General features: G+C 43.0%; 5 protein-coding genes across 14 annotated transcripts in view; 2 read left to right on the forward strand and 3 right to left on the reverse strand.

The window, feature by feature from the left end:
* Window positions 1-5,323, forward strand: part of LOC117368373 (zinc finger protein 271-like) — an 18,029-nt gene extending 12,706 nt beyond the window's left edge. The window contains exons 6-9 of the mRNA XM_033961965.1: window positions 68-194; window positions 465-575; window positions 673-786; window positions 3,142-5,323. Of these exons, the coding sequence (XP_033817856.1) occupies window positions 68-194; window positions 465-575; window positions 673-786; window positions 3,142-5,093 (2,304 nt within the window). The 3' untranslated portion in view covers window positions 5,094-5,323. The remainder of the gene's footprint in view (window positions 1-67; window positions 195-464; window positions 576-672; window positions 787-3,141) is intronic.
* A 15,547-nt stretch (window positions 5,324-20,870) lies between these two features.
* On the reverse strand, window positions 20,871-45,968 carry LOC117368489 (zinc finger protein 2 homolog). The gene is made up of 6 exons (XM_033962196.1): window positions 45,737-45,968; window positions 39,101-39,227; window positions 37,719-37,832; window positions 30,042-30,167; window positions 23,017-23,124; window positions 20,871-22,780 (listed from the first exon to the last, which is right to left on the reverse strand). The coding sequence occupies exons 1-6, from the start codon at window positions 45,758-45,760 to the stop codon at window positions 21,228-21,230; spliced, it is 2,052 nt and encodes a 683-aa protein (XP_033818087.1). The 5' UTR covers window positions 45,761-45,968; the 3' UTR covers window positions 20,871-21,227.
* A 12,404-nt stretch (window positions 45,969-58,372) lies between these two features.
* LOC117367630 (gastrula zinc finger protein XlCGF57.1-like) lies at window positions 58,373-217,171 on the forward strand. 6 transcript variants are annotated; one of them, XM_033960383.1, is made up of 12 exons: window positions 123,203-123,449; window positions 125,246-125,372; window positions 127,769-127,882; window positions 128,019-128,138; window positions 129,214-129,374; window positions 138,345-138,471; window positions 142,102-142,212; window positions 142,310-142,423; window positions 147,475-147,582; window positions 149,178-151,020; window positions 207,967-207,978; window positions 214,678-217,171. In XM_033960383.1, exons 1-12 carry the CDS (start codon window positions 123,426-123,428, stop codon window positions 215,477-215,479), a joined length of 3,663 nt encoding a protein of 1,220 aa, XP_033816274.1. In that variant the 5' UTR covers window positions 123,203-123,425; the 3' UTR covers window positions 215,480-217,171. The 6 variants fall into 6 exon arrangements, with proteins under 6 accessions (XP_033816269.1, XP_033816272.1, XP_033816274.1 ...); XM_033960378.1 differs by lacking the exons at window positions 123,203-123,449; window positions 207,967-207,978; window positions 214,678-217,171 and adding an exon at window positions 58,373-58,546 and having other exon boundaries at window positions 149,178-154,028; XM_033960381.1 differs by lacking the exons at window positions 123,203-123,449; window positions 125,246-125,372; window positions 207,967-207,978; window positions 214,678-217,171 and adding an exon at window positions 58,373-58,546 and having other exon boundaries at window positions 149,178-154,028.
* LOC117367623 (zinc finger protein 84-like) lies at window positions 62,019-123,032 on the reverse strand. 3 transcript variants are annotated; one of them, XM_033960363.1, is made up of 15 exons: window positions 122,866-123,032; window positions 115,345-115,456; window positions 113,710-113,817; window positions 91,056-91,147; window positions 86,588-86,714; window positions 85,681-85,794; window positions 79,795-79,908; window positions 77,294-77,454; window positions 72,967-73,099; window positions 72,308-72,421; window positions 71,478-71,591; window positions 69,784-69,891; window positions 67,798-67,884; window positions 65,771-65,899; window positions 62,019-64,684 (listed from the first exon to the last, which is right to left on the reverse strand). In XM_033960363.1, exons 1-15 carry the CDS (start codon window positions 122,887-122,889, stop codon window positions 62,787-62,789), a joined length of 3,435 nt encoding a protein of 1,144 aa, XP_033816254.1. In that variant the 5' UTR covers window positions 122,890-123,032; the 3' UTR covers window positions 62,019-62,786. The 3 variants fall into 3 exon arrangements, with proteins under 3 accessions (XP_033816254.1, XP_033816255.1, XP_033816256.1); XM_033960364.1 differs by lacking the exon at window positions 122,866-123,032 and adding an exon at window positions 115,833-115,978; XM_033960365.1 differs by lacking the exon at window positions 79,795-79,908.
* On the reverse strand, window positions 163,663-192,666 carry LOC117367653 (zinc finger protein 391-like). 3 transcript variants are annotated; one of them, XM_033960432.1, is made up of 8 exons: window positions 192,618-192,666; window positions 190,756-190,957; window positions 179,936-180,062; window positions 177,970-178,048; window positions 177,086-177,199; window positions 174,176-174,304; window positions 173,269-173,376; window positions 163,663-165,028 (listed from the first exon to the last, which is right to left on the reverse strand). In XM_033960432.1, exons 3-8 carry the CDS (start codon window positions 179,954-179,956, stop codon window positions 163,959-163,961), a joined length of 1,521 nt encoding a protein of 506 aa, XP_033816323.1. In that variant the 5' UTR covers window positions 179,957-180,062; window positions 190,756-190,957; window positions 192,618-192,666; the 3' UTR covers window positions 163,663-163,958. The 3 variants fall into 3 exon arrangements, with proteins under 3 accessions (XP_033816323.1, XP_033816322.1, XP_033816321.1); XM_033960431.1 differs by lacking the exons at window positions 190,756-190,957; window positions 192,618-192,666 and adding an exon at window positions 185,663-185,944; XM_033960430.1 differs by lacking the exons at window positions 190,756-190,957; window positions 192,618-192,666 and adding an exon at window positions 185,663-185,944 and having other exon boundaries at window positions 177,970-178,083.
* Window positions 217,172-219,920: the final 2,749 nt, after the last annotated feature.

Raw genomic sequence — 219,920 nt, forward strand, 5'->3', positions numbered from 1 at the left:
TAAGTTTTAGTTTGGTTGGAAATGAATTATGAACCTTTGACTAAGGCTGTCCTGTTTGTTGTTCCAGGCAATGGTCGCTTTCAAGGATGTTGCTGCATATTTTTTGGAAGCGGAGTGGGGCATTCTGGGGGAATGGAAGAAGGCGCTTTACAAGAAAGTTATCAAAGAGGTTCATGACCTCCTCATGTCACGAGGTAATTATGGCAAGAAAACTTCAAGTCCCCTTTCAAAATCAACCTGGCACTCAATCAAAAAGTCATTATTAAAAGGACAAATCAGAACGGGCCCAAAAGATTAAATAATAAATACTTAATACTTTTTTCAGCCCCAGGCAGGAAACCCTATGAGCAAATTGCTTGATTGTTATGTTTATAATTAAAAAAAAAGAACAGGCAGGAAATAGAATCTTCCCAGGAATTCAACAAGTACAATTTAAATCTAATCTTCCTCCTTCTTGTTGACAGGTTATTCAATTGTTAATCCTGATGTTATATTCAAGATCGAAAAGGAAGATAAATCTTTTAACCAACATTTTGAGTGGGAAGGAAAAGAAAACCCAAATGACTCCAGTAAGAGTAAGTAAATGTTTGCCTTTTCAGACTTAAAATCCATTTCCTAATTTAGTATCATCAGATCCTTGGTGAATCTTCTAGACGTGTTTTCTCATCACAGGCCTTCCAGTTGTAACGTCTGTGTTCTCACTGAGTGTTAAACAAGAGGAAGATCTCCCCTCTACGGATCATCCTGAATTGGAGACACCTCAACAGACTCGCTCTTCTCTAACAAGTAAGCACGATGTATTTCAAAAGAGGCCTAAATAGAAATAAAACAAAAACACAAAGGGGGAAAAAAACCCATTTTTTATTGGACTAACTTAATGTAGTTTATGAATAGCTTTCAAAGGTAACCCCTTTTTCCTCAGATCAGAAATCTGAGGTCTAAGAATGAGAAATGGTTAAACAAGGAAATTGCAAAGAATAAGTTTTTTAAAAATCCTGTTCTGTTTTAAAAAATCTGGGGTTCTCCCCAGTTACCCCTCCATGATTCTGAGCATAAAAATTTTTGTAGACCTAATTATACCATCTCCATTGCATAATTTATAAGCATTATCTAGAGTGGTTTTCTCGCTATAATACTTCCCGTATCACTCTTCTTGCTGAATTGTTTCAAATTTACCCCGTTTCTTATATTTGATCTGAATGGAGTGGGCATTCCCCAACATCCAGGGTAAGGCAGATACTGTTGAGGCGTCTGATTGAGCATCAGTCTTTGGCCACCTGGATTGGCCACCGTGAGAGCGTGCTACTAGGCTTGATGGACTAATGGTCTGACCCGGTAAAGCTATTCTTATGTTCCCTCTAAGTGGAGTGCGGGAGCAATCGCTCATACATTCTAGGAGAGTCGCTCACAGTCGCTCGCAAAAAGACTTTCAAATCTGGAAAATTGTCGGTTTTTAGAAAATGTTGCTCACTCACAAATTTGCACGTACTCAGCCAATCCTTAGATGGAGTGTGGGTGTACATCCTGGCATGCACGTTGGGTGTGTAACCCCGGTGTTCTACAAAGCTGTGCCCAAATGTTTGGAATGCACCTGACCCACCCACGCCCCTCTCATGGCCACAGCTCCTATAGGGTTTTACACGTGACACTTTGGGTGTGCAGTGTTATAGAATGGTATGTAGGCAGATGCGGGTCTGATTCCAAAGTGGTACCATTCGCTTCGATGAATATCAATAATTGGTTGTTCTGTTGAAAGGTCACTTGGACACACAAAGTCAGAGGCATGAAGAAAGTACAAGAGTTTTATTTACAGGTACGTTAGATCGATTGTGAGCCCACCGGGACAAAGAGGGAAAATGCTTGAGTACCTGATTGTAAAAAAACAACCGCTTAGATAACCTTGATAGGCGGTATATAAAATCCTAATAAACTTGAAACTTGTACAGCATGCTGGACTCTTGCGCAGTGAGCAGCCTGCTTACAAGAGTGTCAGAAACAGGAAATGCACGGACTTTTATGCCCTTTTCACTAAACATATGCAAACTAATATATGCAAAATTCAGAACTTCTCATTTGTTACTTCTATAACTTTTCTACAATTATTATTGGTCCTAAGCCAGCACTTGCGATAGGTTCAGGGGTACGACTTATAGTCCTATAGGAAGCTAGTTCATTTATCTGTTTATCTAAGCCTTGCAGTTCTAACTGTTACATGTTCAGGAAGGCAGGGTACATCATAGCTCAAATAAAGCTATTCTTATGTTCTTATGCCTGCACTTATTATGAAACAAAAAACTAAATTCCATTTAGAGGTTAGTCCTGTAACTTTTTCCCAACCAAGTTCATGGACACCCTGAATTTTTTCATGACCCCAGTTTAAGAATTCTTGGCGCAGATAAATCTTTTATGACAACTCTGGAGCTTCCTGGTGAAAGAGGGCAGGGGGTGTAAAGGCTTCATATTTTTATTATCTTGTTTTATTTTATTGTATTTTTTGTCATTTTTTTAAATTGTGTTTGTATTTTTATATTAGTTTATTTTGTACCATACTTTGATATTTCTTTAAAAGGTGTATAATTAGGTGGAATAAATGAAATCAAATGCATGTGTTTCTCTGTTTTCAGGCCCTGGGCCCTCCTGGGGCCTGGGAACAGAGGAATGTGCATTGATTGAGTCTTCATGCTTGGCTGTTCCGATAACAGCACAGGGATTGGACCTTGGACTGACTGCAGACTCGGAGCTTTCTTTGCAGCATCCAGAGCTCACTGACTCATAAAGGAAATGGATGTCTGGCTTCCCTCTTCCTGCAAGCTGGTCTCTGGCTTTTCTTCTTAATTACCCTCCCCCTCCGATCTCTGAAATAAAACAAAATTCATTGTAACAGAGGCCACTTTCAGAGACCATGGAAGCTACCATTGGCTTTCATAAATGAATAAGGCCCCTTCTCCCCTGTACAGGGGGATTTAAAGGGCTTCAGGGCTTTTCCCGCACAGCACTTGCTAGTGCCACTTTGTAAAAGGGGGCCTCAGTAAATGATATGGAGATTTAGCGAAGCAGATATCTTTAAAGATTCCTTTGGGAATATTTGCCAATGTCAATAGCTGTATAATTTATTTAAATACTCTCATTTTTATCCAACAGATGATGGATATGGGAACAACAGTAAGAGAATGAGAGAGGGTGATGGGCAGCAGATAGAGGAATGGAAACATAAAGACCCCTCCAGAGACAGCACAGATCCTTTAGCTGATTGTGTGGGAGGTATGAGCAAAATTACACAACACATTAAAGAAAAACTTCAGAATGGCGCCAGACCCAATACATGTATTGAACAAGAGAGAAATTCCAACAATGTCTCAAATTTTGCACAAAATCAGAGCCTCAATGGCGAAAGATCGTCTCGGAGCACTGCAAGTGAGGAAAGATTCTCTGAGAATTCAAACTTGACAGGAGAAAAAATAACTCCCAGACACAAGTCATTCCAATGCACTGAATGTGAAAAATGTTCTACATATAAATCACAGCTTAAAACATCAAAATGTGTGTGTGATAAAAACTTCAGCCAAACATCTGAACTCGAAAGACATGAAGTAGCCAACACTAGAATGAAACGAGTACATAAAATGAACCTCCAGGAAGCAAAACTCTTTGAATGTCCACTTTGTGATAAAAGCTTCAGTAAAAAACAACAACTCAGAATTCATGAAGGAATCCATACAGGAGAAAAACCATATAAATGTTCTGAATGTGATAAAAGCTTCTATCATACCAGTAGCCTCAGTATTCATAAAAGAATCCACACCGGAGAAAAATTATATAAATGTTCTCAATGTGGTAAGAGCTTTAACCAAAAAAGTTACTTTATAGTTCATCAAAGAATTCATACTGGAGAGAAACCATATAAATGTTTTGAATGTGATAAAAGTTTCAAGGATAAAAGTCATCTTGCAAGTCATAAAAGAATCCACACTGGAGAAAGACCGTATAAATGTTCTCAATGTGACAAAAGGTTCAACCGAAAAAGTTACATTAGAATTCATGAAAGAATCCATACTGGAGAGAAACCGTATCACTGTTCTGAATGTAATAAAAGCTACAATAATACAGGTCAACTTAGACGTCATAAACGAATCCATACTGGAGAAAAACCGTATCACTGTTCTGAATGTGATAAAAGCTTCAATGCATTAAGTAGCCTCAGAACTCATGAGAGAATCCACACTGGAGAAAAACCATATCAGTGTTCTGAATGTGAAAAAAGCTTCACTCGCACAACTAGTCTCAGTATTCATAAAAGAATACACAGTGGCGAAAAACCATATAAATGTTTTCAATGTAATAAAAGATTCAATGATAGAAGTAGTTTCAGAACTCATGAAAGAATCCACACTGGAGAAAAACCATATCGGTGTTCTAAGTGTGATAAAAGCTTCCATCAAAAAGGTAATCTCAGAGCTCATGAAAGATTCCACACTGGAGAAAAAATGCATCATTGCTCTGAATGCGATAAAACCTTCCATCAAAAAGGTAGCCTCAGAATTCATGAAAGAATCCACACTGGGGAAAAACCATATCAGTGTTCTGAATGTGATAAAAGCTTTCATCAAAAAGGTGGCCTCAGAATTCATCACAGAATCCACACTGGAGAAAAACCATATCAATGTTCTAAATGTGATAAAAGCTTCCATCAAAAAGCTAGCCTCAGAATTCATGAAACAATCCACACTGGAAAAAAACCATATCAGTGTTCTAAATGTGATAAAGGCTTTCATCAAAAAGGTAGCCTCAGAATTCATGAAAGAATCCACACTGGAGAAAAACCATATCAATGTTCCAAATGTGATAAAAGTTTCCATCAAAAAGGCAACCTCAGAGCTCATGAAAGACTCCACACTGGAGAAAAAACATATCAGTGCTCCGAATGTGATAAAAGTTTCCGTCAAAAAGGCAACCTCAGAGCTCATGAAAGACTCCACACTGGAGAAAAACATATCAGTGCTCTGAATGTAATAAAAACTTCCATCAAAAAGGTAGCCTCAGAACTCATGAAAGAATCCACTCTGAGGAAAGACCATATAAATGTTTTAATGTGATAAAAACTTCCATCCACTAAGTAACTTCAGAATTCATAAAGAAATCCGTACTGCAGTGAAATCATATAAATGTTCTGAATGTGATCTCTTCAATAATAAAAAGACCTTAAGAATAGAGAATGACACGGTGACAAAATTCATCACCGTTCCCGTCCCCGCGGATAACCGCGGGAAACGATCTTCATGTCATTCTTTAAGGAGAGAGGGAAGAATCAGAGTATAATTGGGCACAACCACTGACCCTCAAGCCTTGCATTGAAGAATGCTGGTGTAGAAGGACCGAGGTTGAGATAGACACTAGAAAATGACATGGGATTATTTCCCGCGATTATCCGCGGGGACGGGAACGGTGATAAATTTTGTCACCGTGTCATTCTCTACTTAAGAACTCATGAAAGAATTCAGACTGACTAGAATCCATGATGACCAAGTAAAAAAAAAAAAAAGTAGAAAGTTCAGTGTTGCATGGGTTGATTATAATTAATTCCCTTAATGTACAAAATTAAATGTTTAAATTGAGCAATCATATTAACTTCATCATGAAAATATGATTAAAAAGAAAAAAAACAACCCATACACTATATATATACACTATATATATATATAGTATGTCATTCCATACACTATATATATATATAGTATGTCATTCCATACACTATATATATATATATATATATATATATATTATGTCATTCCTAATCTCAGGATTCATTGAAGAATATTTTAAGGAGTCTGTCTCACCATGCTTTGTTCTGTATGGCACTTAATCTTTGAGTAAACCTTTTAACTCTTTTGATTAATTATAGAACTGGCAATGACTCTATATCATTTACCACCTTTCCAAAATCTATCCTTCAGAATTATATACAGACTGAAATTATGTGGTATAGAACTACAGATTCCATCAAAAAATCATTTTAAGCAATGCAGACTGAGGCTGAAGCAGCATGTTATTGCGGACCCACAAAGAGGCAAAGCAGAAAGCAGCAGGCACATGGGGGCAAATTCTATAAATGGCGTCCCGATTGTAGGCGGCAGTAGGCATCCTACCGATGTCTAACCAATCAGGACGCACATTTTTACATTGTAGGCATCTTTGCGAGCAAGGGGAGGTGCCTAGGCTCAGCCAAGGCTAGGTGTGAGCATGGTTTTGCCCGGAAGTGGCCTTAGGCGGCCCTAGGCGTCTGAAATGTACAAACCAAATAGTTACAGGAGGCTACATAGAAAATTCATACTAACAGAATATCTCGGTCACATATCTAGAATAAAAATGCCAAACAAATGACTACAAACTATAAATAAATTTAACTAAAACCCTAAGAAGCCAAACCTTGCATACACTATACCACCAGAGAAACAGAAAGAGACGTATTTCTGCTTTTATAAAATATAAATATAGCATATGCCAGGAATGGTGTTGTGGAGAAGGTATAGCTACAGCAAATTGCCCTTGGCCTTCTAGTCCGAGAGAGCCACAAGCCTGTCAGAAGCTGAACATGATGCAGCTTGGTAATGGGCCTTGGGGTCCCCTTCCAAATTTATGTCCTGGGCTCTAGCCATGAATAACACCAGCTCTGGCAAGATCTACATTCTAAATTTGACACAGTCTAATCACAAAATAGAAAATAATTTATTTTTTTTTAATCTACCTTTTGGTGTCTGGTCATTTTATTTTTCAAATCAAGATGGTCCAAGACTCTGGTTTCTGCTTCCCTCAGTATTTTTCACATATTCAAATGTCATTTTGCTGACTTCACCGCATTATGGAATTCTCTATTTGGAAAGGTAAGAAGAATGTTGTGAGTGATGTTTCAGCCAGAGCCTCAGCATGTCTGAATTTTTGCTTTAGAAGCTGAAGACCTGAGCTCTAAGGAGAGGCTTAAACAAAGCCCTCCCTCCCTCCCTCCGACGTCAGCGCTGACGTCGGGAAGACTTCCGTTCGGCTCTGTGCTGCAGGCAGGGCAGGAAAGGAGAAGGAGAGTAGCCTTGCGGCTCGAGTGGTGTACCAAGGGAGGGGGCGGTCTGCCCCAGGTGCAGCACAGCCGACCAGGTCCCCTTACTTTTGTGGCACTTCCCCGACCGACAACAGCCCCGGTCCAACAAACCTCCCTGCCCTGTAGCCGCGAATCTAAATTACCTTCTTACAGCAGCTGTAAGAAGGTAATTTAGATCCGCGGTTACAGGGCAGGGAGGTTTGTCGGACCGGGCCTGTTCTGTTGTCGGTTGGGTGGGGAAGCGCCACAAAGGTAAGGGGTAGGGAGGGAGAAAGGGAGGAAAGGTGGCGTGGAGAAGAAAAGACGCTTAAGAGAAATGGGTAAAACTGAGGGGGGAGAAGGACGCTGAAAGCACTGGGGAAGACAAAGGGGTGGAGAAGGACGCTGAAAGGCCATGGGGAAGATGGGGGGGGAAAGGACGCTGAAAGGCCATGGGGAAGACGGGGTGGGTGGGAGAAGGATACTGAAAGGCCCTGGGGAAGACGGGGGGGTGGGAGAAGGATGCTGAAAGGACATGGGGAAGACAGAGGGGGGAGAAGGACACTGAAAGCACATGTGGAAGACAGAGGGGGGAGAAGGACACTGACAGGACATGGGGAAGATGGGGGGGTAGAAGGACGCTGAAAGGAAATGGGGAAGAGAGAGTGGGGAGAAGACGCTGGCAGGGAAGAAGACAGAGATGCCAGTCTATGGGGGGCGCGGAGGGAAGAAGATGGGTGCCAGACCAATTTGGAAGGGGGGAGAAAGGGAGAGGCACAGTAACAGAGCAAATGGAAGACGCAGAGGGAAGAGAGACAGTGGATGGAAGGAATTGAATGAGAACATGAGGAAAGCAGAAACCAGGCAACAAAGGTAGGAAAAGAATTCTATTTCTTTTTTTTTTTTTTTTTTTTTGCTTCAGGATAAAGTAGTATATTAGTTGTGTTGATAAAAATTTATAAACATTAGAGGCTCTGGTAGAAACCCGTTTACAAAGTATTTATTCTTCCCAATTAATATTTCCAAATTAATAAAGTCTTTTTGCTTATTTGTAAATGGGTTTCTACCAAAGCCTTTAATTCAGTAGCATAATTAAATGAAATAACTATTTCTAAAGTTTATAGGGACGGGCGGGGACGGAGGGGATTCCTCACGAGGATGGGTGGGGACGGAGGGGATTCCTCGTGGGGACGGAGGAATTCCTGGGGACGGGTGGGATTCCTCACGGGGACGGGTGGGATTTCTGTCCCCGTGCAACTCTTTAGTGTGAACTGCTTCCTGTGCTTCCCCCCCAAGTTTCGCTGAAAGCAGAAGAAGCGAGTGGAGCTTGAACAAGTAAGGGGATATGATCTGGAACAAAGGGAGAAAGGAGGGGGGAAGGAGCGTGTTGGGACATGGGAGGGGCATGACTTTGGGATAAAGGCTGGAAGGCAGGGAAGGGGAGGAGGGCATGAACTCAAATTGGAAGGGAGGGGGCATGAACATGGGAAACAGGAGGAAGGGGCACTAACTTGGGACATAGGAGGGAGGGAATAGAAAGGGAGAATTGTTGGGGATGAGTGTGTGAGTGAGAGGAAAAGAGATGGTGCACATGGGGAAAGGAAAATTAGGCATAGAGAGGAGTGAGGCAGAGATGCATGGAGAATAGAAGACTGAGAGGGAGAAATGTTGGATATGGTGGTGGAGGGAGAAATGTAGCATTGTGCTGGAAAAGGGTGATAAAAGGAAAAATGGGCATGGGGCTGGTGGGCAGTGGTGAAAAATGCTGCACATGATCTGGGGGATGAGAGAGGGAAAAATGTTGGATGTGGCAGCAGAAGGGGTGGGAGAGATTCCTGGAGCTCTCAAGACAGATGGACAGTGAGAGAGAGAGGGGGTGGAGGAGAGTGGAAGTGAGAGAGTGACATATTGGGGATGGACAGTGAGAGAGAGACATATTGCCAATAGGGGGTGGAGGAGAGAGGAAGAAAAGTGGACTCATGGAGGGACAGAGAGAGAGATGTTAGATGGGGAAGAGAATGGGGTCTGGAGGAGAGGAAGTAGAGAATGACACGGGGAAAAAATCTGTCCCCGTCACCGGCCCACCATCCTCTGCACCGCCCCGTCACCGCCGTTCCCTTCACCGCCCCGTCACCGTCACCGCCATCCCTTTCACCGCCCCGTCACCGCCACTGCCATCCCATTCACCGCCCCGTCACCGTCCCCGCTGCATCCATATAAGCCTTAGTACTGTAATATTTAGCTTATTCCTTTCTTATAAATCAAAGTTCCTGCTGCTGAACTAGAGAAAGAGATGTTCAGCTGGCAGGGCTTTGTTTATAAATTTTTATCAACACAACTAATATACTATTTTATCCTAAAGCAAAAAATAAATAAATAAATATAATTTTTTTTCTACCTTTGTTGTCTGGTTTCTGCTTTCCACATCTTCTCATTGAATTCCTTCCATCCACTGTGTGTCTTCTCTCTGCGTCTTCCATTTGCTGTTACTGTGCCTCTCCCTTAACCCCCCCCCCCCCAATTGGTCTAGCACCCATCTTCTTCCTTCCGCTCCCGCATAGTCTGGCATCTGTCTTCTTCCCACTCTGTCTTCCACATTTCCCTTGGGGGTCTGTTCCTCTCCACCCTCCTTCAATGTCTGTTCTATTCCTTTCCACCACCACCCTTCCCTCCCTCCTTTACCATCTGTTCCTTTCTACTACCCTTCAGCTCCTCTCGCGTGGCCTATCTACCTTCCTTCCTCTTATTTTCATGGCACGTTACAATGTAATTTGTGCAAGCCACTGGAGCCTGCAAGCTCGGTCCCTGTCCCATCCCCACAAACCATCTCGCTTCTGTGCTCCTATTTTCTCCATTTCTAATATCTCCCCTATGTATCTGTCATTGCCCCCCCTGTGTCCATATACCATCCCCATGGCATGTCCCCTTTATGTCTCTGTCCCTATGCCCCATGCACATAATTTCCCCTCTTTCTGTTACCTTCCTGTGTCCAGATTTCCCCTATCTTCCTCTTCCATACCAGTGTGTCTCTTCTTTTCAACCCCATCTAGCTTTTTTCCCTCTTTCTTCCCCCCCCCCTGCTTCTAGCATCTGGCTCACCTGCCAGTCCTTCCCTTTCTTTCCTGCTGTGGGTTTTTCTTTCCGACTTCATCCCCTTGGCCCAGAATCCTTTTCCCTTTCACTCCCTCCTTCCAATTTGAGCCGGGAACACTAGCGATCGCACGGTCCCCGCAGCCACTACCCGCCTGCCCAATCGATCCTAGTGTTTAGCCAGCTCTCTCCCTTCTCCTCACCTTAGTTTATAGGTTTTCTTTTTCGGCGACCTGCACGCTTTCCCAAAGAGCCGCGCACGCGCGGCTGCTCAGTGTTCAATCTTCTGCTCTGCTGCAACTTCCTGTTTCCGGTTGCGTCAGAGCAGAAGATCGAAACTGAGCAGCAGCGGGTGCGCGGCTCTCTGATAGCGTGCGGGTCACCGAAAAAGAAAATCTACAAACTAAGGTGAGGAGAAGGGAGAGAGCTGGCTAAACACTAGAATCGATTGGGCAGGCGGGTGTGAGCTGCGGGGATCGCGCGATCCTTCATGCCTCACTGCGGGGACAAGACCATTCACCGCCCCGCGGGCGGTGAATGGCCTTGTCCCCGTCGCCGCAGCGACTGCTAGTTTTCTTCCTCGTTTTCGGCGGGTGACCCGCGGCTAAAATGCGGTGGCCGCGGGTAAACCGCCACCGTGTCATTCTCTATTTGGAACCTCCCTCTGAGCATGTGCTAATGGACCATATATATCCCTTGCTAATAATACCTTTCTGCCTCAGATTACTTTTTTCATCCTGCCCAATGGACGGTATTTCTACCTGCTCTCCCAACTACTGCAAAAAAAGAAAAAAAAAAGATGACAAACATGTCTGAACAGCAAAAAGATCCCAGCACAGCTGCAAAACTGGGTTTTTAAAATAAAAATGCACAATCTGCAATAGGAAGATAGCTCCACAGACATCCATGAGGTCTGCGTTCAATGCTTGGCTGAGACCTACCTCATGGATGCCTGTCCCTGAGGTCCTGCAAGCTTCATATACTAAAGGACCTGCTCTCAGAATAACTGGTGCCTCTGAAGAAAGGGAAGAAGCCCAAATCAGCTCCAGAATTTAGGGCATCTCCTTGGCTCGGTGGTCACCCACCCTGCTAACTGTGGAGATTGAAGCCTTCCTGATGAGAGAAAACCCCTCCCATACAGCTCCAATGCACTTGGAGACCGACGGAGTCCTAGCTCCCTCGAGGCTCCTTCATCGGCTGCTGGCCGCCAGGGCCGCTCTTTGAATTTAGCAGCTGTATCAATCTCCAGCCACAACCTCAGCGCAGCATTCACCGGCGCTGATTACAACAGACTCCAGCTGCCTCCCTCAGTGTCGACGCCTTCTGGAACGCCCAGATCTCATCACCCAGGACTAGCGCTTTTTTGCTGTCCCCGGCTTTCGCCTGATGTCATGGCGTTAGTGGCGGGCTGGCTTGGTGAAGAGTGACCCCTGGCGCAGCTTTGGCGAAACAAGGACTGTTCCTATCGGGTCCTGCGGTTATTCCTGCCGCTATTGTGGGAGTGCGCCGTGTGGCCTCGTGTGTCCAGTGCGTGGCTGAGGCGCTAGTTCAGTAATTACGGCAGCTAAGTACTGTTTTTCTTTACCTAATTTAGTCGCTGCTGGTGGAACTAAACTAAACTAAACCTTAGGCTTATATACCACACTTTCTCAATAAAAATATAGCTTGGCACAGTTTACAAAAAATATAAAAAAAAATTTAAAAAAAAGACACTTGTTGGAGCACGCATATTGTTGGCTTTGTATTTCATCTTTTATAAAATCAATAAAACTTTTTGAACTAAAAAATAAATAAATAAATAATAAGAATAAAAAATAGGGAGACGTAAAGTTTACAATTTTGAGAATAGCCAGGTTTTCAGATGTTTTCAAAATACAGTAATTGGAAAAAGCCCAGATTACACAGCTGAAGAGGAAAATTGTTCCAAAGCTCAATAATTTTGAAATATAAAGACTTCCCTAATTTGCCAATATAAGTACACTTCTCCCTCCGTACTTGCGGTTTCAGCATTCACGGTTTCAACTATTCACGTTTTTAGCTTGCTGGCTCCTCCCCCCCAAATTACATCAGCTTGCATAGAGAAAATCGCCGATTCCCAGCACTTTCTTCACCGTGTTTTTTTTCTCTCCTTCAGGAACAGGCCAGGTCTCCCACCATGTTGTTCGCGGTTTCACCATATTCACGATGGTTTTTAATGGAAAACAGCGAATAACATATGAAAAAGTTATTTGCGGTTTTTCTGTATTTGCGGTTCTGTTAATCCCCTATCACAGCAAATACGGAGGGAGAAGTGTACACTTCTCCCTCTGTATTCGCGGTTTCGATTATTCACGTTTTTAGCTTGCTGGCTCCTCCCCCCCAAATTACATCAGCTTGCATAGAGAAAATCGCCGATTCCCAGCACTTTCTTCACCGTGTTTTTTTTCTCTCCTTCAGGAACAGGCCAGGTCTCCCACCATGTTGTTCGCGGTTTCACCATATTCACGATGGTTTTTAATGGAAAACAGCGAATAACATATGAAAAAGTTATTTGCGGTTTTTCTGTATTTGCGGTTCTGTTAATCCCCTATCACAGCAAATACGGAGGGAGAAGTGTAACGCCTTCCGACGTGGGGAAAGACAATTTAAGTTTTTGAGACGATCTGCTAATGTTGGGTCTTGCAGAATTCCAAGATGGAGGAATTAAAGGAGGAGAGACGCCATGGAAGATCTTAAATGTTAAGCAGGCGCATTTGAAGTAGACCCTAGAAATTATCGGGAGCCAATGAAGTTTTAATAGAAGCGGAGAAACATGGTCCCAAATTTACTTTTTTCCAAAGATCAGCCTAGCCGCAGTATTCTGGATCAACTGGAGACTTTTCTCGGTCAAACTTAAATCGAGCGAATCACGAGAATCCAACCTCGAAAGAATGATTGTACAGGAACAGCAAAATGTTGTCAATGGAAACAAGATCTCACATTCCTCAGCATATGAAGGTTAAAGAAATTTTTTTTTTTTTTTTACCAAGGAGTTAAGATGGTCATTGAATGAAAGCGTTGAACTGTGTCTTTAGTGCCCCTGTCCGGGGTTGCAGAACCTCTCTCTGGATATACAGCACTTTTTGTGCATTATTCGGAAGCACTGAAATATTGAGCTTTGAAAAAGTGTATGAAAATAAGTGGAGCTTTTTTAACCAATGAAGCCCAACTGAGGTATTTCGAGATGCTTTCATCTGCTCTTAAAGCATTTCCTTCTTACTCAACCAACCGCTTCTATGAAGCGATCCCATCCTACATGTTTTATCTTCTCCCTCCACTCTTCCTTCAATCTCCATTTTTTTTTCTCTCTCCTTTCTTTCTTTCTTCTCCTAATTATGTAACTTTATCCCTCCCTTCCCCTCTTACCATCACTCTCAAGTTTGTCCAGTTCATGTCCTTAAACTCCTTTTATAAATATAATTTTCTATCTCTATTTTTAACATTTTATTGTAAACCAGCTAGATACCAGTTGATGGTCGGTATATTAAAAGTTAATAAACTTGAAACTTGATTCTTTCCCTTTTGGGGGGTGGTTGCTTTCTTTGCTCCGTGTGCTTAGTTTGTGCGCGTGGACGGACGGATGGTTCCCTATAGTGTACATTTAGGACTCCTTTTACAAAGGTGTGCTGGCTGCTACCGCCTCCTTTGAAGCAGGTGGTAGTTTTTCTGCTAGCATGCACTAATCTTGTGCGAGTGCTAAAAACGCTAGCGTACTAAACTAAACTAAACCTTAGGTTTGTATACCGCATCATCTCAACATTCGCAGAGCTCGACAAGAATTAGGGTGGAAAGGAACTCCAGTGGAGGGAAAGATGAAGAGGAAATTTAGAGGACTAGAAAATCAGAGAGGGAGGAAGAGTTACATTTTTGAGAATAACCAGGTTTTCAGATGTTTACGGAAGAGTTGGAGGGAGCTCAGATTCCTAATGAGGGAGAGAAAGACAGCAATTGGATAAGAAGACCATGGAAACACAGTTAAGAGCACAGAGAAGGAAGTGCAACCACAGACTGGGAAAAGATGAGTAGAAAAATAAAATCACCAAACAAAGATAGGAAAAGTGATTTTATTTTCAATTTGGTGATTGAAATGTGTCAGTTTTCAGAATTTACATCGGTTGTCTATATCTTGCACTGTTCAGGAAGAAATATATTTCTTTCTATTTCTCTTGGAGAAGTGGGCAGATAAATCGCAGATGAATTTTAATGTGGAAAAATGCAAAGTGATGCATTTAGGCAGAAAAAAATAAAGATCACAAGTATAGTATGTCAGGTGTAACTCTGGGAAAGACTGAACAGGAAAAGGATCTGGGTGTACTGATAGATAGGACCCTGAAACCGTCGGTGTAATGTGCGGCGGCGGCGAAGAAAGCAAATAGAATGCTAGGCATGATAAAGAAGGGAATTACGAGTAGATCAGAGAAAGTTATAATAACGCTCTACAGAGCCATGGTCAGACCGCACCTGGAATACTGCATCCAGCATTGGTCTCCATACCTAAAGAAGGATATAAAACTGCTAGAGGGGTAACAGAAGGAGAAATGGGCATGAGGCTGGTGGGCCGTGGTGAAAAATGCTGCACATGATCTCTGCGAGATGAGAGAGGAAGAAAAGTTGTACTCCTGGAGGGACAGAGAGAGATGTTGGTTGCGGAATGGAATGAGGTCCAGAGGGGAGGAAGCATGCAAGAGGCAGAAAGAAAGAAAGAAATATTGGATGCACAGTCAGAAGGAAGTGCAGCCAGAGACTCATGAAATCACCAGACCACAAAGGTAGAAAAATGATTTTATTTTCAATTTAGTGATCAAAATGTGTCAGTTTTGAGAATTTATATCTGCTGTCTATATTTTGCACTATATTTGTCTGTTTTTCTATAGTTACTGAGGTGACATTGCATATTTTAAAGTCATCTGCCTTGACCTCTGTGAAAAAAACCCGAATATAAATTATAACATTTTCTCTGCGTACAGTGTGCTTTGTGTTTTTTTTAATATTGTGGTTCCCAGGCAGAGAATCCCCAAGTATGGGGTCTCGGGCACCACATCCTCAGGAAAATGAACTTAAACCAAGAAAAAGAAAGAAAAACTAAGCAGAGCAGATCAGAAACACCTCTGCACAGTTTGCTTGCAGAAAGAAAACTGGAGGGGGCACTGTGCTCCGCCTATATGTGGGAGGTGCTCAAAAACTGTTAAGTATTCTCACTTCTGCATGTCCAGTCCGCGAGAATGGATTGATCACCGTATGTACGGACTCCTCAGTAGATGTAACAGAAATTCCTTTAGCTACCGACTAGCAAAAATGTGGAACACACTACCAGCAGAAATCTGCACCTCCCCCACATATATTCTGTTCTGCAAATCCCTAAAAACATGGCTCTTCCAAAAATCTTGGCCAAGAGCCTAGCCCAAACAAATTCTTGATTGACATCTTCTTGAGAACACTCCACAGACCAATTCACCGCATCAGAAATATATTGTAAGAACTTGATTCCCAAAAGGTACACATACCAATCGACACTGTACTACCCATAACACACTGGTAGCTGTTCCTGTAACTCTGATACAAAATATTGCTTCACTTATCTGATTGTATTGCTACACTGTTTAATTTACTGTTATTACTATAAAAAAATTTTGTTACTGTTCTGATCAATGTTGTAACCTTTCTTCAACGCCACTTAAAATGATTTGGCGGGATATATATTTTATTTATTTTCGGTAAGTATATACCACTTATCAAAGTTATCTAAGCAGTTTACAATAGGGTATGCAAGCATGTTTCCATATCTGTCCCGGTGGGCTCACTGTCTGTCTAACGTACCAGGGGCAATGGAGGATTGAGTGACTTGCCAAGGAGCAGCTCCGGATTTGAACCCACAACCTCAGGGTGCTAAGGCTATAGTTCTAACCACTAGGCCACTCCTTCTGCAAATAAGATGACATTAGATGAGACGACTTTAGGGACGGCCCTGGGTTCCAAAGAAACTATGCAGGCTGGCTAACAGATACCCACTGGGCACTGGGTCAACTACAGACAGAAGTCTGGGCTCCTTTTAATGCATCAAGCACAAGAATCCCCCCCCAAAAGGATTAAAAGCACTGAATAAAATAATAAAATGTGGAGAGCATAAAGAACACACTCCAGCAGGAACGCATGCAGAAGAGCTAAACTGTAGGTGGAGCTTACTAAGAAGCTCAGTGAAGTGCAGAAGAGGCACAGAGAAAAATCCAAACTGGATTCCTTCTTCCGATGGCACGCAGCCATGGGGACACTCCCCACTTGTCTAGAATGTCTCACCTATTGCACTGGAATATACATCATTCTGTTCTAATATAATTTATTCTCCCCCCCCCCCCACCCCCACCCCCAAAAAAATATATGGAGATCAAAGAACAGATAACTTCCAGGTCCAACCCGTCTTCACCTCTGGACCACCCTGGCAATAATCAGAGAATTTCACAATAGAATTTTGCCAAGAAATTTTTTTAAAAAAAAATCGGAAAGGGGGGGTCGGGCCACTCCTTTTACAAAGATGCGCTAGAGTTTTTAACGCAGGCACCGGATTAGCGCGCGCTACCTGAAAATCTACCGCCTGCTCAAGAGGAGGCGGTAGCGGCGGGCGGGCGGGGCATTTTAGCCCACAGTATTGCTCGGAAACAAAGAAAACTCCAAATTCCAAAGGAAATAAAACCAATCGTTATTTTAAAAAAAAATAAACAAACAACGCCCCAAAACAATCAGGAGAAAAACCAACTGCTCTAAAAATCTGGGAACTGGTCGTCAATGTTTAATAATTATGTAGCATGAGGCTGTCTTGACCAGGAAATATAAAAAAATATTTGCTTATCTCAACTACAGCAATACTCGTGAGCAGTTTCAAAAAAATCTGTCCATTCGGACCACAGTCAGCTTTAGCCAAATTCCAACTTGTTTCGCTTGACTCTGCATCAGAAAAAAGGAACATATCTCTTATTGCCATGTAGCAAGATGGCGAAGGGAACTAAAAAGATACCAATTATCTCTCTGACCAATGATGAAAAACCTAAAAGTACACCTGCAAGTATGTTTGGAAGTTCTTTTTGATCGGCACCCGACATGATGGGAAATATCTCTTCAACTTTCTGCCACATTTTCTTGGTCTCGGACTGCATCTCTTGGTACCTGAGGATCTTCCCTCTCTCACTGAGTAATCTCTTGGGACCAACATCTCTATAATCAATGTCATTCTGGTGCTTTTCTCTTTTATCACTATATCCAGTTTTCTTGCATCCAGTTTTTTATCAGTCAGGATGGGGATGTCCCAGATGATCATAACCTCTTCATTGTCTACAATTCTCTTAGGGTCATAATCCCAATGCTTTTCTGGTATACTGATATTATAATAATTACAGAGTTTGCAGTGCCTTTTATATAAAGTTTTCTGCCATTAAGACTCTGCAGCCAACCGTAAGTTCAGTAACTGTTTCTAGCTCTTTCTTAGAAAATCTACATCTGTTGCATCAGTTTTTTCAATGCTTGCTGTAAACTAGCCCATCTGTAATCCACTGCTCTAGGCTGCAACTATCAGTTTCTCATCTTTAGCTTTCAGTTTACCTCTCCATAACCATTCATGTATCTGATGTTGATCCAAGAATGGTTCTTGGAGTAACAAATTATTTCACACATGTGCTGATCCAATTCCTTAAACAGCGTTTTCTCTTACCTTGCTAATATCTTTTCTAGTAGATAGTATGTCATTCTGGACAGTAGGTATTCTCCCCATGCTTGTGAGCCAAGCAGAAGGAATCCATTCCAGGTTTTCAATTCCTCCAGAGGGCTCTGCTGCCCCCTTCAGTTTGTACCAAAGCAGGCGATAGCTCTATATATAGGAATACATAAAAAGGAGGAGTACGGGGTGACTCCCCAATCTACAAATCTGTTCTGCTCTGAAAGCATAATAAAAATGTTAAAAATTTTAATTCAAAAATCAAAACACTGAAATAACCATACCAAACAGAAACATTTATGGAGATCAAACATTTTCCCAATGTGTTTGCAATAGAGTATTCTTCATTCCCTTACCCCTGGATTCTCTATAACCAGTGCCCATTTCAATGGCTGCCTTAAAAGTGGCCACTGATCATGTGTGAATCAAGTGGCAGCACCGATTAGAAAATCACACCTCAAGCACCTACGTAGAAGCAATCCTGATAATAGTCCACAGCTTGCCATCAGCTGATTGCAGCAGAGGAATCCCTGATCAGCTGAGCTGGCAGGACTCCATAAAACTTCAGCTTTGGGAGTCCTACCAGCTCAGCTGATCAGGGATTCCTCTGCTGCGATTAACTGAACCGGCATAGAGATCCCTGATTTCTCTCTCTCTCCCTCCCTTCCCATCTGCTGATTCCCCCCAGTACCCCTCCAAAGAGAGACCCCTCTTGCCAAGCCTGCATCTCCAGACCCCCTCTCCACACACCCCTTGTACCTTTAATGGAAAGTTGGCAGGAGGGATGCTCACTCCCTCCTGCCAGCAGGCTCGCTTCTTCAAAATGGCAGGCCTTCCTCTTCCTAGTACACCCTGTGATGCTCTGGAAGGTGCCTAAGACTCTGATTGGCCCATGCACCTAAGGCCCCTCCCATAGGAGGGGCTTTAGATACCTGAACCAATCAGGGTCTTAGGCCCCTTCCCAGTGCCATCAACTGAACATGCAGAGGAATCCCCAATCAGCTGAGCTGGCAGGACTCCCCAAAGTCACAGTTTTGAAGAAGCCTGCCGGCTCAGCTGATCAGGGATTCCTCTGCCGTGATCAACTAATGGCAAGCTGTGGACTATTGTCAGGATCCCCCAGAAAAGATAAATACCAGAAATGTGGGTAGGGCTTTCGGGGTAGCTAGAGAATGACGCGGTGACAAAATTCATCACCGTTCCCGTCCCCACGGATAACCGTGGGAAACCATCTTCATGTCATTCTTAAGGAGAGAGGGAAGAATCAGAGTATGAATGGCCACAACCACTGACCCGCAAGCTTTGCTTTGAAGAATGCTGAGATTGAGCAGCAACATTCCAGAGCAGAGATTATGATGTCATAATGCCTCATTCCACCAGTGCCTAAGAGCCAATCACAATGTCTTCATTATCCTTGGCTCACATAAGAATCAGAGTATGAATGGCCACAACCACTGACCCTCAAGCTTTGCTTTGAAGAATGCTGGTGTAGAAGGACTGAGGTTGAAATAGACACTAGAAAATGACATGGGATTATTTCCCGCGGTTATTTTGTCACCGTGTCATTCTCTAATGGTAGCCTTAGACGCAGGTCTACCGCATCTAGCCTGACCGGTGAGCACAAATAGATGGACCGACAGTCGGAACTCATTGGTGATCTCTAGATAATGTAGGAAGACTCTCCTCACATCCAGCTGACCCTGTGGTTTGGAATACTGGTAATCTTACCTCTTGATTGACATGACACGTCAAAATGACCTTCAACAAATTTTTCCAAATTAAAATCAATGCTCAAAACCTAGACCTAGACTTTGAGCTTGACTTAAACTCCGTATTATGCCCGTTTGTCTTTTCCTGCTCTACCACCTTTTCATTTCCTAGCAATGTAACCCTACCCTTCCCTTTTGTATCAGGTATAATTGTGTACTAGATTTGTCTATCTATGTACAGTATATGTGTTTGTAACTCCCAGAATTCTACTGTTTTTAGCTTTTTAACATTGTAATGTTGTAAACCGCTTTGGAAATGAAAGGCGGTATATCAAGTCATAATAAACTTGAAACTACCACATCCACTATGCGATCCTGTGTATCCTTTGATATTATGCTTCCATCACTTGACAGGGACGTGCGTTTGGTTACTTGAGCTACCAAGGAATCCACCTTGCTCGTACACCACTCACAATATAACACTGAGTGGAAGGGGCTTACTGGGAGTCTAACTGTAATTCCCGCAGAGAGTCAGTAATGAACTCTAATAATGTCAAACAGCTTGAACAGTAAGCATACTGTGGGATCTTCCCCTTGCTCGAGAGCGACCATTGTTTCCTGTATATTTGCTCCTGTTTGTGACCCTGTATCTCCCAGCAGGGAAGTCCCACTATAAGAACTCTAGGGGTTATTTTAGATCAAAATCTCAAATACAGATGCTTGAATAAGGAAAAGTTTCTATATGATGTGGAAATTACGGACCATTAGACCCTATTTTGATGTTGGTACAGTCATTAATTCTAAGTATTTTGGATTACTGTAATATAGTTTACTTAGCAGGTTATCAGAAAAATCTTCATAAATTATAATTTGTACTTGATTAGTCCCACTATAAGAACCCCTAGAGTTCTTATAGTGGGACTAATCAAGTACAAAATTCCAATGGATTCAGGAAGTTTTCTTTTATATTTCAACACCTTTTATGCTTTGAGATCTGATGATGCCATTAAGTAAACCTGGAGGCCTATGATAGTTGCTCGATAGATGTAATCTATTTCAGTGAGACCCATCCCTCCCTTAGCTCTAGGAATATAGACTCTTGGCATACACTGGTTCTTACAGATCACCTTGTGGGCATGGAGAGTTTTTTCTTTTGCACATCTAGCTTCTAAATGTTTTTAAGAGGCCAGTCTCCAAAACCAAAGCTATATGAGCATGCAGGAAGTACCAGTTGATTAACAGCCAGTATCATAGTCTATAATATTAATGTACTCTTCAGTATCAGTTATCGTCTCCTATATTCTTTACTGATTTTTTTTTCTCTTAGCAATTTCTGCTTGATAATTACTCCTTTCTCCATTCCTAGATATTTATATATACCTTCCTCTTCAATTTATTTTATCTCACAGTCATTAATCAGAGAGAGGTTTTCAGTTTCTTAGACTTCCCCCTATGTAAAATCAACTTAGACAATTTGTCCACATTTTTCTCCAGGTTGGATTCTTTCATGCTTTATTAGATCAGATTTGCTGTGAAAACTTCTATCACATTCAGAACATTTCTACGGGTTTTCTCCAGTATGATTCTTTCATGATTTCTGAGTTCATTTTTTTCATTGAAGGTTTTATCACACTCAGAACATTTATACAGTTTTTCTCATGTGGATTCTTTTATGAGTTATGAGGTTACCTTTTTGATTGAAGATTTTACCACATTCAGAACACTCATATGGTTTTTCTCCAGTGTGGATTCTTCCATGTTGTCTTAGGTTACCATTTCGATTGAAGCTTTTACCACATTCAGAACACTGATATGGTTTTTCTCCAGTGTGGATTCTTTCATGATTTCTGAGATCATTTCTATGACTGAAGCTTTTACCACATTCAGAGCACTTATATGGTTTTTCTCCAGTGTGGATTCTTTTATGAGTAATGAGGTTATCTTTTCGATTGAAACTTTTATCACATTCAGTACACCTATATGGTTTTTCTCCAGTGTGGATTCTTCTATGAGTTATGAGGTTATATTTTCGATTGAAGCCCTTACCACATTCAGAACAATTATACAATTTTTCTCCAGTATGCATTCTTTCATGTTTTCTGAGGCTACTATTTTGATTGAAGCTTTTACCACATTCAGAACATTTGTATGGTTTTTCTCCAGTGTGGATCCTTTCATGTTGTCTGAGGATAGTTTTTCCTGTGCAGCTTCTACCACATTCAGAACATTTATATAGTTTCACTCCAGTGTGGATTCTTCTATGAGTTATGAGGTTATATTTTCGATTGAAATTTTTACCACATTCAGAACAATTATACAATTTTTCTCCAGTGTGGATTCTTTCATGAATTATAAGGTTACCTTTTTGTTTGAATCTTTTACCACATTCAGAACATTTGTATGGTTTTTCTCCAGTGTGGATTCTTTCATGATTTCTCAATTCTGTGTTTCCATTGAAGCTTTTACCACATTCAGAGCATTTGTATGGTTTTACTCCAGTGTAAACTTTTTCATCAATTCTAAGTTGATCTTTTCGATTGAAGCTTTTATTACATTCGGAATGTTCATATAGTTTGCTTTCTGTATGGATTGTTTCATGAATTCTGAGGTTAATTTTTTGAGTGAAGCCTTTATCATATACTGAATATTTAAATAGCTTTGCTCCCTTGAGATTCGTCCGATGCCCTTGTTTCTTGTTAATGCTGGTTGATTCATGTCTTCTCGGTTCATGTAACTGACCAAAGTTTTTATCATGTGCAAAACATTCTGATGGTTTTCTTTCTTTGGGAACATTTTGATGAATTGTAAGTTGTGATTTAGTATACATAAATGACCTTTCACAAGCCATATACTGGAACAGCTTGTCTTGTCTCTGAGATTTTTTTTCACCTGTCAGGTCTGACTTCCCAATACACATTTCCTTACATGTTTTGCGCTGATGAATTTTCTGCCTGCTGATTCTCTCATTTTGTCTGAGATTTTGGCAGTTGGTGGAATTTCTTTCTTGTTCACTACGTACATCTGAGCTTTCTCCTTTTGGGGCATTATCTTTCATGTTTGGTGTTCTTAAACTACTCATATCTCTCACACTATCGGCTAAAGGATCTGGGCTGTCTCTGGAGGGGTCTCTGTGTTTCCATTCCCCCTTCTGCTTCCCATCATACACTCTCATTCTCTTATTCCAAAATCCATCATCTGTTGGATAAAAATGAAAATATGCACTTAAATTGTGTAGCTACTGAGTAAGACATATAGAAGCTAATATCCCCACAGAAGTCTTTAAAGTCATTTGCTGGTAGACAGGTGCAAGTTCTGGACATCTCATCCTCCCCTTAAGCCTCTGCAATGATTCCCTTTCTTAAGATTATTCTCTTAACAAAAATCTCTATGTGAAAATGTAGAAATACTCCACAGCACAATTGTCAGCTCACCGCTCTTGGGATCAGTATCCTCCTCTCCTCTCTCTAGTTGGTCACTCACGGGATCCTCTTCCATTTTCAGGATCTCTATTGTGGGCTCAGCAGTAGAACTTTGGCTGTCTGTATGAAGAATGGAAAAATAGCTTCAGGTTCCATAGGATAGTTTTAGACCTATGAAAAGCCAAACTTGCTTAAAACCGAGTTGATGAGAATTTTGTGACCTCTGAAAATGTAAATACCCTGATGGAAAGAAAGAGAGGATCCTGAGTAATTCTGAAAATGGACCATGTCCTCATAATACACTGCATTCTCGCTATTTGCTGTTCTCAGTTTCCTAGAAAACCCTGTGAAATACCAAAACTGTGAATATGGAACTGGTGACCCTATTGGGAAAAGGGGGTTAGGTTCCTGGGCGACTGTTTACTATACAATTTTGCTACCTAACACCACAAATTCATCATTTCGTAAACTCTTCTTGTAAAGAACAGCTTGCTTATTATATTCTGTATTTTATAAATGTAATTTGTACCTTTTTTTTTTTGGTAAAAACAATCTTTGGGTCTAACAGTACTCATGCACAGCTCTTTGAGTATCCTCATGGACATGACCATGAATAAGTGAAAATGTCCATGAATAATGAGAATGGACGATTAGATTCTTACCTTTGGTAGTCTTTCTGTTAATCCACAGAGGAGTCTGAATGCTAGGTGTTCAATCTATACCCGTGTACCTGGTCTTGCAGAAAACCACACACACTGTTTTGCACATTGAGAAGAATAACCCAAATCACAGTTACAGGATGCTAGGGGCCATTTTGGGGGTTAGCGCCCAAGAAAAAGATCTGGGTATCATTGTAGACAATACGATGAAACCTTCTGCCCAACGTGCGGCAGAAGCCAAAAAAGCAAACATGATGCTAGGAATTATTTAAAAAGGGATGGTCAACAAGACTAAGAATGTTATAATGCCCCTGTATCGCTCCATGGTGTGACCTCATTCAATTCTAGCCTCATTATCTCAAGAAAGATATGGCGGCACTAGAAAAGGTTCAAAGAGCGGCCAAGATGGTAAAGGGGATGGAACTCCTCTCGTATGAGGAAAGACTAGAAGGGTTAGGGCTCTTCAGCTTGGAAAAGAGACGACCGAGGGAAGATAGGATTGAAGTCTACAAAATCCTGGGTGGAGTAGAACGGGTACAAGTGGATCGATTTTTCACTCCGTCAAAAATTACAAAGACTAGGGGGACACTCGATGAAGTTACAGGGAAATACTTTTAAAACCAATAGAAGGAAATATTTTTTCACTCAGAGAATAGTTAAATTTTGGAATGCACTGACAGAGGTTATTGTAAAAGCGGATAGCGTAGCTGGTTTTAAAAAAGGTTTTGACAATTTCCTTGAGGAATAGTCCATGGTCTGTTATTGTGAAAGACATGGGAGAAGCCACTGTTTGCTCTGGATCAGTGGCATGGAATGTTACTACTCTTTGGATTTTAGCCAGGTACTAGGCACCTGGATTGGCTACCATGAGAACAGGCTACTGGGCTTGATGGACCATTTGGTCTGACCCAGTAAGGCTATTCTTATGTTTTTATAGAGGGGTTTTGAGGCAGAAAAAATAAGTTGAAAAAAAGATCGATAAAAATCCTCTGAACAGGTCAAAAGGCAAGCTTATTCCAAGGGGAACGGACCCCGAGCTCTGAGGTGGCACATAGCAGGCTGGCTCCACAGGTCCACCCAGAGTTTGCCCTGTGAAGCTGCAGTCCAGCTCTGCGGGAACTGCTTCCTTTCCCGGGCAGAAAATCCCTAAATAAGGGGTCTCAAGGCACCGAAACCACCGAAAGAGCAAACAAACAGCAAAAATAAGAAAAAAAAATAGCAGAACAGATCAGAAACAGTTTTGCATGGTTTGCTTGCAGAAAGAAAAACCTCTAGGGAGCTCTGTATTCCTCTGTTATATGGGAGGAGTCAAAAAAAATGTACGGTTTTCTGCACGACCATGTTTGTGGGTACAGACTGAATACGTGTACAGACTTGTTATGCCTATGGCCAGGGGGTAACTGGAACTCAGCATACTACGTGACTTGTCTCCTCAAGTCTGCTTATTTGCTATCATCCTGACCAATGTGAACTTTGTTACCAAGAGCATACTGAGGGTGCTGTTTCCAGTCTGCCCTTGACCTGGCTAAACCCATAAGCCAGGCGCACCCATCTGCTGGACCGCTGTCCTCAACCTTGTTTACCCTGAGACAACTTACTTCAGCATCTTGGTGTGTGTACTGTGATAAGAGCCCACCTGTGTGTGACAACTTAAGCATCAGGAATAAAGGTCAAACAGCGATTAACCTCCCAGCTGGAAGATAAGAGGGAGACGTGTTGTTTTTTGCAGAGACAGCAATGAGACAGGGCAAAGGTAGTGTGGGAAAAAGGTATATAAGAAACACTGGGACAGTACCAAAATGGATCTTGCTGCAGCCGTGGGAGCTGTGTCCTTTCCCTTGATCGCCTAGATTCCCCGATCAGTATTGGAGAGGAACCTGGCAGGCATGGTGTAGTATTCTATTTGGTGTATATAGATATTTTCTGCTTCTATCTTGTATATGCTCTGATGTTTATCTGCATTATTAGGGGGTGGGTCATTAGAGTGGGCAGACTTGATGGGCCATGGCCCTTTTCTGCCATCATTTTCTATGTTTCTATGTTTATGCAATAAAAACCATATTACTCTGAAGCTTTGTTGGAAGTGACTTCTACATATCCTTGTTAGATAAATACGTGGCAGTACAAGACTCCTGAGTGGATGTAATAATAATAATAACTTTATTCATTTATGCCGCCATAACCAAAAGTTCTAGGCGGTTTACACTAAAAAGAGCTGGACAATCAGCGAAATACAATAAAACAGTAAAAAATGCAAATATTTGTAAAATAGAATTTCAATAATAAAACTCACTATGTAATAAACTTATTGAACAATGTGGTCTTAATTAATTTCCGATAACATAGCTTGCTGAATACATTTGCCTAAACCAAGATTGTTGCCTACCAGCTTGAAATGCTAGGGTTCTATGTAAGAAGGTCTTATATCTACACCCTTTAATTTTTGGATAAGCAAATAAGCAGAAGTTTCTAGTTTCTCTTGATAGTCTATGCAACACAAAATGCGGAAAAAGGTAAGCTGGAGACAATCCTGATATTAGCTTAAAGCAGATACAGGAAAATTTGAATAATACTCTTGCCTCCAAAGGCAGCCAATGAAGTAAACGATAATATGGACTAATATGGTCGTTCTTTTTTAAACCAAAAATCAATCGAACAGCTGTATTCTGAATTATCCTTAATGTTCTTAGAATTTTTTTGGGTGCTCCTAAATAGATGATGTTACAATAGTCTAAAATCGATAAAACTAATGCCTGCACCAATAGTCTGAACGATAAAGGATAAAAATATGTTTTTATGGTTCTTAATTTCCACAATGAAAAAAAGCATTTTTGTACCACTAAGTTCGTGTGTTTAGCTAGGGTTAAATGTCAGTCTAGTGTGACTCCCAGAATTTTGATAGATTTAATAATCGGGTAGTCATGACCATTAAGATGAAGCAATGAGTTTGTTATTTTGTCGTTGGGACTAGCCAAGAAAAGTTTGGTCTTTTCCGTATTGAGTTTCAGTTTGAAATTAATTGTCCACTGTTCTATCTGAGTCATAATAGAAGATATCTGGTTTAAAATTTCAGTGATAAAATTATTTAGAGGGATTAAAATAGAAATGTCATCTGCGTATATATAAAATTTTACAATTCAACTCTGTAATAAATGTCCTAAAGGGGAAATGTAGATGTTGAATACGGTAGGCGATAGCGGAGAACCTTGGGGCACACCAGATGGGTTGCTCCATGAATGAGAATAGTTACCGTCACAAATCATTTGATAAGATCTTTTCTTCAAAAAACCCTTGAAACAGAATGGGTTATTCTATTTTGTGTGAATAAGTGAAAATGACCACGAATAGCGAAAATGGGTCACACTTTATTTTGCATGAATAAGCAAATCCGTGAACACGGAACACATGGATAATGAGACCGCACTGTACTGACATAATGAAAACTGCTGTAAATATGACCTTTGTTATGGGAATCCCACCTCTTTTCACCTTGGTGCTATCAATGAGGGTCTTCCCCCTGCTACTGTCAAGACATCAAAGAACACTTTGAATAAAGGTAAAGAACATTACAGGTAAACGAGATTTAGAAAGGTCTATGCAGCAGCGTACAGTTTAAGATTCTTTCAATCATACATCAGGGGGATTGCGAAGATCTGCAACGTGACATAATCAGGCTCGAGGAATGGGCATCAACATGGCAGATGAGCTTCAACGTGGATAAGTGTAAAGTGATGCATGTCGGTAACAAAAATCTCATGCACGAATACAGGATGTCCGGGGCGGTACTTGGAGAGGCCTCCCAGGAAAGGGACTTGGGAGTTCTGATCGACAAGTCGATGAAGCCGCCCACGCAATGTGCAGTGGCAGTGAAAAGGGCAAACAGAATGCTAGGAATGATAAAGAAGGGGATCACAAACAGATCGGAGAAGGTTATCATGCCGCTGTACCGGGCCATGGTGCACCCTCACCTGGAGTACTGCGTCCAGCACTGGTCGCCGTACATGAAGAAGGACACGGTACTACTCGAAAGGGTCCAGAGAAGAGTGACTAAGATGGTTAAGGGGCTAGAGGAGACGCCTTACAGCGAGAGATTAGAGAAATTGGGCCTCTTCGCCCTTGAAAAGAGGAGATTGAGAGGGGACATGATCGAAACATTCAAAGTACTGAAGGGAATAGACTTAGTAGATAAGGACAGGTTGCTCAGCCTCTCCAAGGTAGGGAGAACGAGAGGGCCCTCTCTAAAATTGAAAGGGGATAGATTCCGTACGAACGTACGGAAGTTCTTCTTCACCCAGAGAGTGGTAGAAAACTGGAACGCTCTTCCGGAGGCCATTAGAGGGGAAAACACCCTCCAGGGATTCAAGACAAAGTTAGACAAGTTCCTGCTGAACCAGAACGTACACAGGTAAGGCTAGTCTCAGTTAGGGTGCTGGTCTTTGACCTAAGGGCCACTGTGGGAACGGACTGCTAGGCACGATGGACCAAGGGTCTGACTCAGCACCGGCAATTCTTATGTTCTTATATCAAATCTTATATCACGTTTCTCCAATGGCACTAAAGGAGTCTTTTGAAATCTGTCCAACTCAGAAAATGTTTGAGATCTGAAAATAGTATGAAGTTGAGTTTGTAGCGTAAGGTGTTAGTCTCTCATGTCAAGATTGGGGCAACAATGCTGTCGGTAGAAGGTGCCAAGCTCTGGAATGCGCTGGCGGTATTCTGCGATTCTGTGTTGGGAGACTGAACTTTGAGAAAAGGTTGAAAACGCAATTATTTGTCAGTGCCTTCGGGTGCTAATGCTATTTCCTGTTAATGCCTTCCCGTCCTGTAAATGTTTTTATAAGATTTTGTCTTTCCATCTTGTAGGATGAATTTATAAGAAGGTTTTAATAATGATATCGTTAGTTCATGTTTTATTGTGTTTGTCTTGTTTAAACATGTTTAGCATTTTTAATATGTATGCGTGTAATTTTGTAAAACACCTCTGTAATAAACTTTGTGAATCTCACTACCCAATCACGTAATTGCGCTGTCGCACAAATCTTATGCACTAACACAGGTTGGTTTAGAGATTAACAGGGGTCTCAAGTGCCCACACCTGAATTGCATGGAATGGGAACATAACAGCAAGAAAACGATACAAAAAAAGCTAAGTAATTCTGAAGTATTTGGAATGGTGAAGCATTAAATAATATAGATTTTAGGATTAATTTATAAAGAAAATAAGTCAATATTAATATATTTAAAATGCACAAATCATAGGCATAGAGATAAGATACGGGACCGATGATAGCTCACGGTATCAGCCAGTGGCTTTGACAAATGACTCAGGCTTCTGGTGTGGGCACTTGAGACCCCTGTTAATCTCTAAACCAACCTGTGTTAGTGCATAAGATTTGTGCGACAGCGCAATTACGTGATTGGATTTTGTAAAACACCGCATAGTTTTTATGCGGTATATAAATTTTTAAATAAATAAAATAAAATTAATTAATTAACTAACTAGCAAACAAAAGCCTCACTCTTCCACCTTCTACTGCCCATGAGCAGTGAAAACAGGTCACATTATTTTGCGTGAATACGCAAATCCATGAATATGGAACACGTGGATAACGAGAACGCACTGTACTAAGGTAAATAATAACGTCTGCAAATAGGGCCTTTGTTAGAGGATCCCACCTCTCTTCCCTCTGCTACTGTCAAGTAGGTAGATTAACCAATCTTGCTTTATTTCCATACAATTCGTCATAGAATACTTTAAATAAAGATAAAGAGCCATTGAAATAGATTTAGAAAACAAAGTATTAACTCTGTCTATTCCAGTAATAGGCAAGAATTCCATAACACCCAAGGAAGAAGGTCTTAACGAACAAACAAAAGCCTCACTCTTCCACCTTCTACTGCTATCTGTGTGGTCCTTCCTATATCCTGGAATCTCTCGTTTGATCATCCTTCCTCGTTCTTCTTGTTGATCCCAGTTGGGGCTGTCTTTTCTCCACCCTCTTAAGACCATTCAGCCTCCCTCTTTCCAACTGGCAAAACAGAGGACAAACCCCACAAGCTGCTGGGTAGGTGGGAGGAAGGTTTAGCATCTTGGAGCAGCATAGAGGCGAGAAGCAATGAGAGATACAAAACCTGATAATGGATGAGAGACAGTACAAGTTGTTGAAAGAAAATGAAGGGAAGGACCAGACAGACATGGGAAAATGGTGAGGGAGAGTAAGGGAAAGAGAAAGAAAGAAAGGCAAATCAGATAATGTAAGGAGAAAAGCAGAAATAAGGGAAACACAACCAACACATTATCCAGAAAACAAAGGTCAAAAGCGGATTCGAAGCTGTCTTTCTTGGACGACATGTTTTGATCAGTTCAAACTACATTACCTGTTTGCAGTTCCTCAAATGCGCCCGCTGTGGTCAGATTTCCTCTTTCCTCGGATTCCTGAGGCTCAGTTTTGAATCTCTCTTGCTCAATTCGGATTAAAATGTCAGGCTTGACATTATGGGAGCCTATTAAAGGACAAAGACAGTAAAATATGTAAAAAAAAAAAGTTACCACACTACTTGAAATTATGCTCTTTTCATTTGCACTGCCACTAGTACCGAGGGGTGCTGCTGTCCTGATCATCATCAGAAATGTATTCTAACAATATCCTGATCATTTTCATATTGAGGTGGGCAAGTCTTTTCCTCAAGAGCTACCAACACGTCTGTTGTAGATTCTGCTACTGCATAAACCTAACGAAAAGCTCTGCTATTAGGAGTGTTTTGTTCTTCATTTAGTTGTGGAGAGTGTGTGGTGCAGTGGTTAGAGCTACAGCCGCAGAACCCTGAGGTTGTGGGTTCAAATCCCTCACTGCTCCTTGTGATCCTCGGCAAGTCACTTAATCCCCTCATTGCCCCAGGTACACTAGATAGAGTTTGAGCCCGCCGGGACAGATAGGGAAATATGATAAAGTGCCTGAATGTAAACACTCAGGATATAAGTGGTATATAAATAATACATTTAATTAATTAAAAAATCAATATTCAGTTGCACTAATTGGTTATCATCCTTAACTGGCCTTTTCATAACCAGTTAAGATTAGGGGTGGGGTGGGGACAGAATGTGGGCAGATCCCCTACTTAGCTTGTTCACCCTGATTTTCAGTCAGCTAAGCAGCTAAATAACCACACAAAGGTAGGATAGCAGAAAGGCTGGCCTAACTAAATGAACCAAATTTAACCGGGCACTGTCTGAATATCTAGGGTCAGTTCAGCCCACGGCTTTGAGCAGCTCAGATGCCGCCTACTGCCGCAGCTGCATATCGGGAGAAGGGGTTCTTAGAAAAAGGATGGAGACAGAAGCGATGGCACAAAATGCCCTCTCCCCAACGGTAAGAGCATTCAGGGTACAAGTAACACATAGGACTATCAGCATAGGCGCCAAATCTGCAGGTGCTGTTCTAGGACTCCTGATGAAGGCGGTTTAGCCGAAACACGTTGCGTGTCGAGTCCATGACTTACCAGATGGTTTTATGAGTGATCGAGGCCAGTAGCGTGCCAGATTTTAAGAGCAGATGGGGTGCTCATGTCGGATTTCTAAGAGGGGATGGGTCATCAGAGTGCGATCTCTCAAAGGGTAGCTAGGGGGGTGGGTCAACAGAGTGGGCAGACTTGATGGGCCTTGGCCCTTTTCTGCTGTCACTTTCTATGTTTCTATGATTGTTTTATCTTTGTACTGTACTGTCGGTTGCTATTAAAGTTGGATTTGAAGACCAGGCTCATTCTGCTCTCTTCCATTGGATCCGGCTGTTCCTTGTGTGTTGGTGTGGATGCTAGAGCACTCCCAATGCTTTTAGAAGCACTGCTCAGACATCATAGCTGGAGAAGAGGAGAGGGCCCAAGACGGAGCCTTGAGATACACCAATAGACATTGGGATGGCAGCGGAGGAGGATCCACCATAACATGTTTTAGAAAAACCCTGAAGACATATCTGGTCAATAAATTTTTAGATGACAAATAAGAGATGGTAATAGATGAACTTTCTTGTCCAACTATTGTTCCCTAATATTACTTTGAGTAAACGTTTGTTAACCGGTTCAAATCCCTCTGGAGGAATGACCCAGTATATAAGACTAAGGATTGGATTGGATTGGATTGGAAGTTCAATGGGAGAGTTAGGAAGAAAACCAGGAGCGAACAGAATCCTGGAATCCCGGCAAGGACAGCGTGTCGAGGAGGAGGTGATAATCAGCAGTGTCGAGGGCAGCAGACAGATCGAGAAGGATGAGGATCGAATAGAGGCCACTGGATTTGGTCAGGAACAGGTCCTTAGAGACTTTAGCAAGAGCAGTTGCCATAGAATGGAGAGGGTGAAAGCCCGATTGAAGTGGGTCAAGAATATCATGAGAAGAAAGGACATGCAGGCAACGGCGATGAACAGCACGTTCGAGCAGTTTGTTTAGGAAGGGGAGGAAGGAGATAGGGCGATAGTTGGAGGGGAATGCAGGGCCTAGTGAGGATTTTTTTGAGGAGGGGTGTAACTACGGCATGTTTGAAGACATCAGGAACTGTAGTAGTGGACAGCGAAAGGTTGAGAATGTGACAGATGGGATGACAATGGGAGCGATGGCTCAGAGTAGGCGGGTAGGGAATTGGATCAGAGGAACAGGTGATGGATTTGGAGGAGGAGAGAAGGTAAGAAGTTTCCTCTTCCGCAACTTCAGAAAAGGAGGAAAAGGTGTTAGGGGTTGTGGAAGGAAGAATGGCAGAGTGGGCAGCTGGAAGGGGTGGTGGGGGAGGTGACATGGTTGAGAATCTTGTCATGGATCTTGTGAATCTTGTCATGGAAGAACTCTGCAATCGTCTGGGGGTAAAGTGAATAGAGGATAGGAGGTGAACAGAGCAGTCAGAGTGTGGCAAAGAGACAGCGAGGGTTGGCACTAAGAGAGTTAGTTAAATGGTTGTAGTATTCTTGTTTGACAAGCGAATTCCTTCCTGCAAAAAGTGTAAGACTACTTAAATTGCAGCTTGGAAGAGCTCTACATCCTCTACAGTGCACTAGCGTTGAAAAGACTGTCAGGCCTTAGCACAGGCTGCTACCATCGACGGCTTCTTAACTCTGAGCAAAGTGGTGACAACCACGTCCAAATAACCCTTGCTCATCAGGGCCACCTGGATTCTCAATAGGAACAGGTCTTTGAGTGAGAAGGCATACTTGGACCGGCACAGTCTGAAGCTTCTGTCCCTCTGGGGATGGACTAGGTCTGTGGGGGTCAATTGGGCACCACTAAGACTACCAACCCCAGATGACTCGCAATCCTGTGAATGACTCGACCGAACATGGGCCATAGGGGAAACATATATAAGAGCTCTTTCTCTGGCCACGTTGGACAACCAAGTCCAACCCCTTGCTTCCAGGCTCGTATCTTTGGCTGTAAAAATGAGTTGTCCTTGTGTTTACTGCTGAGACCATTTGTGGAAGCCCCCACCACCAAACTATGGTGTTGAATGCCACCGGGGGACAGAGAACATTCCTCCGGGTTGAGAATCTGCTGACTGAGAAAGTCAGCCTGCACATTTTTCACTCCCGCTACATGCACAGTCGAGAAAGCATGCAAATGAGCTTTTGTCCACTGAAAGATTAGTTGAGTTTCTAGGCACAACAGAGTGCTTCTGGTGCCTCTTTGCCTGTTGACATAGGCCACTGCCTGCCAGAGACTTTTCCAGTGCCTGAAGCACCAGCTGAATGGCTCCGATTTCCAGAAGATTTATGGACCACTTCTGCTAAGCCAGTGTTCAACGACCCTAAATTGGGTGTCCATTGCAATGCTCTCTTCCCCACCGTAAAGGCTGGCATCGGTCGTTAGTATTATCCAGGAGGAAATGTGAAGAGGCATGCCACCCACAGTCACCACCGCAGGCTGCTCTTCGCTCTCAGTAACTGCAGTTGCGAGTCTGTCTGAGGAGACCTGCGAGAGAGAAGAGAATCTTGGAAGGCCTCGAGTCTGCTTTTGCCCAAGGGACTGCCTTTATGACTGCTGTCATCGACCCCAGGACCTGTAGGTAGTGCCACACTGTGAGAACAGAGAGATCTCTGGAGCAGATCCGAAATCTACTTCTGAAGTTTGTCGATACGGCTCTGGAAGAAAAATCTGGCCCAACGCCATGTCAAACCAAACTCCCAGGTACTCCAGGCACTGGGTTGGCTCTAGCTGACTCTTCTTGAAGTTGACAATCCATCCCAAGTCCTGAAGGAGCTGCACCACTCTTGAAATTGCCAGTTCACCTTCCTCCTTGGACGGAGCTGTCATGAACCAGGTGTCCAAAAATGGGTGCACTTGGATCCTAGCCTTGCAGAGGTGCGCTGCCACTATCACCATTACCTTGGTAAAGGTGCAATGTACTGTTGCTAGGCTGAAAGGGAGTACCGAGAACTGAAAATGCTGTTCCAGCAAATGAAACTGCAAGTATCTCCTGTGGGCCGGAACAATGGAAATGTGAAGATAGGCCTCCATCAAAATCGAGGGGTGCAAGAAATTCTTCTGGCACCCCTGTTCTATAGCCAACCGAACAGTCTCCATGCAGAAGTGCTGCATTTTCAGGGCCGCATTGACCAACCTGAGGTCCAGAATTGGCGTCCGGTCCTCTGAGCCTTTCTTTGACATGATGAGTATATGAAGTATCTGCCTGAGCCCGATTCTTCATCCGTGACCAGCTCTGTGGCACCATTGCCCAGACTCCAACGGCTCTCTCTGGTCAGCCGGTTGGAGAATCTACAAAGCAGTCTGGAAGAGGGGCATAGAACTTGATTTTGTAACTGTCCCGAACAACTTCTAGGACACAACAGTTTGTGCCAATCTGAGCCCAGACCAACCAAAAGGCCAACAACCTGCCTCCTATCTGGGGCAGGGGGGGAGGGTGTGCTTGGCACCTGGTGTCATTGTGATTTCTTATAGGTTGGGAAGGAGAAAGAGTCTGAGGCTTGCCATCTCCTGTTTCTGTTGGACCTCTGCATCGCTTAGCTACAAAAGGATGGAATCTTTGAGAGCCTCAAAAAGTGTACCTTCCTGGATCCCGAGTCATCCAATGCCTGCTGCCTGGTAAGGCCTTGGGACAAAGGTCCCTAACACTTACCATCAAGTCATCCAGACCCTTGCCAAATAGCATCTGTCCCTGAAAGGGGAGCCTGCTCAGTGTGGCTTTAGAGGCAGAATCTCCTGCCCACTGTCTAATCCAGATCATGAGCTGAGATTGCAAAGGCTGACACCTTGTTTATAACTGATAATATCATACAGAGCGTCCACTATATAATTCACCCCAAATAGGAGCATTTGGGGATCCTCATCGTCTTCTGGGTCAAAGCCGCGGGACAGACTGGTGGGGCAAGCATGTGGCACAAAGGAAGTTGCGGATGTCGTCTTAATCCCCAGAGCCACACCCAGGGGCAAAAAATGACACACACACCCCCCGACAGACCCAGACGAGGCTTTCAAGAGGTCACCGGTACCTGTGTGATTGTGTTTTGCACCATCACCAAAATCAGGTACCAAGCAGGATTTTCTGCCCAATTTCCAGACCCTTATCAGTTCCCCAGCCCTAGAGAACCCCGGATGGTGTGAAGCCCGAAGCTCCCGCTCCCTCCTTACATGTGCCACGGCACACAGTACACAGACGCTCCTCCGCTGGCAATCCAGCGCCAAATGACACAAGAATTCAGGAGATCAGATGCTGAGGAATCCATCTCTATCGATTTTTTACAATATCAAGGGGTTTTGAGGCAGAAAAAAGAAGTTGACAAAAAGATCAACAGAAATCTAAGATGGCCGCCGCTAGAAAAATAGCACCAAAAACGGTCTATGGAGACTATTTGAAAAATAAAAGTCACTGAAATAAAGGTTTTAGAGGTGGTAGACCTGACTGAATCCTACTCCCAGAAACCCTCAGAAATGACTATTTTAGGAACCCCCCACCACCCAATATTCTCATAGGAAATAACGGAGCTGTACTCACAGTCTCTGCAGTGCCTGCCTGTCAGCTCTCTTTGTGCAGCTGAAGTGAAGGGAAAGAAATTTCTGCCTCAGGATCACACCAAATAGTCCAAACTTCAGAATCTTCAGGCTGCCAGTCGGATGGACCCTGACCGAAACATCCGCCCCCTCGGAACCTCAATATGTGAACAGGGGCAGGAAAATGCAGCCTGCTCCCTGATACCCCAAGGGTTCTTACTCAGGGCACATGCAGGCTGCGCTTAAGCCTCTGAAAAGTTCAGAAGGCAAGCTTGCTCCTAGGAGGACGGACCCTGAGCTCTAAGGCGGTACATAGCAGGCTGGCTCCACAGATCCACCTTAAGCTTGCCCTGTGAAGCTGCAGTCTGGCTCCGTGGGAACTGCTTCCTTTCCCAGGCAGAGAATCCCTGAATAAAGCATCTCAGGGCACCACAGCCACCAAAAAGGCCGAACTTGCGTCGAAAATAAGAAAAAATAAGCAGAGCAGATCAGAAACACTTCTGCAGGGTTCACTAGCAAAAAGAAAATCTGTAGAGGGCTCTGTGTTCCTCTGCTATATGGGAGGAGCCAAAAAAAATATGTGTGGTTTTCTGCAGCAGCCAGTTCGTGGGTACAGATTTAACATCTATCGTACAGACTCCAGAGTGGATGTAACAGAATGGAGGATTAAGTGACATGCCCAGATGTTACCGCTGGAAGACCTGCTATAAGAAAACAGGTCAAGAAGGTTTCACCAAGGATCTTACAAGAATTTTTTCAGCTCTATAAACCGAGAAGAGAGTTTAGAGATGTAAATGGGATGAAATTAAGTTTGGAGGGTATAATATCGACTTTGCATGCTAGGATCGGAGCATCAAAGATATCTGTGGCTGGCGTACAATTATGGGATCCTTGCCTGGTATCCTGCGGTTTTGTATGGGGAGGATGAATTTGAAGAAAATGCTGAAAACTCGTTTGCCAATGCCTTCTTATGCTAAGATGTATTTCAGTTGATAATCGCCTTCTAGAATTTTTCTGACATCGAATTATGATTTAAAGCTTGTTTGTACTTCTGAACTGATCAAATTTATGCTCTATCTCTATTATAACAGGGATGATTAATAATGTTGCCTTGATATGTCTGTTATACGTGACAATCGGAGGGAAACAAGATTCTATGTATGTCATTTGGAAACCACGTAGTTGTATGCAGTATATTACATTCCATTGCATTAGTGATTTTTATTCCGTCATTACCTTGCGGTTCGAGGCGGATTACAGCAGAGGATTTCTGGACATGTCCAGAGGTGTTACAGAGTAGAGCGGGTTACTTCAGAGGAATGAAATGTTTCATACGGTGTTAGTTAGTCTTCATGGATTTCTTGAATAGCAGGGTTTTTATTTCTTTTCTGAAAGTTTTGTAGTCTGGGGTCGCGATTAGTAGATTGGAGAGTTGGTGGTCTAGTTTTGCTGCCTGTTTGGCTAGAAGGCCATCGTACAGTTTCTTCCGTTTGATGTCTCTGATTGGAGGGTATGTGAATAGTGTCTGGGTTCTCCTGTGTCTGGTTGTGGTAGTTTGGATTAGGCGGTTCTTCAAGTAGGCTGGGTTGTCACCATTTATGGATTTAAATAATAGACAGTAGAATTGAAATAGTATTCTTGCTGAATTAGCAGCCAGTGTGAGTCGAGGTAAGCCTCGGTGATGTGGTCGTGTTTTCTTAGTGAGTAGATTAGGCTCAGGGCTGTCTTTTGTACTGTTTGTAGTTGTTTTATCATTGTTGCAGGGCAGGGGAGGTATAGGATGTTGCAGTAATCAAGGAGACCTAGGACTAGGGACGGGACCATGAGCTGGAATTGTTTTCTGTCGAAGAATTTTCAAACTTGCCTTAGGTTTTCATGACCGCGAATGATTTCTGTATTGTTTTGTTGATTTGTTGCATGGTGCAGCATCTGTCTATTGTCATTCCCAGAAGTTTTAGAGTGGGTTGAATGGGGCATGTGATTGAGTTTATTACTAGGTTTGTTATGGTTATGACCCATCTCCTGAGAGCTGAAAACAGACGGCCCTCTAAATCCAAAATATCTACTTACCCTTGATGGGATCATTCAGGTCTTCTTCCTCCTTCCACTCAAACTGTTGAGTGAAATATTTGTCATCTTCCCTTCTAATCTTGAATATAACATCAGGATTAATAATTGAATAACCTGCCAATAAGAAGTAGGAAAATAGCATTTAAATGATAATCTTCTCTACGGTATCTGGCTACCATCAAAAGAGGCTTAAACATTGCACAGTATAGTTGACTAATGTGAAGCTTCGTGTGAAGGAAGTAATGAAAAACTGAGCAAGGTGGTGGTCACAAAGGTTTTTAATTTATTTTTTTTAATAGAGATCCAATTTATTAAATCCAGCAAGCGGTAACATCTACAATGAGACCTGACATAGCTTTTGTTTTGGAATACAATTACCTGCCTCAGGGGTCACAGAGGATCCTGGTGGGGACGGGCGGGGATGGGTGGGATTTCTGTCCCGTGCAACTCTCTAATTCGGAGAGCTTAATGTGAAAAGATGGGCTCCTCCTTAACCAGGGTGAAACTAGAATGTTGGCGGTAATGTTTAAAAGGGGAACAAAGCAGCCAACATTCACCCAGCAGTGCATGGTCCACAGTGAAGGATACTCTTAAAATAAAGATTAGGGCATCCTGACAGAGGCACAGGTAAGTCAAGAGCCTTCAGTAGAACCACAAGGAAGCTGTAGTTCTCAAATAAGAAAGCTAGAAGGCAAGTTCTCCCTCTGGTCTTCTGAGTCACTGCAGCTGGTCTTGTATGAAGCTTTCAGTTTAGGGTTACCAGATTTTCCCGAAGGAAAATCCAGACCCAGAGCCATGCCCCCAGGACCATCCTGTCACGCCCCCAGCCCCACCCCATTAACCTGATTGTGCGTCAGAATGGCATCCGCACCCGCGCGGATGCGTGACGTCAGCACGTTGCAACCGCGTGTTCGTGGATGCGGTCCCGACGTCGGAAGCTTTTCAAAACCCAGACAAAGTGCTGGGTTTTGAAAAGCCGCCCAGACATTACATTACATTACATTAGGGACTTCTATTCCGCCTATACCTTGCAGGTCAAGGCGGATTACAAAAGAGCTAACTGGACATTTCCAGTGAAGTTACAACAGTTTTGGTTTTGGTTTTTTTTTGGTTACAAGGGAGGAGAGGTAGCTGGATTAATTCCGGAAGACATGTCCGCAAAAGGAAGACACGTCTGGTAACCCTACTTCAGCTTAAGCACAGAACAACGTCTTCTGCAGAGCCTGTAGTATTGAGCTTTTCACTCGCTCCTGTTAGATCTAGGATGACATCAGTATTCAGGTTCTAAATTTCAGGGGCCCATGGGACATGGTACCTGGGATTTTTCCACTACTGATTGCACACTGTGTCTGTGCAGTAGATGATAAAGAAGGTGTAGTTACCTCGTGAGATGAGGATGTCATGAATCTCCTTGATGAACTTCTTATACAGCTGTTTCTGCCATTCTCCCAGAATGTTCCACTCCACTTCCAAGAAATAAGCGGCGACATCCTTGAAAGTGATCGACGCCTGGAATAGCAGAGGATGCAGTCACAGTTTCATTATGATGCTTACATAAGAGACTTTGCTATGACCTCAGGCAATGAGATCAGATTTCCAGTATATTATATATGAAGAGAGCTCTGTTCCCTTAAACCAGCATATTTTGAGCAGATTTCCTGGTCCTTAGAGAACACTGGAAATCTCTCATGTTGGGCTGATATAGTGGTTAGAAGAAAGAGAAGGCAGCAGAGGTGAGAGGAAGAGAAGAAAGTTGGTTGGTGTCTGAAGGCAGGAAAGTGTTGAGGTAAGGCCTGAGGAGAGAGAAAATGTATATGCATATTATTGCTATTACTATGCTTCAATCTATTTAGAAAGCACAGAGCTGGCAAGGACATTATTTAAACCATCATGGAAGCCCAGACCAAATATATTCCACATATTAACAATGGTGGAAAGAGAAAACAAGAGCCAGCATGGTTAAAAGATGAAGTGAAAGAGGCCAAACAATACAAACAACCTTTAAAGAATGGAAAAAGGATCCAAATGAAGAAAATAAGAAGAGATAAAAACTCATAGTGACAACCTTTTTTAGTTGCATCAAAGGCAGAAAACCTGTGAGGGAACCCATGGGTCCTTTGGATGATCAAGGAGCAAAAGGGGCAGTCAGGGAGGATAAGGCCATCTGGACCGGATGGTAAACAACCCAGGGTAGTGAAAGAATGGAAACATAAAATTGCCGATCTGCTGTTAGCAATCTGTAAACTGTCACTAAATCGTCTGCAGTACCTGAGGATTGGAGGGTGGCCACAGTTACCCTGATTTTTAAAAGGGCTCCAGGGGAGATCTGGGAAATTTACAGACAAGTAAGCCTGACTTCAGCGCTGAGCAAAATAACGGAAACTATTACAAAAAAAATAAAATTGTGGAACACGTAGACAAACATGATTTCATGGGACAGAGTCAGCATGGGTTCAGCTAAGGGAGGTCTTGCCTCACCAATTTGATTGACTTCTTTGAAGGTGTGAATAAACATGTAGATAAAGTTGAGCTAGCTAGATTTTTAGAAAGCTTTTGACAAATGAGAGACACCTGAGAAAATTAAAGAGTCAAAGGATAGGAGACAATGTTCAGCTGTGGATTAGGAATTGGTTATCAGACAGAAAATTGCCATTTTTCTCAATGGAGAAGGGTAAATAGTGGAGTGCCGCAGGGCTCTGTACCGAGACCAGTGCTATTTAACTTATTTATAAATGATCTGGAAATTGGAACGATGAGTGAGCTGACTAAGTTTGCAGATGGCCCCACCTGGAATACTGTGTGCAATTCTGGAGGCCGCATTATCGCAAGGATGTGCTGAGACTGGAGTCGGTGCAGAGAATGGCCCCCTGGATGGTCTCGGGACTCAAGGATCTACCATACGAAAAACGGCTTGACAAATTACAGCTATACTCGCTCGAGGAGCGCAGAGAGAGGGGGGACATGATCGAGACGTTCAAGTATCTTACGGGCCGCATCGAGGCGGAGGAAGATATCTTCTTTTTCAAGGGTCCCACGACAACAAGAGGGCATCCGTTGAAAATCAGGGGCGGGAAACTACGAGGTGACACCAGGAAATTCTTTTTCACTGAAAGAGTGGTTGATCGCTGGAATAGTCTTCCACTACAGGTGATTGAGGCCAGCAGCGTGCCTGATTTTAAGGCCAAATGGGATCGGCACATGGGATCTATTCACAGGGCAAAGGTAGGGGAGGGACATTAAGGTGGGCAGACTAGATGGGCCGTGGGCCCTTATCTGCCGTCTATTTCTATGTTTCTATGTTTCTATGGCACTAAACTGATCAAAGTGTTAAAATGCATGCAGACTGTGAAAAATTGCAGGCAGGCTTTAATAGGGAATTGGAAGACTGGGCGTCCAAGTGGCAGATGAAATTTAATGTGGACAAATGCAAAGTGATGCGGTTTGGGAAGAATAACCTAAATCATACTTATCAGGTGCTAGGGGCCACCTTGGGGATCAGCATCCAAGAAAAAGATCAGGGTGTCATTGTAGACAATACGCCAAAATCTTCCACCCAAAACAAAGAAGATGCTCGGAATTGTATTAGAAAATGTTATAATGCCTCTGTATTGCAACATGGTGCAATCTCACCTTGAATACTGCGTTCAATTCTGGTCGCCGTATCTTAAAAAAAGATATAGCGGAATTAGAAAAGGTTCAAAGAAGAGCGGCCAAGATGATAAAGGGAATGGAACTCCTCTCATATGAGGAAAGGCTAAGAGATTAGGGATTTTCAGCTTAGAAAAGAGGTGGTGTAGAATGGGTAAAAGTGGATCGATTTTTTATGTAATATCAAAGTGGCTGAAAGGCAAAGGGCATGGGGAAAGGAGGAGATGCACTGGGCTCTCTAGGAAAAACTGGGGAGATTTGACTGAAGACACAAAAAGATGAGCGAGAAGGGAAAATCACTGCTAGGAGTCTTAACCTGCTGGATGTGGATTGCAGTATCCTGTCTGCAAGTTAGGAAATCCTTTAGTAGTTTTGAAGTGTTAATGCAGCCAGAAACACCACACATTCCTGGCTGCATAATTGGACAATAGTGGGCCTCAGTCCTGAGCCTGTAGCGTATCAAACAGGATATTGCATCAAACAGGATATTGCATCAAACAGGATATTGTAGAAGGACTTCCTGGCAAAGTTTGGTTTTTTTTACAAGTGATACCAAGCTCTGTAATAGAGTAGACACCCCGGAGGGTGTAGATAACATGAGGTGGGATCTGGCGAAGCTTGAAGAATGGTCTGGTAATTGGCAACCAAGATTGAATGCTAAAAACTGTAGGGTCATGAACTTGGGCTGCAAAAATCCAAATACTGTGCAAGGAAGAAGATTGTGTCTGATGATCTCAGGGTGGCAAACAGGTAGAAAAGGCAACGGTCAAAGCCAGGAAGATGCTTGGGTGCATAAGGAGGAGAACGGCCAGTAGGAAAAGGGAAGTGATAATGCCTTTGTATATGGCTCTGGTATGCAATTCAAGACCGCACCTTCAAAAAGATATAAATAGGATGGAGTCGGTCCAGAGGTCTGTTATAAAATTGGTTAGTAGTCTTTGTCATAAGACATATGAGGACAGAGTTAAAGACCTTAATATGTATACTCTGAAAGAAAAATGGACGAGCGGGGATAAAATAGAGACATTTTAACATCTCCGTCTTTTTAAAATGAAGGAAAACTCAGGAAGGACAGGGCATAGGATGAAACGGTGATATGTTCAATAGTAAAGTAAGAAAATACTTCTTTACAGAAAGGGTGGTAGATGCATGGAATAGTCTCCTGGTGGAGGTGATAGAGATGAAGACTGTATCTGAAATCAAGGCATGTGGAATCTCTTAGTGAGAGGAGGAGATAGTGGATACTGTGGAGGGGCAGAATGGATGGGCCATTTGGCCTTTATCTGCCATCATGTTTCTCTGTTTCTCTCCTTCCCTCCTCCTATTTTCATGAATCCCTGGAGCCAGGTCCAGTCAGGATACCTCAGGTTACCACTTCACTCCAAATCAGGTAGATAAAGGAACGAGAAGGGAAGGCTGGAAGAGGTATAGATAGGAGAAATAATTTCTTGCCTGATCTGAAACCTAGGCAGACATGTCCCTCCTAAACTAAACTAAACCTTAAGTTGATATACCGCATCCTCTCCACGGAAGTGGAGCTCGGCACGGTTTACAAGAACTTAAAATATAAGAAGAGAAAGGAAAAGGTTTACATGAGCTTATATATAGAATGGAAGAGTAAGGGGGAAAATAGAATACATGTTAGAGAAGAGCCAAGTTTTCAGTTGCTTGCGGAATAGTTGGAGAGAGCCCAGGTTCCGCAACGGGATAGTAAGGTCGTTCCAGAGACCTGTGATTTTGAAGAGAAGAGATTTTCCCAGTTTACCTGCATAGAGAATACCGCGTAGAGAGGGGAAGGATAGTTTATATCTTTGGGCGGGTCTGGTGGAATCAGGACTCGAGGAGTTAAAGGATAGTGGGATTAGGGAGGAAGGATGCCGTGAATGATCTTAAAAGCCAGGCAGGAGCATTTGAAATGGATTCTGGAAATCACTGGGAACCAGTGAAGATTGGACAGGAGTGGGGAGACATGGTCAGATTTGCGTTTTGCAAAGATCAACTTGGCTGCAGTATTCTGGATAAGCTGGAGTCTTTGAAGACTGTTTTTCCTCTGAATTCTGCAGCTGCCGGGATGGATTCGGGCTGGAGATTTCTCTGTTCCTGGAAAGATGAGGATGGACTGATCGTTGCAAGTCTCTGATAAGTTCCCTCCTCTCCCCTCTACAGGCACTAATAAAAATGAGTTGGTGAAAAAAGTGAGAGAGAGAGAGAGAAAGACAGATGTACAGAAAGAAAGGGGGCATGGAGAGAGAAAAAAAGAAGGGGGCAGGATGAAATAAAGAAAAAGTTGGGGGAGGGAATGAGGTCTGGAGGAGAGGAAGCAAACAGGAGGCTGAATGAAGGGAAGAAATATTGGATGCACAATCAGAAGAATAAAGTGTAACCAGAGACTGATGAAATTACCAAAGGTAGGAAAAATGATTTTATTTTCAATTTAGTGATCAAAATGTGTCCGTTTTGAGAATTTATATATGCTGTCTATATTTTACACTATGGCTCCCTTTAGCGGTTTTTAGCGCAGGGAGCCTATGAGCATCGAGAGCAGCGTGGGGCATTCAGCGCAGCTCCCTGCGCTAAAAACCACTATCGCCGTTTAGTAAAAAGGGAGGGGGTATATTTGTCTATTTTTGTATAGTTGTTACTGAGGTGACATTGCATAAAGTCATCTGCTTTGACCTCTTTGAAAACCCGCGGAATATAAATGATAATTAACATTTTCTCTGCGTACAGTGTGCTTTGTGTTTTTAAAATTTTATTGTTGGTAGATCATTTTGACTTGGCCATGAAGGTAAGGGGGAAGGAAGGAGGGGAGCTGCTGAAAGACATCTAGTAATCCTTGCAGGCTTGACTGTGCAGGGAATTATTTTTGTAAAATCATGTTTTGTTATGTGACTGGCATTATTTAGACTTTAATTTCTATGAATGAATAGAATGAAAATGATATAAAATTACTTGCTTGTTTTTATGTGCGTGCGCTGAAGGAAAGTGGAGAGAGAGTGGGCTGAGGATGCTGAAGGGAAATGGGGAAGAGAGAGTGGGGAGAAGACGCTGATTTATAAATTGACAATTGTACAGAATATTGTTTCTTTTTATACTTTAATATAATAAATTCAATATAAAACAATTCAAGGCTTGTGTGGATGGAATCAGGTGGTTTGTGGGGATGGGGACCGAGCTTACGGGGATTAGTCCAATAAAATGGTATTTTCTTATTTCTCATTATTTGTTTTATTTTTATTTGTTAATTTGTAAAGTGGTGATTGTTAATTATCAGTTTATTCAAATTTACATCTACTGTCTTTATATGTTGCACAGTATTAGAGTAATACTTTGCTAGGGAAATCAAAAATAATAATCTGTGAGGATCGTTATAAATTAAATTCACTACTCACAGCTCTAATAATATTCAATAAATAATTAATAAATAAATATAAAGTGCTCAGACCCAAACCATAGAGATGTTTGTGATAACTACAAACTTATGGATGGCTGTCTTATGGGACCATCATTGCGCTTTATTGTCCCATACCACTCACATCATTTACTATTGACAACATGGCATAAAAAGCAATGATATAATAATCACTTATCACTTAAGTGAATATTATATCATTGCTTTTTATGGCATGTTGTCAACAGTAAATGATGTGAGTGGTATGGGACAATAAAGCGCAATGATGGTCCCATAAGACAGCCATAAGTTTGTAGTTATCACAAACATCTCTATGGTTTGGGTCTGAGCACTTTATATTTATTTATTAATTATTTATTGAATAGTATTAGAGCTGTGAGTAGTGAATTTAATACACAGTATTAGAGGACATGTGTTACAGTTTTTGTGGTGTTGTGATGTTGCATTGTATGCAGAGTCTGGTTTCTTGACGGTTCAGTTTAACTTTTGTCTACATATTTCTATTTTTAGTTTGTGATTATTCCATATTGGGCGAGGGTGTATCTCTGTTCTATGTTCTTGGCGGTTCAGTTTAACTTTTGTCTACATATTTCTATTTTTAGTTTGTGATTATTCCATATTGGGCGAGGGTGTATCTCTGTTCCATAGCATCCAAGAGAACCCATGTGCCCATGGCTGGTGTTTACCAGCTACTGGAGGCAAGCAAAGATACCCCAAAGGGTCATAAGAAATCCCCCAGGAGTGGCAGCGGCTGCTTCAAAAACTGTGCACAGACAAAGGAAGAGGCAAAGGCAGCTGCAAAGAAAGAGTGCTTACCAAACTGCAGTGAGGCTGGGCAGCAAAGCAGAGCAGCCAGATCCTGCGGTTCTGGCTGTACAAAAGCACAGGCTTGCTGCTTTGTTTTGTGGCCACAAGCCACCTTGTATGTGTGCATGAGATAGAAAGAACAATTTCTTGCCTGATCAGAACCCAGGGCAGCCATTTCCCTCCTGTTTCCCTCTGAGTTCAATTCAGGCTGAGGAAGCAGGATCGGATTCCTGAAGACTCAGATAAGGTCCCTCCTCTCTCCCTGTGCAGCTCTAGGACTGGACCTTGCAGGATTTCTAGCCATTTTCTGCTTTTCTTTTGAGCCTTTGTAGCCCTGCAGACACTAAAGGCAGAGGAAGCATCTGAGCATGCTCAGAGCTGAGGAATCCTTTAAGGTGGTTCGGTACAGATGCCAGATAGTTGCAGTGTGTCAGGTCAATGGCTTAGAAAACAACAGAAAAAGAGGCAAAACTTCTGCAAATTCCAAGATTAACTCCAAGGCAGCAATAATAATGCTGAATCAAAGATATTTCATATTGTTAACACCATAGGCGTTGGAACGGGGGGGGGGGAGGGGCAAATGAGCCATGTCCTATCCAAAAATTGTGGTAATACTGTAACAGAGCCGATAGGAATCTCTACCGTCTACCCCTCCCCTGAATCTGAAATGTCTCGGGTGGGGCCTTATTTCTAGGCGGCACTCTGATGGAAGCAGCATCTTGCTGCTGGCCAGCGTACCTGCTGGTTGGCTCTCTCTGACGCATCCCTCCCCTGACATCTACTACTCCCCCCCTCCCTCCCCGCGTGTCTACCTTAAATGTCTTATAAACGCTCCGCCCTGCCACTAGCCCTGGTTTCTTCTCTCCACTTCGGCCTGCCCCAGCGGAAACAGGAATTTGCAGAGAGTGTGGACCGCAGTGGAGAGAAGATGCCGGGGCTGGTGCTGCATTCTGATCAGAAATTTAAGGAGTAAATGTCAGGGAAAGGACACAGCATAGAGAGCCGACCCGCAGGTACACTGGCCGGTAGCAAAGTGCTGCTTCCACCGGAGTGCTGCCTAAAAATAAGGCCCTACCTGAGACATTTCAGATTCGGGGGAGGGGTAGAAGGTAGAGAGGGAGCGATATAGGACCTGGGGAGAGAGAGCGGGGGAAGGGAGATATGCTGGATTCAAATGAGGGAAGGAGGCAGAGATGTGAGACTCAGAAATGGGGTAAGGGAGGGAGGGAAAGATGTCAGGTTTTTGAGGGGTAAGGAGAGATGGACTTGGGTACGGCAGAGGGGATAGAAGGAGGCAGTGAGAGATGGATTTGGAAGAGGACAGGGGGAGCAAGAGAGGAAGAAGGCATGGGGGAAGGGAGAGGAGGTCAGGGAGAGATGGGCGTTGGAATGGGGGGGAGGGGGGCAAATGAGCCATGGCACAAAATACAAAATTGTCGTGAAAGGGGCCTGTTTAGAAAATTGCTAAAGACACAATTATTTGTAGACGCCTTTTTCTAGTCAGTAATTTTCTCTGATTTAGCTAAAGAATTATTCATGATCTCTTTAGTTAAGCTTTTGCTGCTATTTTGCAGATATGTTTTAAAGACTGTTTGTTTTATTATGTTCTTTTATAATTTATGTATATAATTCATGTAAACCGTTTAGTTTTAAACGGTATGGAAATTTTAAAATAAACAAATAAGTAAAGGCTGCGATGGAAATAAGCATGTGTTAACTTAAAATGGCTAAATTGTATGCTAAATTTGACTCTGTATATATAAGTTACTGCACACATGTAAATTCATAATTTGTTTGTCTATGCATTACGTATGTCAGCCTTGTTATCTGTTCTGAGGTTGTTCGGGGAGGACAGAATATAAAATGAACCAAATAAATAAAATTTTCTTTTTTTTTTTTTTTTTAAACTTTTTATAAGACCTTTATGTAAACTGTAACTTTTTAATAGACTATAGATACATCTCTCTATTAGTTTGCAATAGAATTTGACAACTAAGTACTTATCTTAAACGTTGTCATTGTTAGTTCAGGAGTTGCCTGTAAGTTGCCAAAAATTGCCGACGTGGCCAGCGTTTCGTGGACTTATCACTCGGTCCACTGTTTCAGGGCCATAGGCAAAAACATGCAGGCATCTTTAAAGATGTTGGCTCCAGTTCCACTCCTCATCAGAAGGCCTCGGAAGTACATCTTCTTTCCAGCTCTCTATCTAAGCATATTCATTTTTTCTCTTCCTAACTGATATAAGCCATCAACTGAGTCTCCTTGGATACCAGACATTACTTGTCCTTCATTTTCTAAACATCTTTTCCCAGGCTTTTAACTCTGTTTCCAGCGTCACCTTATCCATTTGCTGTTTTTCTCTTCTTTACTTTCTGCCGTACATCCATATTTAGCCAAAAATAAACCCTTGTACCCGTCTTCAGCGTCTTCTCCTCTCCATCCCCCCCCCCCACCCCCAGCACCCTACACGCGGTCCAGCAGCTCCCCCCCGTCTGCCAGCCGTGCATTTCCCTCCCTCCCTCCTTTTCCCTTACCTTTTCTTCTTAAAACTGGCGATTTCTATAAGGCTACGAGCTGTATTACAGCCGGAGCCTTGAAGTCGCGTCAGGTTGCCTGCTAGACGTCTCCTCCGGTGCGACCGGAAACAGGGAGTTGCGTCAGAGGAGACTTTTACCAGCAGGCGACGCGACGCGACTTCAAGGCTCCGGCTGTAATACAGCTCGTAGCCTTATAGAAATCGCCAGTTTTAAGAAGAAAAGGTAAGGGAAAAGGAGGGAGGGAGATGCATGGACAGCCGGCAGGAGAGAGTGGGCTGCCGGTTCAAACGCTCGTTCACCTCGCGTTCACTCCTTGTTCACTGTCTCGTGCAACCATTCACCGCTCCATGGGGCGGTGAATGGCCTCGTCCCCGAACTCGCGGTGACCATTTTTTTTTGGTCACCGTTTTGGCGGGTTACCCGCGGCTAACCGCGGGTAACCACCACCATGTCACTCTCTAACATGGGTGCCATTTAGTTACTGTGGTTACATATGCTCTTTTTATACATACTGAGAACGGCACGCCCTTCTTTCTCTGCATGACTTTGTCTGCTGCAGGTATTGTTGATGGTGAGAATGCTACCACATCGGCATTTCTACATTTCCAGGTATATTCATCTAATCTAATCTAATCCTTAGGTTTGTATACCGCATCATCTCCACGTTCGTAGAGCTCGACGCGGTTTACAGTAGGAGAAATAGGAAGGAACTACAACAGAGGGTTAGAGGTAGAAGTGGGAAGAAAATTTAGAGGACTTGGGATGCCAAGATAGAAGAGTTTCCTTGATTCCTAAGTTGGAGGGAGACTTACATTTTTTGAGAAAAGCCAGGTTTTCAGATGTTTGCGGAAAACTTGGAGAGAGCTCAAGTTCCGAAGAGGGGAGGTAAGGTTGTTCCAGAGCTCAGTGATTTTGAAGTGGAGGGAGGTCCCTAGCTTTCCTGTGTGGGAAATGCCTTTTAGCGAGGGGAAGGATAGTTTTAATTTGTGGGAGGATCTGGTGGTATTAGGGTTTGAGGAATTCCAAGAAAGAGGGATAAAGGGAGGGAGGATACCATATAGGATTTTGAAAGTTAATATTATAATATCCTTAATTTATCATCTCCATATTAGTATGGTTGTCCAGCGACGTTTGCACCGGCTAAGAATGAATCCATTCCCTTGTTATTTCCTGTATAGATTACTGCAACGCCCTCTTTAAAGGAATAACCAAAAAAGAACTTAGGCGACTTCAGATTGTGCAGAATACCGCAGTAAAAATCATTTATAATGCAAAGAAATATGATCACGTCTTCCCCCCCCCCCCTTCTGCATAAAGCACATTGGCTACCCATCGAGCATCGAATTAGTTACGAAATCCTCCTCTTAACCTTCAAAACCTGATTAAATAACCCGCCAGAATTTATCGATAAACTTCTTATTCCATCCAGCCCATCCAGATCTCTCCGTTCTGCAGCCCAAAATCTCCTTAACATTCCATCCTTAAAATATATTAACACGTTAAGATCCAGTCGTTTTGCAGTGACCGCACCTTCCCTTTGGAATTCCATTCCTAATTACACAAGGGAAGAAACTTCCTTAGGCCCTTTTAAGGGCACTCTCTAAAATTAAAAGGGGATAGATTCCGTACAAACGTAAGGAAGTTCCTCTTCACCCAGAGAGTGGTGGAAAACTGGAAAGCTCTTCTGGAGGCTGTTATAGGGGGAAAACACCCTCCAGGGATTCAAGACAAAGTTGGACAAGTTCCTGCTGAACCAGAACGTACGCAGGTAAGACTAGACTCAGTTAGGACACTGGTCTTTTGACCTAAGGGCCGCCGCTGCTGGGCACGATGGACCACTAGTCTGGCCCAGCAGTGGCAATTCTTACGTCCTTATAAAATTGAAAACTTTCCTATTCTTAGACGCTTTTGATACATAACTGCCCTCGTAAGGGCAATAATCTCATTGATGTTTTTCAGGTTAACCTTCTCCTTATTGTTTTTTCCTCATTTGTTCTTTACTTATTGTAGTTCCTCCCTTTCCCCTCTTGTTTTACTTTTGTAGTTTTGTTTTTACTGACCAATCCCCAGTAATGATATGTTTTGTTTTTAATCTTCTGTTTTCGTGCTATTGTATGTTGATAATAGATTTTATTGTACACCACTTTGAATTTTAGATTAAGCAGTGTAACAAATTTTTAATGAAACCTTGAATGTATAGCTTCTGTTGACAGAGGGGCTTACTGATGTATCACTAAATAAGCACAAGATAAACGTGCTCAGGTACATAGAGGGGCTTGCTGGGTTAAAGCTCTATACCAGGGGTGCCCAAATGTTGATCGCGTTTCCTTTGCGATCTGTTCTCCCTGCTTCCCATATGCCAGGCCTGGCACGTACAAGCAACGGGCCCAAAAGCCTTCTCCACACACCCGCTCCTCCGACATCAATCGCTGCCTGGCTGGGCCGGAACTTCCTCTCCAAAATTGGGGGTGGGGCAGGAGAAGGCTTCTGGGCCTGTCACTTGTACGCGCCTGGTGTAGGGGAAGCAGGGAGAAATCGTCAACAGTGGCTTTGGGGGGCAAGGAGAGAAAAAAGAAAGGGGGACAGGGAGAGAGAAAGAAATACAGAAAGACGGGGGGACAGGGAGAGAGAAAGAAAGAAAGACGGGGGGACAGGGAGAAAGAAATAAAGACATGGGGACAGAGAGAAAGAAATAAAGAAAGACAGAATGAAAAAAAAAGGAGGGGGCAGTGAGAGAGGAATGCCAGTCAAAAGCACATTTGACTATGAACCGCTGCAATTGGGATAGTTTCCTGTATTCTAAGAAATACTGCTGTGATCTTATCTACACCTTAATGCCAGAATATAGAAACACAAACCCCCGATGAAGCTAATTGTGAAACGGATGACTCTCCGTCGGGAGTGTTAAGTGTTTCTTTCTAAGAACTTTTTCAGATATATTTATTTTACACAATTTGGGGTGTTTACTGAGCACAAATTGCAAATTAGAAAAAAAATTTAATCTATATATATAAAATCGGAGGTATGTATGTGTGTATGTATGTGCCGCGATCACGCAAAAACGGCTTGACCGATTTGAACGAAACTTGGTATGCAGATCCCTCACTACCGGGGGTGATATGTTCTGGGGGTCTCGCGGCCCACCTGCACACGTGGGCGGAGCTACAAACAGAAAATCAGATTTCACACATTCATGTCAATGGAAAAAATGTAAAAAGCTGCCTTTCTCACTGTAATTCACAAACGGCTTGACCGATTTGAACGAAACTTGGTATGCAGATCCCTCACTACCTGGGGTGATATGTTCTGGGGGTCTTGCGGCCCACCTGCACACGTGGGCGGAGCTACAAACAGAAAATCAGATTTCACCCATTCATGTCAATGGAAAAAATGTAAAAAGCTGCCATTCTCAAAGTAATTCACAAACGGCTTGACCGATTTGAACGAAACTTGGTATGCAGATCCCTCACTACCTGGGGTGATATGTTCTGGGGGTCTTGCGGCCCACCTGCACACGTGGGCGGAGCTACAAACAGAAAATCAGATTTCACCCATTCATGTCAATGGAAAAAATGTAAAAAGCTGCCATTCTCTAAGTAATTCACAAACGGCTTGACCGATTTGAACGAAACTTGGTATGCAGATCCCTCACTACCTGGGGTGATATGTTCTGGGGGTCTCGCGGCCCACCTGCACACGTGGGCGGAGCTACAAACAGAAATTCACATTTCACCCATTCATGTCAATGGAAAAAATGTAAAAAGCTGCCATTCTCACAGTAATTCAAAAACGACTTGACCGATTTGAACGTAACTTGGTATGCAGATCCCTCACTACCTGGGGTGATATGTTCTGGGGGTCTCGCGGCCCACCTGCACACGTGGGCGGAGCTACAAACAGAAAATCAGATTTCACCCATTCATGTCAATGGAAAAAATGTAAAAAGCTGCCATTCTCAAAGTAATTCACAAACGGCTTGACCGATTTGAACGAAACTTGGTATGCAGATCCCTCACTACCTGGGGTGATATGTTCTGGGGGTCTCGCGGCCCACCTGCACACGTGGGCGGAGCTACAAACAGAAATTCACATTTCACCCATTCATGTCAATGGAAAAAATGTAAAAAGCTGCCATTCTCACAGTAATTCAAAAACGACTTGACCGATTTGAACGTAACTTGGTATGCAGATCCCTCACTACCTGGGGTGATATGTTCTGGGGGTCTCGCGGCCCACCTGCACACGTGGGCGGAGCTACAAACAGAAAATCAGATTTCACCCATTCATGTCAATGGAAAAAATGTAAAAAGCTGCCATTCTCAAAGTAATTCACAAACGGCTTGACCGATTTGAACGAAACTTGGTATGCAGATCCCTCACTACCTGGGGTGATATGTTCTGGGGGTCTCGCGGCCCACCTGCACACGTGGGCGGAGCTACAAACAGAAATTCACATTTCACCCATTCATGTCAATGGAAAAAATGTAAAAAGCTGCCATTCTCACAGTAATTCAAAAATGACTTGACCGATTTGAACGTAACTTGGTATGCAGATCCCTCACTACCTGGGGTGATATGTTCTGGGGGTCTCGCGGCCCACCTGCACACGTGGGCGGAGCTACAAACATAAAATCGGATTTCACCCATTCATGTCAATGGAAAAAATGTAAAAAGCTGCCATTCTCACAGTAATTCAAAAACGACTTGACCGATTTGAACGTAACTTGGTATGCAGATCCCTCACTACCTGGGGTGATATGTTCTGGGGGTCTCGCGGCCCACCTGCACACGTGGGCGGAGCTACAAACAGAAAATCAGATTTCACCCATTCATGTCAATGGAAAAAATGTAAAAAGCTGCCATTCTCACAGTAATTCAAAAACGGCTTGACCGATTTGAACGAAACTTGGTATGCAGATCCCTCACTACCTGGGGTGATATGTTCTGGGGTCTCGCGGCCCACCTGCACACGTGAGCGGAGCTACAAACAGAAAATCAGATTTCACCCATTCATGTCAATGGAAAAAATGTAAAAAGCTGCCAACGCAAAAACGGCTTGCCCGATTTGAACGAAACTTGCAACACATCTTCCTTTTCAGTTTAAGAGATTGCAAATTCCAGTGAGACTTGCATTCTCTAACACAATCAACAAATCACAGGGACAGACTATTACATACTGTGGAGTGGATTTAAGATCCCCCTGTTTTTCCCATGGACAACTCTATGTTGCTTGCTCAAGGGTGGGTTCACCCAAGAATTTATATGTTCTTGCTCCTGGAGGTGAAACTAAAAATGTTGTTTATAATCAAGTTTTGTATTAGTTATATTGTATTCATTTTGTCAAATATTTCACATTATAATTTGAATATTGTACTTTTTATAAAGCTGTAAAATAATAATTTCATTCACCACTATAAAGTATCTTTATTTGAATCCATTTACAGTGTTATTGCTAGAATTAAATACCCGTGCAACGCCGGGGCATCAGCTACTAAAATTTTAAAAACCCTTTCTAGTGGAAGGAGAAATGGGACCAGTGATAATATTCATGACCCCAGTAAGACGCAGGGTGTGTTCCCACGTTCAGGTGTTTGAGGACCCCCTTCCTTTTTAACTATGTACTGAACCGAGCTCTGCTAGATATCTCTATGCATGCATTTTTGCAATAACTATTGGTTTTGTGGACAGAGTTTTGCTTCTAAACTCTTTTCTGTCATAGTTATTTCCTGCCAGGACATGTGAGATAAGTATTATGGGCAATGTAGTCTGAGAAATTGTATAAACTGTACTTACATTGGTCTTTATTCTGCTAGACCAGGGGTAGGCAATTCCGATCCTCGAGAGCCGGAGCCAGGTCAGGTTTTCAGGATATCCACAATGAATATGTATGAGATGGATTTGCATGTGCTGCCTCCTTGAGATGCAAATCTATCTCATGCATATTTATTGTGGCTATCCTGAAAACCTGACCTGGCTCTGGCTCTCGAGGACCGGAATTGCCTACCCCCTGTGCTAGATCTCTCCTCTTTCTTTCTCAGCTAAACTCAGATTCCTTTTTTATCCCAGGACAAGCAGGCAGGTATTCTCACTAATGGGTGACGTGATCCAACGGAGCCCCGATGCGGAAGCCTCACTAGCATTTTTGCTTGAGGAAACTCGAAGTTTCGAGTCGCCGGCACCGCGCATGCACGAGTGCCTTCCCGCCCAGACCAGGGCGTGTTTCCTCAGTTCTTACTTTTCCGCGGAGCCGAGAAGTCCGTCTTCGACTCTCTGCGTGAAGATTTTTCACTTGTGCCTTCTAAAGTCTGTGGCTTTGGGTTATTTTTCTCTTAATCGCCAATTTTCATCATTCTTTCTTGTTTTAAAAAAAATAAATAAAATTTCTTCCATCCGTCCGACCGGATCCGTTGGATCACGTCACCCATTAGTGAGAATACCTGCCTGCTTGTCCTGGGATAAAGCAATGTTACTTACCGTAACAGTTGTTATCCAGGGACAGCAGGCAGCTATTCTCACTTCCTGGCCATCTCTGACTTCTGCCTGATAAGGTCATTCAAGGTGCTGCCTTACCTCAGCCACCTAAAGCTAATCTCAGCTCTGATTGGCCTCTCTCTATTGCCCCCTTCCTCTTCCCTGGGTGGGTCCCCTGCAGTTCCTGTGTGCCTTGGCAGTCATGTTGGAACTCACCTCTGAACACATGGTTATGGCCGCATGGCAATTTAGGCCACCCTGATGTCTCTCTTTGATTAGAGGACCATCGTTTTCACCCTTTTCCATCTGACCTCACGCAAAAATCATTCTGTTACCCTCTCTGGCTCTTGGATTTTTCAGTATGTGCCCCTGCCTCTCCCCCTTCCTCCTGCTTTTCAAACCTTATCACCCCTACATCATACTGGAATAAAGAGCTGTATCCAGAGGGAATCTATCCATCTATCCTCTGAGAAAAATCTACTTTGAGTATTTATGTTATATTTACTCAATAAAGTATATCTCAGAAAACAGGAAGAGTATCTGTGTTTGTATCATCTTGGAGGGTTTAACTCTGCTTAACGTATGGTACATAACCTGGGATTTGATCGTATAAAAGCAGCAAAATCACACTGGAGAAAAACCATGTAAATGTTCTGAATGTGATAGAAGTTTTCACATCAAATCTGATCTAATAAAGCACGAACCTGGAGAAAAATGAGAACAAATGTGCTAAGATGATTTTATTTAGGGGAAATCTAAGAAACGGAAAACCTCATTCTGACTCATAACTGTGGGATAAAACTGACAGATTGTGAGATAAAGGAGATTGAATAAGAAGGCACAGATAAATGTTTAGGAGTGGAGGAAGGAGTAATTATCAAGCAGGAATTCCTAAGAGAAAATTAGTAAAGAATATTATAGGAAACCATAACTGATGCTGAAGAATATGTTACTTACCATAGAATAAAATACTGACTGTTAATCAGCTGGCACTTTTGCACTCTCATATAGCTTTGGTATTATATACTAGCCCAGGGGTAGGCAATTCTGGTCCTCAAGAGCCAGAGCCAGGTCAGGTTTTCAGGATATCCAAAATGAATATGTATGAGATGGATTTGCATGCACTACCTCCTTGAGATGCAAATCTATCTCATGCATATTGAGCCGAGGGTTTCAACGTATCCTCAACAATGACACCTAGATCCTATTCCTGGGCAGTGACTCCTAACACAGAACCCAGCATCCTATAGCTATAGTTCAGGTTCCTCTTTCCCACTTGCATCACTTTGCACTTGCTCATCATCTGCCATTTGGATTCCCAGTCTCTTAAGGTAGCTTCTGGTAGCACCTGCTCCTGAAGTCCATCTCGGACATTCACTGAAATGGACTTCTGGAGCAGATAGCAGTGACGTAATTCAAGAAATCCTGGATCAAGCACAGGATCTAAGGAAGCAAGAAAAAAGTGTTTAAAAAAATATTTATCTTTATTTAAAATATTTGATTAAATGCTTATCCAGTAGTACAAAGCGCTGAACAAAATTTAAAAATTACAACAGTGCAAAACACCAGTATATATACATATAATAATACAAGAAAAGCACATTGATCTTACAGACATACATGAGCAATCATTTTAACCCTCCCACCCACCCAATAATTAAACAAGAAAACACAAATACATAGAATCTTTCAATAACCTTTCCCAATTTAAAATAATAGTGCGATTTTCCCCCTCCACCCACCTAATCTGGATGTATATGTTGAAAGGGCCAAAAATATGATCAGTTATCATTCTTTACAGAATTTTGTCAATGGTTCCCAAACATCCACAAATTTCCTATAATGTCCCTGTTGTATGGTCATCATACATTCCATTTTAAAAGTGTGGCATAGAGATTTCCATCAGAAAGTATAATTTAACTGATCTCAATTTTCCATTTCTTCAAAATAAGTTGTATGGCAACCCCTGTCATTATAAAGAGAAATTTGTTATTATGAGAAGATATTTGGCTTTTAACCCTCATTAACATGCCACTGGATTTTCCAATATTTTCTGGTATTTTGCCATCTGTTAATCGTTTGCTTTGGGTCTCTGAAAGGAGGGAGTCAGCATTTGAAAACGGTTCATGAGATGGATTAGGTTAACACTCTATCACATTATATTTAGAGAACGCCCTCTTCCCCAACTATGTAACCCAAAGCAGTTTACCTCAATAACAAACCGATGGAAAACAATTTAAAAGGGCAAATAAAAAGGGATTCATTCATTCACTTCTGTTCAAAATCTGCCGTTTCACTCTACTGGTAGTTTGCAGACGCTATTCCAACCACTGGTCACTGGAGGGCGCCATTGCTTCAGGAATCAGTACTGCAGAGATGCTCAGTGCTGCCCTCCTGTGGCAAATGTCTAGCAAAAAGGCTATCCCCCTACCTGAGCAGTTTCAACATCACTCCCCATGGATTAGGTACTCTATTTAAAAAATTTTGGGGGAATTTATCAATAAACCATACAAACAGACAAAAAAATAACAGGTCATGTACATATGTGATTATAAGTGATAGTTATGACCAAAGAGGATGGCCCTCTTCCCCAACTATGGAACACAAAGCATTTTTATCGCAATAACAAACTGATGGAGAAAAATTTTAAAGGGCAAATAAAAAGGGATTCATTCATAGTAACATAGTAGATGATGGCAGATAAAGACCCGAATGGTCCTTCCAGTCTGCCCAACCTAATTCAATTTAACATTTTTTTTTTCTTAGCTATTTCTAGGCAAGAATCCAAAGCTCTACCTGGTATTGTTCCAACTACTGAAGGCTCCATCAAAGCTCACTCCAGCCCATCTATACCCTCCCAGCCATTGAAGCCCTCCCCAGCCCATCCTCAACCAAAAGGCCATATACAGGCACAGACCATGCAAGGCTGCCCAGTACTGGCCTTAGTTCTTCAATATTTATTATTGTTTTCTGATTCTAGATCCTCTATGTTCAACCCACACTTTTTTTTAACTCTGTCATCATTTTCATCTGCACCGCCTCTCTCGGGAGCGCCAGGTCTGCCTGGGTTTTTTGCATGTATTATACATGGAAAATATCTGCCCAATTTAAAAAAAAAAAAAAATGAAAAAAGCCCCCCCCAGTCAAAGTGCCCCCTCCCTCCATGAACCCCAAAAAATGGGAGGAATGATCACTCCCTCCTGCTACCACTGCAAATGAATGGTAGGAGGTAAGCCTAGAGGAGAAGGTAAAGAAGATTGCGACCTATACGTAAGGTCTGATTAAAATTAGTTATTAGAGCATAATCATTAATGATAGATGAATTATCCGATCTATGTCTCAAATGCCTCCTTATACAAGAAACATTTTAAAGAGCTTTTTAATTTTTCTAGTGAGGATTCATCATGTAAGCTGTTCCACAAAAGTAAACTAAAACAGTTTCTTGATCATATGTCTCTTTAGCTATAAATGACAATATTATTATTACGACTTAGCCAAAAGGAAAGATTTATAAACTATAAAGAATTTTTACCTCATGCAAAATTGTCATTTCTTTAATAAGACATTAACTATTTTTTCTGAGGCCCTCCAAATCCAAAATCTGGCCCTGCAAAAGGTTTGTTTGAGACCACTGATCTATCGGCTACTTGTTGAGATCCACCTTAAGGAGGTGGGAATAGCCTAGAATGATGTCAGCAAGGGCTCTGAGCATGCTCTGCTGGGGGATTTGTTTGCCTCTAGTGACTGCAAAGCTGCAAAAAAAAAAAAACCAGGACAGATTCAGAATAAATGCAGGACTGGAAATCCCTTCAAGGCAATGCCAGGCCCAAATTGGCGGAGATTTTCTCTGAAACTAAGGAATCAGCCCAGTCTCCTCTAGTCATCTTTCCAGGACCAGGAAAATCAGCAGCTGCAAAATTCAGAAGGAAATGTCTGCCCTGGTGTCTGATCAGGTAAGAACTTTTTTTTTCACAGGGTGTCAGCTCTAAAAGGAAAACAGTTTCTTGTGCAATACTTCCAGCCTTCCTTTCTCTTTCTGATCTGTCCGGAGTCCGGGTAAATGGTGGATCCCCCGGATTCTTGAAGCACTGCTTAAAAAAATGGATCTCTGCTACTACTAGTAATTATTTCTATAGTGCTACCAGACCTAGAGTCAAAAAGAAGAATGCCTGTTTTTTTGACTGCTTTCAGTATGTGATGAGCTCCGCTCCCTCTGTCGGGCTCTTTCTGTGAGGATAGGAGCCCAGCAGAAAGTGACTGGACAGGTCACTGCTAGGCTTAACCACATATCAAAAGCATTACAGGCAATTATTATTGCACAGCACATCTTGCTTATCTGTTTTCAATTGAGCTCAGTGCTGTGGGAGAGGGGAAATCTATTAGCTGAGGGGAAGCAAAGTGAAAGAGAGGGCATGAGCTGAACAATGGCATTAGCTTCCCTGAAGGAGGAACGAGAGACATTTTAAAGTTTCCAAGTTTCTTTACAGTTTGATATAGCGACCATCAAACAAATATCTGGACGGTTTACAATTGTTAAAATTAGAGTTTAACAATTAAAAAAAGAAAAGTAAAATAGGGTAACATAAAACCCTAATTTTTATTTTAACAAGTTTTATTGAATTTTCACAATGGCAAATACACCAGATAGCCAAATCCCCACCCCAAATCATTAACAGTCATACTTGTACTCTTCAAGATAAGGCAATACTATCCAACCCCAAATTCCCCCCTCCCTCTCTTTTTCTCTCTCCCTGCCCCCCTTTCTTTCTGTCTGAATTTTCTCTCTCCCTGCCCCCTTTCTTTCTGTCTGAATTTTCTCTCTCCCTGCCCCCTTTCTTTCTTTCTGTCATTCTCTCTCCCTGCCCGCCCACTCAGCCACTGCCGCAGATTTCTCCCTATTTCCCCGATGCTAGGCACGTACAAGCGCCGGGCCCACAAGCCTTCACCCCTGACGTCAATTCTGATGTTGTAGAGGAAGTTCCGGCCCAGCCGGTGGGGGTGGAAGGCTGTGGGCCCAGCGCTTGTATGCGCCGGGCCTGGCGTCGGGGAAGCAGGGAGAAGAGAACACAAAGGCAAGGCAAGTCTATCGCGGAGCCCAGCTCTGCGATCGACTCGCATTGCCTTTGCGATCTACCAGTCAATCGCGATCGACCTTTTGGGCACCCCCCTGCTTTAGACAGTGGAGGGAAGGGAAGAGACCTGTTCTGGAGAGGAAGGGAAGCCCAGCAGGATGGAGACAACCACCATCTCATCCAGGCAGAAGGGTTGGATCTACTTGGATCCAGCACTCAATCTCCTCTGGATCCACCCAGATCCAGCACTTGTTCTCTTCAGAAGGGCTAGATTTACCCAGATCCAGTACTCATTCCTATTTAATGATTCCTTTTGCTCCATCTTCCAACTGCTGAATAAGCCAGCTTGTGAAACTTGCACTGTGTCACTGGGAAACCAGGCAATCTATGTAAAATTCTAGGAGATAAATATAAAGTCAGCAATTTTTTTTGTTGCCACCAGCATTAATATCCAAGATATTCAATACCAGAGCCCGTCCAGGGCCCATTGAATATCTGGGTTTCGGCGGCCAGTTATCCCTTATCCAGTTAAGTGAGAAACTCAGCAATTAACTGGTCAAAGATAGGACTGTGTTTTTCTGATTGACTTAGGTGATTAAGTGCTGAATATGGCTTTAGCAGTTATGTGTGATTTCTCCCTTGTTTATTACGCATATGTGTGACATCACGTCCATGCCTGTGCAGAGGCCCTCCAGATGGGCCCTGAGACGCTAGTAGGAGGTGCCAGCAGGGAAGAGGGTCGGAGAGGCACTGGCGCCAGCTGATTGCCTACAGCAGTGTTTCTCATCTACTTCAAGCAAAGTACCCCCTAAGTCCAACAAATATCAACTGAGTACCCCAACCAAAGACCTCCCTAGGCCCACCCAAGCTCTGCCCCAGATCCCATCCCCTTTATTAATTGGTAATGCAATCTTTTCCATTAATTTTTCATATACACAGCAGATAACGGCCTCCTAGCGATGAAGCAGCGAAGCTGGACCCCTCCATCCCCAACCTTCTGACAACTACAAGTGACTTTACATCATTTCGAAAAGAAATCAAAACTCTGCTATTCAAAAAATCTATACAGCCTTCTTACCCCCCCCCCCCTCGCATCCTCTCTCCTCCTTGCAAATTTCCAGCTGACCTCCTACCCCTCTACTAATATCTCCTCAATGACTCTATCAATTAACCAACCCCAAACTGCATCTTTCCTACAAGTATACCTCAATTCTCCACCCTTCCTTCTAACTCTCGCCAATGCCTCTACTATGTAACCAACCCTAAATTGTAACTTCCTGGAAATGTCCAGCTATCCTACACTGTAATCCGCTTAGAACTGCAAGGTACAGGCGGAATAGAAGTCACTAATGGAATGTAATGTAATAGAAATTCTCAAAACTGACACATTTCAATCACTATATTGAAAATAAAATCATTTTACCTACCGGCGATCTTCCGCAGGCTGCTGTAATTAGCTTTAAAAGGTGAGACCAGGCGGCCAGGGGGGGAAGCCGGAGGACGCTAGAGAGAAGGGAGAAACATGCAGGCCTTTGGCGAATCGGGCAGCGCTGGCGTTGGGAAGTCAGCTGCCAGGCGCCTCTCTTCCTCCTCAGTGTGCCGCGGCACACTTGAAATCTCAGGAGGCACGCTAATATGCCCCGGCACGCAGTTTGAGATGCGCTGGTTTAGAACATTTAAATGGTTTGTCTCGGGGGGGAAATCTCTCCAAATAGTTTTTCACATACCAAGAAAGGAATGAAACTCACTCCTGTGTTTACGTTTTATTAAAATTTTCTAAAGCATTTGGGCTTACTCAGATCACAGTGGTTAACAATTCAAAATACAACATATCAAAAGAAAATAACATTTTTAAAATCCTACCAAACCATGTATCACTTTCAGTATGTTTACATGGTTTCTAACTCATGTGACTCATTTTATGCTGTTGCAGGTTATATGTCTGGCTGAACCTTTAGACTTCCTTTTACAAAGCTGCGCTGGGGCTTTAAAACGCGGAATAGCGCGTGCTACATTGCCGCATTGCGGTAGCTGCTACCGCCTCCTTTTGAGCAGGCGGTAGATTTCCGGCTCACGCGCGCGCTAATCCGGTGCGTTGGACAAAACCTCTAGCCCTTAACCCTTTCAGGACCATAAGGATCGTAGGCCAATTTTTGTGGTTTTGACGACATTTTTACGGTAAAAAGGGCTTGCAGATGCCAAAAAAATTGATTTTTTTTGTGAAATATCATTATTTTTTTTTAAAAAAATCACACTTCTGGCTTATGGACAGTGTGGCAAGTGAATCTTCTCGTCAATCTGGCAACGACGCTAATGAATGAATGTCGGAACCAGTTTGTTTACATAAAGGCAGTATCCTATGGAATCCGTACATATCAAATTTAGAACTGTAGACTATCCCAATCAAAATTTATAGGATTTTAAAGTTATGGGACAAATATGTCCCTTGGTCCTGAAAGGGTTAAATAAACTCTCATGTGCGAGTCATTTTAAGCAGGTGTAGACTGTTTCTCGACACTGAAACAAGTTATCACACTCTGAACTCTTAAATAGTCTCTCTTTTGGTTCATTTCTTCAAATGAGATAATTTTGCACGTACCATAACAGGATCAAACCTCGCTGCTAAACCAGGGAATGTGGCGTACGATCTCAGGCCTCTCAGATTTACTGCTAACACTCGGCGTAAAACCAGAGAGCTTTCTTTCTGAAGTTCGTAAGATGTAAATATCTTATCCAAGTGTGCTCGGAAGTTCTTTTTAATCAAGCCTGTGGCCCCCAAAATGACGGAAAATGTTTCTGTAGCTTTCTGCCACTTTTTCTTAGTTTTGGACAACAGTTCCTCTCTCATCTTTCTTCCTGTAAACCGTGCCGAGCTCCGCATTCGTGGAGATGGTGCGGTATATAAACCCAAGGTTTAGTTTAGTTTAGTTTAGTTCTTGGTACTTGAGGATCTTCCCTCTCTCCACATGCACGATTCATTAAGTAATCGCTTAGGATCGAAACCTCAACAATCGATGCCATTCTGGTATTTTCTCTTTTACTACTCTATTTGGTTTTCTGGCATCCCATGCGAGTCATTTTATGCAGCTACAGCTGGTCTTTGACTGAAAAACTTATCAGATTAGGAACATCTAAATGGCTTACCTTTTGTGTGAATCATTTGATGTAATTGCAGGAGACTTTTCCTTTTGAAACATTTGTCACATTCAGAACATTTAAACGGCTTTTCTTCTCTGTGAGTCATTTCATGAAAATGCAGGAAACTTTTCTTTTTAAAACATTTATCACATTCAGAACATTTAAACGGCTTGTCTCCCATGTGACTCGCCTGATGGTGTCGCAGATTGCTTCTCAAACTGAACCATTTATCACATTCAGGACATTTAAATGGCTTGTCTCCGGTGTGAGTCATTTGATGCAACTTCAGGTCATTTTTTCTTTTGAAGCCTTTATCACATTCAGAACATCTAAATGGCTTACTTTCTGAGTGAATTATTTGATGCTTTTTCAAGTATCTTTCACGTTTGAAACATTTATTACATTCCGAACATTTAAATGGTTTTTCTCCCCTGTGAATCATTTGATGCAATTTCAGGTCATTTTTCCTTTTCAAACACGTATCACATTCAGAACATTTAAACGGCCTATCTCCTGTGTGTGTCATTTGATGCAATTTCAGGTCATTTTTCCTTTTGAAACATTTATCACATTCAGAACATTTAAACGGTTTCTCTCCTGTGTGAGTCATTTGATGAAATTGCAGGGAGCTTTTCTTTTTGAAACATTTATCACATTCAGAACATTGAAATAGACTCTCTCCTGTGTGAATCATTATGTGTGGTAGGAGGTTTGTTTTCCGACTGAAACATTTATCACATTCAGAACATTTAAATGGCTTGTGTCCAGTGTGAGTTATCTGATGCAGTTTCAGGTCATTTTTCCTTTTGAAACATTTATCACACTCAGAACATTTAAATGGTTTTTCTCTTGTGTGAGTCATCCGATGGTGTCGCAGGCTGCTTTTCAAATTGAAACATTTATCACATGTAGAACATTTAAATGGTTTGTCTCCCGTGTGAGTCATCTGATGCAGCTTCAGGTCATTTTTCCTTTTGAAACATTTATTGCATTCAGAACATTGAAATGGTTTGTCTCCCGTGTGAGTCATCTGATGCAGCTTCAGGTCATTTTTCCTTTTGAAACATTTACCACACTCAGAACATTTAAATGGTTTTTCTCTTGTATGAGTCATTTGATGGTGTTGCAGATTGCTTTTCAAAGTGAAACATTTATCACATTCAGAACACTGAAATGGCTTGTCTCCGGTGTGAGTCATTTGATGCAGTTTCAGGTCATTTTTCCTTTTGAAGCCTTTATTACATTCAGAACATTTAAATGGCTTGTCTCCCGTGTGAATCATTTCATGCAATTTGAGGTCGTTTTTCCTTCTGAAACATTTATCACATTCAGAACATTTAAATGGCTTCTCTCCCATGTGAGTCTTTTGACGAACTTGCAGAGGGGTTTTCTTTTTGAAACATTTATCACATTCAGAATCTTGAAATGGACTCTTTCTTGTTTGCGTCATTTTACACAGTTGCAGCTTGTTTTTCTGACTGAACAGTTTATCACATTCAGAACTTTCAAATTGTTTTTCGCAGGGGCCGGCGTCTCCCGAAGGGCTGGTTTTCTGTATACCTTGGCAATCATAAACCTCAGACCTAAACCTCTGCATGTCATGCTCAGCCAAATATAAATCACTCCTTTTAAAATGTCTCTCATCTTTGAGTCTTCCAGTTGGTGCAAGTTTAGGCCAGTGGTTACAATTCCTCTCTTGTGTGTTTGTTCTTTTTCCTTTATATGCTATTACTTTCACCATGCTTGGTGTTATGTTGCCGACACCTTGCTCAAAGTCAGTTAGAGGATCTCGGCTTCCTCTGGAAGGGTCTCTGCATTTCCATTCCGTTCTCTGCTGCCCACTGTACATCCTCGTTCTTTCTCTGTTATTCCTAAATCCGTCTGTTGGAGAAAAGTAAGAGCATGACCCTTAATTTTACCATTAAGGAGAAAGACATATATAAAAAAAAACTATACCCATATGATTATTTGAAAAAAAAAAAACAAATTTGCCTGGCTTAGGTTCCAGGAAACACATACAGAAAGTGATATTGCTTGTCAATAGCACACAAGCAGAGAGAAAAAGACCAAGATTATTTTCAGGTTCTACTTCTCTACATCCTATAATAATGTCCTGTCTCTACAATGATTTCTTTCATTCTGATTACATTCACCAACCAAAAACTACAAAACTTGGCTGAAGATCTGGGATTTCATTTGGGATCTGGGTCTCAAAATCTCAAACCTGTCGGCTTAAAGTGGGGGTGTACAACCCGCGGTCCAAAGAGGTATTTCGTGTGACCCAGCTCAAGGGTGATGCGGTGTTTCGTGCGGCCCAGCTCAAGGGCGATGCGGCGTTTTCCTCTGCCTCTCCCGGGTGTTTACTTTCTGGACGGCTCTCTCATCCATCTTCCTGCAGTGTTTTTCTGCTCAAAGCCATGGGCAGCGGCTCCTATGCGTGACGTCGCGACATCAGAGAAAAGGTTTCCAGATCAGCCATGGGAGGAACGTAGGAGCCGCTGCCAGCAGCTTTGAGCAGAAAAATGACTGTAGCAGTGAGGAGGGAGCAGGCCTGAAGGTAAACACCCATGGCACAGAAGGGAAGTAGGGAGAAGGGCAAGCCTCAGAAAATTCATGCAAGCCTCAGAAAATCAGGGTAGCTTTACCAAAACATTTTTGCTCCCCCCCTCCCATTCAGTCAGTGGCTTGATTTATATATCTTTTACCAGGAATAATTTACAGAAATTATTAAGTTTTGAAGCTGCATGTTTCTGGCAGGATATATATTAAAAATAAAACATAGAGGGAACATACTCAGGTTTCTACAATATAATGGTAAATTAAACCTGCACCTCCCTCCAACTTACAGCTGTCAATATGGGCCTTGCTGCCACCCTTATTTTGTGCAGTGGCTGGTCCAGAGGATGCATCTTCCTTATTAAGAATATTTGGGTCAGCCGCTGGTAGATTCAATCCAAGCTACATTACCTGTTTCCTGCAGTTCTTCACATATGCCCACATTGATCAGGTTTCCTTTGCTCTCAGATCCCTGGAGCTCAATCCTGGTTCCCTCTTCCTTAAAGTGGGTTAAAATGCCAGGTTTGACATTGGAGGACCCTGTTATAGAAAAACATTGTTACAACTGGGTTAATTTTTAAAGCTGATCCGCATAAGTCTTCGGTGCAATATTGCATGGAGAAAAATTGGGGGATGATCTAAAAACTGTGGGAATTGGAAAGGCTGTGGAGTCGGAGTCAATTTTGGGTACCTAGAGCTGGAGTCGTGGGTACCAGAAATTGCCGAATCGGAGTATTTATTTACCGACTCCACAGCCGGATATGGGTGCAAAGCATCTTCTGGCTGTACCTAATCCGTTTACTAGGTGGACTTTGCAAGTCTGGAAAGGGGATACACGACAGTTATTGGGTAAGGTTAAGGGGATACATCATCTACCTTTGACACTCACAGAAGCCTGTTAACAGCGGGGCAGGAACTTGGAAAGTTCACTCCTGCCCGCTGCACCTCCACTGGGGATCGGCGGTAGAGGGCAGGAAGGGAGGCAGGTTGCAGAGCCTGGGAGGGAGGGTGCAGAGTCTGACGGGAGAGGGAAGGAAGGGTGCTGGGTGCAGAGTCTGACAGGGGAGGGAAGGAAGGAAGGGGGCTGGGTGCAATGCCTGACAGGAAGTGAGCTGGGTGAAGTACCTGACAGGGAAAGGAGGGAGGGAAGAAAGGGTGCTTGGTGCAATGACTGATAGGGGGGGGGAGGGAGGGAAGGGTACTGGGTGCAGTCAGTGCCTGACAGGGACGGGAGGGAGGGAAGGAAGGGTACTGGGTGCAATGCTTGACAGGGGAGGGAGGGAAGGGGGTCTCGACTTATAGTCAGATCGACTTATATTCAAGTACATACAGTAAGGGGCTCATAATCGAAAGAGAAAAACATCCAAAAACCGGCCTAAGTCGGCACTTGGACGAACATTTCTCAAAAACATCCAAGCGCCGATAATAAAACCGGGTTTTGGACGTATTTAAAAACGACCTAGGCCTTCATAGTGCCGCTCAATGTCCAAAGCTAAACGGGGCGTTTCGGGAGGCGTGTTGAGGGCAGGATTTGGGTAGGACGTGGGCTGGCTTAAACTTATTCATACAGCATGTAAAACCGAAAGTTTAACAACAGAGCCTAGACGGAACTTGGACGTTGTGACTTAGACCATCTAAAACATGGTCTAAGTCACAAAAACCCACCTAAACTCACCAGATAAGCACAGAAAACACATAAAACAGACCCCCACACACTACCCCAGTGATCACCAACCCCCCCCCACCCCCATAAAAATTTTATTCCCAACTTTAAATTTCAACCTCCAGACCATCATCACCTGGCCGCCTGGCATAGGAAAGCCTAGTCGTCAAGCCCAGAGACAGTTTAAATCGTCTTGGGGGTGGGTTAGGGACCTATAGAGAGGAGGACACTTGCCCATAAGCCCCTGTAATCACTGCATTGATACTTAAACATGTGCACTCCCCTATACACCCCCAAAACCCTTTTTGACTGGCATATAAGTGGCTCCTGCAGCCATACGGGCTATTGGGGTGGTAGATAAGTGGGTCTAGGGGATTCTGGAGGTGGTTTGGGGGGTTCACCATCATCTATAAGGGAGCTGTAGTGAGGAGAAGCCACGGCACCCTTTTTGTGAAGTTCACAGCAGTGCCCTGTAAGGTACCCCACTATTTAGGTGCCATGTCTGGGTGTGCAGTCCATCACTTTGCAGACCCCTCCCACGTCCAACAGGACTTGTTCCAGGCGTTTTGGACTTGGACGGAAATGGACAATTTAGCGGCTTGGACGATCAGATCGGCAGAACGAATAATTAGAAGATTTTCGAAAGTAAAAAAAAGTTGGACGTATCTTTCGAAAATGAGTTTTAGGCTCTTTTTAACTTTGGACGACTTGTGAGATGGACGTAAACGGACTTAGACGTCCCTTTCGATTAGGCCCCTCCACGTGTCTTGCTTGCCTGTTATAGATTCAGGAGGTTCCACGAAGGGAAGATCTTCCTCTTGTTTAATGCTCAGTGAGAATACAGATGTTACAACCGGAAGGCCTGTGATGAAAAAACAAACATCTAGGATCAGTTAACAAGCCCTGATAATCTTATATTAGGAAAACAATTTTAAGTTTCTCCATCTTTGATGTTAACGGCCCATTTCCTGTGATCTGAAAACGCAAGGCCCTTTAACTCCAAAACATTCACTTACTTTCCCGTATGCTGGGGGGTCATTCTGATTTTCTTCTCCCTCCAATTCACAGAAGTACTTCACCTTGAATACCGTACCACTCCCTCGGGTTTTGCAGTCCAGATGTACGAGCCAGCATTTTTTAGCTTTACATCTTAGTTGTCAAATTCTGAACCATTCTTCAATCTTTGCTACATCCGTCCAAGGGCTATCCACTGTCCAGGTGACTGATACTTACCGTATTTTCACGCATATAACGCGCGCGTTATACACGATTTTAGAAACCGTGTATAACCATGCGCGTTATATGCGTGAGCGCGTTATCCCCTTGTTTTTTTACATAGTTCCCCCCCGACGTCCGATTCACCCCCCCCCCGCCGCAGGACCGCTCGCACCCGCACCCCAAAGGACCGCTTGCGCTGGAACACGCACCCGCACCGCAACTGACGTCAGAGAAAGGGCGGGACCGCTGGAAGAGGAAGCAGCGTAGACGCAGGGCTAAGAGAAGGGGCAGGACCGCCGGCAGAGGAAGCAGCAGGACGACGGTAGGAAACTTCTACATGATGGGGGGGGGGAGGCTGTGGGGGTGCGAGCGGTCCTTCGGGGTGAGGGTGCGGGTACGTGTTCGAGCGCGAGCGGTCCTTCGGGGTGCGGGTGCGAGCGGTCCTGCGGGGGGTGAATCGGACGTCGGGGGGGGGGCATCAGGCTTTCAGGGTGGGGACAGGACTTCAAGGGGGAGAGGAGAGTCGGGGCGGGCTAAAAGAGAGTGGGCTGGCCAGAGGAGAGTCGGGGCGGGCGAAAGGAGAGTCGGGCAGTGACGGGAGAGTCGGGGCGGCATGCGCGGTATACAGGTGTGCGCGGTATATAAAAATTTATTTACATAAATTACAGTTCCCCGCACGCTATACCCGTGTGCGTGTTTTACACGGGTGCGCGGTATATGAGTGAAAATACGTATGGATACCAGTTTAGGAGAAGTTCCACAGGATAAAAACTCCTCTCTTATTAATAAGAGAAAACTTTCCGTCCTGCTGGTTTGTTAAATAATTTGTATTCAAAAATTAGCCTACTCGAAAAGAGAGGGACCAAAATTGAATATGCTCTTAGAAAAAGACCTACCCTCCACTCTCACTGAACAACTAAGACTGACGGCCTCTTTTACAAAGCTGCGCTAATGGCCCCGAAGGCCATAGAGATTTAAAGAACATAAGAGTGCCATCTCCGGAACAGACCCTAGGTCCATCAAGTCCGGCGATCCGCACACGCGGAGGCCCCGCTTTGTAAGAGAGACAGTGAGGGTTTCCTTGCACCAGAATTTAAAAAAATAGAATTGAAATTAAAGTTTTTGGGTTGTTTTTTTTTTTTTTTTACTGACGGCTTTCGATCAGTTCATGGGAACTTCTCGTAAATCAATAAAAGAGTTCACCAGGGTTTGGTTCACGCCCGAAAGTGCACAGCAAGAATCGCCCCTAAACGTCACACTGTCCAGCCCTAAGTATATTTTTATACCAAATTCAAAGAAATGAGTGCTGAAAACGGATATCAATAATTTAATCCCGAAAAGGTACCCTCGGTGTCGGGCGCACAGTCAATATGAGAGGGAAGAAGGAGAGGAACAGGGCCATGAAGCACACTTTCCGCAGCTCTGAAGCTATTCTAATTACTAAGAAATAAAAATATCATTAACATTCACCATCTATGTGAAAACTTGGAAATACTCCACAACACATAGCAAGGATTTGATTATAAAGGCATTTTTGACTCACCGCTCTTGGTATCGGTATCTTCCTCTCCTCCCTCCAGCTGGTCACCGACAAGAACCTCTTCTATTTTCAGGTTCTCTACTGTGCGGTCAGCAGTGTAACTTCGTCTGTCTGTAAGAATAGACAACTTTAGATTTTAAAAAAGGAAGCTTAAGCCCTAAAAAAGCAACACTTAGCTAGTTGTAAAATGCAATGAATGAATAATAAAAGCAGTCAGGACTTCAACTTGGGAACCAACAGAAAATACCCAAATAAACGATCCTTCCTCCTTTAATTCCCCTGTCTTGGAATTCTGTAAGATCTGACATTACCCGATCTACTCAAAAAGGTCAATTGTCCTTTCCTACGCTGAAAGGCGTTACCTACATTGGCAAATTAGGGAAGTCTCTACTTTTCAAAATTACCGAGCTGTGGAATGATTTCCCTATTCATCTGCGCGATCTGGGTTCTTTCCGACCATTTCGAAAAACATCTGAAAACTTGGCTATTTTCAAAATTGTAAATTCCGCTCCTCTCCATACTATTCCAGATCCATATTGTATCTGCTCTCCTTTCTAATTTCTTGTAAACCGTGCCGAGCTCTACTGTTATAAAGAAGCGGTATAAGCCTAAGGTTTGGTTTAATGTCTCTTCCATCTCCAGAGGCAGCTGACTCCATCCAAAGTATGGAAATAGTGGTAGGAGAGAGGATGACAACTAGAGAATGACACGGTGACAAAATTCATCACCGTTCCCGTCCCCACGGATAACTGCGGGAAATAATCTCATGTCATTTTCTAGTGTCTGTTTCAACCTCAGTCCTTCTACACCAGCATTCTTCAAAGCAAAGCTTGCGGGTCAGTGGTTGTGGCCATTCATACTCTGATTCTTATGGGAGCCAAGGATAATGAAGCCATTGTGACATCACTGATGTGATTGGCTCTTAGGCACTGGTGGAATGAGGCATTATGACATCACAATATCTGTTCTGGATACCAGAGACTGTCATTCTGTAGTGTCTGTTTCAACCTCAGTCCTTTTACATCAGCATTCTTCAAAGCAAAGCTTGCGGGTCAGTGGTTGTGGCCATTCATACTCTGATTCTTATGGGAGCCAAGGATAATGAAGCCATTGTGACATCACTGATGTGATTGGCTCTTAGGCACTGGTGGAATGAGGCATTATGACATCACAATATCTGCTCTGGATACCAGAGACTGTCATTCTGTAGTGTCTATTTCAGCCTCAGTCCTTCTACACCAGCATTCTTCAAAGCAAAGCTTGCGGGTCAGTGGTTGTGGCCATTCATACTCTGATTCTTATGGGAGCCAAGGATAATGAAGCCATTGTGACATCACTGATGTGATTGGCTCTTAGGCACTGGTGGAATGAGGCATTATGACATCACAATATCTGCTCTGGATACCAGAGACTGTCATTCTGTAGTGTCTGTTTCAACCTCAGTCCTTCTACACCAGCATCCTTCAAAGCAAAGCTTGCGGGTCAGTGATTGTGCCCAATTATACTCTGATTCTTTCCTCTCTCCTTAAAGAATGACATGAAGATGGTTTCCCGCAGTTATCCTCGGGGACGGGAACGGTGATGAATTTTGTCACCGTGTCATTCTCTAATGACAACCTCATATTTCACCAGTGCTGAATTCCTAAATGGTCCTGGCTCACTTTAGTTTAGATTTGCAGGAGGAATTTTATACTTACTTGTTACAGGAGAGTAAGAATCTTCAGCTATTTCGGATTCAGGAGGATCCATAAAGGGGAGATCTTCCTCTTGTTTAATGTTCAGTGAAAACACAGACGTTACAATCGGAAGACCTGTGATGAGAAAACATATCTGGAAGGATTCACCGAGACTCTGAACTTAGTTAGGAAACAGATTTTAAGTCCCCAAATGTGATGTCAGTGGTCTATCTCCTAGGCAACAAAACAACAAAAGAACCAAAGGTCCAACTCTAAGAAATTCTAATTCTTGTTCTCTATCTTTATCACATTTCAAGGATATTTACCTTCTCCTATATTGTTCTACATTTCACCCTTTCTCTCAAACTTGGTTAATCTTGGTCTCACTCTATATTCATTTGCTTTTCACATTCAACATGTTTATGCATATTAAATTCAAATATTTTTATATTTATGTATACATTTTTACTATGCATGAATTTTCTCTCTTCCTTTCTTTCTTTACCCATTTTTTCTTTCCACACATCTATAATTCTTTTTCCCAAACACCTATCTTAAATATAAGTAGGATCATCAAAACATACAATATTCATATATAGCACTTTTATTATCTTAATTTTTATATGGTTGTTTTAATATTGTATTTGTACCTATTAGGACCCCTGATGAAGGTTGTCCGAAACACGGACCGTGTTGGGTCCCCTGTCTGGTAAAAGGTTTTTAGTTAAGATTTATTTGTCAAAATAAAATTTGCCTGCACCGTGTACAAGTCTGCAGTTTTGGTTTGTTTGCAGTGGTCTATCTCCTGCAATATGAAAATGCAGAGTCCTTTAAATTCAACATGTACTTACTCGTGGTAGGGCCATTTGGGTTTTCTTTTCCTTCCCACTCAAAGTGTTGAGTGAAATATTTCTCATCTTCCTTTTTCATCTTGAATATAACATCAGGATTAACAATTGAATAACCTGTCAATAAGGAGAACAGAAATGACATTTAAACTGTATTTGTAGAGCCCCTGGGGAGTTTCCATCCATTTCCTGTCTTAACAGAGCAGTATGCGAGTGTGTGCATATAAATATGTGTGTCTATATACCATATCTTGTGGTGTGTGTATTTGTCTGACAAAGCTTGGAGAGAAGTGGCAGCAGTGGCCTACCACTTGACATATTATACCATAGAAATTTTCTGGTATGGACATTCCTCTTTATGACCCTCTTAGGTGGAGGTATTTCAAATGCAATCTTCTGGTTTACCATCTGGAGGAGTTTTATGTTGTACAGTATTTTTAATTAGTATGCTCGTACAGGTACAAGATCCTTTATCTGAAATGCTTGAGACCAGAGGCATTTCGGGGTTTTGGAGTGGAGTGGTGTCATCGGTGGCCGTGCCTGCTGTGATCGTTCGGGATTAGAAATTTCAGGAATTCATAGGACCTGGGACCTGTGATATTTATACCGCTCATTCTATAATGTGCCTGTGTTGTAGAAGATGGAGAAAACATTTACTGTACCTCGTAACAGGAGGATGTCATGAATCTTCTCGATGATCCTCTTGTAATGTTCCTTCTGACATTCTTCCAAAATGTCCCACTCTACTTCCAAGAAATAAGCAGCAACATCTTTGAATGTGACCAATGCCTGGACCTGTAATCAAGATACCCTAAGTCACAGATTCATTTTTCTTCCATTTAATTAAAATCATTCCTACCTCTCCGATATGCCCGAAATGCCAACAAGGATGCAATTCGTTTTTTCATGCTTTTTGGGCTTGCCCTAAAGTTAAAGCTTTTTGGAGGGCTATCCTTCGATTTTTGGTCAATCTCTTCCGATGTTGCCTGTAGGCTTCCTTTTGGACCACTACGAATCTTTTCATATAGCTACTAGGGGACATAGGATCTTGATTCGAAGGGCTTCTGTTCTGGGTAAAAAGATTGTCCTCAGTGTCTGGATGCATAAGACCACACCTGCTTTCTAGGCCTGGCGGAATCGTCTTCATAGTTTAATGCTTTTGGAACGCCATGCCCATCTTTCTTTTAAAGGGCAGAAAGTTTTTCTGTTGATTTGGGACACCTATATTCAGTCATTGTCCCCTAGGGGTCGGAGTTTAGTATTGAACTCATTCTAACCTGATTTTTTCCTTTTCCGGGTTCTGTACTGGTACCCCGGTGTATAGACGGGAGTGTGGAGTGGTGTGAATGGTGGAGTGGATGTGGGTATGCCTGGATTTTTTTTGAGGTGGGTGGGGTAGAAGTTTTGCTTGAGGTGGGGTATTTCCGGCTGTGGGGAGGGGTGATAGTTTTGGTTCCAGGATCGTTGGAAGGTATAAGAACACAGCTTTCCAATGTCTGCATTGGCTTTGTATCGTGCTGGGGGAAGGGGGGCTAGGGATGGGGGGACAGGGGGTGAGTTGGTTTGGATGGGTTTGTGGGGGCGAAAATTGAAAATGTATTTGTTGAACCTTTTCGGTTGATCTTGCTATTTGTGTTTTGCAGGTTGTTATTTGATGTTCAACAATAAAAAATGATTTACACTAAAATCATTCGTACCTAGCATCTCTTCCTTCACTCCCTTATATTTCTGAATCCAACATCTCTTTCTTTCTCCCTCCTATGCATCTCTCTCTCCCTCTCATCTACCGCCATGTCCAATAACTCTCCCTTCCTCCTTCCCTTGTGCCCTGGATCCAACATCTCTCTTCCCACTCCCTCCTTGCAACATCTTTTCCTTCCTCCCCTCCACCATCATGTCAAATATTTCTCCCTCTCTCTCCCATGCATCCTCTCTCTCTCCCCTCCAGCCCCATATCCAACATTTTCTCCTTCTCTTGACCCTCCCCCACCAATATCCCCAAAATTTATCCCTTTCTGGGACCCTCTCCACCCCTCCCTTCCTCCCCTGTCTTTTGTTCACCCCTTTCTCCCCCCTCCCCATTCGGCATCTCCCCTTCCCTCCCTCATCTTACTTTACCTTCAACCCTCCTCTTGCCAGCGTGGAGGGAATAGGCTGGGCTCTCTCTGTGTCCCTGTCTTCATGGGTCAATGGCAGTATTTTCCACACACTGCCTTCCCCCAACTCTCTACCACATCCTGCCCAGGCAGAGAAACAGAAGTTGTAGCAGAGATGAGGCTTCTGGGTTAGCGGCAGGCAGCGTGTAGAAATCACTGCCATTGACCCACGAAGGCAGGGACACAGCCAGGACAGCAAGAGACCAGACTGTTCCCTCTATGCTGGCACTGGATTAAGGTGCACTGCTGCAAGGCAAGTCTGAGGCCAAACTGGGTGGGCCCAGGCCTTCCGAGGCCTAGCCGTGGCTATTCCCCTTGTGCTGGGAGAAGCAAAGTGAGGCAAAATTAAAATACACAAGAAAAGCAGCTTTTTTTGTGTGTTGGTCCAGCATTATGGAACTCACTTCCACAGTCATTGAAATTGGAAACTTCTTTGCTTAGGTTTAAGAAGTCCTTGAAAGCTTATTTATTTCAGTACTCTTTTGGGGATACACTTAAAGGTTTTATTAGTGTGAATGTGGTATGAATATGTGTTTGCTTGGGGATTGACTATGGGAAGGATTTTGGGATGGGCTTTCCTTTTAATGATGGAGTTCTTTTCTATTTTTTTATGGCATTTTTATTGTAAACCGCTTCATTTACTTTTAGCGAGTTAGCAATACAGTAGACTCTCTGTTCACCGGAACTCAAGCAGCCCAAACTCTCAAGCAACCAGCAAAAAAAAAAAAATCCTGTAATACCGTACTTTTCGGACCATAAGACGCACCCACCTGTAGATGAGGAAAAACCAAGAAAAAAAAATTTGGTTCAGAATTTTTTTCTTCCTGTTTTTTCCTCCTCTACATGTAGGTGCCTCTGTTGGTCTGGGCTGGGAAGCCCACAGCCCAAAGCCGCCCGCAGCCACCCAAAGCCACCAGAAGCCTGCAGCTGTCAGAAGCCCAAAGCCGCTCACAGCTTGAAGCCGTCCGCTGCCGCCAGAACTCCGAAGCCACCCACAGCCGACAGAAGTCACCCACAGCCCCCCCATAGCTTTTATAGTGGTGGTTCAGTGTGGTCTACAGGACGGCTGCCTGTGTCTTTAATAATAATAATAATAACTTTATTTTTTTTTTTTTTTTTCTATACCGCCATAGTCAAACTGACTTCTAGGCGGTTCACATAGAAAGAAGGCTGGACAATCAGCGAATTACACAATGTAAGAAGAAGGAAGTTACATAATAATTAGGGAAGGAATATATGAGAGAAAGAAATTACATAATACATTGGGGTTATAAGGGGAAAGAACAGAAACGCAGGAGCATGACCTTTGCGCTTCATGCCTGGTCCCGCACCGCTCTGTGATTGGCTGCAGTCGATAACTGACTGCAGCCAATCACAGAGCGGTGCAACCAGGCAGGAGGCGCAAAGGTCGCGCTCCTGCGTTGTGCGTCGCTCTTCTAAAGACACAGGCAGCCATCCCGGAGACCGCTTTGGACCACCGCTTCAAAAGGTACCGGGGGGGGGGGGGGGGGGCACACAGTGTTTCGGTCCGTAAGGCCCCTTTTTGGGGGTGGAAAAAAATGCGTCTTATGGTCCAAAAAATACAGTACTTTAAATAGAAATGAAAGTAAAATCAATTTCTGGCAGAAATTTAGACTCTCAGTTAACCGGCACCCATGGCCATTGATAAGATACCGATAAATGTAGTTTCTGGTTGCTTGAGAGTTGCTATTAAAAATAGGCCTAACTAATAGTATAACCCGTACTATGCCAAACCATAAATTGTTCTAGACAAACTACCGGACATGTGGTAAGCAAAGGGTGGACGTACTCAGGAGCCGGTATGTGCTTCAAATGAAGAGGTAGAAATAATAAGCATCCCCGAGATCTATGGAAGGAGGGCAACCAATGAGACACTGTGATATAAGAACATAAGAACATAAGAGTTGCCTCCGCTGAGGCAGACCATAGGCCCATCAGGCCTAGTGCCTGAAACAGTGGTCCCTGACTAATTTTATAACTTACCTCTACCTCTCTTCTTATCTGTACCCTTCTATCCCTTTGTCCTCCAAGTACCTATCCAAAGCTTCTTTGAAGCCCTCTAGCGTGCTCCTGCTTACTACATCCTCCGGCAGCGCATTCCATGTATCCACCACCCTCTGTGTGAAGAAGAACTTCCTGGCGTTTGATCTAAACCTCTCCCCTTTCAATTTCTCCGAGTGCCCCCTTGTACGTGGGGTTCCCCTTAATTTGAAAAGTCTGTCCCTGTCTATTTTTTTCTATACCCTTCATGATCTTGAAGGTTTTTCTATCATGTCTCCTCTAAGTCTCCGCTTTTCCAGGGAGAAAAGCCCCAACTTTTTCAATCTGTCAGTATACGAGAGGTCCTCCATGCCCTTTATTCGTTCAGTTGCTCTTCTCTGGACTTTCTCAAGTACTGCCATGTCCTTCTTGAGGTGCGGCGACCGGTACAAATTATATTGCAATGATACGGTGGATTAAATTGGAGGGTGGTAGCATTCTATGTTAAATACGGAACTGAATGAAACAAGGACGTAAATTCAACAGGAAACAGCTGCAACGTGTCAGAAATGGTGAGAGATACCAGGAAGATTATAAAAGCTGATAGAGGATGAGAGAGAGTTGATATTGAAAGAAAAGAAACTTGGGATAATGGCAGGGGAGAAAAAGAGAAAGAATGAAGGCACAAAAAGGGAGAACTGAAAAGGAATTGAGAAAGTGGAAATAAGGAAAACAGAAGAAACGCATTATCTACACAACAAAGATTACAACTTCATTCGCACCAGGCCTAGTCCAGATTAGGCATCTTTCCTGTGAGAAAGGTTCGTCTTACCTCATTTCTAGGTTCAATCCAAACTTCGTCACACGCTTCACGCAGTTCCTCACAGGTGCCTGTGGTGGTCAGATTTTCTCTTTCCTCAAAATCCTGAGGCTCAGTCTCAAATCCCTCTTGCTCAAATCGGATTAAAATGTCAGGCTTGACATTCTGGGAGCCTGTTATAGGAAAAAAATAGTATAAGAAGTTTCAAAATAAAGCCTGTAAGTGCTTAATATGATGCTGTTATTTATTTATCCAAATGTTCTAGGCTGCGTCCATAAAAAAATCAAACAAAATAAAAATCTTAAAAACAGTACAGAAAAAAAAATTTGAAAAATGCACCAACTCATACTCATATATCCACTTGCATTACAAAAAATGTACCCGATCAAGCAATATTCCCACCAGACGTACTAGATCTCAGAGCTTGAGGCAATCTGTTCCACAGACTAGGACTACATAGTTTATAGGTACCTCCACCAATAGAGCTCAAAAAGGGGTGCTGATGTACTGATCATCATCATCAGAAATTTATTCTAGCAGTACCTTGCCCAAAACAGAAGTTGACGCCAGAGGCGGTGGACATATGAACTATGGCTGCTCCATGCGCCTAATGGCCTACACCCAGGGCGGACCACACTATCGAGGAAGTTGATGCCAGAGGCGGTGGACATATGAATTGTGGCTGCTCCGTGCGCCCCCTTATGGCCTGCACCTAGGGTGGACCGCACTATCGAGGAAGTTGACGCCAGAGGCGGTGGACATATGAATTGTGGCTGCTCCATGCGTCCCCTTATGGCCTGCACCTAGGGTGGACCGCACTATCGAGGAGGTTGACGCCAGAGGCGGTGGACATATGAACTGCGGCTGCTCCATGCGCCCCCTTATGGCCTACACCTGGGGCAGACCGCACTATCGCACCACCCTTGGTACATCACTGAGTTAATGTACTGAGAGTTAGAGGGAATAGTCAGAGACAGTATCCAGTTAAATGCCGCTATATATCTGAGACTGGCCAGCTGAACCTGGCAGAAGCCTCTTAAATAAAAATAAATACATTTTAGAACTGCCTCTCCTGATCACCTGGTGTGTTTTTTCTAACCCTTTGCATTTCCAACCTTGTATTGTCATTCCTCATCCTTAGATCTCTTTTCAAATACATCTTGAATTCTCTTCACTTCCCTCCCCTTTTACTAATTACTGTTCTTTATTACCATTCAAGTTCATTTAAACATTTTCCTGTCCAATTGCTACTTGACTTCTTCAATCGGTGATTGTTCACTACCTCTCCTTATAGATGGGGCCATTACCAGTCCCTATTATAGGAGGCAATACCGGGACATTTTCTTTAATCATTTCATCTGATAATCTTTGTTAACTGGTATTTTGACCTCCTTATATTCTTGGGCACACACTAAAAGACCATGGGGCTCATAAAAAAAAAAAAAAAAAAAAAGCTGGTTTTAGATGTATCTAAAACCAGCTTAGGCCTTTCCCCTGCCTCTAAAGGCATAGAGCGAAAAGAAGCATTTTTAGAGGAGGGGAAAGGGCGGGAGGTGGGCCGACCTAGACATAGGCATACAGCAGGTATAACCAAACCTTTTGACAGGTTGTCTAGTCGGCACTTATATGTTTTGACTTACACCAAGTCAAAATAGGTATAAGTGCCGAAAAAGGGTCCGCTGAGCTGATGGCCAAGGTACAGCGAATGGCCACCAGGATGGTCTCGGGGCTCAAAGATCTATCATACGAAGAAAGGCTGAACGAATTGCAGCTATACTCTCTCGAAGAACGTAGGGAGAGAGGAGACATGATTGAGACGTTTAAGTATGTCACTGGTCGTATCGAGATAGATGATATTTTCCTTCTTAAAGGACCCTCGGCCACAAGAGGACACCCGCTGAAAATAAAGGGCGGGAAGTTTCATGGCGACACCAGGAAATTCTTCTTCACCGAAAGAGTGGTTGACAGCTGGAATAAGCTCCCAGGGCAGGTGATCGAGGCCAGCAGCGTGCCGGATTTTAAGAACAGATGGGATGCTCATGTCGGATCTCTACGAGGGAAAGGTCATCAGAGAGCGATTAAATAGGGGGGGTGGGTCAATGGTGTGGGCAGACTCGATGGGCCTCGGCCTTTTTCTGCCGTCACTTTCTATGTTTCTATGGCGGCTGGCGCGATCAGCTCAGCAGCCCGACAACCTACCCACCCCCCACCACAACCATCGGGGCAGGAGAAATACCTCATCTCTCCTGCAGCGATCCACCCCTTCCCCTGATCTGATCGGGCCAGGAGAGAGCCCAAGCCCTCCTGGCCCCGCCGACAATGATCGGGGCAAGAGGGAGCCCAAGCCCTCTTGTCCCGCGGAACCCCGAACCTTCCCTGACTCGATCTGTCTCCATGTACAGCCTATTCCATCCAAACTAGGTGAAAAAACAGTGGGAGGAACAGAAGGGATGACAAGTCTCCTATCCCACCAGCGTACTAGTAAAGATGTGCAGGAGGAATTTTATACTTACTTGTAACCGAAGGGTGAGTCTGTTCCGACATCTCTGATTCAGGATGATCTGTAGAGGGGAGATCTTCCTCTTGTTTAACACTCACTGAGAAAACAGACGTTACAACTGGAAGGCCTGTGATGAGAAAACACATCTAGAAGGATGCACCAAGGGTATAATATTACTAAAACCATCAGGAGACTAAGGATGATCCAGAACACTGCTGTCCGCCTCATATTTGACCTGAAAAAATGGGACCATATCACCCCTTTCTACCACAAACTCCACTAGCTCCAACTAGAATCCAGAATCATATTCAAATTCGCCTGTTTTTGCTACAAAACAATATTTGGTTTATCCCCAAGCTACATCACCCCTCACTTCACCCTTAACCACAACTATAAGAACTCCCGTAAAATTCAACTCTTCACCTTCCCCTCCCTAAAACTATGCCACTCAAAAAAAATTCCTTGACAAAACCTACGCCTTCCAAGCCGCCAAACTAAACCCTTGGCTAGCCCAAATGATCCTCAAGGCCTACAACTACCTCGACTTTAGAAAATTACTCAAAACTCACCTATTCCGAGACCAAGACCCTTAATGCCCCTTTTCAATCCTCCTCCTCCCCCCTTCTGATCTTCTCCCCTCCCTGTCTCCTCTCCCCCCCCCCCCCCTACTTCTCTCCTTGCTGTTCATAACTCTAAGATCAATTTGATATGTAACCACTTGTAATCTTTGTCTAACTAATGTGAACCGCCTAGAACTCTTCGGGGTATGGCGGTATACAAAAATAAAGTTATTATTATTATTATTATAAAGCCCTGATGCTCAAAGCTCTGGCAATTCAGTAAGAAAAAAATACCAGGTTGGGAGTGATTTGTCTTTAGCAGGTCACGCTGAGCACAAATAGCAGGCATATTCACGCTATCTTTGCTGAGTAGCCCGGTAAAAGAGGGGAGGAACTGTGCCTAGTGCCTGCTCAGAAGAGCTAAGTGGTTCCCAAACCCAGGCTGTCAGCTCAGGCGCCCATGGTCTGCTACCACTGCTCCTGTCTTCTGTCGGCAGAATTCACCAGAGTTGCGGTCAGCTGATCCGGAAACTCACTGGAGCTGCAATCAGCTGACTGCGGCTCCGGTGAATTCTGCCAGTGTTTTTGCTGTTTAAAACTGGATATGGGCGCACCTCCCGTGCATGTGTTGTATGCTGAGGACATACACTCACACAGCACACATAGAAACAGCTATCAGAAGCTCCAGACCTGCAAGTAAATTTTTTTCATTAAGGAGGTGGGCATTCCCTTTTGAGCATTACAAGGAGTGCTCATTTAAATACTAATGAGCTCCTTGTAATATATTTGTATAAGGTTGTCCAAGATGATAAAGAGGATGGAACTCCTCTCGTATGAGGAAAGACTAAGGGCTTGATTCACTAAGCAAACCCGATCGTGTACCGATCGGTTTGCGGCCCCCTTTACGACTCGATTTTACTCCGGCCCGATTCACTTACCTCTGTGCCGATCCGATGCCGATCCGTGCATGCAAATGAGGGGAATGGTCTGCAAGGAAGCGATAGGCAATAAGAAAAACTCATTCAGAAAATGAAAAAAGGACAAAACTGAGGGGAACTGGAAAGAGCACAGGAAGTATCAAAAAGAATGTCATCGAGCGGTTCAAAAAGCCAAAAGAGAGTATGAAGAGAGGTTAGCCAGGGAAGCACGAAATTTCAAACCGTTCTTTAGATATGTTAAAGGGAAGCAACCGGCTAGGGAGGAGGTGGGATCGCTGGACGACGGAGACAGGAAGGAAGTAGTGAAGGAGGCGAAAGAAGTGGCAGAAAGATTTAACATGTTCTTTTCATCTGTATTTACAAACGAACACATCCAACATACCGGAACCTGAGCAATTCTTCAATGGAAATCAAGCAGAAAAATTAACATCCATGGAAGTGAGCCTTGAAGATGTACGCAGGCAGATAGAAAAACTAAAAACTGACAAATCCCCGGGTCCGGACGGAATCCATCCAAGGGTTCTGAAGGAATTAAAGGAGGAGATAACGGAACTACTGCAGCAAATTTGCAATCTATCCCTGAAAACAGGCATGATCCCAGAGGACTGGAAGATAGCCAACGTTATGCCCATCTTTAAAAAGGGATCAAGAGGTGACCCGGGAAACTACAGACCTCGGTTCCGGGGAAAATGGCGGAAGCACTGATAAAAGAAAACATCGATGAACATTTTGAAAGAAACGAACTTCGGATAACCAGCCAACATGGTTTCTGCAAGGGGAGATCGTGCCTAACGAACTTATTGCACTTCTTCGAAGGAATTAACAAACGGATGGACAAAGGAGACCCCATAGACATCATATATCTAGATTTCCAAAAAGCCTTTGACAAGGTGCCCCATGAACGCCTACTCTGGAAACTGAAGAACCATGGGGTGGAAGGAGACGTACATAGATGGATCAGAAACTGGTTGGAGGGTAGAAAACAAAGGGTAGGAGTGAAGGGCCACTACTCGGACTGGAGGAGGGTCACGAGTGGGTCCCGCAGGGCTCGGTGCTCGGGCTGCTGCTATTTAATATATTCATAAATGATCTAGAAACAGGGACGAAGTGCGAATAATAAAATTTGCAGACGACACCAAACTATTTAGTGGAGCTCGGACTAAAGAGGACTGCGAAGAATTGCAAAGGGACTTGAACAAACTAGGGATATTGGGTGACGAGATGGCAGATGAAGTTCAACGTTGAGAAATGTAAAGTATTACATGTGGGAAACAGAAACCCGAGGTACAACTATACGATGGGAGGGATGTTATTAAATGAGAGTACCCAAGAAAGGGACTTGGGGGTAATGGTGGACATGACAATGAAGCCGACGGCACAGTGCGCAGCGGCCGCTAAGAAGGCAAACAGAATGCTAGGCATAATCAAGAAGGGTATTACAACCAGAACGAAAGAAGTTATCCTGCCATTGTATCAGGCGATGGTGCGTCCGCATCTGGAGTACTGCGTCCAATATTGATCGCCGTACCTTAAGAAGGACATGGTGTTACTCGAGAGGGTTCAGAGGATAAAGGGGATGGAAAACCTTTCATACGCTGAGAGATTGGAGAAACTGGGTCTCTTTTCCCTGGAGAAGAGGAGACTTAGAGAGGATATGATAGAGACTTACAAGATCATGAAGGGCATAGAGAGAGTAGAGAGGGACAGATTCTTCAAATTTTCAAAAACTACAAGAACGAGAGGGCATTTGGAAAAGTTGAAAGGGGACAGATTCAAAACAAATGCTAGGAAGTTCTTTTTTACCCAGCGTGTGGTGGACACCTGGAATGCGCTTCCAGAGGGCGTAATAGGGCAGAGTACGGTACTGGGGTTTAAGAAAGGATTGGACAATTTCCTGCTGGAAAAAGGGATAGAGGGGTATAGATAGAGGGCTACTGCACAGGTCCTGGACCTGTTGGGCCACCGCGTGGGCGGACTGCTGGGCACGATGGACCTCTGGTCTGACCCAGTGGAGGCATTGCTTATGTTCTCATGTATTCGTCATAGTCTGTGTAGGAGCGTTTACTATTTACAACAATGACTCTAGTTCTTACTGATCTTTGTGTCTCTGATTCTCATATCTTCTTTACCCCACCCCCTCTTTCTCATCTCCTGTGCTTTCATGCCCTCTATCTATCCTTTCCGCCTTTCTTCTACCCTCTGATAATAATAATAATTTATTTTTCTATACCGCCTAACCAGCAGTTCATAGTGATTTACACAATAGGTACTCAGCATACAATATGATAATAATATCATACATAATAAAATTCTAAGTAACTAATACAAGCATTATAACTAATGAATTAAAAAAACCACAATATAAACTAAAATAAGTAAAGATAAAAAGATTATAAGTACATGATAATTACATGATAATATGAAAATAAATAATGTATATTATATTGTTTAAATAAGTGGGTTTTAAGATCTTTTCGAAATTGATAGTAAGTACGAAATGGAGAAACAAGAAGATTCAAACATGAATTCATTAATCCTACGGTCCTATCCCAAAAAAATTTGTAACGACATGCATTTGCTGAAGGAAAATAAAACCCACCGTGTGGTGGAGGCACGGCCCGAAGGCTTGGAGGGCTTCGTCGGGGCTGTAAGCATGGGACTTCCGCCATGCGTCGCCGTTGTCCCCGAGGTTGGTTTCTTCGCTGGTACAGAACCTGAAGAGGGAAGAGGGGACTTACCCGGAGCCGAGGCTTTCTGTTGTCCCGAGGATTTCGGAGTCGAGTCTCGAGGCAATGCCGAGGTATTCGGGGCCGAGGTCAAGGCCGGGGCCCACCTCGAGGCCGAGGTAGAGGGTTGGTCTGGGGTGAAAAGATCCGCTATGCGGGCTTTCCTTCGACGGAGGGCCCGGTTCTGGAAAGTAGCGCACTGGGGACAGGAGTCGGTTGGATGAGCGGCCCCCAGGCAGAGGATGCACCGGCGATGCGGGTCTGTGATGGAAAGAAGCCGCTCGCACCGGGGAGCACTTTTTAAAGCCTGTCAAAGGCCGGGACATAGAATCAAAAGTGGCCGCGGCTCGAGTAGCCACGCGGCCACGGGGACCTGGAAGCCTCCGGGTCGGTCAAACGAAGCAGGAATCAAGTTGAAGATGAAAAAATTTCGCGCACAGCGACTTAAACGATGAAAAACAAGAAAAATTGCGGTGCTAGAAGGCAGTTGGGGCAGAGCCTGAAAAAACACGACTTCTAGGCTCAGCGGAAAATTTTGAACTGGAGACCACGAGGGGATGCGCCCCCTAGTGGAGCAGGAAGGCACGCATGCGTGGAGCAGCAGAGCAAACTTAAATCTTCAATCAAGTTTGCTTGAAAATGCTTCTGCATCGGGGCTCCGTAGATGACGTCACCCACATGTGAGAATATCATGCCTGCTTGTCCTGGGATAACTACGAATATTTTTCTTAGAAGTCAAAAACATCTAAAATGAGAAACAAGGTAAGCCAAATAAAACTTTAAAACAAATGCATCCAAATTTAACACCCTAGCCTCAAATGGTAGCCAGTGAAGCTTTTGATCATATACACTGATATGATTGTGTTTTTTCAGATTAAAAATCAAAGGAATAGCTGAATTTTGTATGATTTTTGGTCGGCTAGTAGTTGTTTTATACAATCCCAGATAAATAACATTACAATAATCCAATATTGAAAGGACTGAAGATTGAACTAGGATTTTAAATGATATAAAATCAAAATATTTCCTAATAGTACGCAGTTTCCGGAGGACAATAAAACATCTCTTAACCAGAGAATCTGTATAGGCCTTAAAAGATAAGGACCGATCTAAAATAACCCCTAAAATTTTCAGCGTAGGAGATGAACACATAACTTCTGTCCCTAAAGAATTTGTTTTTGTAACCTCCACTTCTATCATAGAAACATAGAAACATAGAAAAAAGCGGCAGAAAAGGGCTATAGCCCACCAAGTCTGCCCATTCCAAGTATCCTCCCCCCCTGAGTTTACTCCCTTAAAGATCCCACGTGAGTATCCCATTTTCTCTTAAAATCCGTCACGCTGCTGGCCTTTATCACCAGGAGTGGGAGTCTGTTCCAATGATCCACAACTCTCTCGGTGAAGAAATACTTCCTGAAGTCGCCATGAAACTTCCCTCCCCTGATTTTTAGCGGATGCCCTCTGGTGGTCGAGGGTCCCGTAGTGGTATTGTAAACTCCTTCATACTCGCGTACTAGCAGTACATCAAATGTAATAAATGCAATCCAAGACAAGCTTTTGAGCATCAGGGCCTAAATTAGAACATCCATTTTAAGCCTCCAAATGTTTGATGCAAATGACCCATCTCCTGCGATCTGAAAATGCAGAGCCCTTTAAATATAAAACATCTACTTACTGTCCGGGGGGTCATTTGAGTTTTCTTTTCCTTCCCACCCAAAGTTTTCAGCGAAATATTTCTCATCTTTCTTTTTAATCTTGAATATAACGTCAGGATTAACAATTGAACAACCTGTTGAAGAAGTAGGAAAATGTGACATTTAATTTTTTATATAGTGTGTCCCTCCGGAGAAGTGCCATCTGTTTTCTAATCTGAAGTGGCAGTGTGCGAGCGTGTACACGGAGGTGTATTTGCCTGAAAAAAAACCTAGAAAGAAGAGGCAGCCGTGGCCTGCCACTTGATTTATATTAAACACTGGAAGTTTTCTGGTACAGTCATTTCTATTCATTAATCTCCTAGGTCAGGGGTGTCCAATGTCGGTCCTCGAGGGCCGCAGTCCAGTCGGGTTTTCAGGATTTCCCCAATGAATATGCATGAGATCTGTTTGCATGCACTGCTTTCATTGTATGCTAATAGATCTCAGGCATATTCATTGGGGAAATCCTGAAAACCCGACTGGATTGCGGCCCTCGAGGACCGACATTGGACACCCCTGTCCTAGGTGAACGTTTCACAATTGCCAAACTTCTCTGTGATACCTGGCTACCATCTGAAAGAGATAAACATTGTACAGTATAGTTGACCGAGTGTTTAATGACGTGTCACATCATTACACAGAAGTAGTAGATCTCACAAGAAATCTGAAAGATAAATTCTCCTTCCGTGCCAAATTTTTATTGTATCGGAAGAGAGAAAGATGGCGCCTGGTCTTGTACGAAGCCTCTACCTTAGGGTAAATATTCTATGTCACATCAGAGAACGGCATCTTTTGCATCAGAAGGGACCTGCAACCTGTGATTTTTTTTTTTCAGCTCTGATAAAATAAAAAAAAACACTCATTCCAAAATAGAGAAGGCATATTTACCTTGAATTATGAGGATGTCATGAATCTCCTCGATGACCTTCTTAAACAGCTCTTTCTGCCATTCTCCGACAATGTCCCACTCCACTTCCAAGAAATAAGCGGCAACATCCTTGAATGTGACTGATGCCTGGAACAGCAGTGGAACACCCTCAGCCACCGTTTCAATATCAGGGGGTGAAATCCCAGGGCTGCTCCCTTTGACCATCCCCATCAGCCAATCCTCCATCGCTCCAAGTACAAAATACAAATAAACTTAACCCAGATAAGACAACATGTTTTCTTGCATCCCAGTCTGATATGATCAATGAGGACTCAATACATTTAAATGACACTATTTATTCCATCTTGCCGACTATAAAAATCTTGGGAGTCTACTTTGATCGTAAACTGTCTTTCGATTTCCATATTACTTCTCTGGTTTAAAAAAATCTCACTTCCTATTGTGGAAATTAAGAACCATTAAGCCATACTTTGATTTTCGCTCATTCAAATTGCTGGTATAGTCCCCTCATTCTCAGTACGTTGGATCATTGTAATATTCTCTGTCTGTCGATGTCTAAGAAAAATCTTAAAAGGCTGGAGATCATTCAAAATGCTCCAGTATGACTGATTTTCGGATTGAAAAGATCAGATCACGCGTCACAGTATTCTTATAGACTGCATTGGTCGACAATAGAAGCTAGAATAGTTTTCCAAATTTGGCTGTGCATGTTTTAAGGCCTTGAATGGACTTTTACCCAGCTATCTTTTAGATTGCTTCAATTTTGTTCCTAGAAAACGCTTGATATGACTTTTTGATTTTACATCTGTAAAGAGATGTGTTTACAAACGATTTCTTAGTAAAATTTTGGCATATTTGGCAGCTATGTGGGACTTTCATATCAATCGCAACCTCTTATCTAATCTTTAGAAAATCGTTAAACCCCCACTTGTTTGGTAAATATTTTAATTAATTTATTCTGATCATATTACATGTGGTTAGTACCTCTTAATAATAATAATAATAATAAATTTATTTTTCTATACCGCCATAGTCAAACTGACTTCTAGGTGGACCACATAGAAAGAAGGCGGGACAATCAGCAAATTACACAATGCAAGAAGAAGGAAGTTACATAAATGATCTAGAAACAGGGACGAAGTGTGAGATAATAAAATTTGCAGATGACACCAAACTATTTAGGGGAGCTCGGACTAAAGAGGACTGTGAGGAATTGCAAAGAGACTTGAACAAACTAGGGAAATGGGCGACAAAATGGCAAATGAAGTTCAACGTTGAGAAATGTAAAGTATTGCATGTGGGAAGCAGAAACCCGAGGTACAACTATACGATGGGAGGGATGTTATTGAATGAGAGTACCCAAGAGAGGGACTTGGGGATAATGGTGGACAGGTCAATGAAGCCGACGGCACAGTGCGCAGCAGCTGCTAAGAGAGCGAATAGAATGCTAGGTATAATCAAGAAGGGTATTACAACCAGGACAAAAGAAGTTATCCTGCCGCTGTATCGGGCGATGGTGCGCCCACACCTGGAATACTGTGTCCAGTTTTGGTCGCCATACCTTAAGAAGGATATGGCGTTACTCGAGAGAGTTCAGAGAAGAGCGACACGTCTGATAAAAGGGATGGAAAACCTTTCATACGCTGAGAGATTGGAGAAACTGGGTCTCTTTTCCCTGGAGAAGAGGAGACTTAGAGGGGATATGATAGAGACTTATAAGATCATGAGGGGCATAGAGAGAGTAGAGAGGGACAGATTCTTCAAACTTTCAAAAAATAAAAGAACAAGAGGGCATTCGGAAAAGTTGAAAGGGGACAGATTAAATACGAATGCCAGGAAGTTCTTCTTTACCCAACGTGTGGTGGACACTTGGAATGCGCTTCCGGAGGACGTTATAGGGCAGAATACAGTACTGGGATTTAAGAGAGGATTGGACATTTTCCTGCTGGAAAAGGGAATAGAAGGGTATAAATAGAGGATTACTACTCAGGTCCTGGACCTGTTGGGCCGCCGCGTGAGCGGACTGCTGGGCAAGATGGACCTCAGGTCTGACCCAGCAGAGGCATTGCTTATGTTCTTATGTTCTTAATAATTAGGGAAGCATCGGGAAGGGATACATGAGAGAAAGAAATGACCTAATACATTGGGGTAATAAAGGGAAGAATATCTGAGAGAAGTCATCTGATTAGGCAAGGAATTTGTCAAATAGAGCGGTTTTAATTGATTTTCAGAATGTGTTGTAGGTCTGTCTGGCTTTCTTTATGTGGTTTCCCAGCCAGGACTGCTGTCTGTTTGCTTGGAACGTGAAGGTTCTGTCTAGGAAGGATTTGTATTTGCAGCCTGTGATCTTTGGGTATGCAAAGATGTTTTTGTTTCTGGTGGTACGTGTGGGGTTGTGCAGAGTGAAGTGTGTTTGTAGATAGGAAGGTGCTAGGCCCCAGACTTGTTTGTAACAGATACACGTTAACCGCACTGAACCGCAAGATAGCTGCTGTATATAAGAATTTATGTAATGTAAGTGCCTGTATACAGTATAATCTCATTATAACGGACTTCCCTGGGCTGCATTGGCCGGAAAAAATGTTTCTGGGGCCGCGCAAACGCCGCAGCAAGACCGAGGAGGAAGCCAGCAAGATGGTAAACACCCGGGGGGCAGCAGAGGAAAACCCTGCATCGCCCTCAATCGGGGCTGCCCAAAATACTTCACGGGGCCGCAGGTTGGACACCCCTGCTCTAAAGCATTATGTCGCCCTGTACTGGAAAGAAAAATAATCTGTCATTTTCTTCTGGGCTGCATTTTGATACTATATCACTGGCACGCCGCGCACCTTGTAGGCAGAGCCTGCATGTCCGTTATAGCTGAACAAAACTATAGCTAAAAGCAGCTCTGGGGACCAAATTGGTTGTCCGTTTTATGCGGTACTTTTTTGCATGTTCATAAAGGCGCACGGCCGGGACCAGCGGATCTCGTCCGCTATAAACGATATTCCGTTATAACGAGATTATACCGTAAACTAGTCTTTAAGCCCGTTACATTAACGGGTGCTAGAATAGATGTGTCTGTGTGTTTCTTTCTCTCTCTCTCCTTGGCCGCTGTCTGTGTCCTTCTGTCTTTCCCCCTCTCCCGAGCAAAGCTGTCTGCCCCCAGCACACACCTCCCCCCAAAGCAGCCCCCTTTCTCTCTCCCTATCTCTCCACGGCCCCTTCTGTATCCCTCCAGCACACACCTCCCCCCAAAGCAGCCCCCTTTCTCTCTCCCTATCTCTCCATGGCCCCATCTGTATCCCTCCAGCACACCCCTCCCCCCAAAGCAGCCCCCTTACCCTCTTCCCCTGGCCCCCTGTATTGATCCCCTTCTTACCCTCCCTCCATCCCGGCGTCTTCTGGCCTGCTCCTCTTCAAAGTAGCCTGCGATCGTGGTGGCTGGCTTTAGCGAACCTCGCAGGCCGTTCTCCAACTTGGTAGCACATTCCCTCTGACACGATCCCGTGCGTCAGAGGGAACGTGCTACTGAGGTTGGAGGGCGGCCTGAGAGGTTCTTTAAAGCTGGCCACGATCGCAGGCTGCTCTGATGAGGAGGATCAGCGGCAGCGGCGAGCGAGGGCGGGAGGTGTGTTCCCTGCCGAGGACGCGGGCAGGGAGAGAGCTTACCTGCGCTTCCGGTTGGTGAGTGAGGGCGGGAGGAGGGGAGGGGCCAGAATGTTCCCTGCCGCCGGGTTCTAAAATGGAACACGGCCACGGATCACACACCACAGCGGCAGGGATCACGCTGTTTTAACAGCGCATGCGCCGGTAAGCTTTTATTATATAGGATATAAACCGCCTGCATCTACTATTAAAGGGGGAGGCATAGGTAAGATAAGAGACAGCGCTCCATCCCTCACAAATGCCAGGTCCAGGTTCCCCAGGGGACCACAAATTCTTCATAGAACATAGTAGGGATCTTTTCCAGATAAGCCCCGCCAAAAAGTTAACCCCCGCCACCCAAAAAAAATTATAAAAAAGAGGCGCGATCCGTAGAAAGTAAAGTGGGGGGGGGTTCCCCCCCACGCCCCCCCGTCGGAGCCCTTAAAAAAATGGTCGACAGTTTATCCTATTTTTTTATAATGTTAAGTTTCATATCCTCTTTTTTATAATCTTTTTTGGGTGCTCTGACAGGGGGGTGTGGGGGGGCACCCCCCCCCCCACTTTACTTTATACACATCGCGCCGCGTTGTGGGGCTGTTGTGCTGAGAACGTCACTGGTTAAGGTTGCTTGCGCTGGCAAAAGGTGGTGGGGCTTATCTGGAAAAGATCCCATAGTAGAAGCCATCTCCCCCACCCCTACAAGCAGGTTAATTTTTTTTCTTCCATCCCCAATTAGTTATTGCTTCTGTCTACAACAGACAAGCCAGGAAAGAGAAGGGATGTCCAGAAGAGATGCACAACTACAGGGAAATTGTACTTTCAAGGTGCAGAATTTCTTACCTGATCATGCACTAGAGCCGACATTTCCCTGCTGTTTCCCCCTCTGAATTCTGCAGCTGTTGGGATGGATTCAGGCCCCAGATTTAGTCTTCCTACAAGATCAATAAAAAGAGGAGGCTGGGATCATCACCCTAGAGGCCACCCATCAATTCCTTCCTCTCCCTCCGAAGATCTGGGACTGGGGCTTTCCAGCTCCAGAGACAGAACATTTCGGCTTTTGTGCAGACCCTTTCCCTTTTTCCCAGCCCTGCAGACTCTAAAGGAAGAGACAGCAGCAAGAGCATGCGCCCTGCTCTTCACCCGCCCACCTGCTGACATCATCCTGGGGCGCCCTGCCTCCTTAAGGTGGATCTATAGAAATAGCAAATAAAGGTTTTATTTTCCCACTTATTTATTCAGTTTAGATATACAGTCAAACCTTGGTTTTGCAAGCAGAATTCGTTCCGGAAGCATGCTTGTAATCCAAAGCACTCGTATATCAAAGCGAATTTCCCCATAGGAAATAATGGAAACTCAGACGATTCGTTCCACAACTCAGAAACTTTAATATAAAATACTGTATGTACTTGTATTGCAAGACCTCGTTCATTTAGAAACGGTCACCACACTCCTGCAGCGCTAGAGAGAGAAGAACCATCGGCTGAGATGTGATGAGGTGTATACTGTATGTACTCGTATTGCAAGACCTCGCTCATTTAGAACAGTCGGTACGCTCCCTCAGCGTCAGAGAGAGAAGAACCATCAGCTCAGTTGTGATGATGTGACGCGTGTATACTGTATGTACTTGTATTGCAAGACCTCGCTCATTTAGAACAGTCACTACACTCTTGCAGCGTCAAGAGAGAGAGAAGAACCATCGGCTCAGCTGTGATGTGTGTATACTGTATGTACTCATATTTCAAGACCTCGCTCATTTAGAACAGTCGGTACGCTCCCTCAGCATCAGAGAGAGAAGAACCATCGGCTCAGCTGTGATGTGTGTATACTGTATGTACTCGTATTGCAAGACCTCACTCATTTAGAACAGTCGGTACGCTCCCTCAGCATCAGAGAGAGAAGAACCATCGGCTCAGCTGTGATGTGTGTATACTGTATGTACTCATATTTCAAGACCTCGCTCATTTAGAACAGTCGGTACGCTCCCTCAGCATCAGAGAGAGAAGAACCATCGGCTCAGCTGTGATGTGTGTATACTGTATGTACTCGTATTGCAAGACCTCACTCATTTAGAACAGTCGGTACGCTCCCTCAGCATCAGAGAGAGAAGAACCATCGGCTCAGCTGTGATGTGTGTATACTGTATGTACTCATATTTCAAGACCTCGCTCATTTAGAACAGTCGGTACGCTCCCTCAGCATCAGAGAGAGAAGAACCATCGGCTCAGCTGTGATGATGTGATGCGTGTATACTGTATGTACTTGTATTGCAAGACTTAGCTCATTTAGAACAGTCCCTACACTCTTGCAGCGTCAGAGAGAGAAGAACCATCGGCTCAGTTGTGATGTGTGTATACTGTATGTACTTGTATTGCAAGACATTGCTTGTATATCAAGTAAAAATTTAATCAAATGTTTTGCTTGTCTTGCAAATCACTCGCAAACCAAGTTACTTGCAATCCAAGGTTTTACTGTACTTTAAAATTTACTACAGAGCTATCACTGAGTCTTAAGGGGCTGTTACTGATTTTTGATACCATTGCTAGACAATACAATGAAATCTTCTGCCCAATGTGCATTATCGATGTGGGCCGGCTTAGCAAATGCCCCGCAGCTGGCGTCCCGGCAGCGTAGGAGAAAGTCAGCCAGCGTCGGAGATCGGGACAGGAAATCAGCTGAGGCAGGCACTGCGCATGCGTGGGCACACCACGGATCAGGGCCGCACGGAGATTGAAGTGCGCTTGCGCGCTTAGGGTTTTATTATAGCAGATATATATATATTTTTTTTTTTTTTTTAAATTGTATTTTTGTAAACCGCTTGGACCAGTAAAATGAACGAGTGGTATAACAAGATTAATAGACCATAAACTGTCCTACATTAAGAGCGTCTGACAATTATGTACTTGCATCAACAAACCTCCACAGAGGTCTACATTTAATTTCCCCAGGCCAGTCCAGCGAAAAGCGCGCGAGACAATGCTCGTACACAAACCCACCCAATCACGCGCAGGACATCAGCATGCTGGATTTCAACACTATTTTAAAGCGCTCTGAGGGGGGGGTACTTAGAAATATAGGCGTTCCCATTGGGGATGGGATGAAACACCCCCCCATTACAGAGGAAACAGTAATTTTTCTCTAAGAAACAGAGGAGTTCCTCCCCCCCCACACACACACCCTCACAGCGCTTTAAAATACTGTTGAAATCCAGCGCGCTGACGTCCTGCGTGCGATTGTCTGGCTGGGTTTATCCGCGCGCGATTGTCTCACATAGTTTCATCTATGAGCCATATTAGTTCCAAGGAAGCATGATTAGCTCATAAGAACACAAGAACATAAGAAACACCTTCACCGGATCAGACCGAGGTCCATCTAGTCCGGCGATCCGCACACGCGGCGGCCCATTTAGGTACTCCTTTTTGGAGACCCGAATTTACAAGAAGGTGTGCATCCAACTTGCGCTTGAATCCCAGTACAGTAGTCTCCTCCACAACCTCCTCCGGGAGTGCATTCCAAGCACCCACCACGCGTTGTGTGAAACAGAACTTCCTGACATTTGTCCTGAATCTGCTGCCTCTAGTCCGTGTCACATCCGAAAATGTTAGCAATGCTGCTTCTTGGTCTATTTTATCAAATCCTTTTAATATTTTAAAAGTCTCTATCAAATCCCCTCTCAGTCTTCTCTTCTCGAGGGTAAACAGTCCCAGTTTCCTAAGTCGATCTTTGTAGCTCAAATGCTCCATTCCTTTGACAAGTTTTGTGGCTCGCCTCTGCACTTTCTCCAACAGTTATATCCCTCTTGAGGTATGGAGACCAGTGTTGGACACAATATTCTAAGTGCGGTCTGACCATTGTTCTATAAAGTGGCATTATGACATCTTCCAATCTACTCGTGATCCCCTTCTTAATTATGCCTAACATCCTGTTTGCTTTCTTCGCCACTGCTGCACATTGTACCGATGGCTTTAGGGTACAGTCAATCAGCACCCCCAAATCCCTTTCTTGTTCGCATATTGCTAACTTCATCCCCGACAACTTATATTCATGTCCTTTGTTTTTCTTTCCTAGATGCATCACCTTGCATTTGTTTATGTTAAAGTTCATCTGCCACTTTGTTGTCCGCGTTTCCAACTGGTTCAGATCTTTCTGGAGGTCCTCGCAGTCCCTTTGAGTGCCAACCGCCCGACATAGTTTTGTATCATCAGCAAACTTTATTATATTGCATGTTGTTTCCTCTTCCAGGTCGTTTATGAAAATGTTGAACAAGATAGGTCCAAGAACCGAGCCCTGGTATAACAGCTTTCCACCTGGTGAATCACCAGACCATCGGCCATCCACGGGTGAATTACACACCCGAGAACAGCAAGTATAGCCTCGCTCCCCAGGGTGAGTCTGTCTCTAAATATCAGCCACTCCAGCAGTGGGACAGTGTAGCCGAAGCTGGACAGACTTCTTCATGCCATGTGCTCCAAGAAGGATCAGGAGCAATTATGCATATTTTACACCACATTCAGATTGTCTGAGTACAGGTCTTATCTTGGGGGGGGGAGGGCAGTCACGTAGTAATGGGAGGACGGTCTGCCCTAGGCGCCATGTTGGTGAGGGGCGCTGGCATCCCTCCTCCTTTCGCCCCTTGCGCGCCCTCTTCCCTTCTCCCATACCTCTTACAACTTTAGCGTGCTCCTCGCAACCGCGTCATCTCTCCCGCTGATGTTCCTTCCGGGTGCCGCACGTAGGAAGCGACAACGGCGGGAGGACAGGGTCGCGACGACCATATTGACATTCTTGCTGCTGATGGCGGTGAACAACTAGAGCAGTGGTTCCCAATCACCAAGATTCGTGGGCCATTGGAAAGTATTGTAATGAATAGGCATCATTTTTCTTCCTTTTTTAGATTTATTATATGCACACTCAGGGGGGAGGGAGGATTTAGGGAGGAAATTTTATAATTATGTTTATAATAATAGTATAATATATTTTATATAGAATAAATGATGAAGGGTGGGTGGGTAGGGTTTTTGTCTTTGTTGGTCTATTAGATTATATGTGTTAGATTTTAAGTGTTATATTGGAATCAATTTATGATATATTGATGTGCCCTTGTTTGATTTTAAAATGAATAAAGAATTGGGGGGGGGGGGGAAAAAAAAGAATCACCAAACAGCAAGTATAAACTTATGGAGGTGATGATCCCATGTCAAGAGGTCAGTAAAGTATAGAACACACAGATTTCAATAGTTAAGTGAAGATGCTTAACCTCCCTGTCCCCAGCCAGTGTTGTTCAAAGTACTTATGTAAAAATACATGTATTATTTAATACTTAAGTAAAGGTACACTGAAGAGAGCATTTAAAAAATTGATTAAAAAAGTTATTGCCTAATATACCCTACGTCCGTCCGTCCCCCCGTTGCTAGAGGATGTGGTAAGAACGGATAGCGTAGCTGGTTTTAAGAAAGGTTTGGACAAGTTCCTGGAGGAAAAGTCCATAGCCTGTTATTGAGGAAGACACTGCTTGCCCCGTATTGATAGCATGGAATATTGCTACACCTTGGGTTTTAGCCACCGTGAGAACGGGCTACTGGGCTTGATGGACCATTGGTCTGACCCAGTACGGCTGTTCTTATGTTCACATTATCTCCCCTTTTACTAAGCTGCGATAGAGGTTTCTACCACGGCTCGGAGCACTAAATGCTCCAACGCTCATAGAATTCCTGAGAGCATCGGACAGTGTCGGAGCATTTAGTGGTCTGGGGGTGTCAGGTCAAAAGCACGCCGGGACAAAGGCGCGCGCAACCAATTGATCGCAGTGCGGAGGCGCGCGCCGAAGAAAATGACATTTTTTAGGGGCTCCGACGGGGGGTTTTGTTGGGGAGCCCCCCCCCAATTTACTTAATAGAGATTGCGCCGCGTTGTGGGGGGCGTGGGGGGTTGTAACCCCCCACATTTTACTGAAAACTTCACTTTTTCCCTGTTTTTAGGGAAAAAATTAAGTTTATAGTAAAATGTGGAGGGTTACAACCCCCCAAGCCCCCCACAACGCCGGCGTGATCTCTATTAAGTAAATTGGGGGGGCTCCCCAACAAAACCCCCCATCAGAGCCCCTAAAAACTGTAATTTTCTTCGGCGCGCGCCTCCATCTTGCGATCAGTTGTCGGCGCGCGTCTTTGTCTTTCGCCGAGTTGTCTATGAACCGGTCTGGGCCATGGTAGAATTCTCTACTGCACCTACGTAAATGGGGGGATAATATATTTTGAGCAAAAAGTAAAAGTATTGTATCTACAATGAAAGCAACTATTGTTAATGGTTTTTTTTATCTCAACAGCTTTATTGCTCTACAATTCAATCCACTTTGCTTTTAGTACAACGAAATTTTGAAAATGAGTCGCTCACGCAAAGCATGCTTGCGAGTCACTATTAAACCAGCACAGCTAAAAAGGCGTTCGACAGAAACTAGACTGCTCAGACTGAGTAAAAGGTTCAGGCTTCTGACTGGGTCTTCAGAGATTGATCAAGGGAATCTCTCCATCTGAAACACTTCCATAGAATGAAAAATACTTTTGCCATCATCATTGTCGTTATCATCTTCGCTATCATAATCTTGCTGGCAATTACAGGGACTTTCAGAAAGCTGGAATCATTGTTGATGTTCTAACAATTTTTCATTTGATGGCACAATATCTTCAAGAATGTCAAGTTTGTGGGACCCCTTCAGTCTTAGGGCCAGACCACCAATCCAGAAGACAGTCGCCCCAATGTAAAATTTTCCTTGGAATGACCAGCAGTCTGTTTTGGAGAGACAAGTCTGTTCACCAAAAATTTCTACCAGCTTCAGCTTCATGTCCACTTCAAAGTAGAGAGTTGCACGAGGACAGAAATCCCACTCATCCCCGCCAGGATCCTCTCCATCCCCACCCATCCCCGTCAGGATCCTCTCCGTCCCCACCCTAGTCCCGCCTGGATCCTCTCCGTCCCCACCCGTCGCCATCAGGATCCTCTCCGTCCCCACTCATCCCCGCAAGGAATTACCTCCATCCCAGCCCGTCCCCATAAAAAGCAATTACTTCTGACAGGATCATCAATTCCAGTTTCTTTTGTGTCTGCACTGCTGTTTTCCTTGTGGAATCTCGTTGGTGGAACCCTTTTTTTGTTTTCTATTCAGGTAATTAACTTATAAACCCCCTCTTTTACTAAGGCTGACGTGTCCATTATATTATATGGATGAACCCTGCTTCCAAAGCCTTCCATCCCTTTGGGAGTCCTGTTGGCTAGAGGGGGGTCCCCGTGGGAGTCCCGTGAGTTAGGGGGGATTCCCACGATCCCCGTTTCCGTGCAGACCTCTACTGCAAAGTGACTCAACTCATCAGTGCTCTGCTTGGCTGGAGACCAGTAACCAGTTCAACATATGCAGGGAGTTCCACTGTCCTTGTAGGCTTTAGAAGATGACATGATCCATTGTTTGCATGATGAGATTTGCAATAGCAAAATCGCTGTTTTGCGGTTTTGAGGAATCGTCATTTACATCTTGCTTCTGGCTTTAACATTTTACTTTTAACTGTAAGCATCAAATGTAACTAGGTAAAAATAGTGACAATTGGTGAAATTATGACTTCAGTAAAAGTAAAAAAATGTTACCCTGTACTTCTTTACAAAAGTAACAAAATTTTACGTGCAATACACTTCTCCCTCCGTATTCGCTGTGATAGGGGATTAACAGAACCGCAAATACAGAAAAACAGTGAATAACTTTTTCATATGTTATTCGCTGTTTTCTATTAAAAACCTTCGTAAATATAGTGAAACCGTGAATAACATGGTGGGAGACCTAGTCTGTTCCTGAAGGAGAGGCAAAACACGGTGAAGAAAGTGCTGGGAATCGGCGATTTTCTCTGTAAACGCTTGGAATCAGCTATTTCTCTATGCAAGCTGATGTCATTTGGGGGGAGGAGCCAGCAAGCTAAAAACCCGTGAATAATCGAAACCGCGAATGCTGAAACCGCAAATACGGAGGGAGAAGTGTAATGTACATTTACTCAGTTACTATACACCCCTGAAACTGAATTTGAATTCAAGAAAGCTTGGGACAAGTAATACGATCTCTAAGGGAGAGGAAGGGATTGCAGATGACATGAATAGGCCGACTAGAGAAGCCATATTGGTTTTATCTGCCTTAATTTTTCTGTTTCTACTTATCAGATCTAAATGACTCTTCAGCGTTGGATCCAGTAATGTTACTGCTAGGTGGGTCTCAGAAACTCTAAAATAAATAAAAACAATACTCTTCAAGAAATCACTGAGACCCTCTTAACACATCAATTAAAACAATACTCTTCAAGAAATCACTGAGACCCTCTTAACACATCAATTACTTTCCATCATCCTGTCTTCCCCCCGCCCCACAGATACTACCAGTTCTTCTCAACTTCTCTTGAATTCACCAATGATCTTCTACTGTAACCCACCATCTATATCTCTTTTGTAATCCGCCTTCTCAACTTCACCAATGATCCTATATTGTAACCCACCATTTATAACTCTTTTGTAATCCGCCTTGAACCGCAAGGTAATGGCGGAATAGAAATCTCTAATGTAATGTAATGTAATCCACGGAAAGCTCTCCAAATGAAACTCCTCTGGAACTAACCCATTAACAATCTTAAAAATAACGCAACTGCATTCTGGATAATTGCAATCATACTTTCAACATTTTTTTTTTTTGGGGGGGGGGGGAATTCTATAAATAGCACTGAAACTTGGGCACCGAAAAAATTGGGGCTAATCTCTATTGTAAAAAGGGCACACCTTATATAGAAAAACATTTAGGTGTGAATTCCACGCTTAATAATTGGGAACTATATGCGTCTGCTGAAACCAGGTGCACTTAGGCCAAATTTTTGCTCGTTAATAAATTAAGTTGCATGTGCCCAAATTTCAGCACTTTGGATGTTATATATACAGTACAGACCCCGCCCCCCTTTTTTCATTAATTTTGAGAGTACTTTTTGGATTGAAGCTTTTATCACATTCCAAACACTTATATGGTTTCTCTCAGGGTCAATTTCTCCAAATCTAATCTAATCTTTGGTTTATATACCGGGTCATCTCCCAGTGGAGCTCGACTCGGTTCACATATAATTAAGACTAGAGTACATAGCAGAAAACATAGGAGAAGGAAGAACTAATTAAAAAGAAAAATAACTATAATATTATCATTTCGTTGAGGCTGTAGTTAAACCATTTAAAAATTGCGAGAACAACAAAGTTTTCAAGAATTTGCGAAATAATTGCAAAAAAGCCTAATGGAGTTGGGAAGTTCATTCCAGATCTCTACAAACTTGAAAACAAAAGATCGATTGAGCTTCCCAGAAGATTTAATTCCCTTAAAGGAAGGGAAGGCTAACTTATATCTTTGTGTGTCGCTCAAATGGCAAAATCTAAGGGTATTCCAACATAAGGGGACAAAAGGATCAAATATTCCTTAGAGAAGCTTTAAAATTATGCATGCGCATTTCAACTGGATCCTAAAGCGAACTGGGAGCCAGTGAAGCTTTATCAATAAGGGGGAACCATGATCATACTTTCGTTTCCCAAAAATAGGCTAGTTTTGTGCATTCCATTACAAGAATGAACCTCACTCCTAAGCCAGGGTATATCAAAGTATGATCTTGAACTGACTGTTATAGAACTTGCATCGTGCTAAAGAGAGCTTCCTTCTGGAGTTTGCAAGATGCAACATGTATAGACAATTTTTTCAGGCGAGTTAGAAATGCTTTATCATCAAGCCTGCGGCACCCCAAATGATAGAAAATATTTCTGTATTTTTCCGCCATGTTTCTTGCTCTAGAATTGCATTTTTCAGTACATGAAGATCTTCCGTTTCTACATATGATTCACAGAGCAATCATTTGGGACTGACAGCTCTACGATTAAAGCCATTCTGGTGTTTTTATCTTTTACTTATGTCCAGTTTTTTGCAACTAATTTAGTTGGTTGGAATGAGGATGTCCCAGGTTATTCATAACCTCTTTGTTTTCCACAATTCTCTTAGGGTCAAATTCCCAAAGCTTTTCTGATACAGTGACATTGTAATGTATAAAAATGTTCTGTCGTACCATTTTTTTCTATAATTGCTGTCTGTAATCAAAATTTCAAGGTTTTTTTTTCAAGTTTTTTATTCAAATTTGATTCAATCGCTTATCTAGATTACTAAGTGAGGAACAGTTTGATTAAAATTGGGTAGCATACAAATTTAAAAAAGAAAAATACAGACTAACTGGTACAAAAGGAGAGGAGGGGAAGAAATACAATTTTTAGAGAACAGGGAACATTTAAGGGAAGAACAATTAGGAGGGGATTGAATGAAGAGAAGTGAAGTATCTCTCGATAGCGTATTATAAATTATAGGCATCCTTAAGTTATAAAAACACTTCAGGTTGCCTTTGAAACGGTCTGAGCCGCAACTATCGATCTCTCATCCTTAGGTTTCACCACTGTATTTACTGTACAGGTGGATTCTCATTCAATGCGCTCCCGAGAGAGGTGGCAGAGAGGAAAACGGTGGCTGAGTTCAAAGAAGCGTGGGATGAACACAGAGGATCTAGAATAAGAAAATAATATTAAATATTGAACTAAGGCCAGTACTGGGCAGACTTGCACGGTCAGTGTCTGTATATGGCCGTTTGGGGGATGGGCTGGAGAGGGCTTCAATGGCTGGGAGGGTGTAGATGGGCTGGAGTAGGTTTTGAAGGAGATTTCGGCAGTTGGAACCCAAGCACAGCATCGGGTAGAGCTTTGGATTCTTGCCCAGAAATAGCTAAGAAGAAAAAATTTTAAATTGAATCAGATTGGGCAGACTGGATGGACCATTCGGTCTTTATCTGCCATCATCTACTATGTTACTATACTCTCCGCTCATCAGAAAGTCTGCCCAAGCTTAACAGTGGAACTTAATTCTGGATACTTCCTCTCAAACTTCAGTACCTTTTTCACATTTGGATCTGATGATACTGTTGAATAGGCCTGGAGGACTATGATGGCAGCTTTCTATATATAATGTATTCCTTATACTTATTGATCCCCTTAATTTGAAAAAAATAGACAGGGACAGATTTTTCAAATTAAGGGGATCAATAAGTACAAGGGGGCACTCAGAGAAATTGAAAGGGGAGAGGTTTAGAACAAACGCCAGGAAGTTCTTTTTCACACAGAGGGTGGTGGATACATGGAACACGCTACCGGAGGATGTGATAAACAGGAGCACGCTACAGGGGTTCAAAGAAGCTTTGGATAGGTACTTGGAAGACAAAGGGATTGAGGGGTACAGATAAGAGTAAAGGTAGATTATAGGGATGGGATTAGAGGTAAGTTACAAAATTAATCAGGGACCACTGTTCAGGCACTAGGCCTGATGGGTCGCCGTGGGAGCGGATCGCTGAGCAGGATGGACCTCTGGTCTGACTCAGCGGGGGCAACTTCTTATGTTCCTATAAGACCCATTCCTCCTCCCGCTCTAGGAATGTACAGTCTCAGCATACACCGATTCTTATACACCACCTCATGAGAGCTGAGAAGCTTTGTTCATACGTCCAACTTTTCATGGCAAAATCCATAATTCCAAAGATATACAAACGTACAGTTATCTTAAGCTGGTTAATGGCTTGCATGTAATTCTTTGATGTTAGGGAGCACTTTTCCTATAATATTCTTTGCTTGCTGGTCTTTTCTCTCAGTAATTTATGCTGGATTGTTGCTCCATTTTACAAATCCTCCATTTTACAAATCCTCCATTTTACAAATCCTCTTCCTGTTCAAGCTCCTTGATGGCACAATTATCAGAGAAATGTTTTCAGCTTTACTTAGCTTTTCTCCTAACAAAATTGCTTTAGCACATTCATCCAAGCCAAAAGCCATCCTGATATCATCTGAAAAGCTTTTGACTAAACGGAGATGTTGATTTGCTGGACTTGTACAGCTTTGAGTCTTCTACAAACAGCAGATGTGATATACCACCGTTGGGTCATTGCCAGTTCTAAGGTTAATCCAAAAAGTTAACAAATAAACTCAAAGGATTAAGTGCATAGAAAGCAACAGTGCTGAGTCTCCCTGAAAAATTCCTTGCTGGATCCTAAGATTAGGACGGAGGTTTACCATATTTCTGTGATGAGTGAAAGCAGTTAGCTTAGCAGGGCGGATAAGCCATTATTAAGATGGGCTTGGGAAAATCCACTGCCTATTTCTAGGATAAGCAACATAAAATATTTGGGATCAGGCTAGGTACTTGTGATCTGAGTTGACCACTGCTGGAAACAGGAGACTGGGCTCTATCCCAGTACGGCAACTCTTACGTTCAAGTATGGAACCTTTCATGAAGTCAAAGGTGACTTTTTTTGATTGAAGTTTTTGTTACATTCAGAAAACTTAGATGGATTTGTCCTCATGTAGATTCTTTAATGATTTCTGAAGTTATTTTTATTTATTGAATCTTTTATCACACTGAGAGTATTTATATGGTTTTTCTCCAGTACAGATTCTTTTATGTATTCTGAGACTATGGGGCTCATTTTCAAAAAAAGACAGACGTCCACAAGCATATACTGGCATTTCGACATCTTACTAGTCAAAACCTCCAAGCGGGCATTCTCAAAACTGACTTTCCAGATGTTAGTCTGGTTGTTTGCCTCCAGTGCATCTAAAATTGTTCGATTCCGCTTCTTATTTACATTTTAGGAAATCTTTAAAGACTTATTTCTATGTTAAATTTGTGAAATATGCTTGTGGTTCATTGTTTTTATTCAGCTTTATCTTGTTGTAAACTGCATGAATCTGCGAGGGGTTGTGGTATATAAATACATTTGTTAGAGGCATGTTTTGGGCAAGCTTAGGACTTGGACGCTCAGTAGGGATAATCAAACCTTTAACAAAACATCCAGGGCTTTGGGTTTTTTTTTAGACGTTTGGAGCTGGACCTGTTTTAAAAACGAATAAGGGTCAAAAAAGTGCCTAAACTGACTAGATAGGTGTCAGGTCAAAAGCGCGCCGGGACAAAGGCGCGTCCAGACAATTGAGCGCAGCGTGGGGGGTGCGCGCCGCACAAAATTACTGTTTTTAGGGCTCCGACGGGGGTGTGTGGGGGGAACCCCCTCCACACACACTTTACTTAATAGAGATCACGCCGCGTTGGGGGGGCGTTATGGGGGCTTGTAACCCCCCACATTTTACTGAAAACTTCACTTTTTCCCTGTCAGTAGAAGGAAGAAGGTGTTGATGCCCCTGTACAGGTCATTGGTGAGGCCCCACTTGGAGTATTGTGTTCAGTTTTGGAGACCGTATCTGGCGAAAGACGTAAGAAGACTTGAGGCGGTCCAGAGGAGGGCGACGAAAATGATAGGAGGCTTGCGCCAGAAGACGTATGAGGAGAGACTGGAAGCCCTGAATATGTATACCCTAGAGGAAAGGAGAGACAGGGGAGATATGATTCAGACGTTCAAATACTTAAAGAGTATTAACGTAGAACAAAATCTTTTCCAGAGAAAGGAAAATGGTAAAACCAGAGGACATAATTTGAGGTTGAGGGGTGGTAGATTCAGGGGCAATGTTAGGAAATTCTACTTTACGGAGAGGGTGGTGGATGCCTGGAATGCGCTCCCGAGAGAGGTGGTGGAGAGTAAAACTGTGACTGAGTTCAAAGAAGCGTGGGATGAACACAGAAGATTTAGAATCAGAAAATAATATTAAAGATTGAACTAGGCCAGTTACTGGGCAGACTTGCACGGTCTGTGTCTGTGCATGGCCGTTTGGAGGAGGATGGGCAGGGGAGGACTTCAATGGCTGGGAGGGTGTAGATGGGCTGGAGTAAGTCTTAACAGAGATTTTGGCAGTTGGAACCCAAGCACAGTACCGGGTAAAGCTTTGGATTCTCGCCCAGAAATAGCTAAGAAGAAAAAAAAAAAAAAAAAAATTTAAATTGAATCAGGTTGGGCAGACTGGATGGACCATTCGGGTCTTTATCTGCCGTCATCTACTATGTTACTATGTTTTTAGGGAAAAAGTTAAGTTTACAGTAAAATGTGGACGGTTACAACCCCCCAACCCCCCCATAACACCGGCGCGATCTCTATTAAGTAAACTGGGGGGGGGGGGCTCCCCAACAAAACCCCCCGTCGGATCCCCTAAAAACTGCAATTTTCTTCGGCGCGCGCCTCCGGCTTGCGCTCAGTTGTCGGCGCGCGCCTTTGTCTTTCGCGGGGTTGTCTATGAACCGAATAGATGACCACTGGAGAGATTAAGGCATGCTCCCCTCTTACTCTCCCCAGTGGTCACCAACCCCCCTCCCCACCACCCAAACATGTGAAAAAAACAGTACATTCTATAGCCTGTATTACGAGGGGGTACTGAAAATTTCGCATCCCAACCAACCAACTTTCTAAATTCTAAGAATTTTTTTGCCACTTTAGCTGACAGGAGCGTTATCTTATTTTGTTAAGTGCCAATGTGCAGAAACAAAATTCTCCGTTTTGACGCCATTTCAGATCATTGACTGAACCGCATCCACATCGTTCTCTTCTTGGCTAGGGCGAGAACTTTTCAGCACTCCCTTGCATAGCTTCAGATGGCCACACAAGACAACCGAGCAGAGCAGAGTGGCACTCGAAGGAACACAGCGTTCCCCCGGTCATTCGTGGTCGGTGGTTCGCGGTCCCAGTCATTCGCGGTATTTTCCGACCGCCGTCCAGGAAGAGGGCAGCGGGAGAGGCAGGAGAGAGCAGAAATCACTCGCTGTATGCTCCGACCACCTCTTCCTACACTATAGTCGGGCCTTACCAATCAGGAGCTGCGCGTCAAAGCAGCTCCTGATTGGTAAGGCCCGACTTTAGTGCAGGAAGAGGGGGTCAGAGCAATCGGCGAGTGATTTCCCTCACTCGCCGGTGCTCCGGCTGCTCTCTCCTGCCTCTCCCGCTGCCCTCTCCAGTCTCCCCCACAAAAAACGTATTTGCGGTTTTTCAAGGAACCCCCGTGAATTTTGAGCGAGTACTGTACTGTAGTGAATGTCACATTTAAAGTCCCAGGTACACACATCACTATAACCTGCTTATATTGTATAGCGAGTCCTCCAAAACCCATTCTAAACCTACTGTACCTACATAAAGATGACACCTGCAGGCATAAGGACTATCGTTGTGGTGTACAAGTGGGTACAGTAAATTTTGGAGGGCTCGCTATACAATATAAGTGACATGTGTACCTGGGACTTTTAAATGCGACGTTCGCTGCAGTACCCCCTAGTGCCCCTCTGCTCTACTCAGATATCTATGTGGCCAGTTTGCTAAGAATGCTGGCTGCTTGGACATCCCAATAGCTTGTGTTTATGCATTTTTTTATTTGAAAATGGCCAAAAAAGATAGACATAGTAAGGGTCAAAATGTCTAGATAGATCATTAAAAAAAAAAAAGATAGGCGTCTTGCTGGGTTCATAGACAAAATCGCGCGAGACAACGGCACGCAGACAACTGAGCGCAAGGTTGACGGTGCGCCGAAGAAAAGCGCTATTTTAAAGGGTTCCGATGGGGGGTGTTGGTGGGGAACCCCCCTATTTCACTTAACAGACATCGCGCTGGCGTTGTGGGGGGTTTGGGGGGTTGTAACCCCCCTCATTATACTTGAAACCGAACTTTTTGCCTGTTTTTTAGGGAAAAAGTTCAGTTTTAAGTATAATGTGGGGGGTTACAACCCCCCAAACCCCCCCCCACAACGCCAGCGCAATGTCTGTTAAGTAAAGTGGGGGGGGGTTCCCCCCCACACACCCCCGTCGGAGCTCTTTAAAATAGTGCTTTTCTTCGGCGCGCCGTCAACCTTGCGCTCAGTTGTCGGCGCGCCGTTATGTCTCGCGCCATTTAGTCCCGTCACCGTCTTGCTGTTTTGAAAATGGGCATGTCCTCTACTAGATTTCTAGACGTCTTGCCCAAAACATCCAAACTCGGATGTCCTATCTAAAATGCCCCACTCAGCTGCGATAGCGGTTTTTAGCGCGCGCAGAACTGCCGTGCATGCTAGACGCTAACACCAGCAATGAGCTAAAATTCTGCGCGCGCTAAAAACGCTATCGCAGCTTAGTAAAAGGAGCCCGATCTATGTGTAAGTGTAGATTTCATCACATTCAGAGTGTACAGTGGTGCCTCGCATAACGAACGCCTCGCACAACGAACGCTGCACACAACGAACTTCATGTCTTGATTCACACAACGAACTTCGTTTCACACAACGAACTTCACACAACGAACTTCGTTTCACACAACGAACTTCACACAACGAACTTAGTTTCACAAAACGAACTTCGTTTCACACAACGAAGTCGCCCGAGCTGCCGATGTATTGCATCCTTCCGCGCAGGCACTGCAGGCAGTCGTTAGTCACTGCGCTTAACTGCCCTCTCTCACTGTATACAGTCGTCCTTTTAAGATAAACTCAATATTTTTTATATATCATGGCTTCTAAAAAAAGCAGGAAGGTGATTTCTGTTGAAATGAAACGGGAAATAATTAGAAGGAGTGAATGTGGGGTAAAACAGTGTGACCTCGTCAAAGAGTTTGGCCTCAGCAAGACCACCCTTTTCACCATTTTGACAAATTTATCTTTTTTTATGTCATCTTAGCATATTTTATGCTGCAGAACGAATTATTTTTTTTAACATGTATTGTTATGGGAAAACGCGTTTCACATAACGAACTTTTCGCATAACAAACTTGCTCCTGGAACGAATTAAGTTCGTTGTGTGAGGCACCACTGTATATTATTTCTCTGTAGTTTGGATTCTTTCTTGAGTTCTCAGGATACTTGCTTGACTGAAGATTTTATCACATTGAGAGTATTTGTGTGTTTTTTCTCCAATATGGATTCTTTCATGAATTCTAAGGTTGCTTCTATGAGTGAAACATTTATCACATTGAGAACAGTTATATGGTCTTTCTCCAGTGTGGATTCTTTCATGGGTTCTGAGGTTATTTTTTTCATTGAAGCTTTTATCGCAGTGAGCGCATTTATATGGCCTCTCCCCAGTGTGGATTCTTTCATGCGTTCTGAGGTTATTTTTTTCATTGAAGCTTTTATCGCAGTGAGAGCATTTATAGGGCCTCTCTCCAGTGTGGATTCTTTCATGCGTTCTGAGGTTATTTTTTTCATTGAAGCTTTTATCGCATTGAGAACATTTATATGGCCTCTCTCCAGTGTGGATTCTTTCATGCGTTCTGAGGTTATTTTTTTCATTGAAGCTTTTATCACATTGAGAACATTTATATGGCCTCTCTCCGGTATGGATTCTTTCATGCGTTCTGAGGTTATTTTTTACACTGAAGCTTTTATCACATTGAGAACATTTATATGGTCTCTCTCCAGTGTGGATTATTTCATGCATTCTGACATTTTTTACATTGAAGCTTTTATCACTTTGAGAACATTTATCTGGTTTCTCTCCAGTATGGATTCTTTCATGAACTCTGAGTTTACTTTTTTGATGGAAGCTTTTATCACATTCTAAACATTGAAATAGCTTTGCTCCCTGGAGGTTCATTTCAAGCATTTGTTTCTTTCTGGTGTTGGTTACTTCATGTCTTTCCAGTTGAAATGTCTGACTGAAGCTTGCATTACGTAGAGAACATTTTGATGGTTTTTGCCCTTTGTGAACTTTCTGATGAATTATAAGCTGTGATTTATACGTAAAACATTTTTCACATTTCGTACATTGGAATGACTTGCGGCTGGGAAATATTTTTTCTCCTGTCATGTCTGAATTCTTAGAGAACCTTTCTTCACTTGCAGTGTTCTGAAACAGGCTCTGATTGAGGTTCTGATCTTGTGTGAGATTTGAAAAGTGGACGGAAGTTCTCTCTTGTTCAGTGCATGCATCGAGTCTGACTCCATTCTGCTTTTCTTTCATGCTGGGTGGTGTAACTTTACTCATACCTCCCACACAATCAGCTAAACGATATGTGCTGTCTTTAGAGGGGTCTTTATGTTTCCATTCTTCTATCAGCTGCCCAATTCCCTTTCTAATTCTCTTGTTCCCAAATCCATCATCTGTTGGATAAAAATAAGAGTTATGCACATAAATTATACAGCTATTGAGTAATTTTGCTTTGCTAAGTCTCCACATGTTACGTAACAAAAAAAAAAAAATGGTATTGCATGTAGACATTTACAAGTGGGCAATAGCATGGCACCAGAGAGAAAGACTAGCCCAGACATGGGCAACTCCGGTCGAAACATTCAAGGTACTGAAGGGAATAGACTTAGTAGATAAAGACAGGTTGTTCACCCTCTCCAAGGTAGAGAGAATGAGAGGGCACTCTCTAAAGTTGAAAGGGGAGAGATTCCTTACAAACGTAAGGAAGTTCTTCTTCACCCAGAGAGTGGTAGAAAACTGGAACGCTCTTCCGGAGTCTGTCATAGGGGAAAACACCCACCAGGGACTCAAGACAAAGTAGATAAAGACAGATTGTTCACCCTCTCCAAGGTGGGGAGAACGAGAGGGAACTCTCTAAAGTTGAAAGGGGAGAGATTCCTTACAAACGTAAGAAAGTTCTTCTTCACCCAGAGAGTGGTGGAAAACTGGAACGCTCTTCCAGAGTCTGATACAGGGGAAAACACCCTCCAGGGACTCAAGACAAAGTTAGATAAGTTCCTGCTGAACTGGAACATACGCAGGTAGGGCTGGTCTCAGTTAGGGACCTAGGGCCCGCCGTGGGAGCAGACTGCTGGGCACAATGGACCACTGGTCTGACCCAGCAGCGGCAATTTTTATGTCCTTATGATACCAACTCGAAACGGCAGAATGTTGAATTAACTTTGCAGGCTGGGTAAGTTCCTTTCGCTTTCTGTACTCGTACTGCGAAGGAGCTTACCCAGCCGGAAAAGTTGTTCAACATACCGCTGTTTCCAATCGTTATCCATAAGGTTCCACAGTATAAGATACTCTTTTGGACCTCTGAGGAAGGAGAGATTCTTTGAAAGACGGGACCGTGTCGGGTCCGGGTTCTCCAACCTTTTTGGATACAAATTGTTTTATGTTCATTCTGATCTTTGTTCATTAAAGACTTGACGTCTTGTACACCATTCCTGCAGTTTTTTTTCCTTTTGCTTCTCATTCGACATATGCAATTCTGTTGGATTTTTTTTGTTTGTGTTTGCCATCCTATGTTTGGCCATACAATGCTTGTCATGCTATGGTCACACCATACCATCTTTGACATGTTAGGTTTTACCATGCTTTGTCATGTATGTAAAATTGCAACCCGTTCTCAGCTCTCCTGGGAGGACGGGATATAAAACCAAATAATACATTACTCATATACTTATAATTTACTCATACACATATAAATAAATAATATATTACTCATATACAGTGCTCCCCCGCGAATTCACAGTCCACGGTCCCGGTCATTCGCGGTATTTTCCGACTGCGAAAGAGAGGCAGGAGAGGGCAGTCAGAGCACCGGCAAGTGAAGGAAATCACTCGCGGTATGCTCTGACCGCCTCTTCCTGTACTAAAGTCGGGCCTCACCAATCAGGAGCTGCTTTGATTTGATTGGCGAGGCCCGACTTTAGTACAGGAAGAGGCGGTCAGAGCATACCGCGAGTGATTTCCTTCACTCGCCGGCGCTCTGACTGCCCTCTCCTGCCCCTCTTTCGCCGGCGGCCCTCTCCCGTCTCCCCTGCCTAAAAACTGTAATTGCGCTCTCCTGCCTTCACTCGCCGGCTGCCCTCTCTGTAATTGCGGTTTTTAGACATTCGCGGGGGTTCCTGGAACGGGAATCCCCGCGAATATCGGGGGAGGGCTGTACTTCACCCCTCAAAAAAAAAAAAAACCACTTCACAAATAACATACATTATAAAACAGCTCCAAATGCTAAATACATTAAACCAACTAACATCCACATTTCAATTTGCAGTATAAAATAAAAACAAAAGTAAAAATAAAACCAAACATAGCTAAACAAAATAAAATAGGGGTCCTTTTATTAAGGTGCACTAACCGATTTAACGCATGCTAAATGCTACGATGTCCATAGGAATATAATGGATGTCTTAGCATTTAGTGCACGTTAAATCAATACTCATCCAGGCACATCGCACATATTAACACTGTGATAATAGAAATAAAGGGAAAAAATAACTTCTGAAAAAAATTAGACATAGGAAAATAAAATTTCAATTTCAAGCACCATTTGGGATTCAAGATTCACAAACAGAATAAAAATGAAAAAAAAATAAAAATTCTAATTTCTACTGCCAACCATCTACAGTAGACTCTCAGTTATCTGGCACACATGGGGATTGGTGGATGCCAGATAACTGTAGTTTCTGGTTGCTTGAGAGTTACTGTAAAAAATAGTTTTGTCTCCCTTCCCACCTCACTCTATCATTCCCCCCATCCCCACTTGTAGGTCCAGTATCTGTTCTTCCCTTCTTTCTGGGTCAACTTCTCTTCCACTCCCTCCCTTACATGAAGCAGCAGAGCTGATCTTGAAACCCTCTTCCTTCTCTCCCTCCCTCCCTTCCCAAAGCAGCAGAGCTGGTCCTGACAACCCCCCTCCCTCCCTCTGTCCCCTGAAGCAGCAGAGCCGGTCCTGACAACTCCCCTCCCTCCCTCACTTGAAGCAATAGCACCGGCCCTGTCATCCCTCTCCCTTCCTCCCTCTGTTCCCAAAGCAGCAGCAGCAGCTGGTGAGCAGAGGAAGCGCTGGTAAACAGGCTGCTTTCAGCCTGCCCCAGCAGGGTCTTTCCTCTGCCGTGTCGGATGTGACCGGCTCCTCTGCTGCTTTGGGGAACAGAGGGAGGGGGATATCAGGACTGGCTCTTCTGCTTCAGGGAACAGAGGGAGGGAGGGGCAGTTTTCAGGATGCCTGCTGCATTGGGAAGGGAGGGAGATTTGTGGCTGCCGCAATGCTTCAGGAGCTGAAGGGAGATTTGTGGCTGCCATGATGGTTCGGGAGCTGTAGAAAGAGAGAGGGAAATTTATGGCTGCTGATACCTCTGGGGCTGGAAGAAAGGAGGGAGGGGGGCTGTTGGTAAGGAGAATGACTTTGGCCATTTTCTGAGGAGCGCAGGAGACTTTAATTTTTTTGCCAGTTGGCTGAGAGTGCCGGTTAATTAAATACCGATTAACTGAGATTCTACTGTATCAGCCAACCACAGTAGTGGTGGGAGGGTTACACGGATCCTCCTGTTCTCTTGCCACAAGCAACTCAAGACAGCTGATTAGGTTCAAAGAACATATAAGACTTGTGTGACAGAGCAGGGCACGGCGCTCAAGAAAGGATTTATACAAACACAAGTACCACACTTTGTAGTGTTCAGAACAAAAAGAACTCTTTATTAAACAGAAGGAAAGATCTTGTTTCTTCACAAGTTTCCCTTCGTGGTTTCTTTTCCTCAGATACAGCTGTGCTTTCCGTCTTTCCTACTACTTTCCTTTGACATTCTCAGTAGGGCTTGCCAGGCCCCAAACCAGTCTTTATCACAGTTGCAAGAAACAGTTTTATGCAGCATTCAATCACAGTTCTGGTCAGGCATTTGAACAGAGGCAGAGTTTTCTACATAGGAGAATTTTACCTCCAGCAGATTCTATCAGCAAAACAGGTCTGCTCTTCCATACAGCTTTCCTATGTTCCCTCTAGGGTCTCTCCCTAATGATTCTCCTCTGTGACAGATAAACACCTCCCTGCTGAACCCCCCACCCTTGCTTGACTCGGAAGGGTTACCTTGTTAAGGTAGAAGAGCCCTAGCCGCTTTAGTCTTTCCTCATAGGGAAGTCGACCCATCCCTTTTGTCATTTACGTCGGCCTTTTCTAATATCGCTATATCTTTTTAGAGATATAGCAACCAGAACTGCACACGGTATTCAAGGTGCGGCCATACCATAGAGCAATATCTTCTTTTTCAAGGGTCCCGCGGCAACAAGGGGGCATCCGTGGAAAATCAGGGGCGGGAAACTGCACGGGGACACCAGGAAATTCTTTTTCACTGAAAGGGTGGTTGATCGCTGGAATAGTCTTCCACTTCAGGCGATTGAGGCCAGCAGCGTGCCTGATTTTAAGGCCAAATGGGATAGACACTGTGGGATCTATTCACAGAGAAAGGTAGGGGAGGGTCATTGGGGTGGGCAGACTAGATGGGCCGTGGCCCTTATCTGCCGTCTATTTCTATGTTAATACAAGGGCATTATAGCATTTTCATCTTTGTTTTCCACTCCTTTCCTGACAATTCCTAATATTCAATTTGCTTTCTTAGCTGCCGCCACCTATTGAGCGGAGGATTTCAACATATCCTCAACAATGACACCTAGATCCTTTTCCCAAGCAGCGACTCCTATCACAGAACCAAACATCATAAAGCTAGAGTTCGGGTTCCTCTTTCCCACACGCATCACTTTGCACATGCTCACATGAAACGTCATCTGCCATTTTGACGCCCAGTCTCACAAGGTCCATTTGCAATTTTTCACAATCCTCTTGCCATTTAACAACTGTGAACAACTCTGTGTCATCAGCAAATTTCATTATCTCACTAGTTATTCCCATCTCTAGATCATTGATAAATATCTTAAAAAGCAGCGGTCCCAGCACAGATCCTTGGGGAACCCCACTATTTATCTTTCTGCATTGAGAATATCGACCATTTAAATCCACTCTGTTTTCTGCCTTTTTCTAATTTCCTCAAAAGTCTTTCATGAGGTACTTTGTCAAATGCCTTTTGAAAATCCAAATACACAATATCAACCAGTTCATCTTTATCCACGTGTTCATTCACCCCTTCAAAGAAATGCAGTAGATTGGTGAGGCAAGATTTCCCGTAACGAAAAACATGTCGGCTTTCGCTCATTAATCCATGCTTATGTATAAACAAACCATTGTAAGGACAATAAATTTATTAAAATATCCACATATTTCAAAATTAAAATTACAAGTACACATATGTAACAGTGCAAGATGTGGCAGGCATTTAACAAGTCCTTTATAATGAAATATATACTGGACACCAGTCCTTCGGACTGTAATGTCCTTTATAATAGTCTCTACTGTTTTGTCAAGCACCAACATAAGATTCACCGGTCTATAACTTCCCAGATCACCTCTGGAACCCTTTTAAAAAATCAGCATCATGTTTGACACCCTCCAGTCTTCCCATATTATGCTGGTTAATGGCACATGAAAAGACAGAAACAGACCACCCTGAGCTCATTCACTGATTCTGAACATCCTCTCCTCCAGTCTCTGCCTTGATTCCCTTTACTCAGATCATATTCACTAACCAACAAAACTCTGAATACCCAGCTGGAGACCTGAACCTCACGTCTGGTAATTTAAGAAAACTGAATTGTAATTACTAAGAGACTCCTCTTTTTCTGTCAAGTTGAAAATCACTAGCAACATTCAATGTCTATGTGAAAATTTAGAAATACTCCACAGTATATAACAAGGATTTGATTATAAAGGAATTCTTGGCTTACCACGCTTGGTATCAGAATCCTTCTCTCCTCCCTCCAGCTGGTCACTGTCAGGATCCTCTTCTATTTTCAGGATCTCTACTGTGGGCTTAGCAGTGTAACCTTGACTACCTTTATGAAGAATGGAAAAATAACTTCAGGTATTAAATGAAACCTCAAGACCTAAGAAAAAGAACACCTGGCTATAGGACCTGCTTAAGCCATGAGACAGGTTTTAAGCACTGGCACGGGGCACCAAAAGCCTACCTCACTGGTTCACCCTTCACAGCAATGAGAGGGTGGTCCTTTGGTTCACGGTGCCATGGCCTCTAGAGCGGGCACTAATTTTGAAAATGTAAATATCCTGGTGGAAGGAGTTAAGGACCTCTGTCTCTCTGAAAATGAACCATGACATCCAATACAAACAGATTTTTACATTAAGGTCATTAAAACTGCTACAGAAGATGCTCTTTGTTATAGGATCCCACCTCTCTTCAACCGGTGATGGGACTAACGCGTGCGGGACAAATGAGCTCAGATAAATGCACGCAGGACATCAGCGCACCAGATTACAAGTTAAATTTAAAGTGCTCCGAGGGGGGTATATGGGGGAAACCTCCCCCACACTTTACTTAGAAGTGTTGGCGCTGCCCTTGGGGGTGGGGGGGACCCCCCACACACACACTTAGAGAGGAAACTAATTTTTCTCTAAAACAGGGAAAAATTACACTTTCCTCTGTAATGGGGGTGAGTTTCCCCCCCCCCCAACGGCAGCGACAACACTTCTAAGTAAAGGGGGGGTTTCCCCCCACACACACCTCCTCGGAGCGCATTTGTCCGAGCTCCTTTGTCCCCGCACGCTTTCATCTATGTACCCTTCAACCTGGTACTACCAATCTGGGTCTTCCGATTTCTCTTCCCCCTGCTACTGCCAAAGGCTGGGTTACAGAATCTTCCTCTCACCCACTATGATTATCAGTGGTCACCTTCCTTGTCACCCCTTCTGCTACTTCTTTTGGAGGCCTGTCTCCACATTTGCTTCCAGTGATAGAGAGGAGCCACTTTGCTATCCCTTCCTTTTGGCTCCATCTGTACTACCGATGCCATGTTGAATCATTCTGCCTTACTCCCACCCCTTCTGCTCCCTTCTTTCTTGGTGTTCATTCTTCCTGCTTATCCTACTGGGGACCTTCTTTCCTTCGGCCTCTTCCTGTAAGACCATAAACCGCTTCGAACTTCATGGTATAGCGGTATATAAGAAATAAATTATTATTATTATTATCCTGCCTGCCTCTCTGCAACTGGAAGCACTGCATTGCTCACAGAAAACAAACTCTATGAGCAACACCAAGAGAGGTCAGAGAAAGTGAGAAGATACAAGGAAGATTATAAAAACTGATAAAAGGTGAGAGACAGTAAGAGTCGATAGATGATGAAAGGAAGGGACAGAATGACATAGGAAAATGCCGGAGGAGAATGAGAAGGAATGAAAGGAAAAAAGGCAGATCCAATAAGGAAATTTGAAATAAGGGAAATAGAACAAACACATTATCCTCATAACAAAAGTCAGAAGCATTCCAACAATGCCTGGGCCAGAGGAGGTGTCTTTCTTGTAGAAAAGGTTTGCATGACCCCATTTCTCGCTTTAAGCTACATCACCTGCTTCCTGCAGTTCCTCATATGTGCCTGTGGGGGGCAGATTTCCTCTTTCCTCAGATTCCTGAGGCTCAGTCTTGAATCTCTCCTGCTCCATTCCGATTAAAATGTCAGGCTGTTATATGAAAAAGATATTACAGTATATTTAGAAAAGTTACCCCAGCATACATTGTAAGTGCTCAGAATTATAGTTTTCTTAGGCTCTTCCACCAGTACAGAGACAAAAAGAGGGGAACTGCTGTACTGATTGTCATTAGACATCTATTCTAGGGAGGAAGTGACATCATCAGGGAAGATGGCAGCATAACTCCAATGCATCGCCTTTAGCCAGAGCAAACACCCTCAGAATTAATAGAGTGAGTGTGTGGCAGGCTGACTGGCTTTAAAAGGCTGACCAGGATTGCCAGGAGAGATCAGCACTCGGCACACTGATTGAAAGTATAACATAAGCTTTATTGTTCACAGTTTTGAGTTTAATAACATTGGCTTACCTCAGTCAAATCACCAATAGTCCAACCAACAATTGTCTCCTCTGGACAGTCTCTCTCTTAGTGGGAGCTCTCCTCCTAGAGCTCCTCTCGTGGATAGTCTGTGCTTCCCAAGGCTTGTATCAGCCTCTAGCTAGGGAAGCTGGGCTTTCTTCTGGACCTCTCCCTCACTAACTCCTGCTATTCTATTTAACCCTCATTTTGGCTGAGCCCCACCCTTCTGACTCAGCAGGATTACATCGGTCTCCCAGAGTACATCAGTACTGAGCTGTAGAACTCGGTGAACTGGGACATACAGTTCACTTTGGCGCCCCCTGCTGCCCAATGATATAATTGAGCCCAAGTTGAGGGAAACCCCCTGAATCTGTTATAGAGTGGCCCATAACATTTGCAGTCGCTAGTGGTGGTTAATTGGTGGTCTGGAGAGTGAGATGGCGACAAAGAAGAAGGCGGATAGGGGAACCACGAAATCAGGAGAGAAGTCTGGAGGGTGGGGACCATGTGGTACTGAGACAGTGGAGGATGGAGGTGAAGGCCTGCTGCGTGTGATCTTGGACAATGAGCTGATGGACCCAGTTTTGGTGGAAACTCAACAACGAAAGTGTCTCTCGGAGCATGGGTGAGGGAGGTGACATCTGAGATTGCACTGGTGAAACTGCAGATTTGGAAGGCTATTCAGGAGTTGAAGATTGACCTTCAGGATATGGGTAACCCTTGGGTCAAATCGCTGATGGACATGGTGGAGGATGTGGCGGTGGGGGCCCAGAAAGGACAAGAGGATGTGCACTCGGAGTTGCAGCCCTTTACCGATAAAATTGAAGATTTGGAAAACTGCACCCACTGTAACAACTTACGGATGCAGGGCCTACCAGAGTCAGCAGAATATCAAGATGCAAAAGAGGTGGTGACCAATTTGGCAAGATGGTTACAGCAGGATGACATTTTGGATTTCCTGCTAGAGAGCACATTGGGCTCTTAGTCCCCACATTCAGGACAGACCACTGATGAGGAATTGTGGGATTTATAGGTGTGACAGGTGACAAGAAAGCTGAGTTATTGGATTAAAACATAGCAAACAACATGAAAAATGAGGTTAAATATATTTAAATTTTGGGATATGCAATGAGATTGTAAAGAAGGTGCATGAGACGTTGTAATTAAGGATTAACATTTTTAAATATACTTTTAAACCTATAGTTCTCCCTCCCGATTTGCAGGTTTGGGACTCGCGACTTCAGTTATTCGTGAGTTTCTAAACCCAGATCCACCCCTGCTTCCCTCGCCTCTCCACACCTTACCTGGTGGTCTAGCGGTGAAGCGGGGCAGAAGCGCTCTTCCTACACTCCGTCCACAAAAATGACTGCTGTGAGTTCCCGTGGTCTCACGAGACTACAGCAGGAACTCATGGCAGCCAGTTGGAATCTAGCTAGGTACTTGGGACCTGGGTTGGCCACTGTTGGAAACAGGATGCTGGGCTTCATGACCCTTCAGTCTGTCCCAGTATGACAATTCTTATGATTTTATGAGTAGGGAAGGAGGAAGGGGTTTATTAGGTAAAGTTACAGAAAGAATGAGAACAGCGGGATGGGGGTAGGGTGGAAATTGGTCTCTTATAATGTTGGGGGCCTTGTGGAAGACGTTTGTGATGGGGTGTATATCCTGTCACTGGCCAGCAGAGGGAAGTCTCAGCAGCAGAATAAGGAGCTCATTGGCATATAGATGCTGCAAAGACACCTGGGAGCTCTTTACTCATCCTGAGTGGTAAAGAAAGCTGAAAACAAGAGTTTCAGAACAAAGAGCTAGGAAAAGCAAGAGTTCCTTCTGGAGCTTAGGTAACCCTCGAGGGGAGGAATGCTGGCAAAAGTCTAACCCTTGGTAAGCCTAACCTTGACCAGCCAGCCCAGTACAGCTTGGAGTGACAGAAGAGTAAGTGACTAGGAGTGTCCTCAGAGTGAGTGTATGAGCGATGGGGAGAGTCCTCAGTGAGGACGCCTGAGGAACCATGAGAGTTTTCAGGGAGTGACCAGTGACTGGTTGGCAACCAGAGGGACTGGTAGTATTCAGGACCAGTGAGGACCCGAGAGGCCAGCAACCAGAGTGACAAGCATTAGCCCCAGAATGAGGGACCGGTGGCGACTAGAGGGACCGGCTACCAGAATATCCAGGGATGTCAGATAGTGATTAGAGTGGTCAGAAGTAACCTAGGGAGAAGAAGACCAAGTGGCAACCACAGGGACCAGCGGATGCCAGAGTGATTTTTGATGGCCAGACAGACCAGGGAAGTGTTTGGAGGAGCCTGGTCATGTTTTTAAAAGTGTGTTAGTGAAGTATGTAGAAGAATCTGGTGGAAGAAGGAAAAGAAGATCAGAAGTGCCTTGTGGTGGAGAAGTGACCGGAGGTGACCATTCAGCCCGTTCCCAGCATTTTAAAATTAATTTGCATGCAAGTTTCTAATTGTTTTGTACAAGAGACATATTTGTTAAAGGCACATGAACACTATGTGGTGGATCCCCATTTTCCTTTCAGTTATTAGGCTTCTGCTATGAGGAGAACTAAGAAGGGGGGGGGGTGCGTATTTGATAGCGAAGTTCCTTTTTGTGGACAGTAAATATATGTCTATCCTGGGGAGAGTGTGGCGCAGTGGTTAAAACTACAGCCTCGGCACCCTGAGGTTATAGGTTCAAACCCACGCTGCTCCTTGTGATCCTGGGCAAGTCACTTAATCCCCCCATTGCCCCCAGGTACATTAGTTAGATTGTGAGCCCACCGGGACAGAAAAAATGCTTGAGTACCTGAACAAATTAATGTAAACCCTGAAAGGATATAGGGATTGAGGTGCAGCAGGTGCTATGAGACCGTCAAGGATGCTATTTATTACTGGTAGGGGATATTCAGGGGGGTAGGTATACCCTGGTTAACCTTTATGCTAATGAGAGGCAGGGATACTTTCTAAAGGAAGTCCTAGCATTGATTTTACACCAAAAGGAGGGACACTTGATCTTGGGAGGAGATTTCAATCTTACAAATCACATACCGCCAGAATTGTTCGCGAACGGTTCGCAAAGCATGACTAAGATTTCCAGCTATTTCCATGACCTCCGAATTTCCCAGACTTTAACCCAATTGAGACCACCTCAGTCGAGATGTTCGACGACTGGATCCACCACCACGCACCAGTCAGTAACTGTCGGACCCACAGCAGTCTGCATGGCTCCAGATTCCTCTAGCAACCGTCCAGCATCTTGTTGAGTCACTCCCACGGCATCTGGCTGCCGCCCATGCTGCCAGAGGCAATTAGTCTGGATATTAGCAGGTGATCATAATAATGTGACTCGACTGTGTATATCCAGTCAAATCCTCATTAAATAGAGGTCTAGACAGGGAGGTCCCAGGGATTTATCGCTCTTAAGCCTATCAATCTGCCTACAAACCTCCTCTAGACTGATCATCAATCCTGTCAGCTTTCCATATGCTGGAAGCAAAGACTGCAGACTGTGTGCAGGCAGATGGTGTGTAGGCAGATTGATAGGCTTAAGAGCGATAAATCCCCGGGACCGGATGGCATCCATCCGAGGGTCATCAAGGAACTGAAAGGGACCATAGCTGAACAGCTTCAACTAATAGCCCATCTGTCGATCGAATCGGGAAAGACTTCAGAAGACTGGAAGGTGGCGAATGTTACACCGATCTTCAAGAAAGGTTCAAGGGGAGATCCGGGAAACTACAGACTGGCGAGTCTGACCTCGGTACCGGGAAAGATGGTAGAGTCACTGATAAAGGACCGCATCATTGATCACCTTGACGGAAACGGGCTGATGAGGACCAGTCAGCACGGTTTTAGCAAAGGCAGATCATGTTTGATAAACTTGCTGCACTTCTTTGAGGGAGTAAACAGACAGATAGACAAGGGCGACCTGGTAGACATTGTATATCTGGCGTTTCAGAAGGCGTTTGACAAGGTTCCTCATGAACAACTACTTAGGAAAACTGCGAGCCACGGAATTGAGGGTGAAATACTCATGTGGATTAAAAACTGGCTGGATCATAGAAAACAGCGAGTGGGGGTAAATGGACAATACTCGGACTGGAAGAGCGTCACCAGTGGGGTGCTGCAGGGCAGGGTCCTTGGACCCGTGCTCTTCAACATCTTTATAAATGATATGGACATTGGTACGACGAGTGAGGTGATTAAATTTGCAGACGATATGAAGTTATTCAGAGTAGTGAAGACGCAAGGGGATTGCGAAGATCTGCAACGCAACATAATCAGGCTCGAGGAATGGGCATCAACATGGCAGATGAGGTTCAACGTGGATAAGTGTAAAGTGATGCATGTAGGTAACAAAAATCTCATGCACGAATACAGGATGTCCGGGGCGGTACTTGGATAGACCTCCCAAGAAAAAGACTTGCGGCGGCAGCGAAAAGGGCGAACAGAATGCTAGGAATAAAGAAGGGGATCATGAACAGATCAGAGAGGGTTATGTTGCTGTACCGGGCCATGGTGCGCCCTCACCTGGAGTACTGCATACAGCAGGTTGCCATACATGAAGAAGGACATGGTACTACCAGAGAAGAGCAACTAAGATGGTTAAGGGGCTGGAGGAGTTGCTGTACAGCAAAAGATTAGAGAAACTGGGCCTCTTCTCCCTCAAACAGAAGATTGAGAGTGGAACTTGATCAAAACATTCAAGGTACTGAACGGAATAGACTTAGTAGATAAAGACAGGTTGTTCACCCTCTCCAAGATAGAGAGAACAAGAGGGCACTCTCTAAAGCTAAAAGGGGATAGATTCCGTATGAACATAAGGAAGTTCTTGTTCACCCAGAGAGTGGTAGAAAACTGGAACGCTCTTTTGGAGTCTGTCATAGGGGAAAACACACTCCAGGGATTCAAGACAAAGTTAGACAAGGTCCTGCCGAGCCAGAACTTATGCAGGTAGGGCTAGTCTCAGTTAGGGCGCTGATCTTTGACCAGAGAGGGTTGCCGCGTGAGCGGACTGCTGGGCACGATGGACTAGGGGGTCTGACCCAGCAGCGGCAGTTCTTATGTTCTTATAGCAGTGGTCTCAAACTCGCAGCCCGCCAGGTACTATTTTGAAGGCCTGGGTATGTTTATCATAATCACAAAAGTAAAATAAAACAGTTTCTTGATCATATGTCTCTTTATCTATAAATGATAATATTATTATTAAGACTTAGTCAAAAGGAAAGATTAAAGCAGGGATCTCAAAGTCCCTCCTTGAGGGCCGCAATCCAGTCGGGTTTTCAGGATTTCCCCAATGAATTTGCATTGACAGCAGTGCATGCACATAGATCTGATGCATATTCATTGGGGAAATACTGAAAACCCAACTGGATTGCAGCCCTCAAGGAGGGACTTTGAGACCCCTGCTATAAAGAGTTTTACCTCGTGCAAAATTGTCATTTATTTAATAAGACATTAACTATTTTTTTTCTGAGGCCCTCCAAGTACCTCCAAATCCAAACTGTGGCCCTGCAAAGGGTTGGAGTTTGAGATCCTCATTAATCAGAGCAGTGGTTCCCAACCCTGTCCTGGAGGACCACCAGGCCGATCGGGTTTTCAGGCTAGCCCTAATGAATATGCATGAGAGAGATTTGTATATAATGGAAGTGCGAGGCATGCAAATCTGCTCCATGCATATTCATTAGGGCTAGCCTGAAAACCCGATGGGCCTGGTGGTCCTCCAGGACAGGGTTGGGAACCACTGCTCTGATTAATGCATGAGAGAGATTTGCATAAAATGGAAGTGCGAGGCATGCAAATCTGCTCCATGCATATTCATTAGGGCTAGCCTGAAAACCCGATGGGCCTGGTGGTCCTCCAGGACAGGGTTGGGAACCACTGCTCTGATTAATAATGCATGAGAGAGATTTGCATAAAATGGAAGTGCGAGGCATGCAAATCTGCTCCATGCATATTCATTAGGGCTAGCCTGAAAACCCGATCGGCCTGGTGGTCCTCCAGGACAGGGTTGGGAACCACTGCTCTGATTAATAATGCATGAGAGAGATTTGCATAAAATGGAAGTGCGAGGCATGCAAATCTGCTCCATGCATATTCATTAGGGCTAGCCTGAAAACCCGATCGGCCTGGTGGTCCTCCAGGACAGGGTTGGGAACCACTGCTCTGATTAATAATGCATGAGAGAGATTTGCATAAAATGGAAGTGCGAGGCATGCAAATCTGCCCCATGCATATTCATTAGGGCTAGCCTGAAAACCCGATCGGCCTGGTGGTCCTCCAGGACAGGGTTGGGAACCACTGCTCTGATTAATAATGCATGAGAGAGATTTGCATAAAATGGAAGTGTGAGGCATGCAAATCTGCCCCATGCATATTCATTAGGGCTAGCCTGAAAACCCGATGGGCCTGGTGGTCCTCCAGGACAGGGTTGGGAACCACTGCTCTGATTAATAATGCATGAGAGAGATTTGCATAAAATGGAAGTGCGAGGCATGCAAATCTGCTCCATGCATATTCATTAGGGCTAGCCTGAAAACCCGATCGGCCTGGTGGTCCTCCAGGACAGGGTTGGGAACCACTGCTCTGATTAATAATGCATGAGAGAGATTTGCATAAAATGGAAGTGCGAGGCATGCAAATCTGCCCCATGCATATTCATTAGGGCTAGCCTGAAAACCCGATCGGCCTGGTGGTCCTCCAGGACAGGGTTGGGAACCACTGCTCTGATTAATAATGCATGAGAGAGATTTGCATAAAATGGAAGTGCGAGGCATGCAAATCTGCCCCATGCATATTCATTAGGGCTAGCCTGAAAACCCGATCGGCCTGGTGGTCCTCCAGGACAGGGTTGGGAACCACTGCTCTGATTAATAATGCATGAGAGAGATTTGCATAAAATGGAAGTGTGAGGCATGCAAATCTGCTCCATGCATATTCATTAGGGCTAGCCTGAAAACCCGATCGGCCTGGTGGTCCTCCAGGCCAGGCTTGGGAACCACTGAATTCGAGGTCTAGGCATGTAGAAGAGGGGAAGCAAGAATTTCTTACCTGATCAGAACCCAGGGCAGACATTTCCCTCCTGTTTCTGCAGCTGCTGGAGATGGATCCAGGCTGGAGATTGGAAATGTGAGGAAAACAGGAGGATTCGACCCCGTGGGGTCTCTGCCTAAGCCCCTCCTCCGGCGTTCCAGTTTCCTCTTCCTGCTCTTTGCAGCCCTGCAGACGCCGGAGGAAGAAGCCACAGAGCACGCCCCCCCAGCTCTTCGCCCCGCCCCCTCCTGCCGAGGTCATCCTAGCACGCCCCGCCTCCTTACGGGGTCGCCTAGAGACGGCGCAGCTGCGCGCATCCGCGTGCGTTCTACGTCTCCGCCTTGGCGAGGTGGGATGCCAGGATGACCTCAGCTCTGCGCATGCTCGTCCTCTAATGCCTGCAGGGCTGCAAAGAGCAGAAGTAAAAGAAATATTAGTGGCATGCAATAGGAAATCCCCAGATCCCTTTCTTCAGAGGGGTTTTGTATCCCCCAGACCCTCAGGATCGGCCCAGCCTCCTTCCTTGCCAGGAGGAGGGAAATCTGCAAGCCTGAATCCATCCCAGCTGCTGCAGGGAAATGTCTACCCTGGACTCTGATCAGGTAATTTTTTAAAAAAAGCATTTGGGCTATAATAAAAAGGCATTGTCTTCTATCTGTTTATTGCCTTGTATCAGGGAAGACATTTTTCGCTCTGCTCTTGGAAAAGGAAAACTTTTTCCCTGTGCATCTCAATCTGTCTTGGAGGGAGGTAGATTGCGCAAGTCTGTATATTGGAGTGCAGCCCTAGAGGCTTATCAGGTAGGAAGAAGGAAGGAGAGCTGCCTCCCTTATTTCACACATGGATCTCAAACTGTGTGCCTCCTGAGATTTCAGGTGTGTTCTCGGTACACCGGGGAGGCGCCGGCGCCAGCTGACTGCCTACAGGCGAGAGGCACGTCCTGTAGGCAATCGGCGGGCGCCAGCACCTATCCTCTCTGGCCCTCTTCCCTTCTGGCACCCCCCCCCACTGGCATCTCAGGGCCCGCCTGGACGGCCTTCACACGTAAAGCAGACATCGACTACTTGATGATGTCGACCGTGCGCGTGATGTCGTCTTGGCGATATCCACGCACTTCCAGGTACCTCGAGCCACGGCCACTGCTTTTAGCGTGCCGCGGCTCGAGAAAGTTTGCGGGACACAGCTTTACATAAGAACATAAGAATTGCCATCTCCAGATCAGACCCTGGGTCCATCAAGTTGTTCAGGTAGGATGGGCTCCATTTAGGGTTTTAAATAACATGCAGTAGAATTTAAATAGTATTCTTTCTTAGATTGGTAGCCGGTGTGAGTTGATGTAAGCTTCTGTGATATGGTCATGTTTCCTCAATGAGTAGATGAGTCTCAGAGCTGTATTTTGGATTGTTTGTAGTTGCTTGGTCATAGTAGCAGGGCGGGGGAGGTAGAGGATGTTGCAGTAGTCTAGCAGTCCTAGGATTAGGGATTGCACTATAAGCTGGAATTGTGTTCTTTCAAAGAATTTCCAGACTTGTCTCAGGTTTCTCATGACTGCGAAGAATTTCTGTATTGTTTTATTTATTTGCGGTTGCATGGTACAGCATCTGTCTATTGTCATTCCTAGTAGTTTTATGGTGGTTTGGATGGGATAGTTGATTGAGTTGAGTTCTATATTGGTTATGGTTGGGACTGTCATTTTCGAGGAAGATGAATTTAGTTTTGTCTGGGTTGAGTTTCGGTTTGAGATCTCTCATCCAAGTCGTAACTGTTTCTAGTGTTCGGTGTAGTATATTTGTCATGGTGGTCTTTGGCTGATCAAAAGGTATGAGAATGGTAATTTTATCCGCATAACTATAGGTGGTTATGCCTAGATTATCCAGATATGTTCCAACAGAGGCAGTGTATAGGTTGAAGAGAGTAGGGGATAGTGGGGATCCCTGTGGTACGCCGCAGGGGTTTGACCAAGGTTCAGATTTTTCTTTGTCTGATTTTACTCTGTATGTTCTGGATTATAGGAAGCCTTCAAACCAAGAGTATACTTTATCTGAGATACCTATTGCATCCAAGATTTGCAGGAGGATGTTATGGTCTACTAAGTCAAATGCTGCGGTCAGGTCCAGTTACATGAGAAGCATTTTTTTTCCTGTGCTAAGGTGCTGTCTGGCTGTGTCAATAAGGGAGCCTAGTAATGTCTCTGTCCTGAAGTTGGTTCTGAAGCCAGATTGCATGGGGTGGAGTATGCCCTCTAGTTTTACCATTTTCTCTTCTCTGGAAAAGATTTGGTTCTATATTAATATCTTTCAAGTATTTAAATGTCTGTACCATATCTCCCCTGTTCCTCCTCTCCTCCAGAGTATACAAACATCATAATGTCTTAGGGAGTCCTATTTTGTTATTCCAGGTATCGGTCACGTTCAATGATGTTGCTTCTTATTTTTTGGAAGTGGAGTGGGATATTCTGGGAGAATGGCAGAAAGAGATGTACAAGAAGGTCATCAAGGAGATTCATGACATCCTCAGGTCACAAGGTGACTATTTCTTCTCTATCATCTATTGCACAGGTATATTATGGAATAGGTACTGTTGTTTTAACAGAGCTGGAAAAATCCCAGGTCCCATGAACGTCTGAAATGAAGGACTTGGCATTTGATACCATCCCATATCCAACAGGAACTAGTGAAATACCTCGCTGTTTTGTAAGATAAACCCCCCTCTTCCATTAAACTGCGCTTGCAGTTTTTAGCACAGTGAGCCGCGCTGAATGGCCCGCACTGCTCCCGACGCTCACAGGAACTCTATGAGCGTCGGGAGTAGCACGGGTCATTCAGCGCAGCTCACCGCACTAAAAATGGCTAGCGCAGTTTACTGGAAAAGGGGAAAAATGTTTCTCACAAGACTAGCAGGAGTGTCTCCCTTTTCAAGACAACAGAAATTTGGCACAGAAAACTAGAAAGAGGATTCTCACTCAGATATCTTGTTGTCTACTATCACGTCTTTCTAAGGGCATGACAGGCTAGCTGTATAGCAGTCAATTACCCTGTACAATGTGTAACTTCTTCAGACGGTAACCAGATATCACAGATTAGTTTGGCACCTGCAGTGCCTTCATCATAGAGATTCATAAACAGAAGTGACTACCAGAAGCTTCCAAGGTTTAATATTAATCAGATGGTAGCCACAGCTCCTTCTTCTTTCCAAGCTTTGTCAGGCCAATACAGATACCCCAAGATATGTGTATACACAAATGTACGCACTGCTTCTTAGGATCGAGAAACAGATGGAATATCCCCAAAGGTTCTGCATGGTGGAGGTAAGTACCCCTAGGTCTAACAAATACCAACCAAGTACCCCCACCCAAGCTCCACCCCAGACCCCATTTCCATAATAGTACTACCGGTAACTGTAATGCAATTTCTTCCATTCAATTTTCAAGTACACACAATTTATTCTTATTAATACATAATGGTAACCACAAAATTAAAAAAAAAAACACAAAGCACACTGTATGGAGAGAAATATTAATTATCATTTATATTCGGGGGTTTTCAAAGAGGTCAAGGCAGATGACTAACATATGCGATGTCACCTCAGTAACAACTATAGAAAAATAGACAAATATAGTGCAAAATATAGACAGCAGTTCCCAAAACTGACATATTTCAATCACTAGATTGAAAATAAAATAATTTTTCCTACCTTTGTTGTGTGGTGATTTCATGAGTCTTTGGTGGCACTTCCTTCTGACTGTGCATCCAATATTTCTTTCTTTCTGCCTCCTGCACGCTTTCTCTCCTCTGGTCCTCATTCCCTTCCCCATCCAACATCTCTCACTGTCCCTCCATGAGTCCAAATTTTCTTCCTCTCTCCTCCACCCCTATTAGTAACATTTCTCCCTCTCTCATCCCCTGGATCATGTGCAGCATTTTTCACCACTGCTCACCAGACCCATGCCCATTTCTCCTTCTATCACCCCTCTCCAGCACAATGCCACATCTCTCCCTCCCTCGCTATGTCCAATATTCCTCCTTCTCTTCCCTATGCATCTCTACCTCATTCCTCTCTCTCTCTCTGCCCAACAATGTTCCTCTTTCTTCCTTTCTCCATATGCACCATCTCTTTCCCTCTCACTCACACACTCATGCCCAACAATTCTCCCTTTCTATTCCCTCCCTCCTATGTCCCAAGTTAGTGCCTCCTTCCTCCCTCCCTTCCTTCTGTGTCGAGTTTCTGCCCCTTCCCTGCCTTCCAGCCTTGGGCCCAAAATCATGACCCTGCCATGTCCTAACGTGTTCCTTTCCCCCCTCCTTTCTCCCTTTGTCCCAGATCATGTCCCCTTACTTGTTTGAGCCGCACTCACTCCTTCTGCCTTCAACTGCACTTGGGGGGACACGCAGGTAGCAGTACTTCACACGTAGCGCATGGCTGATCCATAAGCCTTCCCTCTGATGTCAGCAAGAAGATTTTCAGGTCAGCCACATGTAGCGTGTGAACCACTGCCTGCAGGTCCCCCAAAAAGTGCCGCTGAAGGAGATAACTGGAAATCCTCCCCCTCTCCCTGCTGACCTGGAAGGATTTCCTCTGACGGGCAGGAAGGAGGGATCCCCGTTGGCAGCTTCGGCAGACGGGCGAGCAGGCAATATCCTTAGTGGCAGCCAATACCGCATACCCCCAGCAAGCGGCTCGCGTACTCCCAAGGATACACATACCGCGTGCTGGCCTAGTGATTAGAGCAGCTGCCTCAACACCCTGAGGTTGTGAGTTCAATTCCCACTGCAGCTCCTTGTGACTCTAGGCAAATCACTTAACACTTCATGCCCCAGGAACCAAATAAGTCTAAAATATGTAACCACACACAGGAAAAGCAGTATACAAGTCCCACCCCTATACATTTCAAAGTGTTTTTCTGCTATTTTTTTATTGACAGGTTATTCAATTGCTAATCCTGATGTTGTAGTCAAGATTAAACAGGAAGATGAGAAATATTTCACTCAACATTTTGGGTGGGAGGAAAAAGAAAACCTAAATGGCCCCATGAAGGGTAAGTCGATATTTTGAATTTGTAAGGCTCTGCATTTTCAGGTCACAGGAGACTGAGGTCATTGACATCAGACATTTGGAGACTTCAAATCCATTTCCTCATTTGCTGTTCTCATGTCTTTGGTGAATCCTTCTAGATGTGTTTTCTCCGATTATAACATCTGCATTCTCGCTGAGTGTTAAGCAAGAGGAAGATCTCCCCCTCATGGAGCATCCTAAATCAGAGCCATGTGAACAGATTCGCCCTCCTGTAACAAGTAAGTATGAATTCCTCCTGTACATCTTACTAGAATTAGACCGGATTATTTAGGAATTCAGAGCTGGTGGGATAAGATGCTGTTATCCTCTCTGTAAAGCAGATACTGTCCAGGGTGTGATTGAGTAGCAGTGCTACTGCCACCATTACAAATTATTCAGTTGCCTTTGCTTCAAAACACTTTTCGGCACCGCACTGCACTTTGTTCTCCGGGACAAACTCCGCTTCTCACGCAGAACATTACTATTCCCCTTTCTGACTCCCAAAGATTCCTCGACGACACTTTCCTTCCAAGCAGGAGCCTGGAACAATATACTTCTCCCTCCGTATCCACGGGGGTTAGGGGCAGAGCCAGCCCGCGAATATTAAAAAACCACATACCACACACACACATCCTACTCAACACACCACACACACACACTATAACTCACATCCAAAAGCTTGTTGAAGTAAATAGGCTTTAAGGGACTTTTTAAATCTAGGTAAGGAGGTTTCAATTTTTAATGAAAAAGGAAGTAAGTTCCATAAATCCAGTCCCACATTAAAAAAAGCTGTCTTTCTTGTACATTGGTGAGATATATGGACAGTTCTTTCAGATGTTCTTAGTCTTACAATGCCTATTACCTTTTCCATCATGTTTCTATGTTGTTTCTCTCTCCTGCGGGGCAGGAGAGAAGGCCTTGTTCCTGTTTCCTGCTGAAAATGAGCCATATTTTTCCTGTTCCCGCAGACTAATCGCGGTTTGCCGCAGGAACCCTTCACCATGTCATTCTCTAGTCTATAGACAATACCCACATAGATAAAAGTTTCATCTTCTCTTTTCAAATCGATCCATATTGCTTCTTCCTTTTCCCTCTGCATTTTAGTTGCTCGGATATTGGTCTTTACGTAGAGAGCTATGCCTCCACCTTTTTGATCATCTCTGTCCTTCCTCAAAAGATTATAGTCCAGTATGTTTGCTAGAATAAATTTCTGGTGATGATCAGTACAGCAGCACCCCTCTTTTTTGGTTCTGAGCACTTACGATATAGACTCTGGGGTAACTTACCTATTTTACTATCTTTTTCCTATAACAGATTCCTACAATGTCAAGCCTGACATTTTATTCCGATTTGGGCAAGTGGAATTTGAGACTGACTCTGGGGGATCTGAGGAAAAAGGAAATCTGACCACCCCAGGCACATGTGAGGAACTGCATGAAGCACGTGATGAAGCTTGGATTAAAGCTAATAATGAGGTAAGACTAACTTGTCCTATATGAAAGATGCCTTCTTTGGACCAAGGTCTTATAGTTAGGGCTGTGAAGTCAGAACCCTAAAACTTCGACTTTGACGCCTTTATTTTTCTACTTTGTGACTCTGACTCCCAGCGCCTACGGCTATTAGGCTTTAAATTTTTTGCTCTAGATCTAAAGTTCTGGAAAAATATGTTACGATTTACAAATACTTTAGATCCAGGATATAAACCTTGGTTTGCGAGCATAATTCGTTCCAGAAGCATGCTTGTAATCCAAAGCACTCGTATATCAAAGCGAAATTTCCACATAAGAAATAATGGAAACTCAGACAATTCATTCCACAACCCAAAAACTTTAATACAAAATACTTTACGTACTAGTATTGCAAGCTTTGACAAGGGAATGGCAATGACATCCCTTAGAGTTCAAGTAGCAGGACTCTCTGATGCAACTTCCTGTTTCTACTTGGACATCCTAATTAGACATCCTGTTAGCACTTGGGTATGTAGTGTGCACGTGTGCATAAGTGTAGTATTCTAGACATTGATGCTTGCAAAAGGCTGTAATTGCAGGAACCGTAGATTATAGCTGAAAAGGATTCAGGTCCCAATTCCTGCCCCATACTTTCTCTGTCTCTGTCATATGTAAGTCAGGTACCTGGGGACACATCTTAAAGACCAGAAACCATCTTTCAAATATGTCCGTCTTTTATTATGAGTTTCACATCTTTTATACGAATCAGGTTTGTCAGCATGTGATGGCATGTGACGTAAATACAAACCATATATGGAAGGTCACATGAAACTTTAAACACATCAGCATTTTTCCTAGCTAGAGATTGAAGTCCACTGAGGGTCAGAAAAAGCCTTGACCAGCAGAGCTTCTTAACTAAAGCTGTCTGTAAATACGGCTTAACAAAACAATTGAATTCACTTCACTACAACTCTGTTTAAACATTCATGTCAAAGAAAGAAAGACAAACATAGATGTCCTTATACCATCTTCAAAGAAGGGAAAGATAAACAGGGCCTACCCTTGCATCTTTAAACAACATATGCCTAAGGACACTTACTAAAGTTCTGATACGTGTCCGTTCAATTCCCCTCTTACGTCATGTAAATGACGTCACAAATACACAGCATGAGCTGGAAGGGAGTGATACTCTAGGTATGTCTCTCAAGGAGGGGTCTTTTTAGGAGCTGTAATACGAATAACACAGTACATGAGCAGTCAAGACAAGAGTGCAAATAATAAGAGATTATGCATTCAACTAAAGTGCTGATCCCAAGAATTAGATAAATCAGAGTTACATTTGAACTCAGCAAAGAGGTCTGCTAATTTCTGAATGTCCATAGGAGGACCTATATTGTCAGAAAGAAAAGTACAACAGCATAAAATACTGAGGAGAATTTAACAGAATTCTCAGCTAGAATCATATCTAGGGCCATATGATTTTGAGAACCATCTGAGAAGTGGAGCCCAATTGATCAGTAATACTTTGCAAGGCGTCCCTAGAATAGTTCACAAAGCGTTGCTGATTATAATAATTTTAACTAATCCGATCAACATTCTTATTAATAGTAATAAAGGGAATAAGGAACTCAAACCCAGCCTTAACCTGAGCTCGGGCCTTAAATTCATCTGGGACCCCTCTTGGGACCCCTATAGCATCTATGTATACATGTGATCAGATTTATATCAAGACAAATAAAAGGAAAATCCATGTGAATAGGAAGGATGCCTTTCAGAAAGATATGCAGGAGCATGGTAACCTTAACTAAAGTGCACTGGCCTATCCACTGGCTGGGTAGCTTAACAGGGAGCCAAAAGTCTCCATAAAGCCAGTAAATATCAAATCTGATGCAGCAACAATAGGGCATACCTATGAGCCAAGACAGAACAATAACCTGGGGGTAAATTACCTACAAAACTACTCTGTGTCAAATTAGAAACATGACATGTGTAATTGCCCTTATAGATGATAACGGCAATATCAAGCTTTTGCTGTCCTGGCAACAAAGGGTATTTAGAACACTACAGTGCACAAAGAGGATAGGTAAAATTAGAGGAGATACTGGTAAATAACCCAAAAAGCATGGTTGGATACCAGGAGGGAGGTCCAGAGGTACGGTTCCTAGATGGGGTCTAGCTTGAGCACATATGTAACAATTACTCTTATTATGTTGATCAGCAGTGAATTTCATCCATTCTAACCAAAGGTTACGTTCTGAAAACCCTACCTCAACAGCCACAATATCTTCAAAAGTGGGATTGGCAATAGCCATCATGTCAGTAAGTTTATTGAATGTAGGGGCCAGTGGGTTAGCATTTTTTGGGGCCCCCACAAAATGGCGGGAGAAGATGAGTGGAGGTAGATAGATCCCATAAGAAAACTGATGATAGCTAGACCCACCCTTAAACCACATGTCCATAATGTACATACCTTCATCAGTAGGTCTAGGGTTGTCAATAGTAAGAGAAAGCTTAATAATTTGTGCAGGAACACTTTTCCTATAACAGTGTCCAACCTTATGAAGGGTCATACAAGTAAGCAGTGATTTACCATTTTGGTCCACTGTTTTTCAGGGTATTTTCTAGTTTATAAGCCCAGTCAGTATTAATATTCCACCCTACCACTCCCCAGAATGCACACTTATCCCCCCAACGTAAGTCAGTAACATATACATATATGTCCTTAGTTTTAGGAATCTCTGAGGACCAATGGCACAGCTTTGGGATATCAATTGATGAACAGTCCACAATGTCACAATACTCAAAGGAGAAGGTGGCAACTTGCACACTGCTGGAATTATACCAAAGGGTAGCATACTATCAGTCTTTTCTGGATTCCAATTGAAGGACAGCCTTTGCGAGGGAGTAGTCCAGCTTGACGTCGTGTTCGCAAAGAGGTGTCGGGGGTGCTGTTTACAGTAGGAGTGCCATTTACAGATGGGTATGGGCAGAAAGTGTCGTGGACCCAGAACACATCATCCCTGTAGACCCAGTTAGAAATGATCCATACAGGGAGAAAAACTAGCAGCAGCGGTGCCAGTAAGAGAATGATAAAGTTGGTAGAATGCTGCAATGAGATCATCATGTTGTTCCACTGGAGGAGGTGAAATCTGCGCAGGGAAGACTTGCTTCTGGGGTTTTAGGTTAACCCTCTTCAAGCGACTTGCGTGGATCCAAACAGGAAACTCCTCAGTGAGTGCAGCGGGCCTGGGCACAGCGATCACAGTAGTGGGAAGGCCAAAGGGGAAATCCGTCTGCTTCCGATCCTTGGAAAGCTGCTGGATAATCACCAGGCTGGAAAAAATGGGTAGGAATCTGTGGAGAGAAAGGAGAAGTGCAAGACACGTTTCTTTGAACAAGCCCTAATATTTCAATTAGCTTTTGGACGTATTCCTCCTGTATCAAGGGAAAATCTACCCATGGGGCGGGGAAAGGTCATCCCGTGAGAATCTCAAAGGGAGAGCAGCCAGATGTCTGTGCATACAGAAAGAGATACTTGAAAAGAAATGCTTGAAAAAAGCATTCCAAATATCATTCAGCAGCTGTACTCCAATGTGATCCAAATAAGAGATAGAAAACAAGAGAAACCATGTTACCTGTACTGAATGTGGCAACATGTAACAATACCAATTCATTCACTTAGCATAGCTATTGCAAAAGAGAGACAATACTCAGTTACTTAAGGTTCTTAATTGAACAATCCAAAAGGATATGTTTTTATCGTGCTGCATATAACTATTATGCACCTCAGAGAGACCATACTGATGTACTGAATGTATTCAGAAATGTATGGATCATATGTAGGGAACACCACGAAATAAATGCTGTATAAAATAAAGCTTTTTCTTATAACCCCTAACTAAACTATATTCAGAATATAAAAGCTAAAAGTAAAAGAACATTGCGCAGTTAGGCTAGTAAGAAGTGGAAAAAGAGCTCTAAAAATGGCCAATATTATGTATCCTGGGGTACCCACTAAACTAAGACAAGTAGACATGACACAGACAAAACATAAAGTTTTTTAAACGTGGAGCTATTTCTCCATCTGTCAAGTGTGCAGGGCTGAATTTAACTCTGCAAATAAACACATTGATATAAAAAAAACCAAAACAACAAATAATGTATATCATAACCATCTCATATTTGGAAAAAGGCATAAAGCTAATGTCTCTTTGGAGCGTCTCTATCTCTGCAGTGATAAAGAGGACCCGTGGAAAACATTAGAAATATCTGTGCCAAAATGGATCTGGGATGGCTATGTATAAATCCGGAAAAAACATTTTAAATTAGCAACATCCTAATTTCAGCTAAAACAATAGAAAGGAATTGTATTTTCCAATTTATTTTCAATTCACAACCGTGCCAGCTGTAATTATTGAGCTATATATCTCTGTATCAAGGAGCAAAAGGTCAAGAATGAAAATATCACTAGCAAGAAGTTAAAATGTCGAGCGAGCACTACGATAACCAATACCATGATATTGGGCAATGAATAAGGGAGAGCTAGCAGCTGGTATCCAGGGTTTCCCCTCTTTGCACCAAAGTCCGTCCAGAAGGGCGGCTTTGGGCACCTGCCAAATACCAGGCATCAAATTCAGAGGAAGCTGTGAAAAAAGAGAGGAAGAGAATCCTGTTCACCCTTGAGACCCAGAAGCCTATTTAAAAGAAGGGCTTGGACATCGTGAAAAGTATGAAGGGTAATGAGGTGACCTAGGATCAAAGAAGTAACCATCTCTACCACCATAGCACAAGCAGCCAGGGAACTTGAACAGGAGTGACTATAAAAAAAGGCAACAGAGCGTAATTTACCGCCATGTTCTCCCTTCATGGTGTTACAATAGTCCCAAACAAAGAGATAAAACATGTGGGCATAAGCAGGAAAACCCAAACTTGAGCTAGAAACCAAAGCACATCTTAAATGTCCAACATTTCATAAGTCCATCTGATAAGAGCAGTCATTTCAGAAACCAGGGTCTGTCTCAAAATCTGGTCATAGAAGGAACAAGCAGAGATCCATTGGCGGCAGTGACCAATCATAGCAAGAAAAGTAAGCATGTCTTTCTTGTTAGCTGGGCGGGGCAGAACAGCAGCAATGCAGAAAGTGCAGATTTTCCTCTGACCATGAGACAGGACAAAACCCAGGTATTTCACTTCAGATGTACACCAGTGCAGTTTATTTCATGACACCTTGTGACCACACACAGACAATCATTATAAAAGGTACAAACTATCAGCCTGACAGGTCTCCTGAATTATGGAACACAAAAAGTTGTACAAAATGAGAATATGACCATGAGGGGCAGTGCATGACTTTGTAGAATAGCCCGAAGGACATTCCACACTAGGTATACTGTTGCTTAAAGGTGAAGGCAGCCTCACCAAAGGGACTAAAATAAAACATTCTTTAGGATAATGACAGAAAAAAAAATAATTGGCTGCCGGTGGAATGGTGGAAGAAACATAAGGGCAATGAGAATTACCAAAACTCTAACAGCCCGAAATCTAGGACGAAACAGGGAATGCCATTAGCTTTGACAACAAGAGCGATGGGCGTATTATAAGAAGAGATGGTGGTTTTGATAATGCCGGAGAAAAGTCAAGAGACAAGCAGTGGAATCTCACCTTACTGCTTTATAAAACCAAGAATGAGTAACTTCAAAGAAGCACTATAGGGGGTCAGTGGAAGCCCAAACAGAGAAGTCTGGGGGAAGGGACAAAAACATTCATGCACAGACCCTGATAATGAAAGCAAAGAACAGATTAGCTTTGCTCTGCACAAGAAAGAAAACCTTTAAAACGGAATTTTTTCTTTTTCTTGTTTCTTTTTTTTTTTTTTTTTATGATCCAGCACAGAACACAAAGAAAGCAGCCGGTAGAAAAAACGCACAAAATTAGGGCTTGTGTACAAACTACAAGGGAAAGATCTTAGACTGATTCAAACAGCGCATTCAATTCATTCCACATAACAGCATGTCCTACCTCAGTAGTAAACATTGGTGACACAGAAAGATGGGAGCTGAAGGAAAAATGTCATACACACACACAGCCGTACAAGTCTCATTTGTCTAGGAGTAAGTGCCTTTATGACTCATTACAAAGCCCAATATAACAATGCAAAAATATTCGCTTATCTTACCTTATAAGCGAGGTACAGTAATAAGAGACAATAAAATCTTATACTCTATAAAAGTTTTTAACCTTACAAATGACAGAGTGGGCAGGGGGGTTCTATAAATAATTTCATTCTTTCCGAAAGAATGGCAGCTGCTTATATATATGAGGGGTGCTTACCAAAAGTACCCCGAGATTTTTCCCAAAAAAACTCCATAATAGAACCCAAAGCTTGAACTTAAAATAAAGGGTTGGGTACAGGTCACCACTACCCAGTGAGTATTAAAGAACAGAAAAAATTCAGAAATACTCACAAAATACCGGTGATATCATCTGCCCATCGCGGACAAGCCCCCAACTGAAAAGGATTCAGGTCCCAATTCCTGCCCCATACTTTCTCTGTCTCTGTCATATGTAAGTCAGGTACCTGGGGACACATCTTAAAGACCAGAAACCATCTTTCAAATATGTCCGTCTTTTATTATGAGTTTCACATCTTTTATACGAATCAGGTTTGTCAGCATGTGATGGCATGTGACGTAAATACAAACCATATATGGAAGGTCACATGAAACTTTAAACACATCAGCATTTTTCCTAGCTAGAGATTGAAGTCCACTGAGGGTCAGAAAAAGCCTTGACCAGCAGAGCTTCTTAACTAAAGCTGTCTGTAAATACGGCTTAACAAAACAATTGAATTCACTTCACTACAACTCTGTTTAAACATTCATGTCAAAGAAAGAAAGACAAACATAGATGTCCTTATACCATCTTCAAAGAAGGGAAAGATAAACAGGGCCTACCCTTGCATCTTTAAACAACATATGCCTAAGTACACTTACTAAAGTTCTGATACGTGTCCGTTCAATAGCGATGCCCTTCAGCAATGGCGTAGTTAGGGGGGAGGGGCAGTCCGCCTCAGGCGCCATCCTGGCGAGGGCCCAAATACCCGCCTCCCCCTCTGCAGTGCGTGCATGGCGCTTCCTTCCCCTCGTACCTCTGTAATGTTCCTGGTGCGAGCAGCAACCCCCAAGCTGCAGCCATGCCAGCGTAGGCTCTTCCTCTGATGTCACTTCCTGGATCCAGGAAGAGCTGGCGCGACAGCAGCTTGAGGGTTGCTGCTCACACCAGGAACGTTACAGGGGTATGGGTGAAGGGAAGTGGGGCGCGCACAGCAGGAGTGGGACAGGAGAGGAGCATGTGGAGGTGGTGGGTGGAGAAGAGGGCAGGGAAGGGGCGCCTTTCATCCTCGCTACACCACTGCCCTTCATAAGAACATAAGCAATGCCTCCACTGGGTCAGACCTGAGGTCCATCGTGCCCAGCAGTACGCTCATGCGGCGGCCCAACAGGTCCAGGACCTGTGCAGTAATCTTCTATCTATACCCCTCTATCCCCTTTTCCAGCAGGAAATTATCTAATCCTTTCTTGAACCCCAGTACCGTACTCTGCCCTATTACGCCCTCTGGAAGCGCATTCCAGGTGTCCACCACACGCTGGGTAAAGAAGAACTTCCTAGCATTCGTTTTGAATCTGTCCCCTTTCAACTTTTTCAAATGCCCTCTTGTTCTTTTATATTTTGAGTGTTTGAAGAATCTATCCCTCTCTACTCTCTCTATGCCCTTCATAATCTTGTAGGTCTCTATCATGTCTCCTCTGAGTCTCCGCTTTTCCAGGGAGAAGAGCCCCAGTCTCTCCAGCCTTTCAGTGTATGAAAGGTTTTCCATGCCCTTAATCATTCGTGTCGCTCTCCTCTGGACCCTCTCAAGTATTGCCATATCCTTCTTAAGGTACGGTGACCAATACTGGACACAGTACTTCAGGTGCGGGCGCACCATTGAACAGTTCTCCTGTTCTGAGGGAGTTGCATTGGCTACCTCTAAAATCTCATGCAAAATTTATATGTCTGCCTGATTTTTAAGATAGTTTGTGTACTATGTGTTACTGATTTGAATTATTTGGTGAGTGATTAATTTCCTTCTACAACTATCAGGGACTGTGGACTGTTCCTAGCCATGCTGAAATATATAAAACATCCGCACATGCGTTTTCAGTATAAAGTCCTCAACTGCGAAACGGTTTATCCTTGCAGAAAGATTATTTTGACTGTTTTGTTCTACTTACTTATTTTATTGTTGGTTTTTTTATGAACTATCATGTGTACTTATTTTAAATTATCCTAGGCCTGCTCTGAGAAAGTATGCATACTTTTGGGAAATGCAATATAAACTGTTGTTTTGAATATATGTATCACCCTATAGGGCATTCTGTGCAAAATTTCGGCCCACAGCCTCGTGTGATAAATGTGGGCATTTGACTGCTACGTTGGGACATATGTTATGGTCTTGCCCAGCTGTGCAAGCCTTTTGGCAAAGACTCTTCACTTTTGTTGGGACCCTTTGGACTGTGAATATTCGGCCCTCACCTTGCATGCTCTTTGGGCTTTTGCCCTCCTATCATCCGAGGCCGGCGGGCTTGACTGCCTTTCTTCGGTGGTCCATCTTACGTGCTTTAAAATGTATTTTTCTTAAATGGCTGGACACTGAAGCTCCAAATCTTCCCATGTGGCGTTCCCAGATGATTCTCCTGTTGGCTTGGGAGCGTAGAGATGTGCCTGATCTCTCAACACTGAGGGGGGGGAGTGCTTTACGGCTGCTTGGGAGCTTTTTTGGAACACCATGACTCCAGCGGCCCGCAGTCGTATATTGAACTGGTGATATGCACTTTTGCTTTACTTGTTTGAGTTGATGCTTTCTGTGTTTGCAATTATCCTATAGGCAGGTATAAATTTAATAAAGTGAAATGAAAAAAATGAAACCGACTAAGGATGTCCTGATTGTTGTACCAGGCACTGATCACTTTCAAGGATGTTGCTGCTTATTTTTTGGAAACGGAGTGGGACATTCTGGGGGACCGGAAGAAGGAGATTTACAAGCAGATCATCAAGGACATCCATGACCTCTTCATTTCACGAGGTAAATATCTTCTCTTATCATCTACCACACAGGCACATTATGGAATCAATAGGGGAAAAATCACAGGTACTACATCCCATGTGCATCTGAAATTTAATTCCTGGCATTTGATGACATCCTATATCCAAGAGGAGCCAGTGAAACACCACTGCTGACGGCTCTGAAAAAAACCCAGAACTGCTCTGTGCTGTAATATAAAATGTGTACCTTAAACTGGAGGCTTCACATAAGATCAGCTGGAGCACATCTCCTTTTTCTATACAAAATAATTTGGCACAGAAGACCAGAGAAAAGATTTTACTGTCATATTTCTTGGGAGAACTACGACAACACCCTCTAGGGATTCAAGACAAAGTTAGACAAGTTCCTGCTGAACCAGAACGTACGCAGGTAGGGCTGGTCTCAGTTAGGGCGCTGGTCTTTGACCCAGGGCTGTGGAGTCGGAGTCGGAGGAAATTTCGGGTACCTGGAGTCGGAGTCATAAGTACAAAAATCTGAGGAGTCGGAGTCGGAACATTTATCTACCGACTCCATTTTTGAACTTGGCATACCAACAACGAGCGATTCTTTCAGCTATAGCACCCACTATATACACAGCACAAATGTTACGAGCAGCTTGATTAAAAGCAAAAAGAAGGTGGTGTCGAAAATGCTCATTTCTCTCAACTTGACATTCCATTTTAACGATCTGAAAATGAACCAGTGCTGTGGAGTCGGAGTCGGAGGAAATTTCGGGTACCTGGAGTCGGAGTCGGAGTCTGAAGTACAAAAAACTGAGGAGTCGGAGTCGGAACATTTATCTACCAACTCCACAGCCCTGCTTTGACCTAAGGGCCGCCATGTGAGCGGACTGCTGGGCACGATGGACCACTGGTCTGACCCAGAAGATTGGCAGCTTCAAATACTCCATCTAGGAAGGTCATGAAGAGAAATGTCCTGTACCAGAAAATCTCCAATGTTTAATATTAATCAAGTGACAAGCCACACCTGCCTCTTTTTTCCAAGCTTTGTCAGGGAAAATACACATCCCAGGATATATACGAGGGCTGTTCAAAAAGTATCAGACTTTAATTTTTCTTGCGTAAACAAATAAAGCTAGGAGGGCGTGGTTTGGTGCATGTTTGTAGGCGACCCTAATGCGCATGCTTGAATTTTTCCCGCCTACAGAAGATGTCAGTCGCCGGCAGACCTCCGATGAGTGAGGAAGTGTTAAGTGAGCGCCGTTGGATTTTCTTTTTTGACAAAATGACAGAAAAAGTTGAACAATGCTACTGCATTAAATTTTGTGAAAAGCTTGCCAATTCCTAAGTGGAAATGATCCGCAAGATTCAACAGGCCTTCGGGGACAAAGCAATGGGCACCACACAGATAAAGGAGTGGTGCAATTGCTTCAGAGATGGCCGCAAATCAGTGGAGAGTGAAGGACGTTCTGGTAGGCCCTCAACATCCAGAAACGAGATTGTCATTGACCAAGTGAGGACCCTGGTGGTGCAGGATCGTCGAATCACGATCAGAGAACTTGCAGACGAAGCGAGCATCAGCGTTGGATCCGTTCGTTCCATTTTGACTGAGGATTTGGGCTTCAGGAGAATTTCAGCGAAGTTCGTGCCAAAGCTGCTAACGAACCTGCCCATTCTTCACATTTGATACAGAGTTTCCTGGCCAAATGCAACACATCTGTGATTCCTCATGCTCCTTACTCTCCCAACATGGCTCCATGCGACTTCTGGCTTTTCCCCAAGCTGAAAATGCCCCTGAAAGGGACCAGATTTCAGTCAAGAGAAGACATCATGCAGAATGTGACGGACCAGTTGCGAGCAATCTCAAAAGAAGCATTCCAGCGCTGCTTCCGACAGTGGCAGAACCGTTGGAAGAAGTGTGTGGCAGCCCAAGGGGACTACTTTGATGGAGATTAGTATAAGATTGTTGTATCTGAATACGAATATTTTTTATGAATAAAAGTCTACTTTTTGAACAGCCCTCATATATAGATATGGATAGATAGATACACACTCGCATACTGCTCCATCAGATAAAAGAAGTAGAGCAGCATTGCCTCCTCAGATAAACCAGTTGAAGGGCTAATTCAAAACCCACTATGTCCATTTTTGTTACATCAGTTTTTCATGTAAACAAATATTTTTCATTTCCCACAAGAGTTATTTTAATTTGGCTGCAAGTGGAGACAAACGCACTTTTGATCTCAACAATTAATTACACCGATAGATAATAATATTCTTTCTCCATACAACACTATAGCTCATTTTGTTTTGTTGAGAACGGACTTGGCAGGTTGAAAATAAGCCTTTCAATTGTCAACCAAGCTCCAGGAGCAGGGGAGTCAATTGAGAACGTGTACTTTATAGCTAGAAAGTTGAAGAAACAATGAAGAACTTAAATCTGCTATGGCAGCTCTTCAGAATTTCATTGATCAAAGGACAAGATGCTAATAAAATTAAAAGCGGAAGCCTTGGAAAGTAAGACAGGATCATCAAACTTAACGTTTAATTAATTTCCCTTGTTTGCCATTGAGATCTGCGAAGGAAGTATTTCTTGACTTGGGTTTTGAAAGTGTCTTCTGAGGCAATACTTCCGATAATGAAGATTTTTTTTTTTTTTTTTAATTTACCTCAAGCTAATAATTTATTTTCTTGTATACCGCCCCACCAACAGTTCTAGGCAGTTCACAACAGAAAACTGAAACTAGTCAGCAAGAAGTACAATTTCAAAATACACTTCTGCATACAACCATTAGTACAGCATTGATTAAAAATATGATAAACAGAAATAAAATAGTACAAGATTGATTAAAATATGTTAAACAAAAGTAAAGTAGAAGCAAAAAAACACCATGATGAATATTAAATGAATCAACATTCTTGTTTATCAAATCAATAAGTTTTTAATGATTTCCTAAATGTAAAATAAGAATAGGCTTGAGTAATCAACGGGCCCATCCAGGACTTCATCTTCCCTGCTTGATACTCCAATGTCCTGTCTAAAAAAGTCTTATAACGGCAGGCCCTTGGGGTACGGAAGATGAACATACCGGAATTTCTAGTACATTTTGTTGAATAAGCTAAGAGAATACCTAATGGTACTGTGTCGAACAATCCTATTTCTGAAAATATTGCTTCTGTTGGACTAGATATTTCGGAGATCTTGGAGACATCAGACTCTGAATTAATGGTTCTGCTACATTAGTTTTGAGATCTAACTGAGATTGGTTGTTCAAACTTTTCTTTAGACGTCAAGCTGAATTGTTTCTGAATTCGAAGATGAGAATTTTTCCAGATGTTACTAAGAAAACTTATAAACATAGAAAATGTTTACTTCTTAAGCCAGGGGTTTTACAGCTTGGGACTTTGTTCTTCTTAGTTTCCCTGTAAATGTGTTGTGAAATATCAGTCTACTAAGTATATCTTCTTTCTCCCCCTCTTGTTAATGGATTGAGGTGCTTTCCTATTTTTTTTGAATTCTTATGTTTTCCTTTTTTACTATGGGGAAAAAAAAGTTCTTTGGCACTTTTTCTGTACAAGCAAATTGCTTGAATATTATGTTTTATAATTTCAAAAATAAAAGAAAAGAACAGGAAGGAAATGGAATCTTCTTCCTCCTTCTTGTTGACAGGTTATTCAATTGTTAATCCTGATGTTATATTCAAGATCGAAAAGGAAGATAAATCTTTTAACCAACATTTTGAGTGGGAAGGAAAAGAAAACCCAAATGACTCCAGTAAGAGTAAGTAAATGTTTGCCTTTTCAGACTTAAAATCCATTTCCTAATTTAGTATCATCAGATCCTTGGTGAATCTTCTAGACGTGTTTTCTCATCACAGGCCTTCCAGTTGTAACGTCTGTGTTCTCACTGAGTGTTAAGCAAGAGGAAGATCTCCCCTCTACGGATCATCCTGAATTGGAGACACCTCAACAGACTCGCTCTTCTCTAACAAGTAAGCACAATGTATTTCAAAAGAGGCCTAAGGTAACATAGAAATAAAACAAAAACACAGAGGAGAAAAAAAAAAACCTTTTTATTGGACTAACTTAATGTAGTTTATGAATAGCTTTCGAAGGTAACCCCTTCTTCCACAGATCAGAAATCTGAGGTCTAAGAATGAGAAATGGTTAAACAAGGAAATTGTAAAGAAGAAGTTTTTAAAAAATCCTGTTCTGCCATCTGGGGTTCTCCCCAGTTACCCCTCCATGATTCTGAGCATAAAAATTTTTATAGACCTAATTATACCATCTCCATTGCATAATTTATAAGCATTATCTAGAGTGGTTTTCTCGCTATAATACTTCCCGTATCACTCTTCTTGCTGAATTGTTTCAAATTTACCCCGTTTCTTATATTTGATCTGAACGGAGTGGGCATTCCCCAACATCCAGGGTAAGGCAGATACTGTTGAGGCGTCTGATTGAGCAGCAGTCTTTGGCCACCTGGATTGGCCACCGTGAGAGCGTGCTACTGGGCTTGATGGACTAATGGTATGACCCGGTAAGGCTATTCTTATGTTCCCTCTAAGTGGAGCGCAGGAGCAATCGCTCATATATTCTAGGAGAGTCGCTCACTGATTTTACATGGTCGCTCGTAAAAATGCTTGCAAATCTGGAAAATTGTTGGTTTTTAGAACTTCTCGATCACACAAAAAACAATTTGCACACACTTGGCCGTTCTTTAGAGGGTGCATTGGCAGTAATGGGGACTTATGGTAGAACAGAAGGAGAATGGTGGTGGGGGGGGGGGTATTCTATAAATGGCACCTAAATTTGGGCACTGGGAAAAATCGGTGCCAAGCACTATTTTATAAAGATCACTCCAGACAAAGCACCCTTTCTAAAATAGCACTTAACACTGATTCCTGAAGGGGTGGCCTAGTGGTTAGAGCTACAGCCTCGGCACCCTGAGGTTGTGGGTTCAAATTCCACACTGCTCCTTGTGACCTTGGGCAAGTCATTCAATCCTCCATTGACCCAGGTACATTAGAAGACACAGAGGGAAAATACTTGAGTACCTGATTGTAAATTGCTTAGATAACCTCGATGGGCAATAAATAAACTTTGGGCACGAGGACTAATGCAGACTGAACGGCTGTAAGTCCTGGCACACACAACCCCAGCATTCGACAACACTGCACCCAAATGTTTGGAACGTCCCTGACCCTACCATGGCCACACCCCCTTGTGGGTTGTACAGACACTTTTTGGGGTGCAGTGTTATAGAATAGCACATATGCAGATGTGGGTCTGATTCCCAATGAGTGCCATTTTCTCCAATTAATGTCAATAATTGGTTGTTAATACTCGATTAATTAATTTATGTGTGTGTCTGGGCTGTGACCCAACTTTGGCTCTATATAGACTCTGGGGGATGATGCCTTCTGTCTTCCACGTTACTTCTCTGCCACTGTAGTAGTGAGCATGTGAAATGTCCCTGCTGAAACCAGTGCAAACTTCCTCTCTCAGCCCTCATCCAATCACTGCCGTCTATATTCTGTTTCAGTACCGGCCTCTGTCACCTCTTCTAGCAGGTTATTCCAAACCTTGTTTCCCTTCCTATTTGGTTTTAACAAGTCCCGCACTTAGTCTAACCCCTAGCTCCCCTCCTTTCTCTTACCACCAGGTTTTTCAAAAAAATCTAAGCAGGCATCGGAACTAGTGACACTGTTGTCCTGAATTGCTCACCTTGTGATATTTGAACTTAGGAATATAATCTGTAGGGATGACTCCAGCCTTTTTGGAAGCCTGCTGCATTCATATCAGTTTTATTTAAGCCAGGGGTCTTCAACATGTGGCTCTTGGGCTGCATGCAGCCCCGGTAGTCCTCCATTGGGGCCTTCATCACCTACTCCCCGGTCAATGTCCTCCCACTCTCAGCTTCCATCAACCAACCGCCATGCTGCTGTGCTGAATACACGCTGCATTCCTGCACAGCCCAATGCCTCTCTGCAGCATCCCACCCCACCTCCTCTGACAGAATTTCCTGTTTCCAAATAAGATGGACATCATTCACAACGGCTTCAAGTTGGAATTCGCCCAGCCTCTAATAGATTGGTTTGTGGACTCTCCTGTGGGGCACCCGGAAAAGGCAAGTCAAAGTACAAGCCACCGTGAGAAGGTTACTAGATATTCAGGCCATAGAGCCTATACAGCCTGAAGACTCGGGCTCAGGAAGATACTCCATATACTTTATCATGCTCAGACAATTGGAGACCCATTCTGGACCTTATTCATGTGAATACAGCACTCCTGCACTTTCATATGGAGATGGTTTGATCTTTTATAGCGACAGTGACCCCGGGAGAGTTCCTAGCCTCTAGATCCAACGGAGGCTTACTTGTATATTCCCAGACCACAGAAAGTTTCTCAGATTTCATGTCCTGGAAAATCATTATTAATTTTACAGCCCTGCCTTTTGGCTTGGCGACAGCTCCTCCCACCTTCACCAAAGTGATGGTCGTAGTAGCAGTTCACCTGCGCAAGATGGGGCTGCAAGTGCTTCTCTACCTGGACAACTGACCAGAGCCGGTTAGCACACAGTGGATCAGATGATGCAAGTCCTGGAGGACCTGGGTTGGATTGTGAATTACGCCGACTCAATCCCTGGAGTATTTGGGTGTCTTCTTGGACACAGTTGCTGGCCGCGTCAATCTTCCAGAGGCATGTAGATAGAAGCTGTGCTCTCAGATTTGTTGTCTTCTGGGCAAGTCAGCTCCGTCGGGTGGGACTGTCTTCAAGTCCTGGAGTCCATGGTGACCACAATAGATGTGGTGCCTTAGTGAAGGCCCACATGTGTCCCTCTCCAGCACGCATTACACTCATACTGGTCTCTGCAAAGCTCCGTTCGAGCCACTTGAAGAAGCATCGCTGTTGGATCTGATGATGAAAACTGTTCTATTCTGGTGGCCGTGACATCGGCAAGACGGGTCTCGGAGCTTAGGCTCTTTCTTATAAAGAGCCTTTCCTTAAGATCCTGGACACTGGAGATTCTCTGCGCACCATCCCTTCTTATCTTCCAAAAGTAGTTTCTCCGTTTCATGTCAATCAAGAGGTCCGTTTATCTGCATTCCAGTCCACTGGTTCTAAGAAACAGGACCGTATTTTGAAGAAGTTGGACATCAGACGAGTATTTCCTTGGTATTTTGAGGTCAGCAATGAGTTTAGGCTCTCTGACCATCTGTTTGTGTTGACCCATTCAATTAAACAAGGTGCTCCAACTTCCAAGGCCACAATTTCCAGGTGGATCTATCAGGCCATTTCGTCAGCCTACTTTATTTGTGGAAACAGTCTCCTGTTTCTTTCAAGGCGCACTGGACCAGGAGTGTATCTTCGTCATGGGTCGAAGCTAGGGCAGTCTCCCCAGAAGAGATTTGTAGGGCGGCAACTTGGTCCACTCTGCATCCGTTTGCCAAATTTTACAGAGTGGATGTTGCGGCAAGAGAGGACTCTGCCTTTGGGTCCTCAGTTTTAAGGGCTGACACAGTCAGCCTGCCCTAGATTTCTGGGACTGTTTTTGTATGTCCCACTTGTCCAGAATAACACGCCTATTGCACTGGAAAAAGAGATTGTCTTTACCTTGATAATATCTTTTCCAGTAGATAGATGTGTCATTCTGGACCCCTGATCTTCACTTGCCTGCTGTCTCGTTCTGTTTATTCTTCTCCAAGTCTGTATCTTGGATGCCAGTCAGCCCTTTGGGCCCTGTATTATGTGTTTCTAGCATCTACAGGGGTACTACCTGAGCTTCTCTGATGCTTCTGTTGGCAGTTGATTGTTATTTGATCACATGTTATTGTGTTAGAGCAGAACAGTTTATTTGTTTGGGATGTTTCCCATTTTTCCTTACTTCACATAGCCTCAATGGAGCTCTTTTATGCTTGAGTACTAACAGCAGGTGGCAGTAGAGCTCCTGGTGAAGTAGGAGGATCATAGAAAAATCTGCATATGGCTCACAGCCATTGGGAGATAACCCGCTTGTCCAGAATGGCACACCTATCTACTGGAAAAGATATTATCAAGGTAACAATATAATCTCTTTTATGAGGAGCTTGGGATCTGAACCCCTAGAAGCTTTGCTCGTCTACTGGTTTACAGGGGCTTGAGCACAGACTGTTAGGCATCTGCAGGGGGCTCAGCAGGGCTCTTCAGTGTATCATCTACATTTTGCCTCCCATCTTTTTACATCCATGGGAGTGGAGGTTCAGTCAGACATCAGTCTGACTGGCAGCCTGAAGATTTCAGCGTTGTAGCACAGTTTCATTGAGGCAGTGATTTCTTCTCCCAGATCCAGCTACTTTTAGAGCTGAAGCAGGCTGCAGCATATTCACAGTGAGTAAGGCTATTGCACAGTGAGTAAGGCTATTGCAACCTATGAGAAAAATGAAGGCAGGAGTCTAAAAAGGTTAGTTTTGAAGGTTTCTGCCATTTCCTTTAGGATCCCCCACCTCTAAAATACAATTTTTTTTCAGTTAAACTATTTTTGAGCTTTTTTTTTTTTTTAGCAAAAACACCATGGTTTATACATGATGCTTACAGAGCAATAGTGTTATTCAGGGAGGTTCCCCGTATCCCCTTCTTTCGGTGTATTTTATTTATAGAGATTGTCGATTGCTTTGGTACAAACTGAAGAGCTACAGCACAGACCATTGAGAAAGGGAGGCTGAACCGAAGAAAAGAATTGATGCCTTCTGCAGATACGCGGTTTGAGGGTGACTACCCACTTCTTCATGACCTCTACACCGTCTACAGAAAAGAAAATTATTAAGGTAAGAATCTAATCTTGCTTTAGGTAACAAAGGGCATGTTTGCAGCAGTTTTCATTACCATAGTATTGTAGGAACAGGGTTCATTTTCAGAACTACTCAGGACTCTTAACTCTTTCCACCACGGTATTTACATTTTCAGAGGTCATAAAATTCTCCTCATCTGTTTAAAGTTTTGCTTTTCTTATATCTTAAGTTTTCCTATAAAACTTGAAGTTATTTTTCCATTCTTCATACAGGCAGCCATATTTATACTGCTGAGCCCACAGTAGAGATCCTGAAAATGGAAGAAGATCCTGTCAGTAGCCAACTGGAGGGAGGAGAGGAGGATACTGATACCAAGAGTGGTGAGCCAAGAATTCCGATGTAATAAAATCCTTGCTATATGCTAAGTTTTCACATTAGAATTTTTGGTTAGTGAATGTAATCAGAGTAAAGGGATCATCAGAGACTGGAGGGGAGGATGAGATTTCCAGAACCAGTAGATGAGATCAGGATGGGATAAGGATTTAAATCTTTTAATCGCGATTTCCTGTACTTATCTGTTCACTAGATACTTAGATAACTAAAACTTCTTCACGTAAGTGTAATTATTTTTCTTTTGTCAACCACATAGAACTTAATGGTATTGCGGTATAGAAGTAAATTTTTATGTTCTGTTAGGTCTCTTTATATGAAACCAAGACAAGAAAAGACTGCAGAGCACTGTACAAGATGCAGGCAATGTTTATTACAATAAACAATATGTTACGCGCAAATAGACCACCTAAGGGACCCAACGGAGTCCGTGTTTCGATCAACCCGTCTTCATCAGAGGTCCATATAATGGTGGTGAAGAAAATATACGCAACAATTTTGCCTGGTCTGTGAACTGCGGTGTTTGATGAGGCTTGTTACTGCTAGAAAAGCTGTGACCACAAAATTGTTGCGTATAATTTCTTCACCACCATTATATGGACCCCTGATGAAGACGTGTTGATCGAAACACGGACCGCGTTGGGTCCCTTAGGTGGTCTATTGTACAGTGCTCTGCAGTCTTTTCTAGTCTTGATCTTTAAGTTGGGATGCTTATACTATAAAGTTGCTTTTGGTGTTGCCCCATTATCACATTACATTAGTGATTTCTATTCCGCCGTTCCCTTGCGGTTCAAGGCGGATTACATAAGGATATATCTGGCCATTTCCAGAGGAATTTGAGAATAGTGAGGTTGGTGCAAAGAGGTGAGGTGTTTCTTGCGGCGTTAGATTGTTTTTGAGAATGGTGATGGTGTTAGGTTGATTTCAAGGAATTGTTGGGTAGTAGGGGTTTTTTTTGAATACTATGTTTTTTATTTCTTTTCTGAATGTTCTGTAGTCTGGGGTCGTTATCAGCAAAGTGGAGAGTTGGTGGTCCAATCTCGCTGCTTGTCGACAGATTTGTTATTGTGGCGCATGAGAATAGTAGAAAATCTCATGCCTTATTTACGTTCCCTTCAGCCAAGGGTTGTAAAAGTGAGAAACATCATGGGCATTGTTTTTCCTACCAAGCATATATTATGACAAAGATTTCTGTCCACTGTTAATTAGATCTATATCTTACGAACATTTCAGAAAACTCCTGAAAACTTTTTTCTTTTTTCCAAATTCTTGATCAATTAGATTTCTGTATATCATACTATTCCTATAATCTCTCATAGCATAATCTTTTGTTAACCGCATTGAACTTATGGCTATGTGGTCTAGAAATTTGCTATTACGTTATGTTATGTTGGTTTCACTGTCTTTCACTGCAGACCCATTGGATTTTGTTCTTTTTGTCCGATATGTCTCTTCATGTGCCATTGCTCACCTGTACCTCTGTCTACAAGCAAATAACTTTAAAGATTTCTGTGGAAATATTTGCCTGTATGTCTTACTCAATAGCTGTTTAATTTATGTACATACTTTCATTTTTATCCAATAGATGATAGATTTGGGAATAAGAGAATGAGAGTATTTGATGGGCCGCCGAAGGGGGAATGGAAACACAAAGACCCCTCCAGAGACAGCCCGGATCCTTCAGATGATAGTGTGGGAAATATTAGTAGTGTAAGACCACCTAGCATGAAAGAAAATACCCCAAAAAGAAAGAGAAATTCCACCATCTGCCCAGATCTCAGACAAAATCGGAGAATCAGCAGGGAGAGACTGTGTCAAAACACATTTCACAGACGAGACAAACTGTTCCAGTGTATGGAATGTGAAAAATCATTTGCATATAAATCACAACTTACAATTCATCAAAATGTTCCCAAAGAAAGAAAGCCGTCAGAATGTTCTGTAGATGGTAAAAACTTCAGTCAGGTATTTGAACTGAGAAGACATGAATTAATCAGCATTGCTAAGAAACAAGGGCCTCAAATAAACCTTAAGAATGCAAAGCTATTTAAATGCTCAGTATGTGCTAAAAACTTCAATCGAAAACATCAACTCAGATCTCATGAAAGAGTCCACTCTGGAGAAAGACCATATAAATGTTCTATATGTGATAAAAGCTTCAAACAAAAATGTCAACTCAGAATTCATGAACAAATCCACCCTGGAGAAAAGCCATATAAATGCTCTGAATGTGGTAAATGCTTCAGTCAAACAAATAAACTCAGAATTCATGAAAGAATCCACACTGGAGAAAAACCATATAAATGTTCTATATGTGATAAAAGCTTCAAACAAAAAGGTCAACTCAGAATTCATGAACGAATCCATGCTGGAGAAAAGCAATATAAATGTTCTGAATGTAATAAAAGCTTTAATCGAACAGATCAACTCAGAATTCACGAAAGAATCCACACTGGAGAAAAACCATATAAATGTTCTATGTGTGGTAAAAACTTTAGTCAAAGATATAGACTCAGAATTCATGAAAGAATCCACACAGGAGAAAATCCATATAAATGTTCTGAATGTGGTAAAAGCTTCAAACAGAAAGGTAACCTCATAGCTCATGAAAGAGTCCACACTGGAGAAAAGCCATATAAATGTTCTATATGTGGTAAAAACTTCAGTCAAAGATATAGACTCAAAATTCATGAAAGAATTCATACAGGAGAAAATCCATATAAATGTTCTGAATGTGGTAAAAGTTTCAAACAAAGAGGTAACCTCATAGCTCATGAAAGAGTCCACACTGGAGAAAAACCATATAAATGTTCTGAATGTGGTAAAAGCTTCAGTCAAAGAAATAAACTCAGAATTCATGAAAGAATTCACACTGGAGAAAAACCATATAAATGTTTTGAATGTGGTAAAAACTTCAAACAAAGAGGTAACCTCATAACTCATGAAAGAATCCACACTGGAGAAAAACCGTATGAATGTTCCGAATGTGGTAAAAGCTTCAGTCGAAGAAATAAACTCAGAATACATGAAAGAATCCACACTGGAGAAAACCCATATAAATGCTTTGAATGTGGTAAGAGCTTCAAACAAAAGGGTAACCTCATAACTCATGAAAGAATCCACACTGGAGAAAAATCATATAAATGTTCTGAATGTGGTAAAAACTTCAGATACAAGTTTTATCTCAGGATTCACGAAAGAGTCCATACTAGAGAAAAACCATATAAATGTTCAGTATGTGAGAAAAGCTTCAATCAAACATGTAATCTCAGAATTCATGAAAGAATCCATTCTGGAGAAAGACCATATAAATGTTTTAAATGTGGTAAAAGCTTCAAACAAAAAGGTAACCTCATAACTCATGAAAAAATCCACACTGGAAAAAAATTATATAAATGTTCTGAATGTGGTAAAAACTTCAGATACAAGTTTTGTCTCGGAATTCATGAAAGAGTCCATACTTTAGAAAAAACCATATAAAATGTTGTAAATGTGGCAAAATTTTAATTGAACAGGTCAACTTAGAATTCAAAGTGAGTTTCCATTATTTCCTATGGGGAAACTCGCTTTGATAAACGAGCATTTTGGATTACGAGCATGCTCCTGGAACGGATTATGCTCGTAATCCAAGGTACCACTGTACATATAAACCACTTTGTACCACAGAACGGCAGTAAATCAAATCCATGATCCTTTAAGTTCTGATGGCAGAAAATCTCTGTACAGAAAGGTACAACAATATTGCTCATCTCATCCACTGGAAATATGTAAACATTGCACTTTTTTTGTACCATAAAATCCCTGGCGTTATGACCCTAAGAGAATTATGGAGAATGCAAAGGTTATAGTCACTTTGGACATCCCCATTCTGACTGATAAAAGCTAGATGCAAGGAAACTGGACACAAAGGTAATCATATATCTTTTTTTTTTAATATGTTTATTGAAAACTTATGTAAATGGAGTTTTAAAAAAATATAAAAATTAAAAGTTTTATCTTCCTAGGGTTGCTCTGGTATTTTTGAGCAGATTCCCATGTTTTTGACAATTTTGGGGGCTTTGTGGCGGCTCTCATGATTTTTAGAGCTGCTCCAGTGGGTCCTGGAGGAGAGCCACGGCACACATGACTGTTGCATCAGTGCCCAGTTGCATGTGAAAGCCAATGGGGAGGAACAAGCAGGAAAGACCAGGGAGGTGGCCTAGTGCCAATTCACGACTGAGCGTGTGCAAGAGTTTGCACATGCTCAGTATGCAATCTAACCTCCTGAAGGCCACACATGAAGCATGGGCCTTGATTTTTAAGTATCCGACGCAAACTTCCAGAGAGAACATATTTTTGTTGTTGAAAGTTTTCAGACACTGGAGGTCGATTTAAATGGTTCCAACAGTTGGGGGGTCACCTGAAAAGCATTCTTAGACTAAATTAAGATGGTTTTTAAACCATTTATGTAATTGGATAATTTTAAAATTGTATTTTTGTGAGGAAAACACCTGGTGTCCAAGTGAATGTGCAATTTTGAAATTTAAAAGCATAGGACTATCATGAGAGATATTACCAACCGGGAAGTATTTTATTAAAAAAATTGATCAAATTGTTCCAAAAAATATTCCCCTCCACTATAGTCTATGGGTAACGTGACCATTTATTTTTTTTCATCAAAACGGGACATCTATTAATTGTCAGTCCCACCCCCAATCCCACCCTAGCCCCGCCCTCTTCCTAAGTGCCCTCAGTGCCTCTTTCTTATGTCCCCCCTCACTGCCTTCCAGCCTTTGTCCCACACCCGAAGCCAGCCTGCCTGCCTACCTCCTTCCCTCCCTCCAGTGCCCGATTTCTTTGGAAAGTTATGGGGCATATGGGTTTGGGGGTGCAAGCCTTTTATGAAATGTCTAAGGCCTATCTTCGGGTTAATTGGTCCTATAAGGAGTTTTTTCCTATAGCACAAGGGATACGACAGGGATGCCCGCTCTCACCACTTTTGTTTGCCATCTCGGTTGAACCGCTAGCTATTTGTATATGTAATCACCCTGGGTTGTCTGGGATTTCACAGTACGGGGTGGATCATTGTGTTGCGTTATTTGCTGATCACATCTTATTATATGAGGGAGAGCCGGAGGTTTCCATTCTGATTTTATTTAAGATTTTCGAAGATTATGGAAGTGTATCTGGGTTTAAAATAAATTTGGACAAAACGGAAATTATGAACCTGGCATTGAATGATTTGGAGGTTGCTGGGCTTCAGGGGCGATTTCCTTTCCGATGGACCTCACATGGGATTCAATATTTGGGCATTCACGTTCCTAAAGATTTATCAGCATATCGGCAAATTCAAAGACCTACGGTTTATGGCTTTCGTGGTGGGGAAGGTTAGCTGTAGTTAAGATGAATGTGCTTCCAAGATTATTTATTTTTCAAACTTTGCCAGTACTGGTGCCTTCTGCAGAATTGGCTGGTTTGAGTGCTGAGCTGCGGAGATTTATCTGGCAGTGGAAGCCTCCGTGAATTTCCCCAAAATTGATGTGGGTAGCTAGAGAGGTAGGAGGTAGAGGGGTGCCCAATCTGTTATGGTATTTTCAATTGGCCCAGCTTCGACTGCTATTGGATTGGGAGATAGGGGACTTTAAAAGTAGGGTGCAATTAGAACAAGCGAGTGGGCATCCGGGTCGACTGAAACACAGGCTTTGGGTCTCTGGTACGCTACGCCCCTGGATACAGGGTATTGATAATCCATTTCTTCGGCATCTTGTGTTGCTGTGGAAACAGGTAAGGGATAAGCTGGGGAATGGGGTTTTAGTGTCCTCCCTGGCGGCTATACCAGAAGAGACTCAATTCCTGGTGGGACGAGATAATAGAGTTTTTCCGTCACTGGGCTCAGAAAGAGTTGTTATAATTTTGTGACCTGCTGGGGTCGGATGGGGTGCTATCTTTTGAAACACTCCAGCAGAAATATGAGTTGCCCGCTGGGGACTATTTGGCTTATTATCAGGTCAGACATTTTATGAATGACTCAGGACTAGGGATCTAGATCACCTATGTGAGTGTGTGGTGCAGTGGTTAAAGCTACAGCCTCAGCACCCTGGGGTTGTGGGTTCAAACCCACGCTGCTCCTTGTGACCCTGGGCAAGTCACTTAAATCCCCATTGCCCCAGATACATTAGGTATATTGTTATGCTTGTTGCAGGAACATTTTGAGAATTTGTGGCTGGTAGTACTTCAGTACTGTATCAGTATTGGAAGGGGCATTCAATCATTCACTTCTCATATATGAGGCACTGGGGACTTAGGGCACACGTTTACTTCTAAAGAAAGGGGGGTAATATGTAGGGAGGTATATAAAGCATCATCCCGTGCTTGGTCCAAGAGAATGCCTATAAGGTACTGACCCGATATTATACCAGTGGTTCCCAACCCTGTCCTGGAGGAACACCAGGCCAATTGGGTTTTCAGGCTAGCCCTAATGAATATGCATGAAGCAAATTTGCATGCCTATCACTTCCATCATATGCAAATCTCTCTCATGCATATTCATTAGGGCTAGCCTGAAAACCCGATTGGCCTGGTGTTCCTCCAGGACAGGGTTGGGAATCACTGGTTTATACGCCAGAGCGATTGAACAGAATGTTTTCTCAGGTGTCTAATCAATGCTGGAGATGGAGTACTTCAGTGGGCTCATTCTTGTATATTTGGTGGGTCTGTTTGATCTTGCTGTCCATTCTGGAGGTGGGTGGTTCATACCTTGACTGATCTCCTTGGTAGGCTAGTGGGAGAAACACCCCAAAGTTGTTTGTTGGGTTTGAACAATTTAAGGGAACATAAATGGCAACCCAAGCTTCTTCGCCTAGGTTTAGCAACGGCAAAATGTTTAATAGCGAACCATTGGAAAAGCCATTTGGCCCCCTCACATGCTGAATGGCTTAATCGCTTGTTGTCACTGGGGGAAATGGAAATGGCTATGGCTAAACGCCGCCCTGATTATGTGTCCCAGGGATATACTTGGAAAACATTGGGGGAAATAATGGATGCTCTTTAATTGCTCTGTTATCTATCCATGCTTTTCTGTTGGGGATATAGGAGATGAGGGGGGGCTCTGGGATGGAATGGGGACATGGGGTTATTCTCTGCTGTCTAGGGGGTGGGGGTACTGGGGAAACGTTTGCTTTGTATATTGTTGATGCTCATTGATGTCGTCTGTTTGATGCATCTTGCATATTTGCTGTTGTTGTATATTTATTATTGAAAACCAATAAAAATTTTAAAAAAATAAGAAAACTTGCATGTTAAATTATATTTGTTGAAGGCCCTGGGAGTTTCATCTCTTTACTCTTCCGGTTGCATCAGAGGAGAAACTTCCACCCACACACACATGACTGGAAGTAGCCTTAGGGATCTGGCCATTGGAGTCTTAGGCCACTCCCAATGCATCCCAGAATCTCATGGGAGGGGCCTTTGGCACCTGGACCAATCAGAGCCTAAGGGCACTCCCTGGTGCATCCCAGAATGCACCAGGAAGGGGAAGGCCTGCCATTCTAAAGAGGCGGGCCTTCTGGAGGAAGTAGGCATCCCTCCAGCCGACCTTCCTCTTAAAGGTACCGGGGGGGGGGGGGACTGGGTGAGCTTTGGGGGGTGGGGACATCTCTCATTCCACAGATAGTGTGTGGGGGGGGAATGGCATCCCTCCTGCAGGCCAACTTGCTGTGGGGTTCGAGCGTTCCCTACCGCTCAGCTGATCATGGCAGGGAGATTTCCTTGCCATGATTAGTTTAATGGCTACATCTGTTTGAAATGTAGGCCAGCATTTCAGGCACCTATCGCAGACCTAGGGAGATGCCTAGGGCTGCTTAATCTTGCCTAAGGCCACTTCTGGGCAAAACCACACCCACACCTAGCATTGAGCAAACTTAAGCAGCCCTAGGTGCCTCCCTTGACCCTGCTAAGACACCTACAGTGCCTTGGGGTTGTTTTTTATTTATTTTAAGTGCATTCCAATTGGCTGGTTAGACAGCGGTAGGATGCCTACCAACACCTACAATCGGGATGCCGTTTATAGAATATGGCCCTAAGTATTCTGCAAAAAACGCTTTGCATGGAACAATCTTTACAGAAGATTAGCTTAGTGTGCAACTAATGCCTAACTTAAGGCAAGAGCACTTATACCTACCAAAAACTGGTATAAATATGAGCACACAACTAATGGCAGCTGAGCATGTACTGTAAATGAGATTATTCTATAAGATTGGGCCTAAATCCTAGAACTGCCTCTGACCTGCCCATGTCCCTTCCATGGACAAGTCCCCTTAGGCACACATGTTATAGAACAGGGCATAGGACAGATCTGCGCATAACTCCTAATGCCTGTCAATTAACACCAATTATTAATAATGTCCGATTAGTTGACACGGTGACTGTTACCCGCAACAGGGACAAAAAAATCCTGGTTGCCGCAGGTACAGGGACAAGGCCATTCACCGCCCCTTGGAGTGGTGAATGGCCTTGTCACCGCAGTTAACTGAGGGAATGCACGCAAAATACTCATCTCTGATCGCGCAGTCCAGCAGTCCCCTTCCTCCTAATTGCCGCGGCCCAGGTACATCCCTCCCTACTTCCCTTCACTGGCGATTTTTATTTTTTTCTCAACAAGCAGCCGAAGCGTTTTCTAAAGTCGCATGCGGCTGCTGGAAACTTCTCCTCTGATGTAACCAGAAATAGGAAGTTGCTTCAGAGAAGTTTCCGGCAGCCGCATGCGACTTCAGAAAAGACTCCAGCTGCTTGAGAGAAAAATAAAAATTGCCAATAAAAGTAAGGGGAAAGGAGGGAGATGCTCGGCGAGCGGGAGGGAGAGAAAGGACTGCTGGACCGCGCAAAGGGTGACGCTGAAGGGCAATGGGGACGAGAGAGTGGAGAGAAGACGGTGAAGGAAAGTGGGTAGGAGAGAGTGGAACAGACGCTGAAGGGAACTGGATGGAAGGAGGGGATAAAGATTAGGGAGACAGATAACAGATCTGAGGGGAGGCAAGGAGTAGAGAGATGCTAAAAACCACTTGGGGGAGGGAAGGAAAGACGACAGATGCCAGACTATGGGGGGAGCGGAGGAAAGAAGATGGGTGCCAGACCAATGAGGGGTGTGGGGTGGAGAGAGAGATGAAAGGGAGAGGCACAGTAACAGAGCAGATGCCATATGGAAGAAGCAGAGAGAAGGCAGACAGTGGATGGAATGAGGAGAAGATGAGGAAAGCAGAAACCAGACAACAAAGGTAGAAAAATTTCTATTTATTTTCTTTTTTTTTGCTTTAGGATAAAGTAGTATATTAGTGGTATTTATAAACAAAGCCCTGCCAGCTGAAGATCTCTTTCTCCAGTTTGGCAGCCAGAACTTTGATTTATAAAATAACAATTGTACAGAATATTGTTTCTTTTTATACTTTAATAAAATAAGTTCAGTATAAAACTATTTGAGGCTTGTGTGGATGGAATCAGATGGTTTGCGGAGATGGGGACAAATTATTTCCCCGTGATATTCTCTAGTTTACAAGAAATTCTGTGACCCTCACCCAACTTTACAGAATCTAGGGGATGATGTCTTTTCACAAACTTTGTGGTTCTCTAGTAAAAATCAGACAGGTAAATCCTCCCTCCTCTACCCCAGGCCAGTTTTGTCATAGATAAAAGAAAGACACCTCCAGCTGGTCATGTGCAAAGCCTCTAGTTTAACACAGAGCGGCATCTTTTGCAAGGCCTGCAAAAGTCATAGTAGCTCCAAAGTCAAGTCCTATATTTTAGGAACCTGGCAGCTGAGATTTCTCCAGCCCTGATAAAATGGCAGCACTCATTAGTAAATGTTATGAATTTTATACATCCCTCTGAATTGATATGTTGCCAACAATGCCGAGAGCCTTCTGTTCATGTTTAGACTCTAATCTCTTAGAACTTAAGAAAAGTCATGCTGTTAAACTAAGATTCTGGGTCCAAAGAACCTTTGACCTGACCCAGCCTTCTTTTCTTGTCCTTGCCCCATTCCTGCAAGCTCTGTCCTTACAGGAATGGGACAGAGACAGTGACAAAACTTGCGGGGACGGGAAAAAATTTGTCCCCATGTTTACATGCTCTAATGCAGTGTTTTTCAACCACCGGTCCGTGGACTGGTGCCGGTCCACAGAAATTTCCTGCAGGGCCTGCACGTGCATCAGGCCCAAAACAGTGTTCTTCAACCGCCGGTCCACGGTGTGATCGATCTGGCGTTATCTTCAGCCAGCTCCCTCTTTCTCACCGATTCAGTACACAAAGCTGCAGGTAGCGGCTCCTATGCATATCCTGCGCCTGAACCGGAAGTCTTCTCTCTGACGTTGCAATGTCAGAGAGAAGGCTTCCAGATGAGGCGCGGGATAGAAACATAGAACTAGACGGCAGATAAGGGCCACGGCCCATCTAGTCTGCCCACCTTAATGACCCTCCCCTACCTTTCTCTGTGAATAGATCCCACGTGTCGATCCCATTGGGCCTTAAAATCAGGCACGCTGCTGGCCTCAATCACCTGTAGTGGAAGACCGTTCCAGCGATCAACCACCCTTTCAGTGAAAAAGAATTTCCTGGTGTCACCTCGCAGTTTCCCGCCCCTGATTTTCCACGGATGCCCTCTTGTTGTCGTGGGACCCTTGAAAAAGAAGATATCTTCCTCCGCCTCGATGCGGCCCGTAAGACACTTGAACGTCTCGATCATGTCTCCCCTCTCTCTGCGCTCCTCGAGCGAGTATAGCTGTAATTTGTCAAGCCGGCAAGGGATGTGTCAAGGGATGTGCAAGGAGCCGCTGCCTGCAGCTTTGTGCACTTCATCAGTGAGGAAGAGGGAGCCAGCCTGAAATAACACCGGGGGTGGCGTAAAATGGCTAGGCAGGAGCAGGTCAGAAGGTAAGGCATAGCAAGGAGGGAGGGAGACAACAAAGGTAGGGGGGAAATGATTTTATTTTGAATTTAGTGATTGAATTATGTCAAGTTTGAGAATTTACATCTGCTGTCAGTGTGCTTTCTATAGTTTAATTTTGTGGTTAACCATTATGTGTTGTTAATAAGATTATACTGTGTGTATCTATGAAAAATGAATGGAAAAAATACTGTTTCAATTAGTACTATTATGGGGGCGGGGTCTGGGGTGGAGATTGGGTAGAGATGGGTGGGGTCTAGCCCACAACTTAGCCCAGTGTCCTTCAACCGCCGGTCCACAAAATAATTATTTTATTTCTGCCAGTCCATAGGTGTAAAAAGGTTGAAGAACACTCCACTAATGCAAACAGAATTAACTTGTCCCCTCCCTCCACCTTCAATACAATATGTAGGCAATAGCTTTAGAGAGTAGAGAGGGACAGATTTTTCAAACTTTCAAACCATAAAAGAACAAGAGGGCATTCGGAAAAGTTGGAAGGAGACAGATTCAAAACGAATGCTAGGAAGTTTTTCTTTACCCAGCGTGTGGTGGACACCTGGAATGCGCTTCCAGAGGACGTAATAGGACAGAGTACGGTACTGGAGTTCAAGAAAGGATTGGACAATTTCCTGCTGGAAAAAGGGATAGAGGGGTATAGATAGAGGGCTACTGCACAGGTCCTGGACCTGTTGGGCCGCCGCGTGAGCGGACTGCTGGGCGCGATGGACCTCGGGTCTGACCCAGTGGAGGCATTGCTTATGTTCTTTGCTTATGTTCTTATGTTTATGTTATCTGATCTGTCTGTAAGATCAGCTCTCCCCTACATTATAGCAAGAAGAGACCTCGGTGATTAATGATCTGTATAGATTGCCTGATTTTCAGAGGCCTGATATACTGCTCCCCTGATCCTTTAAATAATGTTTCTGCTGTGCATCACATTGGTCAGACATTCTTGCATGCAGCACTATTAATTTCTGAGCAGTAAAACATGCAACCTTGCAGTTGTGAGCAGTAAAAAACATGCAACCATGCTGTGTAAAATGATGACACATCCTTAATAAAAGTAGGAGGGAAGAGGGGAAACAACAAAAGAAGCTAGGATTAGCCTTACCTGGAAGTAGTAGCAGCAATAGCAGGAAGGGGCATTAGGACAGGTGATGGCAAATATTGGCACACCCTTGATAAGAACCAGATCTGCTGGATCCACACAGTCTGTGGTGCCATCTCTGTCCATATTCAAATCCATGCTAAAAGCTAACTCAAATCCATTTGTAAAGCACCCATATCTGTTTATCTTTCAAAGATCTGGAGGCGAGGAGTGGTAGAACTGCTGTCTCTACACTAGAGGTCTGCACGGGAACGGGGATTGTGAGAATCCCGCGGGGGTCCCGCGGGAATCTCCCCTAACCCAAGGGACTCCCACGGGGACCCCCCTCTGGCCCACGAGACTCCTACGGGGACCCTCTTCTAGCCAACGGGACTCCCACGGGGATGGAAGGCTTTGGAAGCAGGGTTCATCCATATAATATAATGGACACGTCAGCCTTAGTAAAAGAGGGGGTTTATAAGTTAATTACCTGAACAGAAAACAAAAAAAGGGTTCCACCAGAGATTCCACAAGGAAAACAGCAGCAAAAACACAAAAGAAACTGTGGAATTGATGATCCTGTCAGAAGTAATTGCTGCTTTTTATGGAGACGGGCGAGGATGGAGGTAATTCCTTGCGGGGATGGGTGGGAATGGAGAGGATCCTGACGGGGACGGATGGGGATGGAGAGGATCCTGGCGGGGTCGGGTTGGAACGGAGAGGATCCTGAGGGGGACGGGTGGGAACGGAGATGATCCTGAGGGGGACGGGTGGGAACGGAGAGGATCCTGAGGGGGACGGGTGGGAACGGAGAGGATCCTGACGGGGACGGGTGGGGATGGAGAGGATCCTGATGGGGACGGGTGGGGACGGAGAGGATCCTGGCGGGGATGGGTGGGATTTCTGTCCCCGCACAACTCTCTACTCTACACCCAGAAGTTGTGGAATCAAGTCCCAGCACTGTCAAGTCACTTAATCCTCCATCGCCCTAGGTAAACAACTTTGAATATGTAACCACATAAAGGAGGTATACAAGTCCTATCCCCATTCCCTTTCTATAGTTCCCTACCCAATGCAGCCTTAGAGTTAACATGGCCATGGGCTAAACATATTATTCATTCCTTATTTCTGCTTATGTCACAGGTTCACTTCTGTTGCATCACAGCATGTAATTTTGCTGGATTTAGGGAAGTCATTAAAGATTACGGCTGGGTAGCCAGAAACATGATGGCAGATAAAGGCCAAATGGCCCATCCACAGTAACCATTTTCTCTTCCCCTCTCTCTAAGACATCCCACATGCCTATCCCAGGCTTTCTTGAATTCAGACCCAGTCTCTGTCTCCACCACCTCTTCCGGGAGACTGTTCCACGCATCTACCACCCTTTCTGTAAAAAAGTATTTCCTTAGATTACTCCGGAGCCTATCGCCTCTTCACTTCATCCTATGTCCTCTCAGTCTAGAGCTTTCTTTCAAATGAAAGAGACTCGACTCATGCGCATTTACATCTCCCCTCTCCTGCCTTTCCTGGAACAGCGATCAATGTTCAAACAAATCTGCATGCAAATGATTTGCACGGCGGACCACCCTAATCATGTCCGTTCAGTCACTGCAAGAGCGACTTTAAACACATGCCCAGAGCTGGTTTGGGAAAGCTCAAACAGCTGAGCAGAAGGTGAAGCCCCAAAGCAACCTCCTGCCATTTAGCTTTTGGGGGCTTTTTTATTTTTTATTTAATGGCACAGCTGTTACACACGCACAATATCTGTCCCATTAAAAAAAAGCGAACTGCCCACCCAACAACCCCCAAAACCAAAATAGAGCCAAACGCCCGCCTGCCCCACGTATATCAATAAAAATTGGCAGGAGGGATGCCCACAGCCTCCTGTTGCTGCAAACCCTCCTCCGCCAGCCAAAATGAGCAGGAGGGATGCCTACTCCCTCCTTCCCCTGGGCCTGGGCCCACTCCCCCAAACCGTCCCCTCCCATTCCCCACTCCACCTCCTGCCACCAGATGCCCCCAGCCCCCTATACCCCTCGCAGGCCTGACACTCCAAATTGGCAGGCCTTCCCCATCCCAGTGCATCCCGGAATGTACAGGGATGGGCCTTAGGCATCTAAGACAATCAGGGCCTTAAGCTCCTCCCTCTGTGGCACAGGATACAGGGTATCCAATTAGGGCCTGAATTTTGAGTGCCATTTACTGAATTTAGTTCTATATGACTTTGCTCATTTGATGAAAAAATGGGCTAACAAAAATGATCAAAATGAACATTCCTGAAAACGTCATGAAAGATACACTTTCAAGAGATGACTGCATGGCTACGTGGATGGTGTCATCAAGAGTGTTTTGGCTACCTAGACCATGGGATGATTTTCTAAGGGCAGCTAAGTGGGGATGAAGTACATCTATCAAAGAAGGGAAGACGTGTCTTTGCCAGCAGGCTGGCTAATCTACTGAAGAGGGCTTTAAACTAGAAGTGATGGGGGAAGGGTGATCAAAGCTCCTGGGTGAGTATAAGCTCTCAGGTAAGTAAGCCACTGAATACCTCTACATGGATGGGAAAAGGGGGCAATGTCTGGAAAGCAATATATACTAATGCTCAAAGTATGGGAAACAAGATTCTGGATCTAGAATATGTGATGGAAGAAGAGGAGTTGGATATAGTGGCGATCACAAAGACGTGGTTCACGGAAAACCTTGACTGGGATGTAGTTATACCAGGCTATAATCTGTTCAGTAAAGACAAGGTAGGAAGAAAAAGAGGGGAAGAAAAGATCATATTAAAGCCACACAATTGCAGGATCTGCAGGGCAAGGAAGTGGCACTGTGGATCAATTTGGAAAGGAAATGGTGAATATATTTACATTGGTGTGATATACAGGCCTTCTTCACAGATGGAAGAAGTAGATAGAGATTTAATAGTAGACATTCAGAATATATCTAAAAAAGGGGACGTTTTACTAATAGGTGATTTTAACATGCCAGATGTTAATTGGGGTATCCCTATTGCGGGGTCTTATAGAAGTAGGGAGATCCTGGATTCTCTACAAGGAGAACTGTTCCAGCAGTTGGTAATTGAACCCATGCAGGATGGGGTCATACTGGACTTAGGACTTACAAATGGGGAAAGTGTTTCCGATTTTACAGTAGGTGATAATCTGGCATCCAGTGATCACTGCATGGTACGGTTTAATATTAAGATGGGTATAGAGAGGAGGAGATAATGGTTATTGTGGATGGGCAATTTGGTCTTTATCTGACATCAAGTTTCTATGTTTCTAATTGGCCAAAAAATCGGCCCTCAGCAATCTGCACGGTCTTAGCAACCATGTTTTGTGCATCTAGCCTTAAGTCTTTTACCAATGTAGATAGTATCAATTTCATCTCCCTGCCCCTTCATTAAGACTTTTCTCCCCAATGGCTGCTTGGTAACTTAGGAGGGCTGGAATGGCCTGGCCAAGGGCCATTGCCAGACCCCATGCACCAACTGCACTCCCAGGAGCCTTTGCCACCTCCACTGGTTGCCAAGTACCAGGGGCCTCTGGGCCCACAGAACCAACTGTATTCTCAAAGACCTTCTACCTTGCACTCTTTTCTTCCAGGTTGGCCCATTTCCTGCCAGGTACACTTCTTTCTGATTCCAACTCTCTTAGAGTCTGTGGTAAGAGGTGTGCGCAGGGACATGATCTGGTCCTCATCCCCACCTGTCTCCATTCAATTTCATTCCTCCCTATCCCATACCCATCCTACTGTAACTGACCCCTCACCGCAAGACTCATCCCAATTCTCTGAAGCAACTCGCTCTTCTGTTCAATTCCTCAGGAAATGGCCAGATAACTTCTTTTGTAATCCGCCCTGAACCGCAAGGTATTGGCGGAATAGAAATCACCAATGTAATGTAATGTAATTATCCCCAGTCAATTCTTGTCCATTCCTGTACCATCCCCATCTTATTGGTTCCATCCCCATTATCTCCACATTCTTTTCCATCCTCATCCCCAACCCACATTTAAAAGATCTTGAAAAAATTCAAATAATTGAGGAACTTAGAACAGAGCCCAGCTCTTACTCTGTAGATGGTTTATTAGTTTTTACATAGTTTGAAATATTTATTTTCTTACAGTCCAAGTTAATAAACACTCCTAACATTAGGATCCAGTGAGAAAAGCAATGAGGTTTACCATATTTTTGTTCTTAATCAATTTAGCATTTAATTTTGCACTTTTTCAGGCAATTTATTATAATCAACCCCTGCTACACTGAGCTTTCTACTTTTCTTACACCTAGCCATCATGGGTTCTAGTCAGTGTTACATTGAGAACACATTTGCCATTGTGTAGATTCTTTCATGATTTCTGAGATTAAGTTTTTTGATTGAAGCTTTTATCACATTCTGAACATTTATATGGTTTTTCTCCAGTGTGGATTCTTTCATGAGTTCTGAGATCATTTCTTCGACTGAAAATTTTACCACATTGAGAACATTTATATGGTTTTTCTCCAGTGTGGATTCTTTCATGAGTTCGGAGATCATTTCTTCGACTGAAAATTTTACCACATTCAGAACATTTATATGGTTTTTCTCTAGTGTGGATTCTTTCATGAGTTCGGAGATCATTTCTTCGACTGAAAATTTTACCACATTCAGAACATTTACATGGCTTTTCTCTAGAGTGGATTCTTTCATGAGTTCTGAGAGAACTTATGTTATTGAAGTTTTTATCACAGTTTGAACATTTATATGGCTTTTCTCCAGTGTGAATTCTTTCATGAACTCTGAGATTATATTTTTGAGTGAAGCTTTTATTACATTCTGAACATTTATACGGTTTTTCTCCAGTGTGGATTTTATATTTTTCATTGAAGCTTTTATCACATATTGGACATTTTAATATCTCCATTCCCTTGAGGTTCTCTTCATACACTTGTATCTTTCTAGTGTTGGTTAATTCATGACTTTTCAGCTGAAATGTCTCATTGAAACTTTTATTGCTTAAAGAACATTTTGATGGTTTCTCCCCTTGAAGTTTCTGATAAATTTTAACCTGTGATTTATATGTAAAACACTTTTCGCATTCAGTACATTGAAATGATTTGTGTTTGTGAATTATTTTTTCTTCTGTAAGGTCTGAATTCTCAGAGAGCTTTTCCTCACTTGCAGTGCTACGAAACAGTCTCTCTCTTTTGAGTCTCTGATTTTGTGCAAGATTTGAGAAATGGTTGACATTTTTCACTTGTTCAGTACATGCACTGGGTCTAGCTCTGTTCTGAAGTTTTTTTTTCATGCTGGATGGTGTAACTTTACTCCTACTTCTCGCACAATAAGCCGAATGATCTGTGTCGTCTCTGGAGGAATCTTTGTATGTCCTTTTCTCCATCTGCTGCCTATCACCCTCTCTCATTCTATTACTGTTGTTCCCAAATCCATCATCTGTTTGATAAAAAGAGAGATATGCACATAAATTATACAGCTATTGAGTAATCTTTAAAGATATTTGCTTTGCCAAGTCTCCACATGTCACATTAGAAAACAGTGTTGCATGTAGACACGTACTAGTGGGCAACAGCATGGAAACAGAGAAAAGACTAGCCTGATTTCATTGACTGGTTCTCGGCATCTCATCCTGTCCTCCAGCTTTTCCAGAGTTCCTTCATCCTGATTATATTCACTAACTTTCACTAACTAAAAAAAATCTGAAAACCCTGCTAGAGACCTGAGATTCATTCAGCTATTGAGAAAGATATATATTGGCAAATATCCCCAAAGGAATCTTTAAAGACATCTGCTTTGCCAAGGCCTATGTGTCATATAAATAGGAGGCTGTGAGCTGCATGGCTCATGGCTAAAAGTAACATGGTAGCTTCCAGCTGCGGGGGCACGGTCATTGTCCTCCCATCTTCTAGTTTGGGCGCCGTTTCTAAAGGCTTGAGGCCTTCCCGAAAAGACATAAGCAATTCAGGCTGACTGGGTTGGTGGCCGGCTGGTTTTAAGGGGGGAGAGGAACTTTTCTCAGCCCTCCCAAGGTTATTCAATTCTTCTCTTTCAGCATTTGTTTACATCTGTTAGTGAAAGAGTATTTGCTTGTTCATTTTAAGTATCTTATTGTAAGGAGGTGGCTATAGCTATTATTGTATCTGTCACTACTTGTGTGTTAATATCCCTTTTTGGGGGAGTGGGTTTCGGATCTCGCTCCTTCTTATTGGACTTGGCATAATCGTTTACATGCTTTGATACTATCCCTTCTCATTTTCTCTATTACATAAGATCCATTTCATCCTTCTTAGAACCAAAATCTGTTAATATCCTTGTCCACTCCATGATCATTTCCAAATTAGATTATTGTAATTCTTTGCTATATAATATTTCCCAAAAAGAAAAGAAAAGACTCCAAATAATCCAAAATACGGCCATAAAACTTATACATAAAGCAAAAAAATATGACCATGTAACACCCCTTCTTATTAAATCACACTGGCTACCTATTAATCATCGCATAACTTTTAAAATAGCATTTTTAGTCTTTAAGGTTCTAATATATAACACCCCTCAATTCATATCTAGAATGATTATCCCCTATCATTCTAATCGAACTCTTCGCTCATCACAACAAGAGTTACTTTTGGTCCCTTCACTCAAAATTGTGGGAACAAGGAGAAACGATATGTTCTCTGTTTTAGCTCCCCAACTCTGGAACACTCTGCCTCTTTTTATTAGAAAGGAGAGAGATATTATCTCTTTTAAAAAACTCTTAAAAACTTTTTTATTTAATGATGCTTTTAATGAATAACTTTTCTCTTTTTATTTTACATCCCTACTTTATGTTTTTTTCCTAATATATGTTTTTTTTCCTTTACCATTAGAAAATATGTAACTTTTCCCCCCTTTCCTCCCTTTTTCATGTTTGTTTTTAATGTATTATTTAATTATTTAACAAATATGTGTTTTATTGTTTTTTTTTAATGTTTTACTAATATGACTGAATGTTCTTTTATAATTTGTTTTTAATTGTACATCGCTTAGAATGTTTTAAATAGGCGATTCATCAAAAATAAAGTGAACTTGAACTTGAATAAGCAGTATATGCTTATTGGTTTGATTTCCTACAGTATTTATTTTAAAATTTTCTATACCGTTTTTGACCAAAACGGTTTACAAAACTGTTTACAAACATAAAATCGTAGAACAAATTAAAACAACTGTTAAATACTGATCAAGACAGATACACACCCTTCTTATTACATCTGTTGGATAAACGGAGTTATACGGCCTCTTTTACAAAGGCGTGCTAGTGGCTGCGCTGCGCTAACGGCCCGGAAGCCCATAGAGATTTAAAGGCCTTCGGGGCTGTTACCGTGCGGCTTTGTAAAAGAGGCCGATAGTCTCAATTACTGTCTGTGTGAATTTTGCAATACCTTTCTTATTTTATCTGTTAAATAAATACACTTCTCCCTCCGTATTTGCGGTTTCAGCAATCGCGGTTTTGATCATTCACGGTTTTTATCTTGCTGGCTCCTCCCCCCCCTCAATTACATCAGCTCGCATAGAGAAATCGCTAATTCCAAGCGTTTACAGAGAAAATCGCTGATTCACGGCACTTTCTTCACCGTGTTTTGCCTCTCCTTCAGAAACAGGCCAGGTCTCCCACCATGTTATTCATGGTTTCACGATATTCACGATGGTTTTTAATAGAAAACAGCGAATAACATATGAAAAAGTTATTCGCGGGTCTGTTAATCCCCTATCACAGCGAATACAGAGGGAAAAGTGTAGTATGTTTGCTAATTCTGATTATCTCATTGCAAGTAGGTTACAGTACCCTTGTTAATGTTGTCTAGCTTATTGCATGTATCTTACTATGTCTTCTGTATTGTAGTGTTCTTCGAATAAGTCATGCTTGTTAAGTTTATATTAATCAAACTGCAGTAACGCACCTCTTATCCATAATCTCTGACTTCTCCACCTCCTCACAAATTCCTCTCCTCTTAGGAGACTTCAACGTTCACTTTGAAGAGGTCTCTAGTCCAATCACAACTGATTTATTAACACACATAGACGACCTCAATCTAATATTATTAAATTCCGAGCCAACTCATTCTCACGGTCATACTTTAGACGCAATTATTGTTCCCAAAAAACTAAGTTCAAATTGTTCTCAACCTATTCCCCTTCCAGTCCCCTGGTCCGATCACTATCTAATTCAAACAACATTATCATTGTCATTTCCCAAGGTCGTTTATCCAGCCCCCAAAATTATCACCACAAGAGATTTTCAACATATAGATCATTCCCTTGTTTCTTCGACATTTACAATCGATTTAGAAAAATTTAGCTCCGAAACTTCAATCGAACAAACTAATACATGGAACAAGGCATGCAAATCATTACTAGATACATTAGCACCAATAGTTACCATGAAAATTTCCTCAAAAAAGCAAAGAAACCCTTGGTTCAACGCATCTTTAGGTCTTTTAAAACAACAAACACGATCAGCCGAACGAAAGTGGCGATCAAAGCCCACCCCGGAAAACTTAGATAATTACAAAAAAATATCACAATATTACCGGCAATCAATTAACGAAACTAAGAAACAATTCTATCATACAAAAATCTCTAGTACCAAAAACCCATCATTCTTGTTCAAAGTTCTCAAACAATTAACTACCTTTAAAAACAAAAAACCAATTTTAGACAAAGTAGCACCAACAGCTCAAACTTTAGCAAGTTATTTTCAAGAAAAAATCGTTCTGATTCGATCCAAAATCGCTAATAATTTACCCAATATCATTAATCCATCCAGCCCTCCAGAAAACGAGGTTATTACATCCACGAACCAATCACTTCGTGCTACTCTTTCCCATTTTATCCCTCCATCATTAAAAGCCATCGAAAATAACTTATATCATATGAATACTAAAGGCTCTATCCTCGATCCTATCCCTCCATTTTTCCTGAAACGACATTTTACAGTTTTTGGATCATATATCCTTCAAATAATTCACACTTGTTTATCTACAGCCAAAGTTCCACCAGACTGGAAACACTCAATCATAAACCCAATCATCAAAGACCCAAAAAATAATCTCGATAAATGTTCTAACTATCGACCAATAGCAAATCTTCCATTCCTATGTAAATTAACTGAGAAAACTGTCTTTCAACAATTGACGGACTTCATCGACAAAACACATGTACTTCACCCCAACCAAACTGGTTTCCGTATCAATCATTCTACAGAGTACTCATTACTTGGTCTCACTACATCCATAAATTATTATTTAGATCACCACAAATCCGTTCTCCTAATCTCCTTGGATCTTGCTGCAGCTTTCGATACCATCGACCATTATCTTTTATTACAACGTCTTGAATCCATAGGCGTAGCCGATCAGGCCCTTGAATGGTTCCGTTCCTATTTCTCCGATAGATCCTACACAGTACAAATTAACACAACAAAATCAAATCCTTACCACTCTAACTTTGGAATCCCACAAGGCTCTATTTTATCGCCTTTATTATTTAATATCTACTTGGCTCCACTTCTGACTCTTTGTCAATCAATAGGGTTTACAGTATACGCTTATGCCGATGACCTACAAATTCTACACCCCATTGACCCAACCAATCATTCTGAGATTCAGGCAATTAATCAAAAATTAAGTAAAATTCACGACTGGCTAAACATCAATAAATTATCACTGAGCATCTCAAAAACTAATACCCTCCTTTTCCCAGGAAAAGAGGGAGCGCAACTAATTTCCCCAATCATTATTGATAACATTCCACTATCATCAGTCACCACTATAAAAATTTTAGACGTTCTCATAGACAATAAATTGACATTTCGACCTCAAATAAGCGCCTTAGTTAAAAATTGTTTTTATAAATTGAGAATGATCCGATCATTAGCCCCCCTTCTCAACATTAGTTCTCTTAATATTCTGATACATTCACTCGTTATATCGAAATTAGATTACTGCAACTCACTTTTAAAAGGAATATATCATAAAGACTTAAAACGCTTGCAGTTGATTCAAAATACTGCTATTAAGATAATTTCAGGAGCAAAGAAGTATGATCACGTAACCCCTCTTCTTCAAAATGCCCATTGGTTGCCAGTCTCACAAAGAGTAACATATAAAATCGCCCTTTTAACATTCGGAACTCTGCAGTCAAATGCCCCAGCCTTCATAGACAGATTACTGATTCCATACGACCCACCAAGATCCTTAAGGTCCATATCTCAATTTAACCTCAACATTCCTTCCCTAAAAAATATCGGCACACGCCGTACCTCAATTTTTTCAGTCACAGCCCCAACAATCTGGAACACTCTCCCACTATATTTAAAAATGGAAAAAAACTTAAAAAAATTTAAAAGTAACTTAAAATGTTTCCTTTTTAACGAAGCTTTTAACTGAAAAAAATAAAATAAAATAAAATAAAGAGGCACATTTCAGACATCAAATCACTAATACTAGTTTTTAATTTCCACCCTTCCCCCCAATTCCTTTTGTGTTTACCTTAAATGTTTCTTATTTTTATTTTATCAATTGTATTTCTTACCCCCTTTACCAATCGTATCTATTGTATGCCTGTCTATAATTATCTAATACGTCAGTCATGTCGATCTTAAAAGTTTGTATTAAATGTTTTATTTTTTATCTGTAAAGTTATTTTTATTCTGTACAACGCTTTGAAGAAACGAAAAAGCGTTTAATCAAAAATTGAATAAACTATAAACTATAAACTATAAACTTAGTGATTTGTTTGTTTCATATACAGGTCCTAGTCGACTTACGACCTATTCAACTTACGACGGTTCGACTTTACGATGCTTTTCCCCCATCTCCCATCCCAACCCATACTAAATATTTTTTTACCCCTCACCGCTGGACCGCCAGGGAAAAGATACGTGGGGAGGGGTAAAAAATACTGTAGTTAGTATAGGCCGACTTACGTCCAGATCGACTTGCGACCTGTCAGTCGGAACTAATTGCGGTCGTACGTCGATGAGGACCTGTGCTATTAAATATAATGTGTTAAAGCGGTTTACACTTTTAAAAAGTAATATAACAAAGCGCATAGTAAATCAGTTATAAATGTTCACTGCTCCCTACATCAAGAACAAAATGTTCAACTAAAACAACCAATTCTTGACATCAAAATTTTGGAGCAATCAGTTTTTAACATATTAAAAAAAGAATATCAGTATAAATAACAAAATACAACCAAGACAGACAAAAACGGTCAGGTTTTCAAAGCTTTGAAATAAATAGCGTAACAAGAAATCGCATGAAACTTGGCCAATAACCCATTCCAAAGAGAAGGACCAATGTAATAAAACACTATTTCGACTAGGATGACCAGGTTGTCAAGTTCAAGTTTCTTTAGACACTTGTTTTGATAGACGGTATATCAAAAATAAACGGTATACAATATAAAAAGATTGTAGAAAACAATTAAAATAGGTAAATAAAAGCAATATTTTATCAAGTATTAAAAATACTAGACGAATTCACATTAACATACATCAAAGTAAAATTAATTTTAAAAAATGAAGGTAAATGGGGAGTGGCAAAACATTAGGATGGGGATCGCTTCAGAAGAAGCGTTTGGTGTTTCAAGGCTTCACAAGAATTAAAGGTTTGCTGGGTCTCTTTTCCCTGGAGAAGAGGAGACTTAGAGGGGATATGAAAGAGACTTACAAGATCATGAAGGGCAAAGAGAGAGTAGAGAGGGACAGAAAGAGAGAGAGAAAGGGAGAGAGAGAGAGAGAGATAGAGAAAGATTGGAGAAACTGGGTCTCTTTTCCCTGGAGAAGAGGAGACTTAGAGGGGATATGATAGAGACTTACAAGATCATGAAGGGCATAGAGAGAGTAGAGAGGGACAGAAAGAGAGAGAGAAAGGGAGATAGAGAGAGAGAGATAGAGAAAGATTGGAGAAACTGGGTCTCTTTTCCCTGGAGAAGAGGAGACTTAGAGGAGATATGATAGAGACTTATAAGATCATGAGGGGCATAGAGAGAGTAAAGAGGGACAGATTCTTCAAACTTTCTAATAACAAAAGAACAAGAGGGCATTCGGAAAAGCTGATAGGAGACAGATTCAAAACAAATGCCAGGAAGTTCTTCTTTACCCAACGTGTGGTGGACACCTGGAATGCGCTTCCAGAGGACGTAATAGGGCAGAGTACGGTACTGGGGTTCAAGAAAGGACTGGATAAATTCCTACTGGAAATGGGGATAGAGGGGTATGGATAGAAGATTACTACACAGGTCCGGGACCTGTTGGGCCACCGCGTGAGCGGACTGCTGGGCATGATGGACCTCGGGTCTGACCCAGCAGAGGCATTTCTTATGTTCTTATGTTTGAGAAGCGGAAGCTGGTACTAAAGAGTAAAGGCATCTTTAAAGAGAAAAGTTTTAAGTTTGGCTTTAAACTTTTCAAGAGAGTTCTCTAATCAAAGATCTAGTGGGAGGGCATTCCAAAGAGAGGGGAGGGTGACTGAGAAAATGGATTTGTGAGTAGTATCGTAAACAGTTCGCGTATTGACGGTATGGAAAGTAGGTTTCGATTGTTAGATCGGAGGGCCCTGGATGATGAGTATGGGATCAAAAGTTTATTTATGAATGCTGGTTGGTTAGAGTTTTTTGTTTTAAAGGTGAGGAGGAGTATTTTATAGGTGAGGCGACGAGTGATAGGTAGCCAATGTGCTTTGCGGAGGAGAGGAGTGACGTGGTCAAATTTTTTTTGCATGATAGATTCATTTGACAGCAGTGTTTAGCAATAGTTGTAAACGGCGGATTTCTTTCTGGGTTATACCTTGATAAAGGGCATTGCAGTAATCTATGGTTGAAATTACAAGAGAGGGAATCAAGAAAAGAAGAGAGAGAATGGATGAGCCTAAGCTTATGAAAACATTTCTGCAAAACTGCACTAATTTGTTGATGAAAGGTGAGGTCCTTGTCTAGCATGACTCTGAGAAGTTTGACTTTACTATCCATTTGAATTGAGGAAGAATCGATTCAGATGGGACACTTTTTGGCCAGTGTTTGTAGTTTATGAGTCTATCCATTGAAATCAGTGCCAGTGCTGCAGGTCCCATAATGCACCAGGATCAGGTTGGTAGAAATTCAGGACTGATCAAAAAAGTCTCCCCTTCTGGAATGGGTAACATGGTCACCCTAATTTCTAGTACACTTCTCCCTCCGAATCTGCAGGTTTAGTACCCGCAAATTTGGTTATTCAAGATTTTTTGCCCCTAGTTTTAAAACGCTGAATCATTGCGTCCTGGACCTCACCTGGTGGTCTAGAGGCGACTGTACCCTTATATATACCGGTAAAAAAAGGTGATATGCTGGGTGGGTGTGCCACCTGCTTATGTAGACAGGGACAGGTAAGCAATGATACATGAAGACACCATCCTGATTTCATTCACCGATTCTGAACATCTTGTCCTCTCTGCAAAGATTCCCTTTACTCAGATCACATTCACTAACCCAAAACTCTGAATACCCAGCTGGAGATCTGGGATTTATTTAGGACATGTCCCTGAACCTCATGCCTGGTAATTTAAGAAAACTGAACTGTAATTACTAAGAGACAAAAATGTAACTGAAAATCACTAGTAACATTCACGGATTTTATTACAAAGGAATTCTTGGCTTACCATTCCTGGTATCGGTATCCTGCTTTCTTCCCTCCAGCTGGTCACTCACAGGAACCTCTTCCATTTTCAGGATCTCTAATGTGGGGTCAGCAAGGTAACTTTGGCTGCCTGCAAGAAGAATAGAAAAATAACTGCAGGTATTAAAGGAAACCCAAGAAAAGCAACACTTGGCTATAGGACCAGCTTAAAGCATGAGACAGGTTAAGCACCAGCTCAGGGCACCAAAAGCCTCATTAGCTCATCCTTCACAGCAGTGAGAGGGTATTCCTTTAGTCTTGCATAAGTTGGGTAAGGGTGCAGCAATCTCTAGAGCCGGCCCTGTTGTCTAAAACTGAGATGATGGGAATTTTATGAGTTCTGAAAATGTAACTATCCTGATAGAGTTAACCAAGGACCCTCTCTGTCACTCTGCCAATGAACCACGACATTCAATACAAACAGATTTTTACATTAAGGTCATTAAAACTACTACAGAAGATGCCCTTTGTTATAGGATTCCACCTCTCTTCAACCTGGTGCTACCAATGTGGCTCGTCCAGTCTCCCTTCCCTCTACTACTGCCAATGGTTGGGCTATTCAATATTCCTCTCTTCCAATATGGATACCAGCGAATTGTTATGTATATTAATATTAGACCCCTAGTATATGTCAGGTTAGGATAAAAACTTGTATTGTAAACTTGTACTGAAATTATGTATGTTTAACATGTAACCCACAGGGGGCAAAGTCGGTCCTCGAAGGCCACAATCCAGTCGGGTTTTCAGGATTTCCCCAATGAATATGCATGAGATCTATGAGCATACAATGAAAGCAGTGCATGAAAATAGAACTCATGCGTGTTCATTGGAGATGTCTTTCTTGTAGAAAATGTTTGCATTACCCCATTTCTCACTTTAAGCTACATCACCTGCTTCCTGCAGTTCCTCATATGTGCCTGTGGGGGGCAGATTTCCTCTTTCCTCAGATTCCTGAGGCTCAGTCTTGAATTTCTCTTGCTCAAATCGGATTAAAATGTCTGGCTTGACATTATGGGAGCCTGTCCAATGAAATAGGTATTACAATAAATTTAGTAAAGTAACCCCAGCTTACATTGTAAGTGCTCAGAATTATGCTGTTTTCCTAGGTTCAAGTTCAATTTATTTGATATACCCCAAATATAAAACCAAAGTAAATCTAAACGGTTTACAATAAAATGTTATTTAAAAAAGAAAATAAGCACCTATTGGACAAAAGAGTCAGATATCATCGTGTAATAATAAACTTTTAACGATCATGACTGGAGTTGCCATCCAACATATTACTAATAATTGGAAAGATCATAGTAGGCTGAATTTTAATTTTTGGTGGAATTCATTATGTCACATATATAGAATGGAAAGATCACTAGCGATACAAAATGGAAATTATAATAATTTTATTAAAATTTGGGAGCCATTAACGTCTTTTTGTCATGATTAAATGCCATTTTTCTATTAGTTATACACCATATAGTATTGGGAGGGGGGAGGGATACAAATATAGGTTTTTCTTATGAATGAAGGGCTTTGAGGGAGGGTGGGGAGAGGGTTACATTTGTATTTTTAGATTATAATGATTAGATATGCAAGTGCTCTGATTAATTGTGTTTATTATGATTGTTGTACACTTGATGAAAGTTTTAAAAATGAATAAAGAATTATAAAAAAAAAGAAAATAAGAACAAAAACTCAAATAAGAAGGGGAAGGGAACAAAATAAACAAAACACAAAATACCAGCAACAAACAAATTTTGAAAAAGGAGGAAAGGAATGGGTAGGTTATAAGAAAAACAAAGGGGTAGGGGAAAGGGAATGCGTGAAACAAGGGAGGGGATAACAAGAGAGAGGAGCTGCTGCACTGTTTCTCATCCATTAATATCAACCTGCATTAGTGTAAACTGCATTATATACTGTGATTTATACTAATCCATCAGCAATAAACAACTCCGTTTGTCAGTCCTGTTCCCTCCATAACAGAGAAGCCTCCTCATCCTACCATTCCTTTTAAAAATAGATTTCTCAGTTCCATGAAATTAGGATGAAGGGTTTTGTAGGTCGGTTCATAGACAACCCCGCGAAAGACAAAGGCGCGCGCCGACAACTGAGCGCCAGACGGAAGCGCGCGCCGAAGAAAATTACAGTTTTTAGGGGCTCCGACGGGGGGTTTTGTTGGGGAGCCCCCCCAGTTTACTTAATAGAGATTGCGCCGGCGTTGTGGGGGGTTTGGGGGGTTGTAACCCTCCACATTTTACTGTAAACTTAACTTTTTCCCTAAAAACAGGGAAAAAGTGAAGTTTTCAAGTTTGAAGTTTCAAGTTTATTAGTTTGCTTGTTGAATCGCTTAATCAGATTTCTAAGCGATGTACAATAAAATATACATGTAAGGAAACGAAAACATTACATACAGTTAATTAATTATAACGTAAACAAAAGGTAAGAGGGGGTGAAATACATTTTTTATAGTAAAGAAAGATCATACAGGGAAAACACATAAGGAAATTAAAAAAAACAAAAGATAGAAAAATAATTCGCTAGAATAACACTTTATAATAAAATTTAATTAATTTGCAAATGCGTCTTTGAACAAAAAGGTTTTTAATTCGCTTTTAAATTTCCCAAACACCTTCTCCTCCCGTAAAAACATAGGAAGCGCATTCCAGATCTGGGGAGCTGTACATGAGAAGATAAATTGTCTTCTTGTGCTAATTACTTTTAACGAAGGAATTGATAAAAGGTTCCGCTCACTAGATCTTAAAGTTCTTTTAACTGAATATGGGATAAGTAGTCTGAATAAAAATGCTGGAGTCTTATTTTCTAATGTTTTAAAGATAATAGTACATAATTTATGTGTAATTCTATGTATGACTGGAAGCCAATGAGCCTTTTTAAGGAGTGGTGTCACATGATCAAATTTTTTAGATTTTGTTATTAATTTAATAGAAGCATTTTGAATAATTTGTAAACGTTTAATTTCTTGTAACGCAATTCCTGTAAATAATGAGTTGCAATAATCGATTTTAGACATCACCAGAGAGTGAATAAGAATATTAAGTGCTCTGGGACAGAGGAATTTAGAAATGGATCGAATTTTCCGCAATCTAGAAGGTGGTTTTAACAATACTACTAATGTGATCATGATAATTAAGTTTATTATCAAAAATTACTCCTAGAATTTTAGTATTTTTAACTAATTGAAGAGGAATATTTTGAATCAAAATAGGAGCAACTAAAGAAAAGTTTTCCTTACAAGGAAACAGCATGATATTTGTTTTTTTGATATTGAGGGCCAACCTGTTTTTGTCCAGCCAATGATGAATTTGCTCAAGTTTCGCATTAATTGTCAAAATTTCATTTATGTTGTTATTATTTAGGGGGTACAATAACTGTATATCATCAGCATAGGCAAAAACATGAAATCCTATAGATTGACATAATGTCAAAAGAGGTGCCAAAAATATATTTTCAGTAAAATGTGGGGGGTTACAACCCCCCAAACCCCCCCACAATGCGGCACGATCACGCACCCCCCCCCGTCGGAGCCCTAAAAACAGTAATTTTCTGCGGCGTGCGCCTCCGCGCTGCGCTCAATTGTCTGCGTGCGCCTTTGTCCCGGCGCGCTTTTGACCTGACACCTTGTAGGTCTGACTCCTCTATCTCCAAGGCAGCCTACTCCATCCAAAGTAGGTGAACAGGCCATGGGAAGAAGAGAGAGGATAATGGCCTTTTACCTCTCTGCATTCAATTACTGAATGGTCCAGGCTGACCTTATTAAAGATGTGCAGGAGGAATTTTATACTTACTTGTTACGGGAGGGTGAATCTGTTCAGATGTCTCTAATTCAGGAGGATCCATGAAAGGGAGATCTTCCTCTTGCTTAATACTCAGTGAGAACACAGACGTTATAACAGGAAGGCCTGTGATGAGGTAACACATTTACAAGCATTCACCAAGGATAGAATAATACTAAGTTAAAAAATACATTTTATGTCTCTAGACATTTGGGCCCTGATTCTCTAAAAGTGCGTCCCGATTTTAGGCAGCTGTAGACGTCCTACAGCTGTCTAATCAGCCAATCGGGATGCACGTTTTTTTAAAAAAATGCTCCCCAGGCAGGCCTGAAGGCGCCTCCGGGAGCCTAGGGAGACCCGCAAGATGCCTAAGCTCGTCTAAGGGCCTTAGGCGGGCCTTAGGCTGAACCTAGGCGGCCCTAGACGTCTCCCTAGTAGATGAGAAGCTTAAAAATGTAGGCACCCTCCTGCCAGTGATCGGTCAGGGGGCCACGGCCCGCTATACTTATAGCGGCAGAGAGATCCCTTGCCGCGATAAGTGTAGCGGGCCGTGTCTAATCTAACCCGATTCTCTAACCCGCGTCTGTAACATGGACGCCGGTTACAGAATCGGGGTTTAGTTTAGGCCGATTCTGAATAGGACGCCTCTCCCGGGCGTCCTATACAGAATCAGGGCCTAGGTGTCTTGCGGGCCTCGCCTTCAATATAGGCGGCCTGCCTGGGGAGCATTTTTTTAAAAAAAACGTGCATCCCGATTGGCTGATTAGACAGCTGTAGGACGCCTACAGCTGCCTAAAATCGGGACGCACTTTTAGAGAATCAGGGCCTTGATGTCAAAGACACATCTCCTATGAACTGAAAATGCAGAGCCCTTTAAATCATAAACATTTACTTACTTTTCATGGGGTCAAGTGTGTTTTCTTTTCTCTCACACTCAAAATGTTGAGTGAAATATTTCTCGTCTTCCTTTTTAATCTTGAATAAAACATTAGGATTAACAATTGAATAACCTGTTAATAAGAAGGAAGAAATTAAATTTTTAAAATTATATTATATTATTTAATTATCTATATATACTGTGTTTCCCTGAAAATAAGCCCTACCCCAAAAATAAGCCCTGGATTCACCGGCAGCAGCGCTTCCCCTGCTGCACAGCCAAACCGCCGAAACTCTGCTGACCCTCGCATCCTTCCCTCCCATCCAAACCCCGCCGACCCCATGCCTTCCTCCAGAGCAGTCGGGCCAGCAGCACTCTAAACGGGCTGCTTCGCGGCCTTCTCGCTGGGGTCTTCCATGTGCCATGTTAATAATGACATCATCAGTGATGCGGCAGAGGGAATTCCCCGGCAAGAAGGCTGTGAAGCAGCCTTTTTAGAGTGCTGATGGCCCGACGCTGCTCTGGAGGAAGGTATGTAGGGCTCGCGGTCGGCGGGGTTCGGATGGGAGGAAAGGATGGCGGGTCAGCAGATGTTCGGTTGCGCGGCGGGGGGTGCTCAAGGGTTATGCTGCACAAGGGATGGGAGGGAGGAATAGAAAGATGCTGCAGAGGGAAGGCACAAGGGGGATGGGTGAGAGAGGAAGGAAGATGTTGCACATGTGGGGGAGAGAAAGGAAAGAGGAAGAATTGGGGTGAAGGAGAGGAAGGGAGAGATGATCATGACATGAAAAAAAGAAGCCTTACCCGAAAATAAGACCTAGTGCATTTTTTGGGCCCAAAATGAATATAAGACTGTCTTATTTTCGGGGGAAACATGGTATATATAGCGTGTGTGTGTGTGTAAGAGGCAACTACTATCTGCCACTTGATTAAGCTTAAACCTTGAAGATTTGCTGTTACAAATATTTCTCTTCATGGTTCCCCTAGATGGAGCCATTGCATATCAGTCTTCTCTGCAACATTCGGTACCATCCGAAGGGTGTTACACATTCTACGGTACAGTTGACTAGTCTGCAGCCGACATGTCATCATACATGTCTTCTGTACCAAACTTTTATTCTATAGAAGGGGTTCTCAGGAAACACCACCATTCTGACTTTCAAGGAATCCACAATGGATATGCATAAGATAAATTTGCAAACAATGGAGGCAGAACATGCAAATTTATCTCATTCGGATTCATTGTGAGTATCCTGAAAACCCGACTTGTCATGGATGAAGCCTCTATTTTAAGGTCTGTTATTTTTTCCTGTTGGAGAACTTGAACTACAAAGAACGACTTAGAAAACTGGGACTGTTCTCCCTTGATAAGAGGAGACTGCGAGGGGATCTGATTGAGACTTTGTAAAATAATAAAAGGAATCGACAAGATAGAGCAGGACAAAAAGTTATTTACGATGTCAAATGTGACTAGGACAAGAGGTCATGGACTGAAGCTGAGGGGGGACAAGCCCAGGACAAATGCCAGGAAGTTCTGCTTCACACAGCAAGTGGTGGACACCTGGAATGCTCTCCCGGTGGAGATTACTGTGGAACCCACCGTTCTAGGATTTAAGGGCAAGTTAGATACACATCTCCTCGAAAGGCGCATAGAGGGATACGGGTGACTAAGTTTTTGCCAGGTTGCACCTGGCTGGGCCTCCGTGGGAGCGGATCACAGGACTTGATGGACCCAGGGTCTGATCCGGAGATGGCAGTTCTTATGTTCTTATGATATGGGATGACATCAGATTGTAAGCTCTTTCGAGCAGGGACTGTTTCTTCTTCTCTGCGACTCTGTGCAGTGCTGTGTGCGTCTGGTAGCACTATGGCAATAATTAATAGTAGTAGGAGAAGCCAGGTTCTAAATTTCAGATGCCCATGGGACCTGAAATCTGAGATTTTTCAACCATTGATTCCCTAATGGGCCTGTGAGACATGTTTACCTCGTGACAGGAGAATCCCATGAACCTCCTTGACGACTTTCTTGTAAAGCTCCTTCTGCTGTTCTCCCAGAATGTTCCACTCCACTTCCCAGAAATAAGCAGCGACGTCCTTGAATGTGACCAACGCCTGGAAAAGGAAATAGGAGACCCTCAGCCACAGTTTCACTGGGTTTAATAGACCGTTATATGAGCTATGTCAGCGAGATCAGATCGCACCAAAGAACGGGGATAATGATAGACAATGCCAGTGGTGTCCATAAAATCTTTTACACAGAAGCACAGCGCAGGAAACAGAAACCAATGGAATGGAATAGGAACACTTTATTAAATATGACTCGACATGAAAAAGGAGAAAGAAAAACAGTTGAGATGAAAAAGGAGAAAAAAGAAAAACACTAGAGAAGAAGAAGAGAGAGAAGAAAAAAAGTATATCAGTATCAACTTTTGTTTATATAAAAGTATAAGAAATTAAATATAATAAATGACCATACTGAGATAAACTTTTTTTTTTTTTTAATTCTTTATTCATTTTAAAACTTTCATCAAGTGTACAAATATTATATAATAAACACATTTAGCTTGAGCACTTGAACATCTTATCATCATAACTTATAATTAAAAATGTAACCCTTATCCCACCCTCCCTCAAAACCCTCTATTCATTATAAGATCATATAATTTAAATCCCATCCCCCACCCAATACAAAACTTAAATAGTTCCTTGTCCAATAGGTGCTGGCATTGTAAATTAGAGATTGGGACTTTGGATCATCTTTTATTCTACTGTCCCCACATCTTAGCCTTTTGGAACTCAATCTGGGATCAAATAAATTGTTTATTGGAAAACCATGTAGCGTTATCATATGATACTGTGATATTTGGAATGTCTATGAGATAAAAAAGAGTCAGATATCAGCGTGTAACAACAAACTTTTAATGATTTTGACTGGAGTTGCCATCCAACATATTACTAATAACTGGAAGGATCACAGTAGGCTTAATTTTAATTTTTGGTGGAACTCAGTATGTCACATATATAGAATGGAAAGATCAATAGCGGTACTGAGATAAACTTTATAATGGGTATAGAAAAAATGTATAGATATCGAGACAGCACACAATTTTTTTTAAAAAAGTGTCATAGAATCATGTGCCGACAGTGTACTGTGCAATGCCGGCTGCTTTCAAACGGAAGTGCCGTGTAGGAAGACATATTGGGGTCCTTCTATCAAGGTGCGCTAACCCAGTGGTTCCCAACCCTCTCCTGGAGGACCACCAGGCCAGTCGGGTTTTCAGGAGAGCCCTAATGAATATGCATGAGAGAGATCTACATATAATGGAGGTGCCGGGCATGCAAATCTGCTCCATGCATATTCATTAGGGCTAGCCTGAAAACCCGACTGGCCTGTTGGTCCTCTAGGACAGGATTGGGAACCACATCGCTAACCGATTTAGCTCGTGCTAAATCAGGGAACTCAAAGTCCCTCCTTGAGGGCCGCATTCCAGTCGGGTTTTCAGGATTTCCCCAACGAATATGCATTGAAAGCAGTGCATGCAAATAGATCTCATGCATATTCATTTGGGAAATCCTGAAAACCCGACTAGATTGTGGCCCTCAAGGAGGGACTTTGAGACCCTTGTGCTAAATGCTAAGATGCCCATAGGAATATAATAGATGTCTTAGCTTTAGCGCATGCTAATAAAAGGAACCCATTGTGCAATATCAGCAACTTTCAACCAAAGAGTGCCGTATAGATCAGAGCTAAAAAAAATCCCATATACATAGATCAGGGGTAGGGAACTCCGGTCCTCGAGGGCCATAATCTAGTCGGGTTTTCAGGATTTCCCCAAGCAGTGCATGCAAATAGATCTCATGCATATTCATTGGGGAAATCCTGAGAACCCGACTGGATTACGGCCCTCGAGGACCGGAGTTCCCTACCCCTGACATAGATGGACAAAAAAATGACGCCAACAACTAAATGGACAGTTTAAAGTGATGCAAGTAAAAGATGTACAGTATTTATAAAACTCTGCTGTGAATATGAATGCTGCAAAAAAAAATTTTTAATTGAGAAACTTAAATAATAGCATTTAAAAAAGGGACATGGGGGGAAAGGAAGAAGCGGGGAAGGGAAAAAGAAAAACAATGAAAGGGGGAAAAAACATCATTTCTTTTTTTAATCTTTATTCCTTTTTATTTCTTTCAACAAACGTCATTTCTTATTGATTATAATCTAGGTGAGTATCTCTTAGATCAGTGTTTTTCAACGTTTTTATACCTATGGACCGGCAGAAATAAAAGAATTATTCTGTGGACCGGCATCAGTCCGTGGACCGGCGGTTGAAGAACACTGGGCTAAGTCGTGGGCCAGACCCCGCCCATCTCTACCCAATCTCCACCCCAGACACCACCCCCATAATAGTACTAATTGCACCTTGCACGTCCTGTGCCTCATCTGGAAGCCTTCCCTCTGACGTTGCAACGTCAGAGAGAAGGCTTCTGGTTCAGATGCAAGATGCCCGTAGGAGCCACTGCCCGTGGCTTTGTGCACTGAATCAGTTAGGGAGAGGAGCTGGCTGGAAGATAACGCCGCATCGATTGCACTGTGGACCGGCGGTTGAAGAACACTGGGCTAAGTCGTGGGCCAGACCCTGCCCATCTCTACCCAATCTCCACCCCCATAATAGTACTAATTGCACCTTGAACGTCCCGTGACTCATCTGGAAGCCTTCCCTCTGACGTTGCAACGTCAGAGAGAAGGCTTCCGGTTCAGATGCAAGATGCCCGTAGGAGCCACTGCCCGTGGCTTTGTGCACTGAATCAGTTAGGGAGAGGAGCTGGCTGGAAGATAACGCCGCATCGATTGCACTGTGGACCGGCGGTTGAAGAACACTGGGCTAAGTCGTGGGCCAGACCCTGCCCATCTCTACCCAATCTCCACCCCCATAATAGTACTAATTGCACCTTGAACGTCCCGTGCCTCATCTGGAAGCCTTCCCTCTGACGTTGCAACGTCAGAGAGAAGGCTTCCGGTTCAGATGCAAGATGCCCGTAGGAGCCACTGCCCGTGGCTTTGTGCACTGAATCAGTTAGGGAGAGGAGCTGGCTGGAAGATAACGCCGCATCAATTGCACTGTGGACCGGCGGTTGAAGAACACTGGGCTAAGTCGTGGGCCAGACCCTGCCCATCTCTACCCAATCTCCACCCCCATAATAGTACTAATTGCACCTTGAACGTCCCGTGCCTCATCTGGAAGCCTTCCCTCTGACGTTGCAACGTCAGAGAGAAGGCTTCAGGTTCAGATGCAAGATGCCCGTAGGAGCCACTGCCCGTGGCTTTGTGCACTGAATCAGTTAGGAAGAGGGAGCTGGCTCGAAGATAACGCCGCATCGATCGCACCGTGGAACGGCAGTTTTGGGCCTGATGCACGTGCTGGCCCTGTGGATCGGCAGGAAATTTCTGTGGACCGGCACCGGTCCACGGACCGGTGGTTGAAGAACACTGTCTTAGATGGTAAGATTTTTATAAAGACAAATTTCGAGAAAGATAAAATCAAGATACTGCTCAAATATGACGCTGTTAACAAACAGCAAGTCATGTGACCCAAATCAACTAAAACTGCAACTTGATTTTTTAGCCGTGATTTGACCCTCAAAATTGTAGAAACCATTTTTAATTTGCCACCCTGAGAGAGTACTCGCCAGGGGAAAAAAAAATTCTTAAGTAAACACGTGGAACTCGCATACTTAAACCGCTGAAGTTTTATTTGGTCAGAGTGGCCGACAAGCGCCTGTTTGAAGCTAATGCCACCGCAAAAGATTGCTCCGTTGATGTGACTAACGTAACGCCAGTTTGGTTTAACGTCGCTTTTGAAACCGGTGAAGAAGTCTGTGAATACACCACCACCATAATAAATTGCAAACCAAAGAGAAACCAAACCAGAAGGTACTAGGTGTGTGAACCAAACATCAACTTACGTCTAGTCAAGTGCAGACTGAAGAGCCAACAAACAAACTTGTAGTGGGTAGAAGCCGCTTGTAAAAGAGTGAAAGACAGGGAACCACTCCGTTTTTAAATGCTGTCTAATGGTGGAAAGGTAGTACACTTCCCCCTCCAGATTCGCGGTTTCCGTATCTAAGGATTCGATTATTCGTGGTTTTAAAACAAATAATGCTTTTTCGTTTTTCGGGCTATTTTAAGCCCTGTAGGCCTCCCTCCCCTTAAGCCTTACCTGGTGGTCTAGCGGGTTTTCGGGGCAGGAGCGATCTTCCTACGCTCCTGCCCCGTGCAGATCGCTCACAGGAAATGACTGCCTTGAGCTCCCGTAGTCTCTCGAGCCATTTCCTGTGAGCGATCTGCACGGGGCAGGAGCGTGGGAAGATCGCTCCTGCCTGAAAACCCGCTAGACCACCAGATAAGCTTAAGGGGGGGGCTTTCAAGACTTAAAACAGCAGGGGGGAAGCAGTGGTGAGGGGCAGAACCGGCCCAAATATTATTCACGTTTTTTTTTAATATTCACGGGCCGGCTCTGCCCCTAACCACCGCAAATATGGAGGGGGAAGTGTATAACAAAATAAACACAGAGATATCTTTGATATCAATAAACTGCAATGAGAATAAAGACCTCAAATGTCTCCGTGCCCAAAACCCGAGGGTTTAATTCAAAGGACACAATGGGTGCGAAAAACCATTGCAGAGTGCTAATAGTGCAAAAAGCAAAAAGGTTTAGGGGTCCTTTTACTAAGACGCACTAGTGCACCTTAGTAAAAGGACCCCATAGTGTCTTTTAAATAAATATTTAGCTAGTGCACTAAAAAGTGTTTTCCAAACAAGTCTCAGTAAATTTTTAGACTTTTCAAGGAAAGATTTTCTTAATTCAAAAATAACTTATCGCCAGCTGGCTGAGAAAGGTTTAAATTTTTTAACCGTAGTGTTCGAACCAGCAAAAGTTGGCATGGAGACACTTATCTCAAATGCCAATGGTGGCCTGCACTGTTTCACCCGTCGGCTTCCTCAGGGGATATAGCTGGTGTCGCTCATTACATTACAATGTACTTGTTAACCGCATTACCAAAAGTTCTATGTGGTTTACAAAAAAATTATTAATTATAACATAGTACATAGAAAGAATGGATTAATTAGTCAAATATTTAAGGAAAAAATGGGTTTTCAATTTTCTCCTGAAATGTTTGCAAGAGTCGCTCGCCGCATTTCTTCATTTTGAGCCGGAGAGATTTATAGTACCAGTGGATTCTAATGGCGAGCGACCCCCAGACACTTTGACGTGCATTAATGCAGCTAGGAAATCACACAACCTTAGCCGCATTAAATGCATCGGTGCTAGGCCCTGATCCTGAAACTATCTAATAGGGCTCCTGTTGCAAGGCCACACTAGCGGCTGCTGCTGTGATAATCGCTCCGATGATTTAACGGGCACTGGAGCATTTGCCGTTGGGTTGCCACTAACGCAGCTGTGCAAAAGGAGTGGGTGGGTGTGGGGGGGGTGTTAATGAGGCCAGGCACGGAGGAAATAAAACGGGCAACTCTCCTTTCCTCCTTCTATTCTCATAAATCCTGAGGCCCGATCCTCCAACAACCACCAGGCTACTGCTCCCTGCAAGAGACCAACAAGGAAAGGGAAGGTTGGAAGAGCTGCACAGGGAAACTTTTTCCATCTAGAGCTGGCACCCTGTGTACAAGAAGAGAACCAAGAATTCCTTACCTGATCAGGCATTTCTCTCCTGTTTTTCCTCTGATTTCTGCAGCTGCTGGGATGGATTCAGGCTGGAGATTTCCCTCTTCCCAGGAAAAAGAGTTAAGACAGAAGGAGGCTGGGCTGATTCTCCTCTGTAGAAAGGGAATTGGGTCTCCCAGGTGCAGGACACAAATTTCTCTACCTCCTGTTCTGAATCTTTTCTGTTTTTTTGCAGACCTAGAGGAAGAGGAAGCAACAGAGCATGCACAAAACTCTTCACTCTACCCTCCCTCCTGTGAGGTCATTCTGGAATATCCTTCCCCCCCCCCCCACCCCTCCTTCTTAAGGTAGTTGACTAAAGATAGCACATCAAGGGCTAGATTCACTATTTTCCCAGCTCCAGCTTAAGGAGGTGGACTATTCCATGATGACCTTAGCAAGGGGGGGGGAGGTTGAAGAGCTTTGAGCATGCTTGCTTTCTCAGAGCTCCAGTCCAAACCACAGGAAAGTTTAGAATGGAAGCAGAACTTTTTCTGTGTCCTTCAGAGGGAAATCCCGGCTAGACCCAGTTCCCTTTCTGCAGAGGGGGGAGAGGAGGGATTTTATCCAGACCCTGAGGATCAGCCCAGCCTCCTCCTTGTTTTACTCCTCTTTCTTAGAAGCACCAAAATCTCCAGCCTGAATCCATCTCAGCAGCTGCAGAATTCAGAGAAAAAAAAAGAGGAGAGAAATGTCTGCCTTGCAGGGATCTCAAAGTCCCTCCTTGAGGGCCGCCATCCAGTCGGATTTTCAGGATTTCCCCAATGAATGTGCTTTGAAAGCAGTGCATGCACATAGATCTCATGCATATTCATTGGGGAAATCCTGAAAACCAGACTGGATTGCGGCCCTTAAGGAGGGACTTTGAGACCCCTGGATTAGGGAATTAAAAGAAATGTATTATGTTGGGTTAGGCAATTCCGGTCCACGAGAGCCGGAGCCAGGTCAGGTTTTCAGGATATCCAGGAGGCTGTGCATGCAAATCCATCTCATACATATTCCTCTAGCCAATGGGACTCCCATGGGGATGGAAAGCTTTGGAAGCAGGGTTCGTCCATATAATATAATGGACACGTCAGCCTTAGTTTATAAGTTAATTACCTGAACAGAAAACAAAAAAAGGGTTCCACCAAAGAGATTCCACAAGGAAAACAGCAGCGCAAACACAAAAGAAATTGTGGAATTGATGATCCTGTCAGAAGCAATTGCTGCTTTTTATGGGGACGGGCGAGGATGGAGGTAATTCCTTGCGGGGATGGGTGGGGACGGAGAGGATCCTGACGGGGACGGGTGGGGACGGAGAGGATCCTGGCGGGGACGGGTGGGGACGGAGAGGATCCTGGCGGGGACGGGTGGGGACGGAGAGGATCCTGACGGAGACGGGTGGGGACGGAGAGGATCCTGACGGGGACGGGTGGGGATGGAGAGGATCCTGACGGAGACTGATGGGGACGGAGAGGATCCTGGCGGGGACGGGTGGGGACGGAGAGGATCCTGACGGGGACGGGTGGGGATGGAGAGGATCCTGGCGGGGACGGGTGGGGACGGAGAGGATCCTGACGGAGACGGGTGGGGACGGAGAGGATCCTGGCGGGGATGGGTGGGGACGGAGAGGATCCTGACGGGGACGGGTGGGGATGGAGAGGATCCTGACGGAGACGGATGGGGACGGAGAGGATCCTGGCGGGGACGGGTGGGGACGGAGAGGATCCTGGCGGGGACGGGTGGGGATGGGTGGGATTTCTATCCCCGTACAACTCTCTACTCTGAAGGAGGCTGTAGCGGCTAATGCGTGCGGTAATTTAGCTCACGCTATTCTGCGCGTTAAGGCCCTAGCGCGGCTTTGTAAAAGGAGCCCTAAGTCTAACAAATAAACCAAGTACCCCTGCCCAAGCTCTGCTCCACCCCCATAATAATAGCACTACTAAATCAAAAACTATGCTCTTCCCCATCTTTGGCTAGTCCAATTAAACTCAGTTCTACCCCGACAGAAACAGTACCAACCATTAAACTCTTGGGGGTTACCTTTGATGGAAAACTTTCGTATCATGATCAAATTAGCTCAATCATAAAAAAAAGGGCTTCTACCATTTGTGTACGATTCATTCGCTCACCAAACTGTTAAACTCATCTTCCCTAAACATTCTAATCCACTCGCTGGTTATTTCATGTCTTGACTACAGTAACGCATTATATAAAGGAATTACCCCAAAAGAAATACGACGCTTACAAATTGTACAGAATACCTCTATTAAAATTATAACTAATGCAAGGTTTGGGCGGAGAGTGGGTGTGGTGTGGGCGGGGCTTAACCCGGAAGTGAACGCTGATTGGTCAATCCTTATCTTTGACAGCTGTCAATCATTTTGACACGAGGTGTACCCATTATACTAATAATGCAAAAAAATACAATCATGTAACCCCATTTTACCAGTTGAGCATTTAGTTATATATAAAATTCTGCTATTAACATTCAAAACTAAAGCTTCCGGTTAACCTGAGTTATCAATAAGCTTCTAATTCCATATTCCCGCCCCTCAGATCTGTCAATTAGTATTTGCTTTTGATTCCATCCTTAAGATATATCAACACTATGCATACAAATATTTTCTCTATCACCGCTCCTGCACTTTGGAATTCAGCCCCAATCCAAATGGAAAACTTTCTTGTTTAAGGATGCCTTTGGTCTATGACCGTCCTTTATAATCATGTTATGCTCGCTTCCTGCAGGACCCTGTTTCCCCTTCCCTCTTGTCTTCCCAATATAATCATAGGCAAAAAAAACACCAACCACCTTTTAGTTTAATTATTTTCTTTTCCTCTTTCTTTTCTTTTTCCTTTTTTCTTCTTATTATAATCTTTTTATAATCAATCAGTTCAATATCTCTTTTAAATATAATATTCACTCAACAATAAATATATCAGTGAGTTTCAATGGTAACCAGTTTGGTAGCATTCAAAGATTGAGAAACACTGTCCACTATCCAGCAGCAAATGTACTTCAAAAGAGTTGTTTGTCACTTATCTTATATGCTGCATTTAATACGCAAGCAAAATATTGATGAAAATAATACAATGAAGGCTCCAATCATACATTGAGCAAGAACTACCCAAAGTTCAGGCTGATTTCAGAAAAAGTTGAGGAACAAGAGACGTTATTGCCAATGTTAGATGCCAAAAACCCCTACACCTTAGCTTCATTGATTATGGCAAAGCTTTTGACACCGTGGATCACAATAAACTATGGAGAACTCTAGTGCAAATGGGAATACCCAAACACATAACTCAGCTGATAGACAGCCTATATGAAAATTAACTTCCATCATCTGCCCCTTCTCTCTCTCTCTCTATCTCTCTTCTCCCCATTTCCATCATCTGCCCCCTTCTCTCTCTCTCTTCTCCCCACTTCCATCATCTGCCCCCTTCTCTCTCTCTCTTCTCCCCACTTCCATCATCTGCCCCCTTCTCTCTCTCTCTTCTCCCCACTTCCATCATCTGCCCCCTTCTCTCTCTCTCTCTTCTCCCCACTTCCATCATCTGCCCCCTTCTCTCTCTCTCTTCTCCCCACTTCCATCATCTGCCCCCTTCTCTCTCTCTCTCTCTTCTCCCCACTTCCATCATCTGTCCCCTTCTCTCTCTCTCTCTCTTCTCCCCACTTCCATCATTTGCCCCTTCTCTCTCTCTCCCTTCTCCCCACTTCCATCATCTGCCCCCTCTCTCTCCCTCCACCCCAGGCCCATCTCCCTCCCTTTCTCTCACCTTCGAGGGTCACCTTGCTTTCCGATGTTTTCTTTTTGATTTTCAAACAGTGACAGGCCCCGGCATCGATGGCAAATAAGTTCAGCAATCATTACCTTGCTGCTCGGCCAAAGCGTCCCCTCTGATGCGAGCTGCCCAGGCAGAAACAGGAAGCTGCATCAGAGGAAAAGCTTTGGGCTGAGCACTGCTTGCAACATAACAGTTGCTGAACTTACTTGCCGTCAATGCCAGGGCCCACCATTTGAAAAAAAAAAAAAAAAAAAGCAGATAGAAAGGTGACCCGCGAAGGTGAGGGGAAGGGAGACCCCCAGGGCAGCTGCTCTATTTACCCTCCTTCAGCAGGCCTCCCCTGACAATTTCAGGCCCTAGGCACGTGTCTACTGGGCCTACATTTAATCTGGCCCTGGATGGAAGAGATAGGAAGAAAACCAGGAGAAAGCTCATCAATGACAGCAAAAATGAGTGAAAATAAAGAGGGTCTGAATTGCAGGGAAGACATTTACTGTAAGAATAGCATTATCTGATGCACAAAATCCACAGTCTATTCTGAAAAATTAGTCCAGTCATCTGTGTCTTTCTCCACAAATCACCATTATTGGAAGAGGCCCATAAAATTAAAGCATATGTGATTTGAACATGTGAATTGTGGTGCAAAGTGGTGTACTGGTATTCATTGTTTGACCATAAAATTAAAAGCATACACAGCAGAATACAAAAATGCTATCAACAAAACCACAGTAAATCATTCAATTTTCTCTTTCAAGTCCACTTTATTGTAAGATGGCAGAATATCTCTTGGGTCTCGTTCTCTTTATAGTAGGGTTACCAGAATTTGTTAGCTGAAATCCCGGACTCATGGCCAAGCCTCGTTTTGCCTTCAACTCCGCCCTATTCTGCCCCCAGCCACACCCCCACACAAGCCTCTGTGAGGGCAGCATGTGGAGGACCTCCGCACATGCAGAGATGTTGATGCGATGACATCACATGCATGTGTGCATGCATGACATCATCATGTTGACTTCTGTGCATTTGTGGAGAACCTCCACGTGCTGCCCCGACATCGGGGACTTCCATAACCCAGACAAACTGCTGGGTTTTGAAAGTCCCTCCGGACACGTCCTCTAAAAAGAGGACATGTCCGGGTTTTCCCCAAACATCTGGTAACCCTACTTTACAGCAGGCAGTGTTATCAGATAGATTCAAGTCACAAGTATTGCAATGCAAAATGACTAAGGGTCAGAGTCTCAAAACTTAAGGTTGCCTTTAATGCAGTCGCTAAACTGGTACTTGCATTTTAGCGGCAGATTATCAAAACAGCTTACCGTGGTCTTTTCCAAGCTTCCTATCAGTCTCCGATTCTGCCATGTAAATGGGCTTATCAATATTTAAACGAGCACTCTGGTGGATTCTTCAACATCGCCGAGTGATTCTCCAAGTGTGGCGTTGACTTTTGGTGACCAAAAATCAGAGACTGATCCGGGGGTGCCAGTACTGTGAAAAGTGCATCTCAGGCATGTGTTTTGACTGTGGCTCATGAAAAAAAAAAAAAATTTACATGATTCACATAAATTATAGCCTTTTTTTGGGGGGGTGGGGATGGACAAAAGCATGCTTCTTTAGTGCGTGTATTATAGTCGTGTCATGTGTTTCTGTCTGTGATTCATGATAAAATTTGACATTAAAAACAAATTACAAGATTTACATGAATTATAGCAGTTTTAGGGGGAGAAAAAGGCATGTCTTAGAAACATAGAAAGATGACGGCAGAAAAGGGCTACAGCCCATCAAGTCTGCCCACTCTACTGACCCACCCCATTAAGTCTGAGTGCTAATGACCTAGTTCCTTAACTCGACCCTCGTAGGGATCTCACGTGGATGTCCCATTTATTCTTAAAGTCGAGCACGCTGGTGGCCTCGATCACCTGCACCGGAAGTTTGTTCCAGTGATCTACCACCCTTTCTGTGAAGAAATACTTCCTGGTGTCACCACTTATGCACGCTTGGTTTTTTTTTTTTTTTCAAATCTTTATTCATTTTAACATATACATCAAGTGTACATTAAAATATGAACACAACATATTACATTATCATTTCGCTCTTGCTCATTAGTGAGACATCTGAGCCTGCATTTCATCCACCAGCTTTTTGAAGTTGGCTGAATATTGCGTGAGGGCCAGTCTCGGGGAATCATGGAGATGTTCATCTGTCATGTTGGTACGTTGTGTACTCTGTCATTTTCAGATGGGAAAACGCAGCTTCGCACAAATAAGTTGAACCGAAACAGGAGTCTACAGCTTCACTGCATCTTCTCAAGTTGGGAAATTTGTCTCTAGGCACTAGCTTCCAAACCAATTCTTGCTCAGCACAGGTCTTGAGAAAAATGTCATTTTTAAGGGTTAATATTTCGTTTTCAAGAGATGGCTTGTTCAATGAGTAAGGCATAGGCAAGTTAAAATAAAATTGGAAAAGCCCACCAAAATCACAAAATTCTTCACACTTTGTTGTGTCTGGCCGAAAACGTTTGATGAAAGCAAACTATAAAGCGACCAACGACCAGCACACGACAACTAATATGGCAAGTGTATTCAGGTAAACCTGGATGAATGGATATCACCCGGTATATAATACACTTCTAAGGGGTGTTGGGACGGGGACAGGAATGGGTGATTCTGAGAAGCAGGAGACCAGGTATGATGCCGGGCCTGTGGTGTATCGGCGCAGAACATGGGCGGTGGACCCCTGGGGTACCCACAAACTATTGGCACAAAACCAACCAGCACCCCCAAAACACCTGCAGGCAAGATTCCCGCAGGCAGGGAAAAAAGACAGGCAAAGGATCAGCAGTAGTGGCAAGCCCTCGGCAGACGGCCTGCCAGCATAAGCTCTCTCTTAGCAACGGGGGCGAGCTGCTGGAGAGATGGAGCCAAGTGGTGCTGGAGATCTACCTTTGACCCCTCCGCAATCTACAGGTAGAAGAGATGATGGTTACTGAGGATGGGCAGACTGGATAGGCCATTTGGCCTTTATCTGCTATCATGTTTCTATGTTTCTAAGTTAAGTAAGTACCATCTACACCTGCCCATCAAACTATCTATATGCACTAAGTGTTTGCATACACAGGATCTCAAGATATATTATACTTATTCTACAAATACATGTACTCAGCACATCAAAGTATTCTGACCTGTATCATGTGTTCTGCTTTCACTGGGCTGGGCTTCAGTAACTTGCTCAGATCATCATCCCACTCTGCCAAAAAGAAGGCTTCTGGTCAAACTCAGCGCAATTAAGGTACTTTACCAGGGCTTCTACAGCTAAGACAATCTCACATTCTTCAGAAACAAATCTAATTACCGTATTTCCTAGCCAGATTAAAGCACGCTTGTTGAAAGCCGACAATGCATCTCCTCTCCCCTTCATCCAGTAGCTCTGGCACACCTATGATTGACTCACCACCCTGTTCCGTTGTCCCCACGCACAGCTTCGGGATGCTGAAATGTCCCGTTTTCAGGGACAGCATCCCGAAGCTGTACGTAGGGACAACGGGACAGGCGATCGCTTCCCCTCTTTCCAGCGCTGAAGCTGAAGCCTGCCCCCCCAAGACTGGCCCTCGCTGCTGCTGCCTACTGCCGCTTCAAACACCACCACCCTGCTTCAAACACCACCATCTGCTAATCCTGGCGAAGGTTTGTGGGTCGGTGCCTGGACCTTGCTTTGCTTTAGTTGCGGCGGTCAGCACTGGTGACAGACCGGGGGGAGGGGGTATTTGAAGCGGCGGTAGGCAGCAGCAGTGGGGGTAGGTCCATGGGGGGGCAGGCTTTGGCGCAGGAGGGAGTGAGACAAGCAGGCTGGCTGGCTTTAGCGTGACAGGGAGGGAGGGAGGTAGGGTGGCTAGCTTTGGGGGAGGGGTGGAACAAAGGCTGGAAGGCGGTGAGGGGGACATAGGAAGGAGCACTGGGGGCACTAAGGACATGGGAAGGAGGCACTAGGGGCATTAAGGACATAGGAAGGGGCACTAAGGACATAGGAAGGAGGCACTGGGGGCACTAAGGACTTTGGAAGGGACACTGGGGGCACTAAGGACATGGGAAGGAGGCACTAATGACAGGAAGGGGCACTAAGGACATAGGAAGGAGGCAGTGGGGGCACTAAGGACATAGGAAGGGGCACTAAGGACATAGGAAGGAAGGAAGGAGGGAGGGAATAGAAAGGGACAATTATTGTGCCTGAGTGCAGAAAGAAAGAAATGAAAGAAAGGATGCACAATCAGAAGGAGACTCATGAAATCACCAGACAGCAAAGGTAGGAAAAATGATTTTATTTTCAATTTAGTGATCAAAATGTGTCAGTTTTGAGAATTTATATCTGCTGTCTATATTTTGCACTATATTTGTCTATTTTTCTATAGTTACTGAGATGACATTGCATATTTTAAAGTCATCTGCCTTGACATCTTTGAAACCCCCCAAAATATAAATGATAATTAACATTTTCTCTGCGTATAGTGTGCTTTGTAGTTTTTAAAAATTTTATGGTTACCATTATGAATTAATAAGATATTATGTGTACATGAAAAATGAATGGAAGAAATTGAGGGCGGAGCTGGGGCAGGGCTAGGGCGGGATTGGGGCGGGACTGACAAATAATAAGATGTCCCGTTTTGATGAAAAAAATAAATGGTCTTGTTAGGTCTGCTGCACAGTAACTAAAGAACCACCTTAAGTAGGCGGGATCCCCCAGGATGACCCCAGCTGGAGGGGGGCGGGGTGAAGAGCTCTGAGCATGCTCTGTTGCTTTCTCTTCTTGTGCAGGGCAGCAGAGAAATCTGTGTCCTGCAATTGAAAATCCCTGGGAGACTCAGTTCCCTTTCAGCAGAGGAGAGATTATAGCTCAGATTCAGGAATTAGCTCAACCTCTATCATTCCAGGAAGAGGGAAATCCCCAGCCTGGATCCGTCCCAGCAGCTGCAGAATTCCGAGGAAATGTCTGCCCTGGGTTCGGATCAGGTAAGGAATTCTTGGTTCTCCTTTTTGTGCACAGGCCGCCGGTACTAAAAGGAAAACCTTCCCTTCTCTTTACTTGGATAAATTTAAGAGCAAATTAAAAAGCTTTCTTTTTAAGGATACATTTGATAATTAGTAAGCCTTATTTTAACTTTACTGCATAGCTTCTTTAAAGTGTACTGCTTTTTCCTTTCCATTCGTTTTTTCCTTGAATGTCTTGCCTACTGTCAAATATTTTGTATTCCCCTCCCTATTTTTCCTTATGTTGAATGGGTTTCTCATGTTAGTCCTTGGTCTTGCAAGACTTAGTTTTTGTCATCTGTCGTATTGTTCCCTAAATTTTGTCATTTTAGTGATATGTACATCGCTTAGAATTCTGATTAAGCGATTAATCTCGTTTTTATTAAACTTGAAACTTGTCGGTCTCTTCTGGAGGGAGCAGTAGTTTGGTGGTTGTTGGTATTACTTTTCATCTGTTGGAGGTAGATTTGGGGGGATTTCTGAGAATAGGAGGAGGAAAGGAGAGCTGCCTCTTATTTTGTCTGTGCCTGGCTGCGTTCATGAAGGGTAGGTTCATGTGTGATGTTCCCTGCTACAAAAAGTACTGTGGGATTTTCTTTTTTTTATCAATAAATGTTTATTGAAAGTTTTGTAGTGTGAAAATATACAAACCAGAATATAAATATCAGGGACTACAAATGTGAAGCAAGCATCTAATAAACACCCCAATACACAGAATGCTCCCCCATCAGTACAAATATCAAAAATGGCTCCCAACATTAGTAACAAGCCCCCAATATTTATCAGTAACCAGGACTCCACAGTACCCCCCCCCACCCCTCCAGCATCAGCACCCTGCAGGAGGGACCCCCTGTTGTTTCTTCAGGTACGTCCCCCTCAAGCACTATCCCCCCCCCCCCCCCAGAAAGAAGCTCAATTTAAAGATTCGATTTTTTCTAATATTTACTGTGGGATTTTCTAACCTATAGACCTGATACTTCAATCCACTTCTGTCAGCTTAAAGTCCCGCCCCAAAGCCCCGCCCACCCATTTAAATTCCTGCCCCCCTGTTATGTGTCTTCGACCAGATCTCTGTTCATTTCCTCCAGCTGACTCAGAGATGTATAAGATGAGCCACAGCATCTTCTTTCTCCATGGCCCCTGCATTTCGGTCACTTTGATATTTACTCCCAGAGGGGTTACGTCCACCTCTGCTTCAGAAAGCAGGTGAAAGCCTCGCTCTTCTCCCTAGCCTTTAATGCATATATCACTCTCCACCTGGACTAGACTGCTACACACACTGTAACTTAGATCAGTTCTTTATTAGAGAATGACACGAGAAAAAATGGATCATTATTCCCACCCTGTCCCCGTCCCTGCCTCGTCCCCACGAGCTCAGTCCCCGTCCTGCAAAATGTTGGATCCCCTCCGCACAAGCCTCAAATAGTTATGATTTTATACCGAACTTATTTTATTAAAGTACTAGCTGATGCCCCGGCGTAGCACGGGTATTTAATTATAGCAATAACACTGTAAATGGATTCAAATAAAGATACTTTATAGTGGTGAATGAATGCAAGTCTCACTGGAATTAGCAATCTCTTAAACTGAAAAGGAAGATCTGTTGGAATAAGTGGCATCCAAAAGTTTCAGTATTGATTTAAACAACTCAATATGTGGAAACTCAGGTTGAAAAGAAACTCCATGCAGTTTTTTCCCGGTTCAGAATGGAACCTGTGTGCCTAGTTCAGCATATGTGAGTACTCATGTAATGTAATAACATTATGAACTGGGGTGCATGAAGGAAACAGTTACAAACACATTTAGAACATACAAACTGTATATGTATGGTGTCCGTGGTAGAATAGAAACAATGTCCCTAGTGGTTATAGTGTCATAGAAAGTGTTTTATAGTTGGAATTACTGTGAGAATGGAAGCTTTTTACATCCTTTCCATTGACATGAATGGGTGAAATCTGATTTTCTGTTTGTAGCTCCGCCCACGTGTGCAGGTGGGCCGCGAGACCCCCAGAACATATCATCCCAGGTAGTGAGGGATCTGCATATCAAGTTTCGTTCAAATCGGTCAAGCCGTTTTTGCGTGATCGCGGCACATACACACATACAAACACACATACATACACACATACATACCTCCGATTTTATATATATTCCGTAGATAAAGAGAGACAATATTTTGTACAATTGTCATTTTATAAACACAAATAATACAGAGCAAGGATCAACAAAACCCATCTCCCCTCCCTTTCACAAATATCCCCTTCACTATTGTGAAAACTGAACAAACCAAATTACTACAGAATGCTATATAGAAAAATCAAGCTAACAGAATACTTTAGTCACACATGGCAAGAATAATGTTAGGAGAATGCAACTAGGGCAACTGCCCCCTGGTGAGAGAGAGAGCCCTAATCCAGCTGGAAGCTAAAGAAGCACAGCCTGAACTTTGTGGTCTCCAGTTATGTCTAATACCAGCTCTAGCAGGATACATATTTCAAATCTGAAATATTCTAATCACAAAATATAATTTTTTTTTTTTTTTCTACCTTTTGTCTTCTGGTAATTTTATTCTTCAAATCACATTGGTCTCAGGCTTTGGTTTTAGGTTCCTTCTGTTGTCATTGTGGCATGGCTGGCTCCTGAAGGTAAAATAGGCACAAGAGGAGCTTGAGAGGAGATGCCGAGTCTGACACAGGCGCAATTTTTTTTACCACAGGAGTAAGACTTTTCACCGCTCCCAAGGGGCGGTAAAAGGTCTTGTCCCCATTCCTGTGGTAAACCAGTTGCAAATGTCTTCATTCCTGCGGATTTACTGCGGTAACCATGGTTTACCGCGATAAACGGTCCCATGTCATTCTCTGTTCCTTATATCTAGTTTAAGTGTACAAAGAACTTGCCTTGAGTTTAGCCACCCATCTATATATCTGCACTTGGCCCCCTGGGTTATATGAAGCATTACATATCTATGTTATCAGAGTATTCTCTTGTGTTTCATTAGTATTATGCTGACATCATATTCTATATTTTATTGGAATTCAGTGCTGTATATTTCTGACACTGTTTCATGTTAGTCCTATTATTAGGTTTCAATTTGTCATTTCCAAGTTTAACTTTTTATTGTATTTATGTTTATATTTGTTCATTTTACTATACTTTATGCTTTAACAAAATTATAAATTTTATGTTAAACTGTACCTGCCGTATACTTCCTTGGGTGAGTCTCTTCATAAAGATGGTTAATAAATCCCAATGAATAAATAAATATTACTTTTCACATAAAGAGCTACTTCTCTCTACTCTGCCATTCCTGAAAAGATCACGGACTAATAATAGCAATACATGCTAATAATACATGCTAATACATGCAATACATGCTAATACATGCAATACATGCTAATAATACATGCAATACATGCTAATAATACATGCTAATACATGCTAATAATACATGCTAATACATGCTAATAATACATGCTAATACATGCAATACATGCTAATAATACATGCTAATACATGCTAATACATGCAATACATGCTAATACATGCTAATAATACATGCAATACATGCTAATAATACATGCTAATACATGCTAATAATACATGCAATACATGCTAATACATGCAATACATGCTAATACATGCAATACATGCTAATACATGCTAATAATACATGCAATACATGCAAATAATACATGCTAATACATGCTAATAATACATGCAATACATGCTAATACATGCAATACATGCTAATACATGCTAATAATACATGCTGACCCCAGCAATCTCCACTTTCCTGCCTTCAGACCCCAGCCCAGCCCACTTCAATCTTTCCCTCCCGCCTCTTCCTTCCAACTGCTAAATTGGTCAGCAGGTGAAATTGTCAGTGTTTCTCTAAGGAAATCTGTCCAAAATGCTGGAGACTTAAGGGAACAGAGCTTTCTTCATTATACTGTATTATACTAGAGATCTGATCTCACTGACAGGTCTATTAAATTAAAAACAAAAAACTGTGGCTGAGGGTGTCCTATTTGCTGTTCCAGACATTGCTCACTTTCAAGGATGTCGCTGCTTATTTCTGGGAAGTGGAGTGGAACATTCTGGGAGAACGGCAGAAGGAGCTTTACAAGAAGGTCATCAAGGAAGTTCATGGGATCCTTCTGTCACGAGGTAAATATGTCTTCTCTATCATCTACCATTCAAGCCCATTAGGAAATTGGTGGAATAAAAATCACAGGTCCCATGTCCAACGGGCATCTGAAATTTAGAACCTGGCTTCTGATGCCATCTAGTATCCAACAGGAACCAGTAAAAAACCTTAATATAGACTCCAGCTGGTCATATACTAAGCCTCCATCTCCCTTTTCTATACAACAGTCTTTGGGACACCCCAAGTCAGTCAGATTTTCAGGGTTCCCACAATGAGATAAATTTGCATGTTATGCCTCCATTGTATATAAAGCTATCTTATGTACATTCATCTTGGAAACCAGAGTGCGTCTTGAGGACTGGTTTGAGAACCCCCGCAATAGAACAAAAGTTTGGTACAGAAGACCAGGAGGAGGATTGATTATTTAAAAATGTATATACTGCATACAACTATACGATTTACATGTTACACACATAATATCCTGCGTTCCCTACGATCACCATACATGTACCATAGACGTAACGGGCCCATCAAGTCTGCCCACTCAAGAACCCTCCCTCCTCGAGAATCCAACTTTTAAGCATTCCTCTGGAGTGACCCCACCTGACGGTCCCATCGTCCCTTGAAGTCGAGCGTTGTACTGGCCTCAACTACCTGGCGTGGAAGACCTTTCCATTTATCAATTACCCTTTTGGTGAAGAAGTATTTCCTGGTGTCCCCATGAAATCTTCCCCCCCTGAATTTTAGCGGGTGCCCTCTTGTCGCCGTGGGACCCGTAAGATGAAAAATTTCTTCTTCCACTTCAATGCGGCCCGTGATGCATTTGAATGTTTCTATCATGTCTCCCCTTTTTCTGCGCTCTTCGAGAGAATATAAGCGTAGCCTGTTCAGACGTTCTTCGTATGGGAGATCTTTGAGTCCTGAGACCCTCCTAGTGGCCATTCGCTGAATTGACTCTATTCTCTTCACGTCCTTTTGATAATGTGGCCTCCAAAACTGAACACAGTACTCCAGGTGAGGTCTCACCATGGATCTGTATAATGGTAGTATAACTTCAGGCTTTCGGCTGATAAAGCTTCTTCTAATGCATTTGTCTAGCCTTTGCTGAAGCTTTCTCCACCTGATTGGCAACTTTCATTCTTCCCGGATGATTACTCCCAAGTCCCGTTCTGCTGCAGTTCTTGTCAATATACCAAATCAACATATATAGGCATCAGATCAAATTCTAACAGTTAAAGAAACAGAAAGGCATTATTATTCCATGGTAGATGACAAAATATCAAGTCATCATATACAAGCAAGATCAGGTCAGATTTAAACAAGTTAACATAAGCAGTGCCTCTGCTGGGTCAGACCAGAGGTCCATCATGCCCAAAGAGATGCAAAGAGGCATTAATTCATGCATTCCTGTCAGAATATTCTGGAGAGCGATATTTTCAAATGAGATAAGCATTAATATAGGAAAGCATTAACGAATAATTGCGTTTTCAACATTTTCTTAAAGTTAATCTTACCAGGCAGGGCATTGCCGCTTAGATTTCTTGCTGAGAACTACAAACTTTATATGAGGATGGATGGTAGCACATGTCACCGAGAAGACTGACATCTGCAATGCCTCCATCTAGGAGGACTATGAAGAGAAAGGTGTGTATCAGCAAATCACCGAGGTTTAAGTTTAATCAGATAAATACTCAACCCCCCCTCCCCCACACACCTTCATGCACACGAACAGGAAACAGATAATAATAATAACTTTATTTTTTCTATACCGCCATAATCTTGCGACTTCGAGGCGGTTCACAATGAAAAAAAGCTGCACAAGCAGCGAATTACAAGGTATAGGTAGATAAGAGAACATTGAAAGATCAGTGAAAGTACAAGGTGAGTTACAGGGTCGGTGAATTACAAGGTTCACAATAAATAACACTATACAATCAGCGAATTGCAGAGTGGATGTAGATAAGAGAACATTGTGTGATCAAAGAATTACAAGGCTTTCTATATACAATTAAATCTCATTCTCCTCTTTCTGATTAACAGGTTACTCAATTGTTAATCCTGATGTTATATTTAAGATTAAAAAGGAAGATGAGAAGTATTTTACCCAACACTTTGAGTGGGAGGGAAAAGGAAACCCGCATGACCCCGTGAAGAGTAAGTAAATGCTTAGGATTTTAAGGGCTTTGCATTTTCAGATCATGGGAGTTGGGTCCTTGACATCAAACATTTGGAGACCTAAAGTGTACTTCTTAACTCAGTATTATTATATCCTTGGTGAATCCTTATCAATGCGTTTCCTCATCACAGGCCTTCCGATTGTAACGTCTGTGTTCTCGCTGAACGTTAAACAAGAGGACAATCTTCCTTTTGTTGATCCTCCTGAATCAGAGACATCGGAACAGATTCACCCTTCTGAAACAAGTAAGTCTAAAACTCCTCCTCCATATTTCTACTAAAGTCAGCCGGGATCGTTTAGTAATTTAATGCAGGAGAGATAAAAGGTCATCATGATCGCTCTTCTTCCATTGTCTGTTTTCCTACTTTGGATGAAGTAAGCTGTCCTGGAGATGGAGGAGGCAGTTAACGGAGGTGGGATCAGACCTGCGAAACCCTCCAACCTAATGTCATGGGGCTGAGAAATCTGTAACTGCTTGATTAATATGAAAATGCATTAGTGTAAACTGCATTATGTACTGTGAATCAACCGGCAATACAAAAACTCCATTCAAACTGTATCCTGTTTGTCAATCATGTTCCCTCCATAACAGAGAAACCTAACGCTGGTGGTGATCAGGAGGCTTTTCTGTTATGGAGAGAACATGACTGACAAACAGGATGCACGGTTAAAAAAAATTAGATAGCTCTAAATCTGATAGATGCTGGCATTGTCATCTTGAAGCAGGGACTTTAGATCATATGTTATTCTATTGTCCGTATATACAGGGCCGCCATCAGAAATTTCTGGGCCCCTTACTGAGCAATCCTATTGGGCCCCCCCCCACGCACCCCTCCCCCCCCTTTTGTCCGGGGGGGGGGTGCTATCAGGAAATCGGCAGGGGACAAAAAAAAGTATGACAGCAGTGTTTATTGTTGTGCACAGCAGAAACATAAAGCATAATTTGTGCTATGGTGGCCTAGGACCAATGTTTCCTCTAAGGATTGATGAGGTGTGTGCAAAATAAAATATGCATGAGCGACAAGTTACATACTCCACAAATTTATGAGCAGGCGCGGAGGACGCATTTTTAAACAAATGTAGTTAGAAACATAGAAACATAGAAAAAAGCGGCAGAAAAGGGCTATAGCCCACCAAGTCTGCCCATTCCAGGTATCCCCTCCCCTGAATTTACTCCCTTAAAGATCCCACGTGAGTATCCCATTTTTTCTTAAAATCCGTCACGCTGCTGGCCTTTATCACCTGGAGTGGGAGTCTGTTCCAGTGATCCACCACTCTTTCAGTGAAGAAGTACTTCCTGGAGTCGCCATGAAACTTCCCTCCCCTGATTTTCAGCGGATGTCCTCTGGTGGTCGAGGGTCCCACTAGTTTATCCTTGTACTCCTTATGTATTTTTAATCATCTATGGATATGTTTGTATGTTTATTGTTCAAATGGTTTTATTTATTTCCCCAAATTTATTTTTGTTATACGCATTGAAAATATTTGATATTGTGTTTAAATCAAAATCTCAATAAACTTGAAACGAGTGCTCGTGAGATTGTGGGAGGATTAAATACTCAAAACTTAGAAGAATAACAATTTACTTAAAGTTTTTGCTACGCCAGCTTTCTGGTATCTTTACATACAGTGGCGTACCTAGCATATGTAACACCCGGGGCCCATCATTTTTTGGCACCCCCCCCCCATCTGTAAGAAAAACATGATTTTTAGTAACAAACCACACGTCACACATGAGTACCTAGGAAAAGGCAGCATCTTACATATTGCAGTGAGCAGTACATCAATACACCCATTGTAAAACTAAACAAGCCAGACCAGCACAGATCAATCCTAACAGAAAACCATGTCTTTCGAACACAAAGAACACAGAAAACACCTTCGCCTAGTATGGAATATGCCATCACAAACTAACCCCTCCCCCTTTTACAAAATTGTAGTGTGGATTTTAGCCACGGTGGTAACAGCCCTGACGCTCATAGAATTCTGAGCATCAGAGCTGCTACCACCACGGCTGGCGCTAAAAAACGCTCCACAGTTTGGTAAAAGGGGGGGATAAAAAAGAAATACACAGTTTCAACGCTCTAGCTCAGAGATGCCCAAACTTTTTGGGCTTGCGAGCTGCTTTAAAATGACCAAGTCAAAATGATCTACCAAAAATAAAATAAAAAAACACAAAGCACACTATACGCTGAGAAAATGTTAATTATCATTCCTATTCTGGGTTTTTTTCAAAGAGGTCAAGGCAGATGACTCTATGCATTGTCACCTCAGTAACAACCATACAAAAATAGACAAATATACCCCCCATCCTTTTTATTAAACCACAATAGCAGTTTTTAGCGCAGGAAAATGCCCAGCGCTGCTCTCGACGCTCATAGGCTCCCTGCACTAAAAAACACTATTGCGATTTAGTAAAAGGGGGCCATAGTGCAAAATATAGACAGCATATATAAATTCAGACACATTTTGATCACTAAATTGAAAATAAAATCATTTTCCTACCTTTGTTTGGTAATTTCATCTGGTTGCACTTTATTCTTCTGACTGTGCATCCAATATTTCTTCCCTTCTTTCAGCCTCCTGAATGCTTCCTCTCCTCCAGACCTCATTCCCTCCCCCAACTTTTTCTTTCTTTCTCTATGTCTGTCTTTCTCTGATTCTGTGCCCCATTTTTTTGCTTTGTTTCTGGTTCCCTGTCCCCCCCTTCTTTCTTTCTTCCTTCCTTCCTCCGTGCCCCATTTATTGCTTTTTTTTCTGGCTCCCTGTCCCCCCCCCCCACACACACACCCCTTCTTTCTTTCTTCCTTCCTGCCTCCCCCATGCCACCACCGCCGCGGAATAGGCTGCCGCCGCTGCCGCAATCGGGAACAGGACGAAATCTCCCTGCTTCTCTTCTGCACTGGGCCGATCAACTCTCGCTGCCCGACGTCAATTCTAACGTCGGAAAGGACGTTCCGGGCAGCCAGGCAGCGATTGGCTAGCCAGAACGTCCTCTCGACGTCAGAATTGACGTCGGGCCGCCGCAAGAGTTGGTCGGCCCAGCAGGGAAGAGAAGCAGGGAGATCAAAGACACGGTGCCGGCCTGATCCCCGATGGCAGCAGTGAGAAGGGAAGGGAAGCAGGTTGGGCACCACTGCTATAGACGAGCCGCGAGCCACACGCTAAGGAGAACAGTTGACCACCCCCCCCCTTGGTACGCCACTGGAGCAGCAGCGTGTCTGGCCGGCTCATTCGTTCAAAGCCGCGGGTGGCAGCTCCTTGCAAGATCCGCGCCTGCGTCTGAAGCCTCTCTGATGGTGTGACATCAGAGAGGCTTCCGATGCAGGAGTGGATAGCGCAAGGAGCCGCCAACCCGCGGCTTTGAACGAACGAGCTGGCTGCTGCTCCAAAAGGAAGAGAATGATCGCCTCCAGACCGCGGGCCACAAATAAAACCTGGAGAGCCACACGGGGGCCGCGTGTTTGAGACCGCTGCCTTAGAGGGAACACTGCTAGGACCCTGGGGGAGCCCGGGCCCCCTGTCACCTCCGGGCCCCTGAATGCAGGACTGGTAGTACTGCCCTGATGGCAGCCCTGCGTATATATTAGAATTTTGGAAATCAATCTGGAATCAAATTAATTAGAAAATCATGTGGCCTTATCATATGACACAGTTTTATTTGGTATAGAAATGAGAGCAAAGAAACAAATATCATCTAATAATAACAAATTATTGTTAATTTTAACTGGGATTGCCATTCAACAGATCACATCTAATTGGAAAAATTTGGAAGAGTCTTAATTATTGCTTTTGGTGGAATTCTGTTTGTCATATACATAAAATGGAAAGGGTGTTAGCTGTCCAAAAAAGGTATTATAACACATTTCAAAAAGTGTGGAGGCCATTGATGGACTATTGTAAAGATTAAAAATATTCTTCTCTGAATAAAATGTTTAAGATATTTAGGGAGGGAAGGGGGGAGGGGGGGGAGGGAGGTGGGTATTTTTTGATTATAATTAAATTAATTCATCTTTATGAATGATTAAGGAAAAGATTTATTATATTAATTTATAAGAACAAATTATAAGGTGTCAGATGTATTTGAAAGGTAAAATGTTATTTATATTGATTGTACTTGATTTGAGATTTGAAATGAATAAAGTTTAGGACAAACAGGATGCAGTTTGAATGGAGTTTTTTTTATTGCTGGTTGATTCAAAGTACATAATGCAGTTTACACTAATGCATTTTAATATTAATGGATTGATTTGTATGAGTTTGTATACAACGCAGTTCATTACGGTCCCCTTCTATCAAGCTGCAGTAGAGCGTTTTACTGCTGGCTGGCAAGGTAAATACTCCGCAGCTCATAGGAATTAAATGAGGGACGGAGCATTCGCCGAGCCGGCCAGAGCTAAAACGGCTTGATAAAAGGGAGCCTAAATTATTTTGTTAATCTACTTTAAGTCTGGATTAAAATTCATGATAACTGACACAGATTTTACTGACCTCTCGATGATATTCAGCGCTATTTAGCAGGCCTGGAACTGCTGGATGCAGCTGATTAAATAGCGCTAGGCCCAAGTAACTGGCGATGTTCAGTGGGAGTACAAACAGTGAAGTCCACAAAGCAAAAAGGAACACCACAAAGTTAAAAAAAAACAACAAAAAAAAGTAGATATTACCCGTCTCCCATGCTCCTCTCCCCATCCCCTAGTTCAGAAGTCATGGATAGGGCTAACAAATCATGTAGATCAGGGGTGTCCAACCTGCGGCCCAGTGAAGTATTTTGTGTGGCCCCGGTCGAGGGCAATGCAGTGTTTTCCTTTGCTGCCCCTGGGTGTTTACTGTCTTGCCGGCTCCCTCCTGAGTCTTACTGCAGCGTTTGGCCCCAGAAACATTTTTTTTTTCGGCCAATGCGGCTCAGTGACGCCAAAAGGTTGGACACCCCTGATGTAGATAATAATAATAACTGAATTTTTCTATACTGCAATGCCATTACTAGTTCAATGCGGTTTACAGAAAAAGAAACTGTATACAGACAGCGATAATACAAAAAAACTTTCAGAATTACATCAGCCAAATAAAGCTTAAAGTGTCTAGAAATACATCGATATAAACATGAGGTCAAAAAAGTTTACTAAAGAGATAAAAGTCTTAATCGACTTTCTAAACATTTGATACGTGCAGGCATTTGGAATTAATTTAGTTAAACATTCATTCCATTTGCCTGCCTGAAATGATAATGTTCGGTCAAGAAATCTCTTATAAATGCAGCCTTTCAAGGATAGAAATGCAAACAGATGAGCACTACATGTGCGGGTTAAGCCTGAAAATTTGAAATGATGTACTTGATCCGTTGGCGATGAGCCCGTTAAAGTTTAAAAGCAGAGGCAAGCAAATTTAAAAAACAACCCTTGCCGCGACAGGCAACCAATGTAATTTTTTTTTTTTTTTAATAATAAGGGCTTACGTGATCTGATTTCTTAAAGGAGTCGTGCTGCAGCATTCTGGACAATTCTCAGTCTCTTAATGGTTTTCTTAAAAGAACCCAAATAAGGGGGGGGGGGGCGCTGCTGAGCCCGCAGGGAATGGCAGCATAACATCGGAGCTCCTGCACCCTACTTTAGAATATATAGAATATCACATTCCAATCGCAAAGTGAACCAATTAAATATAGTAGTCCTGCTGTGGGGGGATTACTTATCGGCGTATCGAGTGAACTTAGAGAGTGATGGCCGACAAAAAGGCGAATAAACGACATAAGCCGGATCCGGTCTCGCCATCTAAGGCCCCGCTGCCCGCTTCGGATGCCGACATTAACAGAGAGGTGCTAGCAGAACGTAGATCGCTGAAAGATCTGGTAATAGACACAAAGACTGCAACCGAAGAAATTAATGAAAAACTAGCTGGCATGGGAACCGACAGAGGAACAGAGGAACAGAACAGAGGAAAGACATAGGAAGAAACCTCCCAAAGCAACCCTTTAAAGGGGCTCGGCCACATTTCCCTCCCTCCGCGTAGTATAAGCAGACCAAAGTTTTTGAAAAGATCCCATGCGATTCCTGCGTAAGGCTGTGAGCTTAAGACATATTATATACATAATGCACTTGATGACGCTCTGCCTCCACAGGAGGGAGGTCCACACGTTTCCAAGCAGCAGCTAACAACAAACGTGCCGCAGTCATCACCACCGCTATCCATTTACGATAGCGCAAATTCCGTGGCACAATATTGAGCAAGCGACATTCTATAGACTGAAGAAATGGAAAACCCCCAATACTTCAGAAATGAAGCCCGCCACCCATGTGGCACCAAGGATTTTAATGGTGGAATTTATTAGGTAATCTAACTCAGTGGTTCCCAATCCTGTCCTGGAGGACCACCAGGCCGATCGGGTTTTCAGGCTAGCCCTAATGAATATGCATGAGAGAGATTTGCATATAATGGAAGTGACAGGCATGCAAATCTGCTCCATGCATATTCATTAGGCCTGGTGGTCCTCCAGGACAGGGTTGGGAACCACTGATCTAACCCATTTAATCTCAGTGAAGTCTTCTCGATTTTATTATTGGGACCCACCAAAAAGATCTTAGTCTTTTCCGCATTCAATTTTAGTTTGAATTGTATAGTCCATTGTTCTATCTTACTAAGGACAGATGAAATAAATTGTTCTGTCTCTTGAGTCAATGAGATAATGGGAATAATGATAGTTATATCATCTGCATACATATATCATCTGCAGGTTTGACATCCCTGATTTAGAGATTTCCAGTTGGTAAATTCAGGAAGATTCTGATTTTTGATGTGAAAAACAGTCTGTGTTAAAAAGAAAACTCTCTTGACAGAAATTTCCATTCTGTTTTTACAGTAGCAGCATCCATAACAAAACTATTTGTAGCTTTTGAGAAAAGGAGCTTTGCTAGAAATGATTTCTGATGACAATCAGTCCAGTAGCTCCCCTCTCTTTTTGGCTCTGTACTAGTGGCAAAGCCTAGGAAAACAGAATGATTTTGAGCACTTACAGTGTAAGGCTGGGGTAACTTTTCTAAACATATTGCAATATCTTTTTCGTGTAATAGGCTCCCATAATGTCAAGCCTGACATTTTAATCCGATTTGAGCAAGAGAGATTCAAGACTGAGCCTCAGGAATCTGAGGAAAGAGGAAATCTGCCCCCCACAGGCACATATGAGGAACTGCAGGAAGCAGGTGATGTAGCTTAAAGTGAGAAATGGGGTAATGCAAACATTTTCTACAAGAAAGACGTCTCCTGGCCCAGGCACTGTTAGAATGAGGTGTTATAATCATTGCCCCTGCTTCTAACCTTTGTTATGAAGATAATGTGTTTGTTCTATCTCCCTTATTTCTACTTTTCTCCTTTCCTTATTAGATCTGCCTTTGTGTCTTTCATTTTTTCTCATTTCCCTATGTCTCTCTGTCCCTTTCTTTTGCCATCTATCAACGCTTACTATGTTATCTATTATCAAATTTTATAATCTTCCTTGTATCTCTCACTTTCTCTGACCTCTCTTGGTGTTGCTCCACGATGCTAAACTTTCCTCTTAGCCAACCGTTTCTAGTCTCTGTTCTTTGTGAGCAATGCAGGTGGAGACAGGCAGCCGGATGGTCTTTCTGGAAGAGGCTGGAGGAAAGATGGTTCCCACTAGGATCAGGAGGAATAATTAGCACCAGGAGAGAAGGAATTGTAAGGGTGGGAGTGAGGCAGAATGATTCACAATGGCATCAGCAGGATGGATGGAGGCAGAAGCAATAGAAGAAGGGGGAAGCAAAATGACTCCTCCCTCTCAATGGACACAAATGTGGAGACAGACAGATCTCCAAACAAAGCAACAGAAGGGGGGAAATGAGGGTGAGCGTTGGTATCCATATTGGGAGAGAGGAAGGTTGAGGAACCCAGTCACTGGCGGCAGCAGAGGAAGGGAGACTGGACGACCCACATTGGTAGCACCAGGTTGAAGAGAGGTGGGATCCTATACCAAAAGGCATCTTCTGTAGTAGTTTTAATGACCTTAATGTAAAAATCTGTTTGTATTGAATGTTGTGGTTCATTGGCAGAGTGACAGAGAGGGTCCTTGGTTAACTCTATCAGGATAGTTACATTTTCAGAACTCATAAAATTCCCATCATCTCAGTTTTAGACAACAGGGCCGGCTCTAGAGATTGCTGCACCCTTACCCCACTTATGCAAGACTAAAGGAATACCCTCTCACTGCTGTGAAGGATGAGCTAATGAGGCTTTTGGTGCCCTGAGCTGGTGCTTAACCTGTCTCATGCTTTAAGCTGGTCCTATAGCCAAGTGTTGCTTTTCTTGGGTTTCCTTTAATACCTGCAGTTATTTTTCTATTCTTCTTGCAGGCAGCCAAAGTTACCCTGCTGACCCCACATTAGAGATCCTGAAAATGGAAGAGGTTCCTGTCAGTGACCAGCTGGAGGGAAGAGAGCAGGATACCGATACCAGGAATGGTAAGCCAAGAATTCCTTTGTAATAAAATCCTTTGTAATAAAATACTAGCGATTTTCAGTTACATTTTTGTCTCTTAGTAATTACAATTCAGTTTTCTTAAATTACCAGGCATGAGGTTCAGGGCCATGTCCTGAATAAATCCCAGATCTCCAGCTGGGTGTTCAGAGTTTTGGTTAGTGAATGTGATCTGAGCAAAGGGAATTGGTGCAGAGACTCGAGGAGAGGACAAGTGAACGAGATCAGGATGGTCCGTTTCTGAGTTTTCATGTGCCATTGCCCACCTGTCCCTGTCTACATATAGCACTATTTTCCGTTACATTGCCTCAAAAGTTACAGAGACTTTTATCAGTAAATATTTTTATTGAGCTCAGCAAGGCAGAGAAAAGTACAACAGAACAAAGCAAGAACAAGCTCATAATTTTGAAGAATAGAGCCAGAACACAACAAATCCCCCCCCCCACCCCCTCAGTCCTCCTCCAAGCTACAAAGCAAAACTCAGTGCAGGAAAGACAATAAAACATAAACTCTTATAGGGGCAAGGTACACAAAGGACACACAAAAAACTAACTGTTCACACATCAACAGTTCAATAAGCAGCTAAGAGCGACTGGGGTCAAAAGTGTTCCAAAAAGGTTCCCAGATATTCTGGAAGGTGCAGCCCTGTAGAGATGTAAAATCTCGATGTTCCCACATCATGAGCGTGATCAAGCGACACCGCCATAGGGAATAGTCTGGAGCCTCCACCTCGAGCCAGAATGCATTTTAAAGCAACGAGGACTGTCCACTTGAGGTAAGGAGACTTTTATGATTATCCATCGATACTTATGATTCAGGAAGCACCTCAGCCACATCCAGGTGATGTTTTTGCCTACTTCACCCCTCTATTCCTCTCCAGCTGGGTGGTTGTGCCTTCCAAAGATCTGCTTTGTTATCCAGCTAGGTCATATGGCAAGTGTTACTTTTAATGGCATATCAACTCTATTCCATGCCCTCTTTGTCATCCCAGATGAACTCTGACCTGCCTTATTGTCATGTGACCTAGCCTGATAACAAGGTTTGCCTTTTTTTGTGGCAGGGCAGCTCCATTTCATGCCCATTTTGCGTCTCTATAGGACAGCTTAGTTTCATGCCCGCCTTCCCTTCATCTAGGCATTTCTGTAGCGTCCAGGCACCTGTTCTAGGCCCAAATTCTTTGAGTTAAGTGGGATCCTCTTCATAACCTCTAATTTCTTATTATGTCCTTCCTTTATTTATTGAATTACCTGTGGGTAACACAATAATAATGGGTGATTTCAATTATCCTGATATTGACTGGGTAAATGTAACATCAGGGCATGCTAGAGAGATAAAATTCCTTGATGAAATCAAAGTCTGCTTTATGGAATAGCTGGATCAGAAATTACTACTGCTATTACTTGAACTCACTCAGTCGCATCCTTCTCCCCTATCCACCATCCACACTCCTGACCTTCAAGCCTATACCACCCTTTCTCCCTTTGCCCAAACAACTCAGGAAGCTCACCTTGCCTGGTCCTACCCTCTCGACCCTCCATCAACTATCGCTGACTTTTCTTCCTTCTCTGAAATCACAGAGGAAGAAACCGCACAACTTCTGTCCTCAGCCAAGCCTAGACCCTATTCCCAACCCTCTACTTGACACGCTTCTTACATACCGTTATCTCTCCCATCTGCCATATCCTCAACCTATCCATTTTCATTACAACTGTACCCAATGCCTTCAAACATGCGGTGGTTAAGCCACTCCTCAAAAACCCCTCGCTGGCCATCCAACTATCGCCATGTCTGTCTTATTCCAGGTCTATCTAAACTACTCAAGCGTGCTGTTCTCCGTCGCTGCCTTGACTTCCTTTTATCTCGACAGACTCTTGATCCTCTACGATCAGGCTTCCACAGAGACTGCCCTCGCCAAAGTCTGCAGTGACCTGTTCAAGGCCAGATCTAAGGGCCTTTACTCGATCCTCACCCTTCTTGACCTGTCTGCTGCCTTCGATAGTGTTAATCACTGCTTACTCTTTGATACGCTGTCCTCACTTGGATTCCGCGAATCTGTCCTCTCCTGGTTTGCCTCCTACCTCTCCCATCGCACCTTTAGTGTATGCATTGGTGGGTCCTCCTCTGCTACTATTCTACTAGCGGTTGGTGTACCCTAGGGCAGTGGTTCCCAACCCTGTCCTGGAGGACCACCAGGCCAATCGGGTTTTCAGGCTAGACCTAATGAATATGCATGGAGCAGATTTGCATGCCTCTCACTTCCATTATATGCAAATCTCTCTCATGCATATTCATTAGGGCTAGCTTGAAAACCCGATTGGCCTGGTGGTCCTCCAGGACAGGGTTGGGAACCACTACCCTAGGGTTCTGTCTTAGAACCTCTTCTTTTCTTTCTCTACACCTCTTCCCTCAGTGCCCTGATCTCCTCCCATGGCTTCCAGTATTCCCTATATACTGATGACTCCCAGATCTACCTGTCTACGTCCAAAATGCCACCTAAAATCCAATTCCCTCTCTGTTAGCAACAGATACAATAAAAGGTATAACATAACATAACATTGTGCTTCTAAATGGTGTAACTGTAAGTTTAATGCGGTTTACAAAAGATTATATAAAAAGGAGGAACAAGGGAAACACAGATATTTTGAGAAGAGACAAGTTTTCAACTGGGTTCTAAAATGTTTATAAGAACAAGCTATAAGCAACGGGATATAGAATTTTCCTTTTCCACTACGAACTGGGAAGTTATATGCAGGGAGGTGTCCCGGGCATCGACTTGTGCTTTGATCCAGGAGAATGCGTACAAAGTGCTCACTAGATGGTACTATACTCCTGAGCGTTTACACAAAATGTTTCCCGGGACGCCAGCTCTCTGTTGGCGTTGTGGGAAACAGGTGGGTACTTTTTTACATATTTGGTGGGCCTGTGATTCTATTGGACCATTCTGGAAGGCTGTTGCCACTACCCTGTCTAACCTGTTGGGGGTTCAGGTAGGGGTTACGACGCAATCGTGTCTTTTGGGGCTCTATAATGAGAAAGAACACCTCTGGCAAACTAAATTGTTGCGCTGGGGTCTCGCTGCAGCCAAATGTCTCATAGCGAATCACTGGAAAAATACTGCAGCCCCATCTCCATCGGCATGGATAACGAGATTCCTGTCTATCGGACGCATGGAGATAACAGTGGCTACTCGGCGTCACAAATTCCTGTCCAGGTCTTTTACCTGGGATAAAATTAGAGATTTACTGAACACACTGTAGAGTTTTGATAGTTATTCCTGCCTGGTCTGCTCCTTGGATGGAGCGAGGGTCTGGGAGGGGGGGTTTCTGCAGGGAAATTGTAGATGGGAAGCTGTGCATTGCAAGGGGATGGGGGGGGGATTTGGGGGGGGTGATTTTGCGTGAGGTATGGGCATTCTTTGTTTTTGAGCATTTCTTGCAGCTGTTGATTTTGATGTTATTGTGCCTGCAACTTGATATTCATTGTGCATTGTATAATTTGAAAAACTTGAAATAAAAATTTAAATATTAAAAAAAAAAGAACAAGCTATAAGCCTCATCGGTTGAAATTCTTTATTGTGGGAAGCTGTCTGAAATGCTAGTATATGATCAAGCAATTTCTTGCTTTTACAACCCTGAACAGATGATAATATGAACGGGGCAAGTGATCTTCTACTATACTTATAAGATGCCATAAGAAATCTATCGGCAGGACCATACATAACTTTTTTTTTTTTTTTAATCTTTATTCATTTGTAATACTTTCATTAAGTGAATACAAGAAAAAAGATACATTTTACACTTTATACATCACTTAAAATCCTTAGAATATATAATAAGATCAACATATTTCCCCATTAAAAATTATTATAGATATAGTTATTGATAAAGTATATTTATACCCTTCCAAAAGTGCAAATGTCAAATTTCATCTTTATAAGGAAATAGTAAGCACCTATACAAATACTTAATTATTCAAGACTCAACCCAATCCCTCCTACCCACCCTATCACCCAATCAATAAAAAAAACCAATATGACACTTAAACAAGCCTATACTCTATCACTAAGAGATGTAAACAAATGGTGAAAGAGATGAACTGAATCACCTTGGAAGGTGATTCAGAAGAAAAGCAATAAGAGCGCCGAGAAAAGCTTCTCCCTCCCTCCTAAAGCCAGCTGGCCTCCAACCCAGTCAGTCTGAGTTGCTTATATTTTTCTTGGGAAAGCATCCTCAAGCCTTTCAAAATGACAGTCAGCCCTGACAAAAGTGAGGACTGTGACCGTGCCCCCGCAGCTGGCATGCAGCCCACAGCCTCCTATTTATGTGACATACGGAAACTTAGCAAAGCAGATGTCTTTAAAGATCCCTATAGGGATATTTGCCAATATGAAATCATAGCTCAATAGCTGAATGAATCCCAGGTCTCTAGTAGGGTGTTCAGAGTTTCTAGTTAGTGAATGTAATCAGACTGGAAGAGAGGATGAGATGTCAAGAACCAGTGAATGAGACCAGGCTAGTCTTTCTCTCTGCTGTTGCCCACCAATACATATCTAAATGCAACACTGTTTTCTGTAATGTGACATGTAGAGACTTGGGCAAAGCAAATGTCTTTAAAGAGTACTCAATAGCTGTATAATTTATGAGCATTACTTTCATTTTTATCCAGCAGATGATGGATTTGGGAACAAAAGTAAGAGCATGAGAAAGGATGATGGGCAACAAATGGAGGACTGGAAACTTAAAGACCTGTCCAGAGACTTTACAGATTGTGTGGGAGGTATGAGTAAAGTTACACCACCCAGCGTGAAAGAAAAACTTCAGAATGGAGCTAGACCCAGTGTGTGTACTGAACAAGGGAGATATGTCAACTGTTTCTCAAATTTTGCACAAAATCAGAGACTTAATAGAGAAAGACTGCTTCATAAACCTGCCAGTGAGGAAAGGTTCTCTAAGAAATCAGACCTTTCAGAAGAAAAAATTTACACACACAAGTCATTCCAGTGTACTGAATGTGAAAAATGTTTTATGTATAAATCACAACTTATAATTCATCAGAAAGTCCATAAAGGGCAAAAACCATCAAAATGTTCTGTACACAATAAAAGCTTTAGTCAGACATTTCAGCTGAAAAGTCATGAATTAACAAACAATAGAAAGATACAAGTGTATGAAATGAACCTCAAGGAAATGGAGATATTTAAATGTCTAATATGTGATAAAAGCTTCAATCAAAAAAGTAATGTCAGAATTCATGAAAAAATCCACACTGGAGAGAAGCCACATAAATGTTCTGAATGTGAGAAAAGTTTCATTCAAAAATATAAACTCAGAGTTCATGAAAGAATCCACACTGGAGAGAAACCATATAAATGTTCTCACTGTAATGAAAATTTCAATCAAAAATATAATCTCAGAGTTCATGAAAGAATCCACACTGGAGAGAAACCATATAAATGTTCAGAATGTGATAAATGTTTCAATCACTTAAGTACTCTCAGAACTCACGAAAGAATCCACACTGGAGAGAAACCATATAAATGTTTTGAATGCGGTAAAAGTCTCAGTCGAAGGTATGAACTCAGAATTCATGAAAGAATCCATACTGGAGAAAAACCTTATACATGTTCTGAATGTTATAAAAATTTCAATCAAAGATATAAACTCAGAATTCATGAAAGAATCCACATTGGAGAAAATCCTTATAAATGTTCAGAATGTGATAAAAGCTTCAAACAAAAATATAATCTCAGAGTTCATGAAAGAATCCACACTGGAGAAAAACCATATAAATGTTTTGAATGTGATAAATGTTTCAATCACTTAAGTACTCTCAGAACTCATGAAAGAATCCACACTGGAGAAAACCCATATAAATGTTTTCAATGTGATAAAAGCTTCAAACAAAATTATAAACTCAGAACTCATGAAAGAATCCACACTGGAGAAAAACCATATAAATGTTCTCAGTGTGATAAAAGCTTCAATCAAAAAAATAACCTCAGTACGCATGAAAGAATCCACACTGGAGAAAAACCATATAAATGTTCCCAGTGTAATAAAGGCTTCTATCAAAAAAATAACCTCAGTACGCATGAAAGAATCCACACTGGGGAAAAGCCATATAAATGTTTTCAGTGTGATAAACTCTTCAATCAAAAATGTAAACTCAAAGTTCATGAAAAAATCCATATTAGAGAGAAAAAATATACATTTTGAATGTGATAAAATCATCCACACTGGAGAAAAACCATATAAACATTCTGAATGTGATAAAAGCTTCAATCAAAAAATATTAATCTCAGAAATTATGAAAAGAATCCACACATGGGCAAATCTATATAAGTGTTCTGAATGTAACACTAGGTCTAAGAGAAGTTGAAAGCTCAATGTACAAAGAGCTTAATAAATTGCCTTAAAATGTGAAAAATGATATACTAAATTTAAGCATGTTAACTTCATCACAAAAATGTGGTAGACCTCATTCCTAATCTTCGGATCCAGTGAGGAAAGCAATGGACTGCAAGAAAACAACAATTTCAAACTATGTAAAAACTAATAAACCATCTACAGAGCCAGAGCTCAATTCCATTCTAAGGCCCTCGATTATTTACTAGATCTTGTAAATGGTGGTTGGGGATGGGAGAAAACCAGTGGAGATGGTACCATTATGATGGGGATGGTGCAGGGATGGAAATAATTGACTGGGGATAATGAGCCAGTAAGAATAGGATGGGGTGAGTAAGTTTCAAGTTTCTTTTAATTTGATGAGTTGCTTAATTTAATTTTTACTAAGCGAGTTACAACATTGGAAAAAAAACAAAAAACATTAATTTTAACATACCGTTTAAAAATTTATAAACAATAGTTAAGACCAACAGACTTACAGACCAACCGAGACACTGGGTAAAAAAAGGGCAGAACTACAATTCAATATTTTTAGAGTGCAGGGTAGAGAGGAATATAATTGACTGGGAATAGGTAGGGACGCGGACAAGATGATGTCCCTGTGCACACCTCTACCAAAGGCTCTAGAGATTTGGAACAATAGAGATATAGTCCTGGCTGTAATGTGATCCTTACAGGTCCCTCCTGCCCACATGGAAGAAAATGGGGCTTAGCAGCAGGATGGCCCTTGCAAGCATGCTTAGTGCAAGATGGAAGATCATTGAGAATACAACTGGTGCTTTGGGCCCAGAGGCCTCTGAGCGTACACTGGATTCCCTGGGAATGCAGTTGACACATGGGGTCTGGCAATGGCCCCAGGGAGTGCATTTGGCATTCAGGTTTAGGCAGGCCATTCTAGCCCTCATGGATTACCCAGCAGCCATTTGGGGAAAAATTTTTAATAAAGGGGAAGAGAGATAAAATTAATACTACCCACATTGGTAAGAGTCTTAGAGACTGGCAGTAGGAGCAAAGATTATACTGTTACAGGATGCTTAATAAATTCCTTGCCAAATATTTTTCATAAAGTTGCCACTATTTTTTTTCATATAATGTAAGTTGTAATTAGAGACTGATTAGTACTAGGATTTAAGATGCTTAATAAATTGCTTATGAAATATTTTTCATAAAGTTCCTGTTTATATTGTTTTCATATAATGTAAGTTGTAATCAGTTCAGCCAGCCTCTTTTGATCTTTCCTGGAGGAAAAGGAGGGAAATCCCATCCACTAATACCTTTCCTGGCCATATGGAGGCGACAGGTGCCAAGCTTTTAAGGTCCTGACGGAGTCTGCCCAGATCAGCCTTGGACACAGGGATGCTCTCGGGGGGAGGGGGGGAGCATTACATCAAGTTTCCCACCTTTCCTACATAACAAGCTCTCAAATACAGTGAAAGGTCTAATGCAGGGATCTCAAAGTCCCTCTCGAGGGCCGCAATCCAGTCGGGTTTTCAGGATTTCCTCAATGAATATGCATGAGATTTATGTGCATGCACTGCTTTCAATGCCTATTCATTGGTGGAAATCCTGAAAACCCAACTGGATTGCGGCCCTCAAGGAGGGACTTTGAGACCCCTGGTCTAATGCGTATGACTGTACATCATTTTACTTTTCACCTGTTGTAAAAGTTCTCATTTTCTCTTGATTCCACAATCTCCTGAACCACTTGTTAATGAGATCTACAGGAGTCAGGAGCTGTTAAGCCCGAAGACTGTCTTTTGCATTTGAAGATCATCGCACATGTGCTTGCTAACATGCAGTCTTTTAAAAGAATACCCAGAATCCCTCAGATCAGGGGTAGGGATAGTTAAGTTGAAATAGGTTACCCAAATCACTAGAGATACGAACCCCCAGATACCGAATTGATTTAGCAGCCCAACGAAACGGGAAAGCACCATGTAAATGAGATAATAAGTCAGCGGGGAGTGAGACATTGAGCAGTTCAGACTTAGTAACATTGATTTTAAACCCAGCCACCCTACCATCCTGCTCTAACACCCAAAGAACTTCCGTCAATGATTGGCGAGGGTGAGTAAGCGTAAAAAGAATATCATCCGCGTGGAGCGAAATCTTAAGCTCCTGAGCACCTACTTCAATTCTTCGAATGCTCACATTATCACGAATGGCCCTGGTCAGGGATTCCATAACTAAAGCAAAAATAAGGGGTGATAGCGAACATCCCTGTCGGGTCCCACACTGGACCGAGAAGGAAGCAGTATACCTCCCATTTACCCACAAACAAACCTCTGGGTTGGCATATAACAAGGTCAGCCATTGCAGAAAATTGCTCGAGATCCCCACCCGATGAAAAACTGCCTGCATAAAAGGCCAAAAAACCCTATCAAAGGGTTTCTCGGCATCAACTGAGTGTAAGACCAAGAGAACAGAAAAATTACGCACCACCCACTTAAGATCCAACACCTTACGAACATAATCACCAGGGTATCTCCCTGAGATGAAACCATGGATCATCATGGATCAGAGCTGGCAAAAAACGTTGCAACCGGACTGCCAGAATACGAGCAAACAACTTATAATATACCCTCAGTAATGATATCGGCCTATAAGACCCACAATTAGTGGGATCCTTGCTAGGTTTGAGAAGAAGCATAACGGCCACTTGATGAAAAGAAGACTGCAGATGCCTGTCTCCCCAAAAGGAGTTAAATAGGCACGTAAGAGGTTCCACAATGAAGGCCTCCATTTTTTTGTAAAACAAAGGGGAGAAGCCATCAATACCAGGGGCCTTGCTGGCCGACAAGTGTTTAATGGCCGCCACAACTTCCCCAGACTGAATGGGGGAAGAAAGCCAGTCCGCATCAATCTCCACCAACCGGGAAACTGAACACCCAAAAGGAAAATCTCTATGTCCGACACAGAGGCACTAATCTCAGGAGTGTACAACTCCTGATAAAACGCCATAAAAGCCCAATGAATGGCAGCCTTCCCAGATTGGAGCTGTCCAGCGGCATCTCTTACTCAAAAGATGAGGTGCTGCGCCTGAGTCTGCTGAAGCTGTGAGGCCAGCAAATGCCCTACCCCCCACTTAAAAAACTGCCTCCGCCATTGAAAAGCCCATGCCATTTCCTCCAAATCAAGCTCCCGAAGATCCTTTCTGCAAGCGTCCAAGGCTGGACCCCCCTCCCAAGGAAGGATTCCACTTATGACGGTATTCCAGCCGTCTAAGGCGGGCAAGCAATTCCAGCTTACGGACAATCTGGCATTTGTTATGGTACGAACCCCGAGATATACAGCAAGCCCGCAAAGTCGCTTTGAAACTTTCCCAGAGGACACTAGGACTTACCTCGCCCGTATCATTCAATGCAAGGAAGTCTTTACATCTGCCTCCAACAGCGACAAAGTATGGGGATCACAGAGCAAAACATCATTCAGTCGCCACTTACAGAACCCCTCCCTGTCCCCACCTACCCACAACACCATGGAAAGGGGGACATGATCAGACCATGGGGCTCAATAGTAGACCCAGAAACCCACGTCAGCATAGCAAGATTAGTCCACCACATATCGATTCTGGTAGAGGAATTATCTAATGCCGAATAAAATGTATAATCTCTCTCTCTCGGATGGTGGAAGCGCTGCACATCCTCCAGATCATGACGGTGGAGAAATCTATGGAAAGCTCAGTGATCACCTCTAGCATAACGAATTGCCAAATTGGAATTGTCCTCTTGTGGATGGCAGGTAAGATTGAAATCCCCCCAATCAAAACAGTGCCTTCCGCATGGTCCAACAATAAACGCTCCAAAAGAGCATAAGCCCCTTGACCAGAATTAGGAGCATAGATGTTCAATAAACTATACAATTGCCCATCCAACTCCGCCTTCACAAGAATGTACCGCCCCTCCGTATCCCTGATCACCTAATCTAATCTAATCTAAACCTTAGGTCTGTATACCGCATCATCTCTACATTCGTAAAGCTCGACACAGTTAACAAGAGTTAGGGTAGAAAGGAACTCCAGTGGAGGGAAGAGGCAAAATGCGGAGAAAAATTTAGAGGGCTAGTATGACCAGAGAAAGAGGAGGAGTTACGTTTTCGAGAATAACCAGGTTTTCTCTCTGACAGCTGTGGCAGATCTGAGAATGTGGAACTAATAGGTTCACTGCAGACTTTAAGTCTTTTAAAAAATCTCTAAAGACGTATCTATTTGTGAGAGCCTTTCATAATTGACTTTGAAGATAGCAGATGGTTC

Source organism: Geotrypetes seraphini, chromosome 10 (genome assembly GCF_902459505.1).
Source record: "Geotrypetes seraphini chromosome 10, aGeoSer1.1, whole genome shotgun sequence".
Classification (NCBI taxonomy): Eukaryota; Metazoa; Chordata; class Amphibia; order Gymnophiona; family Dermophiidae; genus Geotrypetes; species Geotrypetes seraphini.

What these genes read in the sequence shown, in the direction of transcription:
- LOC117368489 (XM_033962196.1), bottom strand. Translation starts at nt 45,760, where the DNA reads ATGGCTGCCCTGGGTTCTGATCAG. An exon ending in CTGCCCTGGGTTCTGATCAG is followed by an intron (nt 39,228 to 45,736) that starts GCAAGAAATTGT and finishes CTGCTATTCCAG; the next exon opens with GCGTCGATCACTTTCAAGGA. An exon ending in TGACATCCTCATCTCACGAG is followed by an intron (nt 37,833 to 39,100) that starts GTAACTACACCT and finishes TCTTATTGGCAG; the next exon opens with GTTATTCAATTATTAATCCT.
- LOC117367623 (XM_033960363.1), bottom strand. Translation starts at nt 122,889, where the DNA reads ATGTCTGCCCTGGGTTCTGATCAG. An exon ending in CTGCCCTGGGTTCTGATCAG is followed by an intron (nt 115,457 to 122,865) that starts GTAAGAAATTCT and finishes TTCATATAACAG; the next exon opens with CCTGACATTTTAATCGGAAT. An exon ending in GGATTCTGATACCAAGCGTG is followed by an intron (nt 91,148 to 113,709) that starts GTAAGCCAAGAA and finishes TTGATCTTGTAG; the next exon opens with GAAGACTAAATCTGGGGCCT.
- LOC117367630 (XM_033960383.1), top strand. Translation starts at nt 123,426, where the DNA reads ATGTCTACCCTGGACTCTGATCAG. An exon ending in CCTAAATGGCCCCATGAAGG is followed by an intron (nt 127,883 to 128,018) that starts GTAAGTCGATAT and finishes GAATCCTTCTAG; the next exon opens with ATGTGTTTTCTCCGATTATA. An exon ending in GATTCGCCCTCCTGTAACAA is followed by an intron (nt 128,139 to 129,213) that starts GTAAGTATGAAT and finishes TTCCTATAACAG; the next exon opens with ATTCCTACAATGTCAAGCCT.
- LOC117367653 (XM_033960430.1), bottom strand. An exon ending in CACACTTGACCCCATGAAAA is followed by an intron (nt 177,200 to 177,969) that starts GTAAGTAAATGT and finishes ACCTCATCACAG; the next exon opens with GCCTTCCTGTTATAACGTCT. An exon ending in GGATACCGATACCAGGAATG is followed by an intron (nt 165,029 to 173,268) that starts GTAAGCCAAGAA and finishes TTTATCAAACAG; the next exon opens with ATGATGGATTTGGGAACAAC.